The 241999-nt window shown below is 47.2% G+C and overlaps 3 protein-coding genes across 10 annotated transcripts; 1 reads left to right on the top strand and 2 right to left on the bottom strand.

Moving 5' to 3' along the window:
- Window positions 1-20559: 20559 nt before the first annotated feature.
- Window positions 20560-207026, bottom strand: FAM178B (family with sequence similarity 178 member B). 7 transcript variants are annotated; one of them, XM_081921278.1, is made up of 18 exons: window positions 206654-207019; window positions 203422-203937; window positions 202125-202191; window positions 195961-196961; window positions 195048-195106; window positions 190243-190365; window positions 179775-179930; window positions 169660-169765; window positions 155119-155200; window positions 139309-139441; window positions 124727-124832; window positions 116840-117016; window positions 110407-110504; window positions 87502-87577; window positions 67265-67396; window positions 28328-28405; window positions 26869-27036; window positions 20560-20918 (listed from the first exon to the last, which is right to left on the bottom strand). In XM_081921278.1, exons 2-18 carry the CDS (start codon window positions 203812-203814, stop codon window positions 20898-20900), a joined length of 2976 nt encoding a protein of 991 aa, XP_081777404.1. In that variant the 5' UTR covers window positions 203815-203937; window positions 206654-207019; the 3' UTR covers window positions 20560-20897. The 7 variants fall into 7 exon arrangements, 6 of the variants coding, with proteins under 6 accessions (XP_081777404.1, XP_081777405.1, XP_081777406.1 ...); XM_081921279.1 differs by having other exon boundaries at window positions 139309-139438; XM_081921280.1 differs by lacking the exon at window positions 190243-190365 and having other exon boundaries at window positions 206654-207020.
- A 6834-nt stretch (window positions 207027-213860) lies between these two features.
- COX5B (cytochrome c oxidase subunit 5B) lies at window positions 213861-216720 on the top strand. Of its 2 annotated transcripts, XM_081921405.1 has the most exons (4): window positions 213888-214098; window positions 214857-214927; window positions 215868-215967; window positions 216482-216720. In XM_081921405.1, the coding sequence occupies exons 1-4, from the start codon at window positions 213981-213983 to the stop codon at window positions 216589-216591; spliced, it is 399 nt and encodes a 132-aa protein (XP_081777531.1). In that variant the 5' UTR covers window positions 213888-213980; the 3' UTR covers window positions 216592-216720. The 2 variants fall into 2 exon arrangements, with proteins under 2 accessions (XP_081777532.1, XP_081777531.1); XM_081921406.1 differs by lacking the exon at window positions 216482-216720 and having other exon boundaries at window positions 213861-214098; window positions 215840-215972.
- Window positions 216721-218924: 2204 nt separating this feature from the next.
- On the bottom strand, window positions 218925-235130 carry ACTR1B (actin related protein 1B). Its single transcript, XM_081921397.1, has 11 exons — window positions 234985-235130; window positions 228544-228608; window positions 228290-228365; window positions 226986-227111; window positions 225830-225954; window positions 225200-225416; window positions 224228-224320; window positions 223772-223946; window positions 221806-221867; window positions 221392-221432; window positions 218925-220943 (listed from the first exon to the last, which is right to left on the bottom strand). Exons 1-11 carry the CDS (start codon window positions 235030-235032, stop codon window positions 220841-220843), a joined length of 1131 nt encoding a protein of 376 aa, XP_081777523.1. The 5' UTR covers window positions 235033-235130; the 3' UTR covers window positions 218925-220840.
- Between the last annotated feature and the right edge of the window lie 6869 nt (window positions 235131-241999).

Here is a 241999-nt window from a genome sequence, read left to right as displayed (position 1 = left end):
CCCCACAACAAATATTCTGAACTCAGGCATAAAGAGCAGCATATAGACAACCCTAATAGATGATTGCAATTAACAAGCAAACACCTGAAGCTGGGAGGTCCTCCTTGTGATCTGCAGGACGGGTGGGCTGAACCAACTTCAGCTTTGCACACAGCCTACCTCATGGGTCACCAACAGAGCACCTGAAGGGATTTTCCACCAGCGATGCTAGGGCGCCAATAGATGGCTTCTTCCTGAAGCACAATTGTTTTTAGGGGGGGTAGTGGGGGGACCTTCCTAGAGAAAGCAGTTGGGTAGGAAAGGTTGATTCCTGCCCATCTCTGGCACAGGCCTATTTGTTTTGTCTGGGTGCCCTCATCTTTTATGGCTTCATTGAACACGTTGTGGCCCTATGGCAGACTCCCCAGCCTAGTACTTTCTAAATCTATTGGACTCCCAACTCCCATCAGCACCAGCTTGCATGGCTGCATTTCCATCAGCCCCACCATCCTAGAGCCACACTGGGGGGAGCTGATGGAAGCTGTAGCCCAACCACCTGGAGGGCACCAGGTTGTGTTTCTCTGCTGATTCTGTTTTATCCCTTTATTGGAAACCGCATTGGAATCAGCATACAAGTTGCCTAAATAGATAAGCTGATGACTCCTGTTTCCCTGCACCTGGGCTTTCACCATCCCTGCAATCCTGTTATCTCTGCCTTCCTGTCATTTGCGCTGTGCTCTTGCACAACACCCATTTGCCTCCAGATCAAAGGGGCTTGCGTGGGACACAGGAAGCTGCCTCCTCCACATGGGCTATTGTCCATTTAACTGAGTGTGGATGGGGGGGGGGGGGCTTTTTCAGCCTGAGAGGGGGCAAGGCCAGAGGCAGAGGAGAAGGAGAGAAAGGGATGTGGCTCTTACATTTGTGCAGGAGGCTGCACCCCAGCTGTGCAAAAGTCTGAGTCTTCCACAGGCACACCTCTATCCAGGGAAGTAAGAGGCATTCATATCATGGCTATATGACACATTCCTCTCATGGGGGGACCAAGGAGAGGGCTGAAAACCCAGAAGTGCTCCCTAGAGTCTCCAGCCGTGACTGGTCCTCTCTGTCACCTGCTCCTTGATCCTTTATCAGCAGATGTCAGGGACTGAACCTGAGACCTTCGGCATGCAAAAAAGGTGCTCCACAATGGGGCTCGCAAACTGGCATGTAATAATTCTGCGTGCGGACTTGCATTTGGATCTTCCACACCAAAACTATTTGGAGCTGCCCAGCAGACATTGCAGTGAGTGGGGAAAGCAGCAGCACTTTCCAGCAACATGCAAGCAATACGCCAGCTGTTGCATCTGCCTGGCGGAGCTTAAAGTTGCCACCGAAATGACTCAAGTGACGGTCAGCAAAAGGGAGCACCAGAACGACTTGGTTTATGAGTGCAAGAAACTTGGTGTGAAGAGGCCTGTAATGGGGGGAGGAGAGTTACATGGCATTCTTAGAAGACTGGCCCCAGGATATCCTCTCTGGGGTTGCAATAAAATATGTGAGGAGGGGGCCCTAAGGCAAAAGAAACAATTTGCCCCACTAATGAATATGCAGCACAATTGCTTCCAAGCCAGCCTAATTAAAACCATTCTTCTTGCCCAACTCCTATTTCTTTTATTCATTTCTTTTATTACATTTCTGTCCTGCCTTTTTGCCAAGGAGCCTACAGTTGGTGCATACAGCTCTCTGCCTCCCCATTCTCTCCTCATAACAACCTTCCAAGGTAGGTTAGTCTGAGAGATGGTGACTGAGAGATCACCTGGTGAGCATCATGGCCAAGCTGGCCTTTGAACCCTGGGTGATCCCTCACTACACCACACTGGCCTTCAAATGAGTTTGTGTCGGAGAAGGACATCTTGATGGATTGGGTCCCCCCTCGGGGTGGGGGTGGGGTTCTACCTCACGGAAAGGGCTTCAGAAAGATAGGAGATGGCTTTAAAAGAGGGCTAGACAAAGTGACGCAGGCTGCCAAAGGCCATTGGCCAGGATGGCTGCGTTCTTCTGTGCAAAATGCCTCTGCAGAGCAGCCGCCGGGAATTGCAAGTGGGAAGAGTCCTGCTTGTGGCTTCCCACTGTGTCTGCTTGGCCATTGTGAGAACAAGAGGCTGGACCAGATGCACCTTCTGCCTGACCCAGCAGGGCCTCCTGATGTTCTTACATTCATCTCTTGAGGATACTGTAGTTCTCAATTTCCTGCACTAATCTTTCAGTTGACCTGGATGGTGAACAAGGCTCCCTTCTCCCAGCTGCATCGGTCTCCCAGTTTGCACCTAAAACCTGCCACCTCTGGGGTGTGCACTGTAACTGCTTATCCCAATCTGGTGCCCTTCAGATGTTTTCAGCTGCAACTCCCCTCGGCCCCAGCCAACACAGCTGTGCTGATGCTGAAGCTGATGGGAGCATGGCTGTGGTGTCTGGGGTGGCGGGAGGGGGCTGTCGTCTGAAGGGCACGAGATTTAGGAAGACTGCATTGCAGCCTTAAACTGGTTTAATCAGAGTTGGAAGGGACCCAAGGGTCATCTAGTCCAACCCCCTGCAATGCATAATTGTTCTTTTCCCAGGACAGGGGAATCTGAGTGTTGTAGTTCTCTCAAAGAGGATTATGAATTCTCAATAAAAAATGGTCAGCACTCTCACCAAACTACAATTCCCAGAATGCTTTAGGAGAAGATGTGACAGTTTGCTATAATCAAAACTGACCTTACTCAGCAGCGGACAAGTTTGCTGCCTTGCAGCAGAGCCATCTCTGCTGCTGCCTTTTCCAAGCACCCAGAGGCATTTCCATCCCAGTATGACTAGCATCAAAACCAGTATCAGTGTGTGTGAATGGTCGCAGTTCAGCGGTAGAGCATCTGCCTTGCAGGCAGAAGCTCCCAGGTTCAATCCCCAGTATCTCCGGGTAGGGCTAAGAGAGACACCGCTGCTTGAAACCCCAGAGAGTTGCTGCCAGTCAGTGTAGACAATACTAAGCTAGATGGACCAATGGTCTGACTTGGTATATGGCAGATTCCTGTGTTCCTGTGTGCACAGCGGGCAGAAATGCCCTGTCCTTTCATCTTTAAAGATTCACTGCTGTGCCGCAAGCAGAAAAACATGCAAAGCAAATTCTCCTGCCCCCCCCATCCCCTGGGGAAGCATCACCTCTTGAACGTCTGCCTGTCTTGTGGCTGATAAAGGGCCAGAAACAAATGATGTCGACCTTAATCCACCCTTGTTCTCTTTCTCCTGGCCTCTGTTTCTTAGGGTACACAGCACACAAGCAGAAGTCTAGAGCTGGTGTAGGACAAGCCCTGCGGCAATCATGAACGCCTCAGGGTACTCCACTTTTCCTTTGTCAGATGTGGTTTCCTTCCTTTCTTCTCTAACAACCCTGCTGGCTGCTTGTTCTTCAGGGTCTCTCCTTGAGACTCCCTTATGTGACAGAGAGGAGTTTTCCACAAAAGGAACTGGGCTTTCGGCAGCTTTGGGGAAGGTGTGCAGCTCAGCGGTCACAGAACATCTGCTTTGCATGCAGGAAGTCCTGGATTCAGCCCCCAGCACTTGGGACAGTCTTCCTGCCCAAAGTGCCAGGAGAGCCACTACCACGCAGTGCAGACCATAATGAGCTAGAGATGGATCAGTGGCCTGGCTCCATTGGAGGCAGATTCCTACGCGGTTCCCCTATTGTTCCTACCATATTGGGAGGAAACAAGTTGCCCCTGCTACAGATCGCTGAGCTTTAGTCTCTGAAGCAGTTGTGCAGGGAAAGGGGCAGAGGACAGTGAGCACGCTGTTGATGGTGATGGGAGTGTAATTGCAACAGCTGGAAAAGGCAGCCACCAGGCAGCACCGCCTGTCTTCTTCAGCTCCAGCATCCGTTTAAGAGAAGGTAGGCAGGATTCTGCATCTATATAGCACCTTGCATTAGAGAGTCCTGGGTGAGTGCTACGTCAGCGTCGCACTGAATTAGAGTCAGGAAAGCAATATTCTGGAGAGGCAATGGGAGCAGGGGACAGAGAGAGGCTGCTGTGCCAGGCCTGGTGGCAGGCGTGTGGCAAACCACTCAGGCAGCCTGGTGCCCTCGGGGGGGGGGGGTTGGACTATGACTCCCATCAACTCCAGCTAAGCATAGTTGTAAATGGTGATTCCCAAAGCTCCAGTTGCTGCTGGGAAGTTGTCCTGCAGCACAAGCCTTTCTGAGGTTCACAGGAGCTGTGCAAGAGTGTGGCAGAAGGAACAGGGAGTTGTGTGTCCAGCCGTGGCCACCAGAGCCCAGCTGGACCTGTTTTCAAGCCTGGTCAAGCCTCTGGATGTGCACAGATCAGGAGGGGAGGCATTTCCTGTCACAGAGAATAAGACACACCTCTCATTCCCTGCTGGCTGCCTGCAAGTCAAGTGGCCGCTAAAGGCCCAGCTGCAGAGGGTGGCTCAAAAGTCAGAGGGAAAACCAGCCATGGAGGAGTGGGAGGAGGAGGCAGCGCTGAGAACCAGGGAACATCCTGGGCAAATTAATGTGACAGAGTTGGTGAAGTGATGGCATCACAAGCTTGTTTCACCTCCAAGAGTGTGTTTCAGGGGCTACTTCACCAGCCTGGAGCTCACCTAATATTTTGGGCTACAACTCCCATCCCAACAGGGCTGGGGCTGGTAGGAGTTGTGGCTCAAAACATTTGGAGGGCAAAGTGAGCTGGTGGTGTTGGGGAGCTGGCAAGGATGTCCCTCCATGCCCGTCTGCTGGAGAGTCTGTGCTGCTGGCCTGTGTGAGGACCTAAGAGGAGGGAGGCCCCTCTGTCCATGGACTGCTGTCCCTGCAAGGCCTCCTGGCGCTGACTTTGCCATCTTTCCGGTGTCAAGTCACGATGTTCTTCTTCTTGCAAACATCTGCTGGGATGGTTATTTTGCACATTTTTAGCTGATTATCCCTGATGTTTTGTCTGCTAGGATAATGTGGCTATGGTATCGTGGTACTCCTTAGACTCTTTTATATTATTGTTTAATTTTTGTACATTTTAATCTGCTGCAAGATGAGTTTCTTTTGAAATAGATTTTTAAGTCATTTAATAAACAAAGTGAAACTTTAATATACTCTGGATGCTGCCTGATACCAGCCTGCCAGCCTGCCTTCTAGTCCATGACTGGGCTCTGAATGGGCCTTTTGCATCACCTGCTGCTCTGAAATCCCTTTTTAATTAGAGATGTGAGGAAGTTGACACGGGACCTTCCGCAGGCAAGGAATGAGCATTGTCACCTTCCTCCCTGTGCCCTCCTTTGCTGGTCTGTGTCTGGGGAAGCACATTGGCTCAAGCCTCCCACATTCAAAAAAAGTTTTTTTTAGCCCAAACTGTCTTGGCTGACTCCTGGGATGGCTCCTGGGATGTCAGCAGCTTTCTTTGCCCTAAGTATACCCACCTCTCAATTCCAGGAAGCCATCAACATCAAAGCTTGCTCAGTTTGTGGGGCCAAGGAGGCACCTCCCAAATCACGCACTCTTTTGAGATTCAGATTGCTCTGAAGCACCCAGAGGCACCAGAATCAATCAGCACAAGCCAATCTCATCTGCATCCAGGAGCAACTGTGCCTCCGGCATTGCTCTCTATGTGCATTTGTAAATAACCATGCCAAGCTCCCTTTCTTCGAACCTGCATTAAGGTTATACATTTGCTTCTGGAAATGCAGCTTATTTCTGGCCACAAAGGCCTTAATATTCTGCTTCTCCAGCTGAGCAGGACAGTGCTCTTGCCCAGAGGAACAGCATTAAGCAGAGCCTGGCCATCTATCCCTGTCTTGGCTCCCACCCTCTTAACTCCTTCCTCATTCCTCCGAATTCCCCAACCTGGTAACCTCCAGATGCTTTAGACTACAGCTCTCAACAGACCCAACACCATCTGTCCATATTTGTTGGAGCTGTGGATTAAAACAACTGGAGGTTCTTAGGCTGGGGGAGGCTGCTGTCAGGTGTTTCTCAACTCCAAGAGCTGGTTCCTAATAGGTATGCAAGTCCCAAGAGAACTTGCTTCCCAATGCACATGGTGCAGGGTCTGGATGCAAGGCTATTAGAATGGGAAACTGGCTGGTCTGACTGGGAAGGACCATAGTTCTGCAGGCAGAAGCTCCCAATGGCATCTCCAGGTGGGGCTGGGAGAGGCTCCCTGCCTGAAATCCTGAAGAGCTGCTGCCAGGCAGTGTTGACAATGCTGAGCAAGACAGACCAGAGGCCTGACTCACTCTAAGGGCTCATCCATGGACGTGGCCAGGATTTTGTTGGGGGTGGGGGGTTAATCTGAGGCTCTAGTCTGGGTTCACATTTGCACAGGAGCAAATTCCCCCTGGATTTTGCCTCATGTTGTTTATGGGGAGGGTGGTGCCCCATAACCCTTTGTCCAATCCCTTTGCCTGGGAGTTTCCCCTCTACCACACAGGCCCCTTTTGAACAGCCCTGCTGCCTCAGCATTTCCCTTGTCTCTGTTGCAGATGATCATCCAGCTTTGCCTGTGTAAACAGAGGCTTCCTTTCCCCTCGCCGGGGTGCCTGGCAGTGTGTAATCTTGGCCTTGGCGGTGGTGACTGGGGCTGGAGTTCACTGACGCAGATCTAGGCTATTGCAGGATATGGAGAGTGTCTGCTTATGACAGCACCTCTCCTCTGAAAGACGTATCTTTACTTGCTGGCCTGTCATCATCCGTCGTCATCCCATGAGAATTAGGATCAGGAGTTAAGTACTGAGGATCCAGCACGTCAGACAGGGATGGCAAGTGTTGATGTTCCACAGCTAACCTTTGACAAATTAAAAATTAAGCTCATTGGTTCATATGGCACACACTGGAGAGTTCTCCAAGAACTCAGATGTGAAACTGTTGATCTCCTGGGTGGGTGGGGGGGGGGGATATGCAGCTTGTCACTAAGGATGGTGAAAGCTCCACATAAACTGTAAAGAGATCCAAACAGGATTTCTCCAAAGTCTGACTGAACAGAGAACAAAAAGTCAAATGAGGTTCAGGGAAAGGAAACCTAAAGTGTTACACACAAACAGAGCAAAGAAATCTCTATGCATACCTTCTGGACTGGCAGTGGCTAACCAGGAAGGGGATCTTGCTCTTGAGGCTAGTGCAGAGGGTGGCCAGGGCCGGCTCAGCCGTTGGGAAGAGTGAGGCAGCTGGCTCTGTCTGGCAGCAGCAGTTGGGAGGCAAGCAGCAGTAACAGCAAAGGTTTATGAGCTGTGCCCAGTGTCCTCCATGCACACATCATGGGTACTAGCCACAATAGCTATACTCTATGTCAGTGTGCCAAGCTAAATTGAAAGGGATAGGAGCAAGGCAAGAGGAAAAGTTGGCAACTCTCTAAGAGCCAATGGAGCATCACTTGAGTTCCTTTTACGTGGAGCATTACATTTTATGGATGTGTCAGTCACAAGTGGAGCAGATGGATGAGCCTCAGTATGGGGTGGGAGAGACCAGGGCAAACGATTAACACACCCACACCCATTTGCTACCCTCCTAATGGGGAGGAAAACAGCCAGCAGATCAATCCCATCCCAATCTGCTTCCTAATCTACGCTCTCCTTCCTTTTCATCCAAAGGGAAATTAATTAATCAGGCCTGCATCTGTTCCACACCCACCCTCTGCTGAACAATGCAAGCGCTTGGGTCTCTCTGCCTAACCCACCCACACAGACAGTTTCCCGCTGCGCAGATCTCCAAACAGGAACTCATCCATCACAAGCTCAGGACCTCGTGTGGAACTTCGAAGCTTGCACTCCCACAATCATTCACAACTTCTCTCTCCATCCATCTGGTGCCTGCTGGAACCCCAGTCCTCTTCCATTCACACGCAGCACGCAATGGTTCCCAGCTTCTCCTCCTATTTCTTAAACAGCTATTAAGCTGATTCTATTTCTTCGGTGCTTTAGGGTGCAAACTAACATGCTGAAACTAGGCATATGAAACATTGCCCATCATTTATCACCATGTGTGGGAACATAAAGGTTTTTTTATAGAACAACTATTTTTATTCATTTTTCAGAAACCAACACAACACAAATGGGGAGTGCAGAGGCCAGTTCCAGCAGAGAGTTTACATCAGGCATGGAAAGATTTCCATGAGAACCTGTCTGCCTGAATCTATGTTGCTAAGTGGCTGAATCAGATATAAAATTTGACCAAACTACATAAAATTTCTCTGTGTTCTGACTTCTCCTTGTGCACAAAGTTGCCAAGTCAGTTTGTCCATGAGCACAAAACTCCACAGTTGTTGGTGCCAAGTTATTGTCAGACTAGCACCACACTTCTCCAAACATTTGTGGTCATAAGCCTTGCAGCAATCGTCAGATGGGTTATCAGATCTTCAGGAACGAAATCCTAATTTTCAAAGTTAAAAATGAGGAGAAGAGCCATTTTGGGGTTTGGGTCCTTTTAAGGGGGGGAGGAATTGGCAGCCAGCCAGCCACACTGATTCTCAGCCATTTTTTGGTGCCCCCCCATCCACCCTGCTCCCAACAGCCAGTCAGCATTCCACAGACACTGAGGATGCTCAGTCCTTACTGGGCTGCCTTAGGAGGTTATTCATCTAATTAAAACATTTGTGTCCCACACTTCAGCCAGAAAGGTTCTCAGAGCAGCTTCCATACAATCTGTTAAAACAAGGCAGTCTTTGCCCGCAGGGTTACGATCTAGAAAACACAACACGTAAGGGAAAAGGGACAAGGAAGGAAGGTGGGGGGTGGGGCAAATGTAGGCACCAATTTTTAAACAGCAGTTCTTATAATGTGCAGCTTGAATGGAAGCAGTTCAGGGGCAGCCCATTCTTGATGGAGCTGCTCTTCCAGCAAAGCTGGTGGAATATGCCCTGCTTCCCATGTCTCTCCTAAGGCAGCCTGACGGAGCCCCTTTGGTGTCCCCCATCTCACCCAAGGGCTATTCATTTATTCAGACACTTCTGCAAACTTCAGGAATTCACCCAGCCGGCTCGTGCCTCCTTGTTGTGCTTTGATGATGCTCTTCTGGCCTTATAAGCATTGGCACTCATTCCTGTGCAACATAAATAGAGGGAATAATCAACAGGACTTTTTAAAAGAGAGAGATCGAGAGAAATCCCACTTTATAATTTAGAAAGAATTCTAGCTGGCTTATGATAAAAATAAATAGCAACAAGCTACTGACAACATAAAAACATTATTATTATTATTATTATTATTATTATTATTATTATTATTATTTCTATAAATTATCTGTGGGTCTTCCATAAAGGTTTTTATTGAAGGGATGGAATAAACATTTTCTAAACAATGTGATCATTAATTCGCTAAGTAGAGGTGTGTGTGTGTTTAAGCAACAGAATTGCATTTATGAAATACTAAATGTCTAGGTTTTTTAAAAAAGGTCTTAGCCTAGCACTTAAAAGTCACTGGGTTATACACTACTTAACTCAAGAGTAGACCCATTGAAATTAATGACCATGGCTACCTTAGGTCCATTAATCTCAATGGGTCTACTCTGACTAAATGTTAGTTGGTTGTAACCCATTCAAGCGAGGAGATCCTCTCTGCAGACTATGGGTGGTAGTCAACAAAGCTTTACTCAGAGTAGATGCATTAAAATGAACATGACTACGTTAATTTCGATTGGTCTTCTACTGCAATAAAACTCCGCTGACCCCCACCCTGTGGGTGTTGCTGCTGCAGGGAAGGTTCTCTGAAGGGGCCCCTGAAGGCAGCAGAGGAAGTGGCTCCGGAGGCCGCCTTTAGATCCTGAATGCCTCCCCCAGCTGGATGACAAACAGCAATGGATTAGCATGGAGGCACCCAAACATGTTAGTCCCCAAAGCACTTCTTCACACATCATCCCTGGATGTTGCTGGACTCCAACTCCCATCAGCTCCAGTCACCGTGCCCAATACTTAAGGGTGCTGGGAGTTAGAGGCTCAGCAGCATCAAAAGGGACACAGGTACCCCATCCCTGACTTGCAACAACCCTGTAAGGTGGGCCAGGCTGAGAAAGAGTTAACTTTAACAATGTAAGTTAGCAGGAGCCTTTTGTGCATGTTAGCACTGACATCTGTCAACATGTGCAGATCCACTAATGGTTAAAGGTAGGAGAGCAGCAGGCAGTTGAAAAATTGGCATCCTGATCGATTGAGATGAGATGCAAACTGGGACCTCTGTGTCTCACACTCTCAGGGAAAGTGTCGCCTGTGTTACTGTTCCCTCCAGTTAAGCTGTCCTTAGCACCTGGGAGCAGGGCAGAGGCATGGGAGGGGCGATGGCTAATAGTAAAGATGGAAATGCCAACTTTCTGAATTCTGGAAGAAATAACAGTTGCTCAGTCTAATCTGAGCTCCCGGTTCACCTCTGCTCCCTGTGCTGTTCAGGGTGGATCACATCATAAATGTGCTTCTTTTCTCTCTCCACTAGATACTTACCGGGTGCCTGGGGCTGCTCAGGTTAGTCACATGTTACCGCTCCTTTTCTAAAAGTAATTTGCAATCCCATCTGAGCCCCATGGGCCAGACCTCGCTCTCCCTGGAAGGAGCTGCCGACCCTTCCTTGGCTGGGGCTATAATTAGCCAAGCCCAGAAGTGGTGCAAAAACCTGCAATTGGAGAGAGCCCTCAGGTGGGATCACACCTGAGCCAGAACAAGGGCAAGGGAGGTGGTTTGAAAAAGGGCTCCTTATAACTGAGGTGAATCACCAAATTATTTTAATAGTATGTAACCTGATCCTGGCTGTTGATTCAGAATATAGCCCCACTGAGCCTCCTAAGGAAGGCTGGAATGACATGCAGTGGTGGGAACTTTATATTGTTTTTATACCAGTTTTAACTATCATTGTTCCCCCACCCTGACAAAAAACTCTGGGGAATTATAGATTGCTCCTGATCATTTCTGTTTAGCTGATAAATCTTTAGCTCTCCTTCCAGAACATTCCCATGGGGGATAAAGCATTCCTTTTAAACCAGTTTCACTCTGTGGTGTAGATGTTGGTGCTGACCTTTAAAGCCCTAAACGGCCTCAGTCCAGTATACCTGAAGGAGTGTCTCCACCCCCATCATTCTGCCCGGACGCTGAGGTCCAGTGCCGAGGGCCTTCTGGCGGTTCCCTCATTGCGAGAAGCAAAGCTACAGGGAACCAGGCAGAGGACCTTCTCGGTAGTGGCGCCTGCCCTGTGGAATGCCCTTCCAGCAGATGTCAAAGCGATAAACAACTACCTGACATTCAGAAGACATCTTAAGGCAGCCCTGTTCAGGGAAGTTTTTAACGTGTGATATTTTAGTGTATTTTTGGTTTCTATGGAAGCCGCCCAGAGTGGCTGGGGAGGCCCAGCCAGATGGGCAGGGTATAAATTATTATTATTATTATTATTATTATTATTATTATTATTATTATTATTATGTGCCCCCCTATGTCTGAAGTCGGGGAGCAGGAGAAGGGGCAGAGGCGACATAACACTGCAGCCTTTCCCAAGCTGTTCCCTTCCAGGTGTTCTGGACTATAACTCCCAGCACCCCAGCCAGCACTGCTTGAGAGGGACTTCTCTAGCAATAGTTCTGTTGTTTACTATTCTGTTCCTTACAGAGGATAACATTGCTGCTGCTGGCAAAGCTCTTGCATTGCATCCATTCATGCTGGTGGCGATTGTGCAAGATACCTTCCCAGTTATGCATCATGTTAAATATTGGGAGAGGAAGGCAACATTTTGATTTTTCCTCTAAGGTCTCTCGGTGGTGGGGCAAAGCATGGGCACACTAGTCCTTCACCATGGGTTGAAATGTGCAGCCTTGCTCGTGGCCAGTTGGATGGTGTGAATCTTCCCACAGAATAGGATGAATTGTGTCTTGGTATGGACAGGGTTCCCAGACTTCTGATAAGCTGAGGACACACTGTCCCCCCGAATTAGAAGTTGGGGTACACAAATAATTCTCTCACTTTGGGGGTGGGGAAAGATTGACTTCTACAAAGGCTAAGAGTCAAGGACTGCACTTCTTCCTTCCATGAGCTGGTCCCTTGTGTGTGTGCATGAGGACCAAATAAGGTGTGCATCCCCATTTAATTATTTCACTTGCCTTAAGGAAGGGGTGTTTCTTACAGAAATGGCCAGGGCATGGGGGCCCAATCTACATCAGAACATTGACATGGGGGCAGAGGAGCTTTAGCCCTTCCCCTGCGGCAGTCCCAATCCAGATCAGTCCTCCCTGCCTACAGTTTGCATGAGGGGAGAAATGCCCATTTGTTCCAGCTGCATATTTTTCTGGAGGGCACTGATTTGAGTCTAGAGTGCAGTGGAGGCAATGCGTTAAAGTTCCACTGCCTCCTCACACCACACTCAGGTCACTTGCGCAGGCTATTTCCATAAGGAAAATTCTGCAGCAATAATGTCACATGTACTTGGCCACTGATCTGGGACTGCTGCCCAGAACAGCAACTCATTCAGAGATGCAATGGGCAGCCTTCTTCAAGGATGGCTAATTTGGCTTCATCTGTGCAATGGAAGTGATGGAATGAACTAAGCATTTGCACCTGATGCGGAGAGGTGCAGAGTTATCCGTTCCCAGTGGCAGCTATTTGAAGACACGGTAGGCCAGGATGCTGAATCATGCAGAGATCAGTAGGCAGCCTCTTCTGCAGGTTTGCTCTTTGGGCTGAGGCACACTTTGGGAATTAATGATCTATCTGGTTAAGAGAAGTCATTTCACTTTTGCTAAGCGATACAAGCAACAATCTCAGGCTGTGAAGGCTTGTTTGAAAAGGGCGTGTGCTCCCCCCTCCCCCCATGAAAAACTTATCTGCAAGGAAACCGTATTTGTGGTGCAAAATGTCAAAAACTGCAGCTGTCCAGAAGCCCCCCCCATAGCGTGAGGGAGACCGCAGCTGAAGCAACAGATGGTCTCTGACAATAGTTCAACGGCAACAGGGAAGGGAGGGGGAGCAGGGGGGCACAATCTGACTTCGGAAATCAAAGTTTATTTGTGAAGAGGCATAAAAAGGGTCTGTGCTAATACAACAGCTGAAACACGGCAGCTTCTCTCGATGTGATGGAATCCCTGTGTAAATCCATATTCACCAAGAATCATTGTGCCCACCCTCCAGTTGTGGCTTCAGGTCAGCTTTGGGGGGTTTTTTTTGGGGTGTGTGGACTGAGTGTTGGACTTTGATCCAGGAGCTACCAGCTCAAATCTCTGCTTACCCTTTATCATCCTACAGCCAAGTTGAAATTTATGGTGCTCTCTGGAGAAATGGAAGGATGAATAGTAATAAAAAGAAAAAGCTCTTTTTTTAGACTGTATCTGTTCCAAATACATACTATCCCAGTTCTTCAACAATGACAATTATTTCACATGCGTTGGAATAATCTCGCATCACACACCTACAAAAATATGTGCTGGAAAAGTTTATATATAGTGTTAAGTGACCTGGAGTTACTGCACTGAGTACGGTAGGTACACTTCTGAGTTGATGGAAAGACACAGCCGTAGTAGAGAGAGAATAACAATGGTGGATGTTTATAGAGCACTTTTTGAGTGTTTCCCTCCCCCCTCCCCCCTTACACTCACTGCAGGAGGAGGCAAAATGGAAGGAGGCGGAGGGAACTTTCAGACTGGGTTAAGTTTCATGTGCTTAACCACCATTCCAAACTGCAACACCTTTGTTACACAACTGGGCATTCTCAGCCATAGCAGTGTGTCCCTTTCCACCAAAAAAAGTCTTTGTTTCCACATTTACTCTTTGCAATAAATAGAAATGTGCATCTTGTTCCTACTTGTGTGACAATTAACCCCACCCTGGGATTTCCCAGTTCTGTTGAAACCAGGGATCTGCTTCAGCTGCCAGGTATTGCTTCCCCCTCTCCCAGTTCGCCAGCCTCTGGAGGGCCGAGGGGGCTAAACTGGGCCTGAGGGGAAGCAGGATGTGTGCAAGAAAGGCAACAACTGCAAGAAGGGCAAGTCATGGGCAAGCAGCACTTTCTTCATCCCTTTGGCTGGCCCAAGGTGGTTTAAAGGAAATCTTAATGGTTTCCCACTTTCTCTGCACATAGCTAAAAGAATGCTTATTATTTTTTAAAAAGAATCCTGGCCATTTGCTGCCTCTTAACCAGAATCTGCTGCCTTCCTTTGCCTAAAGCAAGGTAAGGCTGCATCCTTTGACAGAGTTCTCCCAACACTTCCTGTTATCAGTTTGGCAACCCGCCCACAGCCATCTGGCCAGTCCCAACACACCCTGCAGGAAGACTGGCCAAGTTGCTTCCAAGGCCATTTCCCACTTAGCAATTTGCAGATTTTGAGCACCCTTAACAGTGACAGGCAGGCAGGTATCACCCACAGGCTACCATCCAGAGGGAGGTTCTCTTGCATTCTTTGCAGACTGTGTCTCATTAGGGTGATCATTTACACATTGACAGGAAAAGAGGAAACACATCACCAAAAGGGGAAGAAAAGAAGAGGCAGTTTTGCATACAATTTGCATATGCCAATTTATCTGTACCACTTTAGCTTTCTTTAGAAATACACCTCAGGCTTCCAAAATGTTTTGGGAACAGCTCAGAGAAGGTAGGGTGTGCATTCAGAGTGTGGCCATTGCTTTTGGACCTGCTGGGATGCAACTCAGCTTGTTGCAGGGTTTGCAAGGGGTTAAAGCAGATAGAGAAGGGAACCTCCAAGATTCCCAATCTGTCTCACTATCCTTTGATCTCTGTGCTGACCTAGGATCCTGCTTCCCCTTTCTTCAGGCTCTTAATTCTGAAGCTGATGGAGAGAGGACATATTTGTGTGTCTCTCTGCTGAGTGCAAGAGGCAAGCACAACTCTCCGCAACTCCAACTTAGTTGGCTAGAACTAGGAACTCTTTTCTATCCAAGTAAGTGTTTCCTAAAATAAACCTAAGCTTTCTTATTTTCTGTGAGCAACCAAGGTAAGCCTGCTCTCCCAGCAAGGATTCAATACATACATAGTCAGCTTCAAGCTGTGTGCTAACTCTGCCAAGTAAAACAAGTGCCACCAATATTTTTTGCTGCCTGATGCAGAGAACCCTTCCCCATGCTAGCACCATTAAAGCTTGCTGCACCATTCAGCAATTCATTTCTGCATTCATCTGTCACCCTAAATGTAACCATATCTGTATAGAGGTTTAGGGGAAGGGCAGTGCCTCTGGTGGGGCCAAGTCATGCTCCTTCTGGGGTGGTTTGTGCACCTTTGGTCCCTAGCGTGTACTCAGATCTCACCTGTGGCTTTTAGAAGCTGTCAGCAGGCGACAGCAGCCACACCCCAGGGAATGGCTTCCACTGGCTGGCTAAACCAGGTGAGGGGAGCTGATGGGTCTGAAACCCTTGATGAGTTAGGGACTTCCCCTGCATGCAAATACAGGTTCAGGCAAATTGAGCAGACAAGACCAAGAGTGGGCTAAATGGCCAAGAAGGAGGTTGTTGCACTTGCTGTAGAGAGAAATGAGGGGCAGATGGGGCTTGTCAACCTGGGAAGGTAGCCCTTCCAGAAGGAAAACTCTGATCCTAAATCTCCATTGTTTTGCAGCTATATTCATTCCTAAGAAAGCAGTAAACCCTGAGGAAAAATTTGTAGCCGCTGCCTTGTGAGAAGTAAACCCTACACAAATCTGGAGAGGAGTCCTCAAGACAATTGGATGGCACCTCATGCACCTCCTTCCAGCAACTCCTGCAGCCAAGCTGGTGCCAAACATACTGCTATAATTTCCTTTGAACCACATCAGAAAGGCCGTTTGTCATCTGAGCAGTCCATACACACTGCCCAAGCATGCATCCTGGAGAGGTCACTTTGGTGCTCCTAATGCAACAAAACAACGCAGGAGGCAGCAATCACAAGTTACCATTCTCCGCAGCCACAGCAGGTGCTGTGATTCTCAGTGCTTTGACTTCACACCCAGAGAAACTCCATTGTCTCTTGAGTACAGATTGGCAATCTGTTGCTTGCATTTGTATCGTTTTTATATCTTTGGAAGCTGCCTTGTGAAAAGATTTTCTAATAGGCAGAGTATATATCTGTGACATAGACGTGTAATAGTCCACCGCTTGAGTCAGCCTCTGCACCTTGCTGCCTGTGGATGCAGTGAGGGACTCACTGAAAAAAGCAAAGGGAGACCCTGCCTTGTGCAACCCACAGGCTTTCCGCCAATATCTTTTCTGGCCCTCCTTGTCCCTAGAAGAGCACCTCCCACCCTGGAAGTGGATATTTGCATTGCAGTTGGGACACTGACCTACCAACAACACTGGTGGCTGAACAGGACAGGGCCTGGGTGGCTTGTAAAGTCCCCAGCTAGCCTAAGAGCCTGGCATGTCCCTTCCTCAAAGGGCTAAAGATAGAGAAGCTCAGTGGCTAATCCTGAGGGATTTATCACCAATCCCAGGACCATTGTCCCACATAGATTTCACAGGGCACAACCTGTCTGACTTCATTGTGCTGGGAAAATGCCCTTGTATTTGAAGAGACGGGTGGGAGTCACAACTCAGAACTCTGCTTGCATCATTGGTTTCCCCTGCCCTGAATCTCATGAGCATTTATTTACATGTAAAGGTGTGCTTATATGGGGTGCATTGCAGGATACAGATTTGACATGAGTAAATTATATGGCAATCTGAGTTGTTCACTGCTCTTGGCTCCCTGCCTGCTTGCACCAGGAGTTGCCCAACATCACCAATAGCATACTGACATGCTTACTGGGGCTGATGGGAGCTAAAGTCCAAAACATCTGGAGGCCACCAAGTTGGCGAAAGCTAGGTTAGAGTACTGGACAACCTGGGACCTTCTGCGTGTAGAGGATTTTTCAGACAAAAAAATGTATTTTCGGGGGGGGGACCTCCTTTTTAATCTTGAACCATATAATTGTATGGTGGTAGTGCTGCTGTTGCAACCAACCTTAAATCAGGCCACAGTCAGGGCCCTGATCCACCAACCAAAGCCAGGCATCCTATACCCTTGAGATATCCCCAAATGGGAATGTTAGTAATTTGCTTAATTCAAAGCAGAAGCAACAAAGGATCTTTGCTCATAGTTCAGTAACTTCACTGCTACACAACACAGGATGGAAACCTCTGGCCTGGACCAACCCTTCTGTTAGGTGGCCCAGCCTGCAGTCTCAGATGTTCTGGAGGACACTATGCCATCAGTCCCATTGGCTTCTGCCTGTGGAATGGGCATGTTGGATCAAATGCTGCCTCCTCTCATTGTGAGCTCTTGTAGAAGACAACACAAAAGGCAGGAAACTTCCAAGATGAAACCAATTCCCACATGGAGCCCAGACGGAAGTGGTTCCCTGTCCTGGCAGACATAAGCATCTGGGCTGCCTGATTCCACCACCCAAAGAGGAATCACAGCTTTGCTGCTGCTGCTGCTGCTGCTGCACACAAACTGCCGCCCACACAACCGCTTCCCTGCATGACAAATGGACAAAGAAGTCATCCATCTCCTAATGGGAATGCCCAGCGGGTCCCCTCTCAGCTGCTTGCAGCGACTTCTCAGCCCTAGTGAAAATGGCTGCAGGCCAGATCCAGGCCCACTGGCATTTCCTGCTTACAGGTAAAATATGCTGCTCATTCAATCCAGCAACTGTTTTAGCAGGCTGGCCCTATGCAGAACACCCATGTGTGGACGCACGCATGCACACTTTGTGTGGCTGCATGGCAGGAAATTGAGGGTGGCAACCATAGAACTGGATGGCAGGTAGGGGGGTCAGGAATGCAATCCGGGGACCTGTCAGGCCACTACTGTTGCAAAGGCAGGCCTGACTATTTTGATTCTTGGAGGGAGTGTGCACAGCAGGAGGTGAGAAACCTCAGGACCGGACTTCTACAGAACCGCACACACCTGCCAACTGGACAGTACTAAGTTAGCAAAGGTTGGGTTAACCCTTTGTGCCAAATCAGCAGTGGAAAAGTCCTTCTGCAAGGAAGCTGGCCATTGCTTTGCCTGGGAAGTCTGAGATGGGAGAAGGGCCCACAGGACCTGCTCAGCACCCCCCCCCCCAATCTGAGCAGGAGTGTCTGCTATGGCACCTTCCTTGCCTCTGGACGTCCCCGTCCATCTCCATCAGCCAGACGCACTTTCAGGAAAAGGAAGATGACGGCTTCCTCATTGGCTTTGAACATGGGTGCTCCCTTTGAATTGTTGGTGGTTCTGATTTGTCATCTGTGGGTTGTTTTAATTATATTTATAAGCTGCCTCTAGAATATCCCTTGCTTGAGAAGGCAGGGTATAAATCTTTCAAATAACATTTCCCCGCCATATGAATAAACCACCCATGGCTTTAAGAAATTAAAATAGATCCTGAACTCTGCTGGCGATGGAGTTACCACCATCCTTCCTCCTGGCTGTTTTGCCTTCCAAAGGGAAGGCCATTTTAATTTACTGCTTCATTCCTGCTGGAAGGCCCTCACCAGTGAGGCCTCCTTGACATCGGATTAACAGCGTCTGCTTCCCAGGTACCAAGGAGCATCTGGCTGGTTGATGCGGAAGCAGGATGCTGAACTGGACCTGCCCTTCTCCTCCAGCCTCGTGGCCAGTGGGGGAATCCTTACTGCTTGCATCGCCAGGGCTGCTGAAGGCACCGGGGCAGCTCCCCGCCTTCCAGCCGCGGCAGCTTACGAAGATCCCGGCCCGCTCTGGGGACTCTTCTCGCAGCCAGGCGCCTGAGCGCACGGACCGCCCTCTGGGCTCCAGGCCGGCGAGGCGAGAGACCCGCGGCAGCGGCGTCGGAGGCTGAGCTCCCCGAAGGCAGCTCCTTCCCGGCGATCAGGCGGCGCCTGGAAGCAAAGGCGGGTCAGGGGCAGCTAATCCTCTAACAGGATCGGCGCGATCGCCTTGATTTCTGGCGGGGCGGGGCGGAGAGCGAGCAAAGAGCAGCGGATCAGGCGTCCCTGCAGCCGGGGCGCAGCCTGCCGTGTCTGCCCACCTGCCCGGTGACCTTCGGCCCGGGCCTGATCCAAGCCCTTTCCTCCCTGTTTGAGCCCGGCAGATCTTACTTACTTACACACTCCCAGCCCTCCCCTGCACCCCTTGCTGCAGCGCCTCCGTCCTTCAACAAGCTAAAGCCTCCGTCCCGGGCCATGAAAACCATCACCTGCTGATTTCTGGGCACCCAGTCGCTGTTTAAAGGGAGGACTGTTCTGTGGTTCTCCATGTCTGATCTAGCGGAGATTCCTGCGCTGCAGGGAGTTGGGCTAGATGACCCTCGGGGTCCCTTCTATCGCTATGACTCTAAGGAGACAGGCCTTCCCGTCGCAGTCTGGTCCAGGGAAGCGACTCTCCCTCCACAGCCCTGCTTTCTGGGAACTGAGCCACACTGAGCGCAGGACCCTCTTGCTGGTGAATGTGCTGCAGCTGGCCCTCGAGGAGGAGAACCAGGCTTGGCTGGGGGCAGGAGCTGGGTGGAAGGCTGGCTATGCTTAAGCACAGGGGGGAGCGCCAGTTTGCCCCTCCCCGAAACCCTGGAGTGCTGCTCCCACTCGAAGCAGACTAGCCTCCTCCCGCCTGGGAACTGTGTTCTGGACTACAGCTTCGCATCAGCCGTGTCTACAGCACCACCCCAAACAGCGGAGTCCCCGGTGCTGCGCTAGGTGGAGCAATGGCCTGGCATAAGGCAGCTGACTCTGGATGGGGCACCAGCCACCCAGCAGCCGCTTCCAGAGAACTTCCTGGTGGATTGAACCCCACGCGAGCGAGTGGTTGGGAGCGGGTTGCAGCTATTTGGCTCTTTCAGGTCCCTTTATTTTGAGGCAGAGAAGTCTCTTGAATGCAAACGGAGATGAGCGGGGTCTCTCACGTATCTTGCCCACCTGAGTCTGCAAATGTGTCCCCTGCTCTCTTGCCTGCCTATTTGGAGTGACATTTGGCTAGTGGTACATGGTGGCCGCCAACTTAAATGACTCTGTAAAGTCACAGTGCCTGGGTCACGGAGGGTTATCTTGCGACTCCCCCCACCCCCTTTTCTATTTTCAGTTGGCTTTCTACAGCTGCTTCTTGTTGCCCAGCCAAGACACTCCTCAGAGCGAGATCAATAAGCAAAAAGATGGTGGTGGGTTGGAACTGCACACCAGTGTGCTTTAGACAGAGCAGTGACTCCTCGGACGCTTTGCCATGCAAGCGAGCAGCATGCATCGACTCCAGGTTTTGGAGGATCCTTGGACAAGACACTCTCCAGGGCCCCCCTCCCTCGCATCTACCTGCTTGCAACAGCAGGTCCAGGGCACTCTCCTCACCTGCCCTGAGCCCTTGGCAGATGCTGACCCTTGGCGCCAGCCTGTAGCAGCTTTGCAAGGCCTTGAGTCCTTTCAACCTGATATGCTAGTTTGAACCCAGAGCCTGCTGCAGGTGAATCATGTGTGCCTCTTAGCACTGACCTCCGCTGCGCAAACGCCTGGTGGTTCTGTAGACCCACCAGCAGTTCAGGAAGTACAGCCTCCGTTTCCTCCAGATCCCTTTCCTGATCTCCCCGGTAAGTAACAAGAATCCAGCATGCTTTTAAGAGTCCTCTCCACACCCTTGATGTGGCCCATCGCCATGCAGTAGAGCACTTACTGTTACAACCTCAGGGAACAGCCAGGAAGAGAGAAATAAAATCCATTAAAAATGACATTTATTTTGGCCTCCTCTGTGCAGAGAGGGGTGGATATTCCTTCCTTGAGCGTTTTTGCTTTGAAAGGCACACTTCTTAAAGGCACAAGGTTGTGCAAATAAATAGCAAACATTGTTAGCTTAGCCCTTGAAAGAACTTTTCTCCTTTAGAAAGAAAGGTTTGAAACTCAAGTTAAAAATGCCTCTGCGGCTGAGGAACTGGGGGGGGGGACTGGGGGGGAACTGTTGTGCGCCTGCCTTACTCCACCAAACTGCTTTGCTGGGCTCCTTGCTGCTGCTCCCTATGGCAAAGCCCTGGTTTCTTGGGATATGTCCCATCAGATGTTTTCATTCTGGCCCTAAGAGGGGAGGAAAACACAATCACAAACTCTCAGAAACATATTTTGCATCAGACGCCAGCTCTGGGGGGCAGCTATGAGTAAGCAAAGCCTCCTGCAGACACTGCCGCTCTTGGCCTTTTGTCCCCCCCCCTTCCACCTTGATGATTGCAATTATTGCTCAGCTGTCCGCCAAGGATTCCAAGGTGGTGCAGGTGGTTCTCCCACCTCTCATTTTATCCTCACAACAACCCTGTGAGGAACGTTAGGTGGAGAAACTGTGGCTGATCCGTGGTACACCCACCCAGTGAGCTTCAGGATTTGAAGCCTGGACTCCCAGGTCCTGCCTCAACATTCTGCCCACTGGACCACACTGGTTCTCCTTCTACACCCACAGCCATTGAGCACTGCTCTCATCTGCATCCCCTTTTCAAGTAAACAGGCATGACGTGACTTTTCCTCTCCACTAAGTACATCAGCAGAGCCTGCTGGATCAGGCCAATGGCCCTTCCAGCCACGGTGGCCCCAGGTGCCTTTGGGAAACCCTTGAGCAGGACCTGAGGGTTTCCAACAGCTCTCTGCTCCTGTGGCTGCCAACAATGCAACCCTCTGACGGCAGAGGCAAAGTCCAGCCAGTGGGGCTAACAGCCATGGGCAGCCCCACAGAAATCTATCTCCAAGGAGCAGAACTTCCCACCAGAGCAGATGGCTTCTGCACAAGCTGAGCCCTGGCAACTCTTGCTCTTGCGCTTGCTCTTGCTTTGCTTTGCAGTGTTCCAAGAGCATAGTCCAAAGCAGCTGTGGCTACTGTTAAAATGTATGGCTCTAGGCAGCATATGCTGACTGAGTAGCGGGGGGGGGGGGGCTCTTCCCTTCCAGATGGATGCGCGAGGTGGTCAGGACAGGCAGGGCTTTGAACATCTGCTGCAGGGGTTTTTGCTTTGTTTGTTTTTTATTAATTAATTAAATTTATATACCACCCTTCATCTGAGGATCACAGGTGGTTTACAGTACAAAAACACGAAAAGCAACATAGTAACAAAACAAACCTCCCCTCCACAGTTTAAAAGACCATAGATTGTTAGCCTGATTACATAAAAATGCTTTTGCCTGGCACCTAAAGATATGTCATGAAAGTGCCAGGCAAGCCTCCTTGGGGAAAGCATTCCACAAATGGGGAGCCACCACAGAGCCTGCTTTGCCCCCCTGTACTTCTTGTGGAGGAGGCACCAGAGGAGGATCGCAGGATCCTTGAGGTACTGAGGTTCTGCCCCAGGCAGCAAAAGAGCCAACCAACCCCTTGTGGGGGAGCTTTCTATCAGCACATCTGGGTCTTCTAGTGCATGAGCAAGCAGGACATGGTGCGGCTCAGAAGTAACCCCTACAGGCAGCTTTCTCCCTCTCCTGGCCCCTGCAACATAGGTGGGGGAAGGGGCCAGGGAAGGCTGTCAGGCAGGAGCAGAATGCCAAGGCACATTAATCTGCACACATGGCAAACCCTGTGGCTGGGGGTGAGGAGCCAACCTCTGCAGATTCACATTTTGTGTGACAGGACAGGGATTCTGGCTCTGTTCTCCCTTGTGGAAAAAGGGAAGGGATTTAGGGTGATGGTCTGGGAACGGCTGGTGGTGTTAGAGATCAAGACACACAGATCCTGAACACCAAAGTGACAGCCTCTCCTCTGCCCCCTGTGGAGGACTGGGGTCACCCAAAGGCATCTGGGGGCATGAGGCAAATGGCATTTCCCACCTCACAATAGCATGAGACGTCATGAGGCATAAAACATAAAGTGAAGTTTCTCTGCACATTACAATAAACAGGAGCTGTGCAAGAGCACTGCTGGAATTTATATCGCCAGCTTAAAAAAAATTGCTCAAGAAACTTTGCAGAGTGCCATTTGCATGGATGGCACTGTATTACAAATAATTCAGTGTGTCCCTTTCCCAAAGAACACTTGCTCACAACGCTGAAACTCACAAGGTGTCCACACACCCCAACCCCGTAGGCAGCTATTGATGCATCCAGCGCTCTCCTCCTGTCCTGGCTGATTGGATTAAAAGAGGGCAGCCACCAGGTCAGGAAGGGAAGACAACTCATTAAACTCTGTTTAGTAATTAAGTGGGCAGTAACAGCTCTGAACCCCTTTGATTTGAGCCCCGCTGATGAAGATCATTTCCTCTCTCCAGCCCCCCCTCCCTATGACTTCAGGCCACACTAGCAGGAAAGGGCCCAGCCAGCATTAACTCCTGGGCGGAGAAGAGTCATGGAAGTGGTGCTTCTATTTCCCATCACGTTTGCACAAAAGGATGTAAGCATCCTCCCAGCTCGTAAATCAGGGATTGGGGTGGGAGTGCTAGGCAGCCCTCTTGGGCTTCCTGGGTGCAGGAATGGGTCACAAAGGTTTGGAGTTACAGATAGGTAGCCGTGTTGGTCTGCCATAGTCGAAACAAAAAAAATTCCTTCCAGTAGCACCTTAAAGACCAACTAAGTCAGTTCTTGGTATGAGCTTTCATGTGCATGCACACTTCTTCAGATACACTGAAACAGAAGTTTCCAGACCCTTCTATATAGTGAGAAGGTGGGGAGGGGTATTACTCAGAAGGGTGGTGGGAATGGGTGATTGGCAGATAGCTGTGATGAGCCTGTTGACGACTCTTAACGACTGCAATAGGTCTTACAGGAAAAAGCAAGGGGTGAGAAGGTGAAAAATGGCTTTGTCATGTATAATGAGATAAGAATCCAAGGTTTTTGTTCAGACCAGGTCTCTCCATGGTTTTAAGTTTGGTGATAAGTTGCAATTCGGCAGCTTCTCTTTCCAGTCTATTTCTGAAATTCCTTTGTAGTAAAATCTATTTCAGAAATAGACTGGTGTATCTGCATGCACACGAAAGCTCATACCAAGAACTAACTTAGTTGGTCTTTAAGGTGCTACTGGAAGGATTTTTTTTTAAAGGTTTGGAGGTTATTCCAAATTTTGAGGTTTGTAGTTGGCTGATCGCCAAAGAATGGATGCTTTTGAATTCTGGTACTGGAGGAGACTCTTGAGAGCCCCATGGACTGCAAGAAGATCAAACGCATCCATACTTAAGGAAATTAGCCCTGAGTGCTCACTGGAAGGACAGATCCTGAAGCTGAGGCTCCAAGACTTTGGCCACCTCATGAGAAGAGAAGACTCCCTGGAAAAGACCCTGATGTTGGGGAAGATGGAGGCACAAGGAGAAGGGGACGACAGAGGACGAGATGGCTGGACAGTGTTCTCGAAGCTACCAGCATGAGTTTGACCAAACTGCGGGAGGCAGTGGAAGACAGGAGTGCCTGGCGTGCTCTGGTCCAGGGGGTCACAAAGAGTCGGACACGACTAAACAACAAAGTACAAACCCCATGTTACATGTATCAGTTGCTCAGTTTGTGAGATGCTGCAAAATGCAGAGGGGTGTTTTTTTTTTGCTGCAAAACAACTGCCAAAGTTTGGCAGAGGTCTGGAAGAGATCCAAAATTTTGTAGTTAATTTCCCTGGTCAGAAAGCCTCTGCTGTGGTGCCCGGGACTCTACTCCCAGGATCCTGCAGCCAGGCACATCTGCCTGAGCAGGGCTGCAGCTCTCTCTGGCTTTGTAAGCCTGTACAGAAGACAAAGGATCTCATCCCCAGTGAGGCCCTTTCCTGCAAATCTCTGCCCAAAGCTAGTGATCAGCCTCCCTGGCATGGCACTCTTTCCCAAGGGGGGGGGAGTTTATTAACCCTTTCTTTCCCTCTAGAGCCAGTGCACTAAAATAAGATTCAAAAATTGTACAGCAATATGTACAAAGAAAACTCAAAATGTATAGAATTGTATCTGAGTTCTACTCAGAGTAGACCAACTGAAATGAAGGAACCTAAGTTAATCATGTTCATTAACTTTAATGGATCTGAGTAGGACTGGCATTGGAGTCAACCCACAATTTCTTGGTATGCTGGCAATATCATATTGTTGCACTTAACTATGTTGGCACAGTTTTGAACGCACCAAGGTTTTGTGCATGTTCAGCTGTGTATCTGACCTGCCCCTGCAGATCCAAGTCCACATTCCCAGCATGTTTGCATTTCTGCCCAGTGCTATTTTTCTAGAAAAACAGGTGCCAGAACTCTCTTATCATGGCAGTGATGCCTATTTGAGAGGTGCCGGAACTGAGTTCTGGCAAGTTCCAGCTGAAAAAATACCCTGCTTCTGTCTCAGTGACGTCTGTACTGGCTTGGTCATGTCCACAGAATGGAAGATGGCAGGATTCGCAAGGATATGTTTTACAGGGGGTTGGCTTCAGGCAACATCCCCCCCCCCCCGAACAAGATTTAGTGAAGATGGGAGAGCGACCAGTCACTTGCCTCATCACCTTTCAGGCCACATCTGATTGTTTCCCAGGAACGCCTAGACTTCTGGCAACTCAGCTGGCCTCAAGCACAGAACGGCAATTGCTTTAATCTATGAAGTGGACTGGTGTACAAACAAACAAAGGATTGTCTAGCCTGTGTTCATAATAGTGCCATAGTCATACTGAGTTCTTTAAAAGATAGGAACCTTCTGAAGATAAACCAACGTGTTGTAATTTAATCTTGAACAGGGAGCAGCCCTTCCAACCTCATAGAGAATCTTGCACCATCATACTGAAATCTCATTGTACCCTCCTACGGAAATCTGAAACGGAGCCCGGAGTCCCCTCACCCAGACCAGCGAAGCTCTTTTCCAGCCAGGTCGGCATCCTGCAGAGATTGCTTTGCTCCTCTCCTGGGGGGTTGTGCAGGGGTGCTGCTGTGGCCTGCAGTCACTGGGAGTAATGGAGACGGGGAGGTGGGAAGCAAGGGAAAGTGTGGTTTTCTTGCACCAAGTACACACGAGCTCCAGGTGGGTTTTTTGGTTAATATTCTGGAGCTGTCCAGGACCAAAGCAGGAACTGCTGGGAGCTTGCCCACTCCTTGCTTTGGGGTACAAGTGAAGTCTTTCTTGGCTGACCTGCAGCACAAATGGCACCAAGTGGACCAGGCTACCTGGGAAAGGGGTGGCCTCTCCTCCCCTGCAGGTTTTTAAACAGAGGCTGGATGGCCGTCTGCCAGGGATTCTTGAGCTGTGATTCCTGCATTGCGGGGGGTGGGACAAGATGACGCTTGGGGTACTTCCAACTCCGCAATTCTATGATTCCAAGTCAGACACAGCTCTGGCACGCTTGATCCCTTTCCTCCTTGTTCTGCTGGCTCCGAGCAGTGGGCTTCTTGCCACCCAGCAGGGACGGGTGTGTGTGTCATGTGTGATTAGCCACAGACAGCTGGAGATGGAGCCACAGCTGCCAGGGTCCCATGCATCCCAGGCTGGCTTGAAATACTGCCAGGCTTTTGGTGGACTATCCAAATGACACCCCCCTTACACACACACACACCCCCGCACAGAACAGTTCTCCTGGTCCTCCCAGTGGCTGTGGTCAGACTGGTCTCTATTTTATTGTACTGCCCTTAAGGGCACCCTCCCATCATCTTCAGCTTGCCTCATGGTGGCATTTTAGCTCCTTTCACATGGTTTGTTCCACTGCACTTTTGTGTGAGTGTGTGAACCTGCTTGTGCTTGCTGGCCTGGCTCAGCTCTGGATGCTCTGCTCGGTGGTACAGCAGATGTCTTGCCTCAGCCCCTGGCACCTCCAGACTTCCTGAAACCCTGGAGAGCTGCTGCTGGTCAGTGTAGAGAATACTAAGCTAGAAGGACCCATGTCAAGGCAGCTTCTTCTGTTTGGTGAAAGCTGTAAAAGAGCCTATCCATGTTCCAAAACGCAGGTGCATCCGCTCCATCCGTGAAGCCAGGACCCTTTGCAGAGTGTGTGCACAGAGGCTCTTTCACACCTTCTCCTGAATACAGGACAGGGAGAGAAGTTGTGACCCTTCCTCTGCCTCACCATCTGCTCACTCACCCTTTCCCACGTCTTTCCAGGTCCCTCTTTACATGGAAGTTACCTGCAGGGAGGTTATCTTGAGCCAGCCCCGAGAATGCAGCTCCTCCCACTTGAGAAAGGTTTGGGCAGCCAGGTCCTTGAGCTCAGTGCGGTACATGAGGCCAGCCTCTTCCCGTATGCTGGTGGTGATGTGTTTCTGCAGCTGGATGCAGAGCTGCTGGAGGTGCCTCTGGTGCGGGAGCAAGGGGAGCACAGAGTCAAGGGAACAGAAAGGCAGGAAGAGAGGCATCTATCAGGGAGCAGAAGCTGCTCTCGTCTGGTGAAGCATTAGCAGAGTGCAGAATAACTTTGTGTTTTTTTAATATATATATATCAGAATTCTGCACCAGGGTAGATGATATCCTGCGTCCAGGGAAAGCCACATTCTGCAACCTGAAGAAATCATGCATTTATATCTTTATGTGTTTGTGGGACGGGGGGTTATTGGTTTGTTTGTTCTTGTTTTTATTATGCATTTTGTGTTTCTATTTTGTGGTATCCAATATATTAAATAAAATAAATAAATAAAATATTTTTGGGTACCAGACATCCTTTTCATTGCACTTTTTCATGATTTGTACTCATGATGCTACTGTTGCCTTCAATACTGCTTACTGTATTTCCCCTCAGCAATACTTTTTCTGAGCGTTACCCAATGCCCCTGCTTACAAAGAACGCTGGGCCTTTAGCTAGATATAATTAAAATAGATAGCATGGAGGTCAACCTTCTCCCACACATGCAGGGAAGTTTCATGTGCAGGGCAGTGGGGTGGCCTTCAATCAGAAATGCTGCTGCTATGCTTAAAGCATGATGACTTGATTCTGCTAGTTGTATAATAATAATAATAATAAATTTTATTTATATCCCGCCCTCCCCAGCCGAAGCCGGGCTCAGGGCGGCTAACAACAATAAAACAGTATCAACACAGGGCTGCCTCCAAAGGGAGTCTGAAGAGAAACAAGGCAAAAGGAGAACTGGAAGAAGCTCTGGACCAAGCCATACATTACACAGTTGAGGGAGGCTTAAGACAGGTTTGTGTGTAATATGTAGCTCAGTCCAGACCTTTCCCCCAGTTCCCCTTTGCTTTCCTCTTGCTTTTGCTTGGACTCCCTTGGGAGTGGAGCCACTTCTCTGCCCAAGCGCACCCTCCCAGGGGCTGCTAGGCTACCATTCAGCTACCACTGCAGCCCCGCAGCTGAGTTCTGCTTTGTGCCACTCCCAGCCCCACGGTTGCTCTGAGCTAGGACTTTTTGTTGCTTCTGTGTGTTGTGTGTGTGAGCTGGCTCCAGCAAAGCCGTGAAGCTGCAGTTTATGCTGCCCACAAAGCTGGCCTGCCTCCAGCCTTCTCCTCCACCACACCAGGCTAAATGTCAGTGCACACAGTGCAGTTTTCATTTCTCCTGGTGAGCGATCTGTTCTCTTAGCTGGCCTGGGCACAGCCCCCTTTTCAACATAGCCACTCTCTGCTGTCCTTGCTCACCTGATCTCTCAGAGAGACAGCCGTGGTTCCCACAACCACATTGGCCAGTGTCAGGAGGCTGTAGCAGAGGTAGCAGGCCTGGAAGAGAGAGGGAGGTAGAGGCATATCATTTGGAAGTAGGTTAGCTAGTGAGAGAGAGAGAGCGCGACTGGCCCAAGGTGACCCAGTGGGCTTCATGGCTGGGCTCCCAGGCCCCAGCCCAGAATATTAACCTCTACACCAGCTCATGCAACATTCATCAGAGAGAGAGAGAGAGAGAGAGAGAGAGAGAGAGAGAGAGAGAGAGAGAGAGAGAGAAAGAAAGGAAAGAAAGAAAGAAGCAGGTGTGTTTCCAGACTGAATACTCTCTCACTACCCAGATGCCGCTCTTCTGTGGTAAGACACAGGTAGAACTGCAACTGAGCTTCTGGATTACTGCAGTTTTTCTGTGCCCCCCACTATGTTCTCTCCACATTAGCAGGAGTGATGCTCCTGCTGTGGGTGGAGCCCTTTTAAACTTAGCACCCATTCCGTATAATGCTTGCGGCTGGTGGGTGACATTGTTGCTAAAAAACCCTTTTCCAGTTTATAATGAAAGAGAGGCAGCACAGGGCTGTAATGCAATGGTATGATCACACGTTACTACTACAGAGCCAGAGCATTAGAGGGTTTTAGCACTGCGGTTGCTTCCAGTTGACCTCTTTATTGAGCATTTATCCTGATTTGTTTGCAGGGAGATCAGACAATGCCAGCTATGCACCGAGCATTCACTCCTTTTCGTTTGTGGGGAGGTCAGAGATTGCTGTGTCAGAGCAAGTGTTACCTGTCACTTTCCTTACAGCAGAGTCTGATTTTGGGGGTGGGGAAGCAGGCTTGTACTGCATGAGCACTAACCACCTTTAACCTGAATTTGCCAGTATGCAAATGAATCCAATCTGAAAATAGGAACAGTTGGGAAGCACCCTTGAAATGTCCTTCACATTAGAAATAAATTAAAATAGCGGAGGAAACATTTCAGCTGTGGAGAATGCACTGCTTCTGGAAAACGTTGGACTTTCTGCAGTGTGGAAAAAGTTGGAAGGCCCGCATGGAAAATAGAGGATGACAGAGGTTTGATGCCCTCTAGAGAGAAAAAGAACAAAGCTGCCAGACCCTTCCCTCAGCCTCCTGGGACCCCCTGCCTCTTCTCAGGACAGAACCATGGATGGCCAACCCAGCTGGTGTCCAGCAGAAGGAGACAGACAAATGACCATGCAAGCTTTATCAGTTTTGGGGCCCCATGGCCACTAGCCCCACTGCTTCCAGCGGCGTGCCCTGCTAGCAACTAGCCCACCCTGCAGGGAGAGCAAGACCCCTCCTAGGTCTGCCCACTTGCACAACTCCCAGCTCATATCAAGGGGGCTTTTGCACAGGAACTTCTCAGTGGATTGGCGCTTGGGCAGATCTGTTGGTCTCCTACCCTCTGCCCTAAAGGGCATGAAAATCCTGCTGCCTTGTTTCGCTGGAAAGCTTAGGTTGCAAGCCTAACCCCACGCACCCGGCAGTTTAAGTCCCACTGAATTCAACAGGGCTGACTTCTGAGTAAACATGGTTAGGAAGCCACTACTGAACAACTTGCTTTGTATCACAACAAACTTTGACTGAAAAAGTCCCCCAATGAATCTCTCTGCTTGATAGTTAGATATTGTAGCCACAAGCAAGCCGCCTACTTGGTGTACTGAGATTTGTCTCGTAGGGAGAAGGCAGAAGGACAAAGAAGTTCTGTATAGAGTGGAAACTCAGTCTCCCCTGCAAAGAAGTGGAGAACTAGAATCTATCCAAGCCCTTTGCAGCTGCCAGGTGAGTCAGCCCTGCAGCTGTTGTCTCCCAAGCTAAAACCCACCTTATAGTGCAGCAGGGAAGGGGTGTGGCTCTGTTAGGGCTGACACACGCCTGGGATTTCCTGGACATTACCGGGATTTCAAAGGCAGAAGTGACATCCGGGGGAATTTCCAATTTCCGGAAGGCAGCAGTTTGTCCTGGATCTTTGGCAAGTAAACAATTTTTTTGCCGTTTTTGTAAAGAAAAGCTCAACAATATTTGGGGTGTCCTGGTTTTTACTTTTTGAAATATGGCAACCCTAGGCTCCGTGCTCCTGCCTCAGCCTCTGCCCCCACACCTGTCCCTGCCAGTGCCACCTGTCCAGGCCTGAAAGTCTCCCCAGCTTCTATGCCAGACTTCATGGAGTCCCTTGTGCAAACCGTCCTTCCCACAGATGTCCTGCAGCTCAGCTCGTGGCAGCAGAACTCCTCAGCTCTTGCTTCAGCTGTGGAAGACGGCAGCCAACTTACTGCATGGCAATGGAGAAAAGAAGATCAGGGTAGGTGTGTGTGTTAAACCACGTATCTGCTTCCAAAGGTATCAACAACAGAGCGATTAGAGTGGGAGGAGGCCTGGCAGGCCATCTGCTTGAACTCTCTGTTCACTGCAAGATATTCAGAGTATCTTCAGCAGTAGACGGCCATCCAGCCTCTACGAGTTCCTTCCCTCTCCCACCTTTTCCTTCAGCAGAAGTTACACAGGTCAACTTAGTAAGTTCCATTCAGTTCCATGGAGCTGCCTGCCAGTAAGTGAGTACAGGAATGCAGATTCGTAGCCTGCCTGCTTCCTGAACAAAGCAATCTAGCCTCTGATCCATTGTGCTGCCTGGTGTTTGGAGGCAGAGGACATGTCTTTCTGCTCAGTTCTGCCTGGCTGTGCTGGACTTCACTGATGGGGAGACTCAGCTGCCTAAAAGCACACACCACTTGGAGCTACTGCTGGTGGCATCCCAACCAGGGGCAGCCAGTGCAAAGCCCCCAAAAGGCGTGTTTCGGAGGCAAGAGGGGGAGTTGTGCCCAAAGATCCACTGGATCTTCAGCCAGTCCAGGCCTGCTGGTTACCTGCTTTTCTTAGGGCTGCCTTGCATCCAGAATTTCCTGGACATACAGCACTCTGAAACAGTGCCTGGGCGGAAATCACTTGAATGTCTGGGAAAACCAGACATGCCAACCCATGTCAAAAGTCAAGATTTTGGTGAATTTCCTTAAAAATATCTGAACAACTTAAAATGACATGGACAAGAATTGACCAAATTTGGGTAACTAGTAGTATGGCGCCAAGGATAAAAAAAGTAGAAATCTGCCCAAAGACTTGCTCCGACCATAATGCGGTAAGGATGGAGATGAAACTAACATCAACTGGATCCTTCAGATGGAGAATGAATGACACCCTATTTAGGGATGAAGATATTTACAAGAAGGCCCAAAAAACATTGAAAGATTACTTTGAGATAAATCTGAGAACGGATGTGGAAAAGAGAATAATTTGGGACGCAAGTAAGGCCGTGATGCGAGGTTTCCTAATTCAACAGAACTCCATAAAGAGGAAAAAGCAAAATGAGAGGAAAGAAAAAATCATGGAAAAAATGAAAGAAGGGGAAAAGAAATTGAGGTCTAAACCAAAGTCTCATGAGATTTTGAGAGAAATAAAGTATTACCAGATGCAATATATGGAACTGATGAATCAAGAGATAGAATGGAAGATAAAGCAAATGAGACAAAAGACATTTGAATCAGCAGACAAATGTGGGAAACTTCTGTCATGGCAATTGAAAAAGAGGCAAAAAATGAACACCGTGACAAGTCTAGAAATGGATGGAAAGATCATCCACAAACCTAATGAGATAACTAATTGTTTCCAAAGTTTTTTCAGGAAATTATATTCACAAGGGCCAGTTAATGAACAAGAAATAGAAGAATTTATTAAAAAATATGGACTACCAAAAATTTCAGAACAAAGTAAAATGATTTTAAATGAAAAAATAACAGAACAAGAAATAGAGGGTGCTATTCAGAATATGCAACTGGGAAAATCACCAGGACCAGATGGTTTGACTGCTAAATACTACAAAGCACTGAAGGAATGGATAATACAACCACTGAAGGAAGTTTGTAATGAAATTCTGGAGGGGAAAAAGGCACCTGAATCGTGGAAAGAGGCTTTTATTTCACTTATACCGAAAACTGAGACTGACAAGAACCAGGTTAGAAACTACCGCCCTATATCACTACTTAATGTGGATTACAAAATCTTTGCAGACATTTTGGCAAAAAGATTGAAGAGAGTGTTGTTAGAGGAGATTCATAAGGACCAAACGGGCTTTCTTCCAGGGAGACATATGTCAGATAATGTGAGGAACATTATAGACATTTTGGAGCTGTTAGAAGTGGACATTAACAGGAAGGCGGTTTTAATCTTCGTGGACGCGGAGAAAGCCTTTGATAACATTTGCTGGAGCTTTATGAAGAAAAATCTCCAAGGGATGGGGGTAGGCCAAGGTTTTGAAAACGGTATAGGTGCAATATATTCTAAACAAAGAGCAAAGTTAATTGTAAATAATGTGGTAACGGAAGAAATATCTATAGAAAAAGGTACACGACACGGATGCCCAATATCCCCTTTACTTTTTATATCAGTTCTGGAGGTTTTGTTAAACATGATCAGAAGGGACCAGTTGGTCAAAGGAATTCAGGTCGGAGTCAGACATTACAAATTAAGGGCATTTGCAGATGACCTAGTATTGACTTTACAACAGCCAGAAACTAGTACTAAAAGAGTATTAGAATTAATTGAGAGGTTTGGTCAAGTAGCAGGATTTAAACTGAACAAACAGAAAACGAAAGTGCTGGAAAAAAATTTAACAATGGAGGAAAGAGAGAAGTTTCAGAGTGAAACAGGTTTGGTAATAACGAAAAAAGTGAAATACCTGGGGGTAAATTTAACATCTAAGAATGTGAATTTATTTAAGGATAATTATGAAAAATGTTGGACAGAAGTAAAGAAAGATCTAGAAAATATGGTCAAGGTTGAAGCTCTCCTTGTTAGGCCAAATTGCTGTTATTAAGATGAATGTATTGCCTAGAATGCTGTTTTTATTCCAGACGTTGCAGATTTTGGACAAGATGGACTGTTTCAAGAAGTGGCAGAAAGATATATCAAAATTTGTCTGGCAGGGCAAAAAGCCCAGAATAAAATTTAAGATTTTAACTGATGCAAAAGATAGAGGGGGCTTTGCCCTGCCGGACTTAAGACTCTACTATGAATCGGCAGCCTTTTGCTGGTTGAAACACTGGCTACTTCTTGAGAACGCAGACATTTTGGATTTGGAAGGGTATGATAATAGCTTTGGTTGGCATGCATATTCATGGTATGACAAGGCAAAAGTGTATAAGGGTTTCAAAAACCATATTGTTAGGAAAGCATTATACAATGTTTGGATGCGGTATAAAGATTTGTTGGAAAGTAAAACCCCCAGGTGGCTGTCACCAATGGAAGCTAAGGAGGTGAAAAAACTTAATATGGAGTCTAAATGGCCAAAATATTGTGAAATTCTAGAACAAGACGGTGAAAAGGTTAAACTTCAGAGTTATGAGAAATTAAAGTCCAAAGTACGAGACTGGTTGCATTACCATCAGATAAATGAGACATTCAAACAGGACAGGAAGATAGGATTTCAGAAAGTGAGGTCAAAATTAGAAACAGAATTACTAGAACCCAATACTAAGAATTTGTCAAGAATGTATAATTTGCTGTTGAAATGGAATAACACAGGATGAAACGGTGAAATCAGCTATGATTAAATGGGCACAGGATATCGGTCATGACATTATGTTTGCGGACTGGGAACAGTTATGGACCACTGGTATTAAATTTACGGCATGTAATGCCTTAAGAGAGAACATAATGAAAATGATCTATAGGTGGTACATGACCCCAGTCAAGCTTGCAAAAATTTATCATTTGCCCAATAATAAATGTTGGAAATGTAATGAGACTGAAGGTACCTTTTACCACCTTTGGTGGACCTGCCCGAAGATTAAAGCCTTTTGGGAAATGATCTATAATGAAATTAAGAAAGTCCTTAAGTGGACCTTTCCTAAGAAACCTGAGGCTTTTCTCCTGGGCATGGTGGGCCAATCGGTGTTAAAGAAGGATAGGACATTTTTTATGTACGCCACTACAGCAGCAAGAATTCTTTTGGCAAAGTATTGGAAGATGCAAGAACTACCTACTCTGGAAGAATGGCAGACAAAGGTGACTGACTTCATGGGACTGGCAGAGATGACCGGCAGAATCTGTGACCAGGGGAAAGAGACAGTGGAAGAGGATTGGAAGAAATTTAAAATATATCTTAAAAATTGTTGTAAAGTTGAGGAGTGTTAAGATGTCAAGGAGTAAGAAATAGAGAATTACAGCTGTAACTAATAAGTTAAAGAAAATTTAACGAAAGGGAATTAAATAGTTAATTGACTGGAGGAGTTGCTAAAGAAATGTAAAACAAGGATGCAGTGAAAGGGAGGTATGGGGAAGTCCGGGGAAAGAAGGTGTATGAAAATAAGAGTAAGAAATTATACATGTTTAAATGTATGTTTGTTTCTGTTTTGCGTTTTGTTTGTTTTTTATTATGTGTTTGAAAAAGAAATAAAAATTTATTTAAAAAAATATTAAAAAATCTGAACAACTTCATTTTTCATTCAAAAGTTCAACTTTGACCCCAAAAAGCTCAACATTTTCACATTTTGACATATGGCAACCCTAGCTTTTCTTGCTGGCGCAAAGTGGCAGGGCTCCAGGGTTAGGATGGAGGTCCCAAGGCTGAAATCCTGCGCCCACTTTGTTGTGGCCAAGCCCCATGGAACTCAGTGGGACTTAAAGGTTAGTAGAAGTGTGTAACTCATGGGATCCTGAAGCTCCGCCTTACTTTTATGTATTCCAAAGAGATGGTTATGCTAGTTTTTGCAGCAAGAATAAAAACATCTTACAGCACCAGAAAAAGCAGCAGAATTCTTCTAGTTTACATTTTCTTGGATGAGAGCCCACTTTGTCTGATACATGACACATTATCCTTAGCGCTCTCTCTCTCTCTCTCTCTCTCTCTCTCTCACACACACACACACACACACAACAGGCGTGTTTGGGGTGTGTGTAAACAGTGGGCCAAAAGGCCAAGCAAAGGAAGAGGCGCACCCAGCATACATTTCTATGCAAAGCTCCAATGTCTGCAAGAGAAGCACGGTGGCCATTTGCAGCAGGAGTAATTAATGATAAGGCAACCTCCCTAGCTTCTTATCTTACATACATACAAGCTTTGCATAGATTGGAAATGCCACAGATCTGCTGTTCCTCTTGCATTGCACGGCCTCCTGGCCCCAGATTGACAATCCATCTTCTGTAGGTTTGTGTGTTTCTCTGTCAACTGGGGATACCCTCATGCTTCTAACAAACTGGGTTTTCCTTCACAAAATCTTATGCCACAGTAAACCTGTAAGTCTTTAATAGTGCCACAAAACTCCCTGTAGTTTTATAAATGTGATTGCTGATGTTGATTAGCAATCTCAGCTGGAGCAGCTGGTAGCATCAAGGTCGTGGGGAATTCAAGCGGTGAATTAGTCAGAATACATGCCAGAGAGCTGTGGGCGAGCGAAGGGAGCAAGACGGAAACCTTCCAGCTTTTGAATTGGGCTAAATATGTTGAAAAGCTGGCCCAGCCCCTCTGGCCTCCCCCAGCTTTGCATAGCTGCACATTGCACAATCCTGGGAGTCAGTTCTTCTGTGGAAATTCCTGATTTAGCCGGGTGATGTTTGTCCCAATTCCCTCTAGTAAGTCCCTTTGAAGATTTAACCTATGCTGGTGATCTTTCAACTAGCAAGTAACCCAGTAGCCAACAGGAAACCGTGAAGCATTGTGTGCCGTTTTGCACAAGCTTAGCCAAAGAGGTCAGCAGGTAAAGGGGTTTGCAGGTAAGCTGTTTGCTGTGGGGACGCCAGCAAATTGCATTAAGAGATTGCAAGACAAACAGGATTAAGCTTAGGGGTGGGAGACAATCCTCCCTTTACCTACCAGCTCCCAAGTGCCACAGGTCCCTTGTCTGATACATGCTACCATCTGGCACTGGAAAAGTCTGCAACTTCAGGTTCCCCCACCTTAAAAATAACCCCTATTTATTCATTTGAACATCTCACCAACTGCATCCCTGCACTGCTGAATAAGTTAGCCCATTGTCAGTATAAAACTGCAAAGTGGTTTGCCTCTGCAGGATTGCATGTGTCTAAGTTGGAACGCCCCCCCCCCCTTTAAAAATCTTTACCTCCAACATTTTCCTACATAATTAGGATTATTTTGTAAACCAGGGGTAGGCAACCTAAGGCCCATGGGCCACAAGCAGCCCATGGGGGTCATTTAACTGGCCCACAAGCCGCCCCCAAACTGCATTAAACCAGCACAGCGCGGAGACTTGCTTCCGCGGTGCCGGAAATCTCATCTGCGCATGCTCAGGCGCCGAAAATCGCAGCCATGCACACGTGCAATCCGGCCCACGGAGGGATCTCTGCTGGAGTGAACTGGCCCAGGTGAGGTAAACCTTGCCGACCCTGTAAACTGACAGATCACCTGAAAAAACATTGTGGACCACAGTTTTATGGAGAATGCTTTGGAAGAATGCCGTGATGTTTACTGGATGAAGGGAACAGTCTCAGCTTCCAAATGTACATTTTGAAACACCCTTTACTAACTGAGGTAGCATATGTTCCTGAGACAAAAAGCAGCACTGCAATTATGAAAATGTTTTGCGCTCCTGTGCAGGACTTAAAACCCTGGAGCCTTTTTTGGAAGGCATGGCTGGAATATGAAAAGAAATAAGGAAGAGGCATAGTTCAATTGAGACTCACAATCTCAGGGTCATGCGCTGATTTGATCCCCACGTTGGGCAAAGGATTCCTACATTGCGGGGGCTGGACTAGATTATTCTCGTGGTCCTTTCCAACTCTACGATTCTATCATTCTAATGTTGAGAGTGCCTCTGAGAATATGTTCCCATCCCCACTGAGTAATCACAGTCCAGCTGTGAATAGAGATCGCTCTCTGAGTTTCAGCATTTCTCTTTGTAGACATGGGCCTCTTTTGCAAAACACAACCAGTAAAAACAAAGCCCCGTTGCCTCCGTAAGACATGGGAGCCCATGAATCAGGCAGAGCATCTGAGAAGCCAGGCTACTCCTGACGGCTGGAGTGGTGCCTTTTCACACCCTGCCTCCTCTCCGCCTCCACACCCGGAAAGGGGAGCAGGTCGGGAGTTGCCAGCCCCAGAGCTAACGCGTTCCAGGATGCGATTGTGCAGTGCAGGGGAAGGTTTTACCTGGAGCCTGTCCAAGTAGGGGAAGTGGAGGCCTGGGAGGAGAAAGCCCAGGCAGACAGATGGAGCCAGGCATCACATAGGGCTGGCTCTCACTAGACCCAGCTAGACTTTGGGCATGTGGAGGGAATAGATGTTAGGAGCAAAACACAGGGTTTCCAAGACCCCCCTCCTTCGGTAGCTGGGAGGCAGATTCATAGAGTGCTGGCAGGTGTGTGTGTGTGTGTGTGTGTGTGTGTGTGAGAGAGAGAGAGAGAGAGAGAGAGAGAGAGAGAGAGAGAGAGAGAGAACCCTTGCATGGCTGCTTTTCTTCCTTGCTGAGCTCCGACATCAGAAACACCTGAGTGAAAAACAACTGGGGGTGAGGGGGTAGAGAGCATCCCACCTGCTCAGGATTGAGGCCTGAGAAGCCCACTCATAATGTCTTTAAGGTGCTACTGGAAGGATTTTTTTTTGTTTTTTCATAATGGATAAACACTGAAGACCTCTTTGTTGCCTAAAGTGCCAAGGGAGCCCCCTGATTCCTTATATCTCTGTCTTATTGCTGAGGTCTTTGGGGTGGGAGTCACTGTTAGTGGTCCCCCATGGCTCAGATGTTTGGTGCATGTCTGCCAGAAGGGCTTGGGGCCCATTTCAGCTGAGGTCAGACAGACCTCCTCCCTGCTGAGCTTCCAGCACCTAATAAAGACCTTCTGTGTCAGCTTTTAAGCACCTACTGAAAATGTTTCTGTTCAGTCAGATTTATGCAGGCAATGAAGAATACATCTTCCCATAACAACTGATTTCTGATTTCAACTTTTTAAATATGGTTTTTATTGTATCATCTTATGCACAATTGTTGTAAACTGCTTTGACATTTTTTTAATGAAAGCAGTAAATAAACAAATACTTTTTAAAAAATCCCAGCAGGCATTTAAACTGAATTTTGACTTTATAATTTTAACTGATTTTTCTTTTCAATGTATTGAGACTCTTGTACATTGCTTAGAGGCAACTGCAATTAAGCATGTAAACTGTCAAAATAAATAAATAAAACTGAAACCACTTGCACAGGTCTGGGTGCTTGTAGAGCAGAAAGGGACCACCAGGTCATCTAATCCAACCCTGTGCAATGCAAGAAAAGAGCCTCATCATGCTCTACTGACTGAACTGTTTCAGTGCTGATCTTAACCTTGCACATTTTTATAGTATTTTAATGTTGGGTTTCTTGCTTTTCTCAGCTGCCTTGTGTACAAGTTAAGACAGAATACAAGCAAACAGGATATAGGCAGGTTTGTCTCCCGCTAATTCAGCAGTTAAAAGACACAGAAATAAAATGGGTCTGATAACAGAGAAGGAAGAGCAGGAAGGGGAACGAAGTGCCACCCAGACTAATACAGGGAACTTCTAATCTTCTTAGCAGTAGAAATGTTCATGTTAAGAACCCAAAGTACACAAACCCCAGTGACAGATCGCAGGATGCGACACACATGACACCATCTTCGTGGGTATGATATGATTGCACAAAAATCTGCCCACCCCTTCCGTGTGTGTGTGTGTGTGTTCAAGCTGCCCTAAGCAAAGGCCAGCAAAGACCACCTTCTCTGCTCTGCCAGCAGCAGACCCCCCTCTTCCTAGCTGTTGCCAGGCACATCTCTGAGTGGTGTTCCCAGACAACTCTGCTTTTAAAGGACCAGCACACGCCAAGCGCCTGCCTCTCTTCTCATGTGTAATCTTCACATATCCACATATAATTTAAGAAATGTTAAGTGCAATTATTTGAAGGGATAATTAATTAGGCAGCTGAGGATAAAAGGGGGAGGTTGGGGAGGGTTATTTTTAATTGCCCAAACAGAGATATGCAATAATAGATGTTGGAATGCAGTCTGTTTTGTTGAGTAGAGAGAAAATGCTAATAAATATGTATCATTTTCCACCCTCCTTCTTTCTCTAATCCTATACTTTCCCCAGTTGCCTTCCAGCCAAGAATCTCTGAGCAATTAAAAGAGCTCTAATTAAGCATGAAAGAAAATAAAAAACCAAGGCAAATTAAAGTAATGAGTTGTTGGATAGCTGGGTTGGGAGTGGAGAGAAGGAAATTACAGAATCATCCTTCAAGCCCTGAGTGTAGTCTTGCCATCTACTAACTGCAAGATGAAAACTTCCTTGTGTTCAGAGCTATGCACACATACAGAAACAGGAGCGGGATAAATTCTACACATCTCTGGCACTGGAAGTTCAGCTTCCTGGCAATCTTTGCTTTCCTTCAGATACAGAAAGAAGGGGGAAATGGTGCAATCCAGAAGTGTGCATATGGTGGCATCAATATGTTCAGTGGAGGGTTGCCAGCTTTTCAGCACGCTTGTTGCTCTGCCCTTGCCAGCAAATTGATGTGCTGCTGGCACTAGCAGGTGATCACGTTCCTCTTCAGGCTGTGAAAAATCCCACCTACTTATTTCTGCTATTTTAAGTTGCTGTTAAAGGCATAGGTGCAAGCTTACTGGGCACCCCTTTGTGGGACTTCCCAAAAAGCCTTATTTTGTGGCTAAAGTGGCTACCTTTTATCTGTTCCAGTGCTTTTAGAACAGTAGCCTGGCACAGAGATGAAGCAGCTTGGAGATGCAAGGCAGGAGGAACACCACCTGCTGATTTTCTGCATCTCCTGCTGCACTTTAAGGCATGGGAACAGGTCTAGCAGCCAGCCTTAAAATGGATCCTAAGGGCAGCAGAGAAGGAGAATGAGATGTTCCTGTTTATAAAAACACAAGACAATAGGCTTGCTGCACAAATACAAGCCCTGGGCACATTAGCACAGCCAGTCTTTGAACTGGCCAGTGGCGTAGCGTGGGGGGTGCAGAGGGGGCCGGCCGCACTGGGCGCAACATCTGGGGGTTAGGGTTAGGGGGCGCAAATCCACGGGTTAGGGGGTGCAAATTACTTGCCTTGCCCCGGGTGCTGACAACCAACGCTACGCCACTGGAACTGGCCACTGCACATGTGTCTTTAACAGTAGCAGCAACTGACTGGAGCATCCTCCTTCCGCCAGCTCTCTCTTGTGCCTTACGTCTTAAGAGCCTGATCTGTTGTTAAAGGCGGGGGCGACACTGCCTGGCTGAAAAGATGGCAAGGCTAAGGGACATTGTTTGCTACCCTGACCAATACTTTTTGGGGTTGCTGTTTGTTGTTGTTTTTAACTTCTGTGTTTTCAGTAGCAGCTTGATTAGCAGGAGATAATCCTTAAACCCATGCTATGAATAAGCTTCACCTCTTTGTTTCTGCAGTTCAAACCGCACTCAGTCACAGAAGCAGATTTTCCTCTCCTGGAGATCAGCTGGCAGCACAAACTGTTATCAGAGCTACAAATCAAAGGCTTCTTTACTAAAAAAGGTGAGGTTGACAGAGAAATGCCATGGAGGGTAGGTGGCCCGTCCCTAGGGCATATCTGTACATCTGCAAAAAATTGCTGGACTCAGGAGAATCCCAATTTCTTTCTTTCTTTTCTAGTAGTAATCTAGTTCTCACCCCCCCCATGTTGCACAAAAGTTGGCAGCAAAAATACTGGACACTCAGGAATAAGGAGAGGTGTGTGTGTGTGTGTGTGTGTGTGTGTGTGGTGAAATACAGATTGCTAGTTTCCCCTCAATCTGGTGTTTTTTAAGCCTTTGCCTCAAGGTTTCTCTAGGTCTGTCTCACATTTTTCACAAGTGAAGACAACAAACCTCAAATAAGCATATGGAAGCCCAACAGGCTTATCAACTGAGCAGAGCACAGGCGTTGTTGCCTCTTTCCTGGCAGGGATCGTTCAGAGCCAAGGGGATAAAAAAATGCTGACCTATCACTACTCAGCCCTTTTCCTGCCTCTTTCCCTGAAACAGAGAAGAGGTCAAGAGGAGGAACTGCAAGAAGTTAAAACCAGGTTCCTGCTTTTCTGCACGGAGGCTCAAGCGTTGCCTCAGCTGGGCAACCTGATATCTCCTGGAGACGCATCAAGCGGGGCTGCCCCAGACCTGCCCAATCCTGCCTGGTGCTTGGCAACTCTCAAGCAGCTCATCCTCTTACGGTCAGGATTAGGCTTGTTTTTCATGGAGCCGTGGCGAGGTCAGGACTGGGGGAAGTGGGTCAGAGGCAGGGCCTCGTGTGACCCCTGGCAGGCCAAAAAAAGGTGTGTTTATTTAGGTTGTGAGGCTGAATCCTAGCTTCTGGATGAACCTGTGCTCAGAGGCCCTGACTGCTTCCCAGCACACAGATGTGTTAATGGATGGCAGGACTAGGAGCTCATCCACACGTGCCTCTTGCCCCACACTGTCTACACAGAGGTCCGCACTTTAAAACTCTGAGTCCCCGATAGAAGTGTTAATGGTAAAAAAGTTAAATATAGAGGGGGGAAGAGCAACTTATGAAGACATTTTAATGAAAACCGAGGATGGGTGGAAGTTAAAACCTTATGAAAGTGTAGAAAACGCTTTCACAGGATGGCTTCAATACCATCAAGTTCATGGAATATTAACAGAAGACAATAAAACAGGATTTAGTGATAAAAAGTCAAGATTCCAAATTGAAATTTTAGAGGGTAGAACAAAACTTCTATCCAAAATGTATGATTTTCTCCTTGAATGGGACACAAAAGATGAATTGATAAAGGAAGTCATGATAAAACGGGCAGTCGACTTTGGATATAACATTGACTATGACAACTGGGTAAAACTATGGAACGAAGGTATGAGGTTTACAGCGTGCTCTACCTTAAAAGAAAATTTAAAGAAAATATATATTACCCCGGTTAAATTAGCTAAAATGTACAGAGTGAGCAACAAAGCCTGCTGGAAATGTAAATTAACAGATGGTGAACTCTTCCACATGTGGTGGACTTGCGAAAAAATGAAAAACTTTTGGGACTTGATTTATAATGAAAAGAAAAAACTGTTTAAATATACATTCCCAAAGAAACCAGAGGCTTTCCTGCTAGGGATAATAGGAGATGAAGTAAAAAAAGAGGATCGTAAGTTATTTATGTATGCTACGACTGCCTCTAGGATTCTTGTGGCCCAGAAATGGAAATCCCAGGAGATCCCAACCTTAGTGGAGTGGCAAGTGAAGATGTTTGAATATGCGGAGTTGGCGAAAATGACTAATAAGATTAGACATCAAAAAGTAACAAAGTTCGAAGAGGAGTGGAATAAATTTGTTGTATATATACGGAATAATTGTAGAAGTTTAAAAACTGTAGCAGGATTAACTTAAATCTTGTGATGTGGGTGGGGGGTAAATAAGAATCTGTAGGAGTAGGTGTTAATGTGTGGAAGCCGAAGCAGGGAAGGAAGGAAGTCTGAGTGTGACAAAGCGCAGTGTAAATAAGAAAACACTAAGATGCTGGATGCAAGAGTTTATGTTTAAGTGGACTTTGTTTTTGGAAATTTGACTTATGTTCTTCTTTCAGTTTGCTTTTGAAAACTTAATAAAAAGTATTTAAAAACAAAACAAAACTCTGAGTCCAGGCGAACTTTTTCATCCCAGAGCTTTCCCTGCAAAATCCCACTCTTTAGAGCTGAAGTGAACAAATGGCAATTTGCCATTTGCTCTGATTCAACAGTAAAGAGTGGGGTTGTTGCAGGGAAAGCTCTGGAGCAGAAAACCCCAAAACCAAACAAAAGCAAATTACCAGAGTGTTATGTACTGAGTTGAATAGGATCCAAACTGCAGCAGTCTGATTGGTCCTAGAACAATAGGATTCAGAATGCAGCAGTCTGATTGGTCCTAGAACAATGCAGTAGTATGATTGGTTGGCAGGAGCCACCCAATCCAGCTCCAGATGGAAGTGAATCCACAACCTGACGGGCCTATAGGAGAAGTCCGGAATTAGCCAATCACGTGGGGCCCATTGTGTAAATAATGTATATAAAGCAGATACTTTGAGGGGACTTCCATTCCTCCTCACCACTATGAGCTGAATAAAGAGCATGAAATCACTATGCGACTCTGAGTATATTTCACTGGCGACGAAGGTGGGATCCCGCTGAGCTGGCTGCCACACACAGCACCGCAGCACCGCCACCTGCCGCACCACTGCCTCGCACCGTGTATCCAGGCTTCAGCTCCGGGACACAAGGAACTCAGAATGGCAACCAACAGCAGCTTCTCGCAGTTCAAGCCAGCATCTGGAGACTGGGAAGCGTACGCCTCCCGTTTCACCTTCCTCCTAGAAGCCAAAGGGGTCACTGACGAAGAAGACGCCAAGAAGAGGGTGATATTCTTTAGCGTCTGCAGAGAGGAGACGTTTGAGATTGCCCAGGCTCTCCTTGCGCCTGAAGACATCGCTACTGTTCCATACAAAACAATAATGGAACAGCTGAAGGGGCACTTTTCGCCGCAGCCCTCAGTGGTGGCTCGTCGAAATGCCTTCTACGCAAAGCGGCAAGCCCCTGGGGAAACCATAACTGGGTTTGTGACCTCTCTCCGCCAAGCTGCCCGGTTCTGCAACTTCTCAGAATTGGAGAACATGCTTCGTGACCGCCTTGTCGGAGGCCTGAAGGATGAGAAGCTGCAATGATGCCTCTACACTAAGAAGGACCTAAGAATGGAGCTTGACACGGGTTCAACTCTATCCATAATCTCAGCAAGGACCTTAAGGAAACTGTGTCCTAGTGGGGGGTCCCAAACTCAGGCCAGCCCCATTCACCCTCCGGGACTTCCAGAAACGTAAGGTCCCCACAATGGGGGTGGGGACCTTCAGGGTGCAATATCGAGGGCGGACGCGGCAACTGGACTTGCTTGTGGTCAAGGGCCCGACATTAGCTTACTGGGATTGGCATGGTTTGGACCACTGGGGCTAGCCGTCACTGGGGTGAACCACACTAGCTTACAAGTGGACGTGGATGCCATATGCAAGGAATTTCCAGGGGTTTTCGATGGAAAATTGGGACAGTATACGGGTCCCCCCATTGCTCTACAGCTTGACCCCGCAGTATGACCTGTCAGGCTCAAGGCCCGCCGGGTCCCATTCGCCCTGAAACCCTGCATAGACGAGGAATTGGACCGGCTCGTGGAGCAAGGAGTTCTGGAGCTGGTGCCTAATGCCCCCTGGGAAACCCCAATCATCACACCCGTCAAGCCTAATGGTTCGGTCTGCATCTGTGCAGACTACAAATGCACCATAAACAAGGCCCTCACGGCCCACGCATACCCAGTGCCAGTGGTCAGCCATGTCCTTGCCACCCTGGCTGGGTCAAAATTTTTTGGCAAGCTGGACTTGGCCCAAGCATATCAACAGCTGCCAGTAAATGAGGCCACAGCAGAGGCACAGACGATCGTGACGCACAGAGGAGCGTTCAGGGTAAAGCGGCTGCAATTCGGTGTCAGTGTGGCACCAGGCACATTCCAGAATCTAATGGACTCCCTCCTTAAAGGAATTCCTGGCGTCACCCCCTTCTTTGATGATGTGTTGATTGCTGGGCCCACACCAGAGGAGTTTGAGGACCACCTCCACACCGTTCTGCACCGTTTCCAGACGGCGGGTCTCAAGGTGAAGCGGGAAAAATGTCTACTAGGAGTGCCTCAGGTAGACTTTCTGGTATTTATGGTGGACGCAGAAGGGGTCCACCCGACTGGGGACAAGGTACGGGCCATTTGTGATGTCCACAACCTGATTGGCCTACAGGAGAAGTCCGGAATTAGCCAATCACGTGCAGCCCATTGTGTAAATAATGTATATAAAGCAGATACTTTGGGGAAACTTCCATTCCCTCCTCATCACTATGAGCTGAATAAAGAGCATGAAATCACTTTGCGACTCTGAGTATAGTTCACAGAGTTTAAAGCACAGAGCATGCCTGGAAAGTGCAGAGGAAAGGTAAGTGAGGGTTGCTGCATTTCCCCCCTGGCAGGGGTCTTACACACTGAATAACTGTGAGACATGGATACATAAACAGATGAAGCTTTTGTGGGCATGGAGGTGCTGTGACGGGGAAGCCTGGACAGCTAAATCTCTATTGACCGTGTTGCTGTTAAAAAGGAACAAGAACTACAAAAACCCCACTCAATTGGAAACTCTACCTGTAAACTCAAGCACACTGGGAACTCTGCCATTCCCCAGCCGAAAAACTGGCAAACCTCTGAAAAATTCCTTGGCCTTTTGGGACTGGCAGATGGCCTACTTAGCTGCTCTGCTTGCTTTTGACGCGGATGTAGAAATTCAGGAGGGAAAATCCCCTTTGACTGAGAGTTTAAAAAGTGAGGGAAAGAAAACTTCTCATTTCATCAGAAAGCAGGGGGTTGAGTCACTCCGATGCCCCCCCTTTCCCTGGCTCTCCTCCTCCTCCTCACCAGCCTTGGCAGCTGCTGTGGCCAAGGAGGAGGGGGGAGAGCATGCAGTGCGGAACCAGATGTTCAGGCTGGCCTTGCAGACTGGAGCCAGCTCCCAGCTGTTTATGCTGCTTCTAGCTATTAGATTACAAACTGGGGGTGGGGGTGGGGTGGGGGTGGTTAAACTCTAGATCGAGAATGAGGTGATGAGTAGCAGAAGGCACTGCTGCCTGAGCCCTTTCCTTACTCCCTAAAGGTTGGAAGACCAGCTCTGCTATTGGGAGGATACTTGTACAAATGGGATAAAAATAAAATGGGAATATATGCACTGCAGGGTTCTTGGATGAGGCTGGAGACCAACAAGAGGTTACAAGAGAGCTGGAAGTGGTTGAAGAGAAGATTCGCCCTGATGATACGAACACTGATTTCTTTTCCCTGCCTGCCATCTCTAGTCTCTTGTGGGATTTTGAAACAATAGAAAAAGCTGAAAGACCTGCTTAACAGAGGCAAACACAGGATAAACATACCACAATGAACACCAGTCCCTCTTCCAAACAACCTATATTATAACACTTCATCTGATGTTATGACTGTTCAGAAATGATCTGGAGTTATGTAACCAAATGTGCTGATAATAGCAAATTGTTCAGGGCGGCTAAAACAAAAAGGATTGTGAGGAGCTCTGAAAGGATCTCTCCCAACTGGATGAGTGAGCAAGAAAATGGTGAAGGCAATTCAATGTAAGCAAGTGTGAAGGGATTGGAGGGGAGAGGATCCTTACTTCACACGGACATGAATGGGGACTGAACTGGCAGTGACTGATGGGAAGAAGACCTTGCAGTCATAGTGGACAGCTCAGTGACGCTGATGCCAATCTAGTGTGCAGTAGTTGTGGAGGAGGTGAACTTCATTTTAGGGATCATCAGAAACGGGACTAAAAATAAACTTCCAATACCACAATGTCCTTATGCAAAACTAGGGTAAGACCACACTAGCAATAATACTGTGTACAGTTCTGGTTGCCTCACCTCAGAAAAGGTATTGCAGAGTTGGAGAAGGTCAGAAAAGGTCCAGAAAAGGGCAGTCAGTCAAAAGGACGAAGGGACTGGAGCAGCTTCCCTGTCAGGAATGGTCACAGCATGGAGGACTTTTGTGTTTAGAGAAGAGGTAGGTCGGGGGTGGGCATGATAGAGGTGGATAAGTTTAAACGTGGTGTGGAAAAAGTGAGCAGAGAAAGGAACTTTTTTCTCGTCCCATAATTCTAGAACCCAGGGCATCCTATGCAGCTGAGTGTTGGAAAGCTCAGGACAAGGAAAACAAGCTGGTTCTTCACACACAGCGGAGTCAAACTATGGACTTCTGATCCAAGTCGTACTGCTCTGGAGGGTCACAGGGCTACTTTTGTATACATTTAAATTCTGTTTATTTACTGACTTGGTAGAAAACCTCTAAATTGTTTAAAAATATATAAAATAGAAGATTAATATTCTTGATAAAAAGCAGTTAAAAACAGGCATTTAAAAACATTCAAATGATGGTTAAAATCAACAGCAGCTAAAAAGAGGTAAAACACATGCAACTTCCACATATCTGGACAGCCCTGCCTATGCAGGAATCTTGTAAGCAGGCACTTAAAGAATTCAGTGACGCTGCCTGCTTGATATCAATAGGCAGGGAGTTCCAACGTGTAGGTCCTGCCACACTAAAAGATCTATTTCTTACAACTGCAGAATGAGTACTATGTCACAGTGCCAGTTCTGCAGATCAAGTGGGCACATTTAGGGATAGGTGATCCTGCAGGTAAACTGGGCCCAAACTGTTAAGGGCTTTATATACCAACAGGAACTCCTTGATCTTGGCCCAGAAGCAAATGGGCTACCAGTGCAGATGTCTGAGCAGAGGTGTTCCACGCTCACAGGGTCTCAGTCCTTTTCGTTATGTGTATTCTCCTCCCCAGTGCCCTGATTTCTTGGTCAATTTGGCCTGATTGTGGAGGGGCTGAACACAGCAATTTCAGTAGCAGCCTGCTAGACTGATATCCGGGCTCGCTAGTGGAGCAGGTAGCCACTGTGGACTCTCCCATTTCCAAAAGTGCAGACCAAAAAAAAAAAAAAAAGGAATTGAGTGTGGTTGCGTGAAACTGTCCTCTAGGCAGGCTCTCATCTTGCCTGTATCACGCTGCAGAGCCAAGGAGACACACACCATTGGCATGGCTTCTTGAGGCCCAACAAAAAGCCTGCCTAGGGCCTTGGGGGTTCCCTTGAGGTGGCTCTTTAATTGCAAGGCTTCTTAGGGAGATGGCAATAAAGCCTTTCTATTGAGCAGCAGGAGCAAGGAATTCGGGTCAACAGGCACCCCTGCCTCAATGGTCCATCGCTGGAGTTTTAATCTGAAGCTGTCTTCATTGCCAGAAGCACCCAGACATTCCAGGGTGTTGCAAACTGACTGCAGCCATCAACATGATGCCTTTGCAAAAGGTGAACAAGGGTCATTTGGAGGTTGCTGCATATCCCAGACATGGAAAGGGCAGACCCACCAACTGGACAGTTGCCTAGAATGCCAGTGGGATGGGAAGTGCAGAAGAGGCAATGCCCTCCTTTTGCCTCTGCCATGCTTCACCAGGTGGCTGGTTTGGTTAGGTTTGTGGAATTTAATGCCGCTTCCCATGACGAAAAGTCCCAAAGTGATTTGCAACAAGAATGAAATGCAATAATAAAAAGATGTAGCTGTATTGAAAACACAGTTGGAATAAAAACACAGAACTGTAGAGTTGGAAGGGACCCCAGGGCTCATGGAGTCCAGCCTCCTTTCATGCAGGAATTACAGCTGAAGAATCCCTGACACAGGGCCATTTTGTTTAAAAACCTCCAAGGAAGGTGAGTCCACCACCTTCCAAGGGAGTTCATTCCACTGTCAAATATCTAAGTGCTGCTGCCCAAATGCATGGGGAAATAAAAGCAGATTACAAAGTTGGTGCCAGGCCAGCATGTCTGGGGAGGGCATTCCATAGACCGGGAGCTACAACAGAAAGGCTTGTGCTCTCGCCGCCATCCTTTGGACCTCCGTCAGAGGTGGCACACAGAGAAAGACCTCAGGGGACAATTTCAGGAACTGGGCAGGTCCATATGGGAAACGTTCATGTGTTGCTGGCTGAAATGGGAATGAGGGGTGGAGGCTAAACCTGGATAAACCGCTTCCCCACCCCAGGCCAGAAAGTTGTCTTAACTACCAGTGCCCCTATACTTGCCTCTGGATGGGCAACTGGAAGAGGCAGATCTGGCCCTGGAACCTCCTGCTGCTGACCCCTATAGCTTAATGGAGAATTTAGGTGAATCTCTAGTGCACCCCTTCCCCCCTCCCATTTTGTTTATGAACATTATAGAGCCTCGAGGCTTCACTGTAATGAATATCAATCATAAGGAACGCGCCTTCTCAACGTGTTAATGCATGATCCAAAGTGAGACACGGCTCTATCGGGATTAATGTCTTCCCAGGCCAAGCTGATGGAGATAATGAGGAAGCCACCCAGCTAGACAAAATGCAATGCAATAAAAATGATTCCTAGCATAAATATTCTGGAGATCCCAAGATGAAGGACAGAAGGTAAACTTCACCAGTTGATTCTGGAAGGCACTTCACAAAGCCCCCAAGCCCCCCCGCCCAGGTGCAATGTCCTTCTGCCACGTGTTCCTGCTGCACAAGCCCACTGATATGTTGGGCAAAAGATCCCTGCATGGCAGGGGGTTGGACTAGATGGCTCTTGTGGTCCCTCCCAACTCTACAATTCTTGCCACATGTGACCCACCTCCCACTTTACACCCTTCCCTGCCCCTTGGAAGAATTGCTCCCAAGCGGGGTGCAGGAACAACCATCAAAACAAAGATCCTGGACAACAGTTCTGGCAGTACCTTGTTGCCTAGCTGTTAGAGAGGGGCTGAGAGGATGAGTGGAGTAGAAGGACATCTGGGGTTCTGAGGGAGGGAGAATCCCCAGTTCTTTCACATGGCTGAAGTACTAGAGGGAAATCAAGGTTCCTTGGGGCTGTGCTCCTCTGAAAGAAGGGAGCCAATGCAGGCTTTTAGGAAGAGAGGCCTCACATTTAAAGAGAAGCTACAGCAGGTTCTCCACCTGTAGCCACGGTCCCTCTCAGCTTTGTCATCTGCATGGCACACATAAAATAGACCTGCTGCCAACTTCCAGCGCCTGTAGCCTTCCTTAATTAATCCTAAATACACAATAACAGAAATAATGGCACATTTGTCCCATTCATGTCTGTCTCCATTTCCCTCGCCTTCCTTTTCTTGCTTCTGTGGGAGCTATTTTCAGACTGTAAGCCCTTGCAGCAGAGAGCTGTTCTCTCATTCTCTGCAAATCATATACACCTATAAAGATAGTAAATAATATCATATTATATCATAATCTTGCCCCTCCCCACACCCAGCATGTTTCAAATACGCTCTTCAAACATATACAATCATCTTTTTACCCATTCACAAACATACAAACCTTTCCCCCCAAACAACAGCAACAGCAGCTGAACAGTCCTGGGGTTTGGAAAAGGAGCAGAGGAGTCATGCTGACATCACAAGCCCAGGGGAGAGCAGCCTTTTTGACCCAGCGGGCCAGATCTTTATCTCCCCCGCCCTGGTGGGCCAACTTTAGCAGGGGCTGGGGCCACCCATCTGTCAAAGTTGGCCTCCAGGGGAGGGGGAAGATACTGCCCAAGCAGGACTGAATTCAATCCTGATTTATGCAAGGCCAGCCAGTTCCAGGAGAGAAGCAGCTGGTGAGCTCAGTCCCAGTTGGACTGATCTCGCTGCAGCTGGGGAGTTCAATCATGCCTTCTGCAAATGGGTCTCAACCTGCCACACACCTGATGTCACATATGGGCAGGTGGGCACGATGTTGGGGAAATGGTTTGGTGGGCCAAATGGGGGGGGGCTGGGGGGCCACCTTTGGCCTACGGGACAGAGGCATCTCACCCTTGCACCAGAAAATCTGCAGCAACAGCTGGCTTACTGCACAGTTACAGAACTGATTTATTTTGTTCCTTTTTCAGAGCACAACCCCAAAGAGAAATATATATCTTTGCACAGAACAGGGCAAGGGCACTTCCAAAGCAGTGCCATTTGCTCCACAGATCTGTCTCCACCCAGTGATACACGCAGCAGCCGCAACGAGTGAAGAAAATGACTAAACCTGCTGCAGGAGACATTCTAGGGTTGAATGCTGCTTATTGGGAGCAACCTTCATTACGATTTGTCCTCATATAGTTTGGCAACCCTTGAGTAAGTTGTCAGGCCAACAGAGTATTAATGGAATTGAGCTGACTGAGAGCTGGCAAGAGATGCCTGTTTGCCACCCCTGCACTGAGGCAGACTCCAAGCCAGGCAGCTGGCCAGCCCACCGCAGGTCCAGTGGGGCAGAAGGTGAGCACAGTCAGCTGTGCATCCTGATCCCCTTCACCAGGGCTTACTCCTAGGTAGGCATGCATATCATTTCGGCCTTTGATTTAAGAATTTTCACACAACTGGTGGTGCGATGCTGTGCTCACCACTTCAGAGAACACAACATTAAGCTTTCCCCCTTCCAAACCTAAAGCTACTTTGGGGGCCCTTTGGAAGCCAAAAGTAGACATTTTCTAAACTTCTACCACTATAGCCATTGTTTTGAAAGGACACTGAAAATGGTAGTAGGCACAAAATGCTGTTTCCTGAGATAAAAACTGCAGTTTTTAATATTAGAAACAAAGCAAGATTCTAGTCCTCATGGCTGCAGGCATATATATTTTTTTGGGGGGGGGAGGGCAATGATTGCTGAAATCTCAGCAGCCAGAAGGGCAGTTGCATAAGAATTCCAGCAGAGGAGTGAGGAAGGTATCTGTCTTCTTTCTCCTCTGATGGTCAGCAAAACCAAAATAAATTATGCAAACAGCAAAAATGACAATACAGTATATTGTGCGTGTTATTTGTGCGTGTTATTTGCACATGCACAATGGCCATCTCATATGTACACATACAGTATTATTGTTGTATTGAGCATACCTTTTAATATGTGATTGTTTATTCAGAGGCATCTTCAGTGGCTTGGCTTCATGCGCCAGGGCAGGAACCAAAGCCGCTCCTGGCCGACTCTGCCCTGACCCCCCTCTCCTTTTTCTGCACCCCTTTTCTGGATAAAGCTGACAAATTCCAAGGCACTTAACTTCTGGCAGCTGGCAGGGGAAATGTGGGTGTTCAAAAACTGACAGTGCCTAAGGGGGGGGGGGGGAATGCATTTTCTTTCCCAGTCTGGCTTCTTAGGAGGAAGTGCCAGTACAGCAGATCACCAGGAGTGGTCTTTTTTCTATTTTTTCTATTCTAATCTGTATTGCATATTAAAGAGGGGAACTCGTGGAAGGGATTAGGTCGATTTTAGGGGATGGGAAAATATTTTTTTTAAACTTGGTCAGTGATAATAAGTTTAAAATTTGGGGTAAGAATTTGTTGAATTTATTTGAAAGAATTGGAATACAAGAGGGGGAGGGGAGGGGAAGTCCTGGAAAGATGCCAATGGAAATAAGGTTTTAATTTTGGATGTTTTTCTTTTTTTGTTATATTTGAAAATCTTTAATAAATATTAAAAAAAAAAAGGAGGAAGTGCCAGTACAGCAGATCACCAGGAGCGGTGTGATAGCTTCTTGTGGGAACAGCCTCAGCATCAGCCGGGCAGCCAAGGCGCCGAAGGTGGGAGCCCAGGCCAAAGAACTGGCTAATGGCCAGGGCCAGCCTGCGCTTCTTCTCTCAAGGGACACGGGGCAGGCGTCCCTTATGAATGACGCTGCGGCAGTCCTGCACCAACCCTGCTGAGCGCTCACACAAAGGCTGCCTTCTCTCCCCCCCCCCCCCGGGCTCTTCATGCTCTTTCGGATGGCATCTCACCGCACTGTCTGTTTTTACTGTGATACTGCAAATCTGCCCAAAGCATGCAAAAGGGCGAGTAGCACATTAAAATGAGGGCGCATTGTCATGGCATACAGTCTAAAGCACTTTCAGATCACTTAGACTGCTATGGCTCCCAACACAGAATCTTGGGAACTGTAGTTCACCCCTCAAAGAGCTAAAATTCTCAACACCCCTGACAAACTACAAGCTTCTGGGACTATATTTGGGGGGGAGCCAATGTATGGTGTGGATGTGACCTAACTGAGCTGAAACCTAGTAAACACAAAGGTTTTGCACAGGTCATGCTGTGAAAGGATCCACTCAGCAGAGTTCATGGCTGGTTTAAGGACACACACTGCAAAGTATCCATCAAACCCCCCACCCCTCACTGGGTGACCTTGGGCCAGTCCTGTGACTGTTCTCTCATCCTAATTTACCTCACAGGGTTGTTGTGGGTTGGTGGTAGCAGCAGCAGTAATATCCTTATTTGATGGCAGCAGATGGAAAGCCACCTGCTATGTTAAATTTCCCCCAGTGCCCTGGACAAGCAGCACATCAGATGTGCCAGGGAGCTGTGGGAAACCTGACATGGAAGGCAGCTTCCCACACCCAGCTGCTAATGTCTGATACGTTTGGGGCCAGGGAAACAAAGGGGCAGGAGAGCCAAGGTCTCAGTGCCAATGGACTCTGCCAGGGGGCTTGGGCCCAACAGCTGCCCAAGGGCGCTGGCTGCTTCCTCCTCCTCCTCTATTCCCCCTTTGTTCACGGAGTTGTGTGGATGGGCGATCCAGGTGACCCAGAATCTTGCCTTTATCTTCCTCTGTTATTTCCCTGGGCGCAGCTGAGAGTAAATCCCTGGATGAAAGAACCAGCTGAGTCAACCTCTCTGCGTACTCTGCCCCCAAACTCAAGCACACAAAGCTGACCCCCCCCCCCTCACGCTTCGGAAGTTCTGCAAGTGTCGCTGAATGTGACCCAAGAAGCAACTTGCTTTCCCAGTTCTACCTGCCTACAAGGAAGTAAAAGGAGAACACGCAAGAACAGGACTCCTGAAGATCTCTGCATGTTGAGGGCTTTTCGCTCTGGAGCCACTACCCCTGAGGCGGATCAGGAGCACACAAGCCTCAGCACCTCCCCTCTGCTCCCTCTTGTGTCAGGTCCCAGCTGGCTGTATGTTCCCGTACTTGGCCCCACAGAGAGTTGGTTCACTACTCAGAATGCAGAGAAGAGTTTCTGCCAGGCTGCCTCACAATATTCTGGATTTGTGGGTGCAAGGCTGTCCTGCAAGGTTATGGAAAGGCCTGCGAATCTTACTCCCTTGAGCTAAGCAAAGTGACTATTAGCTCAGCTTAGGTGGCCTTTGCTTTTGTTTTGCATGCTATTGCATGCTTTGTTCTAAAGCACTATTTTAAAGCCAAGTTGTTTGAAAATGCATATATCGCCATGAGTACTTGTTTAATAAATTTCAAATACAAATAAATAATGCTATAGTCTAAAACTTCACTGTTCTGAATGTCTGCACTTGCACAGTTCTGTAAGCTCAGCACTGCACAAATGGCTTGAGCAGAGTTGCATGTGCTGCAGACACCCCCTCGCACCCAGGATGGTGCCTTCCTGGCCCTTGGCTATTCCTGCATCCCTGGCATTAGAGGATCTTTCCCTTGACACTTCCTCCTGCAGGAGTTGAGAACCCCACTCACTGCTTCAGCCTTCGGATGCCCTTGCTCATGTCGCCTACACAAATCTCACGTGGTTGTACAATGGACTCTTCTGTCACAGGGAGGGGCAGGAGAGGGGGACGGGGAGGGACCAGCCTGGCTGAAATCTCTTGTTCTGGAGTGCAAGCATCAGGTCTACAGTGAATGCCCACCCAACTCCCTTGCAAGTGGCTATATAGATAGATTAGCCTATGACACCCCTTTATTACCCTAGAAAATAGCCTCTACTTCAGACGGCTCTGGGCAGGCGGTGACGCTGGAGCGGCTTCAGATTGGCTGCAAGAAGTTCCTGCAGCCAACCCGAAGCCTCGCAGCCCACGGCTGAGGTAAACCCGGCGCGGCCATGGACAGAGAGGCTGGCAGGCGGGTCTGGGCCACACCATGGGCATCAGGATGGGTTCATTGCAGGGCTTCGGCTGGAGCTTGGTGCTGCTGCCGCTGGAGCAGTTGGAGGGCGAGCTGCACGGCGCCTGCCCGGTGCTCTGTGTGCATGGCCTGCCCGCCGACCTGGCCTCAGGCGACGGGCTGCAGCGTATGGTGCATGCCGCCTGGGAGCTCCGCGAATACGGGGCCGATGGAGCAGCTGCTGCTCATCAACAACGCCGGTGAGTGGGCGGTGCCAAGCTGTGCTGCTAAGCGCGTGCAGAGTGCTTTCCTCCTCCAGGTCCGGAAGCAGCTGTGGGACTGGTTGGCAGGGTATTTATATTTTTCAAAATATAGTCAAGTCCCCCACAAAGTCTGAGGGACAGTGGACTGGCCCCCTGATGAAAAAGTTTGCTGACGCCTGCTTTGGTGGTTCAGAAACACAAAGGGCAATCTTTAACAAAGAAAATCTGGACTTTGGCCAGTAAGTTCAGGATTCAAATTAATGCTTGGCTATTCAGCTACATAGGAACTGAGTATGATCAAGGCCCTGGGGTCTCAGGCAGGGGACAGTCCTCCCCTACAGGGAGATGCTAAGCCAGGCTTCGTCAACCTCACCTCCCCCAGATGTTTTGAGATACAGTTCCCATCATCCTTGACCACTGGTCCTGCTAGCTAGGGATCATGGGAGTTGTAGGCCAAAAACATCTGGAGGGCCGAGGCTGAGGAAGCCTGTAAGCACTGAAGTTAGGACCTTACGCACACAAAGCATGTGCTCTACCAATGGGCTAAAACCTTTCTCCACTTGCTTAGGGTGACTTGATATCTTTCAGGCTCAAGTCACCATCTGCACCATGGCCTACCTCATAAATGATTGTGAGAATGAGCAGAAATGTAAAAGGCTTTGCAAATTCAAAGTGCAAACTAATTGTTATTACTATCTATGATACATTTTGGAATGTTGAATTTTGGAATCTCTATGCATATGGACAGCTCTTAAAACATCACAACCAAATTTTGCATTATGGTTTCTGAGATCAAAGTCCAGATTTTCATTTATGTTTGAATACCGTTAGACACACTTTTAAACCAAAATGACTGAACCTTTCAAAAGTGCACTGGTTTCTTAGAGCTCCTGAGCAATGTGTGAGGCTGCTAGCGGATGATAAAGTATTTGAAGTGTCTACATGCAGCTGTGCTCTTTGGGGGACAAAGGTGTTCTCCCTACCAGCACTATAGGCAGGGATGTATTCATATCACAAAGGGGCTTTCTAAAGAAAAAAAATCCTCCATATCAGAAGTGCTCACTCTACAAAGGCCTTTCTTTGCATAATTGGATTAACTCCTGAATTTCTCAAGATCTTCTGAAGGACTCCTTACAAGAACCCTGTTTGTCTCAATGGCTGAAGGAGACCATGGATTTAGGGCATGGTAACTATGTGATGAGGACTCAGGTTCTCCTGCACTACATCATCCCTACTTTGGCAGGGTTTGTGTTCGGGGGGGGGGGGGGGCTTCTCCCAATTGCTGAATTCATGTTAAAGCACCAGAGCAAGCAAACTCCCCATGCAATAGTCCAGGGGTTGCCAACATGGTACCCATGAACACCAGTGTGCACAGCGGTGCCCCCTATGGCATCTGTGAAGGACTCAGCTGGAGGTGCAAAGAGCTTCTTTCTGCGAGTACAGCTGTGACTGATGTAGGTGCCTTTTCCCATTAATGGGGGGGGGGACTGGACTAATGGGGGACATAGCCTGCCCCATTTTGTAATTTCATTCTCTTTGCTCTTTAAATGTGGCAGCTATGATGTGTTATTCCACATCCCGGTGGCACTTTCCCAGAATTCCAAATGTGCCCAGAGGCCACTGAAAGGTTGGCACCCCCTGCACAGGCACAGCCGTGTTAGCTGGATTTATAAAGCCCTTTAAACCCCACCCTGGAATCCCCCTTTGCCATGAAGCCTTTGGCTTCTCCCCCAACGGAAACAAAGACGAAGTTTGTGCAGCTCCATTTGCTGACGGTCTTCCTTTGACGCTCCCTTTCCTCCTCTACGTCTGTTGTCTCTCCCCTCACCAACCTCTGCCAAAATTAGATTGTAAGCTCCTTGGGGTATGAACCTTTCTTTTTTGCTTACCCTACCCTGCAGAAATGTCATGTATATTGACAGCATGGTATAATAAAAAATAAAAATAAAACCTAATTAAGGTTTTATATTAGGTTTTATTAGGAGTAAACCTAATTAAATCTGCACAACGCATTCAGTGCTCCATCTTTCAAACTGCAGACGGAAGCTTTTCACTGTGCTCAGGAACCATTTTTGCTTTCATCAACTTTATGACTGGATCCAGACTTTAGTGGGTAATGTGGCGGGCTTTGGGTTTTCACATTTCAGTGCTTCCCTGTGCAACACCAAAATTCAGTGCCCCCCGGTGTATTCTGTACTAAGTCACTGTTGCCGCACCCCCTGAAGGACCCTTTCAGCTCAGCGTCCAGTGTGGGCAAACCAGTCCCTCTGCCCTAAATCTGTCTCTGGTGGGCTGACCTAACGCCGACCTCGGCACTTGCCCAGAACTGTTGCTGCCCCTGCTGGGCATTGCTCTGCTCTCATCTATACATGGCACCACACCTGCTTGAGTGAGCACATCTGGGGAAAGTTGCTGGCAGTATCAGACAAGGCGGCCCAAATTGGTGGGTGGTGTCAGCAATGCTGTGTGAGGGCTCCATGGCAGCAACCAAGCCTGTTACCCACTCCAGTCTCTGGAATGCAAAAGCTTGCTTGCTACTATCTTTTTTTCTTTTACTGAGTTTTAATAACAAGTGATACTTAAATTATGAAACATTTAAAAATCAGTTGCAATTCACCCCTCCCTGTTTCCTCACTTATATTTTGGTCCACTTAGTTGAAGAAACCAGAGAGCAGTATCTTTGCTCATTACTTTCTCATCTTTTATGTGGCATCACAGAAGTAGGTATCACCCAGCTATTACTTTGGGATTTTTTCCGAATGCACCAACACAGAAACCAACAATTATCAAATGACTGCAACCACAGGGTGGCTGCTCTAAGTCTGTGCTGATCTATCTCCTCTCTGAAATGCTTATGGGTGAACCCCAGATTGGTTACACAAGAAAAACAGTCACTAAGACTTCAGACTTATCCTCTTGTCCCACTGCTTTCCTCTGGGGAAAATCGCTCTTTAGTGCTCAGCTGCAGCAAATGGCAATTCTGGTTTTCTCCAGACTGAGTTTTGCTCTGATTTAGCACTAAAGAGCAGGTTTTCCATGGGGAAAGAGTGTGGCAAGGAGGCAACTGCTCAACCCCGTGCTTTCTAGGCTCTATGATGAACTAAAGCTGGATCAGCTGGGGCCCTAAGACGTAGGATAACTTTAACACATACACATGCACACTCTGGATCTTCAAGTAAGCATGGAAAGCACACACACTGCATTTGGGATCCAACCTGCAAAAGCAGGAGGCAGAAGCTAGCAAACTGCTAAGCCTCGGCTGTGAAATCTGTTCATCTAGATGAATAAAACATGACAGGGGTCCCCCCAGGCTCTGGCAGTGTTTATACCATGCATATTCTCTGTGCCAGCATGGAGAAAGCAACCTCTGATCCAAAAGGAAAAGACAAACACACACACAAACACCTCTCCCCTCTTCTCTGTATTTTCAATGGCATGAAAATACATGTTTCTGCCATTTGCTGCATTTCACCCGTGAGCATGAGTGATAGACAGCCTTTAATCAGCAAGGGCTGAACCAAAAGCTCAACTTTCCTTAAGCACTCCATGAATTTGCCTGTAATAAGAATGTGTATTTCCCCACCCCCACTCCCAAAATCATTAGTCTTATCGAAACTAATCTGGGGAGCAACACAGTCTAAAACAGAATTCCCTGAAGTTAGCGAACACCTGGCCTTTGTTGAAATCCTAATTTCTAGTAGGTAACAGGCTTAATAAACTCTAAAGGCAAATAGAATCCTCATTATGACAGATGAAGAATGGGGTGGGAAATTTAGTGGAGGCTGCCCCACTGACATTGGCTTGCGCTCATCCAGCCCCCCCCAACCTGCCTCTTTACTTACAACCAGTCCAGCCCTGCCTGCCTCTCAGCCTCCTCCTCCTTCATCTCAATGTTGCCTTTGTAGAACTCAACAAGGAAGTGAATGAGGACAAAACTAGAATTATGTACTGATTTAAGTGATTGAATGAATTCCAGAAAATACCCAGGCAGAAAAAGCCCCAGTGATTTTCTGGGGAATAGCAACTTCCTATAATCAAATAATAACATTAAAGGAAGTGTTTACTTCCCTGTTTCAGTTCAATGCTTGCAACTACTGAACCTCAGCTCCCACAATTAACTTTTTGGAAAGGCTGGAGGGAGTCCATTTATTGATAATTTAGGACAGGCATGTCCAACAGGTAGATTGTGATCTACTGGTAGTTCCTGGTAGATCTTTGGTCCCCCAGTGATCTCCTCCCCCTTCCTCAAAAGGGGGGGGGACCACTGTGGCTTCCTAAAAAAAGCTCAACAACTTTGCCTTTTCCAAAATAGCTCAACAACTCTAAAAAAAGCTCAAGAACTCTGGACCATCCAAAGACAATGGGTAGATCACTGCCAGTTTTTTAATACTGCGAATAGATCACAGTCTATTGGGAGTTGGACATCCCTGATTTAGGAGAATAAAACCAACACAGGGAAGCAATTCTCCTCCCTAAACATGATTGATCTATTGTGGTTTGTTTCTTTTTTGCTGACCTCCTTTACTGAGTTAGACAAGACGAAATCAGCAGCATAGGCTAATGTGTAGCAGACAGGAGATGAAACTTGAGAAATTATAACAGGCTTCTGGAAAATCTGCACCATAATAAAATACATAAACTGCCAGAGGCTGGATAAGGAGTTTGCACTGCAAACGCAGTCACAATTTGACCACTGGCCTCTGCTATGTGGAGCCACAAATACTCCTCTTCTGAGGATGCCTAGTGTGTAAGGGGATTCCAACTTTCATTTGAATCCATCAACACATAAAATAGGAGTGTTAGAAAGCAATCAGGCCGCCTCCTCTTACCTCTGCCTCTTTGTATGCATGCAAATGCTAGACCATTAAGAAGAACCCTTTGAGCTGCCTGGATCTTAGAAAGCCTAATGTCATTACTTGTTAATGGAATCCTTCTTCCCTGCCTTTCTAAGCTGAGCCCCCATGGAGAATGCTAAGGAGCTTGCTATTCCATTTCCCATTACTGTTACTATTTGGGGAACATGTGAAAAGGGGAGGGGGAGAGAGGGGGGACCACATATGAGCAAATGTTCCTGCTTGTCCTAAATCAAAGAGCAAGAAGTCTGGGCTAAAAGATTACCGGTATGTATGCTGCACTCGTGGAACCCATGTTCTGCAAGAATAACAATAGCTGAAGTCTGTGATTGGTGTTTTTGCACGTCTTTTCCTATGCATAAATTGTCCTGCCTCTGCATATGCTGCCTCTGACTGCTGGAAATATTATTCAGCAAGATCTCCTGGAGTCTGATACAGTGGTACCTCGGGTTAAGAACTTAATTCGTTCTGGAGGTCTGTTCTTAACCTGAAACTGTTCTTTACCTGAAGCAGCACTTTAGCTAATGGGGCCTCCTGCTGCTGCTGCGCCGCCGAAGCACAATTTCTGTTCTCATCCTGAAGCAAAGTTCTTAACCCAAGGTAATATTTTTGGGTTAGCGGAGTCTGTAACCTGAAGCGTATGTAACCTGAAGCATATGTAACCTGAGGTACCACTGTATTTTAACAGTTATTTATTGCCTGTCTCATGGGAGAAGGTCCAGCTGGTTATGAAACATTTTCCTTGCTTACCATTTCCTAATAATAATAATAATATAGCACTGCAACTCAGCTCTCTGAAGCTGGATATCTGCAATCCAAGCCCTTGCTGAAATTCAAATATTCATTGGAGACAAACTCTGATCTGCCCTCTTGCAAACTGATACTTAAAATTGACAACGGTCTTGTCATCAAGCCATTTTCTCAGCAAAAGGAGCTCCAGTATTATTAGCTCCAGAAAAGATTGTCCTCAAGTTGTTTGGGTGTGCTGGGTCCTTCGCCTTAACACAGGGGAACACACCCCACACCTTTCCTTTCTGACCTGCAATAGATGGGTTCCTTGCACACAGCCGTCTGCATGCGCTCCTATTGCTTTCAACGTATGTCAGAGCTGCTGCGGAGGCTGGATAAAGTGATGAGCTTCCCAGAGCTGGAAAACAGCCCCTGAGCCCAGGGAACAGCTCTTCCTTTCCAGCTGTTTCTCCCATTACTTCCCCTCCTCCAACCTTGCATCCAGGGCCAAGTCCCTGATCAACGCTGATCCTGCACATATGGGGGCCAAAGAGAAGTGCACCAGAACTACCAGGCTAGGACTATGTGAAAGATAACATGTGCTCTATTGCAGCCTTCACCAACCTGGTGCCCTCCAGATATTTTGAAATATTACTCCCATCAGCCCCAGCCAACACATGCTGACTGAGGTTGGTGGGAATTGTATGTAAAACATCTGGAGCGGGTGAAGGCTGCTCTATTGAAATCTGCTGTGAGTGCACTTTTAGGGAGGAAAGGCAGGGTATAAATCCCACTGATAAAAATATGCATAAATAGGCAAAGCAAAAATTCTGTGCTCAGATCAATCAAATTCTGCAGTTTACATAAATTCTGCATATTTGCACGGTATCTCTGAGGTTGCATAATTCTGATCTTAAAACTGTTTTGTGCAATTGATTTTGGCTTTGCTAGTCATGGGGAGAGGAGGGAGGGAAATGGAGGGCACCCCTCCCCAATGAATATAAGAAACAAAGATTTTCAACTGCTGCAGGGAACTGGGACAACACATGTGGATGATCCCATTTTATCCTACTAGCGCTAGTATCTGTGATCTGTAATACCAAGGTCACATCCCCACCACAAATTTAAAGCTCTCTTATAGCTTCCCCAATGAATACCGAGAACTGTAGTTTGTTATGGGTGCTGGGAAATATTAGAAGAGCTCCTCACAGAGCTACAGTTCCCAGCACCCTTTTAAAACTGCAGCTCCCAGGATTCTTTGGGGGAAGCCATGCCTGTTAAAAGAGGGCTTTGCTTGTATGGGGGTGGAGGAGATCTTGGGGCTGATTAACCCTGTCCTTCCTGGTCTAATCCCAACAGGTTAGCTTACTGCTGAAACTCCATTTTTGACCAGCACAGTTATAGCCTGTTGGACATCCTAATGTGAATGTGGGGCACATGGCATTTGTACGGAGAGTGGGCGCTTGGAGCTTCTACTACTCTGACTCTTCAGTTGCATTGAAGAGTCTCGCTATGTGCAGGCCGGCTGGAAAGCATTAACAGGAAGAGAGGAAAGAGGGAGTCCTTTGTGCATGTGCTCAGGTTTGCCTAGCTGTGCTGGAGACACATCTGCCCCTCATCTCCCACTGAAACCCTCTGGCCAGCGCCCTGCCTGCCTGCTGCATACTTGGCCATGGAACTGCTGACTTTTCTATGTGAGGTTATGGAATAACTTACACATGAGAAAAGATTTGCCTGCTGACGACATTCTCTAGGTCCAGGGATCTTTGTACAGACAAAAACCTCTAATTTCTTGTTTCAGTATATAAGTGACAGGAGCTGCAGAAGAAACGAGATTGTTTTCCACTTGAGATCAGTTAATACCCTTGGCTAGAATGTCCCTTTTTATTTCTGTTGCCTCTGCTTTGGTGAGCCAAGCAGTGAGGAGAAAGGAGAGGCTGTGGTAAGTTTCCAGCCTTTGATACAACAACAGAGAAAAGCAAGGGGTTTCTTGGACTACTGTAACGCACTCTATGTAGAGCTGCCCTTGGAGACAGCCTGAAGCTGCAGTTAGTGCAAAATTCAGTCCCCAGGCTCTTGTAGGGATTAGTCTATTGGGATCTTCTAGCACTCTCCTGAAGCAGCTCCACCGGCTGCCAATCAATAGCTGCTGGTTTTGCTGCCCCGGTTTCCCAATGCCAGGGATCGGTGAGGGAGAGGGGGAGGGCAGCAGGGAGCTTGGCACAGTGTGGTGGCATGAGCATCAAAATGGGTGTACAGCTGAGCTGGCACCGGAAGCGATGTATGGCATCGGAAAGCAGGTCATCGATGCAGCCATCCGACGTTGGCTGCTACTACTGTCAATATGCTACTGGACCACGTTATTGGTGCTAAGTAATACATTACAAAGGGACGCGGGTGGTGCTGTGGGTTAAACCACAGAGCCTAGGACTTGCCAATCAGAAGGTCGGCGGTTCGAATCCCCGCAACGGGGTGAGCTCCCATTGGTCGGTCCCAGCTCCTGCCAACCTAGCAGTTCGAAAGCACGTCAAAGTGCAAGTAGATAAATAGGTACCTCTCCAGCGGGAAGGTAAACGGCGTTTCCGTGCACTGCTCTGGTTTGCCAGAAGCGGCTTAGTCATGCTGGCCACATGACCCAGAAGCTGTACGCCGGCTCCCTCAGCCAATAAAGCGAGATGAGTGTCGCAACCCCAGTGTTGGACACGACTGGACCTAATGGTCAGGGGTCCCTTTACCTTTACCTTTTAATACATTACAAAGCCCAACACAACTTGGGACCTAAATATTTGAAGGAGTGTCTCCTCCCGCAGCAGCTTGCTCACCTACTAAGATACCCAGGGTGGTGGGGGGTGGCGGGGGGGGGGGTGTTCCACAGCCAGCTGAGATCTGTTCCACAGCAACATGGCAAAGCAACTGCTCCATGGCGCCGTCCCTCTTCTCTCCAGCTGGAGACTTTTTTATTTGCACAACCAGGTTCTGGGTGTTAATATGTAGGCCAGGGATAAGGTGAGACTGTTATTTCTCTACTGGATGCTGTTTTGATTGTTACTGCTTTTTCCTTTATGGGGTTATTATCAAATGTTGTTGTGGTGGTGGTTTTAGATTCCTTTATTGCAGGGTGGGCTAAAAAAATCTGAATAAATGAACAAAATAAGGGAAAATTAGGATAAATAACTTATTCAAGAACAAAGTGAACACTTACTGTGCAAGTCAGTGAAGTGGAGGGGCAAGAGTATGGAACAAGGACCTGGGAGACCAGGGCTCAAATCCCCATTTGGCCATGAAGCTCTCTTGGCAATCTGGGGCCAGGCGCTGCCTCTCAGCCTAGCCCACCTCACAGGTGGGGGGATTAATTGTGGGGATTAATTGGAGAGAAGGAGAACCATATGCAGCAGCTTGAGGATCTTGCAGAAATAGGTGGGATATAAATGCAATTAAAAGTAATAATAATATGAAGTCATTATGAGTTTGGATTTGGCCCCATTTAGTCCTACGCGAAATGTTAGGCTCAAATCCAGCTCAAGGCTTGGTAGGTGGTTGCACCCAAGCGTGCGACTGTCCGTGCGGCAGCGCAAGGCAGTCCCTCTTCCCAAGCACATTCTCCCTCCCTCCCTTTGCCTCCTTATCTCTCTGCTTTTGCTCCGGCAGCCCAACACTTTGCCCTCCTTTCCCTTCAACCTCAGCCTGCAATTAAAAGCCATGCACCAAAGAGCCGTTCTGTACTCTCTTGTTCCCCAGCTTCCCTTTGCAAACAAGACCCAGTAGCTGGCAATAAAGAGGCGCTTTTTCTTACTCCTCCAGTCCCTCCTCTCCCCCTTTGATGCCTCCTGCCAGAGGCCCCGGCTCCAAGGCCACGTGGACCTCACTTCAAACTTCTGATGCTGGCGAGAAATAAAGAGATCCTTTGTAGGCCTGTAAAAACAAACCCCTTAACAGCAAACCTCTCGCAGCTGGATATATCTCCCCCCTAGAACGCCCTGGCCCTTCTCTTCAACCCTGATGAAACATCTGATAGAAAAATGATGTAGCACCAGCTAATGGGGTTAGGCAAAAACTTTGGAGGCTTTCGTTTTATAAGACTGAGCTGAAATGGGAGGGAGGATGCAGAGGATGGAGGGGTTAACAGCAACAACAACATCCACTCCACACAAAACTGATTCCCATATGCTCACATCCATGGCAGTGAATTTTCAGGAAGGCCAGTGAAACGGGATTAAAAATGTTCATCCATCAATGTGAATGCAGGAAGGATGGTACCCCCACTGCTCTGGCTCCATGACATCAGCACCTAGTAAAATCTAACCGACCGACTATGTGATCATGTGGATGTGTTCTCTCACAGACTGGGGGCCCCTCCCAAATTCCCGTTCATTGTACATTCATGATTATTTGTGCTCGTGACAGTATGCAACTCTAGTTTAAACACTGTTTGTGCCTGCAAAAGTTTCTGGGTGCATATACTACTTAATTTTCAGTCAGTGTGTATACTGTAGCTTCCGGCTGATATCCTGTACATTTCATAGCGCAGATGTTCTGGGGCAGAGGTGGCGACTGTCCCACTTCTGTTGCGCTATAGCTCAAAACTGCCCCTCCAAGCAGCAATGGGGAAGCATCTCAGGACAACTAATACAGAAGAATGATGTGGACAGTCTAGTATAAATCCACTACTGATGCAGCAATGTATTGCACCACAGAGTGTCAATGAGATGTTGCTGAATGAACCCACAAACAAAACAAAACATGAGGGAGTTGGGACCACTTCAGGAGGAAGCTGTTTTGTCATTTCCCCTTCAAAATATTTGCAGCTGGAATTCGCCATGTCCCAATTATTTTGTGAAGTGCTATTATTTTATATCTACAAGGCAAGAAAAGGTGCTTCTCCATAGAATAAAATTAATGAAATAGCTGACAATTTCCCACCCTTTCATATGATCAAAATGTTCCACCTCGCTGTACAGGTACGTCATCAAGAAAAGTCTGGCTTTGTGCATACTGCATCCAGTAATTCAAGAAGAATGTCGACAAATTGCAAAATATTCCGAAAACACCTCATAAAAGCATCTAGGATAAACATCGGAAGTTGCTGCCTTTGTCCATCTAGCCCAGTATTCTCTGATGGGCAGCAGCTCCCCAGAAACTCTGGCAGAGAGAGGGAGAGAGAGAGAGGTCTTTTCCATCACCTTCTAACTGGAGATGCCAGGCTGGACCTCAGACGCTCTGAGATCTACAGCTGAGCTATGGTTCCTCTGCAAGGAAGGCATGACGTGGGTTGGATAAGTTTCATCTAGAGCAAGTGCCAGGTCTGGCCAGAGGGATAGATCCTGATTTCCCATCCTCCCTCACCCGTACATCAAATGTGAAGAGTTGGTGACCCCACTCACCTGTCAATCATGCCATGTCACAATGACATCAGGTGACACAGCACTTGGAAGCCCCTAAAATCAGCTAACTTCAAAGTACTGCCCTGAGGTCTTCCAGTTTTCTTCCATCATGTGTTGGGACTGTTCTGATACAGTCTCAGTTCAACAGTGAGACTCAGCAGGCCTGGGCATCACCCCACAGGAACTGAGAATGTGACTGAGCAGTAATGAGAACTGAGAACAACTCCCCCAAATAATCTGCAGTGATGAGCAAAGGCTGTTCCACAGCAAGCAAGCATGTTCACGTGGAAATGTGTCCCTGAAGGTTAAATGCTTGAAAACCAGTTAGCTAGCTAAAATTTGTTTCCAGCTGGATTTTTACAAATGGAAAGAGATGAGCAGTAATGTCACTTAGACATGGAGCGCAGGACAGTAGCTCTAAACTGCCAGGAGGCAGTTGAGGGCAAGAGATAAAAACACCTAAAGAATAATTCATCAGTGCGGCAAACTGACAAGAAAAGGATGTGAGATTTATTAGGGGGCGCAAGGTGGTTTTCTAGGCAGCCCCACCCAGCTTTGTTGGAGGGGCAGTTGGGTCTGCAGCACCTTTGGACTCTTCATTCTGCTGCAAAGAGGGAAGGGTCTCCACAGGCCCTTCCAAAAGTTATTCATCCCATCTCCACAAGGTGGAAGAGGCATCTGCAGGGTTCCTTCTTTATGGAAGCCCCCCCCCCCGCCCATTCAGATGTTCCACTGGATCCTGTTTTAAGTCTCCAAATTTACTAAATGAAGTTCTATTCGGAGATTGCAGCCACTTCACATCAACAAAAGTCTGTCCGTTTTGTCAGTCTGGACTCTGCACACTCCAGCGGCCCATGTTTTCTGCTTGTTGATTCCCTGCCGCTGCTGCTGCTCTGCCCCACTGCACAACCTTCTGCACTGACAAAGGCCAATAAGTGCAATTCACGCCACACATTTAAAACCACTATGATACCGCCTGAAACACACAGGTTTCCCCTAAAGAATTCTGGGAGCTGTCATTGGTTAAAGGTGTGGAGACCCTTATTCCCCTCACAGAGCTACAATTTCCATAGTTCCCTGGTAAGAGGGGTTGACTGTTAAAGCACCCTGGGAATGGGGTCTCCTGACAACTTTCAGCACCCCTAACAAACCAGAGTACTTTGGCAGATGCCACAATGCTTTAAAGTGGCTTCATAGTGCTTTAAATGCAAGGAACGAAGGCGGTCAAAGCCTTCCTCACCCCCTTTGCTTTGCTCACCTCCAGGTCAAGTTCAGCAAGCACCTCCTGCTGGTTTTTCCCGGGCTGCACCTGAAGCCGCTGATCTTGCTGCAGGCCCTGCTTCAAAAGGGCAGGCTTCATGAGGGGCAGGAGATGGACCAGCTGTTGCAACTGTGGGAGAAGAGAGGCGCTCAGAGTTAGTGGCTGACACCATGGGAATTGGTGCTCTAAAGTGATCAACTGGGACACCCCCTACACCCCCCAATTAGTGGTCAACAAATCTGTCAGGGTCGGGTTCTCTCAGTTTCTTATTTCTCCAGTCTTAAGCTCAATTCCACTACATTTCTGCAACTGTGTGCATTGTATATAGAGATAGAGAGAGAGTATTCATGAAAATTCATCAACATTTTAGTGTGGATTTCTCCTAATACACAGATTTTTGCATGCAGTTTGGCCTGAGGCACATATTTTTTGCAAACAATTTATCCACATACATTTGTATGTCGTATTTTCACTAACATTGTCTGTTATTCACTCTGTACACCAGTTCAGTGGCTTTATGCTGCAAAGTAGTTTGTTTTGGGCCCGGTCTTATTCAACATCTTTATCAACGACTTGGATGATGGACTCAGGGGCATCCTGATCAAATTTGCAGATGACACCAAACTGGGAGGGGTGGCTAACAAAACCAGAGGACAGGACCACACTTCAAAACGACCTTGACAGATTAGAGAACTGGGCCAAAACAAACATGATGAATTTTAACAGGGAGAAATGTAAAGTATTGCACTTGGGCAAAAAAAATGAGAGGCACAAATACAAGATGGGTGACACCTGGCTTGAGAGCAGTACATGTGAAAAGGATCTAGGAGTCTTGGTTGACCACAAACTTGACATGAGCCAACAGTGTGACGCGGCAGCTAAAAAAGCCAATGCAATTCTGGGCTGCATCAATAGGAGTATAGCATCTAGATCAAGGGAAGTAATAGTGCCACTGTATTCTGCTCTGGTCAGACCTCACCTGGAGTACTGTGTCCAGTTCTGGGCACCATAGTTCAAGAAGGACACTGACAAACTGGAACGTGTCCAGAGGAGGGCAACCAAAATGGTCAAAGGCCTGGAAACGATGCCTTATGAGGAACGGCTAAGGGAGCTGGGCATGTTTAGCCTGGAGAAGAGGAGGTTAAGGGGTGATATGATAGCCATGTTCAAATATATAAAAGGATGTCACATAGAGGAGGGAGAAAGGTTGTTTTCTGCTGCTCCAGAGAAACGGACATGGAGCAATGGATCCAAACTACAAGAAAGAAGATTCCACCTAAACATTAGGAAGAACTTCCTGACAGTAAGAGCTGTTCAGCAGTGGAATTTGCTGCCAAGGAGTGTGGTGGAGTCTCCTTCTTTGGAGGTCTTTAAGCAGAGGCTTGACAACCATATGTCAGGAGTGCTCTGATGATGTTTCCTGCTTGGCAGGGGTTGGACTCAATGGCCCTTGTGGTCTCTTCCAACTCTATGATCCTATTCTATTCTACATTTGCTTAATAAATAGCTAAAATAATCACACCTGCTCTTTTACGCATACTTCCCCCTACTATAAGCATCTTTATACAGTGGTACCTCGGGTTAAGTACTTAATTCATTCTGGAGGTCCGTTCTTAATCTGAAACTGTTCTTAACCTGAAGCACCACTTTAGCTAATGGGGCCTCCTGCTGCTGCCGCTCCGCTGGAGCACAATTTCTGTTCTCATCCTGAAGCAAAGTTCTTAATCTGAGGTAATATTTCTGGGTTAGCAGAGTCTGTAACCTGAAGCCTATGTAACCTGAAGTGTCTGTAACCTGAAGCGTATGTAACCTGAAGTGTATGTAACCCGAGGTACCACTGTACATATTATTTGCATACAAATGTTTATAAATGTGAATTTCATGTATTGTGAAATTCCCGTATTATTTTCAGAAAGTGTGAACTAAGAATCCAAAGGGCAATTTCTCCCCCATTGCTGCAGCCAACCTCTTCCCACTTCTGCCTTTCAGAAGGGGCCGAGCCCCATGGCAGCATGGGAAGGGGGGCGGCTGCTTTGTCCCGGCAACACCTGGCGCCAAGAGCAGCTGTGTGCTTTGCTGCGACCTAATAATAGAGGCAGGGGCAGACCCTTCAGTTCCATGGCTGCAGCCGACAGCCCAGCCAAGAGGCCCGCGAAGATCGAAAGCCCACCGAGTCAGACGCATGCTGAGATCAACGGGGTGAAACACTATTCACTCTGGCACCATTCCCACAAACTGCAGATGTTTGGACTGTACCACTTAAGAATTGCAGTGGGGACTCACATGAATTAAAGTGCTCCCAATGTTGAAAGCTATGTGAACAAACAGATCTGCACACAGTTATAAGTCCAGGAGAGCACTCACAAGCCAGCCTTGCCCCCCACATACACGTTTTCTATGTATGGGGATTTTTATTTTTCCCCTGGCATGGCGGAGCATTCAACTATGTGACTCTTCAGCTGGCACCAGAAGTGGTACAGCTCAGAAACAAGCACATTTTACCACCCACTGCTGGCAACACAAGCCTTTGGCCCCATGTCCTCCTCCGTCCCGATTTACTGTCTAAGGACATTTCCTTGGATTCACCCCTTGATATCTTTCCTTTGCTGTCCCTCCTTTGAGATACTTTGCTGACAAAGGCAAGGATGAAGAGCCGCAAAGGTAGCGAGAGGTGAAGGCTGTGGAAGAGGAAGAAGGCTGTGGACTTCATGGAAAAGGTGAGTTGGGGGGGGGGGGAGACTGGAAGGAAAAGAGCGGGGGGGGCACCACGTAGGTGTTCTGGGAAGCCGTTCTCGGCTCTGCAGCTCTTCCACATGAGGGGGGGCACTATTACTGTCCCTCCGTTTCTGGATTCCTCAGTGCACTTCAGGCAGAATCTGGGTGTGGCGGGAGCAAGGGATGGGTGCCTTATTTTACAGGTTAAAGATATGTCAGGTCTCCCTTGATGAAGACAGAACCGTGAGGAAAACTGACTCAAAGGAAGGGAAACTACCAACTGCGTTCTTTAATATGGTGTCCAACTTTGATTTGATTGATCTATGGCTTTTTAAGCACCCGTTAGAATGCCAATTCACATTTTTCTTCTCTTTTCACAATTCTTTTTCCAGAATAGATCACCTTTGGGCTTCAAAAGGACTCCAAAACCATGTTTTATCTTGCTTATGTATTTCTCTACCTACAACACCCAATAGAAAGGCTTCTTGTTTCTTTACAATGTATATTTCAACATTTTTTAAAAGTTCAGTATATATCATTTCCCAGGATTACAAACCCACCGCATATGGTAGAAGGCAACCTCTTTTTCTTTACATTTACAACACTGATTATTTAGTCTGTACATTTTTGCCAACTTCACTGGTTTATGTACCATCCATACATCATTTTCATTATATTTTCTTTAAGTGAACTGCAAGCTGTAAAATTTATTCCATCATTCCAAAGTTTTCCCCAATCCTCTAATTGTATATTATAACCAATGTTTTTGCTCAATGTATCATAACTGATTTAACTTCCTCATCTTTCACATGCCATTCTAAAAGTAGTTTACACATTTTTGACAATATTTTAATTTAAGAACTCAACAAATGTACTTCAAACCTGGATTTTGTAGATTCAAACCCATTATTTTTCTTATCTTCTTTAAATATTTCATTTATTTGATGATAATGCAACCAATCTTTCACTAAGCTTTTAATTTCTTCGTAAGATTTTAATTTCCACTGATTGTCTACTCATAGCTGTCAACTTTCAGATTTGAAAATAAGGGATCAGCAGTCTCACCTGTCCCAGAGACAGTCTATGGGATATCTAACAATCCGGGATAGCAGCAGGAAGCAGCGGGAAACGGCACTGAAATAAGGGAATTTCCCGCAAAAAAAGGGAAGGTTGACAGCTATGTGTCTACTTCGATTACCAAATTTTCATAGGTGGCCCATGGTGTTTTACATTTTAACAAACTCTTAAATCTATTCCATACCTCGTATAATGATTTTTTAATTATATGGTTCAAAAAACCCTTGTTTACTTTTACTTTATCATAACATAAGATCTGTTATCATATCTTTCGAGATCTAATAGATCTGATTTCTTTAATAAAATCCAATCCCTGAGCCAGCACAGACAAGAGGCTTCGTAATACAATTTTAGGTTTGGCAAGGCGAAGCCACCTCTTTCTTTTACATCTGTAGGTAATTTAAATTTAATTCTTGGTTTCTTCCCTTGCCAGATATATCTTAAAATTACTTTTTGCCACTCTTTAAAATTGCTTTGTCCGTTTATAATTGGGATTGACTGGAATAGAAAAAAAACATCTTTGGTAGCACATTCATTTTAATTACAGAAGTTCTACCCCACAGGGATAGTTTTATTCTTCCCCATATTTCTAAATCTCATCTGATGCCATTCCACACTGGTATGTAATTATCTTTAAACAAATTGATATTTTTAGATGTTAGCCATATTCCTAAATATTTTACCTTTTAAACCACCTCTATACCTTCTTGTTGCAATTTGTCTTTCAAATCCCGATTCATATTCTTTACAAGCATTTTTGTATTTATTTAATTTAAAACCTGCTACTTGCCCAAATTGTTCAATTATTTCAAGTGCTCTTTTAGCACTGATTAAAGGTTCTTCCACTGTTTTAACAAGATCATCTGGAAAGGCCCTTAATTTGTATTCATTCCAACCGACTCGAATTCCCTTAATTTGCTCCTTATTTCTCAAATTTCTTAACAGGACTTCCAGGACCATGATAAATAATAATGGAGACGACAGACAACCTTGTCTTGTGCCCTTTGTAATTTCCAACTTTTCAGTTAATACATTATTATTATTCATAATAAATAATATCATTGATGAGGATAAACACCTGACAAGAAAAAAGGAAAGCATTCAGAAAATTTTATAGGTTACTATATCACCGTGGTGAAGAGGAGTGTAAGAAAATGGAATCTTATTTGAGTAACTGTATCATACCACAAGTATCCAAAGAAAACCAGATAAGTTTGAATGCACCCATATCAATATTGGAAGTACAAATGGCAATACAGAAAATGAAGATGGGGGACGCACTGGGACCAGATGGACTTACAGCAATTTATTACAAAAAGTTCCAGGACGCTCTTATCGACCCGCCTAAAGATACCATGAATAGAACGGGAGTAATTCCTGTATCATGGAAGGATGCCTCTAATACCCTGATCCCCAAGCAGGACAGTGATCTAACAAAGACAAAAAATTACAGACCTATTTCTTTACTGAATTGCGACTATTACACTGTTTGCCACAATTTTAGCTAATAGACAGTCCATAGAGACCAAGTTTTTATATATACACACACACACACACACACACACACACACACACACATATAATTTTCATTTTTAAAAACAATATTCTTATACATTCACATTGTTTTCAATTTCTACACTTCTGAGATTACTTAGATCCCTCGGACTTTCCCCTGCCCCTCTGGTTTCCAATTTTTCCCTAATTTTTTTGCATCTAATTACATTTTTCTAATCCATTTTATCTCCTTTTTTACCTTAATTCATATTACAGTACATTATAAGTATTACAACAATCCTGCTAACGTTTATATGTATACACAGTGGTCTCTATAAACATTTTCCACTCTTGACTGAATTTCTTGTCATCTTGGGGCCTGATCCTCACGGTTATCTTTGCCATTTCGGCATAGTCCATCATCTTGGTTATCCACTCTTTGGTCGAGACTTTCTCTTCCTTCCACTTCTGGGCAAGTAGCAGTCTTGCAGCTGTTGTTGCGTACATAGTCTTTTTAAATCTTTTGGTATTTCGTCTCCTGTTAACCCTAGTAAAAAGTCTTTTGGTTTTTTGATAAACGTTATCTTAAACATTTTTTTCAATTCATTATATATCATTTCCCAGAAGTCTTTTATTATTTTACATGTCCACCAGATTTGGTAAAAAGTACCTTCTTTATCTTTACACTTCCAACATAAGTTGGAGGTGTTTTTATACATTAAAGGTAAAGGTAAAGGTACCCCTGCCCGTACGGGCCAGTCTTGACAGACTCTGGGGTTGTGCGCCCATCTCACTTAAGAGGCCAGGGGCCAGCGCTGTCCGGAGACACTTCCGGGTCACATGGCCAGTGTGACATTGCTGCTCTGGCGAGCCAGAGCTGCACACGGAAACGCCGTTTACCTTCCCGCTGGTAAGCGGTCCCTATTTATCTACTTGCACTTTAACCCACAGCGCCACCTGTGTCCCTTTTTTATACATTACTGGAGTCAAATACCAACAGTACATCATTTTCATTTAGTTTTCTCTCAATGTACAACAAGCCATAAATTTCAAATCCTCTTTCCACAACTTCTCCCATAAGTTAAATTGTATATTATAACCCACATCTTTTGCCCAGTGTATATTACAGCTTTAACTTCTTCATCCTTAGTGTCCCATTCTAACAGTAGCTTATACATTCTTGATAATAGTTTCTCATTGTTCTCCAATAATTATTTTTTGAACCTTGAGAATTCCTTCCCAAAGCCCACTCCTTTGTTGCTCCTAAATATTTAATTGGTGATATTGCAACCAGTCCGTTAATAGGTGCCTTATATCTTGAATTTTTTTCAATTTCAATTGGTTTTCCATTTCAGTTAACAGCTCTCTATAGATTGTCCATTCTCCTTTCATGTTAATTTTTTTAACAGATATTGCTTCTAGTGGGGAAAGCCATCATGATGTTTTATTCTCTAATAAATGTTAATATGTTTCCTGTACCATAAAACTTGATTTCCTTATAATGTGGTTCAGGAACCCTTTGTGTACCTTTGTTTTCCCATATCCTAAGTATGCATGCCAACCAAATCTATGATCATGCCCTTCCAAGTCTAATACATCTGTATTTTTTAACATTATCCATTCCCGTAGCCAGCAGAGAAGGACACTTCATAATATAATTTCAAATGTGGTAGAGAGAATCCACCCCTTTCTTTAGCATCTGTTAGCAATTAAATTTAATTCTGGGCTTCTTCCCCTGCCAGATAAATTTAGAAATATCCTTTTGCCATTGCTTAAAGTGTTCTGGCTCCTCTGACCACGGTATTGATTGGAATAAAAATAGCATTCTTGGCAATACATTCATTTTAATCATCGAGATCCTTCCCCCACAAAGATAAATTCATCCTTCCCTATACCTCCATATCCCTCTTTATTTCATTCTAGATCTTTACATAATTATCTTTGAAAATAAGTGCTGGAGATCTAACAAGGTTGAGGGTACGTTTTATCATATGTAGTGGACTTGTAAAAGGGTAAAAGAATATTGAGAAATGATATATAATGAACTGGAAAAAATGTTCAAAAGTACCTTTCCAAAAAGAGTCCTTTTTGTTGGGGATAAATCAGAGGGAAATTCCTAGGTGTCAAAAAGGACTGTTTATGTGTGCCATTATTGCAGCCCGTGTCTTGTTAGCCCAAAAATGGAAAACGAGTGCGGTCCCAACCAAAGAAGAATGGCAACTTGCAGATTTAACACATAGAATAAGAGAACAAGAAAAATGCAAGTTTAAAGAAGACTGGAAAATGTTTATGAGTAAAAACTGTGTTCATTTAAAAACGCTGGTAACATTAAGATAATTTCACAGTGTAAATAAGATTTGATAGATGTAACAATGGATTATTGAATGGTTTAGTTCATGTAAAATATGCAGCGCTGTATAGTATGCAAAACGAACCACTGAAAGAGAAGAAGGGGAGTCATTGATTCAAGGTTGTTTAAATGAATATTCTGAAATGTAATTTAGAAAATTTAATAAAAAACTATTTTAAAAAAAGATATGTCCGGGAGATGTGTGGAATTCCTCCCAGGGCTTCTGCAGAGCTTGGGCCCCTGTAGCAATGCAGCCCTAACAATGGGCAGAATAAAGCAGCCGCCTCCGCTGGCAGACACTGGGGAGCCATGAGGTGTTGTGGGGAAGACCTGTACGTGCCCTATAGCCAGCTCTACACCTGCTGGTCTAGCTTGCTGCCCTCAGGGGCAGTGCAGCATGCAGTCCTGTCATCAGGGCCAAGGTAAGATCCAGCTGTCTGTCTGCTTGCCTTTTGAACATCGAAAGGGTGTGTGTGTGTGTGTGTGTGTGTGTGTGTGTGTGTGTGTGCCATCTTGTCCTTTGCCTCAGGCAGCAAAACATCTTGGCCCAGCCCTGGATGTGTGTGAGCCAAGGGGCTGCTCAAGCAGCGGCTTGCAGGCGTGTCGTGCCTCTGCTCGCCCCTTGCTCTGTCCTCCAACCGGTTTGTTGTTAGCAGCTCGTGACTCAGGGCTGCCTGCCTGACAGCAAGACTCACCCATTCTGCCGGCAAACAACAGCTCAGCATCCCACTGAAGGCACAAAGAATAGCAGAGTTTGGCAGGAAATTGCAGGAGCTCCAAACCCTGGATCAGAAGCCTGCAGTCTATACAGGCACACACACATGTGCACTGGTTTTATTGCTGATGTCGTGTGCTCTGCGATGGAGCCGTGGGCATAGTGCAATTGCTATGCTGCTATTGAACTATGCTGTGCAGCACAAGCAGAGCAGAACTATCCAGTTCTTTGCCTTAGGACAACTTTTTCTTGGTGGGGGGCATAATAAAGGGAGACAGTGCTCCTGAAGGTAGGAGTCTATCAATTGATGAAGATGATCATCCAAATGTCATAGACCGAATGGAGCAAACAGCACGCAGACCTAATGGTGGGAGGAAAAAATCCTTAAATAAGAGACACGGGGGAATGATTAATGGACTTCAATGTCTGTACACTAATGCGCAAAGCATGGGAAATAAACAAGATGAGCTTGAGCTCTTGGTACAGCAAACTAAATATGACATAATAGGCATCACTGAAACCTGGTGGGATAAGTCCCACGATTGGAATGTAATAATGGAGGGATACAATCTATTTCAGAGAAACAGACCAGACAAGAAAGGAGGAGGAGTGGCGTTATATGTCAGGGATGTGTATACCTGTGAAGAGATCCAAGATTTAGAACCTCAAAGCCAAAGTGAGAGCATTTGGGTCAAAATTAAGGGAGAGAAGAATAACAATGACCTCATTGTGGGAGTTTACTATAGATCCCCAAGACAAACGGAGGACATAGATGATGCCTTCCTGGAACAGATGGCCAAGCATGCAAAAGGAAGGGAGATAGTAGTAATGGGGGACTTCAGTTACCCGGATATTTGTTGGATGTCAAACTCAGCCAAGAGCTGTGTATCTGAAGAAGTGTGCATGCACACGAAAGCTCATACCAAGAACTAACTTAGTTGGTCTTTAAGGTGCTACTGGAAGGATTTTTTTTTGTTTTTACTATGGCAGACCAACACGGCTACCTATCTGTAACTCAGCCAAGAGCATAAGGTCAAACAGATTCCTCACTGGCCTTGCAGACAACTTCATTGTCCAGAAAGTGGGAGAAGCAACAAGAGGAACAGCCATTTTAGATCTGGTCCTAACCAATGTTGATGACCTGGTTAGTGGGGTAGAAGTGGAAGGATCATTAGGCACGAGTGATCATGCTCTTCTGAAGTTTACTATACAGCTGAAAGGAGCAGCCAAGCATACTAGGACTCAATTTCTTGACTTTAAGAAAGCCGACTTCATAAAACTTAGGGAAGTGCTGGGTGAGATCCCATGGACAGTAATACTAAAAGGAAAGGGAGTTCATGATGGCTGGGAGTTTGTTAAGAGGGAGATAGTAAAAGCACAACTTCAGGCAATACCAATGAGACGGAAACATGGAAGGTGCCTAAAGAAGCCAGGGTGGCTATCTAATGAACTTTTAACTGAGTTAAGATTAAAAAAGGATGTGTACAAAAAATGGAAAAGGGGGGAACCACCAAAGAGGAATTCAAACAAATAGCCAGCACGTGTAGACACAAAGTCAGAAAAGCTAAAGCACAGAATGAACTCAGGCTTGCTAGAGAGGTTAAAAGCAACAAAAAAGGCTTTTATGGGTATGTTCGTAGCAAAAGGAAGAACAAAGAAACAGTGGGGTCACTCAGAGGAGAAGATGGTGAAATGCAAACAGGGGACACAGAAAGGGCTGAACTCCTCAATGCCTTCTTTGCCTCAGTCTTCTCCGATAAAGAAAACAATGCCCGACCTGAAGAATTTGGAGCAAATGATTCAGCAGAGGAAACACAGCCCAGAATAACTAAGGAGATAGTACAAGAATACTTGGCTAGTCTAGATGTATTCAAGTCTCCAGGGCCAGATGAACTGCATCCAAGAGTATTAAAAGAACTGGCAGATGTGATCTCGGAACCACTGGCAGTCATCTTTGAGAATTCCTGGAGAACAGGCGAAGTCCCGGCAGACTGGAGGAGGGCAAATGTTGCCCCTATTTTCAAAAAGGGGAAAAGAGAGGACCCAAATAATTACCACCCAGTCAGTCTGACATCAATACCAGGGAAGATTCTGGAGCAGATCATTAAGCAAACAGTCTGTGAGCACCTAGAAAGGAATGCTGTGATCACCAATAGTCAGCATGGATTTCTGAAAAATAAGTCATGTCAGACTAACCTGATCTCGTTTTTTGACAGAATTACAAGCCTGGTAGATAAAGGGAACGCAGTGGATGTAGCCTACCTTGATTTCAGCAAGGCATTTGACAAGGTGCCCCATGATATTCTTGTAAAGAAGCTGGTAAAATGCGGTCTTGACTATGCTACCACTCAGTGGATTTGTAACTGGCTGACTGACCGAACCCAAAGGGTGCTCATCAATGGTTCCTCTTCATCCTGGAGAAGAGTGACTAGTGGGGTGCCACAGGGTTCTGTCTTGGGCCCGATCTTATTCAACATCTTTATCAACGACTTGGATGATGGACTCAAGGGCATCCTGATCAAATTTGCAGATGACACCAAACTGGGAGGGGTGGCTAACACCCCAGAGGACAGGATCACACTTCAAAACGACCTTGACAGATTAGAGAACTGGGCCAAAACAAACAAGATGAATTTTAACAGGGAGAAATGTAAAGTATTGCACTTGGGCAAAAAAAATGAGAGGCACAAATACAAGATGGGTAACACCTGGCTTGAGAGCAGTATATGTGAAAAGGATCTAGGAGTCTTGATTGACCACAAACTTGACATGAGCCAACAGTGTGACGCGGCAGCTAAAAAAGCCAATGCAATTCTGGGCTGCATCAATAGGAGTATAGCATCTAGATCAAGGGAAGTAATAGTGTCACTGTATTCTGCTCTGGTCAGACCTCACCTGGAGTACTGTGTCCAGTTCTGGGCACCATAGTTCAAGAAGGACACTGACAAACTGGAACGTGTCCAGAGGAAGGCAACCAAAATGGTCAAAGGCCTGGAAACGATGCCTTATGAGGAACGGCTAAGGGAACTGGGCATGTTTAGGCTGGAGAAGAGGAGGTTAAGGGGTGATATGATAGCCATGTTCAAATATATAAAAGGATGTTACATAGAGGAGGGAGAAAGGTTGTTTTCTGCTGCTCCAGAGAAGCGGACACGGAGCAATGGATCCAAACTACAAGAAAGAAGATTCCACCTAAACATTAGGAAGAACTTCCTGACAGTAAGAGCTGTTCGACAGTGGAATTTGCTGCCAAGGAGTGTGGTGGAGTCTCCTTCTTTGGAGGTCTTTAAGCAGAGGCTTGACAACCATATGTCAGGAGTGCTCTGATGGTGTTTCCTGCTTGGCAGGGGGTTGGACTCGATGGCCCTTGTGGTCTCTTCCAACTCTATGATTCTATGATTCTAAAGGCAGCGGCAGATTTCCAGCAATGGACACCGGGTCTTGAATTGAAGAGCCAGTTTTCCTGCAACAGAATCACAGGTGGGCCAAAGATTGCCAGATTCAGCAACGTAGTGCTGGTTGCCGGTGCCTGGGATGGGTGTGCACTGGAGCAAAGCGGGGCTGCACTGAGCTGCCTGCCCCCCCCCCTGCAAAGGGGGGAGCCAGCCAACGCAGCCCTTGGTGGGCAGAAATGGGGGACTGGGACGGGCCATGCCGGGGTCACCTGTATGGAGGCGCCTGGTTCACACCCACTCAAAAATTATGTGGCCAGGGCCCTGGTACCCCTCACACTTCACCCCCATCCAGTTCATAATTAATACATACAACATTAATACAAAGAATGTATCCAGTTGTTCAGAGTACTTCACATGCTTCAGTCATCCTTACAAGGAAAAGCACTATTCTTATTCCCACATTGCAGATGCAGGAGCTGAGGCCGGGAGAACAGCCGCTTGAGGCTGAGCTCTGAACTCATGGTTCATACTTGGCCACAAAAGCATGGCAATGTCAGTGGGCACTTCCAGACAACCTGTTTATTGAGCATTCATCTTGATTTGTTTGCAGGGAGATTAGACAGCATGGGCTATTTAATGTGATTTGTAGCATCAAAGCCTTTGTTGTTGTTATTGCACACTTTCCAGTACATTTTCCTGTCGGTTTCCTTTAGGGAAGCCGTTTTGTTCTGCCAGAGCTTCCAAACCTGAATTTGCTGGTATGTGAATGAGTCCCACTCAAAAATAGCAACAATGCCCGGGAAGTGAACTAACGGCATTCTGCCCCTTTGCATGGAGCTTATCTGGCAGCATGATAGGGATGTTGGGCGAGTCAGCAGCAGCTGCAGCAGAACTTTGCGCTCAGACCCATGAGGAGGGAGGGTGACAGGGCAGGTGAATGAAAGGATCAAACAGTAAGAAGGCCTCTCAAATGCAAGGACTGTGACCTGGCCAGTTTGTGGACTGCAGCTCTTGAGACCAGGAGGCAATGGAGTGAGCTGATGAGCCCAAGACATTTCTGGAGCCACTCAAAACAAACTAGGATATAATGCTGGCAAAGGTCTGAGAGAGAAGGAAATCAAATAAAACTGGGAGAGGAGAAAGGAAAGGTGAAGACAGGCATAATAAAGAAACAGCTCACAGCAGATATGTCAGCCTGGCTTTCTTCAACTTTCACCAATGAAATGACAGGCATTTGGCTGGCACAGCCGGCAGCCTTGCCCCTTCTGCCATGCTTCAGGAGTGTTGATACCTTTTAACATTGTTAGAAGTGCTGTACAAATGCCTGCCTTTATATCATCATTTGTTGCTGTATTAATTTTAAAAGTTTTTATTTATTTATTTTAAACTGCTCTGGGGAAGAGAGTGTGCTGCTCCCAACTTGCAGGACTGGTTTCCCTGTCACTGCCTACTCAGACTTGACTCTGAATAGCAGCCTCTGTCTGATCTGCTTGGCACGCAGCGGGGGCAGCTTGATAGACCTAGAAATGCCCTGCATGCTTCTCCCCAATGTGAAGACGTTTGTTTCCAGTTACTTTGTTGTCGTTAGCAAAAAGAAGGGATTGTTGGCTCCTGTCTTAGCTGCCACTTGCTGCTCACATGATGTGAGCCCCAAGACCACAGAACCAGAGCCCAAAGGATTCTACCCCACACATGCGCCCCACAGATGTCACATGGGAGTGAGCAGTGCGGCTTGTGGGCTTGCAGTCAGAGGATGAGGGCCGGAGGCTGCACTGGGGATGAACAAGCAGAGCAACCTCCTCTTCCCTGGCCCAGACACGTCCCTTGAAGAGGCTGCACGGCGGGTTCCCTTCCCTTGGCAGAAGTTGTGGGATCAGTTCACTCACCAGCAACCAGACAGCGGTTCTGTGTTTTCAGCTCCCCCAACTGACTTGCAGCAAAAGAGAACCCCACCCCTTCTCCTGAAAAAGGCAGCCCTATGAAATAGGAGGCACCCTGACACCGAAATAAAATGAGCCAACAATCTAGGGACACAAGGGCAGACTTACGAGAGACACCAATCCAACCTTTCCGTGCCATTCCTTTTTGCAGGGGAGATTTGCAAGGGCAGAAGAACTGTTTGGGAGATGGGCTTCATCTTTTGCAGGCGTGCTCCCAGGATTCTCCCGGGACTATTGACTCTCCTCCTCCCTTTGCATACATGTAAGTGGAAGTGCAACTTGCAGGGCGGGGGTTGCACTTCTCAACCCCTATAAGGACCCGAGCTAGCAGGCAGTCCCAGCTCCATTTCTTAGGCTTCACCCTGCCTGCCCTGAATAATGTTGTTTGAGCTCTGTGAGCTGCCACCAGTGCTACAGTCTCTGCCTGCCTGGGTTTTCAAGCCTAAAAAGGCAATGGAACAGCAAGCAAATGGAAGGCAGCCAATCCACCCCACTCCCCCGAGAGAAGGGAAAAGGCCACTCAGAAAGACAGCCTCTGTTCCCAGCCAGGCCTGACCTTCTGTAGGATAGGATGTGGGTTTCTGCTGAAAGGGATCAATTCACATGACACTGACCCAAAGCCACCATTCCTTGACCTCACCATTGTCTCCCATCGAAATGGCACGAGAGAGGGGGTAGCAATGTGGGTGTCAAATCCAGACTCCAGCAGGGAGGGAAAGGAGGCTAGCGGGAAGGGGGCAGCCTGTGAGACTAAGAGAGCCCTGCTGGATTAGATGAAGCGTCCGTCTGTGTAGTCCAGCATTCTGTTTCTCGGGCTGGCGAAGCAGATGCCTCCAAGAATCCCATATCTCGTGGTACATGAGGGCAGTAGCCTCCTCCAGCTGCTGCTCTCCAGTAACGGGGGTTTGTGACTGGCAGCCATGTGTCGGGGATTGGCGGGGCTCCAAAGTGCACATGGCAGAGCCAGGGACCAGCGATTTATGGGGTTGGATGCCACCCGTAAGGCAGGAAATAGGGCAGGGGGCGGAGATCACTTTAGCTTACTTTTTCTGCAACTCTTTTTGAGATATGGCAATCAAAAGCCACACACAGTACTCATATTCTGGTTATACCATAGAGTTTTATAAAGTTGTTATGATATTGGAACTTCTATTTTTTCATCCCTTCCCTAATGATCTCTAGCCTGAAATTTGCTTTTTAAAAAACAGCTGGTGTACTCTAGCACAGTGTTTTGACCGAGCTACCCAGCATGATCCCAAGACCCCATTCCTGTTACATCAGACTCCATCAGTATGCATGCAGCTAGGATTTATTTTTATTTGCCAAGATGTGCTGAACAGTACACTTACTTACAACGAACCTTGTTTGCTATTGCCCATTCACTCGGTTCTGAGGGATCTTTGGGAGCTCTTTACAATTCTTTTCATTTATACCAACCTGAATACTGTGGTGTCATCAGCAAGTCTGGCCTCTCACCGTCCTCCCCTGTATCTAGGCTGTTGATGAACATGTTAAAAACCAAAACAGCTCCTTGGGGAACCTTACTTATGTGGGAAATTTCAGTCAAATATAACTAGCAAGCTTAGGGCTGGTTAACGCATGAAAGGGTTAAGACTCAGGTTATTCCCCCTTCACTTTTGGTGAAGATGGAAGTAAAGGATCTTTGTTCATTCTAAAGTTGACCAAGACAACACTGCGCTTCAAGCCCAGACTGTGTGCCGAGAAGTATTTTTCTGTGTTTTGTAAAACATTTTTTTTCTACCTGTGTTCTTCTTGCTGCTGCATGGAATAACACATTTAAACTTGCTAATGGTGTGATCTGTTCATTGCAAGGAGGGTAGAAATGGGGAAGTGCTGTAAATGGGTTAAATCTAACAGCCTATATTCCTAGGCTGTACTGTTGCTTGCTTTTGTGGTTTATGACTTTGCTGCTGGGACTCTGGCTCTGTTACTGGAGTTTGACTGCCCCACATTTCTGGATGTAGGCACCCAGCGCATTCTTTTATTAATTAGCCCACATGGGTGATATATACTATTTCTTCCCCTGCAACCTAATCCGCCTTTTTAGCAACCAGAACGTCTCTCATTACTGTCATTATCAGACCTAAACCTTTGCTGCTTGTTCAGGACAAGGATGAAGAATACAAGGCATCCAGATATTAAGTGGGGGTTGGTTGCAATTATTTCCTCTACTCAGCCCATAATCCAGCCATGCTGATGAGTACATTTTTTTTAGCTGCCTATAAAAAGTGTGCTTGTTTCTGCACCTCCACAACGCCTGCTGACTCAGTATACCATAAGTCAGTACTGATCCTTCTTCAAGCTGGCCTTGTAAAGGCCACCCTGAATTTCCCAAGGCTCCAGGAAGGAAGAATGCACAATAACATCATAGGTCCAGGTCAGACTGTGCATTTAAACAAATAATTGGCAAGAAGCCTGAAATGGTGGAAACTGGAAAAGGTGGCTTAAGCAGAGTCACAAAACTGATCCAGCTTCTCAGAAACTTTGGCAATTCCACTGCTAATCCCTGATAAAGTCCAAAATTCTAAGGCTTGAGTTGGGAACCCGGTGGTCCTTTCAAGGACTGGGTGTGCTCAAGCCACAAAGTCCTTCTTCAAAGAATGGTAATGTGACACACATCTGTGCTTGTGACTGGCCGGCATATATAAGGCCTTCAGACTGGACTGGGCAGGCCAGGTGTAAACCGGCTCTTGCCTGGCCGCCTGCTTGCTGCCTCAGGCCTGAGTGCAGCTTTGTTTCCAGTCTGGCTCAGCTGCCTGCTCCCCTGGCCGAGCCCTGAGGCAGCACGCCTTGCGTAGATCGGATGGGCTGAGTCGGCACTTCTGGGCCCCACTGCCCTGCCAAGCTCCTGTGCAGACTTGCCCTTGTAAAAGCCATTCCTCCCTGTGCTCTCTTTCCCTGCCTCCCAAGTGCTTCTAACTCTGCATAACCTCGTTGTGGGTTTGAATGTTAACAAATCAGCAGAAATTTCATTTCCACGGAGCACTGGAGGGGAGGGGGCGGTGGGGGGGGAGGAGAGGGAAAGCAATCTGTCAGATCTCCTCTCCGTTCACGTCCATTCCCATCGCTCCCCATTGTGCCTGCTGATTGCTTATTCTTCTTCCTTAAAAAGAAGCCTTGGAGAATATTTAAACAATAGCTTACTTGCTGGGATGAATCACAAAACATATATAGAGCTAAATATACAAAAATAAGCCGCCCACCTGCACGCCTTTCTCGGCACACAAGCGCAGAAGCCAAAGGAGTTTCTGCTGTGATGGGCTTTGGAATAAGCCAAGTTGGCAATTTCGAAATTACATTCAGTTGCTGGAGCAGAAAACAAAGTATACAGCTCTGGACGTCAACTAATTTTTTAAAATGGGGGTGGGGGTTGATTTTGAACGAAGCAAAGCCAGAGCTGGCTTTGTCTGTCAAGTCATTCCCTTGCAACCCAAGCTGCATGCAAAGGACTCCTGAACTCTCTCCTCTCCATTGCACACAAAACTTTTACCAACCTGGGGCCGATGGGAGATGTAGTCCAAAACATATGCGGAGCACCAATGTTGGTAAAAGTTGGTGCACAGCAGGGGGCTACAGGGGGGATAGCCAGGTTTTTTGCCCTGGGCAAAGCCTCCAGAGGGATACCATTGAGGCTCCTAGCGTGTGTGTTTGTTTGTGTGTGTGTGTGTGTGTGTACACAAATGCACATGGGAGACCAAACTGGGTCTTTGACCCTGGTGAAATAAAGCCTAGTTTTGCCCCTGGTGCACAGCAAGAGAGGCATGGGTAGCACGCAACCCCCCCCACCCCAATCTTAGGCACCCCACCTTTTACTCTTGTCCATAATGCAAGGGCAGCTGTTCACTGCCTGGGGGGGGGGGGAATTGAAGAGTCATTTGTCTAGCATCTCAGATACATTGTGGGGGTTCTTGGGGTCCTCCTGGGGAGCAGATGGGAAGCCCTGGGTGCCAGACTGAGTTGCTAGACCTCCAGTTGCCTACCCCTAATATACAGAAATGTGTGGGAAAGGGCTGATGTATTGCTCATAAGGAGAAAAAAGTTTATTTTCATTCTGTGATCCTGCCAAGTCTTCATCAGTTTGCATCATTCAAATAGAGTTACAGATTTTTTAAAAAATGTTTCAGCTTGTTTAAGATCATAAGAACGTAAGAGAAGCCTGCTGGATTAGGCTAAAGAGGGCCCACCTAGTTCTGCCTCCTGTCCTCACAGGGCAAACCAGGCGCCTCTGGGAAACCGGCAAGCTTTCTTTAAACTGAGTAGGGAGAGTTCGGCTGGAACACACAGAAGGATGGGAAGCAAGAGCGATGGAGGACTGGGCATGAGCAGGTGAAAGGCAAAGACACAGCAGAATGTGCAACTGCCTTAGTGGATGTGACTCCCCTTCTCTCTCTCTCTTGCTTTGCTACCAGCCCCTCCTGCCAAAACGTAGGGCGAAAGCTCTTTGAGGTGCAGAGCCACCTGTAAAGCAGGGGCAGCCAATGTGGAAGTACTGGCTTCCATCCTTACTGAACGTTGGCTCTGTTGGCTGGAGTTCAAAACAGCAGGAGAAAGGGCACCGGGGTGGGGAAGGTTGCTTTAAACCAGCATGAATGTCTCAGTCAGTAGAACATGAGACTCTTAATCTCAGGGTCGTGGGTCTGAGCGCCCCCCCCCCCCGTCAGTCAAAAAGATTCCTGCATTGCAAAGGACTAGATGACCCTCTTGGTCCCTGGACTAGATGACCCTCTTGGTCCCTTCCAGCTCTACAATTCTATGAATGCTTCAGCAACAGGCATCCTGGCTGGGCCCCAAACCCAGCCCTTCTGATGACTGCCTCCCTCCTTGGTTGTTAACCAGGAGGCATATGAGTGAGGAGAAAATGAGTTCGGGGACAGCAGGATTCCCAGCAGTGCACCTATGGCACTGGCGCATAAGACCCACAGGCTTTTTCCAGTGGCCTTGATATCCTTTTGTGAGGGTAGATATATAAATACTTTTATAAATAAATAAATAAATAAATAAATATTCATCAAAACTCTTGACACAGAAAACATTCTACCAGACTATCTGGCCCCTCATGTATGACAGATATACATGCTCCTGTCTACACGAGAGTGCAATGTGCGGGAGATGCTGACGGCAGGGCACATGCTGCTAGAAAGGATGCTAAGAGCAGGCGGCCTTGCTGCTGTCGTGTCGCTTTCCTCCCCAGGGATCCCATCAGCCTTTATCAGTCCCAGATGCAAGCAGCTATATTAATTTTCTGGCATTGCGTTCAAAGTTGAGAAATCAAAGCCAGGAAGGATTGGAACCCAGTCACACATGGCAGTCACAAAACCACGGTGTGCACCTCCTCCCTTTCTCCTCCCCTCCTCTGCCCTGGGGGGGGGGCGCAGGGAGATGGAACCCAGATGAGGGCAGAAAAGTTTCTGGAAGAAACGATGGTTTCTAGATGTCCTAGAGGGTGTGCCACCTTTCTAATTCGGCGGTTGTCAACGTGAGCCTGAGGGCTGCTTCTAGATTAAATGCAGGGAGGGGCGAGAAGAAAGAAAAGAAAGAGAAATGGGAGAAGTGAGAGGGAGGGCGAAGTGGGTGGCAGAGGGGCAGGGAGAACACAGGCTGCAATAGAGAGAAGGGGAAGAGAAAGCAGAGAACGAGGGAGGGAGAAAAGGGGTGTCCTGCCCACTTCTGGCCCCAGCCTGGGGTTCCCTGGCAGATTCCCCCCCCCCGGAATGTATTCCTCAAAATAAAATGACTTGTCCTTTCGTGCCGTAATGTGTGTCAGAATTCTGACCTGCAAAGGTTTCTTCTGCTGACAGGGAGTTTGCAAGGCACAACGTGGCTCTCCTTCTGTGCCAGGGCCAGGCTGCCCTGTGTCACACCTGCTTTGCTTCCCCTTCTGGGTAGACATGCTCAGACGTGCACATCTGCAGTGCTCAGCCTGCTGGGGAGTTCTGAATGCATTCTAAGTCACACCTGGAGTTCTTGGGGCCCTGAAAGCCTGGCTGGCACCCTGTCTGCACCCCAAAATGTGTATATGAGCTTGGAGAAAGGGATGCAACAACTCGCTGACAGTCACACAGACATAGAAAGGCCTCTTTCACAGGCAAAAATTTGACAACTGCTGGTCTACACAAATGTTTCAGCATCCACAAACAGGATGCAATATCCCTGCCAGCCATGCTCCCAGAAAAACCCATAGCCAGTATTCCTAGGGAGCTCCTGCTATACAAGAAAGGCGATTCCGACTAAACCTCAAGAAGAACCGTCTGACGGGAAGAGCTGTTTGACAGCGGGATGGTCTCCCTTGGGAGGTGGTGGACTCTCCTTCCTGGGAGGTTTTTAGGCAGAGATTGGATGCCCACCTGCCATGGATGCTTTAGCTGAGATCCCTGTGTTGCAGGTTGGGCTAGATGGCCCTTGGTTTCCCTTCCAACTCTAAAATTCTGTGATCCTTTGATTCTATGATTCTTTGTTGGAAGGATCTCAGGAAAGCATCATCAGACCTGGAACCAGTTCACCCTCTTCCCACATTTTCCCACACTAACCTCATTGCTCACTGCTGTCTGCATCTTTCCCAGCAGCTTTGTAATGAAACAGAGACTCAGGTTCCTGCGCAGTTGTCTAGAGGAAAGATGAGAAAGCATCAGCCTCTCCAGTCCCATGCCAAGAAGCCTTCCTTTCCTTCACCATGCCATGGACCAGCTCTGCCAAGAGGGTGGCAGATTGGTGATGTTACCAAAGGGCAGCAAAGTTTCTGTTTTTAAATGGAATTATTACTTGTTTTTTTTAAAAAACCAACCCAACAAGGGCGGGCAGGACCATTTGGATTGTATGCCCCAGGTGCCAAAGTGCCCTTTGGATCAGTCCTAAGGATCCCCACTCTTTTTCTCTCTCTTCAAGGCTCTCAGGGACCCTCCAGATATCCTTTTCATGGGGCATTCGTGGAGACTGGGGCAGTCATATGCAACCCCACTTTTTAAGAACTGTTCAAGTCTGCAAAGGTTTTGGGATGAACATACTGCTTTGCATCATCAGCACCTGCCCCGTAACATCCTGCTAGAATCCTGTAAGTTTTCATAACCACAAATATTCAGGTGGGGACAGGATTCACCCTGCTTTTGCTGTGCTATAGCACAAGAGTTCCCTTCTAGACAGCAACAGTACAGTAACACTGGGGAAGCATCACAGAGCAATGATTGAAGAGGGAGGATGTGTGGGTGGTCCAGTATAAATTCACAACTCATGCACTATTACTGAATCTGTGACATGCTGCAGAATACACCCACAAAAACCCCACTGGTCTGGAGGGACCTCAGTCTCCCATCACAGGTTTCCTTCACTCCATGAGATTTGTGTCAGGAGAACCACTGGGTGGATTGTGCCCCATATTAGTGAGTGGCCTTTTGGGTTTCCCTTCTCTCAGGCAATGAAATCATCTTGGACAGATCCCACCAGCACCATGCAAAGGTGTCGGTTAGGAGTGAACCACAAACCTCTTGCTAAAGCATTGGCAGAGCTTTACTGCCTCCCACTTTATTTAATTTGCTAGCCACTCTGTGAGCATTCTTTTGGATGATTTTCTTTTTACTAATTAAATTTAGACTGTCCTCTTATTATGTTAGCACTACAGTTGTATCCTCTTTCCGTATTCTGGGTTGTATTATTATTATTTTATTATTAGATTTATATACCACCCTTCATCATAAGGTCTCAGGGCAGTTCACAGGATAAAAATAAGTAAAACAAAACAGCACAACAACAACATGCACACCCTTCCCACAGACTCATTTAAAAGGCTGTAGAATATTAATCAGCCCATGGCCTAGTTGAAGAGGAACGGTTTCTCCTGGCATCTAAAAATTGGATTATATCCAGTGCAGTGCTAAGTTAAAGTCACTTAGTGGGATACTTACTCTACTGGTGGGATGTTGTTGCCCAAAGGAATGCCTGAGCAGGTTGCTGGCATCTTTGCTGCACAGTGATTCTCTGCTGGCGCAACACTGCATTGGATTCCTCGGTTGCGCTGCGTTACTCCCTTGCACGAGGGCCACTGCAGAACTCTGGCACCACCATGCAAATCAAAAGCTTCTGTGCTAACAGGCCACTCTTATCATCCCCAGCATTAGGCTGGAACTCCTGACCCTCACTTCAAGTCATAATAAGCCACCTTGGCTACATTCAAACGCCAAGCAGCAGCAAGTAAATTAAATCAGCTATATGCATTCTGACAACGCAAACTGGCACACTGCTCTTTCGCTGACGGTGACGGCCCTGGCAACAAGGCTGGCAGCCCGGGATCCCTAAGGGTCAAGCCAGGCAAGATGTAAAAGCAGTCATGGGAGATTGGGAATGGCGTTATGGCAGGAGGGGGGGAGTTAACGCTCCCCCCTCCGTCTGCACCAGACCCCAGAAGGCCAGAGCACTGATGAGCAGGGATGAGCCCATGCATCCTCCTCCAGGGATTCAGCGCTGCAGAATCTCCAGAGCTTGCTGCCCCTTGGGACTGTGCCAAGGCCCACACCCTTCTCCCCAGCCCTGCTTCCCACCCTCCTCGAGTGTTTTTGCCTGGCTAAAATGTGTCCATGAATGTGAGCATGTGCAGAAATGAGCCCATTGCACAAGGGGGGCATTTATGGAAAGGCTGCTCCTCCGACCTTGGTCCTTGGCCCAACCTGCCACTGGCATTTAGCCCCCAGAAGGTGGCCCATGAGGGAATGTGGTCACAAAAAGGGCCCCCCACCCCTGCCAAATAAAGTGGTGGGTGCACCCAATATGGTGGCTTAGGGTGAAAGAAGGCCTAATGCAAACAGAGCCTTTACAGGAGTCCTTGTGTGAGCCTGGCTTCTTCTTGGGCTCGCAGTTGCCGCAATGGGACTACATGGCAGCAAACTGAGCCCTGATTCAGCCACCGGCTCTGTCTTTCCCCAATTCATGAGCAAGCTGCCTGCCTTTAAAGTGTCACATGAATGATATCTGTTTATAGGCCCACCCTTCAGCTTCTTCATAGGAAGAAAGAGAAACTTTTCCTTTTATATATGCAAAGCTGTCCTGGGAGTTTGGGAATGAGGGCAGATTGCAAGCATCATAAGCAGCACCAGCCACAGCTGGCTTTTACTGACAATTTGCAGTATTATTCCCCCCTCCCTGGCAGTTTGACCCTGAAGATGGAAAAAGGTGTTCTGCCTGAACTGAACGGAGCTGAGCCACTTTGAAACTGAACCCGCTGCTCTACAAAATGATGTCTTCATCCATGATGTTTCAAGGTACCCTTCAGCCCCTCTATTTGCATACCATTTGGGAATCCCTGCTTTAAATGAAGAAGTGTTTAAATGAAGAAGAGGAGCCTTCACCAGCCTGCTGCCCCCGCCTCCAAGTTCTGAATTACAGTTCCCCTCAGCCCCAGCCAGCCGTATGGGGGCTGGAGCATGGGAGCATGGCCATTCTGGCAGAGGCTGGTGGCAGATGCAGGGCAAAACATCTGTGGAAGGGCACCAGGTTGGCACATTTTGAGTGGAATGAACACATAACAGCGCTTAATTCCTGAATAAACCGCTGAGAATTCATTGTCCTTCTGTGGTGTTCCTTGCTGCTGAAAGAGAAGCCCTTTTGTTTTCTTCTGCTGAGGGTGCGTTCCTTTTGTGTGATGTGTAAATATTACTAGCACCATGTGAAACTCTGCAACTTAGTGCTGCTTCACTTCCTACAGGATTCCTCCTACAGGCAGCTTTTTCGCTGTATATACACACGGCATGGAGATTTCACACAAATTCCAGATTCTTTTTTAATATGCACAAAGAGGGTCACATAATGTGCAGAGTCCTAATTTTTAAAATTTCTTTAGAATATTTGTACACCAACCTTCAGAAAAATCCCAGAGACGTTTACAATATAGTTTAAGACTTTAAAACAACAATAGCAAAACAAAATACAACAGAACATTAAAGCAGAGTGTAACCCACATTAAACACACCACTACTTAACATAGTATAAAATCGTTTAAAATGCCTGAGAGAACAATCACACCTTAACCTGGTGCCTAAGGTCACTTTCACACAACCTGTTTATTAAGCATTCATCCTGATGTGTTTGCACAAAGGTTGAGCAGAGGTGACAGCTATTTACTGAGCATTCATTCTTATTTGTTTCCGGGGAAGATAGATGATGTTGCATTAAGCAAATGTTATCTCACACTTTCCAGTGCCTTTCCCCATCACATTCCTTACTGCAAAAAGGCAGCGGGGGGGGGGGAGTTTCGGGGGGGGGGCAAGTCCGTTGTGCAAGAGCTCCAAATAAACCTGAATTGCACAACCTGCATTTGCTGGTAACTGAATCCCACATAAAAATGGTGACATTCTGGAAGCACCCAAAGTGACCAGATACAGTGGTACCTCTAGATACGAACAGGATCTGTTCCGGAGCCCCGTTCGCATCTAGAAGCAAACGTAGACTAGCGATGGCACGTCTACGCACGCACGCATCGCTTTTCGCCGTTTCTGCGCATGCACGTGCGCATGCATTTTGAGCGTCTGTGCATGCGCAAGCGGCAAAACCTGGAAGTAATGCGCTCCGTTACTTCCCGGTTGCCGCAGAGTGCAACTCAAACACACTCAACTTGAAGCATATTCAACCCGAGGTATGACTGTATACTTCTTTGGGGAATGTGTGGGTTGCCACCTGCCTTTCCCCCAGTATCTTGGGCACCTGAAGAAACAGCTTAGCTAAAGATTTGGGCAGGTTGGCATGGGAGCAGGTGGTCCTTAAGGAGAATGGACAACTCAATTGACATTTGTTCCAATTCAGTGGTAAACAGCATGTTTTCCTGGGGAAATTGTTAGGGCGGGCACACACACACAAAACTGCCCAGACCAGGCCTCTGAATCACAGACCTGTGCCTAGAAATCGCAGCACAAATGGAAATGTGGATGAGCTTCTGCTTCTCTTTTTTTTTAATATAATTTTTATTAGGTTTATAATATACAAAATTCAAATTCCAAATACATGTTTCCATAAATCTAATGGACTCCCCCCATCTTCCGGACACTGCATTCTCTGTAAAACCAAAACCTCAGCAATTTGTTGACTTATTTTAAACATAATAATATATCTTCCATTTTATCGTGATATCTGGTCTCTAAACATTTCAATCCAAATCCATTAATTTTTAGTTTCAACACAATAAAATTATTTCATTACACCACTTCTGTCTTGTTGTGCCTTATTTACCAATTCAAAGATTTACCGATACTGAAGCTATAATTTCCTAGAGAGAAGCATTTTTTAACATTCATACAACTTATAATGCTTTTTCAAATAGTCCTTAAATTTTTCCCAAACTTCCTCCGTTTCTTCTTCTCCCGAGTCTCGAATTCTGCCAGTCATTTCAGCCAGTTCCATATAATCCATCAGCTGCGTCTGCCATTCTTCCAATGTGGGTAGATTTTGTGTCTTCCAGTGCTTTGCCATCAAGATCCTTGCTGCTGTAGTAGCGTACATAAAGAAAGTTCTATCTTTCTTAGCCACCCTCTGGTCTACCATGCCCAGGAGGAAGGCCTCCGGTTTCTTGGGTAAGGTGAGTCTAAGCACCTTTTTTAGTTCATTATGTATCATCTCCCAGAAGGCCTTCACCTTCGGGCAGGTCCACCAGAGGTGTAGAAATGTCCCTTCCTCCTCTTTACATTTCCAACATTTATTGTCAGACAGGTGATATATCTTTGCAAGCTTGACTGGGGTCATGTACCACCGGTATGTCATTTTCATAATATTTTCCTTCAAGGCACTACATGCCGTGAATTTCATTCCGGTGTTCCATAACCTTTCCCAGTCTTCAAACATAATGTTGTGCCCCAAGTCCTGCGCCCACTTTATCATGGAGGATTTAACAATCTCATCCTGTGTATTCCATTTAAGCAGCAAGTTGTACATTCTCGAAATTAACTTAGATTTTGGCTCAAGCAACTCTGTCTCTAGTTTCGATTTTTCCTCCTGGAAACCCACTTTTTTGTCCGCTTTAAAAACTTCCTGGATTTGAGCATAATGCAACCAATCTCGCACCTTGTTTTTTAACTTTTCCATACTCTGCAACCTCCATTTATCTCCAATTTTTTCAATTATTTCCCAATATTTAGGCCAATGGGCCTCCATATTGAGTCTTTTACGTGCTTTGGCCTCCATCGGTGAGAGCCACCTCGGAGTTTTACTCTCCAATAAGTCTTTATATTTTGACCAGACCATAAAAATTGCCCTTCTGACAATATGGTTTTTGAACAATTTATGAACTTTAACCTTGTCGTACCACAAATATGCATGCCACCCAAAAGCATTATCAAATCCCTCCAGGTCGAGGACATCGGTGTTCTCCAACAAAATCCAATCCTTCAACCAGCAGAGGGCTGCAGATTCATAATATAACTTCAAGTCCGGCAGGGCAAACCCCCCTCTTTCTTTCGCATCTGTTAGTATTTTAAACTTTATTCGGGGCTTTTTGCCCTGCCAGACAAATTTAGATATATCCCTCTGCCATTTTCCAAAACATTCCACCTTATCCACGATCTGGAGGGCCTGAAACAAAAATAGCATTTTCGGCAAAACATTCATCTTTATAGCAGCTATTCTGCCCAACAAGGAAAGTTTCAATCTTGACCATGTTTCCAAGTCTCTTTTGATCTCTGACCAACATTTCTCATAATTGTCCTTAAACAAATTCAAATTTTTGGAGGTCAGGTGCACCCCTAAGAGCTTCTGCTTCTCAAGTTAGCCAGAGCCTCGCTATCCTCTGGGGCCAAGACCCACATCTGGAACATAAGACTGGCCAGCCAATGAGAATATCCAGGACTTCAGTGGAATAGGAGTTCCATTGACTTGGACTGCTGCTCCTGCTAATCTGGGGAGCCTTCCTTAAACAGCTCACTGCCACAAGAGAAGGGAGGTGTTCCCACAGAGTTCACCACTAGCTTAGTCTGCCCACAACAGTAGCATAAAGATCTGGCGCTCTTAAGCAGTGGCATGAGGAAGCCTTCTTTTTAGGCCCGCAAGACTTTTGCTGAGCTCTTTGACTTTTGCTGAACCATAAAAAACTTTAAGAGTTGGAAGGAACCCGGGGAACCATCTCGGCTAAGCTCCTTCTCCCCAAGACAGGATTTCCTGGACATAAAGCAGCCATGACAGATTCGTGTCCAACCTTGTCTTGAAAAGCTCTAGGGAAAGACATGCTGCAACTTCCTCTTGCACTGCCAAAGCGTTTGTAGTTTCCTGGAGTTCATGGTAGTAGAGCTTCTCCTGTGCAGCCCTTTGCTCCTTCCAACTAGATTAAATGGGGCAAAATAATGTGCATTGCACAGTAAATTATGCAATTTATAAATTATACAATTTACAATTTATACAATACATAAATTTATAAATTATACAATTTATAAATTATTCAATTTACAGGCTACAGAATCCATTTTTTTTCTCCATGCAGAATTTGGATTATATTGCCTGAAAATTATGGTTTTTATCCAGCATTAATCTGGCTCATAGAGACCATGTCTATATCTGTGTTGGGAAAGCTCGGAATGCTCTTCTCCAGAATACATGGCCTTTTAATGTCGTGGAAGGAGGGATCATGGGTTTGTTTCTGTTCTTATTTTTATTATGTGTTTTGTTTTGTTTTTTGTGTTGTACTTTTGTGTTGTGAACCGCCCTGAGATCTATGGGTATACAAATTTAATAGACAACAGTAACATAATAAATTAAGGTTTTCAAAAGGTGAAAATCCGGACACAAAAGTTGACCTCCCCCCCCCCCCAAGTTGTTGAGTCTGTCAACTGGCATGCTGATATGGTCACCCACAAAACCACTCACTGGGAAGAGGGATACCTGAAGAATCCGCAGCCCTGGAGGGAGCCAGGTAACTGCTCCCTCCAGACAAAGCCATGCAGGGCAAACTCAGCTCAGCAATTCACACAGCCTGGATCCCTGCCAGCACTCGAGTCATGATTACTTCCTTAGTTAGATTAGGAGAGAAATGGCTGCAAAGTCTATTGCAATTGTAGCTTTATCATTGGGCACTAGCTGCACAGTGAAGACACTCCACACTTCTAAGGTCTGCCAGCAAGCGACTTTAGGGCTGCAATTCAATAGACCCCTACCCTTGGGCTGGGGTCTTGGGGGGCTGTTGGTGGTGGAGGCCTTGTTTTTATTATTGATATTAATCTTTTGGAACTTTATTTTGGATCTTATATATATGTAGAAATTGTGCAATTTGGTTGTGTATTTTTTGATGTTTTATTTATTATTTATAACTTCTTATGCTATCTTGTAATTATGTATTTTCCCATGTTTTAAGCTGCCTTGAGCATGGCTTGAACTATGGAAAAGTGGCCTACAAATTAAATGATGTATATATGTATGCATCTGGGAGTAAGTCCCATTGAAGTCAGGATTGCACTGCAAACCTCTTGAACCACATTAGAATTAAACACACTGTTTTTTTCTGTCTTCCCACCTTGCCTGCTGATAAAAGGTAAGCCATTTCCAAATATCAGATGGGGAAACTGAATAATATAAAGGACTAGCTCAGAGGTCACACTGGACAACTCTGCTATAGCAAGGCTGCATAGCACACACTGTGGGATGTACCATCACTCAAGCAGTCAAATACAACATTTCCTGTTTGCCCAGAGTGGACACACAGGGGAATGTTGCTCCAGCCAGAAGGACTGTCACACCTGGTCTGGAGCGTCCTCCCCCTGTGTATGACCAGGTAGATGGGTGTGACCCTGGCAGACCCTACAAAAGGGCCAGTCATGCAGCCATCTCTCTCTCTCTTGATCCCTTCTCTCCATTTTGCCTTTTGCTGTCTGCTGGCTCTCAGCCAGCAGCACATGGGCTCATCCCTCACAGAGGATGAACCCACACTTTTCTCTGCAACTGTAACTACAAGATAATGCCTGCCTTCAGGACTATACTGTGAACTGAATGTAAGTAATGATCATTACTTTTAAAAGAAGACTGTCGTGTCATTACTGTTTTTAAGAGGGAACTAAATAGGAAATTTACCAGGAACAATCCAATCTGGACAAGCCAGACTGGACTGCTCAACTTATATGATTCCAATGAATCTATCAACTGACTTCCAGAAATGTGCAAGGGAATGTGCTCTGCTACTAGCTCACTAGTGTGAATAAAGATGGATAATATTTAATCAATATATCCTCTCCTGCTATCCACAACATTTCCCCCGCAACTCTGTCTTCTAACACTTCACTGCCTCCCCCTCAGCCCTTACCACCTGAGGCAGCCACCTCTCTCTGTCTAATGGTAGAGCCAGCCCTGTTAGGGATTGAGTGTGTCTCCTGTGTGAGGGCACCAAAAAGCTGCACAATATGGAAATAACTTCCTGAGAATCTTTGGTACTCAGATTTATATGGGAAGCCCTGCTTCTTACTCAGTGTGGAGAAGGAAAAGCACTTGTTACATGCTCAGTAGTAGTTCTCTTTATTCTTGCTGGAAGTTTGCAGGTGAAGAGTTTACAATGACCGAGTAAGGAACCTCCTAATTACCAGACTATCCCTGTAACTTTATCTCTCTGCGGACTTCTCTCTCTCTCTCATTATTTTTGTTGTCTATAGACTGATACATCTTAGGGAGTATACCATTTACAGCTTCCTCCTCTTCCTCACACTTCTCTCTCGGACCTCAATATGGGAGGTCATCTTTAACTATCCTCATGGCTGCCTTGTTCTTCTCTAGACTAGATCTAGAAACCTTTTCCATCCAAGTTATGCATCTCCTACAACAAACAACTTTATTATTATTTTTACCTACAAGCATCTATGTGTGTGAGACTGCAGCAGGTGTAGTCTACTCTCTAACCAGATCCACTAAGCAAACGCTGCACACTTAGTATAAGAAAGGGCTTCGAAGACCTTGTCATTCAGCTCAGTCTGTGGAGTCTGAGACTTTCAATCTCAGGGTTGTGAGTTTGAGCCCCATGTTGGGCAAAAGATTCCTGCATTGCAGGGGGTTGGACTAGATGAGCCTTGTGGTCTCTTCCAACTCAACAATTCTATGATTCTGTCTAAAGAACAATAGGTAATTGAGCCAGTTACCCCAATAATAGTGTTATCACACATATTAATAGCAACCTTAATTTTGCGAGTGCTGTTGCACCAGAGGGAGGTATCAGCGGACTTGGGGAAGCCCTAAGGTTTACAGAAGTACCACTGTTGTTCCAGGGGCAGGACCCTCGGGAGGGGAATACGCGCCATACAGCCCAATTAGGATGAAAGAGGCTCTGTGGGCATGGGATGCTGAGTGCTGGGGGGAGAGGGAGGAAAGAGAACTTGGACGCAGGTTACACTTGTATTATTTCCTATCTGCTTTCTTCATATAAGGTGCTTTCAGACTGTCACTATTTTCTGGTGGGATGCAATTACATACTGGCAAATTCAATTACAGTTGTTTGGAAGGTATTGAGCCGAACAAAAACAAAAAAGCTCCCCCAAAAGATTGGACTTCTTTTTCAATAAGTGTTATACAGTGGTTCCACTCCTTTCTCCTGGGCCATGTGCAGGGTATGAGTGTTCAAACCCCTGGGCTCTCACTTGTGGGGTGCCTCAGGGTTCCATCCTCCCCCACATGCTTTTTAACATCTATGTGAAGCCACTGGGAGAGATCATCAGGGGGTTTGGGCTGGGTGTTCATCAATATGTGGATGATGCCCAGCTCTATCTCTCTTTTAAATCAGAACCAGTGAGGGCAGTGAAGGTCCTGTGTGAGTGTCTGGAGGCAGCTGAAGGATGGATGGCGGCTAATGTTGTATCCTGACAAGACAGAAGTACTATTTTAGGGGGACTCCCTGGTCCTGAATGGGGTAACTGTGCCCCTGAAGGAGCAGGAGCGCAGCCTGGGGGTCATTTTGAACTCACAGCTGTCCATGGAGGCGCAGGTGCATTCTGTGTCCAGGGCAGCTGTCTACCAGCTCCATCTAGTATGCAGACTACCTGCCGATAGACTGTCTTGCCAGAGTGGTGCATGCTCTAGTTACCTCCTGCTTGGACTACTGCAATGCGCTCTATGTGGGGCTACCTTTGAAGGTGACTCGAAAACTGCAATTAATCCAGAATACCGCAGCTAGATTGGTGACTGGGAGTGGCTGCCAAGACCATATAATACTGGTCCTGAGAGATCTGCATTGGCTTCCAGTACGTTTCCGAGCACAATTCAAAGTGTTGGTGCTGACCTTTGAAGCCCTAAACGGCCTTGGCCCAGTAGACCTGAAGGAGCGTCTCCACCCCCATTGTTCAGCCTGGACACTGAGGTCCAGCTCCGAGGGCCTTCTGGCAGTTCCCTCACTGCGAGAAGTGAGGCTACAGGGAACCAGGCAGAGGGCCTTCTCAGTGGTGGCGCCTGCCCTGTGGAACGCCCTCCCATCAGATGTCAAAGAAATAAGCAACTATCCTACTTTTAAAAGACACCTGAAGGCAGCCCTGTTTCGGGAAGTTTTTAATGTTTAATGCTGTATTGTGTTTTAATATTTGGTTGGGAGCTGCCCAGAGTGGCTGGGGAAACCCAGCCAGAGGGCGGGGTATGTATGTATGTATGAATGTATGTATGTATGAATGAATGAATGAATGAATAAATAAATAAATAAATTATTATTATTATTATTATTATTATTATTATTATTATTATTATTATGGGGCAAGGCATGTGGAAAGTGTAGGATAATAACACTTGCTTTGAGGCACCATCCTCTAACCTCCCAGCATACAGAATGGATGCTCATTCATTGTCTAATCTTCCTGCAAACAAGTCAGGATGAACTTTCCACAAAGAGGCTGCCTGGAAGTGCCCAAAGAGGCCTTCCCAGGGCAGGGGGGCAGGGAGGCTAAAGAGACACGGCTTAAGGAGGAGTGGGGCGGGGTGATAAGACCATTCACACTCGCAGGACATTTTTGTTCCACTTCTGCTGGGTGCAAGGTCCAGTGCAGCAAAACAGGTGATTCCAGGCTATTATTTCAATCCCCCCCCCCATTTTGCTGCTGGATGACAGAGGCAGCCTTAGCTCCTGGGCACCACCTTGTGCTTGGGATGCTGCTATTGCTCTGCCAAGCATTAGGAAGTGACTGGTCTGGGTGTAATCATATTGTTGTGCAGCCGCCGCCACTGTGCCTCAGCAGGGTGAATACAAAAGACACATGCTCATCCCACTATTGTGGCTTATCCAGAACTCAATAAACAAATTCCCACAGAGTTATCTCGGGGACTGGACCAGGACATCAGGTAAACTAACCACATAGAGGTGTTCATGCATGGGTGAGTGGGGGTGGATATAGAGAGATATGCCTGCACGCACACATACATGCTGATCATGCCAGCAGTCTGTCTAATGCGTTCATCCGCAGCTGTCAAACTCCATGTCACTTTTGTTCTGGCTTGGAAGGCGAGGCAGGGGGTGGGGAGAGCTGCCGTACAGAAAAGCTGAATGCACTCCACACCCGCTGTCAAGCACAATAAGGAAGGACTCCTTAGATGTGGAAATTGCTCTACATAGGGCAATGCAAAGCATCGTCATTGCATGACAACCGTCAGCTGAAGCAGCGGCGTTGGGCTTCATCTCTGAACAGCTGCTTTTAAGGACTTTGCTGGAAAGCACTCCATCAGCAAAATGAGGTGAATGTAACACAAGGGGCAGCTGAGGCGGGGAGGGAAATTGGCCAGGCACGTGCCTAATAGCAGGCTGGAGAACTCTGCTGCAGAGATTTATAAGGGCATGAGGCCCAGGCAGAGGAATTATTGGAAGGGGGTGTGTGGGTGTCTGGCGAGGAATGAGGGGCAACTGAGGGCAAGGCTAAAGAAATGCTTTCCAGCAGAAAGGCAAAAGAATTAGGTGGCTGTGTCTGTTATCTAGGTGGAGAAGTTGTGGGAGTTTTCCTAGAGCTTGGGAGATGTTCTGTGTGGAGAAAGGTTGTGGGAGACAACTTTGGCAGAGGGAACTGGTCCTCATCAGAATGTGTCAAAGTGTACCAGTGTGCCTCCTTAGGAGAAAAAAGAAAAGAAAAGAAAAGAAAAGAAAAGATTTTCTCTGAAGGAATCTCTCTGAAGGTCTCTCCAAAGAGAAACAGCTCAGATACAAAACCTGAAGCCCAAACAGCAGCAAATGGGCTCCACCAATCTGCGTCTGACTGGTAATGCACAGTAGAAAAACAAAACATACAACACCATTGCACGAGTGCTTCCTTGTTTCCCCACTGTTATGAATAGCAGCCAAGTAAGCAGAAAAATCACACACAATCACGCCAAATCACATTTTCTTCTGGAAAACTCAGGTTGGTGGCACCCGTGCGACTGTTTCCCCATAAGCATATAGCTTGAGCTTTGTTCTCCTTAAGGTCAGAAGGATGCAACCCAACAGAGTTACCAAGGCTTCTGCTAAAAGAAGTAGCTCAGTGGGAAATAAATGGGACATCTCATTCCCTCCATGGTGGTGCCATTTCCGGGCCCAGACTGAAGCTCAGTCCTGCCTGAAGTTTGGGCACCAGGTGAAGTAGGGAGAAAGTCCAATGGAGCCAACATGGAGTGAGCCGTCAAGTCCTCCTGCACAAGACTCACTGAAATTAATGGGAGCTGCTGCTGCGGATTATTATTATTATTATTACTACTAAATTTTGCATGTTTTAATATGTTTTTATATGTGCTGTAAGCTGCCCAGAGTGACTGGAGAAACCCAGCAAGATGGGTGGGGTACTATTATTATTATTATTATTATTATTATTACACCCTTCATCCAAAGAGCATAGGGTAGTTCACAACATCAACAAAAAACTTTTATACTGTATTGATAACATTAATCACTTTGAATTTCTTTTTAAAGAAGATTAAAACCAGGCATATCAGCACGATCTGCATATCTTCCGTCTGTCTGACCTCACAGCCTGTGCACATCAGGAATGGAGAACCTGTGGGTGGCCCTCCAAGTGTTCTTGGACTAGAATTCCCATCAGGTTCAGCCGGCACAGCCAATGATCAGGGCTGAAGGAGTCCAGCAACACTTTCTCATGCTCTGCTGTACAGGACCTCACACCCCTTACAAGATTAGCTCCAGACCATATAAAAGATCCACCAGCCCCTGCCCAGAGCCTGAGTCTGAAGAGCTACACCTCCCTATCAGTCACCTTTGGATCTTTCTGGCCCTGTTCTAGGCTCATGATGCCCAAAGGCCACAGAGGTCCCCTCAACGAATGCCAAAGGTTAGACAGACTCAGTCAAGGTAACCAAGAAACCGAGAAGGATCTCGTTCCCCATGAAGCAACTGTTAATGCCTCCAGTACGACTGCCAATGCCTCTTTAGGGAGGCCCACTTCCTACTAAGAAGTTTGGCTTATATGTGCATTACTGTTTGGCCAAGCACCAGGAAATAAATGGAAGAGAGTAGTCCAGTATCTAATCGATCAGATGGGACTTAAGATTCATAGCCTAACCTGTCTTGAATTGCTCCATACCTCATTCATCATCCCAACAAGTCAGTGGAGTGGGTTACATTTATCTAATGGAAGCACAAAGAGAGTGACTTGCTCAGAGGTACCAAATGAGCATAGCTGAGTAAGTCTTCTTGGTCCTGCAGGAAGGGCACTGGCTCTGTTGCTGAGCTGTACTTAGTTGAGTTTGCATCAAAGGCCATTCTCATTCTTGTCCTCTTTTCCTCCCACCAGGATGCCCCTGCCTGCTGACTGTGGATGTTTCTGCTAAACTCATCTTCCCATCACTATAAACACATTCCATGAGCGTCCGTACACTGGCTCCCTGTCAAGCTCCATATCAGCTTCATCTTTCTAGCTCTTGCTTTTAATTCTCCCACACTCTCTGCTCCTGACTTTGGGTAAATCAACACAGTCAGAGAAAAGAGCATGGTGCAATAATCCTAGGACTACACAACAGCAGGATGAGCGTAAGAACCTATTTTTGGTTTAAAGGCAACCAAGGCCACCACCTTGCTGAAGCTAAGCAGGTCTACCTGGATGGGTGACCATCTGTGAACCACAAGACAGCCCCCTTGGGTTTCATGTGGTGCAAATGCGAGGTATGAATTTAGTAAAGTAGATAAAGTAAGAAGAGCCTTGGTGGATCAGTCCCAGCAATTGAGCCTTCCACTCTGGTGCCCTTCAGGTGTTGTTAGAGGATGCTATCTGATTGTTGGCCATGCTGGCTGGGGCTTGTGGCAACGGGCAGTCCAAAACATCTGGAAGGTCCCATGCAGGAGAAGGCTGCAGGGGCCAAGTAGGGCCAGCAACTACTCTTCCTTTGAGGTTCCACTTAGTGACCTACCATGGCTTATCCACTGACAGATCTGTCCTCTATAAAATTTGTCTCGCTCATAGAATAAAAAAATTGTGGAGTTGGGAGGGACCTTGAGGGTCATCTAGTCCAACCCCCTGCAATGAAGGAATCCTGCCTACAGCTGTCCTTGGGTGGGCTAGAACCACCAACCTTCTGGTTAGCAGCCAGGTGCACTGACCCATTGTGCCACATATTTTGAGGTCATCTAAGCTAATGCCCCCCCCAAATCTTGTGACAGTGAATTCCATACAACCTTCTCAGTGGTGCCCCCCCCCCCCAGATCTCTCTCCCTCTGAGTTACAGCTGGCGTCGACTTAGATGAGCTTTTCACCGCTAGCTGAAAGGGACGTTTCTTTGCTCCACAATATGCAGGGTGTCAATGCTGGAGCCTGGTGCAACTTGCCTGTGTTAGTAACTCTGAATAGATGTTTTGTGTTTTAATCTAAGGGGCTGCATTTTCACCATCTGTTATTTACTCCATACTGGAATCATTTGTAACAATGAAGGGGGTGGATAACACACATTATTAAGCAAATAATTTTTAAATTAATACAAAATGCAGGCCTTCTTTGCCACCAGAACTCCTTCTGGCCCCTCTCAGAGGGTGGCCACCTTTTCCATTCTAAGAAAGGAGGGCTGTGTTCAGGGTGAGTTTCGGCACCTCATTTTCAAAGAAAAATGAATAAAACTGACAAGACTGGACTCAAAGATGTTTAGATGCTTTCTACAGCCCATCTTTCCCACTGCTGTTCTGGGGACTGTAAGACCTGCCAGGAGGGAGGATTATACCAGGGTTGCCATATTTCAAGCATCAAAGAGATGTGAACTGGGGATACTCCTGACTGGGGCTAGGGGGCAGGTCTCTTGCCTAGAAGTCATCAGCTAAGGGCCTCTACGCCCCCTGCTATATTTTCAACCTTCTATTATGCACTGGCAACGATAATGCAGTTTATGGCATTATCCAAAAGGCCTAGAAGTCTCAGCATATCTGGGCTGAAGCCTTCAGAGGGAAACGTGGTCCTGCTTTGAATGTGGGCCTGGTAGAATAAGGGAGTGAGAGTGAGCCGTACAGCAACAAAGCTCCCCTCCTCCCCTCTGTGCTCAGGGGAAACAGCTGGCATCATGCCAGTGGGCTGATCCCAGCTACCAAAGGGAAAAATAAAACTCAACTCCAAGTAACCTCTCTGGCAAAAGCAGGTTTTATACAGCCAGCTGGGCTGCTGTCCAGCAGGATCCACAGAAGAGAGGGGAGAAGGAGAGAAGGAGCTCCAGGCCAAGGGCTCACAGGAGAATCACTGCGGAAGGCACAGCAGGAGGAGTGGGAGAAACTGTCAGGGGCAGCCCTGCTTTGGGACATGGGACAAGGAGAAGTCCCAAGAAGAGGTGGCCCTCCCACAATGGCCTAGGGAACATATCTGCCATGTACGGACGGGCAAATCTCACAACTTCAGTTTCTCTTACTTTCTCATTTATTTTTTCAATTTTAAATTCAGCTGTATACATTTCCACATCAGTTTGTATTAAACACGGGGGAAAGACCTCATGAAAATTCACCATCAATGGCTCCTATCATACAAATTTTTGCATACAATTTTGCTTTGTGCACATATTTTTGCAAAACGATTTCCTCTAATTGAAGGCATTTTTAATGTTATTTCCCCCAATACATGCATTTTTGTGTACACATTACATATGCACATGCATTTTATATGTATCTAGTGGGCTGGAAAACTGCATTGCAAAATTCAGGGAAATGTGAATTTCAAAAGAGGACTGTGTTTTGCTTCAAAAAGCACACACTACGTAGGTTTGCCTTTAAATGTGATGTGAATCATTTCCCACCCCCTCCCCATTTGGGTGCTTCTAAGGGAGTCAGAGTGGGAGACAGAAGACCTTTGTGGCACAGTCCAGTGGTTCGTCCTCCAATGCAAATCCTATTGAAATGAACGAGGGCGGCTGCCCTTGAGCATCTCCCAATCGTTTCAGTGGGGCTTGCACAAGACAATTTCCCACTGAACTGCATTGGGGAGATGGGGGCTCTTTGGGTTCTCCCAAATGTTACAGGCCAGCCCTGGAAAGAGGCAAATTGTTTCACAAAAGCTATAATTGTCTCCTGTCACATTCTTTTGGCATTTTAAAAATGCTAATTGGAAGCCTCTCTTTTCTCTCCAAATCTCTCCCACCGCCTTTCTATAAATACTGGGGGGGGGGGCTTGCCAATGGGGGATAGAGCACGAAAGAGTCTGCAACCTCAGGAATAAAAATAAGATTATTATTTTTTAAGTGTGTGTATGAGGAAGGATACTGGAAGGATAATCATAACAGGAAGATTTCAAATGGAAATAAGACTCCATGGCTTCTGGCATCATGCAGCATGGAAGGCACTTCTATCAGCAACTGGTTAACCCTCAAAAGCTTTTGGTTTTGCCTCTGAAAAGGTGCATTCCTGCTTTTGCAGAGAAGAAAATTGTGTGTTTGTGTGTAGAAACTTTGGAGAACCATTTCAAATTTGGGTGGGAAGAAGTTTTCAGGGGTAGGAGCAACATTCTCAGCAAAGTTTAAACATCTATTATTGGATCTAGTCAAGAATAAACTGCAGAAAAAGACTATATTATAAGAGAGTCACACGTTAATGAAGCTTTATAAGAGCATGTATTATGGGAACTCTGTCAAACTTCATGATAACTACAGCATTATAATCAGCTAAAGTCAACAACTGAAATTTAGTTATAGGGGGCTGAAAATGTGCCTGGAGCAGCATGGCAACTGGGGATGGGCTACTTTAACCTTTCCCTCAGGCTATTTTCCTGAGCAAAATTCCTCTCCTCCCCGTTCTTTCTCATTCATGAAAGGAAAGATATGGGGTTCCCCCCTTTTTTGCCTTATAGATAGAAAGTAATGGGGGGAGGGCTGATTCTGAGGGGATAAATGGCCCAAGGGAGAAAAGAAGCACTCGGATTTGCAGCACCTCGCAGCTGCATTTCAGGGTCACACAAGACATGAAGCTGTTCAATGCGTCACTTAGAAGGAAATCAGGGATATAAAAATATATAATAACTGGTGTGCGCCCCTTCCCCAAACACACAAAATTTTCAACAATGCAACTATAATCCTAACAAAAATCAATCCCATGCTGCTATTAGTCTTGGAGGGGGAAATTCAGAAAGGGAACTTATCTCAAACCTTCCTAACCTGCAACTCTGGTCCCTAAGAAGATCTCCCGCTTGCTCCTATTCCTATTCACCCCTAATGCGCTGCCAAGGGATCCTTACTGCCATGTCCAGTTTGTGCCGCAATTAAAAGAGAAATATCCACAGTGGCCAGTATCTCATCTCATCTGAGGCTTACAGTGTAGATTAGAGCCATTCAAGCTGGACAGAAATATAGATGATCTCGAGGAATAATTTATATGTTGTCTAAAATGCAGGTCTAAATACTTCTCAAAAAGAAGATTTCCAAACCACGGAGAAGATTTGGGATCCCTCTAGATGGGTGTTTGTTGGGAGGTGTACTGTGTCATTGACACAAGAACAGAGTATTAGTGGTGGATTTAAACAGGACAGTCTACACACCATTCGCCTTTATTAGCCGCTCTGCAATGCTTCCCCAATGCTACTGCATCATTGCTGTCCAGAAGGGCACTCTGCCGCAAAAGCGGGGCACCCCACCCCAATATGTGCAGTATTAAAAGTCACAGGATTTCAGTGGGAAGTTACAGGGCATGCACTGATGGGAAATGAAGCAGGATGTCCACCCTGGAGCTTTTGCAGGTAGAAACTGTATTGAAAGCAGGATAACATGTAACCATCCTGATATCATCATGAGCACAAAACGTCATGAATGCACAAGAAAAAGGCACCGGGAGCGGAGCTGAGCTGAGAAGAGAACTCGGGAGTCCAGGCCCCTAGCAGAGCACTGCTGAGGAATGAATGCAAATTATGGGGAGCCAGGAGGTGGCAAGTCACTTTTCAGACTATTATCTCATTACATAAGGAAGTCATTCACCCCTCTGTGCCTGTGGAAAGGAGATAAAATACTTAATGCCTGTTCAAAGCTGTCAGGATTATACAAAGCTAAGTAGAGTTATTATCCTGCTTTAACCTCTGGAACTGCCCTAACTTTTCAAAAGACAGAAAGGAAACTTAGGGCCTGTTTGGACCTTACTCACCCCACCCCACAATCCTTCCATGAGGCAAGGTGAGGAGGTCTCCTCAGAAATGGATTTTGAGGGCATTTAAGGGCAGGGTGGAGGACAGACATACCTGATCCTGAAGTATTCTGGAAGGATATATGTATTCCATGCAATAAAAACATACCCCCAACTTCTCATTGGTTGGGCTACTTCTCTTAAACTGACTGACCTATTGAAGAATAGCTAGCACTGGCATGTTACTGTCAGGGCCGTTGCGAAATGCAGTGTTCCACTTCAGCTCCGTCCAAGAAGGAAGGGCTTCATGTACTTGAGTATTAATGAGCAGCTCTATCCCTCACAGTAACAGAAGTAGTCAGTCCACTGCAAAAGTCTAAGAATGCCCTAGAACAACTATTATGCTCAACATTTCCCGACAAGCTAATAATTGAGGAACAGCAACTGTGTGTTGTGGGGGGGGGGGCAGGGCTTTAGAGCAACGGGGCGGCAGGTGGAGGCAGGAGCCTTAGTGAAAGGCCAGGATGCTCATGTTCATGTTGTTTTGTAGCCATGAATTGGCCAGGCACTGCTAAGCATACAAGAGACTGGTTTCACCTGCAGCTCCATTTGGGGTCAGGCAAAAGAAGAAGTGGATGTGCCAATGAGCTGAGACCATTTGGCAAGACTTTTGGTCTCAGGGTAGGTGAGATAAAGTGGACAGGAATGGAGAGAAATGGAAAGACGCTTACTCTTTGATAATAACACACACACACACAAGATCTTCAGTCACTCGACAGCCCTCATTTAGCTGAACTGGCACGTGGAAACAAGCAGGAGTCACTGAGAGGGGATAAACTGTAAGGTTGTGGTCCTGTATACTTTGGAAGAAGCCCATTGAATCATAGGACATAGAATGTTGGGAGGGACCCCAAGGGATCTCTAGTTCAACCTTTGTCTTGTCATGCAGGAATCTCAACTAAAGCATCCATGACAGATGGTCATCCAACCGCCAAGGAAGGAGAGTCCACAACCTCCCGAGGGAGACCGTTCCACTGCCAAATAGCTTTCACAGTAAACATGCACAAGACTGGGCTGAAAATCAGTGCCTCCTTTTGTAGTGAGGGTCACAAGGCCTTATTCAAACCAACTCTCCAACCCCTCTAGTTCTCTCCCTCCTCTGGGCCTGGCCTTGATCTCCTGAGGCCCTTGTGAGCTCTCGTGCTGGCTTGGGTGGGAGTGAGCAGGATGGGGTGGAAGCAGCCTGTGCGCAGAGGAAGCCATGGGAGTTCATCTCACCCTTCTGCTTCCGCTTCCCTTTGCTGGGACTTGAACTCTTGACCCCAGGAATGGACGGCTGAATGCCTTTCCTCTCCCAAGCAATGTGCAAAGGAAAAGGCAATCTTTGGAAATTTCTGCCCCACCTCCCAAAGAAGGAAATGGGCCCCATGAAGAGCGGCAAGTTTCAGAAAGGAGATGAGGCCTTTGTGTAGTTACAGATGATTTGGGGTTTCTCATCTGGGCCACTCCCTTCCAGCAACTGTTCCCCATCAGATCTGCTGCTTAAGTCGGCTCCCACAAGAGGACACATGTGGAAATGTGGAGATGAGCAATGCTTTAAATATCCAAGGGATGCATAGAATGCAGCACTTCCTATGAGCCATAAGCTAATCTAGCAACCCTAAAGTTGTAGCTTCTGCTCAGGTCCTCCGTAAAGCTGCCAAGTGCCCTTTTAGTTCCCCCGAACAGGAATAACATCAACACCTTCAGAAACACACAGAGCCCCTGGCAGCCCTGTCCCTTTTCACTTCAATCTGTCTATCAGATCTGTGGGACTAGTAACCTTCAAGCAAACCTTTTGGCTAGGAAATTCCTGCGTGCACAACCACCACCTACCACACTATCAAGGAACTATGGAAGACACCCCCCTCCCTGCAAATGTTTCTTACACCAGCTGGTATTTCTCCCCATCTCCATGCTTCTCTGTTCATACATCTGGGATGGTGGCCTTGGCATGGCCGGTGCCACAACTGGTGTGTGGACTGCTGTCTTCAGCACCAAACACCACCAGCTGGGCAGTCGACCATGATGACTAGTCATGAGAAGGCCTTAAGGAGGAGGTCTTAATCATGCAATGTCCCCTTTCCTGAGGGAGGGAAATGGTGTGAGATGGGCTTCTGTGGAGGAGACCCTGGCTCACACGTTCTTGGGAGGGGAAAGTAGTGATAGGGGGCTGCCTCCACCAGCACCCAGACTCACTCTCCTCCTCAGGGCACATCCAGACTGGTGTTTCTCGCAGGCGGATGCAGCAAGATATCACTTACACATGAATAATGTCTTTGGCATGGACCATCCACACTTCATACGGCTTTATCTGTTGTTCTGTGCAGATTTCCCCGTGTTCCTGCATTCTTGCACCTACACTTTAACGCAGTCCATGCCATTGTCTGTGTTCCCATCTTCACCCATATCCTCTCTGAGTGCAGGATGCCATGACACCCTACTTTTATTTCTGCACTTTTGAAGTTTTTATGCTCAGGCTGTGACTCTTGTGCTGAGCCATAGCTTGTTTCCACTACAGGATGCCACAGTATTTGGCATCAGCAGGAAGTATGTGGGAGGGGTTATATCACACAGAGGCAGATAGAGCACATTTCTGCACATTGCCAAGGCACTCCTGCACTACTACAAGCAGAGCATTTGTTGTATAGAAAAAGGTATGGATTTCAGCAGGAAACTACGGTGCGTGCACTAAGTGCACCTGACTGCCCCCAAACTGCCCCAAACCTTTCGCAGGTGGAAATGGAATGGGAAACGTTATTGTGTATAACTTGCCCCAATAGCATCCTGAGCACAAATCCTGATGAACACAGCAAGGACATCTGGAGGGGCCCTGAGACGTATGTTCTGATGAGGGCAAGGATTTGCCACTGCATGTAGAATGCAGTCTAAGGCACCATTCAAATGCTCTGTCGTGCACGTGCAATGACATGATTCTCACAGCATGACTGCTGGACTGTCATCACGGCACACTATGATTGAGGATAGTATGCTCATTTCATGGTGATTGGATTGAAAAGTTAGTACAGGAGCTGGAGAAGGGAGACAGGCTGGCAAGCAAGAGATTGTGGCAGCAGTCTCTGCATAGGGAACAGCCTCTGGGCTAAATCCTCTAAATTCCATTATCCTAACACTTTTTACACTACAGATCTGCTCCTGCAGCAGCTGCCAGAGATTTGGGTGGCCTTGTAACTTTTTAAGAAACTGTTTTTGGGGCCATGTGTGCTTCCGCCTCTGCCCGTTCTCTTGTCCTTCTGCTCCCTTTTCTGATGTTCCTCTGGAGTACTCCCACCTTCCAGCCTTCCTTTCCAAATCCTCTGTGCTGCCTTAGGCTTGCTGAAATTGGAGTCTGTGCCTCCTGTTTTCCTAAACTCTTACTACTACTGCCCCACAGTAGAGGATCCTCTGCCTGTTTTACTCACAGCCCGGCAACATGATAGACATTGGGTTGGTGAAGCCAGTCAATGTCAGAGATGATGTTATCACCAGTCCCACCACCAACTCCCTCGGTGCATCACAATATGATGCCCGTGGTATCAGTTTTAAGTTGCACCATGTTCTCATTCTAAACAATGTGGTCTGAAATAGACACTCCTGCCCCCCCTTCTTTTTTTCCAAAGCACACATTTCTCAACATGCAGACACTCTGTTTGGACAGGGGAGGCTAGGAAGGATCTGGCATTCTAATCAGGAAAAGGCTGAGAGCAGAGTGGAAGCACTGGGAGAGAGAGAAAAAGAGAAGGGGACTTCCCAGATAACAGCATGTTTCACTGCATGGCCATGTTTCTGATTAGCATCAAGCATCCCCCGGAAACATTCAGGTCTGAGTATGGCGGGCACTTGCAATAATTAGTGCCTCCAGAGACATCTAGCCACACTTCTTCCAGGATCTCTTCAGCAAGTCATCCTCCCTCCCGTTCTTACTGAACAAGGGCAAACTCACCGTCCTCTGGCTGTGGTGTCAGGAAAGGAACGCACAACAGCTACCAAATTGTGATGGTGCTGTGAGACATGGCAGAGGGACCTGCACAATTCTGGCAGCTGCAAAAGAAAAGGATGTGTCAGTTGTGAAGTTGCCGGGGAGGTGGGTTGAGATGGTTACTTATGGGGAGAAGGAGGAGACGGAGTGGGTGGGTGATGTTTCAAGATGAACAGCTCCAGTGAACATCTGCAGGCTATGCAGGCTGTGCTTGCAAGCTTCCCATAAACCAGGGCAGGGAACCTCAGGCCTCTCTAGCTGGCCCTCTGAACTCTCCCTGAGACATGTCCTTCCTCAGGCCACACCCCTCACCCCTCCACAAGTTCTTTTTTTTTAAAATATTTTTATTCGTTTTTACACATATTAATAACAATACAAAACAAACACAAACATCAATAACAAACAACAAAAATTGACTTCCCCATGCCTTCCCTTCGCCACATCCTTGTTTTACCATTTTTCGAGCAACTCATCAAAAAGTCTTTAGTTAAGTCCCTTTTGAATTTCCTTAAAGTTTAAGATTTACAGCTGTAATTCTTTGTTTCCTACCCCTTAACATCTTATCAGTCCACAATTTTACAATAATTTTTTAAATATGTTTTAAATTTCCCCCAGTCCTCTTCCACTGTCTCTTTCCTCTGGTCACGGATTCTGCCGGTCATCTCTGCCAGTCCCATATATTCCATCACCTTCGATTGCCATTCTTCCAGAGTAGGTAATTCTTGCATCTTCCAATACTTTGCCAACAGGATTCTTGCTGCCGTAGTTGCATACATAAAGAATGTTTTATCCTTCTTTGATACCAATTGGCCAACCATGCCCAAGAGAAAAGCCTCCGGTTTCTTCACAAATGTCCACTTAAGGACTTTCTTAATTTCATTATAGATCATTTCCCAGTAGGCTTTAATCTTTGGGCAGGTCCACCAAAGATGGTAAAAGGTACCTTCAGCCTCATTACATTTCCAACATTTATTATTGGGCAAATGGTAAATCTTTGCAAGTTTGACTGGGGTCATGGACCACCTATAGATCATTTTCATTATATTCTCTTTCAGGGCATTACATGCCGTAAATTTAACACCGGTGGTCCATAACTGTTCCCAGTCGTCAAACATAATGTCATGACCAATATCCTGTGCCCATTTAATCATAGCTGATTTCACTGTTTCATCCTGTGTATTCCATTTCAGCAGCAAATTATACATTTTAGATAAATTCTTAGTATTGGATTCTAACAATTCTGTTTCTAACTTTGACCTCTCCTTCTGAAAACCAAGTTTCCTGTCCTGCTTAAACATCTCATTTATCTGACGGTAGTGTAACCAGTCTCGAACTTTATGCTTTAGCTTCTCAAAACTTTGTAGCTTCAGTCTTTCGCCATCATATTCTAAAATTTCACAGTACTTAGGCCAATTAGCGTCCATGTTAATTTTTTTCACTGCTTTCGCTTCCATTGGTGACAACCACCTAGGGGTTTTACTTTCCAATAGATCCTTATATCTATTCCAAACATTATACAATGCTTTCCTGACAATATGGTTCTTAAAACTTTTATACACCTTTACCTTGTCATACCACAAATATGCATGCCAACCAAAACTATTGTCATATCCTTCCAGATCAAGAATGTCTGTGTCTTCAAGAAGTAGCCATTGCTTCAACCAGCAAAAGGCTGCTGATTCATAATAAAGTCTTACGTCTGGCAGGGCAAAGCCCCCTCTATCTTTTGCATCGGTTAAGATCTTAAATTTTATTCTGGGCTTTTTGCCCTGCCAGACAAATTTAGATATATCTTTCTGCCACCTCTTGAAACAGTCCATTTTGTCTAGAATCTGTAACGTCTGAAATAAAAACAACATTCTTGGCAATACATTCATCTTGATAACAGCAATTCGGCCTAACAAGGAAAGTTTCAGCCTAGACCATATGTCTAAATCTTTCTTAACTTCTGTCCAACATTTTTCATAGTTGTCTTTAAATAGGTTCACATTTTTTGATGTCAGATTTACCCCCAGGTATTTAACCTTTTTTTCTATTTCCAACCCAGTTTCACTTTGAAACCTATCTTTCTCCTCTTTTGTTAGATTTTTTTCCAGCACCTTTGTTTTCTGTTTGTTCAATTTAAATCCTGCGACCTGACCGAATATCTCCATTAATTCTAAAACTCTTTTGGTGCTAGCTTCTGGCTGTTGCAAAGTTAGCACTAAATCATCTGCAAATGCCCTTAACTTATATTGTTTGGATCCGACCTGTATTCCTTTTACCAACTGGTCCTTCCTAATCATGTTTAATAAAACCTCCAGGACCGATATAAACAGTAAAGGGGATATAGGGCATCCCTGTCGTGTACCTTTCTCTATTGGTATCTCATCCATTACCACATTGTTCACAATTAATTTCGCTCTTTGTTCAGAATATATTGCACCTATACCGTTTTCAAACCCTTGGCCTACCCCCATCCCATGGAGATTCTCCTTCATAAATTTCCAAGAAATGTTGTCAAAGGCCTTCTCCGCGTCCACAAAGATCAGAACTGCCTTCCTATTAATGTCCACCTCTAGCATCTCCAAAATGTCTATAATGTTCCTCACATTTTCTGACATATGTCTCCCTGGGAGAAAGCCTGTTTGGTTCTTATGAATCTCCTCCATCAAAACTCTCTTAAATCTTTTTGCTAAAACGTCTGCAAAAATTTTATAATCCACGTTCAAGAGTGATATAGGGCGGTAGTTTTTAACTTGATGTTTCTCAGTTTCTGTCTTCGGTATAAGTGAGATAAATGCGTCTTTCCACGACTCGGGAGCCTTTTTCCCCTCTAATATCTGGTTGCATACTTCCTTCAATGGCTGTATTAGCCATTCTTTAAGATCTTTGTAGTATTTTGCAGTCAAACCATCTGGTCCTGGTGATTTCCCCAATTTCGTATTCTGGATGGCACCCTCTATTTCTTGTTCTGTAATTTTTTCATTCAAAATCCTTTTATTTTGTTCTGAAATCTTTGATAGTCCATATTTTTTAACGAAGTCTTCTATTTCTTGTTCATTAGTAGGCCCTTGTGCGTAAAGTTTTTTGAAGAAACTTTGAAAACAGTTGCTTATTTCATTTGGTTTGTTAATAATTTTCCCATCTATTTCCAGGGATGTCACCGTGTTTAACTTTTGCCTCTTTTTCAGTTGCCATGACAGCAGTTTCCCGCATTTATCTGCCGATTCAAATGTCCTTTGTCTCATTTGCTTTATCTTCCATTCTATTTCCTGATTCATCAATTCCATATATTGCGTCTGATGATACTTTATTTCTCTTAGAATCTCGTGAGACTTCGGCTTAGATCTCAGTTTCTTTTCTCCTTCCTTTATCTGGTTCAAAATCTTTTCCTTCTTCTCATTTTGTTTCTTCCTTTTTATAGAGTTTTGCTGAATTAGGAATCCACGCATCACGGCCTTACTTGCGTCCCATACTATTCTTTTTTCAACCTCAGTTCTCAAATTTATCTCAAAGTAATCCTTCAATATTTTTTGGGCCTTATGATAAATTTCTTCATCTCTAAATAGGGTGTCATTCATTCTCCATCTGAAGGTTCCAGTCGTTGTTAATTTCATTTCCATCTTGACTGCATTATGGTCGGAGCAGGTTTTTGTGCAGATTTCTGTTTTTTTCACTCTTGGTGCCAGACTGCTAGAAATCCAAATTTGATCAATTCTAGTCCAGGTCATTTTTGCTTCCGAGAAGAAGGTTCCCTCTCTTTCCAGAGGGTTCCTAGTTCTCCAAATGTCAATCAAGTCCATGGTATCAGTGAGTTCGAAAAAGGTCTTTGGTAGTCTCCCATCCTTGGATATTACTTGTCTTTGTGCCTTGTCCATGTTTGTGGAGACAACTCCGTTGAAATCTCCCATCATTATAATTTTAAAGTCCATAAAGTCCATTAAGGTCTCATGCAACTTCTTGAAAAACTCTGCCTTCCCCTCATTGGGTGCATAAACTCCAACAATTAAGATCTTTTCTCCTTGAATTTGAATTTCTACTGCCAGGTATCTTCCTTCATCATCTTTGAAGATCATTTTTGGTTCCCATTTTTCCTTGGCATAAATCACCACCCCTCTTTTCTTAACTTTGTCCGAGGAAATAAATTCCAGTCCTAATCTTTTATTTATCAAAAGTTTCCTGTGTATCCTGGCAATATGGGTTTCTTGCAAGCAAATTATATCTAACTGTTCTTTCTTTAATATATGAAAAACTTGATCTCTTTTTCGGGGATGGTTTAGACCATTACAGTTCCAACTCAGAAGTTGCAGAGACATTTTTGTTATTGGGTACTTTTCCCACCCACTGCTCCAAGTTCTTGTTCCTCGTCCGTCGGTGCTTGGTTCAGTCCAAACGATAGGTTGGTAATGTCCAGTGTTCCCCCCTCTACAGTTCCTTTCTGAACCCCTCCACAAGTTCTTGTGGAGCCTGATGTCTGCTCAGCTGCATGGTGACAGCAAGCAACATGGAGCCAACCTGATGCTCGGTGCAGCTCTTATGTCCTTTGCTCACTAGCTCTCAGCTGATATTAAACTAGCCTGAGTTTCTCCCTGTTGCACAGCTACATCCCTCTAACCAACAGCTGGTATGAAATCCTGGGGACTCTTTCCCATTAAGGGTGTTCAGGGCCAGACTGCAGCTGGAAGGGGGCGTTGGAGATCTGATCTGGAGCAGTCTCAGCACAGTGCCTGCCTCCACCCAGCAGGCTGCTGCGACCCCAGCCTAGCCAAGCATGTCAGCTCCAGACAGAAGCATACAAATGCCAGCAGCTCTGTCAGGCTCTGCAGGGAATTGCCGAACCAAAGCTCGAGCCAGAGGTTCATTAAGGCTTGCAATTAATTAAGCAGCTGAATGGAAGATGCTGCTGGCTGTGTTGCAGAAAGAGGCAGAGGACAAGCCTGAATCAGCAGGGCTCCAATGGAGGGGAACCCTATTGCTGCAGCAGGTTTCTGAAGACAAGAAGAAGGTACACATGGATTGTAGGAAGAAGCAGTGCCGATGGGCAGGGACTCTCCAGTATTGCACACTGAAAAGCTCTGCTCTTGCTGCTGCTGCTGCTGCTATCCACAACCAGGACAATGTGTAGACCCCCAACATGAAAACCAATCTTCCAAAATCTAAGCCCCAAATAAATCATGTATCTTGAGGAAATATGCATACACTTCCTTATATTGTATCACTTATTCAGATTGCTTGACCCACATTTGTTTTCCCCATCCCCAAAAAGTAGAATTATTTTAAGCCAATGATTAGAAGAATGGAAGAGTGTGGATATTGTGAAAGGGCACAGCAGCAGAAATCACGAAAAAGAAACCACCGAACATTCCACTCCTGTTCTGTAGACTCAAAGTTATTATTATTCAAGAACATGTAGGAACCAAAAGAACAGGTAACAGAGAACAAGCAATGCAGACTTACAGAATAAAATAATAACAGCAAACTCAAACTCTGAAGGTGCAGAATTTTTAGTAGTAAATTCTACCTTCTAAGGCTATAGTATTAATATACTGCCAATGTGCCTTCAGCCACAACTGGTGGAACCAGGCATGCGGCATCCTTTCCTTAGGGCTGTGTTTTCTTGAACAGCAAACAGAAAGAATGGCAATGTGTAGCACCCAGCAAAAATTCATTACATATGTGTGGTGTGTTGGGGGCAGGGGGAAACCACCATCCACACAATGTGTTTCAGTGCATACATGGTGAGGTAACATGAGATTTTTATATTGGATTTTCTTCCCTTAATAGATTATCTGTGGCTCAGGAAGATTTGAATTGGGAGTAAGGGCCAGCTGCCAGTTGGATGAGGATGTTGTGTGGAAGCTGCAATAAAACTGAGAAACAAGCAGTTTTGGATTTGCAGACCGGGCCCACCCAAGGGGCAGGGTGATGCACATGCCTCAGGCGACAGAAGTGCAAGAGGGGGCAGGGGAGCAGGAAGATGACATTCCCGTTTCAAACAGGACAGGCCACCCCTGCGAACAGGCTTTAAACATCCTGTGTGGACAAGACTGCTAACTAAAGTGGATTATAATTTTCATTCCATTTGAGAAAAACAACAGGAAGTCTGTGCAAGAGAGAATCTGTCTCCTTTCCCACACTTGGGCAGGAAAATTGGTAATGAGCTTAAACCAATGATACTTTAGTTGTGCATTGTGACTGAAATCTGACAATCCCATCCTGCCCTGACAGGAAAGACTGGCAACTCTTTTACCGCTCCTTTGTCTTTGACAGCAGCCTGGCAGACAGAAATTCAGCAGGTGAAGCTTTTCTGGACATGGGAAAGTCTGACGTGGCAATGTCAAAGACACACAAGCAGAGTCAGCAAAAAAGGGGAGGAAACTCTGTTCACAGGTGTACTAACTGGAGAGGTCACTACCTTTTCTGACCAGTCCTGGATGCCTTCAAACAGCACCAGCAGCAGTTGCTGAAGCCCTGTCTGGGGATGCTTCCGCAGGTTCTTGTCCAGGCCAAGCCGGCAGAGCAACACGAGGAGGGCCAAGCGCTGGCGGTCAGGGTAGGAGTGCGGTTGGGATGCCACACACAATGTCAGGAACTAGGAAGGAAAGGAGAAACCCAAACAGTGTCAGGAGGATGTGGCAGGGGGAGAATGAGGCAGGGGGTCTTCCCCAAGCCTGACCCACCAGGAATATCTTAAGAAGAGCTTCCCAGAGGTTCTCCAACACCAGTTGGATAAGGCATACAGATTAATTTGGCACACATTCAGGGCTAGGAATCCAAGCTCCCAGATCAATCCTACTTCTAACTGCAAGCTGCCACAGCACAGCGTGGCCTGAAGCACTGGGCACTGGCTTGGGACCCAGCAAGATCCATGTCTGAGGACCACCTCTAATGTGAATTTGTGCCACTATCTCTCACTATTAGTTCCCCTCTATAATGCGGAAAGAACAAGTCACCTAACACAACAAAGATAGAGAAGCACTTTGTAGATTAGAAGTGCCAGATGAGTGAAAAAGTCTAGCAGCAATACAGACGATAATACTGTGTTTTCAGAGCAATAGCCTGGAGATGGGCAGAGTCTCCCAGTGCATCTTCAGGGGGGCTATGAGAACACAACACAGAACATGCCAAGGAAGCCAGACACAGGGCTTGTCCACACTTACTTTTAGTCCCACTCTTTGCAGGCACAGGTCCTTGCTTTACCAAGCGTTGGTTTTTTGCCCCAAATTCTCCCTGCAAACCCCCACTCTTTAAAGCTGAATCCGAGCAAATGTCAAGTTGGGCTTTCCATGGATTGACATTTGCTCTGAGTGAGCTTTAAAGAGCAGGTTTTCGTGAAGCAATAAAACACAGTGCTCAGATACGGAGCTCAAAAGTGCAGACCATGCCTGGAAAGGGCAGAGGGAAAGTAAGGGCGAATAAGTCTGAAGTCCTATCCGTAGAAGTCAGCTTCAGACTGATTATTAAGGGGCTCCTTTGCTGGTCTCCTTGTAGTTTCTACCCAGGACTAAGGAACCTTTTCCAGCCCAAGGGCTGCATTATCTCTTTCTCTCTCTTTATATATAATTTCTCCCCCCACCACGTATATACAATATTAATTTGAGAGAACAAAAGAGAAGTAATAAAAAAGTATAATAATGGAAACTTATAGTACATATTGCTTTCTTGATCTACATAAAGTCTCTGTATAATTATTCAGAAATGCATTATCATATACCTAATAAAATGTGTGGATTTGCTTTTTCCTGTACTTTATTACACCAATACATTATAAATGCACTCCATTTTTCTATAAAACAATAATAAGATTGCCTGCCTGCTCTGACTTTGACTAAGTAAGTTAATTTGATCATATTTACAATGTCCCACACTGATTATCCAACAAAGGGGCCCTTATTTCCCCCCAATCATGACTTATGGTTATATGAGCATATGCATAATAAACTAAAACCAGTCTTTTATCATCCCTTATAACATGGTCTTTAATATATCCACAAAGGATAACCAATGGATCTACTAAAAGTGTATGCAGTGGTACCTCAGGTTACATACGCTTCAGGTTACAGACTCCGCTAACCCAGAAATAGTACCTCGGTTTAAGAACTTTGCTTCAGGTTAAGAATGGACCTCCAGAATGAATTAAGTTCTTAACCCAAGGTACCACTGTACCCTGTGACTGTTTCTATTTCTTTTATCATCGCCCAACAGAATGTCTTTATTTTTGGACAAGTCCAGAAAATACATTGTCTATCAGCCTTATTTGTTTTACAAAGAAAGCCTATATTGCTTGTTGTTCTGTATATATGACTATGTTGTTCTGACATCAGATACAATCACTAATCATTAAGATTAACAGATATGGTTTGTTGAGGAATATTTAACCATTCTTTTTGGGGTGCCAAATGCTAGTGGGGATGGGCAGTAGTGGGCGGTGCAACAAAAAGTTAATTGCACCTTTATATGGTGGTATTATTATTATTATAGTTTGTTTATTTATTATTTTATATTGCATCCTTCACCAGTAGGTCTCAGGGCAGGTCACAATTTTAATTTCAGTATTAAAAACAGGTAAAACAAATTGCAAACACAGGAATAGCAGCAAAACTGCCCCCCCCCCAAAAAAATAAGAGCTTTTGCTGTAAGGAAAGTAACAGGAAAATGCACTGGAAAGTGTAGGATAAAACTTGACACAACATTGTAAACAAATCAGAATGCTCAATAAATAGCAGGTGTTATCTAACCTCCATGAAACTTTGTGCAAGGAAATCGGGATGAATGCTCAATAAACAGGCTGTTTATTGGGTTTTGAGGCGATAGCTTTAACCCTAGGTTTGAGGAGCAATTAGTGTGTGGGGCACTACAAAACAGGGGGTTTTCACTGCAAAATGCTGCCAAACTGTTGCCAAACTTTGGCACCGGTTTGGAGTAAATCAGACAATGTTGGATTTTGGGGTGTTAACCACTGACCTCATGTTTGATGTGTCAATTACTCAGTTTGTGAGGTGGTGCAAAACATGGGGTTTTCCTTGAAAAATGCTGCAAAGCAACTACAAAACTTTGGCACAGGTTTGGAGGGGATACAAAATTTTGGAGTTTGTAGTTAATTATCCTGCCTGGAAGCTGGCCTGATGCCCCTGGATCTATTTCTGCCTTGACTCTGACCTGGACCAGACCAGCCTTGCCTCCAGCCTGAACTCAACATTCTGCTAACCCCAGTTACCTGCTCTGATTGCAAAGACTGAGACCATCTACATGACTCAGGCTGGCTGGTATCATTGGAGACAGATAATATGCATGACATGCGTGTCATACAGACGATTGCAATAAAGCTTAAGCTGCCGTCTGTCTGAAGGTGTCCTCTGGCAGGAGAAGAGAATCAGATGCATAATACAAGGAGAAAGAACTGGTGGTTCTCTCCCTTACTGAGGAGGAGCGTAGGTAACAAGAGGCAGCCTACCTCTCTGTGCTGAAGGCTGCAGTGGAACTGGCCAAGGAAGGATGGAAATCCAAAGCAGTATCTTGCTGAATTATTCAAGTCGGGGAATGAAGTTGTTGGTCTAAGTAGTTACAGAAGCAGTGGCGTAGCGTGGGGGGTGCAGGGGGGGCCGGCCGCACCAGGCGCAACATCTGGGGGTTAGGGTTAGGGGGCGCAAATCCACGGGTTAGGGGGCACAAATTACTTGCCTTGCCCCGGGTGCTGACAACCCACGCTACGCCACTGTACAGAAGGAAGTGGTGGACCATGGGGCAATCCAGGTTCTAGCACAGGGGTAGGTAAACTAAGGCCCATGGGCCAGATCCAGCCCAATTGCCTTCTCAGTCCGGCCCATAGACGGTCTGGGAATCAGTGTGTTTTTACACGAGTAGAATGTGTCCTTTTATTTAAAATGCATCTCAGGGTTATTTGTGGGGCATAGGAATTTCTTCATTCCCCCCCCCCCCAAAAAAAAAATAGACCGGCCCCCCACAAGGTCTGAGGGACAGTGGACTGGCCCCCTGCTGAAAAAGTCTGCTGACCCCTGTTCTAGCACTTCATTGCTGCCAATCCTCAAGCAGATTAACACCCGCTTTGTGACTTGGTTTCCCCTCTGATGCAAAAAGCAATACCTGCCCAGCATATCTGAAATGTTCAACAGGAAATCTGAGGAGCTCCAGGAGCTATTTAGTTGGGGGACTGTATGACCTGGCGATGGAGGAGCCTGAACTAGAAACCTGCTCTGTGTCTTCATCTCTTGCCTGGGGAAGACAGATGCTCCCCCACTGAAAGAACATGCTGCTCCTTCAGGGACGCGGACTTATAAAAAATATTGGGGGGGGGGCCCGGGAAAGCTCATGAATAATAAATAAGCTCATGAATATGCAAATAAAGTGGCGCCGCCTCCTCGTGAGCGAATAGGGGAGAGCGTGCTGCGCTTATTAATCAGCTCCAAAGGAAATTGGGTGGAGCTTTTGCTCGGGAGGGAGGGCAGGAGGCATGCAGCCCGCCCCTCCCTGTGCATTTTGGGCTGGGGGAGGGGCGGCGATGGCGCTCTGCTGGAGGGGCGCCGGAGATTATTGGGGGGGCGGAGCCCCCCCAAACGAATTTTTGAGGGGGCTCGGGCCCCCTCAAGCCCCATGGAGTCGGCGCCTATGTGCTCCTTTACTAGTATAAACCTTAGGACGTCCTCCTTACTTCAGTCCCAAGAGCCAGAACAGCCACAGGAAGGGTGGATTAAGGGTTATTCACCCATTTTCACCTCCACAAGGCCAGACTAAAGGAAGAGCGGTTTCTGTGTGGCTTTCCATTTAGAGCCCCCAGGAAGGGGCAGGCTCTTTGTGCCCCGGCATGACTGCTTGTCTGTTGCAGGAGACAGAATATGGTGATTCTTTCCCCTTATGGATGCTCTGCGGCCAAGCAAGTCCTAAAACTCTGCACAAAAGCATGCTCAAATTCCCAATCTAAATGATTCAGATTGGGAAAACCCACACATACCAGCTTGTTTTGCATAATTTATCATAATTCCAACAACCAGAGCCTTTGATGGTGTAGAGGAGTGGTGCCTTTCCCTGAAGGCGGTGCTTCTGTTGCAAGGTGTTATGTTCCCCCTAGCTATCAAACCACATCTTTGTCCCTGGAAAAACGTTATCCACCCCCCTGCAAAAGAAACCTAGCACATCAGTTGCAGTTTTCTGCAAATGTAACTGTGCTGCTGTCACAGTTTCATAGCAACAAGAAAAATTGCATCCATGGAATGTCACCCTGCTTCACAGCCCTTGCATTTGATTCAGCAGCTCACTTTTAAAAGTTTTTAACCAAGCCCTGTTTCTGAGCAGTATGTCACACAAAGCACGGAAAATTGGTCCTTGTTGCAAGCATTTTTCTTGGCGCATCAGATTTCTGGGCTCACGCTGTCACACCAGGAATGCTTCTGTGTAACAAATAGCTCTGACACTTTAAGGTTGTGATGGTTTCAGCAGTGCTTTCCCCCATCACCACTTGGAAATCCTAATCCCCTGGGTAGGGGCATCACAATTAGCCGCCACAGAGATGATTGTGGTGTGTGACAAACAGCGGATTAGGAGGATGGAAGGCAGAGGAGCAGGCCGTTGCAGGGAGGCAAGAGGAGCTAATCCACACACAGGGTGAATGAAACCAGATTAGCTAACATCAGAACCAGATTGTGCAAATACAGTAAATGCCAGTCAAAACCTTATTTCCAGGCCTAGCTCAGTCTTCCCCAACCTGGTGCCCTCCAGATGTTTTGGACTACAATGCCCATCAGCTCCAACCAATGGTCAGGGCTGACAGGAGTTGCACTCCAAAACATGTTGAGGGCACCTAGGCTTTGGGTCTTTGCTATTAAATAGGACCTCTTCATCCAGAATCTGGGACAGTCACATGGCTTCTCTTTGACAAAAAAGGCTTTCTGGAACCCATCACATTCTGGGCCTCCCAGCAGATCATGTGTAATGTTAGTTTCCAGAACCTGCTTTAGATAACCTAAACCCCTTCCTCACTGTCTGTGTCTCAGCCAGAAAATGGTGGCTGCATATGAACAGACACAGGCGCAGGTATAGGTTTTGATGCTGCCAGTGAGTTGTGTTCCTTCACCCTCACATGTACAGCCTTCAAATCAAATCATGACACCTCTTCCACTGCGCCTGTCTCCCCATGATTCAGACAGGCTGTTTGTTTAATCCCCCGTCCCCCCTCTGTGAGTACCCTGCATGAAACTCTTCTTTGGTGGTTTGTTTGTTTTTTTTTAAAAAAAAACCAACCAGCTTTTTTAACCCCTGAAAAACTGCTATAATAATAATAATAATAATAATAATAATAATAATAATAATAATAATAATAATTTATTATTTATACCCCGCCCATCTGGCTGGGCCTCCCCAGCCACTCTGGGCGGCTTCCATAAAAACCAAAAATACAGTAAAATCACACGTTAAAAACTTCCCTGAACAGGGCTGCCTTAAGATGTCTTCTGAATGTCAGGTAGTTGTTTATTGCTTTGACATCTGCTGGAAGGGCGTTCCACAGGGTGGGCGCCACTACCGAGAAGGCCCTCTGCCTGGTTCCCTGTAGCTTTGCTTCTCGCAATGAGGGAACCGCCAGAAGGCCCTCGGCGCTGGACCTCAGCGTCCGGGCAGAATGATGGGGGTGGAGACGCTCCTTCAGGTATACTGGACCGAGGCCGTTTAGGGCTTTAAAGGTCAGCACCAACACTTTGAATTGTGCTCGGAAACATACTGGGAGCCAATGTAGGTCTTTCAAGACCGGTGTTATATGGTCTCGGCGGCCGCTCCCAGTCACCAGTCTAGCTGCCGCATTCTGGATTAGTTGTAGTTTCCGAGTCACCTTCAAAGGTAGCCCCACGTAGAGTGCATTGCAGTAGTCCAAGCGGGAGATAACCAGAGCATGCACCACTCTGGCGAGACAGTCCGCAGGCAGATAGGGTCTCAGCCTACGTACCAGATGGAGCTGGTAAACAGCTGCCCTGGACACAGATTTGACCTGTGCCTCCATGGACAGCTGTGAGTCCAAAATGACTCCCAGGCTGCGCACCTGGTCCTTCAGGGGCACAGTTACCCCATTCAGGACCAGGGAATCCTCCACACCTGCCCGCCTCCTGTCCCCCAGAAACAGTACTTCTGTCTTGTCAGGATTCAACCTCAATCTGTTAGCCGCCATCCATCCTCCAACCGCCTCCAGACACTCACACAGGACCTTCACTGCCCTCACTGGTTCTGATTTAAAAGAGAGGTAGAGCTGGGTATCATCTGCATACTGATGAACACCCAGCCCAAACCTCCTGATGATCTCTCCCAGTGGCTGCATGTAGATGTTGAAAAGCATGGGGGAGAGGACAGAACCCTGAGGCACCCCACAAGTGAGAGCCCAGGGGTCTGAACACTCATCCCCCACCACCACTTTCTGAACACGGCCCAGGAGGAAGGAGCGGAACCACTGTATGACAGTGCCCCCAGCTCCCAGCCCCTCAAGACGGTCCAGAAAGATGTTATGGTCGATGGTATCAAACGCCGCTGAGAGATCCAGCAGAACTAGGAAACAGCTCTCACCTTTGTCCCTAGCCCGCCGGAGATCATCAACCAGTGCGACCAAGGCAGTTTCAGTCCCATGATGAGGCCTGAATCCCAACTGGAAGGGATCCAAATGGTCCGCTTCTTCCAGGCGTGCCTGGAGTTGTTCAGCAACCGCTCGCTCTATCACCTTGCCCAAGAATGGAAGATTTGAGACTGGGTGATAGTTGGCCATCGTGGCCGCATCTAAAGATGTTTTTTTAAGAAGCGGTTTAATAACCGCCTCTTTCAGTGGGTCTGGGAAGGCTCCCTCACGGAGGGAAGCATTCACCACCCCACGAAGCCCATCGCCCAGTCCTTCCCGGCTAGCTTTTATAAGCCAGGATGGGCAAGGATCCAGGAGACAGGTGGTTGGTTTCACTCGTCCAAGCAGCCTGTCCACATCCTCGGAGGTAACAGATTGGAATTGATCCCACTCAACTTGACTAGACAGAACTCTAGCCCTCTCCCGCCCCGGCCCTGCTCCCACGGTGGAGTCTACTTCTTCCCGAATCTGAGCGATTTTATCTGCTCTGAGAAGAGTGCTGGCACCAGGGCCTGCCAACCCACCCTGTACAAATCCAGTTTCCATTGCAGACTGGAAAAACAGGCTTCTTCTAAATTCAGTCTGGAGGAAGAGATTGGGACATGTGCCCAAAATGCAGTGGGCATGTTTTCATGCTGGGTCGACAGCTGGGAGTAGCTATGCCTGGATGCACCGGGTGTTTTGCTTGACGCTTACCTTAAATATATCTCCAAGCACTGATGTCAAGGTGAGCTGCCAAGACGCTCCCTCGGGAAGGCTCTCGCTCTCGGTGTCTGCGGAGCCAGGAAGGTGCTCAGAAACCCTTGAGGCAAGAGGAACAAGGAGGAGGTCAGCAGGGGGAGACCAAGGGCAACCCTGGGTGCTCTAGCACCAGGCCTGGAGTCCCGAGGCTGAAGACCTTGGGAATGCCAAACTGAACAGCATCTGATCACGAGAAATGAAACCTCACTCTCTTATTTATCCACGCAATGAAAGCAGATCATTGTTTAAATTTTAGCATGGATAAAAAGATTGTTTATAAATGTATAACCTTTAATAAGTTTACAAAAGTATGAGATTAATGAACACATTAACACAGAACATTCATAGGAGAATCATAGGTACCGTATTTTTCGCTCCATAGGGCGCACTGGACCATAGGGCGCACATTGTTTTTAGGGGGGGAAATAAAGGGGGAAAAATTTCCCCACCAGCCCCAAAGAGCAAAGAAGCCAAGACAGCGAGCGGGATCTGACCCCAGCCCCCAGAACAGGCTGCTATCCGCAAGCCTTCGGAGCCCGGCGGGAACTCCCGCTGCGCTCAGAAGGCTTGCGGATAGCTACCTGAAGCCTGGAGAGGGAGGGGGGTCGGTGCGCACCGACACCTCTCGCTCTCCAGGCTTCAGCAAAAGCCTGCATTCGCTCCATAGGACGCACACACATTTCCCCTTCATTTTTGGAGGGGGAAAAGTGCGTCCTATGGTGCGAAAAATACGGTACATTATTATAACATTGCTTTATAACTTACTTATAATTACTTATTATAAGTAATTATTAAATATACAGAGCAGTTTCTTTCAATCTCTTTTGGATGCAAACATCAATTATATCATTAAAATCCATAAGTCACAGTTTACCATTCTCTATGCAGAGAATGCTTTGATCAGAAAACTGATCTTGGGACATTGGTGACCATAGATCATTCTTTATCTTTTCTAGTCTAAAAAAATGATCATTCACCAGTACAGTTTGCAACCATTAAGCATGGAAACAATCTGAAAATAGTTTCCAAAGGTGATTGCTGAGCGCAGGGTGTGGACCAAAGGTGGAAGAACTACCCCAAGAGGAGCATGATGTGTCCCATACCAGAGGTACTGCCCGTCCCCCAACACCCCATTTTTTTGGTAACAAATTGGGTGCCACTACCAATGACTTGATAAAAGTGCTGCAGGTGTCAACACAAAATGGACTTGGACAGCAAAATAAAAAAAAGAGGTGACTATTCTCCATACCAGTGAGGACTGTCACAAAAAAGCACTGGTTGCAACTCTTTCTTTCCATTGGGACTGAGTAAAGTCAACTGGACAGAGCTGGAATAATTGTGTTTTTTCAGAGTCCCCCCCCTCCCCTCCCCACACAAAGCCACTTGAGTCTGGCATGTTGCCAGCTGCTGTTTTGAGAAATAACTTCATCCTAACCCAGGGAGTGGAGGGCTTCCAACACACACTTTCATCATGGCAACGTGGAGCAAAAGGCGATTTCACACTCTGCTCCAGATTTCTGCTCAGCAAATCTAACTTGGGGAGGGGGGCAGACCTCACTTCTCAGCCCCCACCCTTCGTTCCCATTAGAAACCTTCAATTTCAAGGCTCAATTTCTCAGCCATCTCAGATTGCTCTGGGCTGAAACTGAACATGCAGGATCAGACGGCAGCTCTGATTCCACCCGCCTTTTATTCTCTTTTATTTATGTCTTCCTCTTCTTCATAACCAAAAGTGATTTTAAAAAATGCCTCTTTTTATTATTAGAAGGCTTTTAGCTCAAAAGTCTGACCTACATTGAAGACTGTATAATTTAATCAGGATGAAAGAAAGTTCTCTCATTTCTTAATACCACATTTTTAACTCTTACCATCCTGTTGATGAGAAATCTCATAAAAACAAGCACTGTTCTTGAATTTCCTTGGGGGGGGGGACACACAGCGGCACCATCTTTAACTCTTTCTTTATTCCAAAGCACAGGCATTTTCACACGAGGCTTAAATGTGTAGGCAATACAAATCTAAACTCAACTTTGGCTGAAAGGTAGAATCTGTCTGCCTGTGCCATAGCCAAATTATCATTATGGAACTGGACTTCCCTATTTTCATTGGAGAAATGTTGGAGGGTATGTAATAACAGGGAATTTTGCAAATTTGACATAAAAATGGCCCTCCACTTTCCTGTCTGCGCCAGCCACATTCACACAGTGACAATATAACTGGGGCTGCACAGTGTTTCTTATGCATACTCTGTGCGTCTTATGTTCCCCAGCAACTCTTGTGTGATTGGTTAACTCTAGTCACATGGGAGGTATCTCATGTCATGTGCAGAAGGCTGAGAGCAAGGACTGGAAAGAGAGAAAGACACCACTTGTTTGAATGTTTAAGGAAGACGCTGTAATCTTCAACTAAGAAAAACCAAGCCCATGCTTGGATAAGCATGTGAAGGTAAATATTTTGCATATATCTTCTTTAGCTATATGTTAAACAGGTAATAGCTTTTGAATAGTTTAACAAGTGTTAAACACTGTTCTATTCTAATTTCAGGAAATAAAATTTCAAGATTTGGCTTCCTAGCTGCAATTTAGCTACTCTGCCAACCATAACTGGGAAGACGTCTCTGTTTCATCACAGCATTCATGACATCATCCAGCCCTTGACATAAGGGAGAATGGATTGCGAGTTGCAGGTTATGAAACTCCACACGGGATTTTTAGTGGCTAACAGCATAATTTGCGAGCTTTTTTGCAGAGAAAGTCTTGCTGCTCCACCATGACATCCGTGCCAATTTGGATACAGTAACAGAACTGGAGGCCCCTTAACTGTCCTCGAGTCCAGTATTGGACCATTTCGACCGGATACTCCCTGCCAATGAGGACAGATTCCTCCGAGCTGGAAGGCCTACCACTTACCCCCTTGACCTGTGCCCGCCCTGGCTGATTAGAGCGTGTCCAGACGAGGTGCGGGTCTCCCTGGGTGATATCATCAATCAGTCCCTTAGAATCATAGAATCATAGAGTTGGAAGAGACCACAAGGGCCATCGAGTCCAACCCCCTGCCAAGCAGGAAACACCATCAGAGCACTCCTGACATATGGTTGTCAAGCCTCTGCTTAAAGACCTCCAAAGAAGGAGACTCCACCACACTCTTTGGCAGCAAATTCCACTGTCCAACAGCTCTTACTGTCAGGAAGTTCTTCCTAATGCTTAGGTGGAATCTTCTTTCTTGTAGTTTGGATCCATTGCTCCGTGTCCACTTCTCTGGAGCAGCAGAAAACAACCTTTCTCCCTCCTCTATGTAACATCCTTTTATATATTTGAACGTGGCTATCATATCACCCCTTAACCTCCTCTTCTCTAGGCTAAACATGCCCAGCTCCCTTAGGCGTTCCTCATAGGGCATCATTTCCAGGCCTTTGACCATTTTGGTTGCCCTCCTCTGGACACGTTCCAGTTCGTCAGTGTCCTTCTTGAACTGTGGTGCCTAGAACTGGACACAGTACTCCAGGTGAGGTCTGACCAGAGCAGAATACAGTGGCACTATTACTTCCCTTGATCTAGATGCTATACTCCTATTGATGCAGCCCAGAATTGCATTGGCTTTTTTAGCTGCCGCGTCACACTGTTGGCTCATGTCAAGTTTGTGGTCAACCAAGACTCCTAGATCCTTTTCACATGTACTGCTCTCAAGCCAGGTGTCACCCATCTTGTATTTGTGCCTCTCATTTTTTTTGGCCAAGTGCAATACTTTACATTTCTCCCTGTTAAAATTCATCTTGTTTGTTTTGGCACAGTTCTCTAATCTGTCAAGGTCGTTTTGAAGTGTGATCCTGTCGTCTGGGGTGTTAGCCACCCCTCCCAGTTTGGTGTCATCTGCAAATTTGATCAGGATGCCCTTGAGTCCATCATCCAAGTCATTGATAAAATGTTGAATAAGACCGGGCCCAAGACAGAACCCTGTGGCACCCCACTAGTCACTCTTCTCCAGGATGAAGAGGAACCATTGATGAGCACACTTTGGGTTCGGTTAGTCAGCCAGTTACAAATCCACTCAGTGGTAGCAAAGTCAAGACCGCATTTTACCAGCTTCTTTACAAGAATATCATGGGGCACCTTGTCAAATGCCTTGCTGAAATCAAGGTAGGCTACATCCACTGCGTTCCCTTCATCTACCAAGCTTGTAATTCTGTCAAAAAACGAGATCAGGTTAGTCTGACATGACTTATTTTTCAGAAATCCATGCTGACTATTGGTGATCACAGCATTCCTTTCTAGGTGCTCACAGACTGTTTGCTTAATGATCTGCTCCAGAATCTTCCCTGGTATTGATGTCAGACTGACTGGGCAGTAATGGGTCCTCTCTTTTCTCCTTTTTGAAAATAGGGACAACATTTGCCCTCCTCCAGTCTGCCGGGAGTTCGCCTGTTCTCTAGGAATTCTCAAAGATGACTGCCAGTGGTTCCGAGATCACATCTGCCAGTTCTTTTAATACTTGGCACAGGGACTTTCCCAGGGGAGTTGAAGGAAGCAGTGGTGCATCTGCTCTTAAAGAAAACATCTCTAGATCCTCTGTACCTGGGTAAGGTAATTGAGAGAGCAGTTGCCAAACAGCTTGGCAGGTTTGTGGGCGAGACATCGGCTCTGGATCCATTTCAGTCTGGCTTTCACCCTGGTTATGGGACCGAGATGGCTTTGGTCGCCCTAACAGATGATCTCCGTAGACAGCTGGATTGAGGCGGGTCGGGACTGCTGATTCTCTTAGATCTGTCGGCAGCCTTCGACATGGTCAATCATGATATTTTGGACCACCGCCTTGCCGACATGGGGATTCAGGGCACAGTCCGACAATGGCTGTGGTCCTTTATCTCAGGTTGGGGACAGAGGGTGGCTCTAGGGAGGGAGTTGTTGCCGCAGCACTCCTTGGTGTGTGGAGTCCCACAGGGCGCAATCCTTTCCCCAATGCTTTTCAATATCTTTATGCGCCCCCTTGCCCAGACTTTTCGGAGTTTTGGTCTGGGTTGTCATCAATATGCTGATGACACCCAACTCTATCTGTTGATGGATGGCCATCCTGACTCGGCCCCAGACACACTGACCAGATGCTTGGAAGCTGTGGCTGGATGGCTGGGTGGGAGCCGGTTGAAGTTAAACCCTTTGAAGACAGAGGTCCTCTGACTGGGTTGGGATGACATGGGGTTGGGGGGCCAACTCTCATCTCTTGCGGGGGCTCAATTAGTGCCAGCGCCTTCTGTCAAGAGCCTGGGTGTAACCTTTGACGCCACCCTTTCCATGGAGGCGCAGGTTGCAGCCACAACAAAGGTGGCGTTTTTTCATCTCCGCCGTATCAAGCAGTTGGTCCCTTACCTTTCTCGCCCTGATCTGGCCACAGTGATCCATGTGACGGTCACCTCCAGGCTTGATTATTGTAACTCGCTCTATGTGGGGCTGCCCTTGAAGCTGACCGAGAAACTCCAGCGGGTGCAGAATGCCGTGGCAAGGCTCCTTACGGGGTCTTTGCTGCGGGATCACATTCATCCAGTGCTTTACCAACTGCGCTGGTTTCCCAGTGGAGCACAGGGTCAGGTTTAAGGTGCTGGTTTTGACCTTTAAAGCCCTATATGGCCTAGGACCCACGTACCTACGGGACCGCCTCTCCTGGTATGCCCCACAGAGGACCTTAAGGCCACAAATGACAACACTTTGGAGGTCCCAAGTCACAAGGTGGTTAGATTGGTCTTGACTAGGACCAGGGCCTTTTCAGCAATGGCCCCAACTTGGTGGAATGCTCTGTCACAAGAGACTAGGACCCTGCGGGACTTGACATCTTTCCACAGGGCCTGCAAGACAGAGCTGTTCCGCCTGGCCTTTGGTTTGGACTCAGACTGACCCTTATGTTTCCCTCCCCTTAGGTTTTGATCTATTGATCTATTGGCTACTTTTAAAATGAGGCTGCATTTTAAATTGCATTTTAACCTGTATTTTAAATTGGTTTTTTCCTATTATGTTTTTATTGTAATTTTACTGATGTTAGCCGCTCTGAGCGGTTATTATATTATTATTATTATTATTATTATTATTATTAATCCTAACAATGTCTACTTACAAAATATTATTAATCCTAACAATGTCTACTTACAAAAAGGGAAAGGTAGTTAGGATTGCAGCCTCAAACTTGATTTTTCAGGTATGCGAGTCAGTCAAATATTTTAAGAGAACACAGTATTTTGCTAGTCCCTCATGATAACAAAACAGGATTTTTCATTTCAGTTTAATATTTATTTCCCCATTTTTCTTTCTATAGAAACCAAATGCAAGCAAAAAAACTATATCAAAAACAGCAATATAAACCATTCAACAAACGGACGAACCCCATGAATGCTTCCTAGGCTGTTGGATTTTCCATTCCAGAGCAACATGTTCCCCACGCATACTCTGCTCAAATTGCTTAAAAGCAAACAAACACACACATTCCCACAGAGGTAAATGTTATGTTGCTACAGCCTTTGAAAGGACCTCAGCTATCTCTGCTCATGTAAATAAGTGGAAAGGTGTGAAGCAAATCAGAGCCTTGTGTGTTATGCTCATTCAGCCATGGGATTGCCGTTCTCCAGAAGCTCAGCTAAGGCCCCGTGACAGCTGCTAGATTCTCCCCTCCCAGAGCTATCAAGAGCTAAAGGAGCAAAGGGGAGAATAAGACATGGCATGAGCCCTTGGCTGCGATGTAAAAACAGCTCAATTCACTCTTGCTCAGGTGCAAAGTGATCAGGTGATGGTGGAGGAGGAGGAGGAGGAGGATTGGGGCAGAGCAAATCACAAAGGCCAAACACAGCAGGAGGGGACCTGGCAGCCTGCCCAGGCGCTGGCAACAATAGAGCCTTAACAAAGCAAACCCGCCTGTTAATCCCGTGGGTGGGAAGCCTCTTGACTGCCAGGCAGTGGAAGTTACACCTGGCTCTGCGCAGAGGCTTTAATCTCCCCCAGTTTGGCGAGAGAATGGAGCAGAGAGCCTACCACTGGGCCCAAGGTCAAGGGTTTGGAAAGGGTCACAAGACGTCTCGTTCAAAGGGGGGAATTATGCACTCAATAGGTTATCAAGGACACACACACAAAAGCATTCAGAGGGAAAAGGATGATGGGGAAAACAGCTTGCCGAGAACAAAAATTCTTCCTACTGAACAGTGGAAAATGTGGCCTCAGATTCTCAGTCACTTTTAAGAGCTGGGCTGGAGCAAGTCAGTGTTGCTGCTTGAGGCGAAGGACAAGATGGAGACCCAGCTGGCCTGGCAGTTGAATCTTATTTCATTATATTTGAATGCAATAGTGTTCTCTATCACATCTGAGGGCAGCATCATTACCCTATATTGTTTTGTGGCTTGGCCCTCCCCCCTGGCCAGTTATCAGAGTGCAGAACAGGCACATAGCATACATAGCTCTGGTCTCTCTCTCACACACAAAAAGAGCACAGCCATGGGGCTGCCACGGCTGCCCTCCCAGTGTCTGCCACCCAAGACTAATGGCAGAGTCAGCCCTGTCCAAATGTCTTGCTCCAGTGCCCAGAGATGGAAGGACCAGCGTCTGGGCTGATGTCAAGCTTCAGAGGCACATGGCAAGCGTTAGGCAAAGGTGAAGTCATCACCTGAGATGACGGATTTTGCCTGCTTGTCAGAATAGCAGAACTCCCTGGGGGCACCATTAGGAACTGAGGGGTGGGGGAAGAGAAATTCAGGACAGTTTGAATTCCACTGTGATGTGAAAATACCTAATTTGCACTTTCCCAAACAATATGTGAACTGAAACCAGTCTTTGAAACTCCCATTGTTCTAGGCACATTTTGTGACAGGGAATTTCGTTAGCACAAGTAGTTTCTGAGCTCTGGGTACAGTACTGCGCCTAAGATTTCAGATTAAAACTGCAGAGTGGAAGGAAAGGAGGACCCTTTTCTGCCTCCCCCCTTCCAGCTACTCTCTGAAGATTGGAGAAGAATATTAGGGGGGTGTGCAGGGTAAGGACTAGATCATGTGAAAATGAACATAATATTTTAGCTGCAGTTCATTCACTTCCAGTTTTGTATTCTTGTTGTATCGTGCCTAGACATTCTGTTGTTGCGTCCATAACATTGATTTAAGGTGCCCTTTAGCTCCTAGCTTTCATATCTCAGTTTCTAACACTGACTGAAACACAGCTGTCCTTTGACATTCGCATTTCTCCCAATGCTGTGATGCTGCAAAAACATGTGTGCAAGGGGCAAGTGTGCCCTTCACAGTTTGGGACCAGTTCACCTGCAAGACGGCTTTACCCCAGTATATATCCACTTGCCCTCGTTGATCTGCGGAGCTGGCACAAACACAGTCCTAAAATTCATTCTGCATTTGTAAGAATACAGTCTTTGAGTGTGACAGCTCCCACACTCTGGAACTCCCTGCCTAGTGACGCCAGGCAGGCTCCATTTGCCACCTGCTCAAAACATTTTTCTTTAGGCAGGCCTACCTAATGTTGACATGTGTTTTCATCTGTTTTTAGGTTATTTTGTTTTTAATTATTTTGAATGTTTTAAACAGCTGTCTTAACTGTTTTTTATTGATAATTTTATTGCTTGATTCTTTTTGTAAACAGCTTTCTGAGGGTGTTTTTTTTCTAAAAGCAAGTGTTACATAAATTTTATGAAATAAATAAATATATGAGTGAAAATAACATAGAACAATGCTTTGCAAAAATGTATGGATTAGTCAAAACTGCACACAAAATATGCACATTAGGATAAATTTGTTCTAAAATGCTGATGAATATTCATTAGGACTTTTTTAAAATGGCAAATCAGAAACTGATGAAGAAATATGGATCACAAACTGTAAAAAGGAGCAACGGGGATAAATTGACAGATTCGTCCCTCCCAGGCTGCAATGCCCCGCAAGGTCCTCCTAAACAAGCCCCAGGAAATGAAGTGGAGCTAAGCAAGGGCCTCTCGGTGGGACTCGCACAAAACTTGGATTTTTAAAAAATCTCATGTGCCAAAATGTCTCAGTCCAATCCTGTGGCCCTATTCCTTGGGTGCTATTTCCTGAATTTCTGTTTCCGTGCCAGGGGGCAACCCTGGGGTGTGAAAAGTCCAACTGATCTCACATAAGACACTATAAGAAGAATGTGGCAAATAGGAGACAGCTGTTATGTGTAAAGGTGATTAAAGGATCCTTAAACAACAAATTCACTTTTTTAAAAAGTTTTAACCTTTTGAAGTGACAGAGAAATGCATTGAAAAGTTTAGGAAGCTGTGGAAATGAGGAAGCTGTGGAAATATACCCTGCAAGAAAATCAGGATGAATTATGTTGTATAACTCATTGGTCTTCCGCTGGTGGGTTAGTACTGACTAGTGAGTAAGAAAGATTAGGAAATGGGTTCTCCAATGCATGTTTGGATTAAAAGTGGGTCCTGGGACCCACTATTCCACCACGCAGCACAAAACCTCCAGATATAAACCTGCCAAGCCAAAGGCTTATACCGCCTAGCAGACTTCTACAAAAACAACAAACCCATATCAACACAAGAAATACAAGACAAACTAGGGCATGCCCCTGGCTAACACACTACCAAATTACATGCCCTCTTTAAATAACTCAGCAACTAGGCTCTTGACAACCTTCAAAAACCTCCTCCTAACAACCAAGAGACATGGCAAAGGGATGATATCCACAATATACAAAATACTGCTCCAAAACCCCACTAGACGTAATCAAAAAGCAATGGGAGGACAACATAGGCTATTAGATTACCCCACCCAGTGGGACAGGGTGTGGTCTAAACCCCTCTTTAAATCCATAACAGCAAAAAGAAGTCACTTATCAGTGAAAAGAAAAGAACCCACTCTGATACTCACTTACAAGTGGTACCTAACACCATGGAAACTAGTGCTAATACGCCCAGGAACCTCACCAAAATGCTGGAGAGGATGCACCTCCACAGGCACATACCTTCACATGTGATGGGAATGTCCTAAAATCCAACTCTTCTGGAGGGCAATCATACAAGAAATATGCAAAATAACGAAACTAAACAAGTATTAGATAACTAAACAAGTATTAGACGTCACCCCAGAACTGGCCCTACTAAACGCTTTCCAAGATAATAATGCCCACTCACACCATAAAGAGCTCATAACCCACCTACTCTCAGCAGACAGAAAAATCATAGCCAGACACTGGAGAGACCTGTCAGGAGTAAGTATGGACCAATGGTACCAGTATGGGAAACGGCCTTATTAGAAAAACTAGCCAACAAACTGAAATTTACCCAGGGACAAATAGAAGACGACGCCTTCACCCTGGTATGGTTCCCCTTTATCACGTACACAGCCCAACAAGACAATGACAAGTATCCGCCGACAGCATACGAATCAGTCTGGCTAAACTGATTCAAAAATACATACTCACACTCCGCTCACACATAAAAACAATTCTCACTACAGCCAACCAAAGACAACCAACCACACCCTAAGCTCCCCGCAACCTTTCTCACCACCAAGGAAACACAGCAAATGAATAGTAAGAGAACCCATACAAGTGACGCTGACACAACCCCCCCCCCCACTAAGTAGAAGAACAGAAGCATAACTACCTGACCCCACCCCACTCACCATTCCCCCCGCCCCCTTTTTTCTCCCTAATTGTTTAAAGAAATTCATGAACCAAGAACCTATACATTGACTACTAATAATGAAACATATGTTGTAAATATTTTCCCACATTAATATGCTATTTTTGTGATATACAAATGACATGAGAAAACTTGGTATACTTATTTGTATAACATTATTCTTGTTTATAAAACCAAATAAATAAATAAGTGGGTCCTGGGTCTGAAAAGGTTGAAGACACCTCATGTAACTGGCCTGTAAAGAACAAAAGCTCCACCAGCTTTTACTGATGTGCTTGACATTTCTAACTTGTTTTACTGCAATACTGTGCTTTTAGTTGGTAACACACCTTGTGATATTAAGATATGAAAGTGTAGATTATAAACATTAAAATAAATAAGTAGCTATCTGCTATCATCTAACCACGATGTAAGCAAGGTGCAAGCAATCAGGATGCCGCCTGGAAGGTCCCTCTCTTGGCAAAAGGGCTATTTGCCTCCCTCCAGCCTTCTAGAAAGGGGACCAAGCTCGTCGATTCGTGAGCCACCAAGCGCACCCTCTCCTGGGAAGGGCCCTGGGCTACAGCTGGGCCTGCACTCAATCTGGGCAGCAAACTTCCCTCCTAGCGTGGTTGCATGTGACAAGGCCAGAAACATCTGGCCCACCTTGCAACGTGGTTGCTCAGCACAGCTTTCCAGCACCCGCAAGCCCTCTGTTTCTCCTCCCCATCCTGGCTTTGTGGCTGCCTTTATGAACCTGGCTATCTTCTCTTTCCAGACTCCCATCATTTACTTGCTTCTTTGCTTCCCGGCCTGTTAATTACAGGCCTGATGTGGGCGAACAGAATAGAGGGAGGGGGTGTTATTTAGATGGATAACTGCTTTTGTTTCCTTCCCCCTGCCAGACTTTGGAAACTGGAAGAGGTGAGTTAAAAGAGGAAGATTTATACCAGGATCCTCTCCCTGCGGCTCACCACCAGGATTTATAACCTGCTCTGGTTCAAACTATGTTCAGGAACTGGTGGCTCATAAAAGTGAAGGATTGAGAGGTGCCAGCTGGGACCAGGTGGCAGCAGATGCCGGGAAAGACACCCCCCCCCGCCCTGCCGATGCTGCTCCTGGCCTCCAGCCATCTCCTTATTGCAGCTCTGGGCGTCCCACACATGGAGCCTTCTCAGTCCCTCTCAGTTCTTAATTTCAGCTCTCAGGCACTAACAGCCGTACTGAGTCAATGCTGGGCTCAGGGTGTCACCGCAGGGTTCTAAGGTGCACAGCTAGGCATAAGCTAAGACGGCGTTGTCCCAACACTTGACCTGCCCTCTGAGCTGGGTGGGCATGGTGGTCATCCCAAGGCCTGGGACTGGGCAATAAAGAGAGCGCTCCTGGGAGGAGGCTGGGTCTGCTCAGCCCAGTTGCTGTTGCATCCTTGGCAATGGAGGCAGAGACAATACGGCGGGCTCACTATCTAGTCTGGTCTCAGGGGAGCACTTCACGGATGAGCGGGGGTGTTGAAGTCATGCTGCTGCCGCATTGGAAACATCCAGTAACATGGAGGTGAGACTGAGAGTCCTAGAACTACACCTACAAGGCGCCACAACAATAGCAGCTGAGGAGCATGGGCCCCTGACAAGTTCTTGGACTTGAACTCACATCACAATGGTCAATTGTTGGGAATGACAGGAATTGTGTTACACAAATCAAAACACACCTGTCCTCCTAAATTCACTCTGAATTGTGCAATGCAGTTCTCCAACCCAAAAATGTGTACAAAAACTCCCCTTATATAAGAGAAAGTGTGCACAAAATGCACATATTGGCAAAAATAGCATGCACTATAATTAGGAGAGATGCACACAAAAATATGCACAAATTTTCATTTGATTTTTTTTTAATTTATTTTTTGCAAAGTGATGTGAAAATGGGATGGACTGAATTTACAATTGGAAAAATGAGAAAGTGATAGAAACCAAAATTTGCAAGTTTATCCATCCCTGGTTTTCAGACCCAAAGTTCTGTCATTATGTCACCTTCTGTTGTGGGTCAGAGCAGAATCCAGTACATCCATCAGACTGGAAAAAGCCAACACTTTCTTTTTCTAGTCCTCATGGATGTGCAGATAAAACAGGGAGAAGGCTTAAAACTCAAGTGTGAAAGTCAGTTCAGTAAAGTACTTGTGCTATTTCTTCCCCATACACCCGAATCATCCCAACTTGCCTTTGCTGCTCCACTGCCAACCTGCTTTGGGCTGCTCTCCATTGCTCTAGGGGTGTGTGGATATGAAACCACAAGCTGGGTGCTTAGTGAGGCAAACTCAGCATTGCTTTGCCCAATGCCAAACCCATCCACAACAACACACACCAATCTGCTTGTATAAAGAAAGGCCTTTTTCATGCTCACTGGACTGGTGCTGATAGGCAATGTAGTCCAAAATATCTAGAGCGAACCAAGTTGAGAAAGGCTGATCTAGATGTAGTAACTGGGCAAGAATACCTCACGAAGGACAACATCACATAAAACGTTACACTACTGTCTGGTTTAGCCAGTCAAAGCTGTTTCTCGGGATTGTGGCCGCTGTCGCCTGCTGACAGCTTCTAGGAGCCACAGGTGAGAGCAGGGAGCAGGATGGGGACCAAAGGTGGACAAACTATCCCTGAAGGAGCACAATGTTTCCCCCACCACCACCCCATAAACCCTAAACCAGGCGAGGGTAGCCAATGGGTCCCAAACCCTTGGTGAGTTAGGGACTTTCCCTGCATGCGAAGACAGGCTCTGGCGGATTGAATGGACGAGACCAAGAGTGAGTCCAATGGTCAAGAAGAACTGAAAGTCATTTGGCAGTGGCATTGCTCCCCATAATATACACATGTATTTCTTTGTCCCACTTTCCCTCTCTGGTTAAACAGTTTCTATAGGTTAGAAAATACAAAATCCAGCACATCTTGTTTACCAGCAGCAAAAGCAAGATGAGCACATACTATAGGCAATGATCCCTGTTTCAAATTACTTCCGACTCTGAAAAACAGCCATCTGTTTCTAGGCTTTGCCTTTCTTCAAAGATAGCAAAGAGAATGTACAATTCCCAGGGTCCTCTGACTGGGAGTCATTACTATTAGACAGGTTAAAATTGGCTTAACTTTCTTGTTGTATCATCCACCCAAGGCTTCTGCGCTGAGCAAGCAGCACAGAAATGTCCTGGAGCAGGAACCTATTGGTCCTCTTCCCAGGGGCCAAATGCTTGTTGCTGCAGCATTCCTTGTCTCATGGTCAGAATGTCTCACAGGAAACAATCTGCAAAGCTGTACATTATTGCTTTAGAAACAGAGACAAAAATCCAGGGCTCATCACCTCCACAAGTTTCGAAGGCATCCAAACCAGCAGCATGGGGATGAAGGCTCAATTTGTTCATCTGACGGTCTTGCTTTCTCACCTCTCTACTTATTTTCACATATGACATTTATATCTCCCAAGGATTTACAGGAAGTTTCTCTGATCCTGGCCAGGCCCAGACCAGCTTACAGCTTACATCAGCCACCTCAGACCATTCACTCGGTCCTGCGTCAAAAGGGACGCGTCAGTGCAGCCCCAGTCCTCTGTGTCTACTGGTTCCAAGGACGAGAGAGCTGCTGCTGCTGCTCCAATGACTTGAAAAGTTACATGAATATAGGAAATAGCCTTATACCAAGTCAGACAATGTGATGCATCTTAGCAGTGCAGTCTGTATTGTCTCAACCGACTGGCAGCAAATCCCCAGAGTTTCAGAGAGGAAGACATTCCCAGTCCAACCTGGAGATGCTAAGGAATCTGGGACCTTCCTCATGCAAGGTAGTTGCTCTACCACAATGGCCCTTCCCCAAATTTCTTTAGAAGTTGAAAAAGAGTTCAAGCATGGTCCACAAAAATAAAACTTAACTCACTTTACTTCTTTAGGTCTGAATTCTGGCTGAACAAGCCCAGGAAGGTACAAGGCAGATGTACAGGCTCCCAAATTGTAGAAGGCTTGTGTGATGTCCTTCAGCATTGGGCACCAAAGATCTGGGATCTTGTCTGCTAATAAGAGAAAAAGAGTTTGAGTGTATCTATTTGAGGTTCTTTCAATTTCTTGTTTCTTCATTTTTTCTTGTAATATAGACATCTATTCACTTTGCCTAAATGCACATTTTTGCTAAGCAATTTTCCCTAATAGAATACATTTTTGTATTTTATTTTCACGAATATATGTATTTTAATGCACACCTTACCCCAGCATATAAATTTTTGAATACATTATGTGGCTGGAGAACTTCACTGAAGGATGGCCGTGTTTCTGTTCATGTATTGTTTCATAAAGTGCAAATGAGGTAGGCTCACTTTTAAATAGGAACCTCTGGGCTCATCTACACTTCCACTTGCCCTGTGCCTAGAAAGCAGTTTTCTGCTTGTCCCATGCTTTCTAGACACGGGTTTTTCCTCTTTGCCCCATTGTTTTCTGCTGAAAAACCCCACTCTGGCGCTAAATCAGAACAAATGTCAATCCATAAAAAACCTGCCTGCTGTTTGTTCCAATTCTGAGCTAAACTGCGGGTTTTCTCAGGGGAAAGTTTCTCAGGGCAAATGAAGGCATAGATTCACCCAGAATCCAATTTCATTAGGTGTCCAGTTGCAGAACACAGGAACAGATCCTTGTCCCTTCTCCAGTGAGAAAGAAATATCAGAACCTTTCACTGATCTGGAGCATTTTGGTCTGGAACGTGAATAAGCAGCATCTCCTCCTGCATTTCAAGCAGCAAGCTTGAAGGAGATGGTGTTCCTTGCCACTTGCTTCTCCTTGCCTCGGGGGGGGGGGGGAGTGCTGCAGGAGTCAGCACCTTTATAAGTGCACACCCGCAATACAAACTTATACGAGCTCTATGTTAGTTTAACTTTCATAACTTCTCTCTATTGAGGGTAGTAGCTTTTTGGGCTAGATATCCACAGATTTAGAGCCCCAAGGCTTCTGGCAGTGGGGGACTATTCCCACAATAAATTTGGGCTGTGCACACACTGTACCTTTAAAGCACCTTCAAAGCACATTCTCCCCCTCGAAGAATTCTGGTTTAGCCCTCTTTTTTGTTAATTCATTAAATATGTACAATGCCCTTCATCTGAAGATCACAAGGGGGTTCACAACATAACAAAAGAACAAACAAAGCAAACCAATAGCCCAGAAACACTGAAAGAGTCACAGAATGCCCAGCCAAGGCTCTGGTTACAGAGAAACGCGATTGCCTGGCGCCTGGAAATATGTAATGAAGGTGCCAGGCGAGACTCTCTGGGGAGAGCATCCCAGAGACGCTCTGAGTGGCCTGTTGGTGGGTACATTGTCTTGCATGTTTTTGACATGCTGAGCAGCGGCGGAGCATATGCTACTGCCAGCCAGGGCAGGCAAGCAGAGGGAGCGCACTGCAGCCGCACCAGCCCAGCCCTCGCCACTGCTTCAAGGGCACACTCAGGCCGTCCTGCACAGCTTTGCAAGGTGCTGCAGGCCAGGGCAGGAGAGAGGCGGCAACTCTGCTGCTGCTGCCGCTGCCTCTCCTCCTCCAGGTCAGGCCTGCCCCGGGAATGGAGCCGTGACGGGTGGGGCGTTGGGCCATTGCAAGAAGCAGCTGTCTCCGCAGCTCTCTCTCGTGCTAGAGCCAGGCCTCAGAGACCCGGCTGGGTTCGGCTTCCCTCCCTGTGGCTCTGGCTACGATGAGGGGCCTGTCATGGAGGCACCTCGGCACACCTGGGGCCGCAGCCCCCCATGCTACCTCACTGGTGCCAAGGTTAGGGGGACTATGCTACAACCAGCCACAAGTGACCAGAGAATCTGTATGTATTACAGCAAGTTTTTATGCTCCTCTCACTTGGACTAAGAATTTGTTACCTTTGTCCCAAAAGAAACCAGAACTGCTGCCTGCCTGATGGATGAAGGAACAAGAGCCTTGTGAAAGCAGGCCTTGCCCCCACCCCAAGGCCAGGTGTGGTCACCATTCTGCTGCCCCCCCCCCCCGCCACTTGGCTTAACTACCTCAGCTAGAAAGGCCAGAAGACCCCCACCCAAATCCCAGAGCGCTGAGGCCCCTTCCCTTCCGGCGTCTAAGCAGATAAGCGAGCTGGCTGCTCAGGGTGACTCAAGCCCTCATAGCACATAATTGCCTGAGGGAAACAAATCTTTACCATCAGACAAACCACTGCCTTTCTTTGTTGCAGCCATTTGCAGCTGGTGGGCTCCCCCTCCTCCCCACCCTTTGCTTCTTCGCCAGCTTAACAGATCCTCTAATTACCATGTAGGATGGGAGGAGGGAAATGGCCGCTTTTAGGTGGCAAATTCCCTCCCTCCCTTTTCCCTCTTCACCTCACAATTACCTGACGCCTGGCTGGGCCATATCCTGAGCAATTTAGTTGCTGGGGGTGGGAAGATTCCTGGGCTGGGGCAGGGTGGGGCGCAAGAGCAGCAACAAACTGCTGTGCATCTGGAAGGGATATGGAGGGTGGGGGCAGAGCGGCATCACACACACAAGAGCGCTAGGAGTGGGAGAAATGAAGGAGGGACGGAGCCAGATGTGGGCCTCCTGGGCAGACGGCTGGCTGGGAAGCTGGTGCTGCAAGGTTAGCAATATTGGGTCTGGGGAAGGGGCCAGTAGTCCAAGGGATGGAGAGCTGCATCCAGGAGATGGACCACCCGGTGACATCAGATACCCTAGCCAGATACCTTTTGGTGTGGAGCGGCCCCCAGCTCCGCCTCCTGTCAATGAGTGGCCTCCTCCTTCTGGGGAGGAGGCTGAAAGTAAATCAGATGCTGGGGAGGCATCAGGATAGCAGAGGCAGATTCAGGGCAGCATGACTGGTCCCCCCCCCCCACTGGGTGCCAAGCTGAGGGAGGTGCTGCTGCACGCTGCATCCATGACGTAGTGCACATGCACAATGGAAGGCAAGAGGCATGGGCGTGCCAAAGTTTGGGCTCACACACTGTGCCGCGGAAATCTGAAAGACCAAAGGGTGCCCCTGAGCATGAGCACTGACAGCACCTCTGTCTCCAAGGATATGGAGATGCCAACCCTGGCACAAATAAATCTTGCAGACCCAACCCACTCAAAGGATTGCCCACATCTGTTTGCCCAGTCCTGGGACTCCAGCTGCTTGCTGCACTAAGAGCTGGGCATGACTCGCTCTTCCAAAGGAAGATGCAGGGAGTGTGTCACTTGTTGCAGCAATGTCTTGGCTTGCACTTGGACACATCTTGTAATTTTATGTTGTGAACTACCCTGAGAAGCAGGAGCCTCATGGCTTTAGAAGCCATCTGAAGGCAAGGGAAGTTTTTTTTAATGTTTAAAGTTCTATTATGTTTTTATATGTGTTGGAAGCTGCCCAGAGTGGCTTGGGCACTACTGCTACTAATAATAATCCACAATCCCACTTGTCCTGTGTTCACTTACGCTTGTCTTGTGCTTTTGGGGCACAAGTCCAAGCGGCTTTTCGTTCGCTCTACTGCTTTCCCTGGGAAAACCCACTGTTTACCACTGAATCAGAAGAAACATCAATCTGCAGAAAACCCAACTCACCTTTTTTTACAGTTTAGCAGTAAACAGTGGATGTTTCTGAGGAAAGCAACAGAGCCAACAAAAAACCTCTCAGACCCGTGCCTAAAAAGCACAAGATGAATGGGAGTGTGGATGAGCCCTATTATAGGCTCATCTGCAACAATATTTGTCCGAAATCTTAACAACCACTAAAACACATCTCCAATTTGCCTGCGGTCTTTGCATCCTCATGGAAGCCTGCACTGCTACCCACATGGGTGGTTCCGAGCCGGAGCCGACTGTCTCTAATAACTTCCCCAGCTGTGCTAAGCCATTAGTTCCTGAATGTTTATTGCTGGTGTTCTCCACTCTGTGCAAGAGTGATAGCCCCACGGTGAAGCTTATGAAAGCCAGAAAAGTCAAGTCTGGTAAACATGCCCACTCCCCCATAGCTTATGCTACAATGAGAAAAAGCTGCTTTCCTGAAACCCGAGAACGGATGCAGGAAGTGAAGAAAGTTCCTTCTCCCTCTGATAAAGCCATTATATCCCCGGATCTCTTGGCTACTTTCACATCTGCTGGGTGAGTCCAAGCACTTGACGCCTGCCCACACGCTCTTCAGTGGAGAGGGCAACCTCCCCGAGGAGCTGAGCAGGAGGCGGAAGCTGACGGCATCTGAGACAGCTCCTTCCGTCTCAAAACTGACGTGGGAAAGCTCCTGAGCACAGCCGTGCGCTTCTCTGCAGGCCTTCTCCAAGAGAATGCATTGGTGGATTGTGGCCTCTAGCTCCGGCTTGTCTCATCTTCTCTTAACCTGAGCACTTCTCCAAACTTCTGCCTCATGGGAAAGGCCTCTGCTTTGGACACAGCATTGAGATGGAGGAAATGCCTCTTTTCATCTCGAAAAAATTCATGGGGTTTCCACACAATGGTTTTGTTTCCACAAAGATGATTATTTCCTGTATCCCTGGTGGCTGCAAATTCCCCATTCCCATTCAAAATAAATAACTAAAATTAAAAAATTGTCCAGTAGCATCTTAGAGACCAACTAAGTTGGTTCTGGGTATAAGCTTTCGTGTGCATGCACACTTCTTCAGATACATGAAAGCTTATACCCAGAACAAATTTAGTTGGTCTCTAAGATGCTACTGGACAATTTTTTAAATTTTTAAATTTATTTTGATTGCGTCAGACCAACACGGGCTACCTACCTGAATCCCCATTCCCATGGAACTGAAAGGGCCTCACTGCAGGAGGAGAGCCCTTCTTTTAAAGGGCACGGAAGGAGGCATGCACAGAGCAGAAACACACACACACTCCAAAGAGAAGACCCCCCCAAAATCTATTTGCGTAGTGCGGGGGGGGGGGAGCTCAGGCACAAGGCCAAATCCAGCCCTCTAGGTTTCTCTGTTTGGCCCTTGCAAAACTACCCAGCGAAAGGCGCACCTAGGAGTTGGTGAAACCAGTCCTCACTGGGGGCGGGGCAGGCCCAGGCGGCGAGGGGGCACAAAAATCACCTCTCGGACTATGAAGTGTATGGTGTATATGTGTTTGGCAATGAGCTACTGCTGTCAAGGTGAGATCAAATGCCGGATAAGTTTCCTGTCAGTCTTGCTCCACTTTTCACCTTCCGCCTCCCCTCACCATCACTCCGGATGCTTTGAGAACTTGGGCTACGTAAAATGTAATTTCTAATGTGGCTATTGTGAGAAAGTGATGGGGGGCGCGAGAGGATGCCAATACAGCTCCTTGCCAAAGGCACAAGGGACCCTAAGTTTGCTTCTCTACCCAGCCAAAAATACCCCTGAGCATTTTTGCCTGACTGGAAAATGTCTTCAAACTCTGCTAAAGCGTCTTTCCTTCTTGGATGATGGAAAGAGGACAGTGTGTCTGTATGTAGAAACCAGCCTACTGTGCAATGTATGTTCATTGCTCCACCCACTCTTTCTCTGGCACCAGGACCGGCAAGGGGCCACTGGAAGGCTGCCCAGAATCTGGAAAAGGTTCACCCACTGCTGGCATTGCCCACGGTCACACAGCAGCTTTGGATGTGACGTTGATGCTACTATGACTTGCTCACCTACAACTGTCTGTCATTCATATATTTCCTGTCTCCCCCCTGAGAGATGGCCACGCTCCTGATGCATGAGCATATCCTAGGCAGAGGAGATGGGAAACTTTGGTTCTGAAATAAGACAGAGAGGTGGATGGAGGTGTGTGATCCACTTGTATTTCCTGTTCTCAGGGATTTCCTAAAAATCCACAAGCAACACAAAGAGCACTTGAGAGGCTATATAACCCATGGTTATAACCCGTGGGCAACAGGTACCATATGTTTGCACCCACTTATTTCAAAATTTTCACCAGTGGAGCAAAAGCAGTCGCCACAGAGCCTCTGTCCTCCTTCCTTCTTAGGACCTCATCATTCAGCCCCACCACCTGGGTGTCGTCTGGTCTGCACATGCTGAAGAAGGAAGTGGCTTCTGCTTTTTGTTGTCTCATCCGTCTGACCCTCCCCCTGCCCTCCCCTTCTCTTCCCCCACTCAGCATTCAGCCTCTGACCTTGCCCAGCCCTCTTCCAAACCTTTCATGTTCCTTGCTCCACGGCCTCCCTCCTGCTGATTCACACTAGATGTTCCCTTTCCTCTGTCTGCCTGACTCACTTACTCTCCTGGCTCACGCATGTCAGAACGTGTGTGCGCCACTGGCCTGGCGGCATCAGTGGGAAGGGGAGTGTGCTCTGCAGTGGCTTCGGAGACTTGCATCCAGGCTCTGTGACAGCTGACAGGCTGCCTGTCACGGGTGGCCCAGAGCAAGGCTCTTGCACCAGAGCAGCTTCCCCCTTCCATCAGCTGTGCACTGCAGAGAGCTGGAAGTGAGAGTGAGCTGGGGAAAGGAGGAGAGGAGGAGAGGAGGCACACCCATGCCATGCATTTAAAGCACAGGGCTTCCCCCAAAGAATCCTGGGAACTCAGTGCCCTTATAACAAATGACAGTTCCCTGGATTCTTGGGAGGAAGCCCTGTGCTTTAAATGCATGGCACAGGTGTCAATGTGAGGATTTGTGTGCATTATAGGGAGGGCTTCCCCCAAAGAATCCTGGGAACTCAGTGCCCTTATAACAAATGACAGTTCCCTGGATTCTTGGGAGGAAGCCCTGTGCTTTAAATGCATGGCACAGGTGTCAATGTGAGGATTTGTGTGCATTATAGGGAGGCAGAAGGAGTATTATATATTGCTATAGATTCTGGGGAGACCCCACACCTAAACCCTGGATGGAAATTAATAAATGGAAGGGTTTTGATGAATTGGGATATGGATGAAAGTACAAGCCATAGGAGCCAACTCTTAGGGCCTGAGGTCCCTTTGCCCCACCCCAAAAAAATATTTGGGCCGGTCCTCCAAAAGTTGATGGGCTTTGCCATTCAAATGGTGTCTGTGCTGACATTACAGGAGCCAGAATCTAGTACTAAAAGAGTATTAGAATTGATTCAAGAATTTGGTCAGGTTGCAGGATTTAATTAAATAAGTTAAAAACCAAGGTTTTGGAGAAGAATCTAACAGTGATTGAGAGAGAGAGGTTTCAGAAGGAGACAGGTCTAACATTGGTTAAGAAAGTGAAATACCTGGGGGTTAATATGACAGCCAAGAATGTGAATTTATTTAAAGACAACTATGAAAAGTGTTGGATGGAAGTCAAAAATGATTTAGAAATATGGTCAAATCTGAAGCTTTCATTGCTAGGCCGCATTGCTGTGATAAAAATGAATGTATTGCCAAGAATGTTGTTTTTGTTTCAAACACTGCAAATTTTGGACAAAATGGACTGTTTCAAGAAGTGGCAGAGAGATATTTCTAGATTTGTCTGGCAGGGCAAGAAGCCTAGAATAAAATTTAAAATATTAACGGATGCAAAAGAAAGAGGTGGGTTTGCCCTGCCAGATCTTAAACTTTACTATGAATCAGCAGCATTTTGCTGGTTGAAAGAATGGCTGCTTCTTGAGAACACAGACATTTTGGATTTAGAAGGTTTCAACAATGTATTTGGGTAGCATGCATATCTGTGGTATGATAAGGTCAAAGCACATAAAGCATTTAAAAACCATATTGTCAGGAAAGCATTGTCTGGATAAGATACAAAGACTTACTTGAAAATAAAACTCCAAGGTGGTTATCACCGATGGAAGCGAAGGCCCAGAAAAAGCTCAATATGGAGGCCAAATGGCCGAAATATTGGGAGATTTTGCAACAAGAAGGAGACAAATTGAAATTGCAGAGCTTTGAGAAACTAAAAAACAAAGTGCGAAATTGGCTTCATTATTTTCAAATAAGGGAGGCTTACAATTTGGATAAGAAAACTGGCTTTCGGGTGGAAAAATCAAAATTGGAAACAGAACTGTTAGATCCCAAAACTAAGATTTTATCAAGAATGTATAACTTGCTGTTGAAATGGAACACTCAGGATGAAACAGTGAAATCTGCTATGATAAAATGGGCACAAGATGTTGGACATAACATTATGTTGGCTGACTGGGAACACTTATGGACCACAGGTATGAAGTTCACGGCATGTAATGCCTTAAGAGAGAATATTATGAAAATGGTATACAGGTGGTACATGACACCAGTCAAGCTTGCAAAAATCTATCATCTGCCCGATAATAAATGTTGGAAATGTAAAGAAAATGAAGGTACTTTATTTTACCTTTGGTGGACGTGCCCGAGGATTAAGGCTTTCTGGGAGATGATCTATAATGAAATGAAAAAGGTATTTAAATATACCTTCCTGAAGAAACCAGAGGCCTTTCTCCTGGGCATGGTCGGCCAATTGGTGCTAAAGAAGGATAGAACTTTCTTTATGTATGCTACAACAGCAGCAGGAATACTCATCGCAAAGTATTGGAAGACACAAGATCTACCCACCCGGGAAGAATGGCAGATGAAGGTGATGGACTATATGGAATTGGCAGAAATGACTGGCAGAATCCGGGACCAGGGAGAAGAGTTGGTGGAAGAAGACTGGAAGAAATTTAAAGATTATCTACAGAAATACTGTAAAATTAAGGAATGTTAGAAGGATGTTGGAATGAAGTTATGTGGTTTTAGCAGTAATATTACAAAGGGATATGTAAAAATGGATTGTTAACAGGTGAGAATGTAAAGCTACAATATATTAAGATAAACTATTAAGATAAAAGGAAAAAATGGTAAGGATTTGCTGAAACAACTATTGAACTGGAATACAAAAAAGGGAGGTGTGAGGTGGTCAGGGAAACAAGCAAATGAAAGATAAGACATGGAAGGATTGATTTGTTTTTAATTGGTCTTACTTCTGTATATTTTGTATTTTCTATTCTTTTTTGTTTTATTATCTTTTTCTTTTTTTCATTTTTGTGATTTGTTTGAAACTCTAATAAATATTATTTTTTTTAAAAAACAAATGGTGTCTGTGCACCACGTCATGTGATTGATTATGTGGGGGGGGGGGGGAGAGGGCTTACTCACCCCCAAAATATTTTAGTCAAGTTGGCACCCTGGTATAAGCTGGGCCGACTTAACATGACAAAAGGGGTTGATGGGCATCTGAGAGGAATCCTTTGGCCTGGGGAGTCAGATGGTGCCAAGGTGATGGGATGTATGTTTGAAGTGACGGGAAGAGAGTTTTAGCAAGGTGTTCTGGAAAGAAGTGGGGGAGAACAAGGTCTGGGATCCATCATGGACAGGCTGGCTGAAGGCTGGCTGGGAGAGATGCCCTGGACAGCTGCACTGCTGTAGGGGACAATCCCTCTTGAAATGACCAAGCTGTAAGATCTGGACTCTCTCCATGCAGACGGAAGGTGTAAATAGGTGAATAAGCCATAGTTCTTAAATCTATGAAAGTCTCTGCCACATCTTCAAATCTCCAGAGTAGCACAGACCCTATGAGAGTGCCCAGGACCCCCTGGGATCTCACCAACACTCGGCAGAGAGTAGGGTTGGCACCCAACTTTCGGAACAATATGAAGGAAGCAGAGGCTACGGTAGTCAGACTTATTGGGAACCTATGGGGCAGTGTCTCTGTGTGTGACTAACAGGCAAATGGGATTACTCTAGTCCAGGGCGTCAGCAAAATTTTTCAGCAGGGGGCCGGTCCACTGTCCTTCAGACCTTGTGGAGGGCCAGACTGTATTCTGAAAAAAAAAATATGAATGAATTCCTATGCCCCACAAATAACCCAGAGATGCATTTTAAATAAAAGGACACATTATTCTCATGTAAAAGCATGCTGATTCCCAGACGGTTCGCGGGCTGGATTTAGAAGGCGATTGGGCCTGATCCGGCCCCCGGGCCTTAGTTTGCCTACCCATGCTCTAGTCCTCCACCCTCTCTTCCCAAAGTGATCATCCCATATAACTAGTTGCTGATCAGAGACAAGTCAATTTGGAAAAACAGCAGCAGCCAAATACTTGGCCTCTGGCTTTGAGAGCAATTTTATTTGCTTGTTTTTAATGTCCTCAGTGGCTACATATTCCCTGTGGTGCACTACCAATGTATTAGAGCAACCGACCAAGGATTTGCTTTTGAGAGGGTGGGGTGAGCACAACATGGTTGATCATCTAGGCAGGACTTGTTTTTCATCCCCACTGGACTGCTTTGAGCTGCAGTATCCCACTGATAGGAAGGTCTGCAAGGGGGTGAGGGACCGTGAGTCTGCGTAACAGGATAAAGGCAGGTGAAGACAGATGCAACTTTCTCAGAGCAGAGGGCGAGTGGCATTGAATCTAAAGGTGCCTTTTTCTCTCCAGGGCTCCACTCTGGGGTGGAGGTGAGGGGGCACATTTTTGGTCTTTTCAGAATGTGTAAATCTGAGGGAAAGACTGCTGTGGACAATATAAATCAGTTAGTTCCTATGGTGTCCCTAACATACTGATTTCTGGAGCAGTTTTGCAATTTATTGCAGCTTTCGGTGCTGCCGTTTTTTAAAGCTAAGGCAAAGGATTAATAATAATAATAATAATAATAATAATAATAATAATAATTTTTATTTATATCCCGCCCTCCCCAGCCGAAGCTGGGCTCAGGGCGGCTAACAACAATAAAACAGTACAACGTATAACACAACACAACACTCTAAAATCATTCATTATAAAATTAATTCAAATCAAACCAATGGCAACCATTGGGGCAGAGCTCCACGAAGATTGCCGAAGGAGGGAGTCAGGCTGTGCCCTGGCCAAAGGCTGGTGGAACAGCTCTGTCTTGCAGGCCCTGCGGAAAGATGTCAAGTCCCGCAGGGCCCTAGTCTCTTATGACAGAGTGTTCCACCAGATCGGAGCCACAGCCGAAAAAGCCCTGGCTCTAGTTGAGGCTAGCACATGCACATGCAGTAATGACAATCATAGCAAATGGCTCACATGAGGTGCTGGCTGAGGGACAAGACGAATGGCGGAGGCAGCACGTGACTTGTAGCGATGCACTTTTAAAAGGCAAGTGGCAAAGTCAGGCTCACACCGCAAGTGAAGAGCCCACTGCTAAAATGTCACAGCTTTTTTCATCCCCAATGTGAGTCATAGGTGAGGCGCCACCATTGGTTACGTCCCTCTCTGCTCTGTTTGCTTACACACCTGGCCACTCTGTAAGCAACTGAAAAGAAGCACACTGAGCTGGAGGCTCTCTGCCACTTCCTGACGGCCGTGCACCAACCCTCTCCCCTGTGGACAGGGGCTGTCAGAGGCTGCCTGCACACAGATACCTTGGAGTAGCGGAGGGCAAGTCCACCTCTGGTGTAGGCACAGCTGCAGCCAAGCAGTGGCATAGCTGTCAACGTTTCCCTTTTTTTAAGGGAAATTTCCTTATTCCGAATAGGATTCCTTGCCAGAAAAGGGAAAGGTTGACAGCTATGAGCAGTGGTGAACACCAGAACCCATTGTGGGGACCTTGAAGAAGGGGAATTAAGTCCTGGCTTGGGGAAAAGCAGGAGAGCATTTGCTGGCCCAGGGGAGAGGCGATGGGGATGGGTGGCATCAGAGAGAACGGAAACCAAGAGGAGGACGCTGTAAAGTTCTGTCACTTCCCAAACTAGCATGGCAACAAAAAAGGACAAAAAAGTTTGGCATTGCCCGGAGAGAACAGAATGAGGCAATAAACCAGCCTCCCCAACCGGCTGTTTTCCAGCTTTTTTGGAATGCAACTCCTGTCAGCTCCAAGTGTAACCCGTGCAATATACCTTCTGCAGGCAAAAGTGCACGTCTGTACTGCAGATTAAAATCAGTTTTATAATCTCGTGTTCCTCCCTGCAAGGAATCCTAGGTGCGCAGGTGGGTCAGGGACTGATGAGAGAGAGTTCTGAGCACCTTTACAGAAAAGTACAATTCCAGGTCTGCTTGGGATGGAGAAAAATTGTCAAAAGAATGGCTCATATTTCCAAGTGCTGACATACTGATAGTTAGCTAGTTTGGGTCTTAAACTACTACAACTGCCATGGCTTCCTCTCACTCCCTGACATTTGGTAAGGGTGCAGAGAATACTCTTAATATCTCTCTAGACCCCAGGCCTCTCTACAAAGAACCGCAACTCCCAGGGTTTCCAGCTGGGAGGGAATCACTGTTAAACAATGTTAAGTCTGTGGTGTGGATGGCCTCCTGGGGCTTCCATGCAGAATGTTCTACATTAGAACATAAGAAAAGTCTTGCTGGATCAGGCCCATGGCCCTTTTTGTCCAGCATCCTGTTCTCACCAGTGGCCAACCAGATGCCCGTAGGAAACCCGCAAGCAGGATCTGAGCACAAGAGCATCTCTCCCCTCCTGTGGTTTCCAGCAACTGGGGTTCAGAACCGTGGAAGCAGAGCAGAGCCATTGTGGTTAGCAGCCCTTGATAGCCCTTTCATCCATGAATTTGTCCAGTCCTCTCTTAAAGCCATCCAAGTTGGTGGCCATGACGGCCTCTTGTGGCAGGGAGTTCCATAGGTTCTAGCAACCTAAAGCTTGCTGTGGGAGTTTCCATTGAAAGGGGCTATCCAATTGGCAGTGTCATTTGATCTCCCTTTACCATTCTGCAAACTCCAACTTTTAAAATGTAATTTAATTCCTTTGGCTCTATTCCTCCTGCACCCTTCCTGGGTTGTGCAACCCCAGTAAAGTGAGATTATTATTATGAATTAGCAAAACTCAGGGCTTCCCCATCTCTCTTGCACACTCCTATCTCAATTTGTAAACCTTTACTTTTACGTTATTTATTTCTGGGCTGGCAGCGCACATCCTCATATCTCAAAGCCAATGATACAGCACTCATTCAGCTCGGTTTAGGGGGGAAAGGAGGGGAGGGATAAAAAGCAGATTGTTATTTACAAGTAGACATCATAGCACTACTGGAGCTCAATGTGGGTGAAATATACTCAGAGTCGCAAAGTGATTTCATGCTCTTTATTCAGCTCATAGTGGTGAGGAGGAATGAATGAATGTCCCCTCAGAGTATCTGCTTTATATACATTATTTACACAATGGGCTGCACATGATTGGCTAATTCCGGAATTCTACTGTAAGCCAATCAGGTTGTGGATTCACTTCTATCTGGAGCATGATTGGGTGGTTCCTGCTAACCAATCATACTGCTGCATTGTTCTAGGACCAATCAGACTGCTGCCTTTTGGAGCCTATTGTTCTAGGACCAATCAGACTGCTGCAGTTTGGATCCTATTCGACTCAGTACATAACAGTGGGTTACCTTGCAATTGAAGGAAAGAATGCTATACAGGTTGGCAGTTTCCTACTCCTGAAGCAAAACAAGATTTTTGTTGGATAACTCTCACAAACATTAAGCAAGTCTGTAAGTACTGCTACTAGATCTTTGTGGGAAGGAGGAAGGTGACTGAGTTTGTGCAAACGGTTGTAAAACTAAGACAGAGCTTGGGCCAAAAGGAGGAAGAGAACTTCTCTTTCTCTCTCACACACACCCCTCAACCCCAACCATTCACAAACACAGGCTCTGCACCGAATTTGTACTGGAGAAAAGCAAACAAACCTCCTATTCACTTCAGTGGGATATTGCACAAATGGCCCATGCACACATATTCCCGGCACAGGGCCCCAATCCAGATCTGAACCACAGTTGGCAGGCCAAGGACTGAAATGCACCCCCCCTCCAGGATCCTGAAAAAGCCCTCCCTGCACAACGGGCGCAGAAGCAGAGGAGGCTGGGCTGGGGCTGGAGGGGGGTCCTGCCAAGGCTGCCTTGGGGGGCTGCTGGCTTGCGCTTCCCTGTCTCTAACCTTGGTCACCTGTGCGGAGCACGACCAAGACAAAGGGACAGGCTTTGGGCTCCAGCCAATGCACGGATAACAACGCTGGGCTGGGGCACAGATTCTGATCATGTGGAAGCGTCACTACTAAGAAGGGAAGCCTCCCGACCAAGAGGCTCTGGTCTGGCGCCATGAGCATCTTTCCCTCCCTGTTTGTGTCTCTTCTTTCCCTCAGCGGCTGACAACTGCATGAAAGCAAAATCTCAGGTACGTATAACCTCATTGGCTCCGGCTGCTCCTTATCCACCTGGAATTCCTAATCTTTGTTTGCGGCACCGAAGTTAATTGCCGTGGAGGAGAAGAAGAGGAGGAGGAGGATGTAGCAAACAGGAGATTAAGTCTCCCTCATCTCTGGTGCTGCCTTAGATGTTTCTTTCTGTTTGAAGTGTTCCTCTTCCCCCAGCCCAGCCCTGGAAGCTCGGAGGGAAGCGGGGAAGTGTTTGCATGTGGAGCAGCAGCCAGAGAACAGATGAGAAGCTCGCTAAAGTAAGCAAATTCCCTAGGAGAGAAGCCCAGAATATCTAAAGCCGTATCAGACCTCCTTCTGTGGCTGCCCACACAGGCAATGAAAGGCTGCTCCCCCTCCCCGGCGCACACGAGATGCTCATCTTCCCTGCCTCCCCGTCAACAGAGAGTTGCCGCCGAATCTCATCAAAAGCAAATCTTTTAGAAATGAGTTTAAATGGTTTCTGCTCCGGCAAAACAGCCGAGGAATTGAAAGGAAGCCGAGAGTTTTGTAAAGGCAAAGAGCGAGGGGGGTGGCCTCGGAGGAGGGGGCGGGGTTGAGGAAGGGCGGGGCTAGGCATGGGGAGAAATTTTAATTTGCACTTTCAAAAGCAATATGCTGAAGTACAGCTGTCCTTAAAAACTGGCACTTTGAAAATAACCTACAAGATGCATTATGAAAAATGCTCGCCAATAATGTGCATCTCAGGCAAACTTGCACACAAAAACATGAACATTAGGAAAGAGCTGCACTAAAGTGCTGACAAATTTTCAAGAGGGCTTTATGAAACAAAATTGACTAGTACATAAATGTGGAGAACCAAACTTAAGACTGCCAAAATGCGAGGGGGAGTGAAACCAAAACTGACAGTCACCCATCCCTCCAGGATCCAGGACCAGATGGAGAGACCTGGAGGGGCACATTTGGCCGTGAGTCTTGAGGTTCCCCACCCCTGCTGCCTCAGGCAGAGTGAGGCATCTCCCCCTGTGTGCGAGTGGAAGGCAGAGAAGCCACGGCAGCCCCCTCCCACATGCATTTGCGTCCACACACCCACAGGCTGGGAGCCTCAATGGCACCCCTCTGGAGGCTTCCCCCGGGGCAAAAAGCCTGGCTAGCCCTCCGGAAGCTAAGGCTCTGGATTCAGCTGCCCAATCTGGTCAGTGCCTGTTCCGGGGAGCGGCTGTGGAGTGTGGGCAGGGAGAGGCATCTTGTCCTTCACCTCAAGCAGCAAAATGTCTTGAGCCAGCCCTGGGTGGGTGGCCGGGTTTGCATGCAGAAGGTCAACAGCATTTCCAGGTAGGACTGAGAAAGACTCCCCGTGTGAAATCCTGGAGAGCTGCTACCAGTCAGTGTAGACAGCACTGAGCTAGATGGGGCAATTGCTCTGACTCTGATTAAGCCACCTGTCTGTGTTCCTAAAGTGGTCTCTCACACAGGCCGGGAGCTGGGGTTGGTTGTGGCTCCCTGCTGAGCATGTGCCCTGGAGGAAACCCAAGTTCACCGCTGTGTAATGTGTGAAATGGACCTTAGACCCAGTACAGTAGAGGCAGGAATGGAATAAAACAAAAGGCTCAAGTTGCCTGCAGCAGTTTGGAACTTCTTCCCCAGCCATCCCCAACCTGCTGCCCTTCAGACTACAACTCCCATTTCCAGACAAGTACAGCTTCATCTTACAAACTGCCCCCTCACACAACCCCACACTGACCGGCTGAGGCAGTCTGAGGAGCGCTGGTTTCCCAGAGAGTTTGGAAGGCTCCTGGTGAGGCAACTGGGCTCCAAGACATCAGCTGCAAAAGAAGCAGGGACACACCATCACTCAGAGTTATCAGTGGCCTAAAAGGTCCCCATTTAAAAATGTAAATACATTATGCCATTAAAAAAAAATCACATAAAACATTAACATACAACGCAGACCTATCAGTAATACATGTGTGTATCTTCCATATTAAACATAGCCACAGGAAGCAACAGAAAAAATACCAAGTGAAGCACTCTAAAAGGCTTATGTAAGTGCTGGCAAGTATTATCACTTGATGGCTGCAACCTCAAGTGACGACATACAAGTGTGGAGGAGCTACCTCTACCCAAACACCGTAGGCAGCATTTCCTTACCACCAGGTCTATCACCTCACACAGGCAAGACTTCCTGGGGGAGCCCGGCCACCCTCGGCTGCACTTCACCCCAGTGGAAGAGGCTGGAAGCCAGAGACAGCAGGCTGTGCCGGGAGGGGTGGAATTATGCATTGCACAGCACCAGAGGGCAGGGATGGGGAATCAGGTTGGTGATGCTTCCCTCGTGTGAAAACCTCCTTCAATCCACACAACCAGCACTTTGTAGGGGAAAGTTTTAGCACCGCCTCTCTCCACACAGGCTAGCTCACTACAGAAGGAGGCACTTCTTCCCATAGTTGGACTATAGAATTGGCTGCCACAAGATGAAAAGGCAATGAAAACAATGAATGAGATTCAAGGAGGATTAGACAATTTCATGAAGGATAAGACTATGGAAGGTTGCTAGCCATGACTGCTATGTTTTGCGTCTGCTGCGGAAGGCAGGGGTAGGCCTCTGAATACCCGTTGCTGCAAACCACGGTGGGGAGAGTCCTGCACTTCAGTCGGGAGAAAGCCGCACTTGCAGAGCTCAGGCGATGCTGGATTTTGGCATCAGTGTCGGCCCTTGAGGAAAGAGAACTGCCCAGGTAGGAGAAGTGATCGACATTTTCCAACTTTACACCAGTTGGATCTGTGGCGCTGCAGAGGGGTTGTTTTGTGCTTGTTGGTGCAGCACTTTGGTTTTTTGGATGTTGAGCAACAGGCCAAGCTTTTTGTAAACTTCTGCAAATATATTTAGGATGGCTTGGAGGTCATTCTCTGAGTGTGCACACTATGTTGTCATCAGCACACTGAAGCTCCTCTGGGCACCTCAGTGAAGGAATCTGGTCACTGGCGGGGGCCATCGCAACAGTCCTGTGGGGCGCCCTCCCCAGTCGGCTGGCAGCGAGTGCTATTAGTCCCTTACCAAGGGTGCAGGTGATGCGGGGAGCCAATGCAGCTCCTTTGCCAGGGTGCAAGGGAGCCTTGGCACATCTCAGTTTCAACACCCAACACCTCCAAGTAGGGTTGCCTGAAAGTGATCACTGCCAGTTAGTGTTGGTAATATTGGGCTATATGGGCCAATGTTCTGAAGTGGTGTAAAGAAGCTTTCTCTGTTCTGCATTCATGTCTGGAACTCCTGTGCTCTTGTGCAGCTCCTCTTGGTTCCAGCAGTGCTTGACCGGGAGCAGCTCCTGCCTCCTGGTGGGTAACAGACCTGCCAACCTTGACAAGACCCAAGACCCACCAGGTGGCAGAGCTCTGCCTGGAGACTGGAGCCTGCCCAGAAGTTGGCTGCCCCTGCTGGCAGCTGGCAGCATCCCACTCTTCCCACAGCTCTTAATAAGATTTTCCTTTCCCAACCCTTCTTTTATCTACCTCCTGATCTCTGTTCTGCCAGGGTCAAACCAGCCACTAAGCTTGGACTGGGCAACCTCAGGACTCCTTTTCATGTCCCTCTCAGTCTCCCTCTTTCATCCTCTCGCACTCAGTTTCGCACTGCTGTGGTGGAGCACATCTGGCCAGGCTCATTAGACTGCACTTAACTGCATTTGTCACGGGCCTGCTGTTTGACTGCCAGTGCAGCTCCAACCCTGTAATTTACGGTAGTACCTGGGTGCCTCTTTCTGTGTGGCTTAAACAATTAGGCGACTCCATTCTTAGGCTTGGCGGAGGGGGAGCCAGAGGGATGCAGCAGTTGGAGAAGGGGTGTGTGTGTCCATATACCCACTTATGGGGAGGCGGGGAGCTTGGAGCAGCAGCAGGACCAACGGCCCTCCAAAGCCCCCTCTTGTCCTGGGCAGCTGGGTAGGCCTGCAGCATGAATCCCGTTGGGATGGCAGTGAAAGACTCTCCCTGCAGTGTTGTATGGAAGAAGGGAAGGTGAGAGAGAGCTAAAGACGGCGAAGTGGAGGTGGGAAAGCAAATGAGAAAGAGACAAGGAGGAAGGGAAAGGAAATGCTGGCATAGTGGGAGGGCTGGGGGGGGGATGCAATTCAACTCAGTTCTCCATTGCAGGCAAACTGATGAAAATCCACACTTTCTGAAACAATATGTGAATTGTAACACAGCCTTCCTTTGAAATTCACACATTTCTGAAATTTGTCATGCTGTTCTCCAGCCAAGTCATGTGTAAAAAAATGCATATAAAATGTATAAAACAGTGGAAATACCATATAAAAATCCATTAAGTTATGGAGAAACTGCTTGCAAAAATATGCATATTTATCAACATTGCAGAAAAACACACATATTAGGGGAAATTTAAATGTTTTTTTAAAAAATGGAAATTGCTGTGGGAATGTGGAGAAATGAATTTAAGATTGGGGGAAATGAAGAAATCTGATTTGTTCATCCCTCCATGACAGACAGGGAAACAGAGCCAGAACAGAGATCCAGGAAGCTATACTCAAAAATGCCATGTCCTGTAACATGGTGGCTTGTGAAAAGCGTATGGAGTACAACAAGGAACTCAAAACCCAGGGACAACAACCACACGATAATTGTCGCTGTCAGGAATGGGACAGGGGAGAAAAGTATTGGAGTTTCTAATTCTCACTTGTGTTGTAGGAAAACTTGAAAAAAATTGGGGGGCTAAAGGTGAAGACCACACTACAAGCAATGCTCAGTTGTCCCAGATGTTTTCTGGTTTGCCCTTGGATCCCAGAAAAGGGATGAGGGACTCCTTCACTCCATGTATCATTCAGCCCATCTGCTCTAAGTTGGCCCAACAGACCCATATTGCTTCCAAATCTCAGTTGCAGAATTTGGGGGTTCTGGTAGTAAAATTTGAGTTGACTGCACAGGTAATTTTGGATCCTCTTTAACTTGGTGTATGTGCTGACAGAGCAAAGGAGATCAGAAAAGCACCACGAAGAGGACATCGGGCAGCCACTCCACACAGGGCACTTCCAGTTCCAGTTCCCTATGAACTCAGTGCTGCTCATCTCAGGCATGGGATTTTTTCACAACATCCACACAGCCTCCTCCTCATCAAAATGCCATTCCATATGCCATATCTCCTCCCAGTTCTCTCTCAATCTGGATTTACTGTTTCCATGGGACTGGATTGAGTAACTGGATTTCCCCTGAAAATGGTAAACATGCTTTAAATGGGAAAATAATATGGGAATGGCATACTGAGGAGGCCAATGCCATGTTGATGGTGTGCAAAACTTGCATGTGTCAGCAGCACTGAGCCCACATGAAACTCTGCTGTGTGGAAATGCCCACAGCAGACTCAAGTCGTAACAGCTTTTCCTAGACGTCAGGATCTAAGTTAGGGGGGCTGTTTGTCTGAATGGATAGAACTCTCAGCAGCAGAACTCAACCAAGGCAAGGAGAAGGGTTTCATACAACCTTCCTCCTGACTTGCTAACTTTCTATGCAACGACAGGCTTGTTGCTTTTTCTCTTACCAAGCTAAAACATGACCCAGCTTATCTCATCTTCCAAGGGAATGCACTTTTTGGTATTCTTTCTTCACCTATGAGGGCTAGACACTTGTGGGTTTGGAAAAACAAACAAATGCACCATTGTCGTCATGATGTTCTCAAGAGTGCCATCAAGGGAGAAAAAGCAGGGGTGTGTGAAGATGGACGTGCTTGAAAACAAGGAGTATGAAGGCAGAGCTGCAAGCCTCCTCCCTTTTTTGGAGCCAAGAACCTCTTAACAGTTCCCTACTCAGCAAGGTCTTTTTGTTGTTCTTGCAAGAAGCCAGAACATAGGAGCTTTCACCACAGCAAGAGACGGGATTTCCAGAAACTGAGGTCAACCTGGCATGAGGTGGGTGCCTTTGCTGTAATAACATCCTGTGAGGTGGTTGGAGTGAGGCATCTTAATACCTGATGCAGAAAATCCAAAATGGCCCACCGCTCACTTCCCACGCATCAACGCAGGCTCAGTCCAGGAAGAGGTTCTGCTGCATGAGCCTCACTGAAATGAAAAAGAGCTGTGGAAGAAGTGTCCTTGGGCAGTTCATGTCAGTGAGGCTCATTCACAAAACCACCCCCTGATCTTCAGATATAGGGTGGTATCTGAATTTAATAAATGATGATGATGATGATGATGATGATGATGATGATGATGATGATGTACCAGTATGTCGACTCAAAAACCTTGAAAGGTACAAACAAGTATTGAAAGTGGCTTCACATATAACTACCCCAATACCATAATGTATGGAGGCACCCCTGGAGAGACTGAAAGACCACGATCCCATTGAAGCTTTGGTATGCAGAGTGTGGTTTGTGAATTACCTTTTGCAATCACTCATAGATAGATATGGGTGAGAAAAATAAGAAAATTGTTTATTATAGGAAGTAAATAACCTGCATAGAAAAGTTTCTTGTTTAACCCAGAAAAGTGAAAGGCAGCCATGCTTGCTCCTTTGTTCTCAGAGGAAAGATCCAGGGTGATCTCTCATCCTGGCGTCTGGGAGAGAAGTGTGAGGAGGTGGAAGTTGCCAACAGGATGCTTAACTGTCTAACCTTCTTGCAAGCAAATCAGAATGAATGCTCGGTAAACTGGCCAATGTCATCTAACCACTCCCAAATGCTGTGCAAACAATCCAGAGTGACAGCTCAGTAAACTGGGCCTCTGGAAGTGACCAGTGTCTGAACACAGAATACTCCACAATCACCACACAGGCCATGTGGAGCAACTGTCACACTGGGGCCACATTCAGTCAGGGTGCTACCCATTAGCTACAGTAAGGCAAATGAGCCTGTGCACAAGCTTTCTATCCGGCTTTCTATCCAGCAGGGAATCAAACACATACCTACCAAATTTGTCTGATGAAAATAGGGACATCCTATTTTTTAACAACAACAACAACAACACACCCTGTCCATGTGACTGGGTTGCCCCAACCACTCTGGGTAGCTTCCAACATATATACAGTAAAAACATAATAAAACATTAAACAATAAAAAACTTCCCTGTGCAGGGCTGCCTTCAGATGTCTTCTAAAGGTTGTATAGTTACTTATCTCCTTGGCTCAGGGGTCACATAACTCCATACCCTCCAGCATTTCTCCAAGTGAAATAGGGACGTCCTTATGGAAAAGCGGGACATTCAGGGAACAATTCAGAAACTGGGACGGCTTCTGTAAATTCGGGACTGTCCCTGGAAAATCGGGGCACAGGGAGGGTCTGCAAACCATGGAATGACTGGCTTGTCATGATGTCTGAACCAGTACGGTGGTTTGTTTCTCCCAACCAATCTCAAGCACTGGAGGCAACCCTAAGCCTGTCACTTTGTGATTTGTTTCCCTGTGAGGAGCTCTCAGTGTGAGTGCCCTTTACGCAGCTTGCACACAAATTAATTTGCCCAAGCCGAGTTAACGGTCAGTGTTATGTCTGAACATGGCTCAGGTCTGACTGTCCCTGGTCAACCCTACTGACCTACCGCATGCCCCGAGAGAGCCCCCCAGCAGTGTGCCATGGGGATAGCCCCACACTTCTTATTCATCTCCAGTAGTCAGACCTCAGGGTTTGTATTCAGAACAACTCGAGTCCAAACAAATCTCACATCCCAAGTGTGAGGGAAGACTCTGCCTCAGGCTGGGGCTCAGCAGCTGCCAGTCAGAGTATACAGCACTGGGCTAGTCAATGGCTGCTAACCTTTTGGGGGCCAATGGGCAGTTGCAGACCGGAGAAACTTGTGGTGGACACACCAAACACATGGCAACCTCGCGTACTCCTTTCCAGCCTAATTTTAGCAGGGGAAGCAGAACCTACAGGCAGCAGGGAAGGCCTAGGTGGGTGCACAGCAACCCTTAGGCTAGATGGATGAATAGTCAGACTCAGTGTAAGCAGCTCCAAATCTTCCTCAGGGTATTTCGCTGCTACTGGCAGCAGTGTAGTATACAGAGTAAAAAAATGACACTGGACTTAGACTACACCAGGGGTCAGCAAACCTTTTCAGCAGGGGGCCGATCCACTGTCCCTCAGACCCTGTTGGGGGCCGGACTATATTTGGGGGGGAGGGGAAATGAATGAATTCCTATGCCCCACAGATAACCCAGAGATGCATTTGAAATAAAAGCAGACATTCTACTCATGTAAAAACACACTGATTCCCGGACCATCTGCGGGCCAGATTGAGAAGGCGATTGGGCCAGATCTGGCCCCCGGGCCTTAGGTTGTCTACCCGTGGACTACACCTATGAAGCTGTTGTGACGTGGGGTTTGTGATTTCAGCTCTCTTGACATAATATGCTGGAGACAGTTCTCTAGTAACACTTCTTTATTAAAGCAAACAAGACTGAGACTGAGGAGGGGAAAGCTACATTTATAGGGACAGGGAACTAACTAGAAAGGATACATTTTGGAGGGAACAATATCAGACAATCACAGTCCTGCCTTTTGGAGGAAACCAATAAGACAGAGGATCCAAATACAGCAGCTTAAATGAACCAATAGTAGCTGTACCCTCTGGAACCAAAAGGCAGTTACTTTACCCTAATGCAAATACAGACAATAATAATACAGACATAAAATCCTTTGACTCAATACACAACAGAAGCAGCAGGGGCCACTCTCTCCTGGGCTGATGGTTGCTTACAGGCTCTTAGGTTCTGAGGACGGGGGCTACAGGGGATTTGCACACAGCCATTCCTTGTGGACTCAGTGCTGCTCATGCCTTGAGGGGTTCTTTTGGTGTGTGTGTGTGTGTGTGTGTGTGTGTGTGTTGCAACATCCAGACATCGTCATCCTCATCAAAATGCCACCCCAGGTGAGAGCACACCAGACCCAAGGGGGAAAGGTTGCCCCAGGCAAGAAGAGAAATGATTTATGCACAGGCCAGAGGTCTTTTGCTCGTGTCCAAGTGTGGTTTCATGTGAAAGAGAGAAGGAGAGAAAGCAGGGAGCAGTTTTGAATTTGCCCATCCAAAATCACCACCTGGACAGCAGACTGAGTGGGCACAATGGCCACTGCATGGAGACTTGGACTGCATTGCTACTTAAATTACAGTAATTATTTCAAAATTTGACCTACAACTTTAAATGAGCATATGTAAAATTTATGCAAATATGTTTCCCTTTTTGTCCTCTCTTTAGAAGATGTGTTTCCTTTGGCGGGAGCAATCCCAACTCAGCCATGAAGCTCACAGGGTGGCCTTGCGCCAGTCACCATCTCTCAGCCTACAACCTCACAGGGTTATTGTGAGAAGGAAATGGGGAGGGCGAGAACCATGTGCACCACCTGGAGCTCCTTGGGGGGGGGGGGCAGGCTCACTTTCGGCCAGTTCATGCAACAGGCAAAGATGGCACTGGCTGCCACTCATAGTAATGCCAGCACCAACCTCAAGTGTCCCTGACTCTCTCCATCTATCTGACGGAGAAGCGAAAATCTTTGCGCTCTGTGGTTCAGCTCTTGAGTCATTAAGGTATAATAGTCTCAATGCACGGAACAGCAGGGGTGAATTTTATGCCTGGAGTTGTGTAGGAGAAACAAGATCATTGTTGCAGCCCCTTCTGGATTAAGATGCATGAACCCGCAGCAACCACATAAATTACACCTACACTATGAACTTAAAATGCTCCCTGCCCACCAAACATCATGCAGGAATTATTACTTACAGCAGCGGCCAGCAGCATGTGAGAGAAAATGCATCAGAAGAAATGTCCCAGAGGTGATTCAAACACCGAGGAAGGGCGTGTGGCAGAGTCCTCCCAGGCTTGCCTTGTACCACCTCTGCCTTAAAATGAGTGGGGGGGGGGAAGGGGTATTTGTTGGAAAACAGCCCCCTCTCCTGCATCAAAGTTCCCCTGCACATTTTAAGCATCAATTTTTCCTTGAGTATATACTTTTACACGTGTGGACAAGTTCTGGGATACAGAAGGACTTTCAGGTATTTTAAGTCCTCCCCATAAGCATTATTTGCTTTCAGTTCCTGTGTAGACCATAGAATCACAGTATTGTAGAGCTGAAAGGGACCCCAAGGATCATCTAGTCCAGCCCCCTGCAATGTAGGAATCTCAGCTAAAGTATCCATGTGTAAAAGGAAAATTCCAAGACAATAGGAGCAAAACTGGCCTGGCCTTTATTTAAAAGACTGTTGCCTGTTGCAACAGGACTTCCACCCACCCCACAGAACCTCCCTGTTATGTACTGAGTTGAATAGGATCCAAAATGCAGCAGTCTGATTGGTCCACAGGAGCCACTCAATCCAGCTCCAGGTGGAAGTGAGTCCACAACCTGATTGGCCTACAGGAGAATCCCGGAATTAGCCAATCACGTGGGGCCCATTGTGTAAATAATGTATATAAAGCAGACATTCTGGGGGAACTTCCATTCCTCACTACTATGAGCTGAATAAAGAGCATTAAATCCACACTCGAATCTGAGTATATTTCACTCCCTTACCCACTGCCACAAACCCATCAAGTAATACAATAGGAATATTTACAAGTTCCTGGTTTTCCCCTGAGGACCTAATCCATTCCTGGGTGGTTTGCCATTGCCCATGGGATGACTGCCTGCCTGGCACCCATCTGCCAGGATGCCAGTCTTGTGCAACAGGCTGCTGTGTACGTGATCCCACCTTTCAGGGATTTTGGCTGCTCACATTCCAGACCCCCCCCCCCCCCGGTAACCATTCCTTTCCCAAACAGAACAAATTTGGAATGGCGCAAATCCATACTGGAGCAATTTTATATGACTTTCTAAAGTTTTCCCAGTGAACCAGTACATAAATATATTTATCAGTGAATTGTTGGATTTGTTGAATAGAAATAGGGAAAAACTGTGATGAAGTGTTTTGTGGGGACATTTGCAGGAGTGATGTTTTGCGTTTGGTAGTCGGTGTGTGTGTGATGTCTGCTGGAGGGGCAACCCCCCCCCAACCTTTACATAAATTCCTATAACACATGGCAGACGGCCATCCATCTTAACTCTAATGGCTGTAAAGTAGAGATCAGTTCCCTGAGACAGGAAGTGCTTCCTCTAAGCAAGAAGTGTCCCACAAAAGAGGACACCCCACTCCAGTCTGGTCCAGCAAGAATGTTTGGCCTCTCTGCCTTCGCCACAGGGATCAGCACAGCTGACATCCACTTTCAGGTGCCCGACACAGAGAGGCAAGCTGCCAGTCACCTGCAAAAGCATCTCCAGTTGGGCTGGCAATTGAGAGCTGCCTTTGGACCTGAGGGGCGGCTGCAGAGCCATCGGCGTCACTTGCTGACTTGGGCCTGCACACCTTGGGACACGGGCCAAGAGGGAGGCTTTGGCCCACTCCTGACTGCGCACCTGAGCTAACGGGATGCAAGCAAAGAGCAGTTTGTTCATGTTCCTCCCCTTCCTCCGCGTGAATTCCAAACATCCTCTCAGTTCTGTCGTTACTATTATTGCAGCATTTGGGGATGCAGGTGGTACCTTTTACCTGTTAAAGGCAGGGGTCAGCAACCTTTTTCAGCCGTGTGGGCAGCCAGACTATATTGGGGGGGGGATGAACAAATTCCTATGCCCCACAAATAACCCAGAGATGCATTTTAAATAAAAGGACACATTCTACTCATGTAAAAACACGCCGATTCCTGGACCGTCCACGGGCCGGAGTGAGGCGGCGATTGGGCTGCATCCGGCCCATGGGTCTTAGGTTGCCTACTCCTGTGTTACAGCATTAAATTCATTCGTTGCTTTTTTGCCACAGAACAAAACAAATGCATTCATGAAAATCACAGCTATGGGGGGGGGTCTTTGGCACTCTAACCACTTGCCTGTGTGATATATGACACGTGAGAGAGAGGGGGGGTAGGGTGGTGAGAGATAGTGAGAGATCCACCACGCCATGCCCAGTGGCATCTGCTACACTGGAGAAAGTAAGGGGAGTGCAGCTTGCTTGCCTCCCTCCCTGGGGGGCAGACAAGCACAGCCTGCCCAAGAGCTGCTGGGAGCAGGGAGTGTCCTCTGTAAATGCACGGCATTATCATCTGGCTGGATGTGATGTGAGGCAGGAAGGAAAGGGAGGTGCAGAATGTATTTCAAAGGCAGCCCCCGCCAACGTGCCCCCACATCCCCAGAGCCATGGAGAGCTGGAAGCGGGAGAAGGGTTGGCGGATGTGCAGGAGGGCTCCAAGGGCAAGGAGAAATGGCCTTGGCTTGAGCCTGCAGCCAGCTCCATTAACTAAGAAGCCCAGAATCTGCTGACTCTTCTACATCTGTGGATTTTAAACTTATAAACTTATCATACAATAAAAAAGAAGGGCGTTAGTTTGGAGTGAACCAAACAATGCTGGGTTTTTGGATGACCCTGCGACCCCTGGGTTTGAGGGTCTATTGACCCATTTGTGGGATGCTGCAAAAACACGGGATTTACATGAGTGGAATGCAAAATGCTGTAAAACATTTGCCAAAGTTTGGATTGAAAAGCATTGGGTTTGGGGGTCATACCCATGGCCCCCATTTTGAGTTTAAATTACTCTATTTGTAGGGTGCTGCAAAATCTGGGGTTTTCACAACAAAACAATTACAAAACTTTGGCACCAGTTTTAAGGGGATCCCAGATTATGGGGTACATAGTTAATGAAGCTCCAAAGCAGCCAGGATCACTCAGCAGTCTGCTCAAGGATGTGCTGGGAGGATAACTAACTATGAAGCCCAAAGTTTGAGATCCCCTCCAAACCTGTTCCAAAGTTTTGCAGTTGTTTTGCAGCATTTTGCAGTGAAAACATCACAATTTGTAGCACCCCACTAACTGAGTAATCAAATACATCAATCACGGGGGTTGTAACTAACACCTGTGGGCGGGGCTTTCGCTGAAAAATGCTGCAAATTAACTGCAAAACTTTGGAACAGGTTTGGAGTGGATCCCAAATTTTGGGGGACATAGTTAATGGGATCAGTGCTGGGAAGGGGGAGAAAGGGGGCACTAAGACTAAGATGTCAAAGCACAACCCCCACCCCAAGATAAGGCTGAAGTGTTTGGGCTTTAGACGATGGGGTGGGTGAGGTCACAGCAACATTCCCCAACCCAGCAGACTTCAGATGTTCTATTTATTTACAGCACTGGAAGAGCAGGCTACATGCAACCAAGTAAGGCAAGACGCTCCAGGTCTTAAAGTTACATAGCAACTTCCTATAATGTCAAGCTGAAAACAGTTTGGGTGCAGGAGGTGCCTGATGCAGCTGGACTTCCAGCACATCTGATGGAACAAGCTCATGTTTCGGACGGCAACCCCCATCAGCCCCATCCAGCCCAGCTGTCCTCCTGCAGCCCAAAACATCTGGATAGGAGAGGCTGGAAAGATTTCTCTCCCTCTCCTTTTCTCATAATATTAGGGATACTCAATAAAACTTGTCAACAATCAATTTAGGACTTACAAAAGGGAATTCCGTTTTATTTAGTGGAATTTGTGAAACTCATCAGCACAAGGTGTAATGATGGGCATTCGCTTAGGGCCCATTCCAGACATTCTTTTTATTGAGATTATTTGCACTCATATGATGGCATCAGGGTCGTTCTATGTTATCCCGTTTTTGGGACTGTTTGTGCCTGCAAACATTTCCAGGAGGGAAACTCTTCTTTGTTTCCGACTGGTGCATGTGCCATGGCTTCCTGCTGAAATCCTTTAACTTTTTATACCACAAATGACCTGGTCAATTTTATGTTCCACTTTCATTGCACTATAGCCCAGGAGTGATTCTCCATATGGCAACAAGGCAGTAATATTGGGAAAGTATCACAGAACAACTAATAAAGCAGAATTATGTGTGGACAGAATGGCACAAATCCATCACTAATGCCCTCTTGGGACATGCTGCAGAATGAATATACCTGCAAAAACACACCAGTCTGGAGGGGGTCCAGGGTAGTTTTAAAAGAGGACTAGAAAACTTGAAGAGGAGAGGTCTACCAGGGTCTACCAGCACAGGCGGGTTTAGAGGAGCATGGCACACTGGGCGCAAAGTCTTGGGGCACTTCAGGGAATGTCACTACTATGATGTAGAATGGAAGGCAAGAGGCAGGGGCACTGAATTTTGGTGTTGCACAGGGTGCTGCTGAAATCTGAGCCCCCAGGGTCCGCCCCTGCTCCTAGCCACAAGAGATACTGTAAGTAGAAACACCAGATTAAGAGACAGTCCACCCCAAAAGGCCTCGGGCCTCCAGGGTCTGCTCTGGGTTTCCCAGAGATATCAGGCTACCCACAGCCACTGCTGGAAAGAGGACGCTAGGCTAGCTGAACCCAACGCTCTCCTGTTTCTAAGTGGGAAAGCAGCCAAGACCAAATGTGATATTGGAGTTGGACACACCAAGGCCACAGGACTTCCTGAACATTGTGTGGAGACTCCATAGTAAGTTCCTGGTAATATTCTCTGAGAGCTGCTTTTCCTTAGCTATGTTGCAAATAGAGGGGTCGTGTGCAATGCCTGAACAGATACAGTTCTATCATCATCTGCTATGACACAAAATTTGGCCACCTGAGAACTTGAAGCTGTTTAAACTTTCTGTTTTTGTTTGTTTGTTTGTTTGTAAGTCAAATTTGTAGTCTTCATTGTTTGGGGTGGGTGGGGAATCAGTTATGGGACATGTAGGGAGAATCCGGTGAAAGCTCAGGAACTAGAAAACTTGGGCAGGACTTCAAGTGAGCAAGGAGGCAGTTTGTGCCATCAGCAGGTGGCTGGTGGATCAAGGAGCCAGAAGGGAAGGAGAGGAGTCAGCCTAGATGCAGAATCGGGGCCGCAAAGGGCCCACAAAGGAGCTACCCAGACCAAGGAAGCTTTAGACATTCCCAAACCCCTCAAAGAAATACAGTTTCCTCAAAGGCAGGGAAGCAAAGTTGCAGCATTCTATTTTGATGTGGTTTGAACATGCCATATGACGTAGGAAAGGCCATTTCTGGATGATGAAGATGGATATAAAGTCTGAAAAAGAGCTCCAGTGAGCTTGTCCCACAGACCCAAGGGAAGTTCATCTTCCTTCCAGCTTGCAATTGCAGCGACAGACATGCAAGTCAGTGAACTAAATTCCTCAAATGCTTCATGCAGCCTGTCCACTTTTTCCTTTTCTTTTAAAGCACTGCATGAACTTGTCACTTTAATAACCACCTGAAACAATACCGTAAATCATTTTTTAAAAGTGCAAAGCTGCTGTGAGGGTGGGAGTTAGCCAATCAGCACCAATCATAATCGATTTCTGCTTTGGATGTTCAGAATCTTTTGCTTTTCCAGAGCTCAACCGGGGGTGGGGAGGCAGGAACTGCATGTTTTGAATGAGGGGTGAAACTAGGATTTATTTCACCCAGGTCAAAGACCCAGTGCATTTGCTCACACACACACAGGCTGGAAGCCTCAATGCACCCCTCTGGAGGCTTCACCCAGAGTAAAACACCCAGCTAGCCCCCGCATTGCCATGGCTCTGCTTTGAACAGAGTGCTTCAAAGCAGCCTCACAGCTCTGAAAGGATTGCATCCATCTTCACCTTTGCATCCATCAAATCTGCAAAACGGGCAATGCCCTATCAGGCTGGCATGACTAACCTGTGGACTCTCCAGGCCACAGACTATAAATCCCCTTATTCACACAAATCCCATTATCCCCAGTATACACAAATTTGTATGCACCCTCCATCCAAAGATTGCAGGGTGGTTCACAACATAAAACTACAAAAAGAGAATGCAAAATACAAAGAAACAAAAATGAATACCAAGTTCCACCCCACAGGGGACAAACAATTATTTACAAGTCCGTTCCTCCTTCTCAATCAACTTGGAGGGTCCTTTAGGCATAATCATGATGCTAGATATGCGCCAGCTTGCTAGCACTGGCCGCTTCAACCGACGTGTGGCTTGTTCGGCACACCAGCAGCACTGAACATCCTTTTCGCAAAGTCCTGATGCGCTTGGGAGATACAGGAGCCCCTCCACCGCCCCCTGCCCCAATTGTCCTTAGTCAAGCAAAGGTGCTTTGGGGAGCCCAAAGGCGCCTGTTCCGCAAGGCTGAGGACTTGCCCAATTAGCCAGACTTGCATGCTAAAACCAGTGATTAACGTTTTAGTGGATTAGCCATGCTAATTGATTAGTGTCCCGGCAGTGTGCCCTGAACTATTGGGAGCTCAAAAGGTGATGGCTGGCGCCTCCCAAGGCAGTCCCGCCTTGGGCACTGCTGCCATCTAGTGGCCAGGCCTTCTGCCTGCAGGTGGGCTGCTTGGCTTACCTGGAAGAGCCAGTGCAGGAGAGGCTGAGGGCAGGGGCAGGTGCCGTGGTACAGGGCGCCAAGGAAGCCGTCTTGGAGGAGCGCCATCTGGAGGGCCGATGGAGCGCTGGAGACAAAGAGGGGAAAGGGACGGAGCACTGAGGATCAATAGGCTTGTGAGCTTCGCCAACAACCATCATCCAAATCTCAACCCAGCCCCACAGGATAGGTGGGGCATCTTAGGAGATGAACGCAATGCAGGAAGCTGCCTTCTGCTGAGTCTGATCATGGGGCTGCCTAGCTCAGTACTGCCCACACTGACTGGCAGTGCCTCTCTGGGGTTTCAGGCAGGAAACTTTTGCAGCTGCACCGGGAGACGCTGGGGATTGCACTTGGGACCTCTGCGTGCAAGGTGGATGCCTGCGCCCCACGGCCCCTCCCCTGAAGCGCGGAGGCAGAAAGGAAACACAGAAGTGAACGAACTACGACAGCAGCTAAGAACCTCCACCTGCAGGGGCCGTATGCCTCTGTATTAGACGCTGAGGGTGCACAGCAGGGCAAGACGTCACATTCACACTCCAGAAACAGAGTATTGGGACTGCAAGGCCTGTGTTCTGATCCGACTCCACCCCGTGATGGAGGAAGCATCTGCAGCTAGGCCAGAGAGGGCACAACTGAAAATGTTTCCAAATGGTTCTATATCTTGGCTCCCTAAATTGCAGAGGAAATTATGGGGTTTTGGCAGATGGAAAATTGGATGTCCTTTTTCTTTTTATTTCTTGTTTCTATTACAGTGGTTCCTCGGGTTACAGATGCTTCAGGTTACAGACTCTGCTAACCCAGAAATATTACCTTGGGTTAAGAACTTTGCTTCAGGATGAGAACAGAAATTGCGCGGCGGCAGCAGGAGGCCCCATTAGCTAAAGTTTTATCTCAGGTTAAGAACAGTCTCAGCTTAAGAACAGACCTACAGAACGAATTAAGTTCTTAACCCGAGGTACCACTGTATTTGCTTCTTTTTATCTTCTTTCTTCTGTTTTCTCTGCTCTCTTCTTTTATTTTCGTTTGGTGTTCTCTGCTGAGGGCCATTATTGGGATCCAAGCATCACACACAGGAAGGCGGAGAGATGGGGAAGGGGGAGAGGCTGGGAGAAGAAAGGAAAGCTGCCAGGTGAGAAGAGCTAGGAGCGTCCAGCACTTTCTGTGAGACAAGCATTTCAAGCAGTGCTATTTTTCTAGAAAAAGAGGTGCTGGAACTCACCCTGAACACTTCCCTCCTTCTCTTAGAACCTGAGAGGGGCTGGAACTGAGTTCCAGCAAGTTCCCGCTGGGGAAAAAAGCCCTGGTTGCAAGCTGCTTTTGAGACTCCGCGTTTTCTTTGCTTTTTTCTGTTTCAGTTTTTATTTAGATTCATTTATTTTATCTTATTGTATGATGGAAAAAAAATCCTTCCAGTAGCACCTTAAAGACCAATTAAGTTAGTTCTTGATATGAGCTTTCGTGTGCATGCACACTTCTTCAGATACCTGTGTAACTGGAACTATGATGAAAAAGCTTTTAAAAATCTTATTAAAAAGAAAAAGGAAGTGTGGGGTTTCTGCTGGGAACAGGCAAACTCTTAGATTGGACTGTATTTGCAGACCCCACCTTCCCACTCTAACAGGGTCTTGTGAATGAGCTGTCTCTGTGGCCAGAAAGGGGAACCTTTGGTCCTTGGGAGGCTGCAGGCTGCACCCCCCCCCCGCCCAGCTGGCACCTCCCATGCTCAGGGATAAGGGGGGGGTTGTAACCCACAGGTTCTCCACTCCTCTTCTGCATACTTTGTTCATTGATCAAAGGACACGGCTGCTCTTCAGAGAGGAGGAGTGAGGGGGACATAGCCTTCAGGAGAAGCCTTTCCCCCAGGCCTCCTTTTGACAAGGGGGGGGGGGGCTCTTGTGATTCTGTGCTAAGCTCTCCTGGGGCTCACAAATCCATCCGTCTAAATCAAGTTGGAGGTAAACAAAGAAAAAAAGCACCCCAGAAATGGAAAAAAATCCCCAAGCCAGTCACTCCTTCAGAGCATTATTTCTAAACAACTCCTGTAAGTGAAAATAAAAGATGCAGGAAGAAGTCTTGTGCATTAAAGAGAAAACACAATTTAAAAGACACCCGGCGGCCCCCCTAAAAGCGGCTGTTTTTCAAATAAATCTTTCCAGAGCATTTGATGCCATACTTTTCTGGGACAAAATATATTTAAGCTGCTCAGAACATAATGATCCGTAGTGATGGTTCCCCCCTGGGCCACGCAGGCTGTCATTCCGCTCCCTGACTGCGTCTAGGCAATTTGATGAATTTCTCCTCAGCAGGAATTGCTGCAAATTTGGAAACGAAAAGAGCTCCCGGTTCTGGCTTGCTAGGAAAAAAGAGTCTTTATTCTCTGAAACGCAGAGTTTGCATTCAGATTCACGCATGCAAAAGTGAAATGCAAACACATTTTTTTCTTTGTCGGATGGGTGGAGGAGAGGAAGGGTCCAGTGGAACTTTACTCCATGAAGAACAACGCATTTTGCCCCCAGAACCAAGGAATCAGGGGGCTCTAGGAATTGCAGCATAAAGTGAGTTGGCGCTGTCACAGGCACTAGCCAAGAGGCACCCTCCACAACTAGTCCCTCCACCCCCAGTTCCAAATATGGGGAATTTGGTTTCCAGAGCTTGCCCCAGAACAGAAAAGGGCACACATGTACTGAAAGAGGGGGAAACACTTTCAAAAGGGCTCTACTGTTCTTAAATGTTGAATCTGTTTTCCTCCAAACACAAAGCCAGCAAATTCTGCAGAGTATCAATCACTTCAGGGTCATCCAGCTGCAACTCTTCTTTTAATTGCACAAAGGAAGATGAGCTGGTCTCCTTGTGCCCCACTTCCTGCCTGTCTGGAGGCCTCTCAATAGGCTGAGTGACTTGTCCGAAATTCCAGCTGCTGGGCTCCGGCTGCTCTGGCCTCCAATTCGCCTTGCCTGTCTCCCAGCCAGTCCAGCGTCAGCCCTTAGGGGAGCGAGGCTGGATCCTGACATAAAGGGGATTGATGAGCATGGAGTTACAAGGAAAGCACAGACTTGCCTCGTGTCGTTGGAATCCAAAGGGCCTTTGTCGGATAATGGAAAGGGCATTTAAATATAGGCCAGGTCAGAGGTTAATTGCGTGTGTGGAGCTGATGTAGGTATTAGATCAGCCTAGTGAGGACCACAGGCTCCAAAAGGCCAATTCTGTTCAAGGAGATTCAAGGAGAATCCAAGAAGGAAAAGTGACTCGGGGGTGGGGGTGGGGGGCTCATGAGACCTCAAATGTTGTGTGTGCGGGGTTGTTGTTGTAGTCGTAAAAGTGCTGAATATTACTTGATGAATTTCGGGGAAGTAAAATTGGGTGTGTGTGATCTGGGTTATGCAGTAAGGTATTAAATTTGGGGAAATAAATTAGGATGACTTCATCTAGAGATTCATGTGGGGGATATGAGTGCATTGAAGCAGATCTGATTTGGAGCGATCTGGGGTTGGGGTGGCAGATTAATTGGGGAATTCACCTAGGGTGATTTGATTGGGAAATTAGTTGGCTTGCTTTCTAGCCAAAGTTTCTGGCTTGCTTTCTAGCTAAAGTTACGTCTGTACCTATTAGGCGACATGTGCAAATATGTATCTAGGGGTCAGTGCCCTGAATCTCTTATGTACTCAGCAATGCCCCTACAGCCAGGAGAGCAACCTGGGGCCAAGGTAAGTGATGACCTGAGGTTACATATGTTTCAGGTTTCATACGCTTCAGGTTACAGACTCCGCTAACCCAGAAATAGTGCTTCAGGTTAAGAACATTGCTTCAGGATGAGAACAGAAATCAGGCTCTGGCAGCGTGGCGGCAGCAGGAGGCCCCATTAGCTAAAGTGGTGCTTCAGGTTAAGAACAGTTTCAGGTTAAGAACGGACCTCCAGAACGAATTAAGTACTTAACCCGAGGTACCACTGTATAGGGATGCACACAGGGTGTTTCAAAAAGATTTGGGGTTTGCGGCAAGGAGCACGGAGTGGCAACTCGGCTCCCTCAGTTGCCACGACTTGTGGGGAGTGGCAAGGGGAGAGCAACAAAGGTGGAAGGCGGGGGGGGGGGCAGAGAGAGACACAGAAGAAGAAAAGGGTTCTACCTGTGTCTGCCCCTGGAAGCTGTGGTTAGGGAGGAGGCTGCTTGCAGAGTGGCTGGGGAAACCCAGCCAGGTGGGCGGGGTATAAATAATAATTTTTTGTTGTTGTTGGCACAGACAGAAGCTGCAGATCCACTCCAGCCTTTTTCTTCTGCCTGTGTTTGTCTCATGGCTCTGTCTCCACCTGAGCTCTGCTTGCCGCCTTTTGTGGAGAGATATTAGCGGGGGTGAGAGGCTGCTTTTATGGCACGCAAGCAAGGGGGAGGAGAAGCCCCCCGCCCGCCCTTGGCCCTCCAGATCGACCTGCCCCCGCTCAGCTTGGCACAGCTCCTTTTCTCTGCAGGAAAAATTCTGTTTTGACTTCTTGACTGCTCTTGTTGTAGACGTTTTGTTAGCTTTTTGCCTCTTCACTCTTCCTTGTCCTTCTTTGTTTGTCTTGCAATTTCCCCCCAATTCTCTCCTTTGTTGAACTAAATAAATTCCTTGGGTGCACATGCTAATGAAATGTGCTGTGCAAGCCTGTGTAAATGACGGAGCGGGTGTCGGGACTTGAGGGGTGTCAGCAGGGCATTTCCATGCAGAAACGTCCTAGTCCAGGGTTCAGAGACTTGGCACACAACCCAAACGATACTAGAAAGGGAAAGACGGCCGCCGTTGTAACAATGCGGCTTGTTTGCATGCTGGGTGCTCAGTCACTGCCAGAGCTGAGTGTCCAGTGGGAGCCAGGAACCAGAGCAGGCCAATGTCTCCATTTCAGTTTCTTGTTTTTCCAATCCTAACTTCAGTTTTCCACATTTTTGCACTTTCCTCAAGAAAATCCACCAGCATTTTAGTGCAAATTTCTCCTAACATATGCATTTCTGCAAGCAATTATTCTATCATAATTCATTTTGCATACTATTGTCACTAAGAGATGCATTTCAACGTACACTTCCCCTAACATGTGTAGTTTGGCATACACTGTTTGATTGGAGAAGTGCGTCACAAAATTCGGAGAAGCATAAATTTTGAAGGATCGCTAAGCTTCAGTTCTGTACTGATTGCGGAAGGATGAATTACATAGGTTTGCCTTTATCACCCTGTCTAGTTGTGGGCTTCACTTCCCAAGATGCCGCTTTGACCTGTAGCCACATAGGGCACCTGCGCAAAGAACCGTGAGCTCCTGGTTGTAGCCCTGGCAGCTCCTGGCAGAAGTGCTGAGGAACTGCATTGTGGGCAGAGCATTTATAAAAGTTAGGCAGCACCATCTGACTTATTTTGATGCAAAGCTGTTATGTACTGAGTTGAATAGGATCCAAACTGCAGCAGTCTGATTGGTCCTAGAACAATAGGCTCCAAAAGGCAGCAGTCTGATTGGTCCTAGAACAATATGATTCAGAATGCAGCAGTCTGATTGGTCCTAGAACAGTGCAGCAGTATGATTGGTTGGCAGGAGCCACCCAATCCAGCTCCAGATAGGAGTGAATCCACAACCTGATTGGCTTACAGTAGAATTCCGGAATTAGCCAATCATGTGCAGCCCATTGTGTAAATAATGTATATAAAGCAGATACTTTGAGGGGACTTTCATTCATTCCTCCTCACCACTATGAGCTGAATAAAGAGCATGAAATCACTTTGCGACTCTGAGTATATTTCAAAAGCTTTCCTAATTTTTCATGTTGGTGACACAGTCTTAAGACATGCATTATTTCGCGACACAGCAAATCAGTTTTACTAGCAAACCAGAGTTTAAACTAACCCCTTTGCAACCCTGGCAGGAGCACGGGGAGCTTTTGCGCAACACACCTACACACTACAGCCGACACATTAACATGTCGCAACACACAGTTTGGAAAGCGCTGACGGTTTGGCTGGAGCCTGGCAGTGACAGACAAGCTCAGTCTCTGTCCAAGTTCTCTCAGATGCTGCTGAAGCTCCTACGTGGTAAGAGACAGATTATCACTGGAAGAAGGGAACGTGAACTGGAAATGCCAATGAGGATGGTCCAAGAAGTACAGCAATCTAGCCTACAACCGGGCAGCCACATCCACACTCAACCTAATTTTATGCTGCCCCCAAGACCTTCTGAAACTGCCCCATTCTTGCATCCTATCACAGTTCCTTCCTTCCTGTAAATTTTCTCCTTACTCCTTGGCTTATTTTCTTTTTAAAATCTTCTTTTTTTACCTCTTCCTATGTAATTTTAGAATGATTGGCAGTATTTTATTTGATAAAAATAAATCAGTGTGTTGCGTTTTCTTTCTTTCTTTTTACCTTTTTCTGGGTTGCATGACAAGAAAAAGAAATTTCTCCCCAGCTGCCTGAGAACAAATTGGTAGGCTTCCGACATATATATGTGTGGGTGTGTACAGCTCAGCGAAGCCAACAGGGAATTACCTTCACTTGTTTTCTGGAACTAGAGCTATTTTGTTCTGTTGTATCAAAAAATACAAATATGAAAAAATCCTTTGTATACTCAAGTGTGACCCCATCAAACCCAGTGGGGTTTACTGCCGGGTAGACCTTTGCAGGATTGGGAATTTAATCTGAGAAAGACACAGTGAACACTGAAGCGAGACAATCTTTATTCTGGATTAGTTAATCCAGAACACCTTGGTCTGCTGCCACAGCAACAGTCCCCTGCAGAAAAACGACAACACAGGTTTATATGAATGAGCACATGTGAAACTGACATGGATGGATACGTCCATCTCTTGGCTCAATCTTCATCGCATGCAGAGACAATATGCTTGTGCCTTTGATTGCACAGGAGCTTTGAGACAGGATGGCACAGGGTTTTCTGCAGTGCCCATGTGACGCCATTGGGTTCAATGTGGCAGCCCGTAGTTTCCCCCTCATATAATCCAGATTTATCCTTTCTACAGAAAATTAAGCACGCCTGCTGGCAACACTGAGCCCCACCTGGAAGCACACTATGGGCAGGCTGGACTGCAACCAGAGTGCTTCCTTTCACTCTATATGTGTGTTTTACGCATGTGCCTTGTCCATGTGCTCATTTGTATGGGAATATGTGCAGCACAAACTTGTGAATATTCTAGCAGAGCTGCAAAAGTAGGTTACCTGTAACGCACATCATCCCTATGATAAATGGCAATTGAGAGGCCCCCCCCCCCAGAGCACAGTGGAGCCTGCGCCAGAATAACAATGAAGCGACTGCTTTGCTCAGCTCCAACCAAGCAGGGAGGTGGGGGGGAGGGAGGGAAACCGCTGCACTGAACGAGATTCTGACAGTAATTAGCCCGCATTGGCTCTGCTAATTGGAGGAGCTGCACGGCACTGTTGGAAGCGGAATTGCAAGGATGTCAGACAAGAGGGGAGTTGTGCGGTTGACAGAGGAAGAGCAGGAGGGATGCACACCCTGAATCAGGAACATCCGCTGACAGGCACGAATGTCATTTCAACCCACCAAGACAGGCAAAGGAAATGCCAGCCACTTCCCTGGGCAAAACCCCCATGGAAGGAATCAGGTCCCATCTGCACTACGCATTTAAAGAGGCATCCTGCCACATTCAGCAGTTGTGGGTTTCCCCAGAGACGCCTGGGAAGTGTAGTTGTTAAAGATGCTGAGAGGTGTTGGGAGACAGCTTCTCCCTTCACAGAGCTACATTTTTCAGAGTGGTTTGTCAATCAATTCTTCTTTGCAGAGAGTGATGGGAACTGAACTGAACGATGGGAACTGTGTGCTCCAGTAGTGGCTGGCCACTGTCAGAGGCAAAACACCAGGCTAGCCAGTTCTTTGATTTGAACAGTTCTTGTTGCATTAATAGACCAAGCTAAACTGACAGTACATTAAGTCTGCTTCTGCCATTTTCCTGTCTCAATTGTCTGAAAAGGTTCTTTACAACTCCAGAAACAAGACTATTTGGTATGTGAATCACCGTCACACTGTCATGGAAACCCACGGACTTGCAATTTCATATGCCCATGGCCCCTGCAGAACACAGTTGCACAGCAGTGTTACTGAAGAGGCAAGGTGCTTTTTAAAAGTGGGTTGCCTCTTCTGCATATGGTGAAAACTTTAAAGAGCAAAATAAACTCTTAGCATTTTCTTCTGTTTCCACCAGGGCCTTGGGGGCTACCTAAAAGAGGACCAGGTTTTAAGGGGGGCCACACCACAGCTGGAGAGATTCAGTTCCTCCACTGAAGGAAGAAGGAAAGAAAAACTCCTCATCTTTGCAAACTGAAAGTATGAATCTGCGTTCTTGGTGGAGGCCACTCGGATTCCCACTTCTGCCCAATTCCTCACTGCTTCCAAATTTCACCAAGGCTTAATGTGTTCACCAGGATCCAGGCCTCACTGCTGCCCCCAAAAAGCAGAAGGCCATTAGTTATTCATTCTGATGCTGAAATAATACGCTGGCTGGCGACACAGAGGCAAGAGAAGCAGAAGCAAACCTAAGCTGTTTTGAAGCCAATTATCATGATGGCCGCAGGCCCCCCATTTCCAGCGACAGGGAAAGCAACATTGACCTGGGAAGATCATCTGTGTCCACATCGTTCAAATCACTCACTCGAGCGAGTAAAATGCTCAGCAAGTGGCAGGCAGGCGGGCGGGCGGGGGGACAGGAGGCTTCTTCTGCAAGAGACGAGAGCAACTTCTGCCCCACGGGGGCTGCGAAAGATGAGGGGTCAGGCCATGTGATCAGTAAGAGGCAGTGTTCCTCAGCGGAGAGATGTTTCAGTCAAGGAAGTTCCAGGCTCATGCCCCCAAGATCCACAGGTGATCTTCCTCCAGCTTCTACTTCCACAATAAGCATGTCGGGATCTGTGGGGATGCTCACTCTGGAGGAGGGGCGAAGGTCTGAGCAAAGGAAGGGTGGGCATTTCTGGTTCCCAAGGCAAGGCATCTTTGGGGGACGTCATCGTGTGGATTCAGGACCATGGCTAGTGCTCCTGCAACTGAGGCCTTACCTCCACGTCTCAGCAAGGTCCTGTAGCCATAGGCTGAGCTTTATAGCAAAGCTAGGGAGTCACTTACTGAAGGACCAGCCCTGCTGCCTCCTGATCAGCCACAGGACCAGCACTGACATCTGCAGCCATTGGCCCCTTGGGGGTAATGGGGTTCCCAGCTGCGAGGATCTTTCCAAAGGGCTCTCTTGGTCCCCCAAGGAGTTTGTGTGTCTCTTTGGGGGGGGGGGTTGGGGGAACGGAGGCAGGCTCTGATGTCCGTAGACTGACACGGGGGGAGGGCCAGGTAATGAATCCATCTCCTCTTTGGAGTGGAGTGACTAGAGGACTAACTCCAAGGAGTCCTGGATCAAGGCCATGGTGAAATCTCCAGTACCATACCAATGTATACTGCTCCTCAGAGGTGGATTTAGAAATAGAATCCCCTGCATTTTGCAAGAGTGGACTAAGGGACTGGCCTAGTTCTCACTGAGGTGATCAACTTGTGCCTGAGTTACACCATTTCAGACTGCAGGCAGAAGGATAATATGATGGAAGCCACACGGAGAGCCAGTGTGGTGTAGTGGTTAAGAGTGGTAGTCTTGTAATCTGGGGAACCGGGTTCGTGTCTCCGCTCCTCCACATGCAGCTGCTGGGTGACCTTGGGCCAGTCACACTTCTCTGATGTCTCTCAGCCCCACTCACCCCACAGAGTGTTTGTTGTGGGGGAGGAAGGGAAAGGAGATTGTTAGCTGCTTTGATACTCCTTCGGATAGTGATAAAGCGGCATATCAAATCCAAACTCTTCTCTTCTTCTTCTTCTCTATGGGAAGGGGTGGGTCGGAATCCCTGCACATAGAAAGCTAGCGTGTCAAGGAGAAGTCTAGGCAGGATCTCTTCTCCCTGGCATTCAGCTATTCACTGACCTTCAGGCTGAAATGGTACAGACCAGGGACAGGTTTGACCCTCTCAGTGAACACCAGACCTACATCAGCCGGCCTCCTGCACCCTCTGGCCTGAAGCCGTGACTTCCTTGAGGCCCACAATATATTCTTTACCTTGCAGTTGAACAGAGAACTCACCCAAAGAAATATCTTTCTAGCTGATTCTGGGGTTTCAGCTGAACAGTGTCAAGGGTCAAAGCCGTCCTCAGGTAGGGAGGCAACACGAAGATGCATTCCCCGGGATGAACAGCTGGGATTGTGGCCTGGCTGACAAGGAACTGCTCCAGGAGGAACCTGGGAAGAGGAGGAAAACCAGCCTTTTAGAAACAGCTGCAAGAAGGAAATAGTTACACTGGCTTTCAAATGGGAAACTGTGAGGCAGGAACATAGGAAGCTGGCTTGTCCTGACTCAGATTCTGGAGGAGAGAGCTAACGGCTCGGCTCCCAGCCATGATGGCTCCCAAATGCCACTTGCTGGAAACCAGGAGAGGGGAGAGGGCTGCTCTTGGGCTCAGGTTCTGCTCCCTGGTTTCCCACAGGCACCTGGTTGGCCACTGTCAGAACAGGATGCTGGGCTAGAGGGGCCATGGGCCTGATCCTGCAGGCTCTCCTTAGGCTCTTACGTCCCTTGAGCACAGCACTCTATGCTGGTAGCAGGTCTCCAGGGTTTCAGGCTTTCCCAGGGACCCCTTCCCAGCTGCGGCTGGAGATGCAGGGATCTGGGGTGTCTGTATGCTCATCAGGTGCTCTGCCACTGAGCTCCAAGGCAGAGGGTCACGGATACAGGACGCCTCTCCTCAGCTGCACAGAGGCGTAGGAAGGGGGTGGCAGTGGGGCAGGCCGCCCCGGGTGTCAATCCTGAGGGGGGTGACAAAATTATCAACAATTACCGCCCTCCCCTCCAAGAGGTGGGCAGAGTTTGCAATCTGGCGCAGGGCTTCCCAGGTCCCGGACGCCACCCTCCTTGCCTTGGGGTCTTCGCCCTGCCCCCAACCCAGCTGGCCAATTGGCTGCAGCCTGGGGGCCGGGTGAAGGAAAGGAAAGGGCCGGTGCTGCTCAGCCCAGTCTCATTTTGTTTCCCTCCAGCCCGACTTCCTGGGCCGCTGCAGCGGCCTGCCGAGGCCGAGGACATTGCCTGTCCCGCGCGCCCCCTTTGGGCCCCGACCCCCCTCCGAGAAGCCCCTGCTGCCTCCGAAAGTGGAGCACGCGGGACAATGCACCAGCCCCATTTTGCCCACACGTGGCACTGGGAGGAGCAGCACAGCGCAGCCCTGGGTGCTCGGCAGGCTGGCCTCCCCTTTGCCCCCAGTCTCCCCTCCGTGTAGGTAGCATTTATTATTCCAAAAATGAAACCTTCATCCGGTTGTAAAAATTAAGATTATACCAGCAAGAATGAGTCTTTCTGTTAGAAAAAAAAGTGATTTAAATCGAGTCTTACTGACTAGTGATTTAAATTGGATTAAATTGGATTAAAAGGATCTAGGAGTCTTGGTTGACCACAAACTTGACATGAGCCAACAGTGTGACGCGGCAGCTAAAAAAGCCAATGAAATTCTGGGCTGCATCAATAGGAGTATAGCATCTAGATCAAGGGAAGTAATAGTGCCACTGTATTCTGCTCTGGTCAGACCTCACCTGGAGTACTGTGTCCAGTTCTGGGCACCACAGTTCAAGAAGGACACTGACAAACTGGAACGTGTCCAGAGGAGGGCAACCAAAATGGTCAAAGGCCTGGAAACGATGCCTTATGAGGAACGGCTAAGGGAGCTGGGCATGTTCAAATATATAAAAGGATGTCACATAGAGGAGGGAGAAAGGTTGTTTTCTGCTGCTCCAGAGAAGCGGACATGGAGCAATGGATCCAAACTACAAGAAAGAAGATTCCACCTAAACATTAGGAAGAATTTCCTGACAGTAAGAGCTGTTCAACAGTGGAATTTGCTGCCAAGGAGTGTGGTGGAGTCTCCTTCTTTGGAGGTCTTTAAGCAGAGGCTTGACAACCATATGTCAGGAGTGCTCTGATGGTGTTTCCTGCTTGGCAGGGGGTTGGACTCGATGGCCCTTGTGGTCTCTTCCAACTCTATGATTCTATGAAATTGTGGTTTAAACTGTGATTTAAATCAAATCCACCCTGCTCACCCAGCTTTGGAAATGTATCACAAATGGCTGTGTTGTGCTTTGGCCTACCCTGTGATAGTCAATAAACCTGACAAAAGGGAGATTTGTTGGTGGTTTGTCTCATCCAGCCTCCTAGTGTTCAGCCTATTCTGGAGCAGGTTACACCACCCTGGCCTAAAGGGATCAGGTTTGTAATCTGAGAGTGCTCTTGGATCTGGCATTGTCACTGGAGGACCAAGTGGCCTCCATGATTAACAGCATTAAAAAACAAAACAAAAGAACCCAGTTTATGCAAATAAATCAGCTGCAACTCTTATCTGGACAGAGATAGCCCCCAACCCTTGCCTCTGCCAGAAACCCCAAAAGAGTTCATTGATTTAATTTCCTCCCCCTTCAATTATGTGTTTTCAAGAGACGTGGGAATACATTTTTTATGAGTAGCAAAGATGTGCCTCTTTTATACAACAGCCTACACTTAATAAAAAGTGTTTCCCGCCCCCCCAACTTCCTTATTCCTCCTTCTTGGCTTGGGTTCTGCCGGCTTCTTAAAGAGACAGCCAATGGCAACACACAGAGTGAATCAGCTGCATTTTGCTGGCTGAAAGAATGGCTGCTTCTTGAGAACACAGACATTTTGGACCTAGAAGGTTTCAATAATGTATTTGGGTGGCATGCATATTTGTGGTATGATAAGGTCAAAGCAAATAAAGCGTTTAAAAACCATATTGTCAGGAAAGCATTATTCAATGTCTGGATAAGATATAAAGATCTACTTGAAAATAAAACCCGAAGGTGGTTGTCACCGATGGAAGCGAAGGCTCAGAAAAAGCTCAATATGGAGGCCAAATGGCCAAAATATTGGGAGATTTTGGAACAAGAAGGAGATAAATTGAAATTGCAGAGCTTTGAGAAACTAAAAGACAAAGTGCGAGATTGGCTTCATTATTATCAAATAAGGGAGGCTTACAATTTGGACAAGAAAATTGGCTTCCAGGTGGAAAAATCAAAATTGGAAACAGAACTGTTAGATCCCAAAACTAAGATATTATCAAGAATGTATAGCTTGCTGTTGAAATGGAATACTCAGGATGAAACGGTGAAATCTGCTATGATAAAATGGGCACAGGATGTCGGACATAACATTATGTTGGCTGACGGGGAACAGTTATGGACCACAGGTATGAAATTTATGGCATGTAATGCCTTAAGAGAGAATATTATGAAAATGATATACAGGTGGTACATGACACCAGTCAAGCTTGCAAAAATATATCATTTGCCCGATAATAAGTGCTGGAAATGTAAAGAAAATGAAGGTACATTCTTTCACCTTTGGTGGACGTGCCCAAGGATTAAGGCTTTCTGGGAGATGATCTATAATGAAATGAAAAAGGTATTTAAATATACCTTCCTGAAGAAACCAGAGGCCTTTCTCCTGGGCATGGTTGGCCAATCGGTGTTAAAGAAGGATAGAACTTTTTTTATGTATGCAACAACAGCAGCAAGAATACTCATCGCAAAGTATTGGAAGACACAAGATCTACCCACCCGGGAAGAATGGCAGATGAAGTTGATGAACTACATGGAACTGGCGGAAATGACTGGCAGAATCCCAGACCAGGGAGAAGAGTCGGTAGAAGAAGATTGGAAGAAATTTAAAGACTATCTACAGAAACACTGTAAAATTAAGGAATGTTAGAAGGATGCTGGAATGAAGTTATGTGGTTTTAGCAATAATGTTACAAAGGAGTATGTAAAAATGGACTGTTAACAGGTGAAAATGTAAAGTTACAATATATTAAGATAAAATATTAAGATAAAAACAAAGATGAAAAGGACTTGCTGAAAAAACTATTGAACTAGAATACAAAAAAGGGAGGTGTGAGGAGGTCAGGGAAACAAGCAAATGAAAGACAAGACATGGAAAGACTGGTTTGTTTTTAATTGTTTTTATTTTCCTGTATTTTGTATTTTTTGTTTCTCTTTTTTTCCTTTTTTCTTCTTCTTCTCATTTTTGTAACTTTTTTGAAACTTTAATAAATATTATTTTTTTTAAAAAAGGATGAGTGAAACTTGGGTTTCAGGGTTTTGCAAAGTGCACACTGAGAAATGTAAGGCTGGGATTGTCAGAGAAGCCGAAGGAAGTCTAAAAAGAACTAAAATTGTGAAAATTTGGCAGAATTGTATATTTGTAATGGAAAATAATAAAAATTATTTATATATATAAAAAAGGAGAAATGTAAGGCTGGGGTGGGTTTTGGAAATGCATGTTTCAGGCAGGTGTGCTCTTCAGATAAGAGCCACAATAGGCTGCAGCATCCCTGCCCTGAGTTTTCTGCTGCACACTACATGCAAGGGGACTTGGTTCCATTTTACAGCCATTGCCAATGAGGCTTGGCTGGAGCTCACTCTAGGAGACTATGGCTAAACAAAAGTATGGTCCAGTAGTGCTTAGAGTGAAGGGCCAGGACCTGGTCGAGAGACCAGAATTCAAATCCCCATTCAGCCAAGAAATTTACTGGGTGACCTTGGGCAGGCCGCTCCCTCTCAGTCTGAGCTGCCTCACAAGGTTGTTGTTGTAAGGATAAAAGGCTCAGTCAAGAGTTATCTTAGGTCCACTGTGAGCCAGGCTCGGCTCTCTGGCTTAGCCATCTTGTCAGTTGAAAAGCAAGTAGCGAAAGGAACTGATTTTGACGATGCAATTTCAAAATTTGCAGAGAACAAAGTTAGGGGGAAATGGTTTTAAGTGCTTATGCTCACCTTGTTAAGTAAATAAACCAGAAAATAACACTTGCAACTGTAAGTTCAATGGGGGGGGGGGGACAAGAAATTTTCTGCACCGGGTACCACTTGCTACGCCACTGCATCTGCCTTGCCCTGCACATCCTTAAAAGAAGAGCAGGATGGTGGCCATGAATGTTTAAGCAACTCAAAAAGATCAAAGGCTGCAAATTCTAGTTGGGGGGGGGTCCTTTTGGGTATGGAAACATCAGAAGAGGCTTAGTGCAGTCAGGCCATTGGTCCATCATGCGCAGCTTTTCAACACTGACTGGCAGCAGCTCTCCTGGGTTTCAGACAGGAAACCATTCCCAGCCTTACCTGGAGATGCCAGGAATTCAACCTGCAACCTTCTGCATGCCAAGCAGATGCTCTGCTGCTGAGGAGCTATCATCTGTATATCTGCCTGCCTGCCTGCAAGCCACTCTGGGAGTATAAATACTTTCAACAAATCGCTTGGGTGTCCCTTGCCCTCTTCTAGGTTCTAAGCCAGCAGGCAGAGTTTGTTGGCATGTAGTAACAATGATCCATACGAAAACTGTGACCAGAATGCCCTCCCTGATTGGCTTTTGGCAAGCCTCAGGGCTCCATCAGTAAAAGCAGCTGCATTGAACTGAGCGTATTTTCCTGCAAGTAAATCCCAAGGAAACAACAGATTTTTTTCCAAGCAAGTATAGCAAGGCTTTAAAGCACTAGGCAAAGGAATGATATGATACAGCTAAAAAGACCAACCAATTTTGCTCGGGTTCGCTTTCCCGTTAGCCTAAAGTGCTGACCAGCATTTCTCTGGCTGGAATTCTGGAGAAAGTGAGGAAGATTAACAGCAAACCACTGGATTGATTTCTCCTTTAATCTCTGCCCCCAGCAGGGCTCCTGAACTGATGAGTTTTGAAGCAACACTCACAAGAGAAGTAGGACAATGACTGCATGCAGAAAACAACTCCACTGACAGGTTGCGATTGCGGATCTGTGCCAGTGCAATAAACAGGGGTCCTCGCCCAGATACAGGGGGCCTCGCCTGGAAGGAGAACTGCGGCCTTCCCTCTCCAATCCTGTGCAGAGCCAAAACAGAGGAGGCGGGAAAGAAGGTTTGGTGGAGGGGAGAGCATGGGGCCAGCCCCACCATTAAGCACCATTAAACCTCTCTCCCAGGACTCTTCCATTCCCATGGGGAGGTCCAGTCGCAGATCTTCCACGTCATGTCAAGTCTGGCAAATAAAGTCTTGGGTGCCCAAGCAAATGGTCAGAGGAATGGATGGATGGAGCAGGTGTTAGAACTGGGAAGACCCAGCTTGACACGAGTGGAGCTCATATGTTTCCTGTTCAGCAACCTGGTAGTTGAACAGACTTCAAGGAGCCCTCAAAAACAGCTTCAGAACACATTGTGGTGGTCTAACATGGATAAGGATGGACAATTGCTCTCAGTTATCCTTGTCTATCCTGGCCCAGATGAGGGATAAAGGAAGAAGGCTCCTGATTCATCTCTGTCTTGGGGCACGAGACACAAATGGGCCTGTCCGTCTCATGTTCAGCACTGTCCCCTGTTCCCATGACACGACTCCAGGGATGGGGGGGGGGAGGAAGGGAACAGCCCACTTTCAAAGTGGTGAAGCAGCTGCCTCTGAACTTTCCACAGTCACGCTTTGTGGGTAGAAATTTGGGTGCAACTCAGCTTGCAGAAACGGGGTTGCATGAGGTTAGAACCAGATAGAGCAAGAGGCCTCCAGATTCCCAGGCTACTCCTATGTCTTCTGCCTCTGTGCTGACCTCCCTATCTTTTTAAATTTAGATGGATATGTCTTAGGAGGCATCCTGTTTGCAACTTCCACCTCCTGACACCTCTCTCAGACCTCAAGATGAGAGGCCATCCTGGATCTATCCTCTGAGAACAGAAGCAGCAAAGCATGGCTGACTTTCACTTCTCTAGATCAGTTAGCTTGGTTACAACTGGAAACTTTTCTATGCAGGTCTTTTACTTTCTACGATAAACAACTATTGTTTCCCTATGATCGCAACAGGTAAAGTCACCTTCCTAGCAAAATTCACAAAGCACAGTCTGTGTGCCCAAGTTCCGCAGCACCCCCATTCATCCCCCCTGGAAAGTCCTCTGCAGTGGGAAACACTAAACCCGCTCAGTGCTGGCAGCCTCTAGCCTTGCCCCCCCCCCCTTCATGGAGAAAAACTCTGGAGCTCAACTCTGCAGGCCCTTTGCGGGGCCTAAACCCCAGCAAGCGCTCCTGCTGCACTGACCTCTAGCAGCAAGCCACCCCCACATTGTTGCTTGGTCATCTTAGTCGTGTTTGACTCTCCGTGACCCCATGAACAAGAGCAGGCCTTGGAAACTCTCGTTTTCTTCTCAAAGCTTCTCCTTTTTTATGTCTATGGAGTTTTCTTGGCAAAATCCTGGAGTGGTTTGCCAGTTCCTTCTCCAGGTGGATCACATTTAGTCTAAACTCTCGACTATGACCTGTCTGTCTTTAGTGGCCCTGCATGGCATGGCGCACAGCTTCTTGAGTTATTCAAGCCCCTTCGCCACGACAAGGCAAGGATCCATGAAGGGGCATCCCCACCTATCCACCCACAAAAAGGCAGGGAGGGGCCACAGCTCTGTGACAGAGACCATGCGCTGCAGGCAGAAGCTCGCAGGCTGAAATCCGGGTGCCTCCAGAGAAGGCTGGGGGAGACGGACGCCCCAGAGAGCCACAGCCCGTCCATGCGGTGCCAGCACAGGGCCAGGTGGACCAAGGGGGCTTGCAGATTGGGAGTCTATGATCAAAGCCCTCCAAAACCCCAGAGGCTTCACCACCAAGGAATCCCCCAGAAAAGCACCACTAGCTGCCACAGGAATTAACACGCAAAGGCCTGGGAGAGGAGAAATGTCCTCAGCTAGTGCCGCAAATACAAGCAAACCTCCCTGAGGAGAACTCTTCCAGAAGAGGGGGTTCTGAAAAGAAGAGGGGGTTCTTGTCTTGCTCCCCCAGCCAAAAGGAAAAATCCTGGGAACTGCAGTTTATCCCCTACAGAGATACAATTCCCAGCACTCTTAACAAACCACAGTTCCCAGAATTATTTGAGGAAAGCCATGTGTTTTAAGTGTGCTTTAAACATTTGGCATTTTCCTGTCTTGCTAGCAGCAGGCAACAGCAAAGATTTCTCATTGCCAGAGGCATGGAAGCGCCTCTGCCAGTCAGAGTAGACAGCACTGGGTTAGGCGGAGAAATAGCCAGGCCTGGTAGAGAGTTCCTAAGACCTTCCACTCCTCACAGGTCCCTCCTTTGTCATCCGTCTCTTTTTAAATTATTGTTTTGAGGAAACGGCCACTGCATTCAGCATTCTGCATCTTACTGCATTCTGTGGGAACAGCAGCCATTCTCATCCCACAAGGGGTTATTTGTTTTTGATCTCAGGAACTGCGAATTCCTGCCTTCCCCCCACTTTTTCTTTGACTGCAGCCTGACAGACTAATAACTCTTCTGCCAGGTCTCCGGATAATTGCCCACCTCCCTTGCTGGGATAATGAGCGACAACCACCGATGCAGAGCCATTTGTTCCCCCAAAAGAGACGGCGAGATTGGACCACTGCTGCAGTGCCAAGAGCTGGGTGGGGAGCTGGCACACCCGCCTTGCTGCCATGGCTCCTAGGAGATCACTCCCCAGGCTCAATCAAGCAGCCTGCCTGGCATAGGGCAACTGTAAAGCAGCTGCTCTCCAACCCTGGTGCTGAGTGGGCACCAGGATGGCACCCAATGGCTCCTGAAGGAGGGTACAGAGGGCCCCATAAACCTGGTTCCCCACATTTCCCCCCAGTTCAGCTCCTGCCATCAAGCGGTGGGGTTGTGCGCCTGCATCCTTTGCAACTGTTGTCTAAACTTGATTTGCAGCAATACAACATGAAAGGAACTGAAGCCTTCAGCTCAGTGGCAGAGAGTGTGTTTTGTTTTGCCTACAGAAGGCAAAACCCTCAGCATCCAGCTAGAAAAGACTTCTGCCTGAGGTCAACAGTCCAAGCAGAGGGTGTTTCATGTGGGTCAACGGCAGAAAGGCCTGGTCTCAATTATCCCGTGGCAGGTGAAGCTATGAGGGCCAGCAGTTAGCAGCAGGGCTGGGACAGAAAGGCCTCTGTCTGGGACATAATGGGGCCGGCCAAGGTCTGAAAAAGAATTGGGCCCATTTCAGTGGCCATCTTGAATATCAAAGCCAAAGATGGAGGACAGAGGTTGAATCCGCTACTCAGCACACAAAATGCTCAAGTGGCATCTGAAAGCCCCTTCCCACCCGAATGCCCTGCAAGGGAAGAGGGGGGCCTTCAGCCACTGCCCTCTGATTTTGTGCCCCCCCCCGTCAGAACTAATGGAGCCAATCATTCCTATGGGGGCAGGAAAACAACTTCATAGGAGGAGAAATGGAGGGTGTGGACAGAAAGCCTTTCTCTGCAAATGTGACTCCCAAAGCTTCTTTGGGCTCCTCCAGGTGACCCATTTAATCAGCACTCATCCTGACTTGCTCACACAAAGCTTACATGGAAGTTAGACAATAGGTCCCTCCAGGCACCTTTTTCATTTTGAACTTAGTAGGATTTGGGGCAGCTGTGCACATTCCCCTTTCAAAGCTGTTTGTCCCTGCAAAACTTTTGGGGCGGACATACTGCTTTGCTTCCAGCTGTGTCTCACAGTTTCCTGCTGATTTCCTGTTAACTTTTTATATGTCAATTTTTTGTCCTGCTTCTGCTGTGCTGCAGTGCAAGAGTGACCCCTCCAGAAATCCACAATGCAGTAACACTGGGGAAACATCACAGGGCAACTAATGAAGCCTAGGGTTTGCCACTGATTCTTTCCTTTTTTTCAAACAGGAGTTTGACCTTTGGGCGAGCATTCAACCCCTGGCCCAAGATATACAGGCCCACTGGTGCAAACTCCTGGGGACCCCGGCAGCCACAAAATTTTTGCTGTGGGTGCCCAGCTTCCTTTTCAGCTCTGGCTGTGTTCACATGAGCCCCTTACAGCACAGTGAAGCTGCTGTCCCCCTGCTGCCCCCCAATGATGGGCCAAGGATGTCTCTACCATATGAGGAGGCGAACACGTCTTGGCTAGAAACAAATAAAGATCAGCTTAAGGACTCCAGCTGCTGCAAAGCTGGTTTGAGAAATAATGTCAAACAGCCGCATTTTGTAACAAAGTACAGTATACATATGCATTCAGGATAATGTGTTTGTGTGAACACGGGTTAAAAACCCAGAACAGTCCATGGAGTGCACAGTAAAACGGGAATGTGAAGACAGCTGGAGCCTCTGAGTTCTGTACGTTCTGGTACAGAACATTCTGGTACAGAGTATATTCCCTCTCATGTTATACTTAGTCAGACCATGGGGCCCATTGAGCTCTGCACTGCCTACACTGACTGGCAGCAGCTCTCCAGGGTTTCAGGCAGGGGATCTCTCCCAGTCCTATCTGGAGATGCCAGGGATTGAACTGGCAACCTTCGGTCTGCAAGCCAGATGCTCTGTGGGCCCCCTGCAGCAGCATCTGCTCTCACTATCGGCTTTCAAGAGTCTGATCGTCTTGTGTTATCTTTCTGCAGTCATCCAGCTAGTCCTCGGAAGATGCTGCCCAACACCTGAAGTGCTCAAGGCGCCAAAACCAGGGCCACCCTTCTCTAAGCGCTGAGCCCTTCCCACTCCCTGCTGCCCAGCTGCAGAAGGGGGGCTCATTACCTGCGGGCCTCAGGAGACAAGGCTGCATTCTCTTCCGTTGCCTCCACCAAACTGAATGAGTTGGAGAGCAGCAGCTTCTCCCCCAGGCTTCTTTCCAGCTCCTCATCCGCACAGGATTGTTCCCTAGAAAGCCACAGCAGCAGCATGAGAATAGGGGCAGCGGGCAGAGGATTGAGTGGGATATGTGGGCTTCATAAGGATCAGTGGAGCAGCTTTGCCCCGGCTGCCAGCCTCCAGTCCTGAGGGCCTGCTTATTTATTATTACGTTTATGTCACACCTTTTCTCCAAAGAGCTCAAGGTGGCACACATTGTTCTCCTCCCAACAACCCTGTGAGATGGCTAAGCCAAGAGATGGTGGCTGGCCCAAGGTCACCCAGGGAGCTTCATGACCAAGTAGGGATCTGAACTCTGGTTCCCCAGGCCACAGTCCAACACTCTAACCGTTACACCACTGGCTCTCAACTACAGCTCCCATCAGCCCCAGGCTAGCATGGCAACAGCATGCTGATGGGAGTTGTGGTCCAAAACATCCAGACTGGGGGGCCCCAGCTTAGGGAAGGCTGAAGCTGGAGCCTGGGTGGTGCCATGGAGAGAGTGCTGGAGTGGGAGCATGGCCAAAGGCCCTGACAAATGGGGAGGGAGCGCCTTTTAAATCTACCTCAGCACAGATGGTGGAGAACTTGTTCATAGCTGATATAGGCACCCACTTCCTTTAAGCAAAATAACTAAAAAACCTCAACACTCTATTGGATAAACTGCTATGTAACTGATTCATCTAGTCATATGTGGTGGTGGTGGTGTTGTGCTTCTTCTTTTTGGATAAAGGTGTTTCATGAGGCAAGCCTCATTGCAGAACAGACTATCTTCCTTGATCCCAAATTGCCCTTTTATCCTGCTCTGTGGCCACCCAAGATCACATAAGACCCCGTCACCCACCCAATGACTGCAGCAAAACAAACCATTGTCAAGTAGAGGAAAACATTGAACACTTTGGGTCTCAACTTTGGGATTTAATTCGGATGGACAAATTAGTAACCCATGTTTGTAGAAAAATGGATGGGCAAGAAATTTGACACTTTTTATTAAAAGAGGTATAAATTTATTAACTGGTATAAAACTGGTATATATATATATATATATATATATAGGTAGAGGGAATTACTTGAGGGGGGTGTTTCTGTTGTGATTCTAGATTCTCAGTTCTCTTTGCTGTATTAACGTCTGGAATGTTTTTTAAAAGAAGTGGGAGAATCCAACTTCAAAATCCCTCTAGCCAAACTGGCTAGCAGCTCTGGGCTCCACAGTGCAAGATGTGGTTTGGCTCGCTATCATGAGCCAGCCAGAGCTATTTTCTGAACAGGTGCCACCTTCCGGCTGCGCACATCTTTGGCTGTGACACAATGAGCAGACAGTGCAGATTACCAACGACAGGATGTGTGGAAAGCAATGCTGCCAAGCTGCAAGCCAGAAATACATTCTGCAGCTGCTGACTCCCAGTGAAGCAAGAAGAGGCTGCAGTTCTGCCCCCCCCTTCACCTAGTCCTGCTCCATCAGCTCTCCAGGTGCACTGCAAAGCAGACCAGGGGGGTTGAAGCATGGCAGAAATCATGGGGGAGAAAGCTATCAGTGGCTACTAGCCGTGGAGGCCGCGAACCAGGAGTAATGCTTCAGAATACAAGTTGCTGGAAACCAGAGGAGGGAGAGGCATCTGGCTGGCCACAGGGAGGACAGGAACTTGCAGATGCAATCTCAGAGCCTCAGAATATAATATATGAGAATTCTTGGAGAACATGTGAGGTCCCTGTGGACTTGAGATGAGCAAATGTTGTCCCCATCTTCAAAGTGGGGGGGAGAGGGCCCAGGCAACTACCGGTCAGTCTGGTTGACGTCCATACCAGGAAAAGGCCTAGAACAGATAATTAAACAGTCGGTCTGTGAGCAATTAGAAAAAGATGCTGTGATTAGTAAGAGCCAGCATGGGTTTCTTAAAAGCAAGGCATGCAAGACTAATTTTATTTCTTTTTTTTATAAGAGTTACAAGCTTGATGGACTAGAGGAATGCTGTGGATGTAATGTATCTTGGTTTCAATAAGGCTTTCAACCAAGTCTCCCATGATTGTCTTTCAGAGAAGCTGGTAAAATGTGGACTGGATGAGGTTACTCTTAAGTGGATTTGTAGCTTGAGGACTGACCAAACCCAAAGAGTGCTCATTAATGGTTCATTGTCATCCTGGGGAAAAGTGACAAGTGGGGTGCCACAGGGAGCCACCCCGCCGTTCAACATCTTTATAAACAACTTGGATGAAGGTGTTGAGGGATGCTCATCAAATTTGCAGATGACACCAAACTGGGAGATGTAGCCAATGCCACTGAAGACAGAACTGAGATTCAAGAGGACCTCAAAAGATTGGAGAACTGGGCCCAAACTAACAAAACGAAATTCAATAGGGGCAAATGTCAGGTTCTGCACTTAGGCAGGAAGAACCAGATGCCCAAATATAGGATGGGAGACACTAGCAGTTCCTGTGAAAAGGATCTAGGGGTCTTAGTGGACCACAAGCTTAACATGAGTCAACAGTGTGGTGCAGGAACAAAAAATAAAAAATAGAAATGCTCATGCTATTCTAGGCTGCATCAACAGAAGTCTAGTGTCCAGATTACGGGAAGTAACAGCACCGCTCTATTCTGCCTTGGTCGGACCACACCTGGAATACTACTGTGTCCAGTTCTGGGCACCACAATTTGAGATGGATGTTGACAAACATGTGCAGAGGAAGGTCTGGAAACCAAGCCTTATGAGGAATGGTTAAAGGAGCTTGGTATGTTTAGCCCGGAAAAGAGGAGACTGAGAGGAGATATGATAGCCATCTTCAAATATCTCAAGGGCTGCCACATGGAGGAGGGAGCAAGCTTGTTTTCTCCTGCTCTGGAGGGCAGGACTCAAACCAAGAAAGAAGATTCCAACTAAACATCAGGAAGAACTTTCTGACAGTAGGAGCTGTTCAACAGTGGGACAGTCTCAAGAGGTTGGAGGTTCTTAAGCCAAGGTTAGGTGGCCACCAGTCAGGGATTCTCTGGCTGTGATTCCCACATTGCAAGGGGTGGGCTAGATGATCCTTGGTGTCCCTTCCAACTCTACAATTCTAGGATTTTAGGATACTGGACTAGATGGGCCAGTGCCTGATCCAACAGGCTCCTCTTATGTTCTTGACTAAGCCGAGTCTTGAGACACAAGACCGTAGGGGAGCTTGTGGCCCTGCGGATGTTGTTGGACTCCCATCATCCTCTGCCACCATGGCCAGCAGACGGGGATGGTGGGAGATGTAGTCCAGCAACACCTGAAAGGCCTCACGTTCCCCATTCTGACTTAGAGGAATATGGATGTTATCTAGGCTGCAACAACCTGGAAATCCCAGTGGAAGGTTTGTCCAGTGCATGGAGAAGGGTGTGCATATAGAACAAGAGTGGGAAAAGGCAGGCTGGGATCTGCTTTTGTAGAGCTGAGTGACTGGCAAGGATTTCTCCCTCCCAATTGTTTAACAGTGGCAGCAGCTGGAGGAGGGAAAACCTCCTTCACTCCCTGAGGTTGCTAAGAAAGAATGCTTGGGTGAAAAAAATGAGTGGCTTTTTTCATGAAAGAAATTGTGAGTTTGATCCTGGTACTGAATAAAAGTTCCTGAGCTGAACATGTGTTCAGAGGAACCCAGTTCCTTTACTGTTATTTCAATTTCTTACCCATCCTTCACCACAAGGCCACAGAGCAGGTTATAACAATACAAAAATGTAGTAAGTCAATTTAAACCATTTGAAATCAGAAGAGCAGGGCAGAAAATTTCATCTTCAGCATGCACCCCTGTGGGGATGGAGTTCCAAAAGTGAGGGGCTGCCCCCGAGAATGCCCTCTTCCAAGCTGGCATTCCCGATGTTAGCATTTCACTCCTCCCCATACTTCTCCTTCACCCCATACTTCGGGGGGGGGGCAGAATTCTATCAAGAAACACCCAATAAGGTCTGTATGGGTGGAGGTGCTCTTTCAGAAATTTGGGGCCTAAAGGCTAGCATATGTCCACCCAGCTGAGCCTTGAGGTTCTGGGTGAAAAGCAAGGAGATCCTGAAAGCCAGAGGCCCAGCCACCTTTGGTTTATATCACAGCCTCCAATGATAGGATTCCATAAAGTTACCATAAAAGCAGCACTGAAACAGAAAAGCTCTCTGGCAGCTCTCCTGGGGCTCTCCGGAGATGGATGCTTCATGGAACCACCCACAGCAAGTGGGCTCTGAGACGTGCCAAGCCCAGTCTCTTCCTGTGTCCTGACGGCAGGGCCCCTCTCGGCAACCCTTTCATTGGGCATTCCTGATGACTTGTCCTCACAATGGTACTGGGGTGCTGGACATGATTCCCCTTTCCCAGTAAAATTACCTGAGTACAATTATACCTGGGGCAATTATACACAATCCCACTTTCAACTGCACCTGCAGAAGTTTCGGGATGGACCAACTGCTTCTTTTCCACTCAGTCCATGTCCTGTAACTTTCTGCTGAAATTCTGTCCCTTTTCATACCTCAGGTGTCCCAGTTTTTTTGCCCCGCCTCTGTTCTGCTACAGCGCAGGAGCCCCCCCCCCCAATGTGGCAATAAGGGGGATAACATGGGGGGGAGCAGAATGATGTGTGGGTGGGTCCAATGCAGAAGGCACACCAATAAACCTGAATGGAGGGGCCCACGCAGCAATGAACACATGGCATGCGCAGGTTGCTTCAAGGTGTAGCTGCAAGACACAACATGCACCAGTGGAGTGCCTTACCTTTTCTCAAGGAACTTGTCAAGGCTGCTGAGATAACCGTCTGGCTCTGGAGAAAGGAGCTGGATGCAAAGGTGGAGGAGAAATGTGTCATTTTAGCAGACGAGGACAGAGCAGTGCTGCACAACTACTAAACAGGGCTGGTGTTGGCACCTGGCATTCTGGGGCAGCTGCCAAGGACCCAGTAGGGACACACACATGACATGTGGCAGCAGCAGGATCTCAATGCTGCCCATGCAGGCCACCATTTTTGCCCCGGAGCAATGCTACATCAAAAGCATTGCAGATAATTAAAACGGCAGGCAGATTGCATCGTAAAAAGCAGTACTGTGTCCACTGCTGCCACCAGGGGGCTCCATCAACATAGGAGGGGGGGTCCACCAGAGGGCATTCACTGTATTTTTCACTCTATAAGACGCACCAGACCACAAGACGCACCTAGTTTTTAGAGGAGGAAAACAAGAAAAATAATATTCTGAATCTCAGAAGCCAGAACAGCAAGAGGGAAAGCAAGCAATCCCTCTTGCTGTTCTGGCTTCTGAGATAGCTGCGCAGCCTGCATTCGCTCCATAAGACGCACACACATTTCCCCTCTTTAGGAGGGAAAAAGTGAGTCTTATAGAGCAAAAAATACGGTAACTACCTCTCCCTTTAAATTGAGAATTGGCCCGGCCACACAACCCACGGGCTGTGCGTTATTCTCCCTGCCTTCAGCTTTGCAGTCTCTCTTTGTGCATTTCTATGGGGCAAAGTCTGCATCAGACATCCGGCCTGCTGCCCTTGACAGTGTCCAGGGACCTTGTGGGGTGCTACCTCTCTGAAATCACACTGGTAAGGACTACTGGGCTACTGAACCAAACTAAGCCAACTCTATGCCATTACATTCCAAACCTCTAGTCCACAGAGTGTTACCTACTGTGTAAAGGTCCTCAGAGCCCGGATCTGAATTGCTCATCTGCAGGAGGTCTCCCAGAGACACAAGGTCATCAGTGTCTTCATCCATGTCTGAGCCCAGAGCCAGTCTCCTTGGGTCACCTGAAAGCTCATCTGGGGAGGCTGAGATGCTGGAGGATGTCATCGGGAAATGGGCAGGGGTGGGAAAAGAGGAATGCTCTGGGCCTGGGTCTTCCTCTTGGTCTGAATCATAGGGCAGCCTCCCTGGGTCCCCAGCAAGCTCACTGGAGGATGTTGAGGCACTGCTTCCAAGGTAGGTGGCAGGGGGTGTGGCCAGTGGATGGCTAGGAGACTCCAGCTCTAAGGCCCTCTGGGTGCTTGTCTGGGTTTGGCCCTCAAGCGGGGCTCCTTCCAGCTGCTCACTTGCCATGTGAAAGACACTGGCCATGGGGAGCACTGGACCAACTCTCTCTGCCTCCTGAAGAGTTGCATTCTTTGGCTGCAGGATCACAGGCTCTTCTAGGAACTGTGGGTGGGCCCCAGCGGGGGAAGAGGCCATGGCTGTGGACTCCATCATGTGCAGCTCAGCAGGCTCTTGGGTGATATCAGGCATCTCCTCCAAGCTTTGGTACTCAGATGCGGGGTCTGGGGCAGGGCTCAAGGGCGGCAGTTCGTCATTGTACAGGAATTCAATCCGGGGTGGGGACCAGTCTGGAGGGAACATGGTGTCCTCTTGATCTTCCTCCAGCGGAGAGTCTGGGTTGCCCCACAGGCTGGAGCTGTGGCTGCTGTGGGATGCCTCTTCCAGGGGATGTGCAGGGGGGAACAAATTAGGGAGGCCGTGCTGATACAAAGAGAGGCCTTGCTGCCCCTCTTTGTTGCTGCAGCTGCTGCCAGGCCCCTTCTTCTGTCCCTGGCTGGGAGCTCCCAAGAAGCCTGTGTCTCTCTTGGACAAAAAGCGGGCTGCTGATGACCTGCATTTCTGGGACCGTTTTTGCATCTGCCGCAAAGCGGCCTGGGGCTCTGCCGAAGACAGGGAGAGAGAGAGAGAGAGAGAGAGAGAGAGAGAGAGAGAGAGAGAGAGAGAGAGAGAGGAGTTAATGCTCTGGCAATTAGCATGCTACAATGCCACAGGAGGACAAACAAACAAAAGGCGCAATGGGCAGGGAGGACTGAGCACAGAATTCAACTTTCTAAGAATTTCGCGTTTATTTTGGTGTGTGTGTATGTGTGTTTAGAATCTGGCCCTTAAGGCTGCAAATATATAACTGAAAGTGCCTGGAGAGTGTCAGATAAGAAATCAGAAGCCACCGGAGGAGTGGATGGATAAGATTTCTGTGGCCAAAGGGCAGGGCGTCTGTGCCCTGCTAAGGTCCTTGCCCCTTCACAAGGCAAGGCTCTGGTACACGTTGGGTTAATGCTGACACAGGACCTTGAGGGGTTTGCATAAACCCAGGATGCAAACAGACCCCACCTGTTACGTGAAGGTCTCAAAGAACCTTCCTAAAGATTAGAAACAGAACTGTAGAGATGCAAGGGACCCCAGGGGTCATCTAGTCCAACCCTTTGCAATGCAGGAATCGCAGCTGAAGAATCCCTGACAGACGGCCAAACAAACTGTTAAAAAACTTCCAAGGAAGGAGAGTCCACCACCTTTAGAGGAAGCCTGATTCACAGTCAAACAGCTCTTAGCGTCAGAAAGTTCTTCCTAATGTTTAGCTGGAATATTCAGCGCTCCTGAGTCAAGATCCATCCCCTTAACTAAGTTGTTTTGGCTTCAGACCTTTACACATTTGTATTGATGGAGGCCAGTTTTAAGAAGTTTCAGAAATCCTACTATATTGTTCCACTAGACTGGTGCTTCTAAGGGGCTTTCTGACCTGTGAAAAATACAACTTTCATTTAGTGAAAAACTCCTGGCATTCAGGAACATTTTCAAGGGGAAAGCGCCCTCTGCTGACTCCTCCTGCAGTCCAAGAAGATAGGCGTTTCCCTTGGTGTTGCTTCCCTCCTCCGCCATGCAGACGTTTACTTCGCAAACCAGACTGGTCGGCTTATTCTGCAACATGTGCTTGATGCAATAACAGTGCATGACTGGTGGATTCATCCTGAACTGTCCACACATATCACTCCACTCCATTCTGCCAGCCTTCCCCAATCCTACTGCATTATTACCAATGGGGGGGGGGGTGCACTGACTGGAAACAAATAATAATAATAATAATAATAATAATAATAATAATAATAATAATACATTTTTATTTATACCCCGCCCTCCCCAGCCAAGACCGGGCTCAGGGCGGCTAACAACCAATAATAAAAACAAGTTGATTAAAATACAATTTTAAAAAGATTAAAATACAGCATTAGGATGCAGCCTCTTCACAGGAGGTGAAAGGAAAAAGAAAGAGAGGGAGGGAATCAAATTGGCTCCAAGCCAAAGGCCAGGCGGAACAACTCTGTCTTACAGGCCCTGCGGAAAGAAATCAGATCCTGCAGGGCCCTGGTCTCATGAGGCAGAGCCTTCCACCAGGCCGGAGCCAGTGCTGAAAAGGCCCTGGCTCTGGTTGAAGCCAATCTAACTTCCTTAGGGCCTGGGACCACTAGGGTGTTGTTATTTATGGACCTTGAGGCTCTCCGTGGGGCATACCAGGAGAGGCGGTCCCGTAGGTACGAGGGTCCTAGGCCGTGAAGGGCTTTAAAGGTCAAAAGCAGCACCTTAAATCTGACCCTGTACTCCACCGGGAGCCAGTGCAGCTTGAAAAGCACTGGGTGAATATGCTCCCATGGCAGAGACCCCGTGAGGAGCCTCGCTGCAGCATTCTGCACCCGCTGGAGTTTCTGGGACAGCTTCAAGGGCAGCCCCGCATAGAGCGAATGACAGTAGTCAAGCCTGGAGGTGACCATCGCATGGATCACTGTGGCCAGGTCGGGGCGGGAAAGGTAAGGGACCAACTGCTTGATGCGGCGAAGGTGGAAAAATGTTGCTATGTCTGCCCCCAAAACTTGAACATGGGATTGCATATAATTGTCCCAATACCATCTTGAGCACAAATAATTTTATTGTGAATGGACAATATAAAGGACATTTGAAGGAGCCCACTGTTGACTACATCAAAACAGCTGCACTACCAGTATCACGTGCTTCAAATATCACTATTCTGTAGGCTGCATTCCAAGAGGATGTGGTTTGATTCTGTAGACTGCATTCCAAGGGGATGTGGTTTAGTATACAAAGTGCTTGAGATTACGAATTTTACCACTGTAATCCTCAAATCTATGGGTAAGGAACTGCAGGCCCCCAGCATGGACAGCTCTAAAAGGAGATTAGGCAAACGCTGCAGGGAGGTAAATCTCTCAAAGGGCACCAAGACCAGGAGAGCCCTGCTGCCCCAGGTCCTGCTGGCAGGCTTCTCTATCTTTTTTAAAAAAAATAATATTTATTAAAGTTTTAAGGGTTACAAAAAACAAAAGTAAAAACACCATATTAAACAAAAGCAAGTCCACACATCACAATGAGTAAAAAAGAAAAGAAAAAAAGAAGAAAAAAAGAACAGAAAAATACAAACAATTAAAAAACACAGCAACTCTTCCCATAACTTATCGTTCATTAGCTTGTTTCCTTGACCTCCTCACACCTCCCTTTTTTGTATTCTAGTTCAATTAGCTATTTCAGCAAATCCTTCCCATCTTTTCCAATTTTTGTCCTGTAATTTATCTTAATATTAATGTAACTTTACTTTCCCTCCTTTCACCAATTAACACTGCTGGCAGGCTTCTCACAGGCACCCTGGTTGTCCATTGTGGGAAGCAGAAGGGAAGACGACAAGACAGGCCTTTGGACTGGTCCAGCAGGGCTTTTCTTATGTCCTAAAATAAATACTACCCTCCATATTATGGGTGGGGGCTGAGAATGAAAGACGAGCCAGGCGAGGACCCCCAGAATTAGGGGCGGTTGGTGCAGTCAAGGATAACGGAGTGAGCGCCTCCCCCCACCTTGCTTAGAAATCTTAGGAAAGGAGAAGGACCTCCTTGGGGTGTCTGCCATCCAAAGTACAACCAGAGGCTGCTCAGACGAGGGCTTTATCTGTGGTGGGACTCACAGCTTCATGACTCTTCAACACATTTAATTTAATTTTATTTACATCTCACATTTCCCTGTAAGGAGCTCAAGGTGGCAGACATGTATTCTCACAACAAACCTGTGAGGTAGGTCAGGCTAAGAGACAGTGACTGTCCCAGGGTCACTCAGCGAGCATAATAGCTGAGTGGGGATTTGAACCCTAGTCTCCCAGCTCCTAGTCCAACAGTATAACCACTACATTACCCTGGCCTTACATTATGCATCAAAACTTTCCCTTTCAACAGAGCCTGGGACTGCCAAACTGGATATGGATCTTTTTCTGCTGGCTGGATTTATTTTTAAAGCCAATGCAAAACACTTTTTGAATTGTTGGGGCATTACATTTTGAGAAAGAAATTGAGTTACGCCTGCATTTATCAGACGTATGATCCACTCCTCCCTTTCAACTATCTCCATGGGATCACAGCCCACAGCAGAGATTGGATGGCCGTCTGCCATGGATGCTTTAGCTGAGATCCTACAAAAAAGCAAGAACATTGCAATAAATAGCAAGTGCTAAATACACATTCATGAGCCACTTGGTGGTGATAGCATAAACTTCTGCAGAAATTCTGTGGAAGCAAATCTGGAAGCAACCCCAGAATGAGGAGCTGACGTGGATTGGATGGTTTCATAAGACAGTGTTTCCTAGCTGGCCTGTTGGGGGGAACCCTTGACCCACCAAGCCTAGTCTGACTGAGGGGCCAGAGCACTGAAGAACCACTCAGGTGAACTCACCTGCCACCAACCATTTATGAGAATCCCTAAACCCTCCTTCATCACACTGACAGCAAGAGGATGGCCAACTACGGCCATTGTTGTGCTTTTAGCATTGCCTCTGGAAAAGCAAAGGTAAAGGTAAAGGTACCCCTGCCCGTACGGGCCAGTCTTGCCAGACTCTGGGGTTGTGCGCCCATCTCACTTAAGAGGCCAGGGGCCAGCGCTGTCCGGAGACACTTCCGGGTCACATGGCCAGTGTGACATCGCTGCTCTGGTGAGCCAGAGCTGCACACGGAAACGCCGTTTACCTTCCCACTGGTAAGCGGTCCCTATTTATCTACTTGCACCTGGAGGTGCTTTCGAACTGCTAGGTTGGCAGGCGCTGGGACCGAGCAGCGGGAGCGCACCCCGCCGCAGGGATTCGAACCGCCAACCTTTCGATCGGCAAGTCCTAGGCGCTGAGGCTTTAACCCACAGCGCCACCTGCGTCCCGAAAAGCAAAGGGTGTCCATTAATTGCCCTGGTGTAAGGTCCAGCAAGGTAGGGACACAGGTGGCGCTGTGGGTTAAAGCCTCAGCACCTAGGACTTGCTGATCGAAAGGTCGGCGGTTCGAATCCCTGCTGCGGGGTGTGCTCCCGCTGCTCGGTCCCAGCACCTGCCAACCTAGCAGTTCGAAAGCACCTCCGGGTGCAAGTAGATAAATAGGGACCGCTTACCAGCGGGAAGGTAAACGGCGTTTCCGTGTGCAGCTCTGGCTCGCCAGAGCAGCGATGTCACACTGGCCATGTGACCCGGAAGTGTCTCCGGACAGCGCTGGCCCCTGGCCTCTTAAGTGAGATGGGCGCACAACCCCAGAGTCTGGCAAGACTGGCCCGTACGGGCAGGGGTACCTTTACCTTTACCTTTAAGGTCCAGCAAAGCAGAGCTGTCTTCGAAGCAGGACCTTAGGGGATTGCCCTGCCAGAAGCAATCCCTTTGCACTGCCAAAGTCACTGGTGACATTTTGGATCAAGGGTGGGAAGAAGGTAGATCAAAAGATAATGGTGGATCTCTGAATGATTTGCAGCAGATCAACATGACTCAGGGGCAATGAAAAAGAAATCCAACTTAAATCAGGCTGCTGAAATGTAGAGAGCTAATGGGGGGGGGGGAGGACTGTGTGAGCTCAGTTCATTCCCAGTCCTGAAGACCTGCCTCTCAGCTCAGAGGCTCCCGGCTCTTTCATTCAAACTGGGTGCCTTTTGCACATGGCTCTCCTTGATAAATCTCAGGGCTCTAGCAAAAAGTGAAGCGTAGATCCAACAAGCCTGACGTCTTGCCCACCCCTGTTTTAAAATATTACCTTTGATATAGGAGAGGGATTTGCCACCTTTGGCTTCACCAGCTCTTGAGCGCCTGCGGCCGTCTTGCTGTAGGACAAAAGGGACATCCGTTCAAGGTGTGTCATTATCCAAAGGAAGCCTCTCTGCAGCAACTTCATCAGCGCTTTCTGTGGCTTTTGCACTACTGTCTTGTATGAGCAGTTTGGCTGTCTGTGCTGGGGACGAAACTGATAGGACCCAATTCGTGCTTACAGAGATCTCATGGTAATGCAGGATGCTTGGGAATTAGAACTTGTACTGGGACATTTGTGGCACGATGTACAGCGGTACCTCTAGTTACGAACTTAATTCGTTCCAGAGGTCCATTCTTAAGCTGAAACTGTTCTTAACTAGAGGCGTACTTTCGCTAATGGGGCCTCTAGCTGCTGCTGCGCCACCGACACACAATTTCCGTTCTCATCCTGGGGCAAAGTTCTCAACTCGAGGTAACTCTTCCAGGTTAGCGGAGTTTGTAACCTGAGGCATTTGTAACTCGAGGTATCTACCAGCCGAGGATGACCGCGGGTCACCTAGGGAAAGAGCAGCCTGAACCCTTCTAGGCAACCGCAACAGCTGCAGGGAGTTTGCTTTCTCCTCCCCACACTCTCCAGAAAGAACTCTGCTGCGACTCTTAGTTGCTGTTGCCACGTAGCTGCAGAGAGCTGGGGAAGGGAAATGACGGGCTCCTATCACAAGCCGAAGAAGGACTGGCTCCTATCGCAAGCTGCTGGGTAGCCCCTTCACCTCCATCACAGCAAGACCACCAGCAAGTAAAGAACATTGCGGTTCCAGCAGGATGGACCCTCTGCATCCTAGCATTGCCAAACGGATCCCTCCCCCTCTACCATTTCTCTACATGGAAAGCTGCCTTCCACAGGGTTGGATCCTTGGTCCATCTACTCAGTAACAAGCTTGGTATTGTCCACACTGACTGGCAGAGGTTTTCTAGCATTATAAACAAGGATGATTCCCAGCCCTACCTGCAGATACTAAGGACTGAAGCTGGGACCGTCTGCCACTGAGCAGTGCCTCTTCCCTCTTGCCGGAGGCTTCCAAGAGGCATTGGGCAAGACGGTCTTCTGCCCTCTCAGAGTCCAAGCCTAAGGGCAGGGCATGTGCCTTTCGGACACTCTAAAAATAATACTTATTTGCACATATATCTATTTGGACTGACAACAAAGGCAACAGTACACACCAGCCCCAGGAGTCAATCCATGAGCACACTCCTCCCTCCCAAGCCCCAAATTCTAGCTTCACGTTTGGCCAGGGATTACTCACCCTCTTGTGTGGTGCTCCCTGGGAGCCATCAGTGAGCATCAAGGGAACAGAAGAAAGAGGCGGCATGGAGAAGGGCCGGCCGGTTTTCAGATTCTTGGACTTCCGGAGCTGCTGGTACTCCTCCAGGCTGGACTGGAATGTAAAGCTGAAGAGGCCTGCTTTGGGCCTCCTTGAAGATGACAAAGGGATCTGGTACCACCGAAGGTCCTGCCAGGGGTTAAACAGCTCCATGCTGTAGGATGGCTGTTTTGGGTGGGGAAGTGAAGTGACTCTGACGGCATCCTCCTGGGAAGGTGGGTTAGGGCACATCTGCTCTGATGCATCCCTGGATGTCCCCTGCGGGTCACTGGATGAAGAGGAGCCTCCAGGGCTTTGCTTCCCTGCCTTCTTCATGGCTAACTCTGCTGATGTCTCCTCCAGCTTGTTCTGTCTGCTCTCTGGAGTTTCTTAAAGGAATGAGTTCAGCAGCTGGGGAAAGCAGCCTTATCTCCTGCTTTCTGGAAGGCCTCCAGCCACCTGGAGTGAGGGAAAGGGAGGCAAACAATATTTATCTTCTTGCTACAAAGAATAAATCCCACCCCACCCCCAATTTATTCTACAAAGAATAAATCCCACCCCACCCCCTTATTGCAGTCATCATCTGTCTGGTGCTTAAGCTACTTTATTTTATTTATTAAAGCATTTTTTGCCACTCATTAACAATACTATTGATTGGGATAACTTAGTGAATGACTTATTGAAACCCTTTTGGTATGCAGAGCAAGCAGTGTTTAAACTAGTGAAACCTTGGTTAGAGAAGAGACATTGCCTGTCACAATCACGCAGAGATAAATGCTTGCAGAGAAGAAAATAGTAAAGTTGTTAATTGCAGGAAATACATAACTGAAACTAGAACTAGAAACCTCTATCCAGCTAGTCCAGAGAAGAACAAGAAAGCCACACTTGCTCCTTTGTTCTCTCATAGAAGAGTTAAAGATGACCTCTCATCTTGAAGTCTGAGATAGAAGTCTGAGGAGGAAGTGGTAAACAGGATGCAACCCAAGACATGTCAGTCTAAGCAAGAAGAAGATAGAGAAGTCAGCTGATGGGTGAAAGGGGCAGGAAAGTATGGGAATGTGGGTACCTGCCCTCTCTCGTCTTAACTCCTCCAAGCTGAGTTGCACCCAAACTCCCAAGACACCAGATGAATCGCAGGAGCAGCAGCCAGCATGGCCAGGGGTCAGGGGTGATGAGAACGGCAGTCCAGCCAATCTGAAGGCCTACAGGCTTCCCCACCCCAATGTGGGGGTCTTGTTTTATTCTTGTACCTACAGCACAAATAAAAGTTTTCGCTCTTGTGAATCACTCAGGAAGACAGAATAGACTATTCCTCATTGCAGGCATCTCCAGAGGTCATTTTATTGCTCATTCATGCTGCTTTGTGCTCATGATCCTATTGGGACAGTCATATGTGATCCCACTTTCAATACTATTTGTGTCTGCAAAGTTTGGGAGCGGTCATCCTGCTTGTTTCCAATCAGTGCATGACCTTTAACTTTCTGCTAAAATCCCTTAACTTTTCATAACCCAAATGTTGGGGGTGGGCTGTCCCACTTATGTTGCACTATAGCCTCTCTCAGGAGCAGTAATGTGGCAGCACTAAGGAAACATTGCAGAATAAATCCATCACTAATGTACTGTGATCATGTCAGCAAGAACATGCTGCAGAATGCACCTCAATGAAGCACCTGTCTGGAGGGGCTGAGGACTCTAACTCCAGGATCCTGCATTGCAGGGGTTGGACTAGCTAACCCGTTGGGCTCCTTCCCACTCTATGATTCTGTGACAGTTGCATTACAGGAAGCAGCAGCACACAAGGGCTTCCAGAACACACGGCGGCAGAACGCCAGTCTGGAGGGGGCCTGCTTCTCATTCATGTGCATTCGACTTGAATGACCAGAATACAGTGGCAGCAGGGCTGAAAGCCTCCACCACCTCATTGCAAAGCCTTCCATCAAAAAATGATCATGGCAATGCAAGAAGAAAAAAGTTACCATAGGGCGGTTATTTTACCGCACACAGCCTACGCTTTTTGAAAGTTGAGTCTGTGAGTCTTATCTACACGCAAAAAGCAGCAACAATTGCTTGTTGCTCTTAAAAAGTCCCAAGGTCTTTCACTCTGCACCACTGTGGGATTTTGTACTGACAGCTTAAAATGTGGCTCCAGCATCTCTCAGCAAGGTCAGAGCCCTACTGTTCCAAAGCATTCATTTCTGGGGTCCTTGATAATCCACCCACCATTGGAGCCAGGCAGTGACAGATCAGGCGAGTTCGCAAATTTTTAAAGATTTATTAAGGAACAAATATGTGGAAACAGAGGACTTTCAGATGATAACTTGCTGGTGTAGGACTAGAACAGTGCTTACAAAACTTTTTTGAGCCATCATGCCCTTAGTTCCATAAACTCATCCCCAGTGCCCCCGCCACCCTGTTCTAGAACAAGCATTTTTGGAACAACAATTTACACAACCCACCAAGGAAGGTAACACAATAGAATTCAAACCAGTAGCAATTAATTGCACATTTGTTCAAACTATTCAGTTTAATTAAGTTGACAAAACGGATGAACTTGATCCACAGATACCAGTTTTTCAAAGTCTGATGGTCCCTTACACCTCCAGCACCCGCCCACGGTCCCCCTGGCCTCTTAGCTCCCCCAAGGTAAACCCTCCAGGGGGCACTACCACTCATTTTGGGAACCACTGGAAGAGAACAACATATGTGTGTTGATATTTTATGTGTGTGATATATCATGCTCTGTGTAACTATAGGTAGGAAGAGGGTTACTATAGGGGCTAACTCAGAATCGTGGCTAAAAGCAGTGGCATCTAGCACAAAGCAGCAGCAGCAGCAGCAGGAAGAGGAGGAGGTGGGCGGGGGGTACTCAGAGGCCACAGCATGCAAGATCCAGTATCTTTGCACCTCACCAAGTCCTTTGATATTACAAGCAGGCAGGTCGTTGCCAATGCATCGCAACCCTGAAGGCAGCGGGCATTCGAGGATGAGGCCACCTTGCCATAGCGGCCTTTTGCTTTGCCGCAGCTTGACCACGGGAACTGCCACCGCCTTGGGAGGCTGGCGTGGGAGAGGAAGGCTGATCCCAGCGAAGGATGCAAGAAAAAGAGGGGAGGAAAAGGACCCCGAGAACTGGGAAGGGGCTGCACTCGGAGGAAGGCTGCACCCCGCTCTCTACCTGCGAAAAAACTCCTCCGGCCGCTTCTGCCGCCGCCCAACTCCCACCTGCTTCGGCCCGATTCAAAAACCAGCCCGAACGCTCCATCCTCGGTCGCCCGGGGCGCCCGGCGGCAGCCAATCAGCAAGCGGGGATCCCAAGCCAGCCACGCGGTGGCCTCGAGGGCTCGGGAGGGAGAAGGGGTCCTTTCCGCGCGCGCAGCCCGATCCTAAGCTTACAGGCACCCCACCCCTCCGGAATGCGGGGAACTGTGGTTTAAGGGTCCTGCGCATTGTAGCCCCTGAGGGGTGGACTATGGTTCCCAGGATTCTTTCTGTTGCAGGGAGGGGTGCTTTAAATTGCCTGGAGCGGGTTCATGAGATGCGGCTCCAAGATGCAACCTCCACCTGCTAAAACACTGGCTAAAAAACTGGGCCACACTTTCAGAATAAAAATGTGCTTTGCGCTGCACCATTTTTTAAAATAATTGATAATAAGTACACTGGAATACAAAAAGAAAAAAACTTATAGCTGTGCTTGGTTTATAACAGTGGTTCCCAATTAGTTAATTACTGAGGACCCCCTATTTTTCAAAAGCCAAGCCACGCATCCCCCACTTTTGAAAATTTTGATAACTCTAAGGTAGTTTACCTCTACAAAGCAATTTTTTTGAACAAAACGGTGGGGTAGCCCATAATAAGCAAAGGATTTTGTTGTTGTTTAGTCGTGTCCGACTCTTTGTGACCCCCTGGACCAGAGCACGCCAGGCACTCCTGTCTTCCACTGCCTCCCGCAGTTTGGTCAAACTCATGCTGGTAGCTTCGAGAACACTGTCCCACCATCTCGTCCTCTGTCGTCCCCTTCTCCTTGTGCCCTCCACCTTTCCCAACATCAGGGTCTTTTCCAGGGAGTCTTCTCTTCTCATGAGGTGGCCAAAGGATTGGAGCCTCAGCTTCGCGATCTGTCCTTCCAGTGAGCACTCAGGGCTGATAGATTTGATCTTCTTGCAATCCATGGGACTCTCAAGAGTCTCCTCCAGCACCATAATTCAAAAGCATCAATTCTTCGGCAATCAGCCTTCTTTATGGTCCAGCCTTCACTTCCATACATCACTACTGGGAAAACCATGGCTTTAACTATACGGACCTTTGTTGGCAAGGTGATGTCTCTGCTTTTTAGGATGCTGTCTAGGTTTGTCATCGCCTTTCTCCCAAGGAGCAGGCGTCTTTTAAGGATTTTAGGTATACTAAAAAAACACAGACTAGGGATGAGTGTTATATGGTTTTCAACGCTGTGATATATCAGCAGCTAAACATCGTTATTGGGTGGTTTTGATTTTGTATTTTGTGGTTTTGTATTTTGATTTTGTGCTGTGAACCACCCTGAAAACACCAGATATACGGCAGTATATAAATTCAATAAATCAATAATTAATAATAATAATAATCTGCTATATCACAATGCCTGAAGTTGAAGATCAGGTGTGAGGATGAGGGAAGGAGCAGTCTCGGAGATCGCACAGGTGGGGTGCCTGCTTATCAGGCGTGGAGATGAGGGAATCACAGAATCTGAGACTTGGAAGGGAGCCGAGGGTCATCTAGTCCAACATCCCCCCACAATGCAGGAAGCAGCAGCCGCAGAGATGGGGGGGGAGGAAAGGAAGCGGCATCCCCTCCACTGCATGGTTTGAGTGGGAGGGGTGGGGGTGCATCAAGTCGCAGTCCAGTGGAGATGCACGTCCTTCTGTGGCTGCTTTCTTGCTGAGTGAGAAAAGCAAGCATCATGCCTTTATTGGTTAAGGGATTGGATGTTGTTGGAGAATAAAGACCTTTTAGATCTGGAAGGATTTGGCAACAGATTCAGATGGCACACATTTTTTTTTCTTTTTAATATATTTATTAAAGTTTCAAAAATTATATAAAAACAAGACAAAACAACAATACAAACAAACACAAACAAAAACAAGTATAGTTTCAATCCCTTATTTTCTTGTAACTTACTTCCCCGACTTCCTCATACCTCCCCTTTCTGTATTCCAATTTCTAATTATTAATTCAGCAAATCCTCTCCCTTATTTTTCATTTAATTTTTTATCCTTTCTTTTCTTTTTACTTAACCATTACAGCTGAAAACCACATAATTTCTAAACCAACGCCATTCTAACATTCATTAATTTTGCAATGTTTCCTAAGATAGTCCTTAAATTTCTTCCAATCTTCTTCCGCTGTCTCTCTTCCCTGTTCTTGGATTCTGCCAGTCATTTCTGCCAGTCCCATATAGTCTATCACCTTCATCTGCATTCTTCCAAGGTGGGTAGATCTTGTGTCTTCCAATACTTTGCGATGAGTATTCTTGCTGCTGTTGTAGCATACATAAAGAATGTTCTATCCTTCTTTGGCACCAATTGGCCGACCATACCCTGGAGAAAGGCCTCTGGTTTCTTCAGGAAGGTATATTTAAATACCTTTTTCATTTCATTATATATCATTTCCCAGATAGCCTTAATCTTTGGGCATGTCCACCAAAGATGAAAGAATGTACCTTCAGTCTCTTTACATTTCCAACATTTATTATCAGGTAAGTGGTAAATTTTTGCAAGCTTGACTGGGGTCATGTACCACCTATAAATCATTTTCATAATATTCTCTCTTAGGGCATTACATGCCGTAAATTTCATACCGGTGGTCCACAACTTTTCCCAGTCAGCAAACATAATGTTATGACCAATATCTTGTGCCCACTTAATCATGGCTGATTTCACCGTTTCATCCTGCGTATTCCATTTCAACAGCAAGTTATACATTTTTGACAAATTCTTAGTATTGGGTTCTAACAATTCTGTTTCCAAATTTGATTTTTCCACCTGGAAGCCAATTTTCCTGTCCAACTTGTAAGCCTCAGATGGCACGCATATCTTTGGTATGATAAAATCAAAGTTCATAAAGGATTTGGAAACCACATACAGTGGTGCCTCGGATTGCGGAAAGGACCCATTCCGGAGCCCCATTTGCAACATGAGCAGAATGCAAGCCGCATCTCCGAGTGCACAGGTCGCAATTCACCACTTCTGCGCATGCGTGTAACGTCATTTTGCGCGTCTGTGAATGCGCAAGTGGCGAAACCCCGAAGTAACCCTTTCCGATAGTACTTCCTGGGTCGCCGCCGGACCCAACCTGGAAATGCTCAACCTGAAGCAAACATAACATGAGGTATGACTGTATTTCGAAAGTCATTGCATGAGGTGTGGGACAGATATAAGAATCTATTACAACACAAGACACCATGGTGGCTTTCGCCTCTTGAGGCAATGAGTGTAAAAAAGATAAACATGGGTAAAAATTGGGCCACCTGTGAGCAATTAGTAACAGAGATGGCGAACCAATGGAAGCTAAAACCATATGAAGATGTAAAAGGTTTGGTGAATGATTGGTTGCATTATCGTCAAGTCAACAAAATGTTTAAAGAGGATAAAAAGAAAAAATGGATTTGGATATACAAAATCAAATTTGAATTGGAGTTATTAAATAATAGATTTAAAATATTATCTAAAATGTACAAATAATTATTGGAATGGCATCAGAAAGATGAGGAAGTTCAATCGGTTATAATTCATTGGGCTAAAGATGTTGGTCACAATATACAAATAGATTGGGCGAAACTGTGGAAAGAGGGAATAAAATTTACTGCTTGCAGTGCACTGAAAGAAAATATTATGAAAATGATTTACAACACTAGTGAAATTAGCTGAAATGTATAAAACAGACAATAAATGTTGGAAATGTAAAGAAAAGGACAAAAATGTTGGAAATGTAAAGAAAAGTAACAAAATGCACAATTAGAAAAGATTTTAGAAAACCACTGGTCGAGGTTGAAGGAAGTCCTAGGCTGTGATAGTCAAAAAATTTGAAATGATGTTTAAAAGGAAAATATGTGTAAAAACCAATAAAAAAATAAACATAAGAGAAAAGCTGCTCTGCCTCAGTGCCAGGGGAAGGTGGTGCCACACAGTGCCTTGAAGTGATATTCTCCATCAGTGTGAGGGAAAGGCAGAGACTCGCAATCGGCTGCCCTGCTCTCCCTCGCGTGAGAGAGAGTGATCTGTTGCTATGTATTGCCGGGTCAAAATCGTTATTGCAGTGTGATTTAAAAACCAATTTTGGCCCATATACTGAAAAATTGCACAGCACTAAAACAGACCATACAATTTGTGATATAACCCTGCAAAAATGACAAACAAACAAAAAAATAGTGGGGGGGGGGGGGAGGAGGCAAGGGATGGGGCTGCAGAGCCCCTGGGTGCATTCCATGGGAGTCCCAGGAGTCCCCCAACCCCTAATTGGGAACCACTGATGAATAACATAGAACACGACTGCTTCATAATATGATCATGATCATGGGACATTCAGAAATTATAAAACAATGCAGCTACATAAGAACATGAATCATTCATGAAATAGAATTATAAATGAGCCTCTGACATACGTATCTAAGTATGTAAGTATGTATACAAACTCATTTATTTTAAATAATTTGCATAAAGGCACAGGAGTTTTTCCAACAGGCAAATCCATAAAAACCCACAAAATGACACAAGCCTTTAAAAACATGTAATGACACATCAAAGGACAGGGGTGGTCTAATTTCTGTCATCTATGCTCTAGTAGCCTCTGGGTTAGATTACTGCAATGCGTTTTACATTGGGCTACCTCTCAAGACAGCTGGGAAACTTCAGCTGGTGCAGAATTTGGGGCCCCGGTTGCTCACTGGGGCAAGACGGTTTGAGCAGACAACACTGATCCAACCGCAGTGGCTGCCAATTAGTTTCCGAGCCCAATTCAAAGTGCTGTTTTTTTGTCCCAATAAAGTGTTAAACAGCAGTACCTCAAGGGTCATCTTTCCCCTACGAAGCTACCTGGACTCTGCAACCATCATCTGAGGCCCTCCTTCGTGCACCTCCTCCATGAGATCCAGAGAATTGCAACATGAGAGTGAGCCTTTCCTGGAGGGACAAAAACATTTCTCTTCTCCCAGGCCTTTGGCAAATTAAATAATCTTTGGCCTTTTTAACTGTGGGTTTGGAGTTATTGTTTTTGTTTGTCATTATGTTATGTTTGTGTTTTTATACTGTAAAACACCCTGTGATCTTCAGATGAAGGGCGGTATAGAAATTTAATGAACAACAACAACAAATCATTGCTAATGCAGTAGTTGCAGCTTTTCTCCTTAAGTGCCCATCAAAAAGAAGCATCTAGTTGGGCCCAGGAGAGCACACCAGGTATCTGATACTGAGGATGGGCCTCCAGGAGGGCCTCAGTTGCTCATCTTAGAGTAAGGGCAGGTTGATATGGAAGGGTTTTTTGCAGCAAATATAATGGAATTATTGGTCCTAGAAAGCTTGACTGGTTCCCTCACTTGTTCTTTCATCAGATGGTAAAGAGGGTTTTTTAAATTCAAGCTGTGGGTTAAACAGAGCCTAGGACTTGCCAATCAGAAGGTCGGCGGTTCGAATCCCCACGATGGGGTGAGCTCCCGTTGCTCGGTCCCGGCTCCTGCCCACCTAGCAGTTCGAAAGCATGTCCAAGTGCAAGTAGATAAATAGGTACTGCTCCAGCGGGAAGGTAAACGGTGTTTCCGTGCGCTGCTCTGGTTCGCCAGAAGTGGCTTAGTCATACTGGCCACATGACCCGGAAGCTGTACGCCGGCTCCCTCGGCCAATAAAGTGAGATGAGCTCCGCAACCCCAAGGTCGGCCACGACTGGACCTAATGGTCAGGGGTCCCTTTACCTTTTCGTTTGTTTTACCAAATAAATAATTTCCTACCTAATGTATTTGCTTTATTTGTTGAACCTTTCTTCATCTTATATTACTTTGATGTCATTTCATTGCATTTTCTAATGTTTTACTTGCAAGTTGTCCTGAATAGCAGTGAGCACATCGGATTTTGAGAGAGTGCTGTGGATGCCAGTCACAAAGTGGGTGCCAGGAGTGGAGTGCTGCATAACACAAAATGGCTGCCACATCTTAAAGAGCAGAGAAATTGGTGCACAAAATGTTGCAGGCATGCCCCTGCATCAGCCACCCTCACCAGAGAGAGAGAAAGGGAACTACACCTGCCACCATCCCACTTCACTTGCTCTGAAAGAGAAGCCCTGTGCACCTCCCCTTTGTTCAGAAGAGAAAGTGGGCATCCACTCCTGTCACCCACTTCAAAGTGGACATGTTTGGAGTGGTGAGAGTTCAATGTAACAAGAACTGAGCAGGAAGAGCAAAAGTTTGGATTTGTGAGGGGATATTTACTGAGACCTTTCACAGGTGCTGTAAGCGATACTGGTAGGTACACTGCTGCCCACAGGCACCATGCTGGGGACCCTAAGAAGGCTGGCATATATAATCCTGAATTGCAGCAACTATCTAACTGACATGGTGAGATTCTAGGTGTTTCCTCTCATATTCAGCCCAGGCATAAAGGGGAAATATATTTTTAAAAAGAAATACAAAAACAGTCAACAAGAGGGGCAGCCACAGCATGGCTGGAAACAGGCCAGAAATCGGGTGCGAGGCCAGTCAAGGCGCCCACACGCCACGCGGACACAGAGGCATCCAAACCAGCAGGCATTTCTGATGTGTTGCCCCATGGAAGGATGGGGACGCTGAGGCAGAGGCCCAAGGCCAGAGTCCGGGAGCAGCTGCCCTGCCTGGGAAGGGAGAAGAGAGCGAGGCTGGCTGGGTTTCCTTCCTCACAGGGCAGGCGGGGCTCAAGGAAAGACGCGTCTTTGGGGTGAGCCGAGGGGTCCCATGTTTCAAAAAGTAAAAACCTGGACCCCCCCCAAAAGTTGTTGTGGAGCTTTTTTAAGGAAGACCCCAACATGGTTGAGCTCTTCTTCTTCTCGATACAAAAACGCCACAAAGCACCGCGATTTTTCGATTGATTTGTCTAAGATCCCGGACGTAAACCCCGCCCTTGGCATGACTTTTGTCCGGGAAAGTCCGGACGCACGGCAGCCCGATGTGAGCGTGTCAGGACTCGTGTCCCCTCCCGTCTGGGCTGCTGGGCATTTTGCTTGGGAGAGCAGCTGGAGCTTCCCGGGAGGGAGGCCGCGCTCTGCCAAGGAACGGCCTCTGGCTTCAAGATGGCGCCTCTTGGGCCCGGCCCTTCTCGCGAGGGCGCTGCTGCCCTGGGCCCGCCCACAGGGCGTCGCGACCAATGGGGGCTTTGTTTTATTTTTCACACCGGAACTAGGTGGGCGGGCGCCTTCTTAGGCGGCGAAGTGAAGGGCAGGAAGCGGAAGAGATCCTGTGGGGAGGCTGCCTCTCTGCGCCTCTCTCTCGCTCTGCTCTGAGGGTTGCCATGGCGTCAAGGTTACTGCGGGTGTGCGGGGCCCTGCGAGGCCTCAGCGCGGGCCGGAGTCCCCTGGGCCGGGGGCCGCTGCGCCCGACGGGGGCCGCCCGCTCCATGGGCGCCGGAGGTGAGCGGCGGGCGGGGGGGACCTTGCTGGGTCTCTCGGCCGCGACTGCGACGGGGGCAGAGCCGCCGCCCTGGTCTCCCCGGGCGTGGCGGGAAGATGCGAGGGGAATGCGGGCCGCGCTGAAGGGACGTTTCAGGAGAGGACCCTCACTCTTCCCCAGGGTCGCCTCCTGCCAAGGGACCCAGCGACTTTTACCTTTCCGTTTTATATTGCTTCCGTTTTCAGTTTCCTAAAAGTAGTACAGTAGAAGAGAAAGTCCCACGTCTCTGTTTTTAATTTTGGGGGGATTTGCCGGACTGCACAAAAACCTTAAACATGGCTCAATCCAGAACGGAGATATTGCAAAACTAAAAATACCATTCTCTTCAGAACTTCATAGGCTTTAATATGATTTGGCACATAAAGTTAAGTTACAAAATTTATACTTTAAAAAATGATTTAAAAATCAATATGGTTAAAAATCCACCCCCTCCAAATGTATTAATATTTCAAAGAGCTTCCTGCAAAATTTTAACTTGGGATCTCAAAACAGATATAGGGCCTTCTCTTATACTACTTTTAGGAAACAGAAACGGAAAGCAATTTAAAATGGTATGGTAAAAGTCATTGGATCACTTGACATGGACTGGACAAAGTGGTAAATGCCAGGGGCACAGATGCCAAGAGGCTCACTGGTAGTAAAACAAATATTTTGTGTCTTCCCTGACATAGGGAGCACTCTTTCATCCCCAACAGTTCACTGTTGTTCTCTATCCTAGGTATTCCCAGTGATGAAGAGCAGGCTACAGGAATGGAGAGGAAAACCATGAAAGCTTTAGAGAAGGGGCTGGTGAGTAAAAACAAGCAAGGGAAATGACCTTTATTGATAAAACTGTGTTGTGATTGTAACTTCCCCCAGAACACTGGCACTTTTACAGTGGTACCTTGGTTTACGAACTTAATCCGTTCCAGAAGTCCGTTCTTAAACCGAAGTGTTCTTTAACCAAAGCATGCTTTCCCATAGCAGCGGGGGACTCAGTTTACAAATGGAACACACTCAACAGGAAGCGGAACATGTTCTGCTTCCAAGGCAAAGGTCACAAACCAAAACACCTACCTCCGGGTTTGCAGCGTTCTTAATCCAAGTTGTTCATAAACTAAGCTGTTCTTAAACCAAGATACCACTGTAATTGGATCACTTAGAATACTTTAGACTTAAAAATGAATTTATTAGGTAGCAGCAACAGCCTGTCCCACTAAACATTTTCTCTTTATTCAATATTCAGCTAAATAAAAATCAATTGAGTAGATCCCCCACAATAATTTACTGATGCTCGTTTTTAGTTTTTCCCCTTTTGTATCTGCTTTTTTATTATTTTACTCTATTGTTTTACAATGTTGTAAACCACTGCAATATATTTTTATGATACAGCAGTATAGAACACTTTATAAATAAATAACATTCTGGTGCTTCCATCAAATGAGAGATGGAGACTGTTTTTTATTTGCTTCATAGTACAGTACTTGAACTGAATCTGAGAAACTGTCAGGTTTGCTGGACTGGGTGTGGTTGAGTTAATATCTTGGCTTGGAAATCAGGTATTTTAGTGACAAAATTATAAAACTAGAATAACTGGCTGGAGGGGGGGATGTCTAGGGCATTTGGCTGCAAGCTGATTTGCTGCCACAAACCTCAGGGGTGGGAAAGGCAAATAGTCAGTTACTGGGAACATGTGCAGCACTTTTTTTTTGGTTTCTAAAGTGGTCTTCAACTCTCCTGCTGCTTGTAGGATCCTTACAACATGCTACCACCCAAACGATATGCTGGAACAAAGGAAGACCCCAACATAGTCCCTTCAATTACAGACAAGAGGCTTGTGGGCTGCATCTGTAAGTCTCTCTTAAATACAGAAATAGCTTCTGGCTCAGTGCTGTTTGTTCACATCATTTCAAGGGAACTTTCTTATGCAGTCACTTATCTGTATGTGAAATCAGTGTTGCCTGGGGGGGGGGGAAGCATCTCATTTGTGTTGAACCTCCTTTGGGTAGGCGGGAAGAATATGGCTGAAGATGTGACATGTTTGAGTTGGAACATCTGCAAAATTTGTGAAGGCAAATTGTTGGCTTGCCTGCAGATGCAGCTGAACTCTTATAGACACGATCAGTGTAACAAAACAAGCCTCATAAATGGCCTCTGCCTAAAGTAGTTTCTTTAATAGCTTGAGTGGCTATTAAATTCACTCTTGGTGATTTAGTTTATTAATCAACTTTTTCTTTGTGCTTGCTCTTTTATTGAATCAACTTGTATTGCCTAGAGATGCAACCCCCTGCCATCATTCCTATGTACATTTTGCCAATGTGTCTGCAGTATCTTGCCTAATCTACTTTATCCCACACATTGCAGGTGAAGAAGACAACAGCACTGTGATCTGGTTCTGGCTGCACAAGGGAAATCCCCAGCGCTGCCCCTCCTGTGGAGCCCATTACAAGTTGGTTGGCTACCAATTGCCCTGATTTGGCTTCAAAGCTTTGCTGAGCTTTCCATTTATGATTTCTGGATACAGGGCTGAGCTACGTAGCTGTTTATGTCACGATGTATCACATTCCTTGAAACCTAATAAAGTCTTTGACTCATTGTGTGAATGAATTCTCTCTTTATGGTCTAACCCAGCTGCTAAAACTAGCTGTGTGTGCCTTGGAGCTTTTTTTCTTTACTGTAGCTGCTCTTGTGCTGGAGCAGAAGAGGGTGGTGGTATTCCTCCCTCCTTTTTTTGAGTGAGGTACAGCTCTTCTGGGAGGAAAGTGGGTGTCACTTCTCTTGAAAGGGCAGCTGTACAAATCTACCAGCGACCTTAGTTCTTTTATCTCTAGATATGTGAGCTTTCTAATTTTTAGCATTCTAAAGCTGAACAGACACTACTTACAACCAGTTTGATATCACACTAATGCAAGTAGATAAATAGGTACCACTGTGGCGGGAAATTAAACGACGTTTCCATGTGCTCTGGCTTGTCAGTGTCCCGTTGCACCAGAAGCGGTTTAGTCCTGCTGGCCACATGACCCAGAAAGCTGTCTATGGACAAACACTGGCCCGTAGTTGCCTTTAACTGGACTTAAACATCCAGGGTTCCTTTACCTTTACTTTTACCTTACAGACCAATTTAGCCTAGCCTCCAGGAACCAGGAGGAGAAAATGTGCTAGCTAACTGATCCAAGGCTGGGAAGCAAGCAAAACTTGGTGGGAAAGTGACCCATGGCTTCAAGGGAACAGATTAGTTGGAAGAGTCATTGCTGATGCTGCTTGAAAGAGCAACTTAGGTTCGCGTGGGTAGATGGTTGCACTTTGGCATCCAGCAATATATCTTGAGCTCAAGCCATTTCCCCATTTCTCTTGCTTCAGAGAACATTCTCCAAAATGATGACATACTTAAGCAGTCCCTATGGAAGATTGAAAACATTCTTCATTAAGATTGGGTTCTTGGCCAAGTATGTGGAAACTTGCTGTTGGTCACATTAACAGTACAAGCCATCTTTGTCTTGTAGGGATTGTTCAAACCCTAGTCCTGCATCAAGATTCCTGCAGTATTCAGCTGGGCTGTTCCAGGAAGGCCACACCACTACCCCTTCAAAAGAGACGTTCCCATGGCTCATGCATGTCTCGGAGAAGCCCCTCTCCCATTACTTATGAAGAAAACTTAAGCTGTTAAAGTAATCTTTCTAAAGCTCCATGAAAATACAGGTTCCTTTCCTTCAAGCGACCCTCCCTCTTTGTGTCTTCATTAGAATTCTTCCAGAACCACAAAAGCAGAGGATGTATCTTGTCTAGCACAATTTTCCTCATTTGTTCCTAGTTTCCTTTTCCCAGTAAAGGGTTTTTAGGCATTTTTGCCCATGTGAACATCTCCATCTGCCACAATATAATCTGTGCAGCTTGGTTTGAAACTGCATATAGCCTATCACAGCTGTAAGAGATTCTGGCTCCCCAGCATGTTTTCCACATACAGTAGCCTATGAAGCTGCTGACAAGCATGAACCCCTTTTAATAATAATTTATTATTTGTACCCCGCCCATCTGGCTGCATTTCCCGAGCCACTCTGGGCGGCTTCCACAGAAAACAAAAATACACTAAAATATCACAGATTAAAAACTTCCCTGAACAGGGCTGCCTTAAGATGTCTTCTGAATGTCAGATAGTTATTTATCGCTTTGACATTTGATGGGAGGGCGTTCCACAGGGCGGGCGCCACCACTGAGAAGGCCCTCTGCCTGGTTCCCTGTAGCTTTGCTTCTCGCAATGAGGGAACCGCCAGAAGGCCCTCAGTGCTGGACCTCAGTGTCCGGGCAGAACGATGGGGGGGAGATGCTCCTTCAGGTATACTGGGCCGAGACCGTTTAGGGCTTTAAAGGTCAACACCAGCACTTTGAATTGTGCTCGGAAACGTACTGGGAAACGTACTTTTTAAGCAGTTTACACCAAAACACACCTTTCATATGTGTAGACAAGGCTTTTGTCTACACATATGGTTGTATTTTCACCTTGCTTTCTCTTCAGCAGTTCAAAGCAGCTTTTTACCTGTTTTGCGTGCAATGTCTACTGAAAAGGCAGAGGGATCAGTATTGGATATCTGTAGAGCCATTTTGTCCGTTAGCCACCTATCTCTTGACCTCAGTCCTTGCTCTAACCCTTCACCTTTTCAAAAACATGCACTGTTAAATTTAGCCCTAGGTGTTCCTAGTGTATATTGGGGTCCACAGAAGTCTCCTGCCTGCGTTCTTGTATGCACTGTTCCCAATTAGTCACAGTAAAGACACCACACCACCTTTGAGCAATGACAGCAGTCTCAGACCCATGCAAAGCCACTGGCTGTTAATTTATAATTATTACTATAATGAATTTACAAAATAAAAATACAGGCAACTGTGTTATTGTACATTGCAGCCCGGGGGGTGTATAGTTTTTTGGAGGGTGGGGGGCTTTGCTCTTGCCTCCATTTGGTATAAGATCACGATAGGTCAATAAGATGGAGAAGCCAATATACACACACTTGGAGGGGTGGAGCCATGGGCCCACCAGTCAACAGGGGGGTCTCTTAAATTAATTCAATTCCTTAAAAAAAAGTTTTTAACCCTTTCCAGTCCAAGGCTACAAAGAGCATCTATCTTTGCAATGCACCTGGAGTCAGCAGAAGGCAGCTGAGTAGCTTCCCATCATTTTAGCTCTTGTATATACTTTGGCTGCCACAGGACAGTCCTCCTCCCATGTTCCGCAATCCCACCCAGTGCGATTCTCTACATACCCAGCATGGCCTGGCAATTTTTAATGGAACTGCAGCAGAATCGGGACCTTAGGTCAAGCTTATGCACATCAGAGAGTCCGTGAACAAGGAGGCCCAGCCACCGTTTCCTACAGGGAGCAGAAGGATAAAAGGGGTGCAGGGAGAGGGGAGTACAGCGCAGCGAGAGGAGCAGGCACTCCCAAGAGGGGCAAGCTGGAGATGCAGGGCGCACCTGTAAGTGTGGTAGCTTAAAAGACAGACAGGTGAGAGTATTCCTCCTTATCTTCCCCCTGACTCGGACTCCAGCTGAGTGCTAGGCCTGGAGAAAGGATTTGCAGCCCCCTCCAACTGCGGTCATCCCATCCTGTCTTGTCCAATAGCCAGTTCGCAACATTCTCTTGCATTACATGAGCAGATCAACTCTCAAAAGGGGGAAGCACAGACAATCTTCCTCCTCCTCTGCCATCACAGATAGTCCCTTCGAAGCTGGCTAGGCCACACTGCAGAAGCCACCAGGCCCAGAAATGTCATGGCTGGACTCTTCTATCTCCTGCTGCCTCACAGACTTCTAACCGAAACTAACAGCATGCTGACCCTACTCCCCTGGGACTGGACAGGGGAGTAGGTGGGGAGACGGTGGGGAGAGACCCCTGCCCTATTTCCCTTCCTATACCTCTTCCTCCAAGAGGTAACCAAGATCCTCTTTCTTACCAAATCTGGCAGTCCATGAGAGCGGGGCGGGTGGGTTGCACTGAGGCAAGAGTTCCTCAGCACTCCTTGAAACACCTTGGCACTGAGCCCTGAGTGAGGCCCTGCCAGGAGGACCTCTCCGAGAAGCAGGCTGAAGACTGCTTGGCAGACACGGCCACTCAAAAGGCAGGGGAACTTGAGGGGGACGATAGCACCTCCTGGCCTACACCTTTCCTATGCTTTAGGCAGGCAATGCAGCTGCCCCAGGCAGTCACATCAACAAACTGATTTATTCCTTTTGGGGGGCATCTGAACGTTTGAGATTTCCGCAACAAACTGTGGAGCAGGCAGGCAGGCACCTTTCCCCAAGGGCAGGGCAGCCAGAGGCCGCACAACAGCTCCCTACTCAGGGGAAAAAACCAGCCTTCCTACCAGCTGACAGGCACAAGGAGCACCAGGTCAAAGCAGCAGTGAGGCTCATGGAACCGATTAGAAAGTGGAATGGAGCTTGAGTTTCCTTCCTGGCTGGGGCCGCTGCCCTCCTCCACCACAGCCAAGGCCTCGAAATACAGCTGCACCTCCCTCCCAAGGGGGTGCGTGCTAGCAACATGCATCGGACAGGGCACTAAGACAGGAAAGCATGAGGCCTGGGAGGAAGGCAGGAATTGGACCCAGCCAGCAGGGATGCAGCAGCCCTGGACAAGTAAGGGTTAAGAGAAAAAAAGACACAACCTGGATGAGTCGCCCACAGGCACCAGCTGCCTTGCTGCTGCCCTGCCCCCCCCCCGCCCCTTCCCTAGAATGTCTTCCGATGGATGGCCCGGCTCCCGTCCTCTTCATACTCCTTTTTGGACACCCACATCTTCTTGAACGTGTCCAGGGAGGCGAGAATAGAGCCACTGTGGGGAAAAGAGCACAGACTCAGCAGGCCTGACCAATGGAAGCAAGGCATGCAAACAGAGGAGAAATGAAGGGCCCGCCCACTGATGGAATTGCCGCACAGAGAATGCCCACCAGAGATGGTATAACCCTCACTCCTGATCCAGGACTTACGGCTCCACTGCCACTCACAACTTGGAGCCAGTTCATTTTCTGAAACTAACCCAAGCACAGGAGAACTTTCCAGATGGAAGAACAGGAGCTGCCTCACCCAACCCAAGTTCATGCTGCAGTATCAGGCTCCCTGTGCTGAGAAAAAGCCTCTACATCACAGCCCTCTGCTTCTATGGAGGCCTCAGTGCACTAAGGACAACTTGACCAATTTTGTTAAGCCCAATAGGAGCACCTGATGTGAGGTGCCAGAGGGGTCAGGGGTTGTTTTTATCCCTCCCTGCAGAATGCTCTTACCCAATCCACGTAGAGTATAATCTTTCCTGAGGTGCAGAGATCTGCAAAGAAGAAAGCACAAATCAGAGACATAGCCTCCGGGGAACAAGGGTACACGGGCACACAGGAACTGCCCTTCTGAGCACCCAACCCCTCCTTCCACTGGAACATCACCTGCTAAGATGCAGGAAACACATTATTTCAAACATCTGGACATCCTTGCCTTTGTAATAAGAGAATGCATCCTCCAGTACAGAGCTTAGCAACTTAAGAAAATTCAGACACTTTGTGTTTCCCTTTAAAGAGCGAGTTGCCAGCCTTCGTTATGGAGAGTGTATTGGAAACCAGATCACTCTGCTCCTCCTGCTCCTCCTCCACCCACCATGGTCACTGCACACAAACTGCCTTGGGGCCGGAGTTCCTCCAAAGCCTCACCTTAATTTTGACATCTTTTGGAGCAAGTTTCTTCACCTCGCTGAGCAGCCGGTCTCCAAAACCTGAGGAGTTGAGAGACAAGTGAGGAAGCTTAGAGTGCAAGGCGCTGTACCATAGAGGTCAAGTATCGACTACATTTCATGTGCCTCATCGTTCCAATGCTAATCCCAAAAAGGACTGGACACAGTTAGCTTTTCAGCATCTCTTCACAGCAGAAATGTCCCCGTCCTTCCGCCCCTCCAGAGGCCAGGTGGGGGTGGTGCCAACTTTTGTTTCCCTGGCCAGGTTTGGCAGGCACAAACTCTTCTTGTCTAAAGCTCAAATGAAGACCTTATTCTCTGAGGCTCTTGGTGAGTGATGGATGCAAACTGCTTTCGATGATTGCTTTCTGTGATTTTATGGCTCTTTTTTATTCTTTGTTCCACCTCCCATCCTTTAGAAACTGTTTTAATGCTTTGTTCTGATATTCTCATGAATCACTCTGAATGTGTTATATAAAAAGTGGAATAGGTATTGTATAAAAAAAGTAAACACCCTCGGAATCTGTAGAGAACAGGGCCTGGGGGAAGCCACAATTCTGATTCCCAAATATGACATTGAACTTGTTTCGTTAAAACAAAAAAGCCATTCACTCTCTGGCTTTCAGAAAGGGAAAAGAAAAACTAAGACAGTATTTGCCTAAGACACAAAAGCCAGAGAAAGCCTGGATGGCGTTTCTGGTAATCTCTTCCCTGCATCCCACAAAAAATATTAATATTGTAATAGGGACACTGCCCTCCGCTTGGGGCAATTACACACTTCTTGTCTTGCCTTAACATTGATTCACATGCAGTTAGATGAAATAGACTGTAGAATCCTGATCCAGGTTTGTCTGCATGTTTGTATTGTGTGCATATTCATTCCTATTCATGTACTAATATTTAGATATTTATCTAGTATCCCTGCACACTTTGGATATATTGTATACCCTGCCCCATTTAGCAGCTCGGGTGCCCATGAAGATCTACGAATCTCCAATTTAACTGCTGTGTTGGCAGATTCTGCTATAAGACAATTTACTCTGGGGAAGCAGGTGGGAAGCTTTTTGAGTCCCAGAAGTTATTCACAATTAGCCTCCATCCAAAGTCAACTGGGTTAATTTGGCCTCCACTGGAAGCCTAATGTTCTACATATGCTCCTCCTCGCCACCACCTTTGGGTGTGTGGAACAGGACTCCTTTATCAATAGTGTTAAGTAATTGCTAGGGCTCCTCACAATACCAACACTATTCTTGATTTGTAGGAAACGCCAAATAAATTGGGGGTAGACCAGTAAATTGTAGTTTTTAACACCCCTCCCTCTTCCAGGTTAACACATCTTCCTGAGGTCACCTTGCTTGAAGGGTTCCAAGATCCTGGTGCTTGATCGTCTGCAATGCACACCTGTTTTTCAGGGCAAAAATGGTCCTCCAGAGGACTGGGAAGTGCAGAGGGGACTTGGATATGTACTGACACAGGAAGAAGCAGAGACTCATCCCAAGAGTTACATGCTCGGCTGAAAGCAGGGCATGAGACTGGGTGTGCCAGAGGTTTTAACAGTGCAAGCTTTGGAGCTTTCACACAAAACAGGGCAGCAAGAGAGGGCACAGAGGAAGACTATTGTCAGAAACCCAGCCTCTTAATATCAGCACTTTGTCTCCTACACATATCAAGCTCACTGGAATGATACATGCTTTACATACACAAGGTCCCAAGTTCCATTCCTAGCATTCCTCAGCTAAAACAGATCTCATGCAGGATCTGACTGGCAATGGTTCTCCACAGTCTCAACCAGAGTTCATTCACAGGCTGAGAACCTTTCATTCAGGCCTCTCCCAATAAGAATAGAGCATATGCAGCTAGTTGGACTACCTGACAATTCATGGTGTGAAGCAGCCTCCTCTTATAAGACAAACAAGCTCTCTACCTCTTCTGGGGAGCCCCCGTACCTTTAAAAAGTGTAGATCCTCCAGACAGAACAATATTCCCAAATAATGTCCGCCGCAGGTCCATGTCAGATTTCTGAATAGCAAATGCTAGCACTTCATGGATCCCCTCGCTTTCATCTCCTATTAAGTCCGGCTGGAACAGCAGCTCAGGGGCTCGGAACCGGGATGGACCAACCTGCCAGGAAAGCCACAGTGCCAATCAAAGTAGGGCAAGAGGACAAATAAGCTCTACTTCAACCCACAACAGCTACAGCATTCAAAAGACAGTCTTTTTTGTCACTAGGGGGTTCTGCATGACTGTGAGAAGTTTGTGTCAACCACCTTCTTGTACACAGCATGAACATTGCAAAACTTCTCCAGAAATAATTGCAAACACCTCTACTGCAAAATGCAATGTGAAGAAGCCCCAAACCTCAAGATTTCCTGCAAGACCCCTTTTCCAGTTCAAAAACTTACATCTAAAGTGCTTCCATCAGGCAGCGTGTACTGCACCTTCTCTGTCTCCAGGGCCTCATCCTTCTGAGGGTTGATGGACAAGTAACAAGCTCTCTGCAAGGAGGAAGGCAGCATGTGAGGCAGCTGGGTCCTGGAAGCCACTTGCTAGAAGAACTCCTAGCAGCTCCATCCACCCAGGCCCACAGCGAGCTAACTGGACAGAGGACCAGAATTCAAGCCTCCCCTCTGCAGATGCACTTACCATCATGACATAGACCAGTTATCTTGCACAATCTCATACTACAACCCAACCCAGGATAGTTCACCCAAATTAGCGAACTATCCTGGGTTTCTTGCTCTCTGCAGACAACCACATTGTCTTATTTTATGGACAGCATGTAGCAAATTGCTTCAAGAACTTCCTAGCTCCTGCATTTGTCTTCCATGGCTACAGCTCTGAAAAGCTGTATACATATACCTGAGGATGGATACAGAATGTGTGAAAAATTGACTACAGGTGGTCGCACTGCTTAAGAAGCACACAGTTTTGACTCATTAAACTCAAGAGTTGCTTGCCTCTTCAGTATATGATGGAAATGTCAAAAAGAAACCCCTGGTTCATCAGAACTTTTCTCTTTTAAGATCATTGCAACCTCAGATGTAAACTGAAAATGCACTAGTTTAAGAACCAGACTTGGCACCATCTAGCTGGGAAGACTGTCATAGCACTGCTCAACCATATCCTCTTTCTGATTTACAAGGCTCTTATGGAACATTCTCTGAATCACTTGGCCAGTTACTGCTCCAATTCGACAGAGGAGTGTTTAAAGACAGGGGTCACCTGGAACTAGATTTTTAACAATTTAGAGGTCTAGTCCAGTGTGCTGCTCAGTAACCAAAAACACCTTATTTAAATCCTAGGACTGTCTCTCGGCAGGAGCAGGATATCCCCCCCCCCCATGGCAGGCATGTATCCATCTGCCCCAACCTCACCTCTTTTATTGTCTTCACGACTTCAAACTCAGCTGAGGTGTGGAAGTCATAGCCCTCTTTCCGTAGCAGCAGACGGAGGTAACGGGAGACGTCTCGCCCAGCAATGTCTACGCGCATGATCGAGTGAGGCATGGCAAAGCCCTCGTAGATGGGGACCGCATGTGTCACTCCATCCCCTGCGTCCAGCACCACCCCTGTAGTGCGGCCAGTGGCGTAGCTTAGAGAGAGAGAGCGCAGAGGGAAACAAGAAGGGTAATTAGTTCAGGACTTCTTCAAACAACTATGGCATGCACTCTCACAAGATGCAGTAACGGCCACCAATTTGGATGGATAGAAAAGGGAATTAGACAAATTCATGACGGACACGGCTATGAATGGCAACTAGCCATAACAGCTTTCTACTGCCACCGTCAGAGGCAGTATGCTGGGAACTACAAAATGACTAAATGAGCCTTTGGCCTGATCCAAGAGACAGGCTTTTCCTCTGTTCTTAGTCTGGCCATGGCCCTCCAGAGCACAGGAAACAGATTAGGCTCAGAAGAGAAAAGTATCCAAAGTCTTCTGGTCATCACAGTGAAGCAATGCCAGAAGCAACCACCTCCCCAACCTTCCAGCAGGCTGGATACTCACAGGCTGAGGACAGCTTGCATGGAGATGAAAAGAGCTGGAACGTTGAAAGTCTCAAAGAAAACCTCGGCGGCCTTCTCTCGATTTTTGCTGGGGTTTAGCGGGGCTTCTGTCAGGAGAACTGGATGCTGGAAGGAAAGCAGGAAGTGACAGTCGTGGGGAAAACTGGCTGAATGCCCACATGCTATTCACTGGAGGAGGTCCACACACTCCTTCCTGGTAGCCTGCTCCAAGTTCTGCTAAGCTGCCCTCACAGAAGCCCCTTCAGGAAGTGATGCTCTGGTTTTACTACTAGAAGCTGTTGGCTCCTAAAATGATACACACATTAAAATGCTAAATGCAGCACATCCATTAAAACTGAGGGAACTGTTAAATGTTCTGTTGACCTTTCTATCAAACTGCTCTTCTCCAGGAATAATTTGATCCACTGATGTTGCGGAATACAGTGTCCCTCCCTCCAAGTCTCCTCAACTTCCCAGCAGACCTGCATCACAACAGCCAGAAGTGTGGCTGCTGCCTTTCTTCAGGATTAGAAAACAACCAGCACAGGGACCCAGAGGGTGAAGCGCCTTCATATCTGCCCACCCCAGAAGGAATTCAAGGTTTCCTTCTGAGAATCAACTTGCAGGGAACGACAAACATCTTTCCAGGGATAGGGTGAAGGTTTAATTATCTGTTAAGATATGCCTCTAGTTCTTTTCCCCTTGAGTTAAAGAGATTAAAAGTCCACAAGTTAAACACAGAAAATTAAGAAATTTGGCGTCTCCTTGACAGGCACCAAAAAAAACACCAGCCAGAAACTATTTTCCTAGGAAGGGTTAACAGTCATAGGCCTGGAAAAAACCAGGCATGCCCTGCCAAGCTCCCAGAGGGACCACCACATTGCTGATGCAGAAAGAAGCTGGACTTTGAATGCTCATCAAGCAGTCCTCCATCCCCAACGTGAGCAAGACTGCCTCCTCAAGGCCTCCTGTGGCCGGAGAAGTTCGTACAGAAGAAGGTCCTCCTCAAGGCATGAAGGACTGCCTGCATTGTAACTGTCTAAAACAGCAGCTAAGGGGAAGTGTCACATAAAGGTACAGCAAATGCAATTTCCCAGCCCCCCACCTAATGCTAATATTCAAAGGCTGGCTAGAAGCATTGTTCTTGCAACTATTACCTCTTCTGAGAACGTCTGCAGCTGATCTTTGGAATAAACATACTGCCAGATCCTCTCCATGTCATTCCAGTCCCGGACAATGCCGTGTTCCATGGGATACCGGATAGATAACAATCCTCTATGCTCCTGCGCAAGGAAAGAGTAAGCAATGTGTTGGAGCAAGAGCATTTTGATCAGGAGGATAATGGCATGTCCCCGGTACTCAATGGCTTTGGGGTGCAGTATCACAACACACAATGCTTCTGTGGGGGAGCCTGCCCCTTTGGGGATTTCTAGCTTGCTGGACTCAATGCCTTCTTTGACATACAGAGTGACACTCCCTCCGCTTTGTCCTTCCTATAGAGTTTACATGTGGAGGTAACTATGTCCTCCTGGTTCTCTGCACTCCACCAGGATGCCGTTATCCCCACTATATCAGTGCTGTCTGCTAAGACCTAGCACTCTGGTTTGCCCATCTTGGCCAGGAGTCTTCTAACCTTAGAGCTTGCACACACCTGGACAGGCTCTCTCTTCCAAGTCTCTTGCATTTTAACTGTGGTGCTTTGGTCTCTCTGAGCTGCCATCCTGTGCCCCTGTACTCACAGTGCCTTGTTCTATGCCACCCCATTTAAATTTTCATCAATTTTATGTTCTTCATCCTAAGGGAGATTTGTTCTGAGCCAGACCCTCCTCCGCTCCTGTCAGCCCCCCACCACACAATGCCAATCAGTTTTAAAACTGCTCTGCCACCTTTTTTCATTTTGGGCACCAGCAGTCTGTTTCTATCCTGGCTCAGGTGGAGCCTGTCCCTTTTGTACAGGCCTGGCTTCCCTCACAATATTCCCCAATGCCCAACAAATCCAACTCCTCCTCTCGACACCACTGACTCATCCACTCATTGAAACTACAAAGTTAGTCCTGCACATGGAACCAGTAGCATTTCAGAGAAAGTTACCTTGGAGGTCCCAGCCTCCAGCATCCTACCAGCGACCTAAATTTGGCTTCCAGGATCTCAGGACTACATTTTCCCATGTTATTAATACCAACATGTGCCACTAGCTCCTCCCCAGCACTCTCTACTAGGCTATCTAGGCAATGTGCAACACCCACAACCTTTGCAGCAGGCAGACATGTATATCCATCACACGCCCAATTATCTATGTTCTTAATGATCTTTCTACTTTAAGTGGGACTTTGTTAGCTACAACCCTACGGGATGACAGCTACAAAATGTTTCTGTCAAACGCAAAGGGAACACACACAAAATAGGGAGTCAACACCCCCCCTCTCCCCCCAAACACACACAGAGGCAAGGTGGACTTTACCTCTGCTTTGGGTCCAATGAAAAGGTCTCCTTCCAGCGCCCCAGCCATAACCCGGACATGTTTTGGACGGCCCACACTGACAAGAAAAAAGAGACTGGTTATCTGTCTACACTGCCAGGTTGAGTGTTATGAACCATGGCAAGTGAATTTAAAACAAAACAAAAACAAAGCCTCACTAAGCACATATTGTCTTCAAAAACTACCACACTTTATTATTGATGAGACAATCAATCAAATATCACAGCAACACTCACTAGTTTGGGAAGCAGTATTTGGGGATCTGATCTCCAGCAAAACCAGCCTTCACCACACCGGAACCCTGAAGAAAGAAGAAAAACCAGTTAAGAGAGAAAGGGAAAAGACTTTTCAGTGCAAGACAAAGTCTGAGAAACATTTCCTAAAACTCATGAGGACTGACCAGCGGCCATTACTTCAAAACTTACACCATGAGCTCCATTTCCTCTTTTGGGTTTAAGTCACCTTTCAGCTTCTATTTAGTTCCTGAGTCACCACAGATTGAAAGATAACATGCACATAACTTGCAAAGCACTTGAGGCATACAAATGCCTCACGTAAGTCCTTTCCTTCCAACATTACCAATGGGAAGGACCATAACTCAGTGACTGACTCCATGCTTCACACAGCATGCTGAAGTCCCTGGAATCTCCAGTTACGCAAAAGGCTGGGGATGATCATGGCCTGAGAATCCAGAGAACATTACTAGTCAGAGATGACAGTTCTGGGATACAGGGTATGAGATAGCATCCTATGTTTTTCATGAGTAGGGCTTAGTACCAAAATTCCTTGCCTGCTGGTAAAACCAAACCACTCTGTAAAACCAAGGCCAAGGCCCATACCAATTACAACCCCATGGGGGCATAGACTGTGGCCGCCCACAGCTTCCTTCAAGCCAAATTAAAGGCAATTAAAAGAAGAAGGGCTGCAGACAAGATTAAGAGATCTCAGATTTTTAGAGGTCTGCCTCCAAAACCCTGGAAAGCTGAGTTTAGGACCCTGTTTAGATGGCCCTCTGGCCCCACTCCCAAAGGGTCAAAATCACTGCTTCATCTCAGAAATGTGGAAACCAAGGCAGAGAGAGTGCAGGGAAATAACTTCCCATGGCGCAAGAATCCAAACCAAGAATAGAAGTTGAGCCTGATTTTCTTTCAGTCACAAGATCTGCCTTTTAGTTCTCCAGGCCAATGACAAAGATTCCCAATGGCTGTGTAGAAAGGCAGCCAGCCCCCCCCTCCCCACCCCGGCCTAGTGACAAGGCCCACGATTCAGACCTTCTATGATTGAAAAGAGAACAAGTGCCCCCCAAAAGTGAATAGCGGTCAGTGAAAAACCCCACTGTGCCCATCCTGGAGGATCATGTAGCAGCTCAGCTGACTAGTCTTGCCAGCCTCCAAAAGCAACTATGAGGCTGGGCTGCTCTCATTCCTGTTCCTAATTATTTCTTCGCAGCATGAATAAGCAAGTCTCTTTCACAGACACACCCCAGCAATGGGCATAAACAGGGCGAAGACCTTTACACGGAAAACAGTACGAAGACAAGAGCTATCGGAAGACAAGAGCCATCAGCAAAGTCACTTTCCTAGAAAAACACTTCTTCTGTGTTCCTCTTCTTGGACTTGGACCTTTATCCGAAAGGAACATGGGGAGCCTGGAAACATTGCAGACAGGGAATTCTCCAGGTACCTTTCCATTCCCAAGACTATGAACGCTCCTACAAGTTATATCTTCAACAAACATACCCCCAAACAACTAAAAATAGTTTTTAAAATAGTACAGAAAACAAGTTTAAAAGCAATAAATACAAAATTAATACCGAAGGCAGAGAGCATTTTGTCTACCTGGAAATCATTTCAAAACAAAAATGTCTTCCATTGTTTCTTGAAAGTACAGCTAGTGAGCACATGTCATCTCAAAGCTGAAGAATGGACTCCAGATGGCAGTACTTTGGAAAATCCAGAGTTTGGTCAGTATATATAAGGATTCTTTCAGGCAAAATTTGCCTTTATAGTGTTGGAAACCATCGCTAGACAGCCATCAGACAAAAAAGAGGACGTCCACAGTTTTGCACCGCATTACATCGCATCTCCACCTCTGACAAGATTCAATGCCTACACAATTTTTCTCCATACATGACATGCATATGCAGTGGAAAATTTTCTGTGAAAACAAATCCAAACTGGAAAATTTTCTGAAAATATTTCCAATCTTTATTTTTCTGGGGTACATTTTCCATTCATAAGGTCTTTAGCAATAATGAATAGATGATAACTGCAAATATCATCATCATCATCATCATCATCCACCCATCTGACTGAGTTGCTCCAGCCACTCTGGGCGGCTTTCAACAAAACATAAAACACAGTAAAACATCGAACATTTAAAAATTCCCTATACAGGGCTGCCTGGCAGATGTCTTCTAAAGGTCATATAATTGTTTATTTCTTTGACATCTGATGGGGGGGGGCATTCCACAAGGAGGGGCCACTACTGGAGAAAGTCCTGTTGCTCCGCCGTGACCTCCCTGCCAATTTAGATGCAGTGACTGAACTGGAGGCCCCTCGACTGACTTCAGGTCCAGTGTTGGACCATTTCGATCGGATACTCCCTACTGATGTGGATAGATTCCTCCAAGTTGGTAGGCCCACCACCTGCCTCCTTGATCCGTGCCCGTCTTGGCTGATTAGGGAGTGTCCAGATGTTGCGCGGACCCCCCTGGTTGAAATTATCAATTTGTCCCTTGACACGGGGACATTCCCAGGGGAACTGAAGGAAGCAGTGGTGTGTCCACTCTTAAAAAAAACTTCATTAGATCCCTTAGACCTATCCAATTACCGCCCAGTTTCAAATCTTCCATACCTGGGTAAGGTAACTGAGAGAGCGGTTGCTGAACAGCTTGGTAGGTTTCTGGAGGAAAAATCGGCATTAGATCCATTTCAGTCCGGTTTCCGTCCTGGTTTTGGGACGGAGACGGCTCTGGTTGCCCTAACAGATGATCTCCGTAGACAACTGGATCGAGGCGGGTCACGACTGCTGATCCTTTTAGATTTGTCAGCAGCCTTTGACATGGTCGATCATGATCTTCTGAACCACCGCCTCGCAGACGTGGGGATACAGGGCATAACCCGTAACTGGTTGTGCTCTTTTATCTCTGGTCGGGGACAGAGGGTGGCACTAGGGAGGGAAATGTCGTCGCACCACTCCTTGGTGTGTGGAGTGCCGCAGGGCGCAATTCTCTCCCCAATGCTTTTTAACATCTTTATGCGCCCCCTTGCCCAGATTATCCAGAGCTTTGGGCTGGGCTGTCACCAATATGCTGATGACACTCAGCTCTATCTGCTGATGGATGGCCACACCGACTCGGCCCCGAACACACTGACCAGATGCTTGGAAGCTGTGGCTGGATGGTTTCGTGGGAGCCGATTGAAACTAAATCCTTCGAAGACAGAGGTCCTATGGCTAGGTCGGGATGGCATGGGGATGAGGGACCAACTCCCTTCTCTTGCGGGGGCCCAATTAGTGCCACTGCCTTCCGTTAAGAGTTTGGGTGTAATCCTTGACGCCTCCCTTTCCATGGAGGCGCAAGTTACAGCAACAGCCAAGGCGACATTTTTCCACCTTCGCCGCATCAAGCAGTTGGTCCCTTACCTTTCCCGCCCCGACCTGGCCACAGTGATCCATGGGACGGTCATCTCCAGGCTTGACTACTGTAATTCGCTCTATGCGGGGCTGCCCCCTTGAAGCTGTCCCAGAAACTCCAGCGGGTACAGAATGCTGCAGCGAGGCTCCTCACGGGGTCTCTGCCATGGGAGCATATTCACCCAGTGCTTTTCAAGCTGAACTGGCTCCCGGTGGAGTACAGGGTCAGATTTAAGGTGCTGCTTTTGACCTTTAAAGCCCTTCACGGCCTAGGACCCTCGTACCTACGGGACCGCCTCTCCTGGTATGCCCCACGGAGAGCCTCAAGGTCCATAAATAACAACACCCTAGTGGTCCCAGGCCCTAAAGAAGTTAGATTGGCTTCAACCAGAGCCAGGGCCTTTTCAACTCTGGCTCCGGCCTGGTGGAACGCTCTGCCTCATGAGACCAGGGCCCTGCAGGATCTGATTTCTTTCCGCAGGGCCTGTAAGACAGAGTTGTTCCGCCTGGCCTTTGGCTTGGAGCCAATTTGATTCCCTCCCTCTCTTTTTTTCCCTTTCTTTTCCTTCTCCTCCTGCGATGAGGCTACATTTTAATATTTTAATGTTCCATTATTTTAATGTTGTATTTTATTTTTGTTTTTAAGTTGTAATCATTCATCTTGTTTTTATTATTGCTTGTAAGCCGCTCTGAGCCCGGCCTTGGCTGGGGAGGGCGGGGTATAAATAAAAAATTATTATTATTATTATTACTGAGAAGCCCTTCTGGCTGGTTCCCTTTACTTCTCGCAGTGAGGAGCATCTCAACCAGGGTCACTGAAAGTGGTTGATATTGACCCCTCTAGGAACAATGGGGCTATGCAGGGTTTGAATAAAGACATTGGGTCTGGAATGACCCTGGGGTGGAAAAGAAGTTTATGAGCTATGGTGCAAAAAAATCAGAAATTCAGAGTCTCAGAAATAAAGGGCATGGTATGGTATACAAGGTATGGTATCATTATTTTTTGCACTTGTTTTCCTTCTTTATTTTTTACATATTATGATTCCCAGAAACGGTGAATGCAAGAGTAATAAGTGACAATATAGTTAAGCCTTCAAGTAAGCTGGCTGAGGTGACCTGCCTAAGTGGCAGATTTTCGGCTGCCGTTTATATTGTGGGATGTGACATCCAATGCTGCTCAAGCAATGGGGCTTCACCTTCTTCTCCTCTCCACTTGTCTCCCATGTGCCCTCAAAATCTGCTCTGGATGACTACAGCAGTGTTTGGAGGGTTGAGGAGGTGGGAAAAGGATAAATTCCCACTGCATGAGTAGAAGTCCACTCCCACAATGTTGGGTTCCACCCACTATATTCTTACAAAGTGCTGGTGTTGACCTTTAAAGCCCTAAACGGCCTCGGTCCAGTAGACCTGAAGGAGCGTCTCCACCCCCATCGTTCAGCCCGGACACTGAGATCCAGCGCCGAGGGCCTTCTGGCGGTTCCCTCATTGCGAGAAGCAAAGCTACAGGGAACCAGGCAGAGGGCCTTCTCAGTGGTGGCTCCTGCCCTGTGGAATGCCCTTCCAGCAGATGTCAAGGAAATAAACAACTATCTGACTTTTAGAAGACATCCGAAGGCAGTTCTGCTTAGGGAAAATTTTTATGTCTAATGTTTTACAATTTTTTATGTGCTGTAAGCCGCCAAGAGTGGCTGAGGAAACCCAGCCAGATGGGTGGGGTATAAATAATAAAATTATTATTACTACTACTACGAAGCTGTATGCCGGCTCCCTTGGCCAATAAAGCGAGATGAGCGCCGCAACCCCGGAGTTGATTGTGACTGGACCTAATGGTCAGGGGTCCCTTAACCTTACTACTACTACTACTAATATGGAGAGGAAAGATGCTGCTAAGAATGCCAAGCGCTAAGAATGCAAAGTTACTTTTAGTCCTAATCACCAAAAGCTAGTATCTACAACAAGGTTATTACACAACTTAATAACTAAGCATGATAACTTCTTAAGAGAATGTGCTGTACAACAGCAATAACGGCAACAATAACACTATAAGGAATGGTTTAGCAATGATTATTGATACAATTCAGACTTAAGTATTATTTTGTAAAACAAACAGAAGTGCCATGACAATCCTCCAGATTCAATTCCCATAGCAGATATTGGAGTTCCAGTTGTGAAGACAAAAATCCCAGATCCTTCTTAGTCCAATTCTCTCTCTCCAGACTTTCAGGCAGAGACCCTTTCCAATCATTTGCTAACTGGATCCTTTTAACAGGAATTCAAACCTGGTTTTAAAGAATGCATGTAAAGCAAGGGGTTTCCCAACACTATAAATGCAATTTACTGTTTTAATGATTTTATGTGTCTTGCTTTGCAATCCTTACCTTGAAAACATCTAAAACAAAAAATAAATATGTTACATGACCATGATGGCTATATGCCATTTTCAGGAACCGAGTCCCCTAAACTCTTCAGCCCTGGAGAACAGGAGAGCTGGTCCCTTCATGACTTGCTTGTTGGCTTGCATAGAAAAGCCAGGGCAGCCGAAAAGGCGGCTCCCTCAGCCCTGGTTGACTACACCTCCTCTCAGCCCTTACCCGCAAATGGCCTGGCCTGATGGGAGTTGCAGTCCCACAACACCCCCTTTCCCCCTCCCCAGAGAGGCCCGGGGCCTCATCTAGCAGATGCTGCTGCTGCTGCTCTTAAGCCTGGCGGGCAGCGGGGCCCCGATCCTCCCGAGCGGGAAACCTCCTCGGCTCCTGCTCTCCTTGGCGATACTCTTCGGGCGGCAGCACCAAGGCCCTCCACCCCGCCTCACAGCCCGGGCTGCGAAGAGGGGCCCGATGGCCGCTCCTTCTCCGAGGCGGAGGGGGGTTCGGGCCCGCGCTGGCCTTTCTGAAGCCGGGCTCGCCCAGCCGACTCAAGGGAGCAGCGCGCCTGGCCTCGCCGGGATCGGGGCCGGGCGGGGCGCGTCCGCCAGCGCAGGCCCCCAGCCCCCCCCCGGACCCGGCTCCTCCGCCGCCGCCCGCGCTCCCGGCCCCGCTTACGTTGTCAATCACCACGGGCTGGTTGGCGATGATATCGTAGGACTCCATGGCCGGGGCCGCCGCCGCGGGGCCAAGCCGGGCCCAGGACTCCGCGATGCGCCGCCGCCGCTGCCGTGGCCCGGGAACCACCACCCAGTGCGGCGCAACCCAGCCCGCTGCCCGTGTCCGCCGCGGAGGGAGGCGGGACCAAGCGTCGCTTCACGCTCCCTCGCCCAATCGGAACCCCGACAGCCGCCAACAAGCCGGAGATGCGCCTGCCCGGGTGCGGCTCCGGCCTTGACAGCTGCCAAGCTATTGGCCCGCTCGGCTGCGAGGGGCGGGTCTTCCGCATCAAGCTTAGTGGAGCGGGCACGCTGCGGGAGGGAGCGGGGAAGGGGGAGTGATGTCATAGCGCGGCTCTTAAAGGGCCAGAGGCGTCGCTTTGCTCCCCGCCCTGATCTGCCTGAGGCGAGTCCGCATTGGGTGTTGCGGCTGCCTCCTCGGAAGTAAACCCCGGGGGGAAACATAAGGGTTTGCTTTCATGGAAATATGCTGAGGTCAGGATTGTGAATTGGTAGTCGAGTGAGCTACTGCTTTACCGGCGACGCACTCACACGTTACGTGTCAGAAAATCATGGTGTTGATGCAGCCCTTGACAAAGTATATATGATAAAGGAGGTCAGCGACAGGTCGCACTCTCACAAAAAAGAGGTTGCCATGGCTAAGATGCAGGTCATCCAGTGTTCGTGTCCGCGCCCCCCCCCCGCAAAAAATAAACATAAGAATCTGCTGCAGCGGGCCAATGGCCCATCCATCGAGTCCAGCATCCCCTACTCAGAGTGGCCAAGCAGGTGCCCGTGGGAAACCAGGGAGCAGGACACCAGCACAAGAGCAACACCCTCTGCCTGGTTCCTTGAAAGCCCCCTAAAAACTCTGATACCCCATTTTTAAATACAATATACTCCCATACAGACTCCTTACACTGCGATTAAAACCAAAATCGCAATTGGGTAGAAACTGTTTCTCAGGCGGCTAGTCCTAGTCTTTATAACCCTGGACCTTCTTCCAGAAGGCAGAAGCTGAAAGAAATCATTTCCGGGGTGCGCACTATCCTGCGCTATCTCTGCAGCTTTCTTATAGCACCTGGAAGCATCAATTTGATCCAAGGTGGGAAGAGTGCACCCAATTATTCTCTCCACAGTCTTTACAACCCTGGACAGCATTTCCCCTCACCCCTGACCATGCAGCTCCCAAACCACACGCACAGACCATAACCTAATACACTCTCCACAATACAATGGTAAAATGCAATCAACAGGTCCTTTGAGATATTGTTTTTCCGGAGGATTCTCAGAAAATATAACCTCTGCTGTCCTCTCTTCATCAGGCCTTTGCTGTTTTCTCCGTATTGGCCTGAATATAAGCCACACACCCCCCCCCCAATTCTGACGGTGAAAAGTTAAAGTGAAGTTTATACGCGCAACCTTATGGTGTGCAGCCAGGAACGCGGGGCGAACAGTACCAGGAGAACAGCAAAGCGACGCCCGCCCCACACGTAGTACCTCATCCTCTCCCCCAAGGAAGACAGCGAAGAAAGTGGAAGGCCGCCAGCAACTCAGTGCACCTCCCCCCGCCTAGTATGCACACTGGGACAGCGAGCAGCTTATATTCGAGTATCCCCCCCCCCCCCCAGTTTAAAAGGTGCGGCTTATATTCAGGCCAATACTGTATGTTTTTATGCATTTATTTTAAAAAATAAATTATATGCTGCTGTATCACAGAAATAGATCACAGCTATGACATGGCTTCCCAAATCAACACAGACTGTGGAAACTTCACACTGGACTTCAAGCGCTGGACTGGCATGGGTGCCTCCCTATTCTTCCTCCAGACTCTGGGTCCTTGGTTTCCAAATGAGATGCAAAAGCTGCTCTCATCAGAAAAGAGATTTGGGGAGCCATGTCATCAGCTGGTGTTGGTTCACTGTGCTTCATTAAGTCCAGGGTCAATGCAGCAGTCTACCAAGAGATTTTGGAGCACTTCATGCTTCCGTCCGCACACGAGCTTTATGGGGATGCTGACTTCATTTTCCAGCAGGACTTTGGCACCTGCCCACACTGCCCAAAGTACCAAAACCTGGTTCAGTGCCCATGGGATTACTGTGCTTGATTGGCCAGCAAACTCGCCTGACCTGAACCCCATAGAGAATCTATGGGGCATTGCCAAGAGAAAGATAAGAGACATGAGACCGAGCAATGCAGAAGAGCTGAAGGCTGCTATTGAAGCATCCTGGTCTTTCATAACAGCCCAGCAGTGCCACAGGCTGATAGCATCCATGCCACACCACATTGAGGCAGTAACTGATGCAAAAGGGGCCCAAACCAAGTACTGAGTACATATGCATGCTTCTACTTCTCAGAGGTCCAATATTGGTCTATTTGCAGCCCTCGTTTTGCTGATTTCATTTAATATTCTAATTTTCTGAGATTGTTAATTTGGGGTTTTCATCAGCTGTACACCATGATCATCACAATTATAACAAATAAAGGCTTGACATATCTCACTTTGCATGTCATGAGTCTATCTCATATATTAGTTTCACCTTTTAAGCTGAATTACTGAAATAAATGAAGGCCCTCTGCCTGGTTCCTTGTAACCTCACTTCTCCCAGGGAGAGAACCGCCAGAAGGCTCTCGGAGCTGGACCTCAGTGTCCGGGCTGAACAATGGGGTGGAGATGCTCCTTCAGGTATACTGGGCCAATGCTGTTTAGGGCTTTAAAGGTCAATGTTAAGTTGTGGGCGAACATATCAGACGACACAGCGATTCTTCAAACAGCTCTTGTTTATTCAGAGGTCAGAACAGAACTGAACTGAAGAGCTCAGTCAGCCTGCTTATATAGAGCTCCAGAACAGTGTAACTGTAGCAACTTTCTAAAACTATCCAATCACTGAACGTCACTTTCGATCCTTCATTTGCATACAAACTATCCAATCATTGAATGTCACTTTCGATCCTTCATTTGCATAACTATCTACAGTATCCCCCTGCTGGCCCAGGGTGAGAACTTCAGTACATAACACCCCTCCCCACCGAGATAAGGCATTAGTTACAATCGTAATGGTTTCCTTATATACAGCACTACACGTAATGGTTCAATTAGGCACAAAAGCATATCAGTTACATTTTACATACTTAGACCAACAGTGATACATGTCCAACAACATAGCCCTTTAAATAAGTTGGGCGCTTGGAAACTCTGCCAGTCCGACGGGGACTGGTAGCCAAGTCCGGGGGGCCACCCAATTCATGCTGAGGCTGTGGTGCGACCCTAGGTGGCGTTGAAACCAAGTCCCCTAGATCCGCTGCTGTGGATGGAACCTCTGCAAATGGAGTTGGCGGAATGTCAGGCACGGCAGTGGTCTGAGTCTGTGGTAAGTCCGGCACATCCTCTGAAGCGGCTTGGTTCGGCTCCACGACGGCAGTTTGCAAGAGAGGTGTAGGTGGAGCCTCACCATCTGTAAGTGTCTGTTCCGGAGCCACGAGCGCAGTTGGGGGCACCACGGCAGCATCCAAGTCCCCAACCCTGCGCCTAAGCTGGTCTATGTGCCGGCGCCACAAGCGTCCGTCTTCGAGTGCCACCTGGTACGAGCAAGGTCCAGTGACTCCCACTACTGTGGCTGGCACCCAAGGAATGTCCCCCACAAAGTTCCCAAGCGGGGACCTGAGGCGGCGGCCCATAAGCAGTTCGGCAGGACTCCACCCTGTGGCCGCATGAGGGGTGATGTGTTGTACAAACAAGTAGTCGGCGACCTGCTCGTGCCAGTCTCCCCGGTCCAGGCGCGCCAGTGCCTCTTTTGCCGAGCGCACCATTCTCTCTGCTTGCCCGTTGCTGCATGGATAAAATGGTGCCGTTAGGGCATGGCGGATGCCCAGTCCCAAAAGATACCGCTCAAAAGTGCCTGACGTGAACTGCGGTCCGTTGTCGGAGATCAGGACATCAGGACACCCATGCGTCGCTGTGAAAGGGGCCGGCCAGATCGATGTGCACCCTCGACCAGGGTGTCTTGGGCGTCTCCCAGGTGTGTCCCTTAGCTGCCGGTGGCACAGGCTTTGATTCTTGGCACGCTTGACAGGTGGAAACCCAGGCAGTGATGGCATCATCCATGTTAGGCCACCAGACGTAACATCGAGCCAACGCCTTCATTTTGATGATTCTCGGGTGCCCAACATGCAGAGCCTCCAGCACATGTTGACGGAGTCTTTGGGGAATCATGACGCGGTCTCCTCACAGCAGACAGCTGCGATGAGCCGAGAGTTCATGTTGTCTGGTTGCGAATGGCTGGAACTCCAATGCAAAAGGCCCTTGTGGCCACCCCCTCCACACCCAGTTGAGCACACGGCTGATGGTGTGATCCTGGGCAGATGCGGAGGCCACAGTGGCAGCTGATACAGACGCTGCCGAAAGATCCTCAATCAGGAGGAGCGATGAAGCAGGATCCGGGTCTTCCACAAACGCTAGAAGAGGGCAACGGCTGAGGGCGTCGGCATGGCTCATCAATTTCCCTGGGCGATGGACGAGCCGGCAGTGGTAGGCAGCCAGGAAAACAGTCCATCGCAGCATGCGAGAGGACCGGTGGAGTTGGACGATCATCGGCGAGGAGGCCCAGGAGCGGCTTGTGGTCTGTGATGAGGTCAAAAGTCCTGCCGTAGAGGTATTCATGGAACCTCTTCACAAGTGCCAGTGCCTCCTTGTCGAGCTGGCTGTAATTCCGTTCAGTCAGAGATAGCGTCCTGGAAAAGTAGGCGAGCGGTGCTTCTCTTCCATATGGAAAACGGTGACTAAGGACAGCGCCGGTGCCAAAAGGTGAGGCGTCGCAGGCAAGGACCAGCGGCCTGGCTTCACTGTACTGTACCAGCACACTGTTCGATGAAAGGAGAGCCTTGACCGCGTTGAAGGCCGCCGTCTCCCAATGACCCCAGGACCAAGGCGTCTTTGTGCTGAGGAGTCGGCGAAGAGGCTCAGCCACCGTGGCTTTGTGGGGCAGGAACATGTTATAAAACTTCAGCAGACCCAGGAATGCCTGCAACTCCGTCTTATTCTTTGGGATGGGGAGCTGCTGGATAGCGCGGATCTTGGATATGGTCGGGTGAAGGCCGGAGGCATCGATAAGATAGTCCAGGAACTCCACCTGTGGAACAGCGATCTGGCACTTCTCCCTCTTTACCTTGAGCCCGGCCTCCTGGAACCTGGTCAGCATGGCGCGGAGGCACTCGAACAGCTGCTGGTGTGAGTCTGCGGACACCAAGACGTCATCGAAGTATGATACCACGCCCGGAAGCCCTTGGAGGAGACGCTCCATAAGGCTTTGGAAGATGCCAGGAGCCACACTCACCCCGAACTGCAAACGGCGGCAATGGAATGCCCCTCGATGGGTGATGATCGTCTGGGCTTCAGCAGTGGCATCATCGATGGGCAGTTGTTGATAGGCTTGGGCAAGGTCCAGCTAAGCGAAGACCTTACCCTCACCCAGGGAATGCAGCAGGTGTTGAACAACAGGAACCGGATAAGCGTGCTGCTGAAGTGCCTTGTTGATCGTGCACTTGTAGTCAGCGCAGATTCTCACCGACCCGTCTGGCTTGACAGGCGTGACGATGGGGGTTTCCCACTTGGCGTGGTCAACTGGCTCCAAAACTCCTTGGGTGATCAGCTTGTCCAGTTGTTTGTCCACCTTAGCCTTGAGAGCAAAGGGGATCCAGCGTGGCTTTAGCTTGATGGGAGCAACTTGTGGATCAAGGCTAAAGAAGATGGGCGCACCTGTATATTGCACCAAAGTGCCGTCAAAAACCTCGGCAAAGTATTTGACCAGACGCTCAGTCTCTGCATTAGAGATGCAGTTGATGCTGGTGACTTCCAAGCCGTGGGCATCAAACCAGTCTAGCCCTAGGAGGCTTGGCCGCTGACCTTCGACCACTACCAGTCAGAGCAGGACCGAAAAATCCTTGAAGGCGATCCGGAACCGGCCAACGCCTACCACGGGAATGTCATTTCCCTGGTAGTCTCTCAGGTGTACGGGGTAAGAGTCGAGTTGCCTTTTGAACACTCTGGGTACCAGTCTTTTGATGGTGCTCCAAGACATGATGGACAGGACAGACCCGGTGTCAATCTCCATGTCACATGGAGCTCCTTCAATGAGCACCGTGACGTTCAGCTTGTGTCGCGTAGGCGAGTTGGTTTGGCCAATCGTGGTTCCAGACGGGCAGCGACAGTTGGTGAGAGCGAAACAGCTTTCCTTGGTGGACTGGAGTGAAGACTTGGTGTCGGTGAAGTCGGTGAAGGGGGTGTGTCAGACGGAGCCGATCGGCAGACCTTCGCGATGTGGCCCCTTCTGGAACACTTCTGACAGATGGCATCTGTGAATTGACACTTGGCACGGGAATGGTTGCCTCTGCAGCTGGCACATTCCAATTTGCCCTTGGATTTCTTTTGGAACTTCCTGCACTCCCACTTTGTCTGGTGCATGTCATCGTCTTCACTGGAGGATGCCTCATCACTGCTGGCCTCTTCGTGATGCACTGGAACTGGCTTCCTAGCAAGACGCGGGCTGCTGGCCTTACGGATCTCCTGGGTGGAGCGTTCGGCAGCTTCTGAGGCCACAGCCTCCTCAATGGCTTTCTGCAGTGTGAGGTCTGGCTTGGCGAGGAGACACCGTTGCAGACGGATGTCCCGGACCCTGCAGATGATTCGATCCATCAGGGCATCGTCTAAGTCTCGGAGCTCGCAGTGCATTGCAGCCTGTCGGAGGGCGGTGGTGTAGTTGTTGATTGACTCCCCCTCTGACTGGTTCCGGTGGTAGAATGCATGGCAGGCAGCAATCTTGGACGGCTTTGGCACGTAGTGGTTGCAGAGCTTCTCTTGAATCGTGTCCCATGGTGTTGCCTGGACTGCTTCAGGCGCAACCAATGCTCGGGCCGTCTCAAACACCTCAGGCCCACAGAGGCTGAGGAATAGGCCCCGCTTCCGTTCCTTTGATACT

Source organism: Podarcis melisellensis (assembly GCF_964234715.1).
Source record: "Podarcis melisellensis genome assembly, chromosome: 8".
Taxonomy (NCBI): Eukaryota; Metazoa; Chordata; class Lepidosauria; order Squamata; family Lacertidae; genus Podarcis; species Podarcis melisellensis.
The sequence above is the reverse complement of the archived record's forward strand: the minus strand, read 5'-3'. Positions and strand labels throughout refer to the sequence as shown.

Bases quoted from the DNA above. Each gene is read 5' to 3' on its own strand.
- FAM178B (XM_081921278.1), bottom strand. From the start codon at position 203,814: ATGAAGAAGGCAGGGAAGCAAAGCCCTGGAGGCTCCTCTTCATCCAGT. The intron at 196,962-202,124 runs GTAATATTTTAA...TGTCTTCGGCAG, and splicing joins ATCCCTCTCCTATATCAAAG to AGCCCCAGGCCGCTTTGCGG. The intron at 87,578-110,406 runs GTGAGTTTGCCC...TCTTTCCTCTAG, and splicing joins GACACCACAGCCAGAGGACG to ACAACTGCGCAGGAACCTGA.
- COX5B (XM_081921405.1), top strand. From the start codon at position 213,981: ATGGCGTCAAGGTTACTGCGGGTGTGCGGGGCCCTGCGAGGCCTCAGC. The intron at 214,928-215,867 runs GTGAGTAAAAAC...TGCTGCTTGTAG, and splicing joins AAGCTTTAGAGAAGGGGCTG to GATCCTTACAACATGCTACC. The intron at 215,968-216,481 runs GTAAGTCTCTCT...CACACATTGCAG, and splicing joins GAGGCTTGTGGGCTGCATCT to GTGAAGAAGACAACAGCACT.
- ACTR1B (XM_081921397.1), bottom strand. From the start codon at position 235,032: ATGGAGTCCTACGATATCATCGCCAACCAGCCCGTGGTGATTGACAAC. The intron at 228,366-228,543 runs GTGAGTGTTGCT...TTTTCTTGTCAG, and splicing joins AAATACTGCTTCCCAAACTA to TGTGGGCCGTCCAAAACATG. The intron at 225,417-225,829 runs GTGAGTATCCAG...TCTCTCTCTAAG, and splicing joins ATGCAAGCTGTCCTCAGCCT to CTACGCCACTGGCCGCACTA.